We start from the raw sequence: 288,358 nt of genomic DNA on the forward strand, positions 1-288,358 counted from the left end.
CTATGGCGCGTGTTACGATAGACATGGTATACTGTACTGTAGGTGTATTCTAACCCTCAGACAAGTTGACGATGGTGGTGGCGGCGATTATTGTTTTGAGAGGAAGTCGGTGGCGTATACTAAGGGCTACCAAGGCTGTCAGTGAATCCCAAACCTCAAATGAGAACGATGGAAATCTAAAGCACATTATAATGTAATAGCTGACACATTGTTCCATTCAAAACTTGAAAGCAGTGAGAATAAATGTCGCACGTATTTTTGAGAGCAAGGCATCGGAGACTCATATTGCAGTCCAAGTGCTGCGTCCCTCTCACCTCACCACACCTCGTGCGGCATGCTGCTGAATGCCAGATAGGTGCGGGGACCCAGAGGGATAGGTGTGTTAGGCTTCGCTCCGTGAAATCGCCACTGCCAACGAACAGCCATGCGTTACTCATCCTATATTATACTTCCTCGCCTCATACTTCTGACTTAATTATATAGTGCTGGTATTTCACTCCCGTTTACTTCTGCACCCTTGTAGGAATACACTGCAGGAGTAATATAGTTTTCTTTCCTTAAAAAAAAAAAAATAATAAATAAATAAAAAAAAATAGGTAGATCTGCTAAAATGAAATGCATTCTTTCAGGTTTAGCGTTCTCTTTGGTTGGTTGGAATAGAACCCGTAATCATGGGTCGGACAACACCACTGATCACACAAGGAAGCTAATAAGCCAGTGAACGATAGGTACGACCACTGGCAATACTGTAAAATTCAAAAATTTATTTTTTAATAATAATAGTGCATGGGATCTGGTGGTGACCTAATGAGGATGAAGTGAATGGCGAAGACGTCATAAATACACAGTCCCCAAGCCAGGGGAATTAAAGGGTACGAGGGGGTTAATTCTGAGAATTGAACCAGGGCCATCGGACCAAACGCAAGCATTCTACCCATTTGGCCACAAAGCCGGACTTTTGCTAACAACTTTAGTTTGCTAAATTTGCTAGACTACCATCTCCACTGATCAGCTATTGATTATTGACTAACAGAGGCCAGGGCACTAGCTTGTTAAACAGTCTTGACAACAGCAGGCTACTCCGTTGGCTTATTGGTGCAGCTCAAAACACTTAAGGCTTGACGTTCACTAAACCAACTATCGAAAAGGGTAATCTAAGTCCAGTGGCGGTTCGTGACATTTTACTCTGGCAGGGCTGTGCCGTCATCTCTTTCCCTCCCCAATCGGTCCAGTTTTCACCAGCACCACGACACGTTTAGATGAATAATAATTATGATTATGGTTGTTGTTTAAAGGGGCCTAAAAGCTAGGCCATCGGCCCCATGAATAATAATAATAATAATAATAATAATAATAATAATAATAATAATAATAATAATAATAATAATAATAATAATAATAATAATAATCCGATGGCACTATCTGAATAGAAATCTGCTTGCCCTACATCATCATTTAATTAATTAATTAATTAACTACAATGGCATTTACGCACACACATTAACAGGCTAACAGCTACGATGGTACTGCACTGTTTCACTGATAACAATCATAAGTGATAATAACAATATTCACGAAACAAATAAACAGTGCACTCCCGAATTTTTCTCGTCTTGCTCAAATCTCAAAGCGACAATGTATTTAACAATTTGACCACCCAACAAATAGTACCGTTACGGTATGGTTGCATTTTGAATCTTCACTTTAGCTACTTTATAGAACTGAATTGCTAAAATAGTCAGTGAAATGGAATTCATTTTTTTGTAAAATGTTTTGGAATTAATCTCTAACAATAATAATTAATGTAAGGCGTCGGAGGAAAAGCCTAGGGACATTGTAAAGATGTTGGCGATGTTGCTGAGGGCTCCGTCGTTCAGTGCTTACCTCGCCTGCACTCTCCTTACCGCTGACAAGCCCATATCATCCTTCCAGGCTCCTCCCGCACCCCGCACACTTGCAAAGTCTAGGGAGCTACTCAGGGCTTTGCTGCCCTAGTCCGACCGACTCACGACTAAAGAGAAAACATCGTGCTTGCCGGACAGCAGCCACGGCATGAAAGCCTTTACGATTTTCTTGCAAATAGAAAAGCAAAATGTTTACAGCCGAAATAACTGAATATCATACCACATAAGTTCGACTTCGCTGCAAGTGTCCGTCTCTTTATGTAATCAATTGCAGAGTGAAATAACGTTAAATGTTTTTGAAAAGGCGGTGAGGCGGCACCCAACAGCACTACTTGCACGAACCGCCACTGCCTAAGTCTAGTGGTTGCCCACATCTTGATCCCAGCATACCCCAATGGAGGAAGTATACTTGGGCAAACATCGTCTATTAACAGGAATCAAGAAGGAGAAAGGAAGAGGACTATTCCTTCGAAGAATGACAGTATCTGCGAAAGAAGGGACGGGCCACGAAGGACACGATAATGAAAGACTCCCTAGTAGTGTTGGCTACTGAATGCATGTTTCGAAGCAGTGTATCGATTCATTCAAGTGTCCGAGTGAATCGATTCACGGGAACGGCGAGCTCACGGCACACGATTCAGCTTACTCCCAGCGGACAGTGCTGAGTAGGGTTGGGCAGACCGGAACATTCACTGGTTCTGCAACATTAGGAGCTTGAGGCGGAGTGTTTCGGTACAGAGTGCCGAGACACAGGACACAGGACTGTAACTGCGTCCTAGAGAGAACTTCAAGAGGCAATAGGACATGCTCCGCTTCAGCTGGAATGTGCCTGAACCGAACGTGCTGTGCCAAGGCCGCACTAGATAGATTAGTTGGCCTTGGCTGTGTCTGCCTGTCGATACCGGCTGTGTGCCGCCCTGTGTTGGAGTGTCAACTTGTTTTCATCCAGTTATATCTTTAATTCCAAAGCGATGACCCATGTTTTTCTTGTGCTTAAAAGTTTCCTTAAAGTCCAAATTAATTTTTAACGTCAATCTCCGAGAAAGTGTTGAGGGAAATTTTCGAGTAATTGAAGAAAGTAAATGGACGTTGAGAGGGTAGGAATTCGAAGTGCAGAGAGCATAACAGCACGAAAGTACATCAATGTTTTCATCCAGTTATATTTTTAATTCCAAAGCGACGACCCATATTTTTCTTGGGCTTAAAAGTTTCCTTAAAGTCCAAATTAATTTTTAACGTCAATCTCCGAGAAAGTGTTGAGGGAAATTTTCGAGATATTGAAGAAAGTAAATGGAAGTCGAGAGGGAAGGAATTCGAAGTGCAGAGAGCATAAGGCGGGGTGCACATTGGGACGCAGGCGAAGCAGCTAAAGCAGTGCAGCGCAGAGCAGATTTTTGTAATCCACACAAATCATTGCACCATTGCAAGTTGACAGACAGGGCAGGACAGAGCAGAGCAGGCCGGTTCTGCACCTACTTCCGCCTACCACGCGCAGTCTTCGAAACACAGTTTCCTGCGCACGTGTCACGCAGTTAGTTAAGAAATGGAGGAGAAAATTACCACAGCCATTCAGTCTCACCATGTTTTGTAGGTACTATGTGAATCATGTCGACTGCAATGCAGTATGTACGTATATATGTATTGTACCCGTAAAAATGTGTTCATATCTTTAAGGCGCTTGATATTAAATGAACGAGCATGATGCTGAATCTCAGTTGTGGCTTTATCATTGGAGCTGGTACAGAGAGAGGTATAGTTATCAAATTGAGAGATTATTTTGATAAATTGAGTTTATTGATCATCAAAAGCAAGTTCATATCACCTTCATACAGCAGCGTGGAAATGTCGTGGCTGGTTGATACCTCCAAGTCCTGGGATGGTGCTGGACATCGACTGGGCAGGGACCACACCTGCTCGGATGAGGAGTTCTGGAACGTCTGGAGGTTCTGGAAGTGTCTCGACGTTCTGGAAGTCTCGACGTTCTGGAATGTCCCGACGTTCTGGAATGTCTCGAAGATTGGTACGCGTTCCTGGGTTCGATTCGAGACGTAATTCACACCTGAATTTCCTGTACGGCACTCCACACATTCAGGGCACTGTCTGAACAGATATGACCTTTTAATTATGATTACTGCAAAAACGTTCTAGAATAATCACTCGAAGAACAAGTACTGGTAGAAATGCAAGTTCATAAGGCAAGTTCACTGTAAGTCAGGATGTTCTAGAGGATAACTGTTACTGCAGTCCTAAATGCACAGTTCTGAAGGTTTAAAACATATTGGCAATGAACTGAATAAGTAGCACTCGGAAACTGTCCTGTTGCATTAATAAGCGAAGTGAATAGCCATTAAAGAAAATAATATTTGAAAGAAAAAGTCTGACTTCATAAATTATGGATCACTCAAAATACTGGAAAGTTCTAGGCTTTAGGGAAATGCGATATGCGTATTCCGAATTGTCACAGTCTTTAAGAATCAAAACATAAGTCCCTGTGCAGCACTTGGAAAGCATTGCATATTTCACGATTAAACGTAATGTTTAATGTCCCCTAAGTTCAATGTTCCAGAAATTGATTCAAAAATATAAGTTCGCGTAAGTTCAATGCGATACGCAACACACGTGAAAATCAATCGTCGTCGAATAAGTAAGTCCTTATGTGGCACTTAAGAAAAAAAACAAAGTTCTAATGTGTAGAAATAACAAAGTTCCAATGTGCCAAAATGTTAAAGTCCCAACACGACACTCGAAGAAAATAAAGTTCCAACGTGTCGAAATGTCAAAGTCCCAACACGACACTCGAAGAAAAACAAAGTTCCAACGTGTCCGATGACAATGTTCCAGTACGTCACCTTAAGAAAATAATAGTCTTATCGCGACACTCGGCGAAAATAACTGTTCCAATGAGACGCTTCAGAAAAATAACAGAGTTCTTATATGGCACTTTAAGAAAAAAACAAAGTCCAATCACGACACACGACAAAAAAACAAAGTTCCAACGTGTCGAAATGTTAAAGTCCCAACACGACACTCGAAGAAAAACAAAGTTCCAACGTGTCGAAATGTTAAAGTCCCAACACGGCACTCGAAGAAAATAAAGTCTTATCGCGACACTCGGCGAAAATAACTAAGTTCCAATGAGACGCTTCAGAAAAAAAACAAAGTTCTAATACGATGCTCGCAGAAAACAAAGTCCCATTCAGGCACTTCAAGAATATGGCAAAGTCCTGATACAACACTTAGAGAAATACCGAACTTGGATATCGCAGACTGTCGACTAGAAGTTCGACACACACAAGACTTCTCTTGTCACCCGTGTCACAGAGACGGCGGAGTGACAGACACTGAATTCGTAGGTCGGGTGGTCTTCCTTTTATACACGTTCGTATGGAAGTGTCTAGAACTCGGGTACTCTCTACCCTTATAACTTCTATAATACTCGGTGGATTTTCTTGAAATCTGAACAGATGATGTCTATTGTAAGGGCCTTTAAGATGGCAGTGTCAAAATAGCGATAAATTAGCTCAAAGATGTACTTTTGAGGACGAGCTGGATCATTACCATATATGGTAGCGGAGAGCTGGCTTACGGCGGCCACGTCACTCGCTGGGTACGTCACTGCGTTCGGCGGGCTGCCTACCTTCCACCTCGCGCGAAGTTCAACAAACATACTTCGGACTTCTGTCGTAGCGGTGTTCCCGGTACATGTCCCCCCCTCTTAGGGCAAAGAAAATTCGACAAGGATTTTCTTTAGGCTTCTCTCTCGAAGTATGTTTTTAAGCTAGAAGCATTATATATTCCTTCGGCGGTTCCATGATGTGTGTTCTTGCTTATGCTCTGCATCTCCATACTATGGGATAGGGACGTCTTTTATAAGTGGAAGTATCCTTGACATCTAAATGATATTTAAAATCTCGGATCTCTCCGGGTTTATCATTGAACACGTCCGGATAAGTTTCGAAGATTTCCTTGACTGAATCCGCAACATCTTTGTTGGCCACTGGGTCTTCAATCACACTGATTACGGAGCTGACATAGTCTGGACCGTCGTCGTACATCTCATCTATTAGGGGTACATCTTCGACGGGTCCCACTTCTTCGGGATCACCCTCTTCATCTTCGACTGGTGCAGCATCGCTATTTCCACCATCGAATTCTTCTTGCGGGGTATCTATCCCTTGTATCCGACCGTCGTCTCCTTCGATCAGCTGTAATTCTACAGGGTCAACGTTATAAAATGTAATGATATTTGCTGTGTAATCAATCACTCCTCCATATTTGATGAGAAAATCCGATCCAAGGATAACATTGAATTTCATCTGAGAGATTACTAGAAAAACATGCTCAAATTGAACATGTCCCACGACGAATTCCATAAACGTCTGTAGTTTACATTTAATGCACTTATCTGGAATAATCCCTTTGATCCTAAGTTGGGAAACAGGCATCAAAAGTACATCACGTCTCTCCTTTATGGCTTCTAATAGTCTGGCTGAAATAAGCGAGGCTTGAGCTCCTGAATCTACCAATGACATAACTTTAATATTGCCAACCCTAATGGTGATTACTGGCAAGCTACGTTGGATTCTTGGCCTAGACGGTGTCATATTTTCATGGAGTAGTTCCGAGTCCTCTACGTGCCAATAATGTACCTGAGTTACGCAGAGCGGCTCTTCCCTCCTTCCATTTTCAGGCAATCTTCTTAAGAAAACATTGGAGTTCTTTTTTTGCACCCGTTGTGTTACGGTTCGGGGCAGGCGTTTCGTTTTTCTTACCAGCGGCTTGCTGATACTCTAGCGAGGCGGCTCCTTCTTGATCCTCGCCCTTTCGCTGTTCTTTCAAGTACTCTTGAGTATCTCGCCATCGTCTATTCAATTCATCCCGATAAGAAACTCTATCCTCTACTTGTTGGGCCTCTGTTGGCTTTTTCCATGTTAATCTATTTTGGTATGGCGCTTTCCCTCGGTCCGGCCGTCCTTTATACCCTCGATATCGGGTAGGTGTGTTTCGTGATGTAGGCCGTTCCTCTGGTACTTCCGGATCTGGACGTCCTTGTGTCACAATGGCGACAGGACTGGTAGTCATTTCTTTAGTCTTACTCCCTTTCGGTAAACATTGAGCGTGGGCTGTGTCCAATCTACGAAGTATCCCATCCATTTGTTCTAAAGATTGTATGTTAGCAGCTACCAAAATCTCCTGGACTTGGGCTGGGAATTGCAACGTGATCGCCTGGATCAGCTCTTGCTCAGGCAATGGTGGATCCAAAAATTGCATCTTCTTAAGTTGCCCGATAAAATAATCTGAGTAACGGGATGTGTTTATAGAAGTATTGTACTTCTTAGCATACAACTGCAACTTAATTAAATGTTGCGTCTCTGAATTCCAAAAGCGCTTCAATAGAGCTTCCTTGAATTCAGAATAAGTGTTAAAGCAATATTTAAAAGCGGAATACCATGATAGAGCGCGTCCCTCTAGTAACTTGGAAACGACACGAAGCTGTCGATCAGGACTGATTTTATTTTCTTGAAAATATTCTTCAATGTTGAGTAAAAATTCCCTAGCGGTGTATTCCTCCTTCCCAGAGAATTTAGCAGGTTTTTCATCGGTCATTCGGATGATAGTAGTAATGTTTGCGTTTTCATTAGTTTTTAATAGACTAGAAGGAAACAAGGGAGTATCCTTCAGTTCTAAATTAGAGACTTTACTACCAAGGGTTTCTATCTGTTCTTGTAGTTCTGTTTTAACATCCTTCACCTGTTGTTTAATAGTATCTTCTACTACCTTAACTTCTTCTTGGAGATCCTTTTTTAATTCGGATACGTCTCGACATATACGCGTAACCTGAGTGTGTGTAGTATTTAATTGAGATGTAAATTTTTTATCAAACTCTCCCTGTTTACTCTTTATAAGACTGACTTCATTGTTTACTCTTTGAATGTCATTTTTAAGCGTATCTCTAAGGTTCTCCTGAATAGAGGCTATTTTAACCTGGGCTAAAGATAATTGTGAATGTGATTCCTGTAACTGAGTTTTTAAGCCTTCCATCTCTTTAGCAATTGCCTGAGAAGTGGGGAGAATGGCTTTGAAGTCATCTTTAAGAAGAGCTACAACTTGCGTTTTAATTTCTTCTTTCATGACCTCCATGTTACTTTTCAATTGGTCATTGATTTCGGAAAATTTTTCATCTACCCTAGCGTTGGACTCTTTAAATTTTTGTTCAATGCGAGCACCAGCCTGAGTAAGTCTTTGTTCTAGGGTGGCATTCGCTTCTACAAACTTCTTATCTACTTCAGCATTAATTTGAACAACGGATTCCCTAAGTTGACGTTCAAGATTAGAATTAGACTCATTTAATTGTTCTCTCAATGACTGTTCAAGATTAGAACTAGACTCATTAAATCGGCGTTCTAAGTTTTCATTTGCTACATTCATACTGAGCCTAAGGGCTTCAATCGCTGCCATGATCTCCTCCATTTTATTAAAATATATAACTCTAGTACCAAGTACAGAAATAATGATTGACACACTTCAAAAAAAAATTTTTTTAAGATTGTCAAAACTTGCATTCAGTCAAAAGTTCAAAGTTTTAAGTCCTAGTGCCAATGTTTCAACACACCTTAATTAAACCAAGTCTTTGCAAATCACTACTACCAAATCACTTAAATTATGCACTTATATTTCAGTTAAGTTAGTGTCCACTGAAATTTGCAAACACTCCTACTCTGCTTGAATTTAGTCACCATAGTTTGAGCTGTATATAAGTCTTTCATATTAAGCTCCAATGAAATCTGGCCCCTAAAGGTGGGCGCCACGTATACTACCTCCTCTCTGTACCCGTAAAAATGTGTTCATATCTTTAAGGCGCTTGATATTAAATGAACGAGCATGATGCTGAATCTCAGTTGTGGCTTTATCATTGGAGCTGGTACAGAGAGAGGTATAGTTATCAAATTGAGAGATTATTTTGATAAATTGAGTTTATTGATCATCAAAAGCAAGTTCATATCACCTTCATACAGCAGCGTGGAAATGTCGTGGCTGGTTGGTACCTCCAAGTCCTGGGATGGTGCTGGACATCGACTGGGCAGGGACCACACCTGCTCGGATGAGGAGTTCTGGAACGTCTGGAGGTTCTGGAAGTGTCTCGACGTTCTGGAAGTCTCGACGTTCTGGAATGTCCCGACGTTCTGGAATGTCTCGAAGATTGGTACGCGTTCCTGGGTTCGATTCGAGACGTAATTCACACCTGAATTTCCTGTACGGCACTCCACACATTCAGGGCACTGTCTGAACAGATATGACCTTTTAATTATGATTACTGCAAAAACGTTCCAGAATAATCACTCGAAGAACAAGTACTGGTAGAAATGCAAGTTCATAAGGCAAGTTCACTGTAAGTCAGGATGTTCTAGAGGATAACTGTTACTGCAGTCCTAAATGCACAGTTCTGAAGGTTTAAAACATATTGGCAATGAACTGAATAAGTAGCACTCGGAAACTGTCCTGTTGCATTAATAAGCGAAGTGAATAGCCATTAAAGAAAATAATATTTGAAAGAAAAAGTCTGACTTCATAAATTATGGATCACTCAAAATACTGGAAAGTTCTAGGCTTTAGGGAAATGCGATATGCGTATTCCGAATTGTCACAGTCTTTAAGAATCAAAACATAAGTCCCTGTGCAGCACTTGGAAAGCATTGCATATTTCACGATTAAACGTAATGTTTAATGTCCCCTAAGTTCAATGTTCCAGAAATTGATTCAAAAATATAAGTTCGCGTAAGTTCAATGCGATACGCAACACACGTGAAAATCAATCGTCGTCGAATAAGTAAGTCCTTATGTGGCACTTAAGAAAAAAAACAAAGTTCTAATGTGTAGAAATAACAAAGTTCCAATGTGCCAAAATGTTAAAGTCCCAACACGACACTCGAAGAAAATAAAGTTCCAACGTGTCGAAATGTCAAAGTCCCAACACGACACTCGAAGAAAAACAAAGTTCCAACGTGTCGAAATGTTAAAGTCCCAACACGACACTCGAAGAAAATAAAGTTCCGATGACAATGTTCCAGTACGTCACCTTAAGAAAATAATAAAGTCTTATCGCGACACTCGGCGAAAATAACTAAGTTCCAATGAGACGCTTCAGAAAAATAACAGAGTTCTTATATGGCACTTTAAGAAAAAAACAAAGTCCAATCACGACACACGACAAAAAAACAAAGTTCCAACGTGTCGAAATGTTAAAGTCCCAACACGACACTCGAAGAAAAACAAAGTTCCAACGTGTCGAAATGTTAAAGTCCCAACACGGCACTCGAAGAAAATAAAGTCTTATCGCGACACTCGGCGAAAATAACTAAGTTCCAATGAGACGCTTCAGAAAAAAAACAAAGTTCTAATACGATGCTCGCAGAAAACAAAGTCCCATTCAGGCACTTCAAGAATATGGCAAAGTCCTGATACAACACTTAGAGAAATACCGAACTTGGATATCGCAGACGGTCGACTAGAAGTTCGACACACACAAGACTTCTATTGTCACCCGTGTCACAGAGACGGCGGAGTGACAGACACTGAATTCGTAGGTCGGGTGGTCTTCCTTTTATACACGTTCGTATGGAAGTGTCTAGAACTCGGGTACTCTCTACCCTTATAACTTCTATAATACTCGGTGGATTTTCTTGAAATCTGAACAGATGATGTCTATTGTAAGGGCCTTTAAGATGGCAGTGTCAAAATAGCGATAAATTAGCTCAAAGATGTACTTTTGAGGACGAGCTGGATCATTACCATATATGGTAGCGGAGAGCTGGCTTACGGCGGCCACGTCACTCGCTGGGTACGTCACTGCGTTCGGCGGGCTGCCTACCTTCCACCTCGCGCGAAGTTCAACAAACATACTTCGGACTTCTGTCGTAGCGGTGTTCCCGGTACAGTATGTATGTATGTATGTATGTATGTATGTATGTATGTATGTATGTATGTATGTATGTATGTATGTATGTATGTTTGTATGTATGTTCGTGAGAAAATGGCTGAACAGAATTTAATGAAAATCGGTATGTAAATTCGGGGAATAAGGCACTACAGTCTAGGCTATAAATCATTTTATTCACGCTGCGTAACAAGGTAGTTTAGAGAAAGGCCTAAAATGTAATCCACCGAGCTAGTGGCCGTGCGGTTAGGGTCTCGCATCTGTGAGCTTGCATTCGGGAGATAGTGGGTTCGAACCCCACTGTCGGCAGCCCTGAAGATGGTTTTCCGTGGTTTCCCATTTTCACACTGGGCAAATGCTGAGGCTGTACCTTAATTAAGGCCACGCCCGCTACCTTCCCAATCTTCCACCCTTCCGTCGCCGAAAACCTTCGATATGTTAGTGCGACGTTAAACAAACAGCAAACAAAAGAATGTAATCCTCATATATCTATGAAACAATCCGTGACCCAAGTTCTCGCAACATATAGAATTTAAGACAAAGATCTAATGCTGATTATGGAGAGCATCATCGCCGACTCCGTCGCCGTCATCCATCATCACATTTATGTGAAGAGATAAATACGGAAAATCATTTATCACGTCTTGTCAAATATAAATGCAAACGCGTTCACAACAGATTGTCAATGTTGATTGATTTTAGTATCTTGTGTCTTGTGACAACTAGATGAAAATCTACCAGTACATTTGTAAATACATATTTTTCCCTCTCCCGTGATCCTATTAATGAATTTACCATGCAAGTTGGTCGTGCGGTTAGGATCGCCTTGTTATGAGCTTGCATTCGGGAGATAGGGGGGTTCGAACCCCACTGTCGGCAACCGTGAAGATAGTTTTCCGTGGTTTCCCATTTTCACACCAGGCTAATGCTGGGGGGCTGTACCTTAATTAAGGCCACGGTCGCTTCCTTCCCATTCCTAGCCCTTTCCTATTCCATCGTTGCCATAAGACCTATCTGTGTCGGTGCGACGTAAAAAATATAAAAAATCATCATGAATTAAATTCTTTGCTTAGTCCATATGAATGCCGAACATCGGTACCTTAGAAATATTGTTCAGCCTTGTAAACTGGCGAAGGTGGTTGTTTTTATTGCGATTGTCTTAAGCTGAATAACCGCGTTGCCATCAGCACAAGGGAAATTGTGAAGATGACTAACAAAATGAGAAGAATCGCGAATGCTTGAAGAAAATGAAAAAAAGAGTCTCTTTATACTGGATGTCCCAGTATCACAGAGTCTAAAGAAAACATGTTATTTCTGAAAACCGACGAGACCCTGCGTGGCAGTGTGCGCTCACGTCCACTTCGCAGTTTCGTATGCTTCGCGCTGTTCTGCTCTGCTCTTCCCTGCTCTGCGGCCAACTGCTTCTCAATGTGCACCCGGCCTAACAGCACGAAGGTACAACAATGTATTCATCCAGTTATATTTTTAATTCCAAAGCGACGACCCATATTTTTCTTGGGCTTAAAAGTTTCCTTAAAGTCCAAATTAATGTTTAACGTCAATCCCCGAGAAAGTGTTGAGGGAAATTTTCGAGATATTAATTACTCACTAATTACTCACAACACAGGCCAAATACATTCAACTGGTGAAAATATTCTTGAATTGGTTACTTTTAAATACCTGCACTGCCACTGTAACCGTATTATGTGTATTTTATATTGACCGGAAAAATCTTAACCTAAAGGCAGCCTTTAAACGTGATTAGTGGGCGCGAATTTCAGTGTTCCGACTGTTCGTTCACGTTCCTTGCAGCTTTATGCTGGACCATGGCCATAACTACACACAGGCACACACCACACAGCACGTTCCGTACAGGCACATTCCCAGTTCCCACTGGCGTGGAGCATGTAATGTTGCCTCTCGAAGTTCTCTCTACACTACGCAGTTACAGTCCTGCGTCCCGTGCGCCCGCTGCACAGTTCAGCTAGTAGTCGAAGGGCAGTGCATAGTGGCGCTTCTGATGGGACAGCGAGTCAGTGTCTCCGGCTCGCTTGAGAATGTTTCGGAACAATTGACACTCGGCGTTCTGGAACAGCGGAACATAACTGTGCACCGGCACATTGTGCCGAAACAGGGACATAGTGCCCAACCATAGTGCTGAGTGGCGCACTCGCTGGATGTTGACGGGGAGCCGAGCTTCCGCTGCAGCGAGACATACAGTGAGCCATGGCACACCGAAAGAATCGTGAACGAGCGCGGCTCAGTGAGACACAAGATACACACGGCTCCTTATCGGCTCACTGGACACGCGGAGAGCCGAGCTTCCGCTGCAGCGAGACATACAGTGAGCTATGGCACACCGAAAGAATCGTGAACGAGCACGGCTCAGTGAGACACAAGATATACACGGCTCCTTATAGGCACACTGGACAGTGGACACTGGCGGAGAGCCGGGCTTCCTCTGAAGCAATACATACAGAGACATGGTACACTGAAAGAATCGTATGCTATGATGGACTCTCGAGCTCAGCTCATTTGAAAATAATACCCACTTGCATTCACTGTCCTCTTCTTACAGGGAGGTTTAAATAATAGATGGATTTATTTGCAGTGTAAAAAATTTACCGTAGTCAAAACATAATTCTGAAGTAGCTGGTAAGTAGGTAGGCTATTAGGTTATACTATTTATTAGTTTAATGAATCTTAGTATTATAACTTAGTTGACATTTGACAATTAAACTCGACTCTAGCCTGCCCTATGACTATGAGTCATGCTCATGACCACTCAAAAGTACCTGTTTTATATGTTTTATATTGGGAAGAACGGCTCGGTATTCTCTCAGTTCATATGTCACATCGTTGCACAAGACTTCAATCATTTGATGTGGACAGACGCAATAACTTAACCAACAGTATGATGAATCAGAAAACCAGCGGGCTACTGTACATCGCGGGTAGCCTATACGAAATATGACGATTTTAAAAAATCCTCAGCTGATAGAAAAATACATATTTTCAAAAATGACTAAGTAGTTGTCGTGCGGTTAGTATCGCGTAGCTATGCGCTTGCATTCGGGGGATGGTGGGTTCGAATCCCATCGTCGGCAGCCGTTAAGATGGTTCTCCCGTAGTTTCCCCATTTTCACACCAGGAAATGCTTGGACTGTACCTTAATTCAGGTCATGGCTGCTACCTTCCTAATCCTAACCTTTCCCACCCTGCGTCGCCAGAAACCTTCGATGTATTAGAGTGACTAGCATTTATTTTCTAAGAAAGGAGTTCATAGTATGAAGACCAGATGGCAGCTGCGAGCACTGAATGCTGTTGCTGCTGTCTTACCAGCACATACTACACAGATGCAGTAGGAGCGGTGACTAATGTGCCGTGAATCGGATCACTGCATCGATTCAGTAACATGAACGGAATCAAATGAATCGATTCAGTAAAATGAATCGAATGTCCCATCACTACTCCTTAGGCCTCGCAAACCTACTACCACCGGGGTTGGAAGAAAACGAGAGTTGACCAACGGAGACAGCATAGGAAAAATGAAAGTGAGGAACCTGACACAAATAAGAGGAAACTGCCAAACTCAGGTAAGGAAACTGTAGCCACCACACTCCAGGCATGGCTTCATAATACGATATGCAGAGCTGCAGAGCCACCAAAATGAAATATACAGCGATGAACGATCCCTTCATATTGTGTGTTGTTATGCATTCAGTTACGGGTGATCTGGCAACCTTGCTTCGATCTGTAAACGACAGCACTTTAGGACGAACGGATGGGAGCACACTTAGCCGCCTGTTGGAAAAAGCTTTAGTTATAGAGTCGCCCATAAGGTTCTGTATGATCTGCACGCCTTGCAGCACGGCAGGCCTATTCGTTTTTTTTTTTTTTGCTAGGGGCTTTACGTCGCACCGACACAGATAGGTCTTATGGCGACGATGGGATAGGAAAGGCCTAGGAGTTGGAAGGAAGCGGCCGTGGCCTTAATTAAGGTACAGCCCCAGCATTTGCCTGGTGTGAAAATGGGAAACCACGGAAAACCAGACCTATTCGTGTGTAGTGGAGTAGCCGTGTCGCTGAGACGTCCCAATTCTTGGAATCGTTGTTCCGCCTTTCCCAATCGCGGCTGTAAATCACACCCTCTCCTCTCTTGGATTATCACCCTCTTCGGAATGAACTTGTCTTGCAGGATGTGAAAGGATACATCTCCTCACCAAACTCGGGATCAAACCAACACACCTCAAAATTTTTTCGGCTGGGTGGCTCTCAACTCTATCTGCAACTCAGTCGGCCCAAGAATAATTAATAGGCAGACGCCTAGTTGGCTGTCGCCTCCCCAGTACAACATGTATTCCTGCCTCATCACAGGTGTGGACACCACCCTCACGGAGAACTTCATCCTAACCGAACTTCACAAGGCCGGCTCCCGAGTCCACGATGTTCGCAGTCTCAGGGATCGATCAACTTCTCGGCCTTCAACGCAGGTCCTGGCATATCTACGAGATGGAGACGAAACAACAGTTCTCGAAGCCCGCGGCGCGAAGATCAACAACAGACTCCATGAAGTGGTGCCAACTCCAGAATTCATGTTGCAGCAAATGTTCAATAATCCTACCACCCTTCCCACCGTTAATGAATATCAAGCTAGAACAACCAGCAGCCTCCACTGCCCCCCACCTCCATTTCGTCCACATCAACTACTACTACTACTACTACTACTACTACTACTACTACTACTACTACTACTACTACTACTATCACTACTTCGGCCTACACACCTCCCCATACTTCAATCATTACTACCACGACCACCCACCCCTCTCCAATAATGTCAATACCCATCACCTTCCTAAACACTACACCACCTACTCCTCAGCAACCCCCTACCAACCAAACAGATGCAACCACCACAGCACAGCCAGCCTCACAAGAAAATACAACCGCCACAACACCAGCACCTCAGCAGCTACCAGTTCCGAGCTGTCATTCGAGGCATTGACCCAGCCATCACAACAAGAAACATCCTAGAAAAACTTCAAACAGCAGGCGTCCCAGCCCGCCGAGCATATCGCATTTACAACAGCAACGGCCCAACATTCATGGTACGGATACAACTCCCCTCCGAAGAAGAAGTACAACACCTGATAACCACCGGCGTCCGAATTCACAGCCAGCACCAGCGAGTAGAGCACTCTCGCTCCCCACCCCATACTATGCGCTCCTCTCCCAACAACTCTCACCGTCGCCCCCGGCCAACACTCCCCTCACCCCACCCCCGCAAGCCGTTCACCTACTCATTCCCCAAACTAGCTTCTTCCTACCGCCCCTACCGATACTAGGCCTTCTCCGCCTTCTAGCCACATCCATCGCCAATATTACAACAGCCTTCCACTTCCTTACATCCCAACCCTACCCTAGTACCCCTTACTAAACCTTCACGTACAACCTGCAAACTGTACCAACACTATATGTATTTGTAAACTCTATGTGTGTAACTCAATGTAACTCAATATATGTAACTCAATGTAAAATTCTCAATAAAAAGCACGAGATCAGAACTGCACCCCTTAGCCAAGAGGTCAAACCTCCACCACATCCCCATACAATACATCACCGCTTTTTCCCCTCTTCCAACTCCTGCAAATCCTCCAAACCCACCAAATCTCCTGGCCAGAGAGAAGGCGTTACCTTCTAGGTGGCCCGCCCCTCCTCTTCGGTGAGGGGAATCAAAACTTTCCCCTTGGTCCTTGTGAAAGGAAGGTTGGTAGATGCAGAGTGGGTTTCGGCCCTTGGGTTTCGTCCCTTAAGAGGCCACGGCTGGTCTGTGGTCCAAGAGCTCTGTACTCTGACCGGTCAACCGAGCAGAGGGGAGGTGGCCACGGCTCTACCGTGACTCTACGCCTTTGCATTCGGGAGACGGGACAGGGCTGGACCTCACGGCTGGCCCCAACCGTCGGCTGTCCTGAGAATGTTTTACGGTGCCTTTCCATTCTCCTGCACTAAGGCGAATTCCGGGACAGTTTGTAGTATAGGCCACGGCCGCCCATCCCCCTCACCTTCTCCGCACATCTCCTTCATCAAAACAAATCTCCCAGCCTGAGAGACGGCGTAACCGTCTAAGAGGCCCGCCTTACTGTGAAAGGAAATGGCCTAAGACCTCCTCGTCGAGCTGACGACCCACTCCCATAAAGGGAGAATGTAATAACATTACATTGATTGATTGTGGAAGGAAAGAAAGGCCTTTACACTTGGATTGACGATTTGTGTTGAAAAGTCATTGCTCCGGATTGGCATCTTGCTATTAGATCGCACTGTGGCCAATAATTATTTCAAAGGTTTAAGCTGACAATCTTTCATGATCTTTCACTCTTCGTAATACAGCTAGAAAGATGAGACAAGCTATAAAAGTACGTACCTCAATACCTAAATGAACATTCAACATGTATTCATGGAGATGTTTATCCGTAATGGTACATATCAATGTGAATTCTTCGAAGTTAGGTATTCATAACAATAGGAACGCTAGCACTATCAGATGATGATTCTCCCCTCCATTAAATGAAAGCCAGCTCCGAAAGTTGTATATAGGTCTCGGAACTTTAAATATAAGTGTGTCGATACTAGATCAAAATTATTTTCAATACGAGGCAGAAACACTTCATTTTTGTACCTTTTAAACTTTTTTTTACAAGTCAGTTGTTTATATTGTCGAAGTCACTCAAAATTAGGAAGGCATCACATTGTCTTTTCTGTAAATTTTCGGGAACTTCAAAGCTGATAGGACATGGAGAGAGAGGAACACATTGCGCGTTTCCGCGGGGTTGGAGGGCGGATGCACACGAGCTCAATGAGCACTTCAGGTATGCAATGCGAATTTAGATTTGTCTATTACCGTATATTTACAGCAATGGACTAGGTGTCACGATGCAGAACCACCAATATAATTAATCACGAGTCGCCACTGCCACACTCTTAAGTTGAAAGCCCCCAATTCCCTTTCAGTTGCCTCTTACGACAGTCAGGATTTACCGTGGATGTCTGTATTCTACCACCCTCACCCATAAGTGGATAACCCCTTGGGGGATTGTACAAAATTTTTACCAATGTCTCAGGATCGGTTTTTGTACAATGCTTCTGACGGTATTGAGGCCATAGAATTATTTCGTCAAAATTTTCTAGAATACATACACTCTGTGTTAAAAAAGAATACATCAGTTTGATGGGGGATATTATTGATAATAGGCCTACTAATCAGAAAGAAAAAATGAAGAAATTCGAATGAGAGAATCGGCCAAAGGAAGAAAGGGGTCAGGGAGTGCATGTAAAGACGCTCTATTGCTAAAGTTTAATGCCGTCATTATCAAGAGATCCTTTCAAAGAGAAAGGTTATGCGTATCCCATGACTGCGCCTAAGAAATGTCACGAAAACATAACACATCACATTCAATAGCATTTGTGTCCATAACATGTCGTAACTCAATAGATCAATCGTACGGGGCAAGTTAGCCCTGCGGTCAGGGGCACGCGGCTGTGAGCTTGCATCCGAGAGATAGTGGGTTCGAATCCCGCTGTCGGCAGCCCTAAAGATGGTTTTCCGTGGTTTCCCATTTTCATACCAGGCAAATGCTGGGGCTGTACCTTAATTAAGGCCACGGCCGCTTCCTTCCAATTCCTAGGCCGCTCCTATCCCGTCGTCGCCATAAGACCTATCTGAGTCGGTGCGACGTAAAGCTACTAGCAAAAAAAAAAAAAAAAAATCGTAAGTTTTCGAAAGGAGCAGTCCAGGGTGCGAAATCGGAAAAAAATGGTGGTGGGGGGGAGGTGAAGGATTATAGGACTCAACTTCTTTCTTTCTTTCTTAATCTGTTTACTCTGTTTTCCCCTCGGACTCAGCGAGGGATCCCACCTCTACCGCCTCAATGGCAGTGATCTGGAGCTTCACACTCTTGATCGGGGGATACAACTGGGGAGTATGACCAGTACCTCGCCCGGCGGTCTCACCTGCTATGCTGAACAGGAGCCTTGTGGAGGGATGGGAAGATTGGATGGGACGGGCAAGGGAGAGGGAAGGAAGCGGCCGTGGCCTTAAGTTAGGTACCATCCCTGCATTTGCCTGGAGGGGAAGTGGGAAACCACGTAAAACCACTTCCAGAATGGCTGAGGTGGGAATCGAACCCACCTCTACTCAGCCGGCCTCCCGAGGCTGAGTGGACCTCGTTCCAGCCCTCGTACCACTTTTTCAAATTTCGTGGCAGAGCCGGGAATCGAACCCGGACCTCCGGGGTTGAACCACTACACCACAGATACGGACATAGGACTCAACTACTAGTGTTTGTTTCAAGCAGTACCCGGCCGGGGAAGGGTATACTGTATAATTCCCTTGTAAGTAAATCACCACCTCCCCCTGAAAAATATGAATTTTAAATACACTGAAGAAAATGGAATTTGCAGCACCCAGAAGGAGTGGTGTTACATTGCTGCAATTGAACATGCAGGACGAGTGTTCGGTTGTGCTCCGATGATTACACTTTCAGGTCCCTCTGACCGCTAGTTTGGACAACAATCAATACAGGATGTGCCCACCACGAGCTGCAATTCATTGATGAATTCGTCGAGGCATGGAGTCAATAAGGCCATGGATCGCTTCCTGAGGAATTGTGGCCCATGCTTGCTGCACTGCACGGGTCAGTTGTTCCAGAGTTGTGGGTGGCTGAGGACGGTTGGCCAGTTGTCGACCCATCATGTTCCACACATGCTCAATAGGACTGAGGTCCGGGGATCTGGCGGGCCATTCTAAGGTTGTGATGTTGTGGAGAGCTTCTCTGAAGATGCGTGCAGTGTGAACCCGGGCATTGTCCTGCTGAAACATCCCATTAGCAATGTTCGCCATCATAGGGACAACCACTGGATTGAGTACCCTATCAACGTACTGTCGAGCAGTCATAGTGCCCTCAACAAGCACTAATTGTGATTTCACATTAAAGCCAATAGCTCCCCAGACCATACTGCTTCGTGTTGGCCCTGTGTGCCTCTCGACAATAAGATCTGGGCGGCCCCTCTCCCCGGTAGGTCGGCGCACACGATTCCGGCGATCACTGCGGGCAAGACAGAAGCGCGATTCATCACTAAAGACGACCCTATGCCATTCGTCGACCCACGTCGATCTTTCTCGACACCAGGCCAGCCGTACACGTCGCTGTTGTGGGGTTAATGGAACACCTTCTGCAGGGACACGGGCTCGTAAGCCAGCTGCACGCAGGCGATTACCAACTGTTTGTTATGTACCGTGGGGTGCCACAGCTGCTCGAATTTGCGCTGCTGTTGCATGGGGTTCCATCTGGGCCATCCGAATGATGCGGCGATCCTCTCTCACAGTTATCCGTCGCGCTGGGCCTGTGCCAGGTTTACGAGTGTGGGTACCTTCATGTGACCACTGCTGCCATACACGTTGTACCGTAGATGCCTGTCGGCCAACACGTGCAGCGACAGTCCTTAGCGATAATCCAGCCTCACACAGCCCAATTATCCGAGCCCTCTCAAACGGCGACAGTTGTTGATAGCGTGCTCTTCTCTGTCATCGAGGCAGGTTTGACGGGGAACACTTCACTGCACAGACTTTTGTTTGTATTCTGTTATTATAATAAGAATGATGTTGAATGGAAAACTATTTCCGGGTGCGGAGTTGCCACCGCTACGTTGTTTTATTGCTCAAGGTCTGGCAGTCATCCTATTATTTCTATCTTATGTGTACCGGTATTATTGTTGTTTTTATGAAAATATGCACAGTAAAAAGCACTGATTTCAGTAATATATGCGTTATATTTTCCTCATTATATAACGAAGAATCCCGCACTGGGCAATTTTAGTTGGCGGGGGGACCGTTGAGATAAAATCATCGGTGGGGGACCCCCCCCCCCACGATTTCGCACCCTGGAGCAGTCTAAAGTTGTTTTATTGACCCAGAATATAGGTGTATGTCGTAGTTTAAAGCAATCGCCGAAAAAGATACAGTACATTCACTCACAGTGAAAGTGTTACACCCATCCCTTAACATTTATTGATGTAAAAACTGAAATTTTGCGAATAAAGGCGCATTGTGTTTACACAAAGTATGTATTAACATTTAACGTACAATATACGCATAAAAGAATACTCCTCAAGAAAACGGATGCAAAAATTAATACATAATCTGAGATCATTTTAGATATCACAGTGAAAACAGTACAATCTGTAAGTCATTTGTCTTCGAGGAACATGCGTGCACATTAAGTAATTTGCGTTCGTGGACGATTTTCCTTTAACAAAGTCTACAAACTTTCAATCATATTAATTTCTAGGGCCTGTAGAAAGGTATCGAATACCTTGTGAACTTTATATTTCTTGGCAAAATGAGAATCAGTCCTTTACACCTAACATTTTACACTTGCTTTCTGGTTCCTTCTCAGAATGTCCAAACACATATCCTCTTCTATAGAACCATCTATAAAATGCAGTTTCCCGACACCTGAGGTTACCATACATCCCCATACCATTAGGGATCCATGACCGTGTTTCGCCATTGCTTCCAGATACTTTTTTTTAAGCTCCATGCTTGGTTATTCCTTTTAGTCGCCTCTTATGACAGACAGGAGATACTGTGGATGTATTCTAACGTCTCTAACCACAAGGGGTTGTTTCGGTACCCGGACATTTGCGGTCACTGAGATAAACTTGTGCCCATTTACAGAAATTCCCCAGTTGCCACAGGACATTGCGGTCACTGCAGCAGGGGGTGGGCCTCTTCAGCTTAATCTCGGGGTACTCGCGCTAACCTGCTTGAGCTCCTGCTCGCTCCTTGCAGATCAACATTTTTCTCTCGCGGGCATTATTTAGAAAATGATACCTTCAGACACAAACACAATTCTGTATCGAAACTTCCTGGTGTAAGTATTTACTGTTGTGTGCTGTAATGGATTTGACAGTTGCTAATAAGGCAAATGGTTATATGTACAGAAACTATAGGGAAAGTCAACATGAAATCGTCACCTGGGTGTGTCTGAAGGAGAAGAACAAGTCATGTCATGTTTTTGGTAACATACAATTATGTAGATGATATATAAATATATTATAATTATTCTATTTCCTATCCGGCCTCTCCTGGTCAACTCTTGTTCTCTTCCGATCCCCACGGTACGATGTTTGCCAAGACCAGGCAGTCTTAAATTTTCACGCCTTTGTGGCCTTTCTTCATTTACCCTAAAAGAGAGTCGGACCCTTTCGACTTTTCTTTCCGGTTAGTTTTAAGGGAGGATGGTGGCACCGTTCTACATTCTCACAAAAAAACAGCAAAAACCACTATCACGAAAAGGTCCCGTGGCTACCACGATATAAACAGTCACGCAGATATACAAGCTCGTATATTCGATGTTTAAACTCTAATACACCACAAAGTGAATTTTTCTATACAAACATCAGAGGCTAATTCAAAAAACAAGTTTCCTATGTATTTATTAAGGGCAGGCCAAGGTAAAAGACACTGATTTATTCCGCACCAGCCCTTCATAACAAAAGTTAATGAATTACATTTATTTATTTATTTCTGGGTCCGCCTCTGTAGTGTAGTGGTTAGTGTGGTTAGTGTGGTTAGTGTGATTCCTGGCTCTGTCACGAAATTTGAAAAGTGGTACGAGGGCTGGAACGGGGTCCACTCAGCCTCGGGTGGTCAACTGAGTAGAGGTGGGTTCGAATCCCACCTCAGCCATTCTGAAAGTGGTTTTCCGTGGTTTCCCACTTCTCCTCCAGACAAACGGGATTGGACCTAACTTAAGGCCACGGCCGCTTCCTTCCCTCTTCCTTGTCTATCCGTTCCAATCTTCCCATCCGCCGCAAGGCCTCTATTCAGCATAACAGGTGAGGCCACCTGGATGAGGTACTGGTCATCCTCCCCAGTTTTATCCCCGACCCAGAGTCTGAAGCTCCAGGACACTGCCCTTGAGGCGGTAGAGGTGGGATACCACGCTGAGTCCGAGGGAAAAACCGACCCTGGAGGGTAAACAGATAAAGATTTATTTCTTATAGTCTAACGTCACGCTAACATATTTTTCGGAGAAAATGGGATGGGAAAGAATTAGAAATGCCGGACTCAGTAGCTCACACGCTTGAGGCGCTGGCCTTCTAGCCCCAACTTGGCAGGTTCGATCATGCCAACCCACGCTCCCCAAGCTGTGAGCCTCCAGGGCCCCATTTATTCGCCTCTTACGACAGGCAGGGGATACCGTGGATGCATTCTTTGTCTGCTTCCCCCACCCACAGGGGGTCACAACCTCCAAACTCGAGTACATACAATAATGTTACGTGCCATGGTAACTCCTTTCAGTACTTCTAGGAAGGGTCTGGTGACTCAGACGACCTGGAATCTCCCAGCCGGCCTTTCCATGTATTGTTTTCGGCGGCCAGCTTACCTGTGAGTCCCTTGGAGATTCAAGGGGAATGTTCTGCCTCTAGGGACATCGTGAAATTTCTGGGCCATGTCACGCGAGCTACAAAAAGGGAGACTAGCCGCGGACAGTCAGTCAAGTGTTGGACTCGGAGTCAGAGTCGGGCTTCGTGTGGCACTCAGTGAGTTGAGGTTCGGTGGCTGGGCTGAGGGCGACAGAGGTGATGGCTGTCGCCAGTGTCCCACCGAGGTCCGTACAAGGAGCTGTTGTGGTGTCGGAGAGACCAGTGAGTGTGTAACTGGAAGCGACAGAACGGTAGGCTGTACTGTGTGTTCGTGTAATTCTGTGGACTGAGAATCGCCGTGAGCTAGCGAGGAAGCGCGCTATCGTAAGTGCGAGGATAAATGGACCTGTGTTAATGTTCGCTGTTGTGAGTACAGTCCTGCTGTTGAATACTGTTGAGCTGTTTAGTCGTTCACTGCATGGGACTGTGTGAAGTACATCTGTGGAGCTGAACCAACGAGCAGTCGCCGTGTGTTGTATAGCCAGTGGCACTGTGTTCAAATCCAGCTGTCTACGCACAGCGGCTGTAGGAGGTGACTGGACTTTGGCAAAGTGAAAGTAAGGATTGGCGTCCTATGTAAAGGAACGGGCTGGACCCTTGCTGCGCCATAAGGTAGAGAGATTTGTAAATAGACTGGTAATTAGTGTAGCTATTCATACCTGTTTAGAATTGCTTGTGTTTAAATATATGTGTGTGCATTTATTCGGCCATCCTGAAATAAATTAGAGTAATGAAACAAATAGAGTTTTTTCTTAAGAATAAATTGGTCCACAGTAAATTATATGTCACACGTTATCCAGGCTTTGGTCTGGCATAATGAATGTATTAAAATCATTTGGGCGTGTTTAAAATCAGCTGTAACCAAGTTTCGTCATTTTTGTCGGCTTTAGGTCAGCGTCGTTATAATTTTGTTCCTTTGTAAATACCTGTTTATATTAGGAATACCTGAAGCAGCAAGAGAATTAGGCTTGTTTTTCTATGTAAGAAATTGCTTTTAAGCAGGACCTTTTGTCACTGGTTTCTTCATATTTCTTGAGGGTTATTTCAATCCTGTCATGTTTCTTTAAATATTTCGTCTTCCTCCTCCTACCTTCAAGATTGAGCTCCAGTTTCAGGTACATGCAGCTCGTAGCTTCTGCTTCCTTCTTTAAACAAATAACCAAATCGTCTAATCGAGGTTGTGGATTTCCAACTAAAGAATTGATGTTGTGATGCCATTCCTCTACAGCATTTGCTGTTCGATGTCACTTTTTGTAGCAGCTCCACAGAGTGATTGGTATCTCGCTATTTCCAATCCATACGTCTACAAAATAGTCGAAGAAGCTAGTAAGTTTTTCTGTAGAAGGAACCTGAGAATGTATCACCAGCCATCCCTCAGTGACGTCATCTGGCTTCAAAAATGTCAAAGCAGCGCACATTCGGATGTGGAGACGTATACCTTCGTTCCCCTTGTAGTCGCTCGTCAGGCCAAGTTCCTGTACTTTTCTCCGTAGACATTGCTTCATGTGAAAAAAAAAAAAAAAAAAAAAGAAAAAGAAAAAAAACCCAGCCACTTAACTCTGCTGACGGAAATAATTCTCGTAGGGCTGATATCGTAGCTGCTTCGAAATCAATGGTGATTTTCTTAGGATTCCGTTGGGGAGCCGCTTCCAAGATAAGGTGAAAGAAACGAATGTAAGTTTCTTTCTTTTTGTTAGGCAGCAACGCAAAGACAACTGGATAAACGTTGCTTTCATCATTCCGGCCTCCAAGGTCTGCGTGAATGGTGTTATCTGGGCGAACTGTTTGCTGCAACTCATGAACGAGCCATCCATAAAAAATTTCTCCTACCTTTTTCGACACTAAAAATTATAATTCTTTCTCCCATGTCGTCGTTAGCTAAAAGAAACGGGCTGCCATAATTCATCCTTAACGCCTCTTTTTTAAGAATTATCTGAGCACTTGTTTTTAGCTCTACTTGAAGTCCGCGTACATGATTTCGTTTCCGAAGGATTTTTCTTTTTAAAGTTTCATTAGCTGGCATATCAGTGACAAAGTCGTAGCCCCTGTTATGCAGATCACCCAACTCCTGCTCGCAGTGGCAAAGCGTGCTAGTATCCACAGTCACCACTGGTAACAGTTTGAAAATATTAAAATCGAATATTTTTTTAATGTTAATATTTAATATTTTTGTTTCTCCGCCTGGACGTGTCGCGAGAACTCTATTGCAGCAGATTGCCACCGTCAAAGCTGAGCGAGAGGCTGTTACCACTCCATGCAGTGGGTACGCTTTGAATCTCTTCTAACAGCTAGGAGAGTATTACAGTACTGCGCCTGCGCCAAGCAAAGCCCCTTTCCCCTCGACACTGAAATGTAACCTAGCAAGTTCTCCGGTCGTGTTACCATAGTGAAAAGTGGAAACAAAAGCTTATAACGTTGGAGCTGAGATGTTCTGTCCGTTCTTTCCGCCGCGATCAACAGTGCATTGTTATATTGTTGTGTTATTGTTTTCTATTATAATACGATGTCCGACTCATTGGCTGAATGGTCAGCGCACTGGCCTTCGGTTCAGAGGGTCCCGGGTTCGATTCCCGGCCGGGTCGGGGATTTTAACCTCCATTGGTTAATTCCAATGGCTCGGGGGCTGGGTGTTTATGCTGTCCCCAACATCCCTGCAACTCACACACCACACATAACACTATGCTCCACCACAATAACACGCAGTTACCTATACATGGCAGATGTCGCCCACCCTCATCGGAGGGTCTGCCTTACAAGGGCTGCACTCGGCTAGAAATAGCAATAGAAATTTGTATTTATTATAATACGATGTGACTTCTCTTGTTAAAGTGTTAATTTATATTTAATTTATGTTAGGTAAGGATAGCCTATAAGGACTGCACAACGAATTAAACATTAAAATGAGTGCTGTCGCTTCCACCTCGAAAATAAGTGAGTTGGCGGGCCCAGAATGTTCATCTATAATAGAAAGCTTCATGAACACGCTATTTTCGTTACGAGCTTTGAAGAAAAGGAAAACATAAAACATAGACCCACGCCTTCTCTTAAAAATTTAGTCTAAGAATCGAAAAGAACAGTACGATATTTTCATGACTCGTGGTTCATAAATCTGGACTGGTTATGTGGTTGTGCAAAAATGAATAAACTGTACTGTTGGCCACGTATTCTATTTAGATAGTTTCAGAGTTTTAACGCTGTGGCCGATATGATTCAGTTCGGAAGGTCCAGAATAGAGTTCTGTTTGAGTACAGCTTACGGAAGGAAAAGTGACGAGCATAATGAGCTAGTAAAATAACAGATATATGGTCAGCACTTTAATACATCCCGTGTGCTTTTTATCAAAGCAAGGATTAGCTTTTAGGGGTCATCGAAAAACTGAAGAATCCGATAACAGGGGTAGTTACAGGGAGTTACTAGCGTTAATTGCTGAGAAAGATGACGTATTTTGGCACGACTTAGAAACATCTACAGTTTTCTCAGGACTTTCATCTGATATATAAAATGATATTATTGAAGCCGTAACTGCGTTTATGATCAGCGAAATTAAAGACGAGGTTAAGAAAGCAAACTTTATTTCCGTTATTTTGGATGAAAGTACAGACGTTTATAACAGAGCACAACTCCCGACTGTATTTAGATATGTTAGTGCCAAAGGTGAAATTCAAGAGAGATTTTTGAGATTCAGTGATGTAAGCGATGACCGTTCTGCTGTTTATCTCTCTAAAAATCTCTTTGGAGTGTTACAAGAATTTCAGTGTGGTGAAAAGTTCGTATCAGAAACATTTGATGGCGCAGCAGTGATGGTAAGACAGCACAGTGGGTTGCAGAAGTTAGTCAGGGATAAATATGACCAGACTATATTTGTTCACTGCTATGGTCATAGGCTCGACTTGGTATTGCAGCAATCTGTTAACCACACTAACGAATGCCAAGTATTTTTTCAGACCTTGTCCGGTTTAGCAGGTTTTTTCATCACCCCTTAAAAGGGTTGCTGTTCTTCACAAAGTAATAGGCCTACAGGGACGATTACCAACAATAGCGCCTACCCGACAGATATTTGCTGATAGGCTGGTTGAAGTTGTGTTCTCTCTCTATACATATCTCCTTGAATTCTTCAGAGAAATGAAAGATAACACAAACGAATGGGGCGGTAGAACGAGAATTCAAGCTAAGGGTTACTGTGTTACATTGCAAGACTTTGATTTCTATTTCCTATTAAATTTATTTGCTGAAGTGCTCCCTCAATCTGATCTTCTGTTTCAGATCCTTCAACAGCAAATATGTGATATAGCCTTCTGCGCCAAAAAGATCCAGCAATTTAAAGCGTTTTTGCAGACAACCAGAAATAATTTTGAAAGACAATGAAGGAGGCAAGATTATCCTCAAAAGCGCCAAGGAATTGATTTTATAGGAATTAAGAAAACATCGTACCTCCGATTGTATTTGGAAATAATTGACATCATATCCGTGCAACTATCAGATAGATTTTCTGATATTAACAAGCTGGAGTTCCTTCAGTTAATTGACCAGTTTAACAATCTCGCGAAGGAGTTCCCGAACAGTGCCTATCAGTCGTTAGTGAAGACCTATGGACTAATTTTTGATTGCATGAAACTTAAAAGTGAACTGTCTGTCCTCTACACGAAGCCGTACCTTGTGAAAAATAATGCATATAACCTCTACCAATATTTGCACATCAGTGGTCTTAAAAAAAGCATATCCAGAAGCAACGAAATTGATTGACCCCATTCTCACCATCCCAGCAACAAGCACTTCAGCTGAAGGAAGCTTCTCGGTCTCAAAAAGGATACACACCTTCCAAAGAAATTCACAAGTACAGGACAGGCTCTCTGTACTGTCTTTGATTGCAATTGAGAAGAGATTTCTGAGTGACTTAATGAAGAGGCCTAATTTCTACGATGCCACAACATGCCGCCGTATCGACCTGAAGTTACAAATAGGAAATACTGAAGTAAGCCTTGAAGCTGCGTTAGAAATTAATTTTAAACTTTATGTTTATGAGTGCCATACGTTCTGCACGATGTGAAATATTTTTAATTAGTGCATGATCGAGACTACTAGTTTCTATGATGTTGATGTTCACTAGTGTTCAATATATTATATGCCATTTCATCATTTTCAAATGATGTTGTCTTTTACAAAAGTAATATCAATTATAAAGTCTTTCACTTTTATGAAATGACATCTGCACTGCTCATAAAAATGCTGCGGTGCGAGCGACAGTATACTCTCAGATGGAGTGTGGTAACACTTTTCAAAACGTCACGCGTCGCCACTGCCTGCATGTAAATCTGTGATAGTGGAGTCGCTTCTTCTCTTGCTCTCTTCTTCGCCTCGTGAACCTGCTTTTTCACTGTGAAGGCCGCTTCTTCAGGTGGTCCACACTGATGAACGACGGCATGAAGCATTTCTTCGCCTCTTGTCCTCAGCCGTCCTTTACACTTCTTCTTCTTCTTCAGACACACCCAGGTGACGATACCAGGCTGACTCTCCCTATACTTTCTGTACATATAACCTCTGTAAAGTGCACAACATTTTCCCTGATTAGTAACTGTCAACTCCATTACAGCACACAATATTAAATACAGTACTCACACCAGGAAGTTTCGGTATAGAACGGTGTTTGTGGCTGAAGATATCAATCTCTAAATAATGCCCGCGAGAGAAAAATGTTGATCTGCAAGGAGCGAGCAGGAGCTCAGGCGGGTTAGCGGGGATACCCCGAGATTAAGCTAATGAGGCCCACCCCCTGCTGCAGTGACCGCAAATGTTCTGTGACAACTGGGAATTGCTGTGAGTGGACACAAGTTTATCTCAGTGACCGCAAATGTCTGTGATTTTGTGATGACCGCGAATGTCCGTGACCGCAATTGTCCGGCAACCGTTGTTTCAGCCGCATTCTTGATCGGTTTCAAACACTATCCTCAAATAACGAAGCTACGAGCATATGAATCCTGCAATATCAACATTAACATAGATCACTAGAGAAGGCTAACACACATAATAAGTGCACGGAAATGATGACAGCCTTGTCCCAATCTCGGAAATGACACAGTAGTCATGTCTCCTCCGAATTGAGGTAGTGAGAATCAAACGGGGAAATTGATGGACTATTGTTAAAATATTCTGAAGACTTCTGGGCCTTAGAAGCAGTTATCTTTATAGTCCATCGCGGCAAACTTTGCTGTTCCGGAAGGGGAGAATCCTGTCATTGTGTTTAGTGGAAAATACGCTAGATTGGCAGCCATGCATTACCTCATTTGCGAGTCCAATTCCCTCTCTGCTCTCGCAACAGCAGGAACAACAGGTTGTGTTGGCCGCAGCGAGACCAGCCGGCAGCTGAGTGAACGGTTCATGTGCTTCAAGCAGACAACTCCCTCAGGGTCAACACGCACGGCCTCCTCAATCGAGAGTGAAAACATGAAAGCATCTATTCCGAGTGAATATACTAGTTTATTACAAAGAGGATATGAATAAGAATAGTTATTGTTATAACCTTTCTCTTCGATGTGGAAAGCGAGTAACCCCAGCATGTTGAAGAGACCATAGTTGACAGTGACAGCTGAGAATTCATATACTGTACCTTGTAAGTACCCATTTGATTCATTCTTTGACCTTTCACGCTTCTTATGGGCAAGTCTAAAGAAAGATCCAGGAGATTGTCAGAGATTGCTACTATGAGGCGTGTTAAAAGTACTTCGGTACAGTGGCATCTGGCGGCTGGCCAGGATACATACCGTGGGTTCGATCATGTGAAGTTAAAGTTATTGAACATTAATTATATTATTTATTGAAGTTTATATTTAAGTCAGACTTCGGAGAACTAACATTTTGAACAGTGATCCATTTCTATTAGATAAGCATTGACCTCTCTCTCCCTGTTAATGAATATGGTAATTTTTACTTAAAAAATACAGTATGTTAACGTCCGTCATAATTGACGGCCTTAGGGTTTCTGCAAATTAATCGACATAGGTTAGCCTACATGAAGAAATTAAGCCATATTTTAAATTGACAAAATCCAGACTTAAGTTTTTAAAAATCTGTCCAAATCTTTGTTATGTCAATCCTTCTATGGGACGTGGGTATTTAAACGAGATAACTACGCTTTGATTGAAGGAACTCTATATAATTTTATGATGTTTAGACTAGCTTAAGAAAGAGTGTGAGCACTCTGTGCTATTGTAGCTGGCTGATTGCAAACGCGGCTGTGGTTCGAATCTCTGTCAGTACCTAAGCATGCAATTTTTAAAGTGGAATGGCATAATATCCTGGTGTTGATTCCACGTAAAACTGCATATCAGCATTTAAAAAATATATAAACCTGTAATTTGTTCTTACCTTTCTTTCGTTTGTCTTCAATTCTTATATCAGAAAAAATAAGAAGGAACTGTCGGCTGATCTTTCTTTCAAACGTCTAAAATGGTTGTTGCAGAGAACGCTGACAGTAACTTTATTATTATTATTATTATTATTATTATTATTATTATTATTATTATTATTCATACACTTCTCCACAGGAAATATGGGTAGTAATGGGGCACGGGATGCACCAAGTGCCTTACATAATTAAACTATTTACACATTATAATACAAACGTTGATGTACAGGTATATACAAAACTGTAGATCACGGGATCTTCATTCTTGCGAGAGGAATGATCGCACAATGTTGCATGTTGACAGGAGGACAGAATGTTGCATAATTTTGTAGATGTTCGGTGGAAGACCCAGTTCTCGCAGACTCTTGTGAAGTGTGTGTGGAATGAGGCCGTTGACTGACAGAATCACAGGAACTATTCGTACCAGTTTCATCTTCCAGATCCTCTTTATCTCTTCTGCAAGTTCTTTGTACTTGGAGATTTTTTCACTGTACTTCCTGTCAATGTTGGTGTCATTGGGGATAGCGATGTCAATAATGAAAGTCGTCCCAGTTTTCTTGTTTACCAGTATGATGTCTGGCCTGTTATGGTTGACTGTTTTATCTGTCACTACAGCAGTGTCCCAATAAAGCTTAATCGACTCGTTCTCCAGGAATGGTCTTGGATGGTACTTGTAATAAGGGATACACTCCTGAATTAATTGGTTTTCCTGAGCAAGTGCCTGGTGTATGATTCCCGAGACATGATTGTGTCGTCTCGTGTATTCTACGGGGGCAAGTACTGGGCAGCCCGCAGTGATATGGTCGATGGTCTCGAGATGAATGGAGCATCGTCTGCATTTGTCGGAGAGTACACTGGTGTCTTTGATGATGTACTTTTTGTAATTGTTTGTAGCTATTACTTGGTCTTGTATAGCAACTGCAAATCCCTCTGTCTCCCCAAATAAACGCCCACTTTGTAACCACATTATTATTATTATTATTGGAAGGTTTTATAATCATTCTTGTACTGTAGTTTACATGGATGACTTTTTGCAATGCTTAGAATAGTAAAGTAAGATTCAGTGAAGTGGTAGTGTCGGTTGTTTCAACGCCTGAATAGTCAATGTATTGGCCTTCGGCCAAGGTGGTGGTGGTCGTGGTGGGGGTGATTTTTTTGCTAATGGCTTTACGTCGCACCAACACAGATAGGTCTTATGGCGACGATTTGGTGATTATAGGAAGTAAAACTATAAGTAGGTAACCATCCTCTATTAACACAAATTCGAGGGAAAAAATGAAAGTATCAGCCAAAGAATAATACATAATAATGGCGTATGGCCTCCGGAGAGGACTGGTGCGGGTCTTTTTCCCGTAGACGGCCTATTAGGCGACCTGCATGTCTGTGAAAATGAGGACCCTACCTAGGATGAATTCTAATGATGAATACGCCACACACACCCAGTCCCCCGAGCCATTGGAATTAACCAATTGAGTTTAAAATCCCCGACTCGGCCGGTAATCGAACCCGGGACCCCCTGAGCCAAAGGCCAGTACGCTAACCATTTAGCCATGGAGCCGGACAAAATACCTCGGCCAAAGAAATAGAAGGGTGACGAAGAGCGTGAAAATGAAAGACTCCTTAGGCCTCGAGTGCTCTAATACCGTCGGGGTCAGAAAAGAACAAGAGTCGACCAAGGAAGGTCGGATAGGCTAGATGAAAGTAAGGAGCCTGGTATAAATAAGTGAACGCAATGTCATAACTCAGCTACGGACCCCGTGGTCGCCAAGCCAAGCTCCCGAGTTAAGAACCCCTGGTTTTCCTTATAGTTACCTCTTATGACAGACAGGGGATATCGTGGATGTTATTCTATCGCCCCCATTCACAGGGGTACAGGGGTACTTCGGCCAAGGGGGCTCTGGGTTCGATTCGCGGCTTGGTTGACGGGTTTTAATTGTAAGTGGTTAATTTCCTTGGCTCAGGGATTCGGTGTTTGCGCTATCCCCCAAAATTCCCCAACTCATATAATACATACTCTATACCAACCCCCGCCAGATCAACACGCAGTTTCCCATACACGGCAGACGGCGCCCTTCCTCGCCGAAGGGCGGCACCAGGCTAGCAGTAGCGAAGCAAATTTGTTATTAATTATGGAAAACACGAATACCGCTCCTCACTACATGAATCGAGGGGAAATAGGCAGAATTCCTACCTCTTAAACGGGGTGGCGGGGATTATTGCTTTAAGTAAAATTATACATTTGGGCAGTCATCCTCTCTTGACCGAACAAGTGGCCGTGTGGTTTGGGTCACGCAGCTGTGAGCTTGCATTTTGGGAGATAGTATATTCGAACCCCACTGTCGGCAGCCCAGAAGATAGTTTTTCGTAGTTTCCCCATGTTTACACCAGGCAAATGCTGGGGCTCTACCTTAATTAAGGTCGCGGTCTGTTCCTTCCCACTCCTAGGCTTTTCCTGTCCCATCGTTGCCTGTAAGACAGATCTATCTCGATGCGACGTAAACCAAATTGTTTCCATTATCTCTCTCTTTTTTTTTTGCTATTTGCTTTGCGTCGCACCGACACAGATACCGGTAGGTCTTATGGCGACGATGGGATAGGAAAGGCCTAGGAATGGGAAGGAAGCGGCCGTGGCCTTAAGGTACAGCCCTAGCATTTGCATGGTGTGAAAATGGGAAACCACGGAAAACCATCTTCAGGGCTGCCGACAATGGGATTCGAGCCCACTGTCTCCCGGATGCAAGCTCACAGCTGTGCGCTCCTAACCGCACGGCCAACTCGCCCGATCCCATTATCTCTTAACACCAATCGGAGGAAGAATGGAAGTTCGAAGAACAAGGGTACTGGCGAAAAAAAGGAGAAGGGAATGAAAGTGAAAAACACCCTAGGCCTCGAAAATCTAGGAAGAGAACTAGAGTTGACCAAGGGAGGTCTGATAGGAGAGATGACAGCGAGGAGCCAGGCACAAATAAGTGGAGACAACAGTAGACTCAACAAGGGTTCCCGAGGTCGGCAAGACACACTACCATGTTGAGAGACCCTGGTGGTTTACCCTTGCAATAATCTATTATGACAAGCAATTCGCCAATGTATTCTTGTTTTAAGGGCTCCGGTATGTTGGGAAATGATGAAAATTTTCATTTTCGTTTTTTTGTTTTTGTTGTTGTTGTTGATTATTTATCTGTGGAATGTCCTCTTTAATTTGGTGTATAATACATACGTTTTTGTAACCCAGAAATGCTTTAAATAAACGATTTAAGAGGAAGCAGTGCGAGCGTGGCAGTCTTCTCAGCATTGCGTCGACTGATTCTGCACCGAACCGTGGACTCTGCCCCAAAGGAACTGATACATGATGCAATTACAACAAAGCACAAGCAGCAGCGAAAATATTTGTACACAAGGATGGTTTACAATACGCTGTCATAGAGGAATTTAAGCCTATTTTCAGAGACCTATCTGATGTACAGTTACTGAAAAAGTGTAACCAAAATCAGAATGAGTGCATCAACAGTGTTATTTGGTCGAGAATTCCAAAAACAGTTTTTGTAGCAACTAATGCTATTCATTTTTGTGTTTACGATGCTGCAATGACTTTTAACAATAGCAACTTGTCAAATTGTGAGGCATGGAAGTGTTGGGTATCACACCGTACAAGCTTAACAAAGAAAACGAGAAAGCATTGAGGGAAGTGGAAAATAAGGCACGAGAGAAGAGAAGAAAACTGAAGATAAGGCTGGAAGAAACCTATCAGGACGATCCAGATGACCCAAGTTATGGTTCCGGAATGCACTGAATCTTTGACAGCAGTTTCCCGTAAGTTTACTTTTTGAAAGATTTAGTGTACCTTTTCTCGGAAACTGTCCGTCTCCATGACTAAATGGTTAGCGTGCTGGCCTTTGGTCACATAGGTCCCGGGTTCGATTCCCGGGAGGGTCGGGAATTTTAACAACCATTGGTTAATTTCGCTGGCACTGGGGCTGGGTGTATGTGTCGTCTCCATCTTCATTTCATCCTCATCACGACGCGCAGGTCGCCTACAGGAGTCAGATCAAAAGGCCTGCACCTGGCGAGCCGAACACGTCCTCGGCACTAAAAGCCATACGCCATTTAATTTTTCTCGAAAACTACCTGCATGAACTTCCCGAAACTTTTACAGCCTTGAAAGTATGTTTCCTTGAGTATTTTAACACAGGAATATTGCATTTTACCTCATAGTGTGCGAATTATTGACTTTACAACCCCTCCAAAAGTGCAAAAAAATTCTGCCAAACGAAACAGTACTTTTGGAAATCCCTGTGTTCAAGTATTAGAAAACAATCATAGGTTCATCTTATTTTTTAAAGTGTTGAATGTGAGGAAAGGAACATTAAGGACGACACAAACACCCGTCCCCAGGCCACGGATATTAATCAAGACATGTACCTTAATTAGTTATTGAGAAAAGGTGCAATGGATTTTGTAAAATATGCATGGGAAAGATACATCTATCGGAGCCCCTTAAGTGGGAGTACAAGCAGGCAACTATACTTCCTTAAAACTAATATCAGTCCGGTTCCTGGGGTAGGTGGTTAACGTGCGGGCCTTTAGTCCAAGGGATTCCGAGTTCGTTTCCAGGCCGGGTCGGGACTTTCAACCAAAGGTTCATTCCTGGTGGCCCGGAGACTGGATATGTGTGCCGCCTTCAACGCTAGAATTCATCATACAACAGACAGGTATGTCACTTCGGGAGACCTGCACTAGGCTTCTCCGGAGGCTTGTACGCCATTATTAACACTAATCATAGAAAGAGATAAAACATGAAGGAGGTCTGACCCTTCAAAGAAAGGTGGGGGGGGGGGGAGGCAAAGACGACAATGGTCATGAAAGTGAAAGATTCTCTTGGCCTCAAAACCCAATACTGCCGGTGTTGTAAAAGAATAAGAGTTGAGCAAGAGAGATCGGATAGATTAGATGAGGAGCCTGGTAGAAGTAAGTGGAAGCAATGCCAGACTCAGCCTGCCGTTGACTACACTTCCCGTTACACAGCGCAGCGACAGCACGGGAATGCCCGCGTTTCGCAGTTCAGGTCCGTGCTTAGAATATGCATTAATTGTTGGTCAGTCGCTCCAACTGTTCTCGGACTGTGAAGTGTTACTTCGGAGTATAATTCACATAATGCCTCCGCATGTGTACACATAATGAGGAAAAAGTAAATGAAATCGTAGAAAGATTAGAACATACGCATACAAAATCTCTAAGACGACTTGGACTAGGAGCCGGAGTTTCGAAGAGCTCAGCATGGTGGGCTGTGAACATGGTAAATGTTCAACTTTTTAAAATTGAAACGATGCCAGAAATGTGCTCATGCAGGAGGAGAACATTTTCAACAACCCCTGTCATAAGGTACGAGTTTATTTTCTTAATTATTAGTTACTAATTTTCTTAACTTTAATTGTTATTTCATGTCATGCACGGATAAAGTGAGTGAAGTGCTGTCCTTGCTGCTATGCCGCAGAGCGGGCAGTGATGAGTCAACGGGAGGCAGATAAGCTGGACGTGCCTGAGAAACTCTCTGTATTTCAACCACGAATATCTATAAGTGTTTGCTCTTTCACTGTGTAAATACTGGCCGCATGGTCTTCCGAGGCCGAACGCAATTAGTAGCAATAAAAAAAACCATTCAACGTGTGTTCAGAGAAATATAACAGCATTTTACAGAAAATGGCATCGTGGAAACGGAAACAGAAGGCCTCAACCCTCCCGAAGACAGCAATACTGTCTTACACGAAAACACGACAGACAAGACTGGGGAAATACTCTGTAAATATAACATCAGAACCATTTGGGAGTCACACAGGAAGATAGTTCCGTTATCTACAGCATGTCAGAAATACGACAGAATAGCTACAGACTCCTAGAGTTTACTACATTGAATGTAGCAGTGGTATTTACTATGCAAGAGTAACGAACTGTCTGATTTCTACAACATTCAAAGAACATAATATCCGTTAAGCCAAGATATGGCTATTTCCTCCTAAACCAACTAAGATTTAAAAAAATGAAATGGCGTATGACTTTTAGTGCCGGGAGTGTCCGAGGACATGTTCGGCTCGCCAGGTGCAGGTCTTTTGATTTAACTCCCGTAGATGATCTGCTAGTCGTGATGAGGATGAAATGATGTCGAAGACGAGACATACACTCAGCCCACGTGCCAGCGAAATTAACCGATGATGGTTAACACACCCGAACCTGTCGGGAATCGAACCCGGGACCCCTGTGACCAAAGACCAGCGCGCTAACGATTTAGCCATGGGGTCGGACTCTTTTAAAAATAAATGTTTTAGCTGCTATGCACCGGAATCTTCAAATGCAATTGCGACAGGTAATAGACATCTGAACAACATGAATTTAGAGGAAGATTATGAAAATGAAAATCCACAGCCTGTTTCCAGTCATTCGACCGGGTCAGGAATGGAATGAATGAAGCCCCCATCTAGCGGCGAGGATAGGAATTGTGCCGGCTGCCGAAGCCTGTCGCACTCCTGTGGGGCAATGATTAATGAATAACAGATGAAATGAAATTATATTGGAGAGTGTTGCTGGAATGAAATATGACACGGAAGTCCGGAGTACCCGGAGAAAAACCTGTCGCGCCTCCGCTTTGTCCAGCACAAATCTCACATGGAGTGACCGGGATTTGAATAGAGGAAGGTTACTAAATAAGCAGTTTTTGAAACTCAGTATATTAGACCGCGCAAGAAACCAGGATGTCAGTTGGAGTGACACCAATTAGTCACAAAATACGGGGGTTTCATCTGAGAATGATATGGTTACGTTCTGCGCAGCAGTAGTACCTTAGTTGTGAAAGTGGCACTAGATGTGAACCTCGGGGACGGCCGAAGAATAGTTGGCTTGACGCACTACGGGAGGACAAGTGCTTGGTGGGCACTACTCCAGTTGACGCCAAGGATCGGAAGTGATGGAAAGAAGCATAAGAAGAAAAAAGAAGAAGACTATCCACAAATTACCAGTGTACAGGGCATAATATGAAATCAGAGAACCCCCCAGGTTAGAGAACAATAACGAATAATTCCCGCCTACCCCTCGGGGCTCATGTGAGCAGCGGTGGAAATATAAAAAGACGAGGCGTACAGACTAGCTTCGTAAGAACTCCTTGAATTTTTCTTGTGTGTCAACAATGGTGCGGCACTACATTCTCTATGCGGTCCGTCCCTGATGTTATAAGAGGTAGCTGCTATAATATTCTACATAGAGGGTATGCAAAGTATCTCACTAGGGATGAGCTTCAGCATGACTGGTCATCCGCATGGGCCTTTGCAAGACTGGCAATTTCAAAATTCGCTCTCCCTTGACTGCGCGCCAAAATTTTTGTTCGTTGACTGCCTAATTCATTAATTTCCACCTTCAAAACCTTGTAGTCGACTATGGGCCAAGGGTGACGGTGGCGCTTGAGCGACAGTTGATCTATATAGCACCGGGGGTGTCTTGGTATGGCCGTGGTTGAGTAACCCGTTCCGAAAGGGGATGTGGGAGTAGCCTTTTTGTTCGAACGAGTTTTCTCATAACTTCTTTCTGGAGGGACTGGGAGTAGCTGGCGTAGTACTAGCCTTTGCACACTCCCTCGAGTTTATACTTGTACACTTATACTGGACTATGTTCCAGCGGTAGTATTCACTTGTCAATCATCCGTCAATGAGGTACGTCACTACGGGTCGTGACACGGGGCGGCGCCTCACATAACACAGAAGAACATACAAAAATAACACAAGTTATCACTCCATCGCACCTAGAGCGAGGCAAACCTAGTCAGTATTCTTCGAGCTGGGCTGAGTGGCTCAGTTGGTAGAGTGCTGGCCCTCTGAGCCCCAGTGGCGGGTTCGACCCCGGCTCAGTCCGATGGTATTTGAAGGTGCTCTTTTGTGACAACCCCCTTGTCGATTGATTTACAAACAAGTAAAAGAACTCTTGCAGGGCAAAATTCTGGCATTTCGGCGTTCCCGAAAACGGTCAAAGTAGCTAATGGAACATATAACCAGTTAAACACATTCCACACACTAATATAAAAAATGTTACGAACAAGATAATCTTATCCTACCTACCAAGTTCCGTATTTTCCTTATCACTCTGTAGGTCCATTTTGAGATCATTAAGAATGATGTCTTACTTCCCCGTGACACTACTTTTAGTAAGGCGTTCTTTCTGTCTTGAAGTCCTGTCTTTCCACTTAACCACCTGTTGCTTCACATGAAGTTCTGTCTTTTGATGCTGTGTTGCATTGGATGATACGTGGTACTCCCAGCTTCTTCATTTACGACGGAGATAGTTCTCAGTGAACTGTACATCCTCCTTTAGTGATTTATGACTCTCCTTGATCTCTTCCAGTACTTCTGACACGCCTACTAATTGACTGAATCTTCAATGCACCAGTGCACTAGTTTTGGTTCTTTGATCACCGAGCGAGTGGCCGCGTGGTTTGGGGCACGTAGCTGTGAGCTTACATTCAGAAGATAGATGGTCATTTCAGTCTGAAACATTACAGATAGTTCCAGAAAAACACTATGTATAGTTGAGACGGGCAACGGATTACCAGTCGAATTTTCATTCGAATACTCCTTCTGTGGTCCGTCCGCCCAAGTGATAATGAGGCATAATGAGGGTTCCCTATTGGTTTTCTTCCTTCTAGAGGTGTTGTCGAATTGGTCCGGTGGTTATGGGAATTTGGAGATCAATCAGTTAGTAGGGTCGAACTGGTCCAATGGTTAGCACAGAGGGTGTGGTCGAACTGGTCCGACGGTTACCACAGGGGATGGGGTCGAACTGGTCCGACGTTAAAATATCAAAACCAAGTATCGAAGAAGTCTTATCGTCCGCTCATAAATTATACAAAATGTCACAGGACAATATACGAGTAGTAAACATATGTAGTGGCCTTTTTAGGTTAGGATTGTCATTTTTGATTCGATTGTGTCTTGTTACCTTTTGAATACTTAAATCCCTCAAGAACTACAAACGTAAAGCCCCTCTCACTTAACATGGAAAACATTTTACACTTCTGCTAGTACCACACTGCACTAAGACTGTCTGAGAACTGACAATGAGTCTAGAGAAATGAGGCAATTTTTGAGGGGTGGGGGTTAGGTTAGTAACCCATTCGGGAATTCCTGCCTATAACTGCCAACTACCCGTCGGACCAGTTCAACCGCAACCGTTCCTTATAGAACAAAAATGTCTTCGGAATGTTTTAACCGTCGGACCAGTTCGGTACTACCCGCTTCTACACCTGGGGGAAGCGATGGCCGTTTGCGCGTGCCAATAACAAGGTTGTCATATTTTGCGTCGGCTTTTTTTTGAAACTCGTTAGCATTACATTTATTCTTAAGACAAAATATAAAAATAACTCCCTGTGGGTGGGGGAAGCAGATGAAGAATACACCCACGGTATCCCCTGCCTGTCGTAAGAAGCGACTAAAAGGGGCGACCAAGGGATGATGATATTAGAACCATGAGACTACTTGGGATTAGTACCATTACGTGCGGAACACCATGGGCTGACGTTACTTAAGACTAGTACCACCTTGCAAGGAAAACCATGGGTCTACGTTACATAGGAGGAACAGTACGGGTCTGGGCGTTGCTTGTGATAAGTGTCGTCGTGTGCATTCCACCGGTCGGTTCCACTGTGTTCAGAATGGGTCTGCATTACCTATGAGTAGTACCACTTTATGAGAAACACCGTGGGTCTACGTTGCATGTGATCAGTGCCACTATGTAGGAAACACCACGGATTTGGCTGGCGCCCGTAATTAGTACCACCTTCTTCTTCTTCTTCTTCTTTATCTGTTTACCATCCAGGGTCGGTTTTCCCTGGGACTCAGCGAGGGATCCCACCTCTACTACCTCGAGGGCAGTGTCTTGCAACTTCAGAATCTGGGTCGGGGATACAACTGGGGAGGATGACCAGTACCCCGATCAGCTGGCCTCACCTACTATGCTGAACAGGGGCCTTGCGGGTGATGGAAAGAGTGGAAGGGATATACAAGGAAGAGGGAAAGAAGCGGCCGTGGCCTTAAGTTAGGTACCACCCCGGCATTTGCCTGGATGAGAAATGGGAAACCACGGAAAACTACTTCCAGGATGGCTGAGGTGGGATTCGAACCCACCTCTACTCAGTTGACCTCCCGAGGCTGAGTAGACCCCGTTCCAGCCCTCGTGCCACTTTTCAAATTTCATGGCAGAGTCGGGAATCGAACCCGGGCCTCCGGGGGTGGCAGCTAATCACACTAACCACTACACCACAAAGGCGGACGATTAGTACCACCATGTGAGGAAAACCATGGGTCTGCGTTGCTTGATAGCAATACCATTATGTGGGGAACACCGTGGGTTTGTGTTGCCTGTGGGTGTGCCATAATGTGTGATACACCGTGCTTCTACATTGTCTATGATTAGTACCACCATGTGAGCGACACCATGACTTGAACGTTACCTGTCATTAGTACCACTATAGGAAGAACACCATGGTTCTGCTTTACCAGTGATTACTATTATGAGGGGCCGATGATCTGGATTTTGACTGCATTTTGGACCTCTTTGGACAACAAGCATCATCTCTGAAAATAAAGAATTGTGAGTTGGATTCACGATCATTGTTTCATCATCACTCGTTTTAGCTTCTAGTCAATGGATACATTTTGAAGTTTCAGTTATCATGTCATTTTGTCGCACCTCGTATCATTAGGGGCCGATGACCTAGCAGCTAGGCCCCTTTAAACAACAAACATCGTCATCATCATCAAATATAAATATAAAAGTCTGATCATGAACCACAGCACAAATCAGTATCGAAGTACACTGACTGAGCAAATGTCATGGGATAGCGGAGCACTGATGCGCAAGTGTGTTGTCTGCGCAACACACTCCCCCTGTGCCAGCGGCAGTTGTATAGGAGACCTTGTGAGCAGTGGCTATGCATGTGACATGGAACGTTGTCGTGAGCTGACACCGTTCGAACGGGGTATGGTGGTCGGTGCCCGACGGATGGGAAGTGCGATTTCGGAAGCGGTGCGGGAATTCGACTTCATACGATCAACCGTGTCCAGGGTGTATCGTGAATGGTTGAATGCGGGTGTCACCGTCCACAGCAGACGAACGACCGGCCGTCCAGCTACCCTCGATGACCGTGACCGGCGACATCTGAGACGGATTGTCAATAGTGACAGACGGGCAATCGTGCAACAAATCACGGCTCAATTCAACACAGGCCGTGCTAGACACGTCTCCCAGTGGACAATCCGTAGGAACATGGGTTCTATGAGGTATGGGAGCCGGCGCCGCACTCGGGTGCCACTGTTAACCCAACGTCATCGGTCACAATGACACGCATTTGTCGCCAGTCACCAGGGAGGGACACTGGAACAATGGCGTAACGTGATATGGTCGGACGAAACACGATTTCAACTGCACCATGCCGATGGGAGGCACCGTGTATGGCGCAGACCACATGAAGCGATGGATCCCGCCTGACTCGAAGGTGTGGTCCAGGGCGCTGGTGTCTCTGTTATGGTCTGGGGTGCATTTTTCTGGTATGGAATGGACCCCCTAGTTGTTCTGGAAGAGACTTTGAATGGTACGCGGTATGTTGAGCTGCTCGGAGACCATCTCCATCCATTTTTGACCTTCCAGCGCCCAGACGGTTCTGCGGTGTTTCAAGATGATAACGCGCCGCCACATCGCTCCCACGTCGCTCGGGAATGGTTCCAGGAGCATGCAGTGGAGGTCCAACGAATGCCATGGCCACCCAGGAGCCCCGATATGAACCCTATCGAGCATATCTGGGATGTCCTGGAACGCAGGCTCCGTGCCATAGATCCTGCACCCATGAACAGACCAGCATTGGCGGCCGCTCTGCAAACGATTTGGTGTCAGCTGCGTCCAGAGGACTACCAGTGACTTGTCGACTCACTTCCACGGCGTCTCACTGCAGTTCGCAGGGTCAGAGGAGGCCCCACACGCTATTAGGTGACTATCCCATGACATTTGCTAAGTCAGTGTATATTTTGTTTTGAGCATAACCCGTGCAGTGGTCGCAAATGTTAGAAGGAAGAACTAGTGAATAAATTCCACAAAGAACTTTCAAATATTTATTCCCTTAACACAAAATATTTGAAACCCGTAAATAAACCCTTATGTGCTGTTTATGCATACAAATAGTAGGTCTCTCAAAATACTAAGCTCGCCTGGCTGAGTGGCGCAGGCAGTTGAGGCGCTGGCCTTGTGAACCCAAGTTGACAGGTTCGATCCTGGCTCAGTCCGGTGGTATTTGAAGGTGCTCAAATACATCAGCCTCGTGTCGATAGATTTACTGGCACGTAAAATAACTCTTGCGGGACAAAATTCCGGCACCTCGGCGTCTCCGAAAGCCGTACAAGTGGGACGTAAAACAAATGACATTATTATAAAAAAATACTAAGCTTAAATTCATAACAAAGTATGCCTATTAACATATTACTTTTATGCTGCTAATATCAGTTTATCGCTTTCAGTAAAGAAAGTAAAAGTAAATTCACGAACTAGGGACTAGGATGATGAGTATGTTATGGGATTTACGTCCCTTTTAACTGCTGCGGTTTTAGAGACCCTGGGTTGCCTGAATTTTCCCTTAATGGGATCGTTTTACGTACGTAAGCAAATTCTCTGACACTGCTCTCTCGTATCTTATACTTTTGCTATGTTAGCCATGTGCATTTATTGAAGGAAGTAGAAGAGTGGTTTCGCCCCAGAAAAAGGCTACGGAAAATCAAGAATCGTAAACATCAGTAAAAAGCCTCAGAAAATACAATTGATTAAAACAATCTAAAAACGAAGTAAAGTACAGAGAGTCCCTAGGCCTAGAGGGTTTCACAATTCGTAACCTCGACACTAGGTGGGATAGTGGTTAACCCTATGCCTGGTCGTCATCGTCCCACGGACTGTACTAATTTCCGGCGTAGTCTGGTTGAACCGCAAGGCCATGCGTGTCTCCGGAAGTGGAAGTCTCGTAATATTTCAACTTCCTAAATGACGATCGAACACACATCCTTGCGGATGAATCGATCACGCTTTCACCACCTCGGCTTGAAGGCCCGCAATGATAATTGATTGAATAATACTTCAACATCTTTCACAACTTCATAATAAAATAGTTGGATAAGACCAGAAATTGGCTGAGTCAAATCGAGAGTCCGACGTAAGATGCGAACCAGACATAAGCAGAAGTGATCTCGTAATACCGGGCTGGGTAGTTCGGACGGTGAAGTGCTGGCCATTTCAGCTCAAATTGTCGGGTTCTAGCCCGGTTTCAGTCCTGTGGTATTTGAAGGTTCTCACATCAAACATTTCCTTCGATATGACATTGTGATTAAACATTTGGATGAAATATATTACCAATAAAATAAAGTTTGAAAAAAAAGGCATACAGATTAATGAAAATAAAAATTCCAGGATGTTTCCAGTCATTCGACCGGGTCAGGAATGGAATGAATGAAGCCCACATCTAGCGGCGAGGATAGCAATTTTGCCGCGTGCCGAAGCCTGTCGCACTCCTCTGGGGCAATGATTAATGAATGACAGATGAAATGAAATGATTATGGAAAGTGTTGCTGGAATGAAATATGACAGGGAAAACTGGAGTACCCAGAGAAAAACCTGTCTCGCCTCCGCTTTGTCCAGCACAAATCTCACTTGGAGTGATCGGGATTTGAACCACGGAACTCAGTGGTGAGAGGCCGGCGTGCTACCGCCTGAGCCACTGAGGCACTTTATGCAGATGAATAAAACAGCTAATTTTAAAATTTCAAAAATCTCGGTATGATGGGGACTCGTACCTGTGTACCTCATGATACGAAGCGAGCACCTTGGCCATTGTGCTACGAGAAGGTTACAGTAACTTTTGGCTTATGCGAGGGCTGTAAATATAATAGTGGCAGCGTAGTACAGACACTCGCAGGAGATCGCGCATGTCGCTGTTGTCGATGTGTAGGGTTACATTTGACAGGCATCTAGTTGGGAGTGTTGTTGCTGTGTGGCGTTGAAGTGAAGAGTGTCGATTTCACCGCTCTAAAGCATGTTTTCGAAAGGTGATCAGCGTTCGTGGATTAAAATTGAGGTTGCCCGTGGCAAAAATGCATCAGAATGTTATGGAGGATTACGTGAAGCCTGTGGCGAGAATGCATTACCGTATAGGATGGTTGCACGATGGGTCGAGGTGTTTCGTGCGGGTCGGAATGAGACTGCAGATTTGCATTGCACTGGTCGGTCGTCCATTCCTCAAGATTAGATTGACATTGTGAGTGGTTTCTCTTCCGTGGACCATCGATGGACTGTCCGGCAATTCTCCGTAGATGTTGGTCTCAGCCATCAAACGGTGTGGCACATACTGACGATATATCTTAACATGAGGACAATTACGTCCCATTGGCTCCATATCAACTCACCGATGTACAGAAATGGCACCGGTATGCACAGGCTGACATACACCTGGACAGATACCGCCACGAAAGAGGCTCATTTCTGCAGCGTATTGTCGCCATTGATAAGACGAGGGCACGAGACTACGAGCTTGTATTAAAACGTTAATCGAATGAATGGCATCACCCAGGTTCGCCGCGTCCACAGACCTTTCGACAGGAACCCTGTCGGGTGAAACTCACGCTGATGGTGGCATACGATTACGAGGTGTTATTCTTACCCATGCTTTGCCTGAGGGTCAACCCGTCAACAGTGACTACTGTTGCCTATTTCTGAAGCGACATCTGCGTCCGGCTATGCGGCGCAAACGTCCAGGTTTATCGCGAGACGATCGCCCTCTCGTGTTGCATGTTAACGCACGTTGCCATGTCGCGAACAGTGCCAAGCTCTTATTGCAACGGTGGCATTGGGAGGCCATGGAACACCCTCTGTACTCACCAGACATGAGTCCTTGTGACTTCGACCTGTTTCCGAAGTTGAAGGAACCACTCTGAGGCCGCCGATTTCCTGACGTGGTATCTGTACTCAGCGCAGTGGGGCGCTCCGTCACTGTCAACAGTAGAGAACGCCTTGCCAACGGTCCCCAGCGGCTTCCCGACATTTGACACACTTTTCGGGTGACTACAGTGAAGGAATGTAATGCAAATATTGTACTTGTTCGATCATTCAATATTGCCACTACTTTATTTACGGCCCTCGTATAACAAGTTATGTATAACTGGTGTTTGAAAATTGAAAAACTAAAATTTCAAAATTAAAGTCCATTTGAGACGATCTCCAGATAGGTGTAGATTTTCATCGCGGAAGCTTGACATACAATACGTGTACCAGACACTGTAGGCACGAGAGAAGATGTGATTGTTGCAGCTAAATGGAGACATTCATGACTAAAAACTTGCAATACAATACCGATCACTGATATGGCATCATATTTTTATCTTCATTTCTATCTTTCTTAACTTGCTTACCCTCCAGGGTCAGTTTTCCCCTCGGACTCAGCGAGAGATCCCACCTCTACCGCCTCAAGGGCAGTGTCCTGGAACTTCAGACTCTGGGTCGGGGGGTACAACTGGGGAGGATGACCAGTACCTCGCCCAGGCGGCCTCACATGCTATGTTATACAGGGGCCTTGCAGGGGGATGGCGAAATTGGACGGGATAGGCAAGGAAGAGGGAAGGAATCGGCCGTGGCCTTAAGTTAGGTACCATCCCGGCATTTGCCTGGAGGAGAAGTGGGAAACCACAGAAAACCACTTCCAGGATGGCTGAGGTGGGAATCGAACCCACGTCTACTTACTTGACCTCCCGAGGCTGAGTGGACCCCGTTCCAGTCCTCGTACCACTTTTCAAATGTTGTGGAAGAGCCGGGAATCGAACCCGGGCCTCTGGGGGTGGCAGCTAATCACACTAACCACTGGCACGTAAAATAACTCCAGCGGGACTAAATTCCGGCACCTCAGCGTCTCTGCAAACCGTAAAAGTAATTAGTGGGGGCGTAAAGCCAATTGGTTATTGCGATTTCTCCGTAACTGTATAACCATCGGTGGTGCTGTTTGAAGATCCAACCATCCTCTGGGCTGATGACCTAACAGAGACACAGAGAGACGATTTACTTTACGTCGCACCGACACAGGTAGGATGATGATGATGATGATGATGATGATGATGATGATGATGATGTTTGTTGAATAAAGGGGCCTAACAGCTAGGTAATTGGCCCGACACAGGTAGGTCTTATGCCCACGAAAGGCAAGGAGTAGGAAGGAAGCGGCTGTGGCCTTAATTGAGGTACATTCCCAGCATTTGGCTGATGTGAAAATGGGAAACGACGGAAAACCATCTTCAGGGCTGCCGGCAGAAGGTTCGAAATTACTGTCTCCCGAATGAAGGTTCACAGCTGCACGACGCTAACCGCACGGCCAATTCACTGGGTAAACTGAAATTTACTAAATGCTTTACCTTCAACTACACACACAGGTATACAAATTAGGAAGGAATATCCACAGCACCCTATATGATTACATAGAAAGATTAATTTAATGACGCTATTCATAAACACGTGATCGCATGCTTACTTTACTATTTGGCGATGTTCACCAGCAGTCGCCATTGTCTACGGCCTTCTGCTTTCCGAATTGTCACTCGAAGAGGTGCGTGAGTTGCGTCTCAGATCTGGTCCAGTAGCTGCGATTGGGAATTACAAGTAGGGGGGTAAAAAAAATGTAAAGACGACAAAGTACCCGGGTTTGTGGGGTTATAGCCGGGACGGGGGAAGGGGATGTATATACATGAAAACTGAAAAAAACCTAAAAAATGGAATTTCGACAGAGAGGTAAAGGTTGACAGCCTACCAACCTAACTATGGTGATACTATTTATTTGAGATTTTGATTCAGTAGGGTCTACTATGCAATAAGTCCGCCTCTGTTATGTAGTGGTTAGCGTGATTAGCTGCCACCCCCGAAGGCCCGGGTTCGATTCCCGGCACTGCCACGAAATATGAAAAGTGGTGCGAGGGCTGGAACGAGGTCCTCTCAGCCTCGGGAGGTCAACTGAGTAAAGGTGGATTCGATTCCCACCTCAGCCATCCTGGAAGTGGTTTTCCGTGGTTTCCCACTTCTCCTCCAGGAAAATGCCGGGATGGTACCTAACTTAAGGCCACGGCCGCTTCCTTCCCTCTTCCTTGTCTCTCCCTTCCAATCTTCTCATACCCCCGCAAGGCCCCTGTTCAGCATAGCAGGTGTGGCCGCCTGGGCGATGTACTGGTCATCCTCCCCAGTTGTATCCCCGACCCAGAATCTGAAGCTCCGGGATACTGCCCTTGAAGCGGTAGAGGTAGGATCCCTCGCTGAGTCCGAAGGAAAAACCGACTCTGGAGGGTAAACTGATAAAGAAGGAGAAGAAGACTATGCAATAAAACTTTCACACAATAATTACACATATATTACAATTAAATGGAAGCACGGCGTGATCATACAATTAAAAATCATTTAGTATTTGACTACACACTTAGAATCTAAAAGAAACTAACAGACACTAAAAAGACTGCCAGACTAACGAATGCGCGCGGCAAGCAGGTGAATCATATCCAAAAATGATGTAATCATCATAGGATCATACCCAGTGTCCATGACTTTGGCAAAAAAAAAAAAAAAAAAAAAAAAAAAAAAAAAGAATACCCCTGCTATCCTTCCTCACAGCACATCTGAAGTCTCCACTACTTGCTGTGGCGCTATACAAATCGGTTAGCCGCGTGAACGACTTTTTTTTTGCCTATTTCCGCTAATAATTTCGTTAAGTTAATAATTAAAGAAGTCCGCCTCTGTGGTGTAGTGGTTCGTGTGATTAGCTGCCACCCCCGGAGGCCCGGTTCGATTCCCGGCTCTGCCACGACATTTGAAAAGTGGTACGAGGGCTGGAACGAGGTCCACTCAGCCTCGGGAGGTGAAGTGAGTAGAGGTGGGTTCGATTCCCACCTCAGCCATCCTGGAAGTGGTTTTCCGTGGTTTCCCACTTCTCCTCCAGGAAAATGCCGGGATGGTACTTAACTTAAGGTCACGGCCGCTTCCTTCCCTCTTCCTTGTCTATCCCTTCCACTTTTCCCATCCCCCTGCAAGTCCCCTGTTCAGCATAGCAGGTGAGGCCGCCTGGGCGATGTACTGGTCATCCTACCCAGTTGTATCCCACGACCCAATGTCTGAAGCTCCGGGGTACTGCCCTTGAGGTGGTAGAGGTGGGATCCCTCGCTGAGTCCGAGGGAAAAACCTACCCTGGAGGGTAAACAGATTAAGAAAGAAGAATAATTAAAGAAAATAAAGGAAAGAATTACTTGATAAGACAACAGGGCTTGTACAAATTGTTTGTTTTAATAATTCCTGTTATTCCTTGTTTCAGCCAGCTAAAATGGAATACAAATGTAATGTGTTCTCCACAAAGCGGGGGAGTCACTGCCCTCCTCACCCCTCGCCCCGCTAATCATCGTTACTGATCTGGTCTGTCCATCTTCTGAGAGCTCTTTCACGCGACCTCATACCGTTTACTTTCTCTTGAATTACTAATTTTTCAAGGCTATTTTCTTACATTATTAGTCTAGATGTCCAAAGAACTGCAGGATTCTCCGTCTAACAAGAGTGGAAAGTCGATTCGGAACACCAAGCTCTTCGATTATGGAGGAGTTCATCTTTTCTCCGTCCAATATAGTCGTAGCATCCTCCATCAGCACGACATTTCAAATATGTCGATGTTTTTTTTGTCGTTGACCTTCACTGTGCCTGTTTCACAGCCATAGAAGAAGCCTGAAAATACTAACACACAAACCAGACATTTCTTTGTGTTTTTACGCATTGCTCGATCACGTCAGATCGTTCGGAGCTTATCCATAGCAACTTTTCCAAGAGCTACTGCATGAGATCGCAGCTGCCAGAGTTACTCACAAGGGGAGGGTATGGCTCATGGCTGACCGATTCGATCCACCTTTGGTACACGTGCAGGGCATCACCAGGAGGATAACACGTGCAAGTAGTAACGCGCAATTCTCAGCCGTTTCGCGATTGACATGTCTAAAGCATTTGATAGGGTGGATCATGGGAGACTACTGGCAAAAATGAGTGCAATTGGACTAGACAAAAGAGTGACTGAATGGGTTGCTATATTTCTAGAAAATAGATCTCAGAGAGTTAGAGTAGGTGAAGCTTTGTCTGACCCTGTAATAGTTGAGAGGGGAGTTCCTCAGGGCAGTGTTATCGGACCTTTATGTTTTCTTATATATATAAATGATATGAGTAAAGGAGTGGAATCAGAGGTAAGGCTTTTTGCGGATGATGTTATTCTCTATAGAGTGATAAATAAGTTACAAGATTGTGAGCAACTGCAACGTGACCTCGAAAATATTGTGAGATGGACAGCAGGCAATGGTATGTTGATAAACGGGGCTAAAAGTCAGGTTGTGAGTTTTACAAATAGGAAAAGTCCTCTCAGTTTTAATTACTGCGTTGATGGGGTGAAAGTTGCTTTTGGGGATCATTGTAAGTATCTAGGTGTTAATATAAGGAAAGATCTTCACCCGGGTAATCACATAAATGGGATTGTAAATAAAGGGTACCGATCTCTGCACATGGTTATGAGGGTGTTTAGGGGTTGTAGTAAGGATGTAAAGGAGAGTGCATATAAGTCTCTGGTAAGACCCCAACTAGAGTATGGTTCCAGTGTATGGGAACCTCACCAGGATTACCTGATTCAAGAACTGGAAAAAATCCAAAGAAAAGCAGCTCGATTTGTTCTGGGTGATTTCCGACAAAAGAGTAGCGTTACAAAAATGTTGCAATGTTTGGGTTGGGAAGAATTGAGAGAAAGAAGAAGAGCTGCTCGACTAAGTGGTATGTTCCGAGCTGTCAGCGGAGAGATGGCGTGGAATGACATTAGTAGACGAATAGGTTTGAATGGCGTCTATAAAAGTAGGAAAGATCACAATATGAAGATAAAGTTGGAATTCAAGAGGACAAACTGGGGCAAATATTCATTTATAGGAAGGGGAGTTAGGGATTGGAATAACTTACCAAGGGAGATGTTCAATAAATTTCCATATTCTTTGAAATCATTTCGGAAAAGGCTAGGAAAGCAACAGATAGGGAATCTGCCACCTGGGCGACTGCCCTAAATGCAGATCAGTATTGATTGATTGATATTGATTGATTGATTGAGAAATTAATAAATAAATAAAAAAATCCAGTGTGTTTATGAGCAAGCTATGTTTGCGAAAATAACGAGCTCGTGGCGCACCGGCAAGCACTCCGCTCCTTAAGCGCGGGATCGCTGGATCGAATCGCGCCGATGGACAATTTTTTTTCAAATATTTCACATCTCTCAAAAATTAAGGTGTCTTCAATAATGTTAATTTTTGAATCAATTCCAATAATTTTTTTTTTTTTTTTTTTTTTGCGGAAAAGGAGTTCTGAAAAATTCGTACAAAAATGCAAAATACGGCATTTATCACTTGCGCAAGATGCCGCACTAATTATTGTTTCCCCTACTTCTATGACCAATAACATCCTAGTTAGTGAAAATATCGCTCATAGGGTCGGTTGGTGCATGCATTTCAGTGGGCTTGGCAGACTGATATGCAATAGCAGCTTATGGCTCAGTGAGGAAAGCAACGGGAAACTAGCTCACTCCTCACTTCCCTAGTATGCCTCTTCAGTGACACCTAGGCTATCTATGACAGCTGTTGGTGGAGCTGTAGAGGATCAAACCAGCCTTCGGGCTGAATACCCAACATATATACAGTGTAGTAATTCGTCACGCGAACAGCACGTAAGTCCGCCTCTGTGGTGTAGTGTTTAGCGTGATTAGCTGCCACCCGCGGAGGTCCGGGTGCGATTCCCGGCTCTGCCACAAAATTTGAAAAGTGATACGAGGGCTGGAACGGGGTCCACTCAGCCTCGGGAGGTCAGCTGAGTAGGGGTGGGTTCGATTCCTACCTCAGCCATCCTGGAAGTGGTTTTCCGTGGTTTCCCACTTCTCCTCCAGGCAAATGCCAGGATGGTACCTAACTTAAGGTCACGGCCGCTTCCTTCCCTCTTCCTTGTCTATACCTTCCAATCTTCCCACCCCCCGCAAGGCCCCTGTTCAGCATAGCAGGTGAGGCACCCTGGACGAGGTACTGGTCATCCTCCCCAGTTGTATCCCCGACCCAGAGTCTGAAGCTCCTGGACACTGCCCTTGAGGAGGTAAAGGTGGGATCCCTCGCTGAGCCCGAGGGAAAAACCGACCCTGGAGGGTAAACAGATAAAGAAGAAGAAGAAGTAGAAGTTTAGAAAATGAATATTATTGAAGACACTTTAATTTGTGAGAGATGTGAAATATTTGAAAAAATCGTCCATCGGCGGGATTCGATCCAGCGGTCCCGCGTTTACGAAGCCGAGCGCTTTCCGCTGCGCCACGAGCTCGTTTTTTTCTCTTGCGCATGACCGCACTGGAATTTTTCTCGGAAACGGCTGAGAATTGCGCCTTATTTCTTGCACCTGTTATCCTCCTGGTCATGCCCTACACGTGTACCAAAGATGGATCGAATTAGTCGTCCATGTGCCATAGCCTCCCCGTGTCAGCAAGGAGCCGAGATAAAGAAATTCATTAACAATATCTAGGCCAACTCGACGACCACTAAATTGGAGCTCCTTTCTCTATCAACAACCATCACCTTGGTTTTGTTTCGATTCACTTTCAATCCAGGCTGAAGACTTTTATTTTCTACACCAGAAAAGTTAGCAGTTTCGGTATTTTGTGCTGCGTTCTGGTAGGTAAAGGTAATTTTTTCGCCAACTTACTCTAATGAATCAGAGCAAACTTCATCAAAAATAGAGAAATATTTATTTCTGTCGCTAATACGAGCATTTTTAACGTTACTAGATGTCTGTTTCAACACGAGAGAACGAAGGATATCTTATCGTTAAAGGATATAAGAGTCATCGGATACAGTGACAAAATATTTGTGACCAGTAGCGGCGATTAGGGGGCAAGGGGGGCAGTTGCTCCCCACTTTGTAGAGAAAATATTACATTTTTATTTCATTTTAGCTGGCTGAAACCTGGAATAACAGGATTTTTTTTAAAAAAAAGAAATTAGTACAAGCCCTGTTGCCTTATCAGCTAATTCTTTCCTGTATTTTCTTTAATTATTAACAAAATTATTAGCGAAAATACACACAAAATGTCGTTCGTCCCGGATAACGGATTTGTGTAGCGCCACAGAAAGAACTGTACACTTTGCATGTGCTGTGAGGAAGGGTAACAGGGGTATTTATTTATTTCTTTTTCCAAGGTCAGGAACTCGCAAGGTACGATTTACCCGCTTGCCGCGTGGCAGTCTCTTTACTGTCTGTTACTCTCCCAGTGTGTAGTCAAATGCTAAATGATTTTAATTGTATAATCACGCTACTCTTCTTTTTAATTGTAATAAATGTGTAATATTGTTCCTTTGATGAAAGTTTTATTGTATAGTATTGAATCAGTATCTCAAAAAACGATTATTACCTCACTTAAGTTGGTAAATGATCAACCCCTTTACCTCTCTCTCAAAATTCGCTCAGAGAGCATCAAAAAGCTTACCATTTTGTATCCTTTTAAAAAAATGTATATAACTCCCCCCACCCCCTGATTGTCCGCTATATCCCACAAACCTGGGTATTGTTTGATGTCTGTACATTTTTTTGCCCCCGCACTTTTTATTCCCAATCGCCGCTGCTTGTTTGTGACTTGTGCTTGCCATCTGCTGTATGTGAGTCTGAAGGCCAAGCCCTGTGAAATCATTATCACGCCTCGTCTACTAGTAGTGAGTTCGTACTATTACTTGGATAGGAAGCCTGTGCACTCTTAGGGAACATCCAGGTCAGTGACATTGCGACAGCGAGTTGATTTTCAACGCCTCTTTGTCACGGATGTCCGTTTCTGCATGTCATGTACTCGTGAATCGAATGACAATGTCCTGTGCGGCTCTCGTTATTCGTCGTTATAAAACTCGATCAGCGTGGTTAGCGCAGTGGCTTGGCAGCTGTCTTTGCCTCCAGGCGGTTAAGATGGAGAATTTTCATGTGAAAAATAATATGGCATCAGAAACGAAGTCAAAACAAAAAAATAGCCAAGTTGGCTCCAGCGACTGAGCCAATAACTGGTATCGGGCGAGTTGCTGGCGAGATGTAGTGTTTACAGTGCGCTCTGTCTTCTGCTATGGGCTAGAGCAATTTGTTACTTTCATTGACCTGTCTCAGTCTCATCCTTGGCTTTGACAGTATGAAAGTGACCGAGGTATGAGCGATGCTAGTAATACCATTCCTTATGCAGCCAGTCCCTGTTATGATTGGTGTGAAAATATCGCCCATAGGGTCGGTTGGTGCATGCATTTCAGTGGGCTTGGCAGACTGATATGTAATAGCAACTTCTGGCTCGGCGAGGAAAGCAACGGGAAACTACCTCACTTCTCATTTCCCTAGTATGCCTCTTCAGTGACGTCTAGGCTGTCTATGATAGCCTTTGGTGGAACTGTGGAGGATCAGACCAGCCTTCGGGCTGAATACCCAACATACACGGGCGAGTGGTTAGGGGCGCGCCACTGTGCGCTTGCATCCGGGAGATAGTGGGCTCGAACCTCACTGTTGGCAGCCCTGAAAATTGTATTACCGGGCGAGTTGGCCATGCGGTTAGGAGCACGCAGCTGTGAGCTCGCATCCGGGAGATAGTGGGTTCGAACCACACTGTCGGCAGCCCTGAAGGTGGTTTTCCGTGGTTTTCCATTTTCACACCAGTCAAATGCACCTTAATTAATACCTCGGCTGCTTCCTTCCCATTCCTAGGCCTTTCCTATCCCATCGTCGCTATAAGACCTATCTGTGTCGGTGCGACGTAATGCAAATTGTAAAGGAGAAAACTACATTAGCTGATTACTGATTATCACTTTAAGGAGAAGTAAAACTCGGCAACCATTCTCTCTTAACATTATTCAGAGGGAAAATATTAAAGGGATCCGATATTTCGAAAAATGGAGGTATCGGCTAAAGAAAGACAAGGGCAACGAAGGGCGTGAAAATGAAAGACTCCCTAGGCCTGGAGTAGCCTACTCTAATACTGTCGGGGTCGGAAAAGAACAAGAGTTGGCCAAGGGAGGTCGGATAGGATAGATGAAAGTCGGGAACAAGTGAGTGGAAGCAATGCCAGGACTCAGCTAAGAGCTCCGTGGTTGCCAACCCACGCTCCCAAGTTAAGAACCTTGGGTCCTCTTTCTGTCGCCACTTATCACAGGCAGGGGAGGTGGTGATGGTTATTGTTTCAAGAGGAAGTACAACTAGGCAACCATCCTCTATTAATATTACTCAGAGGGGAAAAAATGGAATGGGTCCGACACTTCGAAAAATGAAGGTATCCGCTAAAGACAGACAAGAGCCAAGAAGGGCATGAAAATGAAAGATTCCCTGTGCCTAGAATGCTCTAATACCGTCGGGGTCGGAAATGAACAAGAGTTGACCAAGGGAGGTCGGATAGGATAGATGAAAGTGAGGAGTCTGGAACCAGTAAGTGAAAGCAGTACCAGAACTCAGCTAAGGGCCCCATGATCGCCAATCCACGCTCCGAAGTGAGGGCGCCGCCTGGGACTCCTTTTAGTCCCTTCTTTCTACCGCCCCCATCCATTGGGGGAGAAAGGAAGGGAAAGAGGATGGTGTTGCCAATAATAATAATAATAATAATAATAATAATAATAACAACAATCCTCTTAATCCTGAATACAAAAAGTAAAGGATGTTGGTATTCATAGACACACTAAATGATTACGATGCTAGTTTGAGACTTGAAAGTCACTGTAAACTCGGCGCTGTTGTAATGTACTTTTCACCATCCATTACGAGCCTTGAATCTTCTAAAGGAGGCTTCTGCTGACGTAACTTTCTACAGTGAAAGTGTGAAGCTTGGGTGAAGAACGACCATGACCTATTGAGTCAAGAGGCGGAACTTTCTTCAACATCCCATCTTCCTCTGGAGAAATACCTAACCATTGAAATTGATTATACGAAGAAGTCAAACTACATTCCATATTATTCAACGGTAGCTCTAGACCAGACGTTCTTAACCCGGACCTCTTTGAATGACATTTGGTGCTCTCGTCATGCGTGCTCGCGAGCACGAAAGTTCCTGAAGTTTTGTTTATAAATTCAAACTTTGTAGTTCGAACCGTAATAAAAGTGTTACCTGTATTGGAAATGAAAACCTACAACCTGTTTTCCAGTCATTGACCGGATCAGGGATGGAATGAATGAATCATATATAGGCTATTGATAGATGCTATGAAATAAGAATGGAGAGTGTTGCTGGAATGAAAGATGACAGGGAAAACCGGAGTACCCGGAGAAAGAACATGTCCTGCCTCCGCTTTGTCCAGCACAAATCTCACATGGAGTGACCGGGATTTGAACCACGGTATCCAGCGGTGAGAGGCCGACGCGCTGCCGTCTGAACCACGGAGGCTACATTAGCATTTAGCGACTTCAAAGTTATTGAGTTGGCTAAGATATCAGAAGTCTGGTTTTACCCACCAACCTCTGTTTACAGCTTAACAAATAACTTCACCTTCAAATACCACCGGACTGAGCCAGGATCAAATCTGCCAAGTTGGGGTTAGAAGGCCAGCTCCTTAACCGTCTGAGCCACTCAGCCCGGCGATGATGATGATGATGATGATGATGATGATGTTGAGTAAAATGAGTGGCAAATTTCTTTAACGTTCTCCACCGGTGACTTCCTGCGATGTTGAACGGTTCTCCTCAACTTGCAAGAGAATTGTATCGGATCAGCGCCAAAACATCACAATGGAGACGTACTTGGTGACACATTGCGCGTCACGATAAAAGAAAAGGGTTACCGTATTATTTGTGTTAAAATGAATAGGCGTTTACAACAGCACTAATCCTTTCTCAGAATCTCGGATAACTAGGCACCTTTCATTGGTCTAACAAACTCCATGCAGTCTTGAAACAATATCTTGGTTATTCAAGCTCTCTATATATTTGCAAGATCATTAGTGGCGAACAAGAAGAGCCCGTAGGAGACATTTCACCCAGATATTTTTATCTTTTAAAGTATGCACCGGTGACTTCCTGCGATGTTGAACGGTCCTTCTTAACCTATAAGAGAATTTTATCGGGTCAACGCCATAACATCACAATGGAAAACATGGAGACGTACTTGGTGACGCACTGCGCATCACGATAAAATTGTTACCGCATTATTGGGGGGGTTTAAGGACAGAACCTGTATTAACGTTATTTAGCAAAATTTATTTGTTTCATTTTCAGGGTATGAGGGCAACAGGAAATTGGCTACAATGAATTGTGTAATATACTCCCCGATTTACAGTGCATAGCATTATTTTTAAATATTTTAAGTATTTTGATTATGCCTTTAATTTGATTATTTAATACTGTCAAACTTAGAAAACAGTTGACTAGGCTATATAAATTATCTAAAGCAACAGCGATGTCTTTGTCATAAAATATGGAGGTATTTAAAACAATTATACTGTCTCTTACTATTGCCATAAATCATAATGAAAGGAATATACGAATTAAAAATATTAGTGCATTAATACTTTATATTTTTGACGAAAATGATATATTTTATGAATATTCTTATATTTCACTGATACTTGCTACATTTCGCACTTTGATATTACATACAAATCCGGGCTCTATTTATGACAACGTGTGTCCGGAAATGCATAATTACAGAGTTATCCGAGCGTGTATTTAACTGAGTGCACGCCGACACGTCCTGATTGTCAAACTAAAATGCGGGACACTGGTTACCATTGTCACTCAAGTAATCACGTTGCGAATAATTTTGATGTGGGTCTGACCTACCTCTAGTCCCTCCCGCACATGATATCCGGTGCTCTCCATTTCTTGGAGATAGCTTGTTGGCACCCTGCCTTCTTCCGGACAGGCTTACCGGACAGAACCGCACAGATATCTTACGTACCGGTACTACATTGCCTGATTACTTGGAAGACATGCCATTAGCATCCCGTCGACAGCCGTACTTAATGCATGATGATGCTGCCAGTCACCAAGCCCATTGATCTGCATTTAGGGCTATTGCCCACATGACAGATTACCTAGTCCTTTCTTAACTATTTCAAAGAAGTTGGAAGTTTATCAAACATCTCACTTGATAGATTATTCTAATCCCCAATTCCTCTTCCTATAAACGAATATGTGCCCTCTTGAATTCCAGCTTTATTTTCATTTTCAGTTGATTTCATCATCTTCCTTAGTATTCCGGTCTGACTCAACTTATATACGATAGCCGGTTTACTCACTGAGTCGAAACCTCTCTCTGAATCAATTGCCGTGATGTGTATATGAACCGAACCGCTTGATGTTGAAAGGGGACTTTTGCAGGTTTTACGAAACGTTCGATTTTGATGCTGTACTGCAGAAGATAGGCAGGGCCACAGTTTGGTGTTGAAAGGAGACATCTGCAGTCCACACCAAGGCTGCGCCGTGCTTATGAAATATCCGCGTGATGGTAAATGAGACATCTGTTGTAGATGTGCATTATATCAACATTGTTTCGGTATTATTTCATTACACTGAAATGCTTGATTGGAATTGCTCTCTGTGCTTCAATGATTCTTGCATTCATATTGTACTTCATTTTCATATTAGGTACTGTTAAGTTTGGCATTATTCCTTCAGTGTTCATACTAAGAATTGGATTTACATCTTTCAAAGGCAATAACAATACATTTTGTAATTATTTGTGGGTTTTATGTGGAAGTTGGCATTCTGAGTTCCAAAGTTCACTCCATTTGATGTATAAAGGGGACTTTTGCAATAATAACAAAAGCATTTTTTCATAATCTATGACCTTTTGTATTTTCGTGCACTGAGGTGTGCGCTCGTACAGGCATCAGGCACTGGCAGAAGCGTAAAACATAGATCGTCATTTAGCGTCCCTTAAATAGTTTTTTCCTTCTCCTGTAAAATTTAGAAATTGCCTGAAGTCCTCTTTTAACATGAAGCTATTCATATATTCGGAACCGACTTTCAACCTATTAGGTCGTGTTGCGTACATTTAGTAGGTGTTGAAGCGATGTTAAGTACAGCACAAAAATGGCCAACCGGACACCAGTGGGAACCGAACCCACAACCTCCCGATTTCGCGTCGGTTGCTCTACCAATTGAGCTATGATGACCTAAGCCATCTTTGTTCTGTTGGAAAAGATCTAAGCTACAGGTCTGGCACTACTGCCATCATACTGTAGAGTGCGTTTAAGTCGCCCGTTCAGGGCCAAGTCAATGAATATTGAATTGACAGCTTATACCATTTCCCCTGCCCTTGTCTTAAAAAAAAAAAGAAAAAGAAAAAAAACACTCACAAAATGCTCGGACGTTTGCGAAATGGTTTTTCAAGGGATATTTCATCCATGCTAATTTAAAATATAATACGTTATAAACAATCCAGCAATAGCCTGCATCACAATAGTTTCTCAGTTACTCTGTATTTTACTGTAAAAAGTAGCTTTAAAAAAGTATTCTAGGAGCAACCATTGACGTAGAAACGCCTAGTTTGCGCCAAAAATGCTCGTTTTCCCAATGTTAATTAACAGTTAAAAACATGGTTATGCCACCTAAATATAGGAACGGGGTCACATACATTATCTTCAAATTATAGCGTGTCCCTGAAGCCTCCGTGGCTCAGACGGCAACGCGTCGGCCTCTCACCGCTGGATACTGTGGTTCAAATCCGGTCACTCCATGTGAGATTTGTGCTGGACAAAGCGGAGACGGGACAGGTTTCTCTCCGGGTACTCCGGTTTTCCCTGTCATCTTCCATTCCAGCAACACTCTCCATACTCATTCCATAGTATCTATCACTCATTAATATAAATCACTTTGGGAGTGGCGACCCCATCGTAATAACAGCCTATATCTGATTCATTCATTACATCCCTGACCCGGTCAAAGACTGGAAAACAGGTTGTAGGTTTTCATTTTCATATAGTGTGTGCCTAAACGTTTTGGTAAAACTGTTGTTTGCCTCTTTTCTTCATGTTTTTATCCATTATTGTTGTTAATATCATTGCATTATCACTTGTCCTCATTTACTTTCTGAATCCTAATTGGAGTCTCGACAGAACACACGCAAGTGGAAGCAGTACTGGACACAGCTAAGGGAGACGTGGTCGCCGACGCACGCTCTCAAGATTAAAACTCCTGGATCCCCTTTCAGTCGTGTCTTACGACAGACAGGGATATCGTGATTTTTTTTTCTACCGCCTCCTCCACCTCACACATCACACAAAGGGAATTCTTATTAAGCACTGTGATGATGTCGACATCTGCCGCAATCTAACCTCTGTTTTAGGAGTGATAAAGGAAGATACGTTTGCCCGCATTCTTTATATCTGTGGTAATTGCTCGTGTTCAGTGGAAGTGATTATCTTGGAAGTCTTAGGATCATCAGTTAAGATAACTTTTCACTTGCTCGTTTTCTTGATAACAAATTCTGACATCTAATCAATTATCTACCGGGATGTATCCCATCAATTATTGAGTGATAAAATTAATCAGCCCTATTCTCATCGAAGCGGAGTGACGTTTGAGAAGTGGAAGTAACACAGTTGAAGACTTTCCAAGGACCTAAGTGCTACAACATAGCCAATTATCCTGTTATATCTACAGTGACTTTCATTAATATTCGTCCAGAGCCGCTCATTTTTTTAATCTCCTTATTGCACACAAGAAACTTCACGCTATAATACTATAGTACATTTTCTCCGCTACACGCAGTCCGGCTCCATGACTAAATGGTTAGCGTGCTGACCTTTGGTCACAGGGGTCCCGGGTTCGATTCCAGGCAGGGTCAGGGATTTTAACCATAATTGGTTAATTTCGCTGGCACGGGGGCTGGGTGTGTGTGTGTTGTCTCCATCATCATTTCATCCTCATCACGAAGCGCAGGTCGCTTACGGAAGTCAAATCAAAAGACCTGCATCTGGTGAGCCGAACTTGTCCTCGGACACTTCCGGCACTAAAAGCCATACGCCATTTCATTTTTCCACTACACGCACATGTATAGAATTATGAATATGGTTTTGGGCTTAGAAGACGAGAGAACGAGTACAGATTCTCTGGTTGTTACCCCTCTTAGTAGCCTTGAGTGGTGGTGGTGGTGATTATTGTTTTAAGAGGAAGTACAACTAGGCAGCCATCCTCTATAACCATTAATCAGAAGGAAGAAAAAAGGAAGGGGTCCGACACTTCGAAAAATGAAGGTATCAGCCAAAGAAAGACAAGAGCCACGAACGGCGTGAAAATGAAAGACTCCGTAGGATTCACAAACCTAATACTGTCAGGATCGGAGAAGAACAAGAGTTGACCAAGGGAGGTCGGACATGATAGATGAAAGTGAGGAGCCTGGCTGAAGTAAGTGGAAGCAATGTCAGGATTCAGCTAAGGACCCCGTAGTCGCCAACCCACACTCCCAAGTTCAGAGCCCCTGGAGACCCTCACTGTCGCCTCTTACGACAGACAGGGAATACCGTGGGTGTTATTCTACCGTGCCCACAAACAGAGAGATAGTAGCCACCTACAAAGGAGATAAAGAGTTTCGGTAAACTGAAAGAAAAATGAGTATATCAACAAAATAATTGTAAAGCTCATGAATTGTGAGAAAATGAATGTCATTCTAGACCTCGTAAATACTGCATAACAGTATATTTCTTGTTCTTTCTTTTTTCTTTCTTTCTTTCCTCGTTATGCCCCATTAAAGAGCGCTTTTGAACTTGTTAGCTTCTTCTTCTTCTTCTTCTTCTTATCCTTCTGCTCCTATCAGCATATCTTCAGGAATTCGCTGTGGTGTTCTTTCCTTTCTTCTGTTCACTGGTTTCCAGTGGTCTTTTTAGCTTTTCCCACGAATTTGTCATTTGCAACCAGAATTCCAAAGCCTTTACGATTTTTTTTTTTTTTTTTTTTTTTTGTGGTATACTGTAGACTGTAGCGTTCATTTCTTGTAAATCTTGATTAATTTCTTCAAATGTTGATCTTGACCGTCTTCGAATTGATTATAGTAAAGTTTTTAAAAGTAAATCTATTATTGTCCATTCTACAGATGTGACCATACAATTTAAGGCGTCTCATACGTACGGCAACAGTAAACTTATCTCTTGCTGTGTACAGGTCTGTAGTTTTTCTTTTAATCCATATGCCATTTGAGCTGGACCCTATATTTTCCTAAGAATTTTTCATTCTTGCTTTCTAATTATGTCAGTTTTAGAGTGACCTAAATATGTATTGCATTATTATTATTATTATTATTATTATTATTATTATTATTATTATTATTATTATTATTATTATTATTACCGAGCTCGATAGCTGCAGTCACTTAAATGCGGCCAGTATCCAGTGTTCAGGAGATAGTGGGTTCGAACCCCACTGTCGGCAGTCCTGAAGATGGTTTTTCCGTGGTTTCCCATTTTCACACCAGGTAAATGCTGGGGCTGTACCTTTATTAAGGCCACGGCCGCTTCCTTCCTACTCCTAGCCCTCTCCTATCCCATCGTCGCCATAAGACCTATCTGCCACGGTGCGACGTAAAGCAACTTGTAGAAAATATTATTATTATTATTATTATTATTATTATTATTATTATTAGGTAGACCTGTGTTGCAGAGGTCTCTTATTCCAAGGTCCTCGGTTCGTTTTCCGGCCAGTTCAAGGACGGCTACTACTACTACTAAAATGTTTTCATTCCACCCCTGAAGGGAGAGGCGGGCCTCTTAGACGGTGACGCTCTCTTGCAGGCCGAATGATTTGTTGCGGTGAAGGAGATGCACGGAGAAGTTGAGCGGGTGGCGACCGTGGCCTATACTAGGAACTGTTCCGGTCGCCTTAGTGCAGGAGAACGGAAAACCACGGAAAACCATTCTTAGGACACAGACGGTTGGGGTCAGACGTGAGGGCCAGCCCTGTTCCGTCTCCCGAATGCAGAGGCGTAGAGCCACGGTAGAGCCGTGGCCACCCCTCCTCTGCTCGGTTGACCGGTCGGAGTGTAGAGCTGTTGGTACCAGCCGTGGCCACTTATGGCGCAAGACCCACTCTGCATCTACCGACCTTCAAGAACGAGATTTTCTCAAGCTCTTAGTTTTAAGCAAGAACGTGTACAGTGTAAAGATGATGATGATGCTACTGTCCTAGTACACATTAGGATGGTCTTTATTTTACAATCTTCGAATTTCTTTGCGCACACCCCTTTGATTTTTTCCTTCGTTTATAAGAAGAATCTTAATACTTATACTGTTGAAATCGAAGACGAGGAATCCATGCCGCAGTGGCCAGGAAGTTGTGTCTTGTTGCGACAAGTCGGCTTATTCTTGCACATGCGCGTTGAGTCAGCTTCCATCCATCCAGTGATGTGAATGTTTATTGACATTGTGGCGAGTAGTTTAAGAAGTAGTGACATAATTATTTTGTTTGTAAAGTTAAACACCAGATCAATGATTATAAATTACCACCTAATAGATAAGTTTTGTCAGTCTTGTATTACATAGTTAAGGTTCGGATGTTAAGGAAAAGTCAAGTCATATTTCTTTCCTGAGCTCATTTTACCCGAAATCTGAAAAATAAGTGTGAATGATGGGTCGCTGACCCCGTTTAAAGCAATTGTATGTTGCATATAATGCATATTTCGGCCATTTGTATTGCTGTGGTCATATTTTGCTCAATTTAGTGATATAAGGTCATATTTGGTTATATTTTAAGCATTTTTGTTTAAAGTCGAAGCCCTGTTTTTAATAAGGTACATTTTGTCTGTGTCGATTTTGAAACAGAATTTCAGAATACTGTTGTAGATGTATTATTATTTCTTTTCCCGAAAACGATAGGTAGCAGGTTTAGAAGTACGATTCGATCCTACTTTCTAACAGGATCGAGTTTGAGACTCAATACGAACTGAGTCCCCGTTTCCATGAGGTATTGGATACGGAAAGCGTATTCAAATCGATTTGAATTCCCCATGGAAACGTGGTAATAATTCCGCGAAAGAGATGCTGTACGAACGTACGCCGACGTACCAAAAAGCATTTTAATACCTGATTTTTTGTTCCTTTTTAGGAAAACAGAGTGAGTACTGCGCCCCACAGCTATGATACAGAATGAAGTATAAAGTTTTAATTTACCTACAGTAGCTCCGTCAGTCTACATGATTAAATGTGTCCGCTGTATTATCGCTAATAACTTTTTGGCACGTTTAATGTTAGTGACACACTAATACTTGCTGCCTGTTCCTAAAATGTTTAAGTCATATTTTACTTTTTTAGATCATATTTAGCTAGTTTTAGGACATATTTGCTTGCAAATGTTGTACTTCCTTGGGTCATAAACTTTCGAATCCTAATTATATCATACGCGAGGTGAATTGACCATCAGTGAACGTGCTAATTTAGTGACTGTCCAATAGACTATATTGGGAGATGGCTAGGATTCCTACAAGAGCTTTAAAATAAATAAAAAATAGATCTTACAAAGAAGTGCCCAAGGTACAAGTGCAAGTGAGTACAAGTGTACTCAAAGACGAGAGCATAAGTTTGTTGTAACTTACATCTAAATAATCTCTTCGATGTTGCCCATACTAATGTTTGAACATGATAAAAATAGAAACGTGTCGGGGGCATGTCTTTTCCCCCGGCCTTCCATACACGTCGTGAAAATTGTATGGTAAATACATACATACATACATACATACATACATACATACATACATACATACATACATACATAAATACCACATCTTCATTACATTTTATATTTCCTGAAATAATAGAACTTTATAGATACAGTATGATTTGTATTATCTTGTTTTAACGGCAGCCTGTAAATAGAGGAGGAAATGGAAATATATATTTGTGATTCTCATTAAAAGAGTATTCAAGAACAAATCTTTAATTTTGAACCAGGCGAGTTAGCCGTGCTGTTAGGGGCGCGCGGCTGTGAGCTTGCAACCGGGAGATAGTGGGTTCGAATCCCACTGTCGGCAGCTCTGAAGATGGTTTTCCGTGGTTTCCCATTTTCACACCAGGCAAATGCTGGGGCTGTACCTTAATTAAGGCCACGGCCGATTACTTCCAACTCGTAGGCCTTTCCTATTCCATCGTCGCCATAAGACCTATCTGTGTCGCTACGACGTAAAACCACTAGCAAAAAAAAAAAAAAAAAAGAATATTATGTCTTCAGAAATATGTTTTTACTGTAACGTGCTATAAGTAATTCGTCTTTATTCGTGGTGAAGTTAGGGCTTAAGGCCCTCTCTTACACTTAACCACAACATTTAAAATAATTAACATAGCCTACATATATTTTTAAATAAAACAAATAATTTTCAAAATAATATAGTACTAATAGCAAGTATGGAAAGAGCAATAGAAGAAATAATTGTACAATGTACAACATGACAATATAAATGAAACATGATAATAATTTTAAAACTAACACTAGTAATAATAAAAGAAGGAAAACACGGGCAAAAACCTATAACTAGCAAATACTTTCCTAATTTTTATGAAAATAAGCTCATTCACGCACTCATTCACACTACGCACACAGAACAAGTAAGCTAGAGGTATTCAGCAAGTGATTTCGGCAATCGATCATAAATCTCCTATGAGAACGTAAATCCCTAATGGTAGCAGGGAGGGTATTCCACAGCCTAGCAGCAGTTACTACAAAGGAGCGGTTGTGAGTCCTGGAGTGACTGAGCCAGATCGTGTATCGTGCTTATGATAGGAGGAGAGGTAAAGTTTGATGAGAGATAATTCGGTACACCTGAGTTTAGAACTCCATGCAGAAGGGACAACATGTGGAGACTGCGACGCTCATGAACACGAAGCCATGACAACTCCCTATTAATAAGGTGAAATGTGAGAATATCGCAGCTGAATCGAATACAGGTGTTTAAACTCCGTTCGAGCATCTTGTTACTGTCTTGAGTTATGTCCGTAAGTACAGTGTCGCAGTAGTCTAGAACTGGTAAGATTAGGAATTTTACCAGTTGTATTTTAAGATGTTTTGGAAATATGGTAGAGTAGCGTTTGAGAGGAAAAAGAGATTTGTGCACTTTACGGCATGTACTTATCGCTTGTTCAGTCAAATTTAGTGTCTCAGTCATTATAACACCTAAGTTTCCTACTGACGTACAATAGGGCACGACAGTATTATTATAATAATAATGTTATTTGTTTTACGTCCCACTAACTACTATTTTAAGGTCTTTGGAGACGCCGAGGTGCCGGAATTTAGTCCCGCAGGAGTTCTTTTTACGTGCCAGTAAATCTACCGACACGGGGCTGTCGTATTTGAGCACCTTCAAATACCACCGGACTGAGCCAGGATCGAACCTGCCAAGTTGGGGTTAGAAGGCCAGCGCCTTAACCGTCTGAGCCACTCAGCCCGACCGACAGTATTATTTACAATAATTGGGGGTACATGTCTACTTTTTAACAAGTGTATTAATATTTTGTTTGAAAATGGTTCAGTTAATAAAACATTCCAAATTATCGTAATATGGCACGTGAACGAGTATTAAAGAGAATCACTGGACTTCCATAGCAATATATTAATGGAATTCGGGAGGTAGTGGGTTCGAATCTGACCATCGGCAGTCTTGAAATTGATTTTCCGCGGTTCTCCATGTTCATATCAGTCAAATGCTGGGGTTGTACCTTAAGATAGTGATGGTAATATATGTTTTAAGAGGAAGTACAAGTAGGCAACAATCCTCTATTAACCCTATTAACACTAATCACAAGTTCAGAGTCTCTGAGGTCCCAATTAGTCGCCTCTTACTACAGTCAGGGATACTATGGGTGTTATTCTACTACCCTCACTCACATGGGAGCTGAACCGTAAGGCCACCGTCGCTTCCTTCCCTGTTCTCTCTCTCTCCTACCGTCGCAATAAGACATGTCAGAGCAGGTGCGATGTAAAACCCGTAGCAAAACGAAGAGTATTACTTTAAGAACTAATAGGGTATTTCCCGTGGAATTGGCTCTAATTGTTTATAAGTTAGTACGTAAGTTATGTTTAAACGATGGAATACCGGTGGCTTCAGCGGTCAACATATCACCCCAGTTGGCTCCCAGATCAGTTAAAGTTATAAACACTTTCGTCAAAGAAAAATTAAAGAAACAAACGTCATCCAACCTATACCAGGAGACAGTACATACTGCGCACTGTAGACGACCAGAGTCCGGCTCCTTGGCTGAATGATCAGTATAGTCGCCTTCGGTTCCCGGCCGAGTCGGAGATTTTAACTTTAAGTGATTAATTTCCCTGGCTCTGGGAATGGGAGTTTGTACTATTCCCAGCATCCCTGCAACTCACAAACCACACACAGGAGTACAATAAAACGCAGTTTCCTATACACGGCAGATGGTCTGCCTCAGGCTGCGGTTACGGAACATTTCCCTTCTACTAGGGCTATTAACATGCTAGTAGCTTGTTCTCGATAGTAGCCAATGCCAGTGTGAGCGAGTTCTTTACAACTGATACAGTTCTCTGTAGGTGAAGAATAATTCTTATATGAAAATAGTTTTCTGATATCTTGATATTTACATAAACTGAGATATTCAGTGCACCCAATTTATGAAAATCGACGTGAACTCGGTGAATTCCATCATTTGCACCGAATGCTTAAAGATGACGAACAAACATTTCTCGAATGATGCCACCCTGGTAATCTGTATGAGCCATGTGGTATGTGACGTGCCGATACCGGTGCGCTTAATTGCGCTCCTCTGTCGGTCTTTATATAGTGTGTACATTATGCAAATTTTGGTGTTTTAAAGACATTTAAGGCAAAGAGGATAGAATAGAAGATTTAAGGTGTGTTGTTACAATATGATGTGGTTTAATGTTAAGCATTTTGAGAGCTGTTTACCAAGGTGTCCAAGTCCAAGCATTGCTTGCGACAGGCTGGCACAGCGTACAATGCGTTTCGGTCGAATCAATGCCTCAAGTCTCAAACCATTTTTTTTTTTTTTTTTTTTTTTTGTTGTGGTCAAGTACCCGAGAGTCCCGTGGCGACACTAGGCCACTCTACTCGTCGGTTTCTGCGATGTTGTGAAAAATCACATCAGCACCAGCACAAACATACACTATTGGAGGAAAAAACACTCTGTCGATGGCGGAGCAAGTCCGCCATGTCAGAACTGAAACCTCCCTTCGCTGCAACTGTTAGTTTTCAAATAATTTAGCTAGTGCTAGTTGGCAAGGTAGGGGGTGTTTGTTATTGATGGAATTATAACAATTTCAAGAAGAAGAAGGCAGGTAGTGAGGGCAAGGCAATTTTTTCTTGGTGGGGGGGGGGGTCTAGGGAACAATGAGTTGACGGGGGGGCATGGGTGGGAGATGAGTTAGTTGAGAAGAAAGGAGATTTAGGAGAAGATAGAATAGAGCAGGGTTGTTAGAGCTTGGTTGAGAGAGATGAGGAGTGAAGCTATTGAAATGTGGTGGTGGAGAGCTTGGTTCACGGAGGTGCCTGGCGTTCTTGTAATGGTTCCTTATAGCCTTCTTGATGAAGGGGCACCCTGGGAAGGAGGCTGCATGTTTCCCCTCACAGTTGGCACACTTTGGCTGGGTTCGAGGTACCTCGCAGACTGTGTGGTGATGGTCACCACCACACCTGTTGCACCGGGTGGAGTTGGTGCACGTAGCAGCTGTGTGATGCAACTGTAAGCAGTTGTAACATTGAACAACCAGGGAGGGGTGGGGGGGTGGGGGAGGGTTGAGACGAAAGTGCTGGTTTGGTGCTTGAAGAAGTCTGAGGCGCTGATGACCGGCGTTTTCTTCTTCTTCTTCTTCTTCTGGTTTGAGTGGCGCTGGAGGTGAGGTTTGGTTCGGGGTTTTGGCTTGAATCTGGGGTCGGAGACAGGGTAGTTTCAGAAGTAGGAGTTGGTTCCTCGGTTTGAGCTTCCTGGGTTCGAGATGGGACAGTATCGGTCTGAATGGTTTGAGGTTGGCTTGGGATAGTATCAGTCTGGATTATTTTTGGTTTTGTGAAGGGGGCTTGAGTGGAGCGGTCAAGAGAGGCAGGTTGGCCGGTGTTACTGACTGGATTGATGAGCATGGGGGTGGGGATACCTGCATGTTGGAGTTTACGGAGGATGACGGGGATAGACTTATTGTAAAGAGGGGTGAGGATGAGGTGGTTGTTGTGAGTTTCCTCTATGATGGCTATGTGTTTGCTGAGGACTGGTTCTATTGCTTCGATTACGGATTTGCGGGTGAGGGGGATGGGGCCGGGGTTGGTGAGAGGGATGATGAGGAAGTTGTTTTTAGGCGCTACTGGGAATGGTGAGTTCTTGTGGGTATAGCGGAAGGGATGCTCGAAGGGGGATTCTTCAGACTCGACGAAGACATCGACCACATCTTCTTCGTCATCCTCTTCGCCGGTGTCGTCTTCCATCATATCTTCTTCAACGTCGAAATCGTACCCAGGGAGTTCGTCGGCGAGGCAGAAGGGGATATTGCAGCCGGAAAGTTTTTCAGAAAGGGGGGTAATGGCTTTAGGGACTATAGGGAGGATGAAAATGACATGAGAATGTTCATTTTCATCTATTCGATGGATGAATTTGGTGAGGGGAAGAAGAGTAGAGGCAATACGCCTTCTGTGAAGAATTAGCTTGGCAGGAGAAAGATCTTCAGGGGGGGGGGGATAACCAGATAGTTATCATATGGGCGGGTGGGGGCGTCAGAGAAGTCGATAATGAGAGGAAGGTTAAAATCCTGGTATGGGCCCCAGCTACTCGGTCCACCGGGGGTGTCCATATCAGTAGACGGATAAGACATGAAAAGAGAGAAAAGTGAGAGAAAGAGGAAAAACTAAGCTGAAGGGGGGGGGGGGGCTGGATCAGGAACTAGCACTAGGGTCAAACTCCGAAGAGGACCTGGGTGCACTCAGGGGGTACCAGTCGTGCCAGGTGTAGTTGTAACGGATCGCGCCGGGACAAGGCACGAACAGGTACACACTGAGCGCAGACAAATTTGCTTAAAATTGGCCTAATAAGGCCGGTCGACTGTGCTGGTACTTGTGGACGGTCAGGCAGCTGGTGTGGAAATGAGAGACCGCAGAAAGATGGTCTCTCAGAGTATATCAGAAAAGTCGGACCGACTAGTAAATCCCAAGATGGCCGCCGTTACCGGGCGACACACAGTGGAGCTGGCGGCTAGCGAGCCGGGGCTCGCGCTGGCAGGCGGTCCGGTGAAGCGCTACAGGTGGCAGGTGGCGGTACTAGGGTACCGCAGAACAAGCAGGTTGGCTGGAGATGTGAGCGACCTGACGGCTACGGGGTGCACGCTCGGTGACTTGGACCTCTGCAGATCTTGCCTGTTCAGAGCATAGACTGGGAATGTGTGTGGGTCAAGTCTCAAACCAGACACAGTTTACTATATTTTAGATAATGCTGTATAAATGACCTTACAAGGCACAGAAAAACATTCCATTTCAGCAGAATGAAAAACTTGCAGTAACACTGAGGTAAGGGAATTGATGAAATTAAAATATAATAATATTTTATTTTCTATATATTTTTTCATGAACATGAAAATCCACACCCTGTTTTCAGTCATTCGGCTGGGTCAGGAATGGAATGAACGAAGCTCCTATCTAGCGGCGAGGATAGGAATTGTGCCGGCTCCCACAGTCTGTCGCACTTCTCTGCGGCAACGATTAATGACTGACAGATGAAATGAAATTATATTGGAGAGTGTTGCTGGAATGAAAGATGACAGGGAAAACCAAAGTACCCGGAGAAAAACCTGTCCCGCCTCCGTTTTATCCAGCACAAATCTCGCATGGAATGACCGAGATTTGAACAACGGAACCCAGCGGTGAGAAGCCGGCGCGCTGTCGCCTGAGCCACGGAGGCTCTATTTTCTTTTATATTATTCATAATTCTTTTAAAATGTTAAAATCTGAGTGGAATGGAATGAAATCAAATTGTCTTCGTTTATTCATTTTTGGCAATCCATGGTTACCACTCTGCTGATGAGCTTCAACTGGCTCGAGGAATCCGACAAAGGACCGTTTCACTCGCTGGCGCCAGCTCATTCGGGTAACCGATAGTACTTTCGTAACCGCAGGCTGCACCAGGCTAACAATAGCCACACGGAATCATTATTATTATTATTATTATTATTATTATTATTATTATTATTATTATTATTATTTTGTAATATAAGGGCATTAGCTGGGAAAAAAGCGGCAGGGCCTTGGCTACTGGACAAAAAAGAAAACAACTTTAAATTTGAATAATTTCCTAAATGATCTTTCCTTTTCTATTTTCTTTTCAAAGGCAACAACAATAACAACAGCGATTAACAAGAAATGACAACCAGAATAAATGTATAGAAAGGGACATTACAATAGTAAGCTTTAGAGCTTAATAATTAACAGGGGGAAGGAGTTCCCATTTCACAAGACTTGCCTTGATCGCTGTTCAGCCTGAAAGCCTGCAGATTACGAAGGATTGTGTGGTCAGCACGATAGGAATCCTCTCGGTTGTTATTCTTGGCTTTGTAGACAGGCGCCGCTATCTTACTGTCAGATAGCTCCTCAATTGTAATCACGTAGGCTGAGTGGACCTCGAACCAGCCTTCAGATACAGGTAAAAAGTCCCTGACCTGGCCGGGAATCGAACCCGGGGCCTGCGGGTAAAAGGCATACACGCTTCCTCTATACCGCGGGGCCGGCTAATAATTGTCTTAACATTTCTTAAATTACCACGGGTTTTAAGGCCAGGATGTCAGAATTTTGTCCGGCAGCCAATGACTCGGAGATGTCGCATTTAACCACCCGAGGGCAAAACCAACCTTGGACGGTAAACGGATTAAATAATAATAATAATAATAATAATAATAATAATAATAATAATAATAATAATAATAATAATAATAATAATAATGTCACCAAAAACAACCTCAGCGGGAATCAGACATTTAATCTAGTGCATTTAATTTGAGTCCGCCTCTGTGGTGTAGTGGTTAGTGTGATTAGCTGCCACCCCTAGAGGCCCGGGTTCGATTCCCGGCCCTGCCATGAAATTTGAAAAGTGCTACGAGGGCTGGAATAGGGTCCACTCAGCCTCGGGAGGTCAAATGGGTGGAGGTGGGTTAGATTCCCACCTCAGCCATCCTGGAAGTGGTTTTCCGTGGTTTCCCACTTCTCCTCCAGGCAAATACCGGGATGGTACCTAACTTCAGGCCACGGCCGCTTCCTTCCCTCTTCCTTGTCTGTCCCTTCCAATCTTCCCATCCCCCCACAAGGCCCCTGTTCATCATAGCAGGTGAGGCCGCCTGGGCAAGGCATTGGTCATCCTTCCCAGTTGTATCCCCCGACCCAATGTCTCACGCTCCAGGACACTGCCCTTAAGGCGGTAGAGGTGGGATCCCTCGCTGAGTCCGAGGGAAAAACCAACCCTGGAGGGTAAGCCGATTAAGAAAGAAAGAAGGCATTTAATTAGGCAGTTCCGCTAGTCACTTGATAAATAGTAAGGTATAGCGCAGGAATGTACAATACTTGATAAGATAGGTCGATAATTATTGAACACTAAGGGTTGTTTATGAATTTTATAACTACGATATATTCCTACAGTCTGTTTTTGTGTAGGCGTAACAAAACAAAACAATGCCTCCCGAAACAAGCTAATTAGCTTCGATTTGTTAATCATTTCAATTTATCTTTATCTAGGAGGGCATGACATTTTGTAAATTAGCTAGAATGTCAAAACAATGATGACGTATCATGGAGAAACGATCAAAAACATGTTCCAAAATGTAGTACAATCTCACAGCATCTCATTACAGTGCGAAATGTCGCTTGTCTGACAACCAAGTCGTGCGGAAAACAGGAAATAATCAGGCTATTGAGAGAGACACGGAACTCTGGTCCCTGGTCGAAGTGTACGAGGAAGTTGGATGAGGCACGCATTCAACAATTATTATTAGAGCCCGAATTTTAATGACTCGATAACTATTTATTCTGAAAACGCGCCTAGTGTCCGTCAGTGTGTAACTTCTAAATATAATTATCGTCGCTATGAAACCATGAATTTACTGGGCGAGTTGGCCGTGCGGTTAGTAGCACGCAGCTGTGAGCTTGCATCCGGGAGATAGTGGGTTCGAATCCCACTGTCGGCAGCCCTGAAGATGGTTTTCCGTGGTTTCCCATTTTCACACCATGCAAATGCTGGGGCTGTACCTTGATTAAGGCCACGACCGCTTCCTTCCAACTCCTAGCCCTTTCCTATCCCATCGTCGCCGTAAGATCCATATGTGTCGGTGCGACGTAAAGCCGCTAGCAAAAAAGAACAACAACAACAACAACATGAATTTATAGTGTTTTTTTGGTCCCTTACGATCTTTCGTCACACATCAATGATAGTGCTTTAATTGGTAACTATTTACAGTGGCATTCGGAGCATTACTAGTGCGTCTGGTTGCTATGAAAGATGCTATTCGAGAACAGTATTGATCGTATGAACCTACAACGAGCGAACACATCCCCTCTTAGACATTCATAATTCCTCATAATTAAGGAATAGTATAATGTACTTTATATTGTATTATGAAAGAAAATGGACGGGGCATGTTTTTGCCCGTGAGTTATTAAAATAACTACTTAGCATTCTCTATAAATACATTCGCAGGGAGGAAGCACAAGGACGGGAGCAGCCATCGCTTTGTTGCCTTCCTTCATTTTCCTTCTGAGTTGTTCTGGGTACATGCAACGGGTACACGCTAATCCGTTACGCTGTGAATTGCTGGCAGCTTATCACTGTTAAAGAGAAGCCATCTGTTTATTTACACGTGTGTTCTAATATTCTTGTACTGTACAGAAGTTGTTACTGAAGATTTTGTCGGTGTGGTGTGCAGCAATACATAAATTTTTACTGATACAGAAATTTGCTATGATTTTTATCTGTTTTCGTTTTGTAATTTAGCTTTTGTTTCTTAAACGCAATTTATTTTCGCCACATTTTTTTACCACTTTTTCACATGCGTGTTTAATTGTTGCCATTCTTTTCGTGGGGTGATATGACGGCACACTAGTAACCGGCGTTGCTTGGGCAAATTTATTGAATGCGATTAAATGCGTCCCCCACCCCGAGTCTATAAAAACTATCTGTGGTCTATTTTCTCCCAGTTTGCCTTGAACTTCAGTACTGAGGTTTTTAACGTGCAGTAAAATCATAAATAAGCACCCCCGCCCCTTTCTCGCGCCCTGCAACACCTGTACCCTAGATTAAAAAGAAAAGTAATTTGCAGCTTATTTTCTTCCTTCTTTTACTTTGAACTTAAGTACTGAGTTTCACCAATACCGTATATATAGCACGGTTTTCCCGTGATGCTGTTGAGTAGAGCCGTTCGATGTGGCAACCTTGTCATAAGAACAATATCGTTTTCTTAACATGGAATTACCTTACAGCAATGAAAATTGATACCAAAATATAATATTTTAGTTACAAAATGATATTTTGTTGATGTGTAGTGCACCTGAGATGTTATTATGCTCAAATTTTGTTGTACATTTTACTTTTGACACAGATTAGATAACAATGTACGAAGGGAGTTCAATATATAATATAACACATTTTTTCTCGAAGCAAATTGGTTTTATTGAGTATTAGCTGATGTACCCGTGCTTCGCTACGGAATTCTACATTGTATACAGAATAATAGGTTAGGTAGAGTACACGTTGTGAGCAAGTTACCCTAGAAACGCGACGGAGAAATCACCAAACGTCTTTTCTCATATGAAAACTGGGTTAGGGAATTTTCATTTTAATGGTAGGCCCGCTTGCCTACCATCAATCACAATCAGGTTGGGGAATTTTATTATAATGGCAGACACTCACTCTCCACCTGATTTTTTACATCCTCAGAAAGACTGTCTTAGTGGTTTTCCCGACTGAAATGAACATAGGTCATTACAATGACGTCAGTAGGAATGACGCGAGTAAAAGCAATGATTTCACGTGAAATACTTGATCAAATGAAAAAACACACATTTTCTCACTTTTAACGAACAGTACTGCGCTGCCGATCTAACAGTCCAAAGTTCCAGAGCTGGAATGACCAGGCCGCAGACAGCCATGATCCGTGAACTTTTAGCCTTTTTACGGGGAGGGGGTGGGTGGGTTCGAATAGTGGAGAGTCCCAGGGCAAAAACTATGCCCTTTTACTAATCTGTTTCCTAGGAGTACCCGATGAGTCGGAAAATCTCAATTCACTACACTGGCGGCGGAAAAATCTATCTGACTTGGAGGCAATTTTTTCCTCCAAGCCGGAGGAGAAACCCCTACTTCACTGCTAATTTTGAATAAAATGAATGTAGAATTGAATAAAAAAGAAGAGGAGGCTCTTTTTAAGAAACGGCTCTTTTCAGGGTTGAATTTTGAGTTATTTAGTGAATTGTGGTGCTATAATTTGGAATATGCCTAAATTTTAATTCTATACCAGGTCATACTACTACTACTACTGAGTCTCTGCCTTAAGAGTGCACACTGCTCATTCAAAACAGCGCGTCAGAGTAGGGATTGACTAGCTAGAATACTGTGATGAACCAGTGAGTTACGTACCAGCAGAACGGTATCAGAAACTGTTATGAACCAGAGGAATGACATGCTAAAGAAGAAACTTTTCTGACTCCCCAGGTATTTCCCGCCAGTACAGGCTGTTATACTCGGTACGCAGCAGTAATCCCATCCCATCTATCGGAGTTGAGTGGCAACATAAGAGACAAAGAACATCACCACAGACAACGGTCAATGTAATGTTATTGTTGATCAATGTTACGCACTTTCAATATTGCAGGCCTTCACATTTAGTTTTCTTCCGACTCTGAAATACCACTATTATCGTAGTCGGTACGGTAAAATTGAATAAAAGATAAATGGACGGAAATTGTATTCTCAATAACTTTTGTTATGTAGTACTTTTCGATAGGACCAATAACATAAGTATTTAAAAATTAAATTTTAGGCGCCTTCCCCTAAACTACAATTTCATACACGGCGAATAAAATTGTTTATAACTTAGACTGTAGTTTCTTATTCCCCGACTCTATATACCGACATTCATTATATTCTGTTAACCCATTTTCTCGTGGTTCGGCGTTGATATGGACTTGGCAACAAAAATACAAATTCATGTATAGGCCTATCTGTGTTATCAAAGTCGGTACGGTAACAATGTATGATAAATGATCGTAAATTTAATTCTGCATAACTTTAGTTATGTAGTATTTATCGACAGGACCACTAATAATATACATATTTGAGAATTCAATTTTAGGCCTTCCAATAAACTACCATTTCGCTCAGCGTGAGTGAAATGATTTATAGCCTAAATTGTAGTGACTCATCCTCCGACTACACATACCGATTTTCATTAAATTCTCTTCAGCCGTCTTCTCGTGATGCGTGTACATACATACAGACAGACAGACAGACAGACAGACAGACAGACAGACAGACAGACAGACAGACAGACAGACAGACAGACAGACAGACAGACAGACAGACAGACAGACAGACAGACAGACAGACAAAAATTACGGAAAAGTAAAAAGTGCATTTCCTTGTTACTATGGACATGACCGATACAGAAATACCACTTTTCAAATTCTGAGCAATGTACAGACAAAACTCTTATTTTATATATATAGATTTTAAGGGGAAGTACAACTAGATAACCATCCACTTTTAATTCGAATCAGAAGGGGAAAAAGGAAGGCGTCTGACTCTTCGAAGTATATATCGATAACAGAAGAGGAAAGGTCAAGAAGTGCGTGGACAAGAAGAAAAGACTTCCTTGGTCACGCAACCTAATACCTTCGGGGTCGGAAGAGAACAACACTTGTCCAAGGGAGGTTGGATAGGATATATGAAAGCCTGACACAAGTAAGTTGAAGGAATGTCAGACTAAGCTAAGGGAACCGTGGTCGCCAAGCAATGCTCCAAAGTTGAGATCCCCTGGTTCCACTTTTTGATGGTGGTGGTGGTGGTGATTATTGTTTTAAGAGGATGTACAACTGGGCAACCATCCTTTATTAACACTAAGCAGAGGGGAAAAATGGAAAGAGCCCGACACTTGGAAAAATTGAAGTTATCGGTCAAAGGAAGACAAGGGCCACGATGGAGTGAAAATGAAAGACTCCTAAGCCTCGAATACTCTAATACTTTCGGAGTCGGAGAAGAACAAGACTTGACCAAGGGAGGTCGGATAGGATAGGTAAAAGTGAGGAGCTTGGCACAAGTTAGTTGAAGCAATACCAGGACTCAGCTAGGGGCCCCTTGGTCGCCAAACCATGCTCCCAAGTTAAGAGTACCGGGGGCCCCTTTTAGTCACCTCTTACAACAGACAGGGATAGCGTGGGTGTTATATTTACTACCCCCACCCACAGGGGATCTCCCTTTTTCAGTCACCTTTTACGACAGTCAGGGGAAGTCATGGATGTGTTCTACCATCCCCATTCACATGGGAGAATCTCAGCAAGTATCTCGCATTCATGAGGACTTGCTGACGCCGTATTAACCCCTGAATAGGAATGCATTTCCGATTGCTAGTTTAAAAAAAATCATTGTTAGATTCGTCATCGAGAGCTAGGAAGATAGTCGTAAAGTTGCGATATAGCAGGTAGTTATATTGTGTGGATGTTTTGTTTCGTTTCCAAATGTCTGTCTTGCGTTATCTGGGAGAGATGATCGACCGTATGCCCTCTGAACTTCCACTCTCCAATCTAGTCACGTGCACACTACATTGATGTAAGTTCGTAGTAGTAAATTATATCTAGTACCGTTTCACGCATCACACTAGTGTCATCATTACTTCTTGACGTATAGTGGAGAAGTATGTGTTTGGAGGAGATCTGAATTTGCAGCTGTAATAATTCATTTTCTTTCGTAAGTAGAAAATATCAATATTTCTGGTGGTGATAATTATTTTAAGGAGAGGTGTAACTGAGCAACATTCCTCTTTAAATACGGATCACCGGGCGAGTTGGCCGTGCAGTTTGGGGCACGCAGCTGTGAGATTGCATCCGGGAGATAGTGGGTTCGAGCCCCACTGTGGGCAGACCTCAAGATGGTTTTCTGTGGTTTCCTATTTTAACACCAGGCAAATGCTGGGGCTGTACCTTAATTAAGGCCACGGCCGCTTCCCTCCCACTCCTAGACTATTCCTATCCCATCGTCGCTGTAAGACCTAGGCCTATCTGTGTCGGTGCGACGTAAAACAAATTGTAAAAAAAGAAAAGAAAAAAAAGAAAGGAACGTGATAAGAAGAGGCTTGATTAATTGTTGTTTCTGGTTTTATGTCTTCACGTTCTATAATTGTACCCATAACAGCAATCAGTTATTTTCTGTGTTCATACAGTACACCGTATCAACACCGCGATATTGGAAGTTTCATCTAGTATCTAATATCTGTATTCTTTGCAGGAAGTTAGGAAAATATTTTCATTCATTCATTCATTCATTCATTCATTCATTCATTCATTCATTCATTCATTCATTCATTCATTCATTCATTCATTCATCCATTAGTTGCTTTTACCTCGCACCGACACAGATACAATAGGTCTTATGGCGACGATTGGGACAGGAAAGGCGTAGGAGTGGGAAGGAAGTGGCCGTGGCTTTAATTAAGGTACAGCCCGAGCATTTGCCTGGTGTGATAATGGGAAACAGCGGAAAACTATCTTCAGGGCTGCCGACAGTGGGGTTTGAAGCCACTATCTCCCGAATGCAACCACGCAGCCGCGCGCCCCTAACCGCACGGCCAGTTCGCTCGATTGGGAAAAGAGAGACTGCTTCCTGACAAGTTCGAGAAAAATATGCGAACTTCCCGATTTATACACGAAGATATGTATTTGATTAATTGGCATGTGGAAACTTGTTACACCACTGGAGCTATTGCTCATGATTGACCCGCCATCATAACTTTGAGTTACGAGTTTACTCGGATTTCTGCCGACGAGCGGTTCAATTTAATTTAATATGCACTGAGAAATAGCACGTGGTAATGGTGATTATTGTTCTTAAGGAATCAAAAATATTCAGAATCTTTATACTGATCTTCAGTCAACAATGTACCTCAATACGACAACCAGCTGGGACTGACATGCCGTGTCTATCGTTTCATCTCCAATCTAGTATGCATTCCAGGAGGCCATTTATTCCGGTTAGTTTTATATAAATCCTTAAACGTGGGTGATTATGGCAGATACGCATTCATTTCGTTTTAAAACATAGTACTAAATTTAATTTATTCTCTAAATACACCGTTATTGATGGAATCTTCTGACTCGTTGTGGCCCCTTAATGCTAATTCTATTTTTCCTCGGAGTCGTATATGGTACAGTTTGCTATCAAATTCATTACACACCTGTTTTTGTCAACTTACTCGTTGCGTTCAGCAACAATTTGTTGAAACTGCGAGTCTAACTGAAACCTAAAGCAGTTTTCAACTTCGTCATTTAAGGAAATGTTTTTTTAAAATCATAGAATTCCTATGTTGGCAGTAATAAATAATAATACATTTAAAAATGATTGGCATTTAATGTAAGTTTGAAATAGGCTACACACACACACACACACACACACACACACACACAGAGAGAGAGAGAGAGAGAGAGAGAGAGAGAGAGAGAATTGCATTGATTGATAATTTACATACCACTGAGGATGAAAAGCGTCTTCATATAATAATATACATGTGCTTTTTCATGAGTCTTCATTTTCTCCCACATTAACACTAAATCTACAGTTCCTTTTTTCGACCAATCCCAATCACTACCGAAGAGAACACATGGAAATCAAAACATTGCATTTTGGTTGTTGCACCCTCAAATCCACTCTCCCCCCTCCCCCCTTAATGTTCCGATTGCATTTTCTAACATGATAATTTAGTACTGTTTTGTCCTTTACTTATATTCTAATCAGGCGTGTCTTCCCATGTCCTTTATTTTTCTTTCCTTCTTCGTATGGCAACGACAAAAAATGAGTTTCCAGGAACACTTTGATTTCATTCGTGTTTTTAAATTCTTTTCACACAGTTAAGTTTGGGTAACTAGTACATGTTAGATTAAAGAAATACCCAGCCACCACTTCAAAAAAATCAAAATATTTTCAGTCTGTATTGCTAACTGCATTACTCCAAAGTAGTATGCGAACTAGCAATTTTCAACTTCGTCATTTAAAGAAATATTTATTAAAATCATAGAATTCCTATATTGACAGTCATAAATAATAATAAATTTTAAAAGGATTGGCATTAAATGTAAGTTTAAATTGGCGTGAGGTAGAGAGAGAGAGTGTGAGAGAGAGAGAAGTGAATTGCATTTATTGATAACTAGGAGTTTCCCGCTGGCAACCGCCCGCAGTGTACAAAGTATCGTGTTGTTCGTTACTATCCTCACGGATAAAGCACATGATCTGCTGTGGTATAGAATGTAATATTATGCCAACAAAACACTTGAAAATACATCACACAAAGAAATTGAATTAAACGTTCCTTGGAACAACACTACGCGCCGAACTGTTAAAAAGTCCTTCAAAGATCTTCGTCATGGAGACAAATGTACTCATAACTTTTCTCAGAATCTATCAAGTACTTATTACCTCAAAAGAAAGCGCTTGATCCACTGAGTGTTTTTAGCCCAAAACGAACTGCGTACCTCAATTAGAACGAAATATATGATTGCTTCAATGAGACAAAAAATTGAAAAATTAAATAATTTGAAGAAGGCGGAAGTTAAGTGATTTCTAGTACCTGATGACAAATCTGTGCATGAATACCTTTCAGTTAAAAAAAAATAATGAAGGAAATCGACCGGATAGAATAGCCTGACTAACTAACTTTATTTTTCATAAAAAAAAAATTTAATATATAGGCCTAGATTTACATACCACTGAGGATGAAAAGCGTCTTCATATAATAATATACAGGTTTATGAACACACTCACTTTTTAAATATTAAATTAAAATTTAAAAAATAAAATACAGATACCAAATCCAATAAAATTAAAACATGCATTATATAATAAGTAATAAAGTAAAGCATTAAGTATATTTATTGTGTTAGACTACAAGGATCTAAAGAATCTGAAGCTAAAACAGAGAGTAAAACTTTTTTGGAGAAATGTACCATTTCTGATTGTTAGAAACAAGAATGCCTGATCTCAGTCCCCTGCGCACTACTGCTTTAGTTGAGTACACTAGTACAGTTAGTGTTATTTGTGAAACGGTGAAGAGGGAGAGAGAGAACTCTTTATAACACTAATCAAGGAGAAAAAAACGGAAGGAATCCGATTCTTCGAGAAGTGAAGGTATCAGCCAAAGAAAGACAAGGGCCACGAAGGGCGTGAAAACGAAAGATTCGCTTGGCCTCGAGTATCCTAATACCGTCGGGGTCAGGAAAGAACAAGAGTTGACCAAGGGAGGTCGGATAGGATAGATGAAACTCAAGAGCCAAGCACAATTGGAAGCTATGCCCGGACTCAGCTGACGGCCCCGTGGTCGTCAACCCACGCTCCCCAAGTGAAGAGCATCTGGGGCCCCTTTTAGGCGCCTCTTACGACAGGCAGGAGATACCCTCGGTGTTATTCTACCATCCCCACCCACAGGGAGAGAGAGAGAAATCATTTATTGTAAAACAAACAAACGTAATAAATTACTCAAATGTCAACTCTGCTTCGACTGTGTAAAATAATTTACGTAATGTTGAGAAGATGCTGACCTCTCGGAATTTCTGTCTCTGTGCTCCTTATCCCCGCGCGTACGTCATGAAGCCTGAAAATCGTCATTGTGGATGTACGGCCCCACATGGGCTCAATTCTACAGGCACGGAGAGGGATATTCAACAAATTGTTGCTAGTTTATATTACAAAGCAAGCTTACCGGTATGTGTATATTAACTCTTTGATAAGTAGATCTATCAAAGTGCATAGGCCTATTATAATGTTAACATTTTACACATTAACATTATTTTCTGTTTCGCTACATAGGCAGTGCCTTGGGAAGAAAGATACTATCCGAAAAGCCGCCCCTGTTTCGGTGGTTCACCAATCCACCCTCCCAAGGTAAGAGACCCTGGGGTCCTCTTTTTTTTTCACCCCCTACGGCAGATAGAGTGTGGTTCCAGTGGTTGTGGTTATTATTGTTCTAACAAGAAGTACAATTAGGCAACCATCCAGTATTCGGGAGATAGAGGGTTCGAACCCCACTGTCGGCAGCTCTGAAGATGGTTTTCCGTGGTTTCCCATTTTCACACCAGGCAAATGCTGGGGCTATACCTTAATTAAGGCCACGCCCGCTTCCTTCCCAGTCCTAGTCCTTTTCTATCCCGCCGTCGCCATAAGACCTGTGTGTGTCAGTGCGACGTAAAGCCTATATATATATAAAAAAAGGCAACCATCCCCTATATGACACTTATCAAAACTAGAACGGTCCCGACACTCTGAAAAATGTGAAAGTATCAGCCAGAGAAAAACGAAGGCCACACAGAGAGCGTGAAAATGAAAGACTCCATAGGCCTCCATACGTACAACTGTCGGGGTCGGAAAAGAAGAAGAGTTGATCAAGGGAGGTCGGATAGGATAGATGAAAGTGAGAGCCTCATACAAGTAAGTGGACGCAATGTCAGTACTCAGCTAAGGTGCCCGTGATTGCCAACCCACTCGCTCCCCAAGTTAAGAGCCCCTGGGACTCCTTTTAGTTGCTTCTTACAACAGGTAGGGGTACCGTGGGTGTTATTCTACCGCCCCCCACTCACAGGAGGAAACTGGGAAAAGGTCTGAAGAAGAAGTACAGGGGGCATGATTAGCTTCGCAGCTTAGCTTCTGGCTTCCTACTCGGAAGGCTGAGGTTCGAATCGCGGTCGATCCTGGGGTGAGATTTTCATCTCAAAAATAACATAGCGTCAGAAAAAGCATCCGGCCTTAAATCATCGGCGAAAAGTAAAACGAGTCTCGGTGGCTCAAGCGACCCCAGAAATACTTGGGATAAGCTGAAGAACGTATGTTAATCCGGCTCGTCGGCTGAATGGTCAGGGTCGATGTTTTTGGTTAAGAGGATCCGGGGTTCGATTCTTGGCCGGCTTGGGAATTTTAACTGGGTCTGGTTAATTCCTCTGATTCGTGGACTTGGTGTTTGTGTTTTTCCCAACACGCTCCTCTTTATATGTACACAACACACGACGCTACTAATCAACCACCACAGACACACGCAATAGTGAATACATCCCTTCACAACGGGATGGTGACAGGAAGGCCATCCGACCGTAAAACAAGGCCGAGTCAAATAGGAGCCACAGGTCGTTCCTGGATGTGGGAAAAGCGGCGGAAGGAGGAGGAAGAGGCGGTTACGAAGTACTGGATATAACGGCGAAATCTAACGGCCCCCTCTACATCCCATATAAGCACGGTATTTTTTAAAATCGCTTATTACTACATATCGTATAAAACGGCTTGTTTTTATCACATTTTCGGAAAAATGTATCAACTATAACGACGTCCAATGTTGTATTTTTTCGTTTGTTATCCCCTTTGGGGATTGCTGATACCAATGCAAAACTTATTTTCACTCTCTTGTTTTCGGTGAATTGTAAATTTCAAACCAATCACTGTTAGGTAAATAGTCAAGGCAAGCATCGCTGTGAAAAGAGAAAAAGTGTTTAATATTAAAGAAAAGTCACAAATCATATCGCGATTACAAAATGGGGAAACAAACGTTAGAGTCTACAAGGAAGTGGGCGTATCACACTTTGGAAGGACAGAAAGAACATATATTTTTTTAGCCAAGACCGTGTGCGGCATAATTGATCGAATTACATTGCTGCTACTTCTTTCCTCACTTATTATGCTATCTCTGTCCGGCTCCATGGCTAAATGGTTAGCGTGCTGGCCTTTGGCCACAGGGGTCCCGGCTTCGATTCCCGGCAGGGTGGGGAATTTTAACCTTAATTGGTTAATTTCGCTGGCACGGGGGCTGGGTGTATGTGTCGTCTTCATCATCATTTCATCCTCATCGTGACGCGCAGGTCGCCTGCGGGTGTCAGATCAAAAGACCTGCACCTGGCGAGCCGAACTTGTCCTCGGACATTCTCGGCACTAAAAGCCATACGCCATTTCATTTCATGTTATCTCTCATGTTATGTAAAAACCCAAGGCATCACTCGTATATGTGTTTAATTGACTGTACAGTTGAAGGTGTGCCGTAAAACTACCTCTGACCACAATCTGTATCCACAGTTAAATATTCAAGGCAAGCGTCGCTGTGAAGAGAGGGAAAGCGTTTAATATTAAAGAAAAGTCGCGAATCATATCGCGATTACAAAATGGGGAAACAAACGTTAGTAGCGAAGTGTATCACACTGAACGATTTCTGAAATTTGGAAGGTCAGAAAGAACATCTATTTTTTTAGCCAAGACAGTGTGCGGCATTGTTGATCAAATTATACTTAGTTGCTACTTCTTTCCTCACTTATTATTTTATATTTTGCTGACATATTATTAAGTACGGTACTTTGTAAATATCAGATGAAACTTTCCTTTCAGTCCCATTCCACAAAACTGTATTTTGTACTCATTTCACTTATATTTCTTGAAGTTCTAACTTCATACTGTTAATTAACCATGAGAGCATTGCTGGATTAAGGTGCTTTGGGGGTCCCGGGCTATATAAAAATGTGGGGCCCCTTCTTCGTAACATCACGTAAGACTAGCATTCTGAAGTCGTTATAGAACTACTTCCACTTAAATTAATGAACAGGAAAGTATTGAAATAGACTACAATTTTTCTCTATTTTTCATGTTCATATTTCATAATGCCAAAACATATTTTACATTTGCCCCATCATCACTATCAAATCGACATACAAAACAGAACTTACTTTTTTTTTTTTTTTTGGCACCACTAGGATATTTTCTATCCATTTTACAAGAACATTATAGTTATAACTTACGAATGGTTGAATAATCAGAGGTGAACTGGAAGTTCTCTTCCTGATGCAAAGACATAGTATAGCATGCGCATTCCACCGTGCTTCCCCTGTTCCCTCCCGCTCACTTCCTAGACCTCTTCCCCCCTTCCCCCTCTGCCCGTACTTGCAAGCTGCCAGTTTTAAATTTTCGTCAACAATAATCTTTACAATAATTACAGTGCGTAAGTAGCGAGGATTCGTGTCTCTGGACGGTAATTGATTCTAGCAGTGATGAAATACTAACGCGGACAGCTGATAAGGAAGGAAGAGTGCGTGTTCAATATCTTGCGAGCGTAAATATTCAAATACATGCACGGAGGTGGAGGAACAGGCCTCTTTTTATACAATTTTAAGTTCGGCCAAGGGCCGGGGCCCCTTAGCACGCGGGGCCCCGGGCTGCAGCCCCTTTAGCCCACCTTAATCCGGCCCTGCATGAGAGTGTGCAGCCTAAATTTTACAGATATTACATGTTTAACAAAAAACCAAAAAGAACCCACCTGTTTGTACGACTATCGCCTATAACGACCGTTAATTAACGGCCCCTTCGGAGTCGTTATAACCGGTTTTGACTGTAATAATATCCCATCTTTGCTTTACCTCAATCTAATGCGCATTGTGATAAGTGGAGGGCGGAGTTTTGGCATATTTGCATGTTTTGTTTGTTTTGATTGTTTCATGATGTAGTATGGCCATAAAAAATAAAGGCGATTCATCTTCTTCTTCTTTATATGTTTACCTTCCAGGGTCGGTATTTCCCTCGAACTCAGCGAGGGATCCCATCTCTACCGCCTCATGGGCAGTGTCCTGAAGCTTCAGACTCTGGGTCGGGGGATACAACTGGGGAGGATGACCAGTACCTCGCCCAGACGGCCTCACCTGCTATGGTGAACAGGGGTCTTGCGGGGGGGGGGATGGGAGATTGGAAGGGATACAAAAAGAAGAGGGAAGGAAGCGAGAATGGCCTTAAGTTATTTACCATCCCGGCATTTGCCTGGAGGAGAAGCGGGAAACCACGGAAAACCACTTCGAGGATGGCTGAGGTGAGAATCGAACCCACCTCTACTCATTTGAACTCCCTAGGCTGAGTGGACCGCGTACCAGCCCTCGTACCACTTTTCAAATTTATTGGCAGAACCGGGAATCGAACCCGGGCCTCCGGGGGTGGCAGCTAATCACACTAACCACTACACCACGGAGGCGGACTAGGCGATTCATACTATTTGAAATATAATGGTGAAGTTGTATAGTGCATATAAATACATATATAGATACTATGGTCGTCTGACGAGAAGATGCGGGGCAAGAGGTGCGCGCATGCTCGTATCACAAGTGTCGAGGCCTGTCAATAAACATCGGTACCGACTGCGGTGATTCTTGCGAATTGAGGTGGTGTCGTGATGTTTCAAAATGGTAGTGCAGCTGTGCTTTAGTTATACATTTACTGTAATTAATAAGTACTGCATAACGAACAGTTTAATAATGAATTTGCAGGAGCTTGCATTGTTTGTCTCGACTCATGTTAGTAGCTACGAGTGTAGTATCTTTTACTCGTGCCGTACCTACAAGCTGCCACGACTTCTTGTCAGACGCAGATAGTAATACGAGCATATTCTTGATATGCGTGTATGTACATGTACCTATAATTGTAGTTTTCTTATTATTGTATAAAACAGCATGTACAGTAGCTACTGTATATTGATATTCAGATCGGTACAACAATACAAATGAATATTTAAAAATTCCATTCGCCGCCGGAATCCTTTACAATGCATTGTTGTTGACAGTCCACATTAACAACAGCTTGACAATGCGTAACTCTTTTTCCGTTGGCGTTTTGGTATTCAGTTCCTATGTTGGAATCAAAGAAAAAATGTTTTACGATATACCTACCTGAAGTAGTAGAGAGCAGAGATCCTTCCTCGATACATGCCAGGACCCAACCCACCCACTCCCAAGAGGCATTCTTACTTATATAGAAGATGTAATAAACCCGAGACAGTCTGAAACTAAATAATGCCACCATTTTCTTTGTTCGTATGGTCTTATCACTAGCCCAGTCTGACCAATCCAGACCAATATTTTGTGGCTTTAACCTATCTATCATCTTTCCTGCTAAGTATCTTTGGATAATGCGCCGACGTTGGCAAGCCTGTTCAATGCATTGCTGGCTCGCCGGAGCCTATGTTGGATTTATATCCAAAATGTTCATCTCTTCGCTGTATGAAGACCAGTAACCAGTAGCAATCATGCCAAAAGATAAATCTGGGAAGACTTGGGAGAAAGGAGACGAGCTGCTCGACTAAGTGGTATGTTCCGAGCTGTCAGTGGAGAGATGGCGTGGGAGGACATCAGTAGACGAATAAGTTTGGATGGTGTCTTTAAAAGTAGGAAAGATCACAAAATGAAGATAAAGTTGGAATTCAAGAGGAAAAATTGGGGCAAATATTCGTTTATAGGAAGGGGAGTTAGGGATTGGAATAACTTACCAAGGGAGATGTTCAATAAATTTCCAATTTCTTTGCAATCATTTAAGAAAAGACTAGGAAAACAACAGATAGGGAATCTACCACCTGGGCGACTGCCCTAAATGCAGATCAGTAGTGATTGATTGATTGATTGATTGATTGATTGATTGATTGATTGATTGATTGATTGAAGTATTTTGCATAGTATGCAATAGTGCATATATTCCTGCTCTGTTTCTTAATGCATAGATGCATTCATATTTTGCTATTTTTAGTGTATATGAATCCGCCTTCTAGAAGCCTCCGTGCCTCAGGCGGCAGCGCGCCGGCCTCTCACAGCTGGTTTCCGTGGTTCAAATCGCGGTCACTCCATTTCAGATTTGTGCTGGACAAAGCGAAGGCGGGGCAGGTTTTTCTCCGCGTACTCCGGTTTTCCCTGTCATCTTTCATTGCAGCAACACTCTCCAATATCACTTCATCTGCCAGTCATTAATCATTACCACAGAGGAGTGCGACAGGCTTCGACAGCCGGCACAATTCCTATCCTCGCCGCTAGATGGGGGCTTCATTAATTTCTTTCCTGACCCGGTCGAATGACTGGAAACAGGCTGTGGATTTTCATTTTCATGAATCCGCTTTCTAGGATTAACAGAAGCCCTTTAAGGAAAAGGAGAGGTTATTCAACTGACATTTTATTGTATGTTACAGTTTAGCCGGGAAGATGATGGCTCCATGCCGACGCCTGTTGCGCCTGCTTCCTGTTATACTGACAGTCACTGTACTCTCCGCCGTTCTCCTATGGACGACTCGGGAAGCTGACTCATCGGAGGATTCAGATCGGGAGTACTGGCTGGCAGTAAGGTAATCCATTTTATTTCTTTGTCTGATGGGCAGCTTGTTCACAGTCTACTTTGTACTAACCCTGCAAACTTCTTTGAATGAATTATGTACTTCCACAATCCTATATTTTGTATCAAGTACTGTGGCCTCGTCTACAGCAGTTCTGCATGTCTTTAACTGAAATAATAAAAAAAACTAGTCTAACCATCGTAGCCTTGTTATTCCTCTTCGTCTCTTATCCTCCATGATCCAGTCCATTATCTTTCTACAAAACCTGGCTTCCTCATTCGCCTCACATGGTCCCACCACCAACTCAGATTCATTATCATACATCGATCTCATACCTAACTTATTTCCACCTTGCGAATTCCCTCCTGTTACTATTCCGACCTGTTCGTGCCAACAATAGTTATCGCTACTTTCATCTCTGTTACTTCTAGCTTATAAATAAGATATAAGAAGTCCACTTAGCTTTCATTCCCTTTCTCCAAAGTCGGTCTGAAAACAGGTTGATGTGAAGATAATTTCCTCCGAGAGATCACTTCCATCTTGTAGAAAACTGTTGGTTTGTGGTAATGATTTTTGTTTTAATACTATTACTACTGCTACTACTACTACTACTACTACTACTAATAATAATAATAATAATTGAACCGGGAGGTACACCTCTACGCCGCACATTTAAATCTTGCGCCTAATAGAACTCCACTACTGGAGGAACAGTGATCTTGAAACTGGACCAACTTATAAATTTACTCTGAAGATGGCACCACTAAAATTTGATGTAATTTTGTTATTGTGAAGTTTCCAGTACTGCGTGAATTTCTAATTGTTTTGTTTGCCCTTTGTCAAGAAGTTTGGACTTTCTTCAACAGATGTCACTGCTCTGCTCATAAACTATGATCATGCGCCCTGGTGCGAAGTTGAAGAATCTTGATTTGAAGAAATTTTGTATTCATAAGTTGTTTTTTTTTTACTAAATTTCGTTCATTCATTTGTTGGTTGGCAATATTTATCTTTTCTTTCTGCCAGTTTTGAATTTAGCCAATCACGAATTTCTGTAATTAATTTTCCGCCTATCACAGACTTCTTCGATTTTGAGTGTAACTTTTAAATTCTCCAATAAAGTGAGAAGTTGTGGCTGGTTTATTCAGAAAAGGTCTCGAACTTTCCCAGAGGGTTTATAAACTGCGGATTTTCACGGCTCTTGGCCATTTGATCGTCATCTCTGTGTGTGTGTGCCAAGCAGGAGGCGGGAGGCGCCTCTTTCATCAGGCAGCAGTTCTTCAGCAAGGTAATGGCCAATTAACATCTTTATTTCTAGCTAGCTCTGCAGTTTAGCCCGAGGGAGAGGTCCGAAACCTTAACTATGTAACCTACTTTTCTGTAAATGTAACTTCTGCCGGCTTTTGTAATAACTTCATAAAACTTTAACTGCAAATCGGGGATAGAGAGTGATGTATCCTCTCGAGCTCCCCTTCATATTGGTTTGAGGTGACTACGTTTTGTAACTGGTGTTCTTCCTTTCTGTAATGTCTTAAATTTTCTTTCGTATACGAGTCACCTCCTTAGTTTGGGAATAGCCCCTGTTTCATCGGACTAGTGCCCTTTATGTTTTAAGGATGCATATTTAGGAGTACAAGTACTCGCCTCCAATCAATTTGTGTTTCGGGCCATTTAATTAACCTGTTTCTTTCAGCAACGGCCCAATAGGTTGGGTACCAAATACCCATGTATAATCATTTTTCCTATTGTAAGTTGTGCCTTTAGAGGCCAGAATTTGTAATTTAATGCTGCCTTGAATAGGCTTGGAAAACTGAGAACCTGTTAGCTCTTTTTCAAAGTTTTTGTAAGATTAATGAATGCCTCTGGGAGGCTTGATATTGTGAGTTGGGAGCAAGCGCTCCATGTATTGAGGGATTTCTGCCCTTGTATAAATTTGTACATTTGTAAATTCGAAGTAAGAGCTCACCAAAATTGTAAAACTAGGGGCTGGTAGCCCAAGTGTGTTAAAGTTCCGAAATCTTGGATTTTTTCTAAGTCTTGTACCTGAACTGTCATTGTTATCTCACTAAGTGAAAGGTTTTTGTTAAAGTTTTGTTATTTTTTAAATATAACCTTCAGTTTGAATTTTAAATTTTGTTTTGGACATTGTAGTTAGACTCATTCACCCCGGCACCTTCTTCACCTCTGCTGATCCACGGGTAACCCCGTAATAATAATAATAATAATAATAATAATAATAATAATAATAATAATAATAATAATAATAATAATAATAATAATAATAATAGGGCTGAACACCTAGATGTTAGAATCTTTAAACAACAAGCATTAACATAATCATCATCATCATCATCAATAATAATAATGTTATTGCTTTTACGTCCCACTTTTCACGGTTTTCCGAGACATCGAGGTGCCGGAATTCTGTCCTACAGGACACGAGACTGACGTATTTGAGCAGCTTCAAATACCACCGGACTGAGCCAGGATCGAACCTGCCAAGTTGGTATCAGAAGGCTCGCGCGTCAACCGTCTGAGCCACTCAGGTGGGCCCCAAGAGCTCTAAACTAGGGACCGTGTGTTGGCGACCACGGAACCATTAGCTGAGTTCTGGCATTGCTTCCACAACTACCCTGTATGTGGTATAACACTAATCAGAGAGAAAAAAATGGAAGGGTTCGACACTTCGAGAAATGAAGGTAGCGGCCAAAGAAAGACAAGGCCCACGAAGGGCGTGAAAATGAAAGATTCCCTAGGTCTCGAGTGCTCTAATAGTCTACCGTCGGGATCGGAAAAGAACAAGACTTGACCAAGGGAGGTCCGATAGGATATATAAAAGTGAGGAGCCTGGCACAAGTAAGTGGAAGTAATGCTACGACTCAGCTAAGGGTCCCGTGGTAGCCAACCCACACTTCCAAGGTAAGAGCCCCCGGGGCCCCTTTTAGTGGCCTTTTACGACAGGCAGGGGATACCGTGGGTGTTATTCTACACCCCCTCACCCCGTATATCTGATCACCATGGTCTTTTATGTTCAGAAAGGCGGGAAGCAATCAAGATGACAGCTAACATTGCAGTTCACTCCTTACCGGGCAGATCCCAGGACAACACCCTCTGTCGGAGTTGCCACAGAGAGCACGAAACACTTGCCCATGATCTGGGTGCTTGTCCGTTCGGAGATGTTTAAGGAATAGTCGACACCACAAGATTCGACACATGACGGCCGGTGCCCTCAAAGAACGAGGCTATATGGTCTACGAGGAAGTGTCTGGATTGGCGACAATTGGAAGCACCAGGCGAATAGATATCATAGCCTTTAAACCGGAAACCAAGAACGGAATGATCATTGACACAACGGTGTGATTTGAATCTCATTCTGATCAATCGGAAAACATGGATGTAGAGAAGAAGAGTATTTATGACCCTACAGTCTCGTATTATAAAGAAAAATATGGACTGCAAAATATATCAGTCAAAGGTTTGATGATGGGAGCCCGGGGAACAATTCCTAAATTTTTCTTCCAGTTTTGGACTTCATTAGGCATAGAAAAACATCTGTTGACAAACATAGCGGTAGCTGCCATCCGCGGTTCAATATTCATTTTGGGAAACCATTTATTTATACAGTCAATAGTACTGTATCGCAGTGTTGGGTATTGTTTGGTTCATAGTTCCTTTGTGTGTTGTATTTCATAATTTTTCATATTCCGTGCTAATATGATTTATTATGTAGTATTTCTTATAACCTCTTAAGCAGTGATGGTGAGTTGTATATTGAAAAATGAAGTGTACTTTGTCCTAGTGGCAACCCTATAATTAGGGAAGTTATAAGAAGTAAATAAAACTTGATGTAGCCACAAAGACGCACACAAAATACTGTCAAATTGCATAGGCCCCTACACGAATTTTTATTTACAATTAATTATTTACAAGTTACACATTAAACACTCACATAACCTAATCAACTGCCGTCACAAACAAAACGCACACATAAAAAAACCCACCATTTTTACAGCTGCCTATCACTAAGCACATGGAGACTGCAACCTTGAAACAGTTGACTGCTGACTGCTTACATTAGCATGTCGGCCTAAACACAACTCCTGTTAAACAATAACTCCGCTCCACCATCAAGACCGCTTCCTTATATATGTCGCCTGGCCGGACTTCTGGAAAGATATGTCACAGCATATCTTGTAGTAAATTATAGAGTTTTTAATAGATAGTTGCAGGAATATTCTCCACAGTTCTCGTCTTACCTAGTGTTATTCTGCATATTGCAATGTGTTGCACAATACTGTAGTGGATTACACACAATATATACAGGTAATAATAAATTATATACTATTAATTACAGGTTCTTACATTAATTAAACTCGTATAAATATATATACAGCACATGTTTCATGACATAACCTCACAAACAATGCGATCGTAAAAAGTGGATGTAAACACTTCATAGCCATACCTCACAAGTACTAATAATAATAATCATCATCACCATAATCGTAAAATGATAATAATAATAATTCGAGCTCGATACTTGCATTATTTACTCATGGGTTAAAGCATATTGTTTTCAAGTTATATCAGTTTATCACACTTGCGTCAAACTTCAGTAGCTTCACACTTGGATTTTAGAATTTAAGTAACAGATGTGCTCGTGCTTCGCTACGGTATTCCACATTGTATACGGATTTCTATGTAAATTGCTGTTCACGCAGTGAGTAAGATTATATTAAATTGCATGTCTTAGCGTTTTCCTAGAAACACTACCGGGAGGACCCCATAACGCTGTTTGCGGTGTAAGATGTGCGTTGGGAAGTTTTGATGCAAATGACAGGCCACGATCCCTGCCGCATTCACAATTGAGTTCACGAGTTTCTACTATAACGGCAAGCTCACTTGCCAACTGTCATTCACAATGGAGATGTGGAGTTTTCATTAAAATGACAGGCCCCCTTTCCTAATGTCAGTTAGAACCGAGTTGGGAGGTTTTGATTATAATAGAGAAATACAGCTCTATCTAAAGTTAAAAATGAAGGAGATGTATTACAAAAATGAAATGTCCCTCACTAAATTGTGATGATATGAGTTACGGATTTAAGAAAGCGGTAACAGAGGAGAAATTTAGGCGTAGGGATTATTAGATAAGAAGATGACTTACGGTGTTATTCTCAAGCCTAAATAGGTAAGGCAGAGGCAAGAAATTAAAGCAAAAACGGAAGTAGAAGAGAAATACAATAACAATTATAGCAAATCCCAGAAAACACCTTACGGTATGAAATAACATGCTACACTCTGCGTACTGGTGAAATATTAACAACTACCCTTAGAGCTATTCGAAGACTATTCGAACCTCCAACGGTTGGCCTATTCCGCAAATATCCCGCAGAACGGCAGCTTGACGTCTCTCTCGCCTTCTTCCCAACGAACAACCACGAGTTTACAGGAATAATTACGAAAATGTCATTACGTTACTTCCCTGTTGGCGAGCAGCCAGAGACGTTGCCATGGTAACCGGTAGGTTCGTTGTCGATCTCTCGGTCATACAGTGACTCTATATGTAGTCGGTCACTCAATGCAGAGCATGAAACCCGCAGAAAACAGTAATTTTGTCCGTCATTTGAAGAGTGAGCGAAATTATGTACATAACAAAAGTTGTTTAAAATGAAAAATTGTTTCACATACGGTCTTCGGATTTTGCAGAAAATCAATAGTATGAGAGAAAATTGAAAATAAAAACCTTTTCTGGCTTTCGTATAAACCCCAGTCTATTCAGTGATTTTTAAATTGTATGCGTATCAAAATCTGCTCCTCAATGAGTACACTCTAAATATCAAGTTTTCGTCGAGATCTATACAGCCGTTTAGCCGTGATGGTGGAACAGCCGGACAGGCAGACGAACAAACACGAAAGCTAAAAACCAGTGATACGGTCTTGAGTTGACCTAAAAATATCTGAAAAATTGACAAAATAAACGAAATTGCAGACAGCGGACCCCCTACAACTGTATGTAACTTATATAGATTAGTCTGTTCTCTCCTATAAAGCAAACGCCGAGATCAACAGTATTCTTGTCATCGCTTAGTATGAGATGGAGCATTTCCTGCACGTTCAGATTTCATCTTACGTTGGAGAGTTCCACGCACTCACTTAGAAAGTGGACCACGTTGAAATCACTGGCTCTGCAGTCACCACTCCAAGCTGAGAGCGTTTGGACATAGTTCCATCTCTAGAATCTGATGTGCATAATTTATTTGTAATTGTCGATATACTCAAGATATAAGGTCAGCTAATGCTAAGATAATTTTTTTGTCATGTTAGAACGAAAACGAAACGCTTTCTTTGCTGTTTGACACCAATGTTCGCGTCTGTCGCCTGGTCAGCGTTGCGTAGTAAATTAAGTAGCGTTAAATTACTCGATACTTTTTCTTACTCTGGTAGACTTAAAGATGCTCCATTGTTACTCTTAAGATTATCAAGTAAATACTACTACTCCTACTACTACTACTACTACTACTACTACTACTACTACTACTACTACTACTACTACTAATAATAATAATAATAATAATAATAATAATAATAATAATAATAATAATAATAATAATAATAATTTATTTCAACATTTCAACATTGCCTTTTACAGAGGCTGCCTTTAATTACAAAAGGCAGTACGTAGTACATACGTAGAATATTTAAAAATAACATTAGACAGTTGAAAGAAAGAGAACGGAACAAAACGAGTCTGTCTCGCAGACAAACAAAACATCTTCATGCACAGCCATAATTTGTTTTTAAATTGTAATAAGTGGATTCACTAATATTATCACTGAAAACAAAACTACAGTAATAGGAAAAACTCTAATCATAAGACAACATTTACAGTGAAGAAGTGTATCGTTTCGCCTAGAAAAACAACTATGTGATAATATTTCAGCTTAGAACGTTGATCAGAAAGGTTATGTCATCTAAGGTTCTATATCAACGATTTTTTGCTCATCGAGCGAGTTGGCCGTTCGGTTAGGGGCGCGCAGCTGTGTTTGCATCTGGGAGATAGTGGGTTCGAACCTCAGTGTTGGCAGCCCTAAATATGGTTTTCAGCGGTTAACCGTTCTTTTTTTTTTCTAGTTGCTTTACGTCGCACCGACACAGATAGGTCTTATGGCGACGATAGGACAGGAAAGGGCTAGGAGTGGGAAAGAAGCGGCCGTGGCCTTAGTTAAGGTATAGCCCCAGCATTTGCCTGGTGTGAAAATGGGAAAGCAGGGCTGCCGACAGTGGGGTTCGAACCTACTATCTCCCGAATACTGGATACTGGCCGCACTTAAGCGACTGCAGCTATCGAGCTCGGTGTTTACCATTTTCAAACCAGGCAAATACTGGGGCTGTACCTTAATTAAAGGCTCGGCCGCTTTCTTCCCACTCCTCAGCCTTTCCTAACCTATCGTCGCCATAAGACCTATCTGTGTCGGTACATTGTAAAGCAAATAATAATAATAATAATAATAATAATAATAATAATAATAATAATAATAATAATAATAATAAAGAAGAAGAAGAGTTTTCGATCTAAGTGATGTATGTGCTGCGGGTCAGTAATTTATTTCGGGACGCAATGACGATAAGTAGCAATATATTGGAATATTTCACCTTCTTCAACGCGTTGCCGTAGTCTCTGATCTAGACCGAATATATTGAGATATATTGCAAATTTAGTGCATTTTTAAACTGATCTGATCACGAAATCATGGTCACAAATTGTAGCTCGTGTGATAGAGTTCTACCAGACAAATGTGACGACAGCACTTGCAACACACCACGGAGTCGCGAGCTATTCTAATTGTATTGTGTCGCAACAATCTCGATGTCAACATAAAATGGTGGACACCACCACTACTCGCCATGACGTCTCCGATTGAATGAAACCCTACAACCTGTTTTACAGTCTTTGACCGGGTCAGGGATGTAATGAATGAAGCAGATATAGGCTATTAGTACAATGGGGTCGCTACTCCCAAAGTGATTTATTAATGACTGATAGATGCAATGAAATAAGAATGGAGAGTGTTGCTGGAATGAAAGATGGCAGGGAAAACTGGAGTACCCGGAGGAAAACCTGTCCCGCCTCCGCTTTGTTCAGCACAAATCTCACATGGATGACCGGGTTTTGAACCACGGTATCCATCGGTGAGAGGCCGACGCGCTGCAGTCTGAGCCACGGAGGCTCTACGTCCCTGATTACTGGAACTAATTTCAACGAATATTTTCGTCCTTTACCTTTTCATCTGTATGTTAACCATTTAGATATCTTTTATACTTGCAAAGTTATGCAACTGAACTTAATTCTCATGTGACACTCGAAATTCTACGCGGGGGACAGCACACGAATGAAACGAAAGACGTATTCTAGGTTTAAAATATCTCCCGTATGTCGCGACAAGGCAGCCGAAGTTCAGTGTCTTTCCTAAACAGTAATGCTTATACTCATATTAGAGTTTAATAACTTTTAAGAGCTTTTTCATAGTATTGTCTCAGCTAGCAGAAAAACATGTGATAAAACGAGAACATTTTTTCTACCCCTCTCATTGTCACGTTGAATTCTGTAAACCTTTAAACGTACCGCTCTTCTCCAGAGCACCTAAAACCAAACCAAACCAAACCAAACCAAACCAAACCAAACCCCATGACGCAACAGCCCCGAAGGGCCGTGGCCTACCAAGCGACCGCTGCTCAGCCAGAAGGCCTGCAGATTATGAGGTGTCGTGTGATCAGCATGACGAATCTTCTCCTCCGTTATTCTTGGCTTCCTAGGCCGGGGCCCCCATCTCACCGTCAAGTAGCTCCTCGATTGTAATCACGTAGGTTGAGTGGACCTCGAAACAGCCCTCAGATTCTGGACGGGAATCGAACTCGGGGCTTCCGGGTAAGAGGCAGGTACGCTACCCCTACACCGCGGGGCCGGCTCCTCCAGAGCACCTAGCGCACTAAATTACATGAGCGTTTATACTTCTGGGAAGCACCTAACGATGTAAACCACCACTTTAGCCACTGTTTCTCAGAGCACCCGAGGTTTTAAATATTACACAGGCCACTGTTTTTACCTTCAGAGCACCCAACACACTGTCTTTTCTGTGTGCTTATCCTTTTAGGATTTAAATATTTGTTAAGTATCCCCATAGTAAATATAATTTTAAGTAGTAAGAACGATGATTAGTGTTAGTATCGTACAATCATTAATATAAATACTGTATACGTTATTTTATTTTAGTCATGCAGCGATCAACGCAATCAATACCAGAATGTGAAATTGACACAGTTTTTTAATTCAAAAATACAGAAAAAGTTATTGAAACTTAAAACTACATAAAAGTAAGTTCAGAGCTTTGTTTGTAAAAAGTACTCAGGCGGGCTTTTAAGAAAATATAAGGATGGTTATGAAAAGTTAACATAATGGGAAATCCGATTCTGTTTACGAGATATAATTTGATTCATTCTTGGCTTAGCTATAGGCTACTCTTCTTCTTTCTTTAACGCCTTTTCCCACTCATGTGGGGTTGCGGGTGTGAATTTTGTCGCACTTGAGTATTTGGCCCGTTTTACGGCCAAATGCTCTTCCTGACGCCAACCCTATATGGAGGGATGTCAACACTATTGCGTGTTTCTGTGGTGGTTGGTAGTGTGGTGTGTTGTCTGAATATGAAGATGAGAGTATAGGGACAACGCAGCCCCGAGCCAGAAGAATTTATCAGACCCGATTAAAATCTCTGACCCGGCTGGAAATCGAACCCGGGACTCTCTGAACCAAAGGCCTCAACGCTGACCATGCAGCCAAGGAGTCGGAGTTGACTTAGCTGTACTAATAGCTACAATTAGATTATTTTCTGGGTTTAACTGGTTTAGGACCTTACTTTTCAAGTCAGTTAAATATGAAAATAAACACTTACACAAATACCTAAAGGCAAGGGGAAGAAAGGGAAGGGCCGCGAAGGGCGTGGGATTGAAAGATTCCATTGGCCTTCATACCTAATACCGTCAGGATCGGAAAAGAGCAAGAGTTAGCCAAATGAGGTCGGACAGAATAGATGAAAGTGAGTAGTCTGGCACAGGTAAGTGGACTCAATACCTGAACTCACCTAAAGGCCCCGTGGACGCCAACAACAGCTTCTTAGTTAAGACCCCCAGGGCCCCTTTTAGTCGCCTCTTACGACAGACAGGGCATACCGGGGATGTTATTCTACCCCTCCACCGATAGGGGGATGAAAGCAACGAGTCTTGTACACAGTAACGGCGATTGGGAATTAGAAGTGGGGGAGGGGGGTGTATACATCTAAGCTGAGAAAGGAAAAAAAAAAAAAGGCTACAGAATGGTAAGTTTTTTGATGCTCTCTGAGTGAATTTCGACAGAGAGTTAGAGGTTGACAGTTTACCAACTTAAGTGCGGTAATAATAGTTTTTGAGATTTTGATTCAATACTATACAATAAAACTTTCACCACAGTTAAATAGAAGTTCGGCGTGATTATACAATTAAAAATCATTTAGTATTTGACTTACACACTATTTATTAACTCGTGTCAGAAACAATCATACAGTTAAAATGAGATAATAATTAAGGAATTTACAAAAAATACATAAATTAACAAACAAATGAAATTGACCAAATTTACTGCACATCTAGATGGTGTTTTTCCAAAACTGAGCCACACCTAGGGCGTTGTCATCAGCAAGCATTAAATCTTGCTCTGAGCATGAAAATGGGCAGAGAGGACATTGATACATGTGGCTCACTGTCTGTTCTTCACCGCAGTCGCACTTGCTGTCCTCTAAGTGAGGACACCCTGCCGACACCAGTTCTTAACCGGTTAAGGGACCTCCAAACACTCCAGTGTAGCCAGCCGGAAGATGTTCACGCGCCTCAAACCATTCTTGCTGCTTAGATTTCCACAAGGAAAGTTTTGCCTTGTCTGGTGGTCCTTTCAAGGGCTTTGATGTCTGGAGGAAACTTTTCCTGGATTTCAGCCCAGGTGAGCGGGTGAGCTTCAACGTTCTCAACCTTCACTCGTTCTTGATCGTCAGCAACTTCTCGACGAATACTTGGAGGTGCAACGCCAGCAAGACAGTATAGCTTCTCAACAGGGGTAGGTTTCAGGCATCCTGTAATTAATCTGCAAGCTTCATTCAGGGCAGGGTTCACAGTCTTGGCGTGGGATGATCTATACCACACGGGGGATGCGTATTCTGCAGCAGAGACACACACTACACACTAAGCCACTAAAGAGACTGCCAGACTGACAAATGCGCGCGGCAAGCGGGTGAATCATACCTTGGCGAAAAAAAAACCCTGCTATCCCTTCCTCACAGCATATGAAAATTCTCCACTATTTGCTGAAGAGCTGTACAAATCGGTTAGCCGGGACGAACGACATTATGTACGAATTTCCACAAAGATTTTCTTGTTAATAATTAAAGAAAATAAAGGAAATAATTAGCTGATAAGACAACAGGGCTATTGCTTGTACAAATAAGTGGAAGCAGTGCTATTCTCAACTAGCGATATCATGGTCTCTAACTCACGCTCCCTAAATGAGAACTCTGGAGCTTCTTCTTTTAGTCGCTTGTAACGGCAGCGCGTGGTTTTGGTCCACCGCCTTCATCCACACACTCACAGGTTATCAAGAGTTTCAGCACAAACGTCGACAGCTGGTGACTAATGAGGAATGATGCTCCTACAGCCTAAAATACATAAAATACCGAGCCAATTACGGTATGTAAAGCGAGAGAGAACTGAAGGCCATACAAATTACAAGAACATTGTGAATAATTAGACGATGCATGCTCGCTTTATTCTGAAAACAGTCGCATTAAGTCTGTCTGCTTTGTTTCGCCTGAGAACACATTCCTACTCGAGAAAATGAAAGCAGAGAATTAACCCTCATAGTGTCTGGAGCGTGAGGTGGGACGTATGACAGCTTCTCACGCCATCACTCTAGGAACACAAAGGTCGATAACCTTGTCCGTTACATTCCGAGGGAATCTTAGTATAGCAGCTGGTCGTTCACGGAGCTAATACGTGCTGTGGTGCTAGCAGTTTGATAAAATATTTATAATTGTTGAAGCAGTCCACGAAAGGAGAACAGGGTGGTGGTGGTAGTCTTAATTGAGATCAAAAACGGGACATGTCACTGAATAGTAGTTTTGAGATATATCAATAATTCCGTATAAAATATCCCTGCATGCTCATTAGGAAGATTAAAGTCATACACCAAAATATGTAATCATATAATAAAGACAATACTAAGAAACTGATATAGAAAATGACTCACAAGTCCCGTTTTTTGTTTTAAACAACACTCATTTTACCAGAAATAAGGTTTAACTCTAAAATGTGTACAATTTTATAGCAAAATGTGTTGTTAATAATTTTAGCATATTAATACGCATTTCAAATAAGTGTATAAACATGCGTCATATCAAAATCGACGCTGTCATGGAAAGACAAGTCAATAAACTGGTCGGTATCTTGGCTTGTCGTATGGAAGGGATAATACAAAAGGATTTTCTTACTAAACAACCTAGTTGTTTAGTAGGTTGTTTAGTAAGACAAATATGTTCACATTTGTTTCGGACGCCAGATTTCACTTCTGATCACTGTCCCAAACTTCACTTTTGCACGATACAAAATTTCAATACTGGTTTAGACATGGGATAGAAAAGGCCGAGGAATTGGAAGGAAGCGGCCGTGTCCTTAATTAAGGTACAACCCCAACATTTGCCTGGTGTGAAAATGGAAAACCAAGGAAAACATCTTCAGGGCTGCCGACAGTGGGATTCGAACCCACTATCTCCAGGATGCGAGCTTACAGCTGTGCGCCCCAAACCGCACGGCCAACTCGCCCTGTAGCATGAAAATTAAAGACTCCCTAGGCCTCGGGAACATAATACCGTCGGGATCGGAAAAGAACAAGACTTGACCAAGGGAGGTCGAATAGGATAGATGAAGTTAAGAACCTGGCACAAGTAAATGGAAGCAGTGCTAAGACTCAGCTAAGGGCCCCTTGGTCGCCAACCCACGCCCCCAAGTTCAGAGCCCCTGGTCCCTCTTTTACTTACCTCTTACAACCGTGGATGTTGTTCTACCACCCCCATCCACTATGGGGTTGTAGGCCCTATCACGAGAGGTCGTATATACGATATCTTCATTCTTACAGGGATCGAACTTCTTCTCTTTTTCTCTCTGATTAAAATTAAAAGAGGGTGATTGTCTAGAATCTAGATGTTGTGTATGTTCAGTCTTCAGCCCTAAGGCTGGTTGGATCCTCAACAGCTCTGCAATCAGCTGTCATAGATGGCTTAGGCATCACTGAAGAGGCGTACTAGGGAAATGAGGAGTGAGGTAGTTTCCCATTGCTTTCCTCACCGAGCCAGAAGTTTGCTATTACATATCAGTCTGCCAAGCCCACTGAAATGCATGCATCAACCGACCCTACGAGCAACGTTTTCACACCATTCATTGCAGTGACTGGCTGCACAAGGAATGGCATTACTAGCATCGCTCATACCTCATTCACTTTCATATTGTCAAAGCCAAGGATAAGACAGAGACAGATCAATGAAAGTAACAAAATTGCTCTAGCTTATACCAGAAGACATAGTGCACTGTAAACACTAGGTCCTACCAGCAAAGGCATATTCCCCTTAAAACAATAACCACCACCATAACCTCACGTCCCACTTTTCTGTTTTCATACAACTGCAACTATTATCAATTTAACCTGCCATAGTTCTTGGTTTCTGAAATATGTGTGACATTCAGACTAGGATATATTGATTCCACTTACTGGTGTTAAGTTACAATCTGCCATTCTTCCTGTCCGACTGCCGGTGATCTACTTTTCATGCACCAGCAGTAGTTCAAACCATAGCAGATTGCAGTGGTGACAACAGAATCTGGCTGAGCCTGGTAATATTCCACTTGCTTGTTTCAACAGCTCACTTTCTTCATTCCTATCCGATTTTCTGCGTTCACATTTTGTATCTTCCAAACCCGAAGGTATTCGGTTTGTGATTTCAATTTCAATCACTACTGATCTGCATTTAGGGCAGTCGCCCGGGTGGCAGATTCCCTATCTGTTGTTTTCCTAGCTTTTTCTTAAATGATTGCAAAGAAATTGGAAATTTATTGAACATCTCCCATAGTAAGTTATTCCAATCCCTAACTCCCCTTCCTATAAACGAATATTTGCCTCAATTTGTCCTCTTGAATTCCAACTTTATCTTCATATTGTGATCTTTCCTACTTTTAAAGACACCATCCAAACTTATTCGTCTACTGATGTCCTCCCACGCCATCCTTCCACTGACAGCTCGGAACATACCACTTAGTCGAGCAGCTCTCCTTTCTCCCAAGTCTTCCCAGCCCAAACTTTGCAACATTTTTGTCGGAAATCGCCCAGAACAAATCGAGCTGCTTTTCTTTGGATATTTTCCAAGTCCTGAATCAAGTAATCCTGGTAAGAGTCCCATACACTGGAACCATACTCAAGTCGAGGTCTCACCAGAGACAAATATGCTCTCTCCTTTACATCCTTACTACAACCCCTAAATACTCTCATAACCATGTGCAGAGATCTGTACCCTTTATTTACAATCATATTTATGTGATTTCCCCAATGAAGATCTTTCCTTATATTTATACCTAGGTATTTACAATGATCCCCAAAGGGAACTTTCACCCCATCAACGCAGTAATTAAAACTGAGAGGACTTTTCCTATTTGTGAAACTCACAACCTGACTTTTATAGCCGTTTATCATCATACCATTGCCTACTGTCCATCTCACATTATCGAGGTCATTTTGCAGTTGCTCACAATCTTGTAACTTATTACTCTGTACAGAATAGCATCATCTGCGAAAAGCCTTATCTCTGATTCCACTTCTTTACACCTATCATTGATATATATAAGAAAACATAAAGGTCAAATAATACTGCCTTGGGGAATTCCCCTCTTAATTTTTACAGGGACAGATAAAGCGTCATCTACTCTAATTCTCTGAGTTCTATTTTCTACAAACAGAGCCACCCATTCAGTCACTCTTTTGTCAAGTCCAATTGCGCTCATTTTTGCTAGTAGTCTCCCATGATCTACCCTATCAAATGCCTTAGATAAGTCAATCGCAATACAGTCCAATTGACCTCCTGAATCCAAGATATCTGCTATATCTTGCTGGAATGCTACAAGTTGGGCTTCAGTGGAATAACCTTTCCTAAACCCAAACTGCCTTCTGTCAAACCATTTGTTAATTTTTCAAACATGTCTTATATAATCATAAAGAATGCTTTCCCAAAGCTTACATACGATGCATGTCAAACTGACTGGCCTGTAATTTTCAGGTTTATGCCTATCACCCTTTCCTTTATATACAGGGGCTACTGTAGCAACTCTTCATTCATTTGGTAAAGTTCCTTCATGCAAACAAAAATCAAACAAGTACTTCAGATATGGTACTGTATCCCAACCCATTGTCTTTAGTATATCCCCCGAAACCTTGTTTGTAAGCGCAACGAATTCCTTCATTTTCACTTCGTTCGTGGCCCTTCTTTTCTTTAGCTGATTCACTCACCCTGTGCACGAGTGTATAGAATACATTCACGATATCCTCTCCCTGTTATATGAAGCAATCAATTGGGATGAACGTCCTAGAAACTTCCGAGCGTGGGTTGATGACCACAGGACCCCTACTTGAGTCAGTGGTGGTGATTAATGATTTAGGAGAAAATACAACTGGAAAACCGTCCTCTATTAACACTAGTCAGAGAAGAAAATGGAAGGGATCCGATACTTCGAAAAATGAAAGTACCGGCCAAACAAAGACAAGAGCCACGAAGGGCGTGAAAATGAAAGACTGCCTAGTCCTCGAACCTAACAGCTTCGGGGTCGGAAAAGAACAAGAGTTTTCCAAGGGAGGTCTGATAGAATAGGTGGAAGTGAGAAACCTGGCACAAGTAATTGGAAACAATGGCAGGACTCAGCTAAGGGCACCGTGTTCTTCAACCCACGCTCCCAAGTTAAGAGCCCCAAGGGCCTCTTTTAGTCGCCTTTTACGACAGACAGGGGATACCGTGGGTGTTGTTCTACTGCCCCCCCACCGGGGGTGGCACACCAGAACAAATGAAAACTGAGGAACTAGGCCTTTCCACTTATAATTGAACATTTATTTTCCTTACTTAATATTCTGGATATTTTTTGATTTTAGTGTTTCGTTTTCGACTCGGCTCGGTACGGCTAGGCTCACTATGCTTGTGAACTTTTACTCTAGAATCTCTATTTTCGTAAGTTATATTAGGGCTACAGTATAATGCACGAATTCAGTTGCCAATAAAGTATTTCTTTAGATTATATTTTCCCGCAATCTTTACCGGTAATGTAATCTTTGTATAGTATTGAATGTATTGTACCTGTAATAATAACTATTTCCAAATTTACGGTTATATTGCGTATAGGCATTTTGTAACACCGGTATTCACCAGGCGAGTTGGCCGTGCGGTTAGGAGCGCACAGGTGTGAGCTCGCATCCGGGAGATAGTGGGTTCGAACCCCACTGTCGGCAGCCCTGAAGATGGTTTTCCGTGCTTTCCCATTTTCACACCAGGCAAATGCTGGGGATGTACCTTAATTAAGGCCACGGCCGCTTCCTTCCCATTCCCAGGCCTTTCCTGTCCCATCGTCGCCATAAGACCTATCTGTGTCGGTGCGACGTAAAGCAACTAGCAAAAAAAAAAAAAAAAAAAAAGTAACACCGGTATTCTATCGAAACCTAAATTATTCCGGTATTCGATCTCTGGTTGTCACTGCAAAAGAAGTCTGGCTTCATGTCTAAATGGTTAGAGTGCTGGCCTTTGGTCACAGGGGTCCCGGGTTCGATTCCCGGCAGTGTCGGGAATGCTAACCATAGTTAGTTAATTTCCTTGGCACGGGATCTGGGTGCATGTGTCGTCTTCATCATAATTTCACCATGACACGCAGGTCGCCTAGGGGTGTCAGATCAAAAGACCTGCACCTGGCGAGCCGAACATGTCCTCGGACACTCCCGGCACTACGCCATTTCATTTTTTACTGCAAGAAAGATAATACGACCAGCGTTGGAATATGATCACTATAAAGAAAACAATAATAGACTGGACTACATTCGCCATATGAGTACAACTTTACGCTCCAACTTGAATATATTAAACAATACATTAATACCACCTTTTATTTTAAATCTGGCATGTTGAGAAAATTGTCAACACATTCGTATAACTGTTTATTATAAAATAATAATAGTAAAGCCTTTATTATAATTTTCTTCGCATTCCATATTTTTTACAAAACTTTCGGGGTTATTAGCTATCCGGACTTCGTCGTCTGGGGAGAAGAGGTTTTCGGGAAAAGGTAATTCGGGAAATCGGATTTGGGAAAATGATCATTCAGGTGAATGGCTTCGAGCGTTTGCCCGGGAATTGCTCGTGTAATCTAGGGAACATTTTAATTTAATTGTCTTTCCCCTTCCTTTGAGGCTTGTACCAACATTTTCGATTTCCTTTCTTTCTCTCCAGTGATTAGAGATAAAAGGACCCATTAAATTAGTCGTATTACCACCGTCAAACAATGCTATAGGAAGACCCCATGAACAAATGAGAACACCGTATGAATTGCTACTCAAAATGACACGTCTCTTTTATTTATTTAACCGTAGCATTACGTGCGAATCACTAGGCAGTCACCAATGATCCTATCATGTCGAACGCTAATGGAACAGAGAAATTTGATAGTGAATAGGGGACCCATATGCAATTTCCGATGTGACTTTTGTTCTGATGTCGTAATTACCCTAATTAACAACCGAGAAAGTACCAGCTGGTCGCGGAAGCTAAACACGTTGAGCTCCAGCGAGAGTAAATTAACCGCAACTTCTTGAGTAGGCCTAACTAGGGAACGCATGTTAAACACATACTTGTGTCGTCTGCGCATGATCGCAGTAGCTCCAGTGTCTGGGAGCTGGTATGGTAATAATAATTAGGGCCGGGATTTTTATGCGATATCGGAGTGTGAACTATATATAGGTATCTGCCCGAAGGCAGGTCCGAACCTCCGCAGAGGTGTTCCTGAGCCGGAGTTTACGTGCGGTAGTGTGGCCAGTTCCTTTCCGCTCCTCCATTCCCTTACCCCCCACCAACAACGCGTGGCAACCCATCCAACTCCTGACCACGCCCAATGTTGTTTAATTTCGGAGATCTCACGGGATCCGGTGTTTCAACACTGCTACGGCCGTTAAATATATATAAAATATAATAAATATCAGTGAAATACGCAATTAAATATACAATAGTATTAATGCACTAAATTTACAACGATGTTAGTATATTCCTTTTATTATCGGAACCCTATTTACTTTTAATCTGGGAACGGTTATGTTATGAGACAATAAAATAGTTTTAAATACCTTCATATTTATGACAAATCATCGTCTTTGCCTTATATAAATCATATTGTCTACTGTTTCCTCATTTTGAGAGTATTAAATAATCAAATTAAAGGCAAAATCAAAATACTTCCAATATTTAAAAATAATATTATGCACTGTAAATCGCGAGGTATAATGCACAATTATTGTCGTAGCTAATTTCCTGTTGCCCTCATGCCCTGAAAATGAAATAAATAAATGCTATTACATTAAAATAGAATCGGTCTTTAAGTAACGGAAATAAGTACGCTAACATATTTTTTTATCGTAATGCGCAGTGTGTCAAGTGGTGGTGGTGATTATTGTTTTAAGGGGAAGTACAACTGGGTAACCATCCTCTATTCACACTAATCAGCTAGAAAAAATGGAAGGGATCCGACACTTCGAAAAATGAAGATATCGGCCAATGAAATACAAGGGCCACGAATGGTATGAAGATGAAAGACTCCCTAGGATTCGCAAACCTAATACCGTCGGGGTCGGAAAAGAGAAAGAGTTGACCAAGAGAGGTCGGTTAGGATAGATGAAAGTGAGGAGCCTGTCACAATAAGAGGAAGCAATGCAAGGACTTAGCTCCGGGACCCGTGGTCGCCAACCCACGCTCTCAAGTTGAGAGCCCCTTTTAGTCCCCTCTTATGACAGACAGGGAATATCGTGGGTGTCATTCTACCGCCCCCACCCACAGGGCGAACGCAGTGTGTCAGAAAGTACGTCGCCATGTTTTCCATTGTGATGTTTCAGCGCTGATCCGAGCTCCGATCTTGTAGGCTGAGAAGCTCCGTTCATCATCGCAGGAAGTTACTGGTGCATATTTCAAAAGATAAAATTAGCTGGGTGAAAATATCTTCCGGGGGCTCTTCTTGTTCACCACTAATGATCTTGCAAACATATAGAGAGCTTGAACAACCTAGATTTCGTTATGGAGTATGTTAGAAACTCTGACCTAGAGGCGCGCGGCTGTGAGCTTGCATCCGGGAGATCGTGGGTTCGAGCCCCACTGTCGGCAGCCCTGAAGATGGTTTTCCGTGGTTTCCCATTTTCACACCAGGCAAATGCTGGGGCTGTACCTTAATTAAGGCCACGGCCGCTTCCTTCCAACTCCTAGGCCTTTCCTATCCCATCGTCGCCATAAGACTTATCTGTGTCGGTGCGACGTAAAGCAAAAAAAAAAAAAAAAAAAAAAAAAAACTCTGACCAATGGAAGGTAGATTTTGAGAAAGGATTAGTGCTGTTTCTTGCAGTTGAGGCACGCGAACCTACTGTACTTCTCAGTCAAAGGGTTAGAAATCCCAATCTGAAAGGAATTTTAAGCCAACTTTAGCAATTGAAATATATTTTATACGAGATGAAATGTTGCAGTTTTGGGGCTAGAGCCTGGAGTTATAGGTACTAGTAGGTTAGAATGCAAACTTACTTAAACGAGTAAGAAGTGTACACTACCTGCACAACGATTTTGCTAAGAGATTTGCATAGATACTAGGGGCACGGCCTATAGAACTCCTAGAATTTATGTTACCCTTGCTACATTATGGAAGAACGGGTTGTACGATACTTCGTATTAACCAAATTAGTTTTCATTCTAACCTAGTACTACCTTAAAATCCGAGGTGTAAAACGTAGACTGAAAATTAAAGGAGCTGACACAATTTTTAATGTTTAAAAACAATTAGCTAAATATGTACAATCATGTTAAATTCTTCACATAATATGTAAACATATGTAATATCACTGAAATATATTAACTATGTAAAACGAAACACAGGTATAACCATATCAGAACCACAATTCCCAGACATTTTCACTTGTCTACAAGCAAAGGAATGGAATATGTAAACACATACGAATCCGGGGCCTAGTAAACGTGAGACCCCTAGCTAGGCCTAACATTGCTTCCATTCCTCCCTTCTTGGTAAACTCCCGTTCTGGTGGAGGTGGTCGCGATTATTGTTTTAAGAGAAAGCACTACTGGGAAGCTATCCTCTATTATCACTAATCAGAGGAAAAACTGTCCGATACTTCGAAAAATGAAGGTATCGGCAAAAGAAAGATAAGAGCCACGAAGGGCGTGAAAATAAAAGACTCTCTAGGCCTGGACACTTTATACAGTCGGTTTTGGAAAAGAACAAGAGTCGACCAAGGGAGATCGCCCAGAAAAGATAAAACTGAGGAGCCTGACACAAGTAAGTGGAAGCAATGCTGGAGTCGGGTAAGAGAACTGTGGTCGCGAACCCACGTTCCCAAGTTAAGAGGGTGGGGGTGTTATGCTTTTAAGAGGAAGTACAACCATTCTCCATAAAACACTAATCAGAGGAAAAATTGGAAGAGGTTCGATACTTCGAAAAGTGAAGGTATCAGCCAAAGAAATACAAGGGCTACGAAGGGTGTGACAATGAAAAACTCCCTAGGCCTCGCAACCTAATACCGTCGGGGTCGGAAAAGAACAAAAGTTGTTGGTGGTGATTATCGTTTTAAGAGGAAGTACAATTAGACAACCATCCTCCATAAAATACTGATCAGAAAGAAAAAAATGGAAGAGATCCAACACTTCGAAAAATAAAGGTATCGGCCAAAGAAAGACAAGAACCTCGAAGGGCGTGTTAATGAAAAACTCCCTAGCCCTCGCAACCTAATAGCATCGGGATTGGAAAAGAACAAGAGTCGACCAAGGCAGATCGCACAGAAAAGATGAAACTGAGGAGCCTGCCCCAAGTGGAAGCAATGCCAGGACTCAGGAAGGATCCCGTGGTCACCGAACCACGCTCCAAAGTTCAGAGCTCCTGGGCACCTTTTAGTCACCTCTTACGACAGACAGGGGGTGTATTCTACCGCCCCCTCCCACAAGGAATTAACTGCGAGATAGTAGCTCCAGTCTAGAAAGTCAACAATGACGACCAAGACGAATCGTTCCGCTGACCATGTGTCAATAGTGATCTGCAGCCCTTAAGGCTGAGTAGCGTTCGCTTGGTAGACGACGTTTGTAGGTAGGGTAGTGTGACTTTATTTCAGTACTAGTAACATTGGTGGTGGTGATTGTTGTTTTAGGTGGAGGTACAACTAGGTAACCATCTTTCCTCTATATTACACTCATCAGAGAGAGAAAACGGAAGGAAAATGAAATGTCGTATGGCTTTTAGTGCCGGGATATCCCAAGACGGGTTCGGCTCGCCAGATGCAGGTCTTTCTATTTGACTCCCGTAGGCGACCTGCGCGTCGTGATGAGGATGAAATGATGATGAAGACAACACATACACCCAGCCCCCCGTGCCATTGGAATTAACCAAGGTTAAAATCCCCGACCCGGCCGGGAATCGAACCCAGGACCCTCTGAACCGAAGGCTAATACGCTGATAAAACGGAAGGGATTCGACACTTCAAAAAATGAAGATATCGGCCAAAGAAAGACAAGGGCCACTAAGGGCATGAAAATGAAAGACTCCCTGGACCTCGAATGCTCTAATAGCGTCAGGGTCGGAAAAGAACGAAAGTTGAACAAGGGAGGTCAGATAGGATGGACAAAAGTGAAGAGTCTGACCCAAGTGGAAGAAATGCCAGGACTCAGCTAGGGGCCCCTTGGTCGCAAACAATGCGCTCCCGAGTTGAGAGCCCCTGGGGCTAGTAGCATTGGCTCATGATCACCGGCATGTGCAGCATTACTTATTTTATCGTCAACATGCACATCAGAGTTTATTAAGAAAAAGTGTAAAAACATACATATTGGCTTCAAACTGTACCAAAGAGCAAAGTGCGCTCGTTTAATTCAATGAAAACGCTACATAGCTGATATATATAATTGGGGATAAGGGGTTATCAACGACGAGTCCCAGGAATAAATTGACATCATAATGATAAACAAAGACAGAGAAATCAAACTGACTGGTTAGATGACTGTATGGGGTACCAACTGTGGAGGTCCAGACACGAGCATCTAGTAGACTGAAATCCCACAGTTATCGAAATGATATACCAATGTTTTATACTTCGACTGCAAACAAGTACTAGAATTCAGAACCTGTCTCAAAGGCATGCAAGGGAGGTCAGATATGAAAGATGAAAATGAGGTGATTGGCGCAAGTAAGTGGAATCAGTGCATACTCAGGTAGGGTTCTGATAGCTAGCAACTGGTGATGATGTAGGTAGCGTGGTGATGGAGATAGGGTCATACTTATTGTTTTAAGGGGTGTGGTTCACTTAGGTAACTCTCTCCTCTTAACACTGACCAGACGAAAACATTGGAAGAATGCCAATGATCCAGTAACAACAACAACAACAATAATAATAATAATAATAATAATAATAATAATAATAATAATAATAATAATAATAATAATAATAATAATAATAATAAACATTTAAAACATTTTAAAAGAAGAAAGAAGAATCCTGAGGAAAATTCTCGGCCCCCGAAAAACAGAAGATGGATATAGACTGAGGTCACGCAAAGTGACAGAAGAGCTTTCCAACATTGCAGCAGACATCCGCAAAAGACGCCTGAAATGTCATGGGCACGTCCGCAGACTGCCGGCAAGTAGACTGACACACAAGATTCTCACCTACATCAAAAAAATATTCCATGGGTACTGGAAGTGAAGAAGGATCTGGAAAAATCCCAGATGAACTCAAATGACATCGCGGACAGAAACCTTTATAGGAAAAAAAAAATTAATGGATGGAAAGTGCAACCAGAGAACGAAGAGAAAAAGAAGACTGGAGCAAAGTGGACAGAAGAACGAAAAAGGATCCACGGAGAAAGGATGCGAGCTGTTTGGCAACTCAGAAAACAGAATCGTTAGAGCTTTACGTGATCCATTGGGTCGATACGCACATAATAATAATAATAATAATAATAATAATAATAATAATAATAATAATAATAATAATAATAATAATAATAATAATAATAATAATAATAATATACCAATGTTTTATAACACGGACGAAATTTTGTCCCCTAAGAGTAAATCCACCGACGCTGACATATTTGAGTACCTTCAAACATTCCGCACTGAGCCGGTATCGAATCCGCCAGCTTGGGCTCAGGTCACAGCCACTCTGCCTACAGAGCTCCGATCCCACCCACAGGGGGTAAAAGCCCTCGGTCTCCTTTCAGTCGCCTCTTACGACAGGCAGGGGGATACCGTGGATAAATTCTACCGTACCCACCAACAGCGGTACCAAAAACTAGATATGCGGTGTTACAGAAGATGTAATTAGTTAATACACCACAATTCCCACATCTTTCTCCTCTTCCTGAAAAATCAGTGACACGAAACGGGGACGTTGTACCAATGCTCATAAATAACTTCTCATCTGAAGGCTGGGAATTCTACGGCAACACGCTATTGTCGATCTGGGAAAAAAGTGTAATGATAATAAAGTTACAGCTGTTGAACTGGAGAAACAGTAGGACTTAGCCTCATATAACACTAATCAGAGGATAAGTGGGAGCAATTTTATCCAGCGAAGAGAAAAGCAGCGCCGATATAACAAGAAAGGCATGAAATGAAGGAAAATTTAAATTCTCCCTAGGCCACTTAGAACTGAAAGAGAACAGGAGTTGACAGGTGGTGGTGGTTATCGTTTTTAGAAGTAGTACATGCTCTCTTAATTCTAATTAGAGGCGGAAATTAGAAGAGGTACGGCCCTAGGAAGAATGAGAGTAGCAAAAGAAAGGGGAGGCCACGAAGGCCGTTTCTGTACGAGTTGACTGCGCCAGTACGGTATCTTCTTCTTTTCCCACACATGTGAGGTCGTGGGTGCGAACTGTGTCGCACATGTGGATTTGACCCTGTTTTACCGCTGGATGCCCTTCCTGACGCCAACTATTGCGTGTTCCTGTTGTGGTTGGTAATGTGGTGTGTTGAGTGAGTATGAAGAGGAGAGTGTTGGGACAAACACAAACAACCTGTCCCCGAGCCAAATGAGTTAACCATACGCGATTAAAATCCCCGACCCAGCCCGGAATCGAACACGGAACCCTGTGAACCGAAGGCCTCAACGCTGGCCACTTAGCCAAGAAGAGGGGAAGTTTTTAAAATGAGTATATCTACAGTATATCTCATAAACTTAGCATGTTACAGATGTGAAAATTGGTATTTGTAATCTACTTTTTGTTTTCGGAAAATCAACTTAAGCTGGAGATCGAAAATAAGTGAAGGAATTGAATTCTCTTTATGAGAATACTTATATTTCAAAAACTAAGATGTTACAGACGTGAAAATCGGTATTTGGAATCTCCTTTAGAAATAAAGACCCCACCTCCCCCTTTTCTTACTTAAAAGAGGACTGTTTCTCACATGTAGAGTTCCATGTCGCATGTTTCAGAGTTAGCTCTACCAGTAGCCTGGTCATCTTAGCCCCAAAAGGCAATGCCACAAACGTGGTTTAAACAGAGGTTCTGGGGTAAATGAAATGCACTTTTTCGGTGAGTTTTTATACTTTAGGGATTTTCAGATAATATCTTAGTGCAGTGCCGAGGAACAATTAATTTTTATCAACTTACCAAATCCTCGCGATCGAAGCCGTGGGTAACAGCTAGTTGTTTATATTTCGTATGTGACTTGATTGCACCTAATGCACTGTTCAGTTAATTATGATCTTTGGCACTAATGTCTAATTAAAGTAAATACTAAACGATTAATCTGTGTGTGTGTGTAGTTGGATACGCCTTGAACATGTTTCGCTGCATCATGAAGATTGGCTGCATTTTATTGGTCTCGCTGTGGTCGATTCCTTCAAGTAACCTTGAGAACGTAACATAATGTAGAAATGACACGAGTAAACAATCCGTTATTAATGCAAAATATTTACATTCATCTAATTTTTGCCCTCGAGTTGAAGAGCAATGATTTAGGTGTAGGATATTGCTGTTTATTTCCTTTTTTGGCCAATTGCAATACCGGGCTTTTCTATTTAGTTCACTTTAAGGGACACCCTCCCTAGTACGAGCGGAGGAGGATAATAGTGAATGTTGTACTTTAAAGGGGGCAAATAACCAGAAAGGGTGAAGGTGGCGATTATTGTTTTAAGAAGTACAACTAGGCAACCATCCCCTATTAACACTAATCAGAGAAGAAACAAAGAAGATATACGAATCTTCGTATAATGAAAATATCAGCAAAGGAAAAAGAAGGGCCACGAAGGGCTTGAATAGGAGACTCCCTGAGGCCTCGACACCTTTTACCGTCAGAGTCGGAATAAGAACAGGAGTTGACCAGGGGAGGTCGGATCCTGTAGATGAAAGTGGGGAGCCTTGCACAAGTAAGTGAAAGCAATGCAGGATTCAGATGAGGACCCCGTGGACGCCAACCCTCACTCCCAAGTTAAGAGTTGGCTCTTACGACAGGCAGGGGACACAGTGGATGTTATTTTACAGCCCCCAGACACAGGGGGATCAAAGAGGATTTTGAAAGGAAGTCGTCTTCAGTCATCTTCTGCGACGGCCAATTTTTGTGACGTTGAGTGTACATCTGGGTTAAATTATAGAAAATCCCTTCCGTATTCGTAGAGATATTGGGTATTTTGTGAAAAGTTTGTTGGCTGGTGTGTAGAATTACTTAGAGGAAAACGGAACACCGAAGTTTGTTTAAAAAATATTGTTATAATTTTGCTTGAAGAGTGGAGGAAAGCTCTGAAAAGAAAGAGGAATGAGAATCAGCAGGGTGAAAACAATATAGGAAGCACGAAGGAAGCACAAAATCTATCTATACAGTGTATTAACCTGCAAGAATAAGAATAATAATAGAAGAAATACAATTGGTCAGGAAGTTTAAATATCTGGGTTCATACGTACAAAGTGATAGAGGACTTGAGGCTGAAATACAGCAGAGGGTAAATCATGGATGGATGAACTGGAAGAAATTGAGGGGAGTTGGCTGCTGTGTGATAAGAAGGTCAGTTGCAGGATGAAAGGGAAGCTCCACAAATCTGTGGTGAGACCTGCGATTCTTTATGGTACAGAAAGTAGGCCTATCAGAAAGCCCAAGAAAGAAAGATTGAAGTGGTAGAAATGAGAATGTTAAGATGGATGAGTGGAGTTACAAGAAAGGGTAGAATAAGGAATGATTACACCAAGGGTTCAGTGAAAGTGGGACCCATAGGAAATAAGGTCAAAGAAAGTAGGCTAAGGTGGTATGGACATGTACACATGTACAGAGAAAGGGGGAGGACTAAGTGGGGAAAGGGATGGAAATCTGGAAATTAGTGGAAAATGGTTGGAAATCTGGAAATTGAAGGGTCAAGGAAGAGAAGAAGAACGAAAATGAGATGGAAAGACAAGGTGGAAGGAAATCTAAGAGAAAAATGTTGGGAGAGGGAAGAAGCGTTTGGTAGACATTTATGGAATAGAAGAATCCACCAAAGCAACGTCAACCTACGTGACGTGGGAAAAAGCTGACATAAAGAAGAAGAAAGACGACCATTCCCTTTGTAAATAGTGCATACATTATGTCAACATCTCATGTGGATGTATTCTCATTAGTTATTTGTAAACCACGACATATGTCAATATCTCATCCGGAAGAATTTTAATTAGTTTTTTAAAACAAGACATAATTAAGTCAATATCTCATCTGGAAGTATTCTAAGTAGTTGTTTGTAAAACAAGACATAATTATGATCCATGCACTAGGTCTGTGACAAACGGTCATAGTCCAATCAATGATTTTTAAAAATATTTTTGAGGAACATTGTCTCAGCCTTATTTAAATCTTTTTGAACTTTCTAATATCTTTATATTGTTGTCGTGCATAATTATGATAATTGTTATTTTAATGATAAATCATAGTGATTTTATCAGATAAAAACCTGAAAAATCATATTTCAAAATTAGGTATTCATATAAAGAAATCTGGCTCCTTGGCTGGTCAGCGTCGAAGCCTTCGCTTCAGAGGGTACTGGGTTCGATTCCCGTTCGGGTCGGGTTTTAAATCGCGTATGATTCATTCCTCTGACTTGGGAAGTTGGTGTTTGTGTTTCTCCCAACACTCTCCTTTTCACATAGACAAACCACTTTACACTACCAATACCACCACAGAAACACGCAATAGTGAGTGCATCCTCCACGTAGGGTTGGCGGCAGGAAAGGCATCCGGCCGCAAAACAGAACCAAGTCCAAATGCGCAACACAATTCGATCCTTCGTCCCGATCAGGCTTTGGGAAAAGTGTTAGAAAAAGAAGTTATTCAGAAAAATGACAAATAGGCCTATATTTTTTGGAAATCAGTTATTTCAGTTTCAAGCCAAGATAGGGTCTATGCACGTAGAACCTGTAAAAGTGTTAAATGGTTAACTATGGATTTGAGAAATTTTTCTTACGTATTGCACGATTTAACATTGTGAGAATAGCGCATTTCAAGCAACGAAAACCAGCAATCGATATATAGGCCTATAAAATAACATGTCCTGACTGACTGATTCATCATCGCCGAGCTAAAACTACTGGACATAAAGAAATGAAATTTTGGGGATACATTTACACATAGTGTAGGTGCTCATTAAGGAAAGATTTTTGGATATTCCGTCGCTAAGGGGATGAATTTTTAAAATGAGTATATCTATATCTCAAAAACTGAACAGTTCAAAGACGTGAAAATTGGTATTTGGAATCTCCTTTAAAAACAAATGAAGACGTATTTTGTTATCGAAAACCCACTTAAGGGTGGTAAAATTATGAGAAGGGGAATTGATCCTTTTTTTATGAGGATACTTATATCTCAAAAACTGAAGATGTTACAGGCGTGAAAATTGGTACTTGGAATCTGCTTTAAAATTAAACACGTGTTTTTTTGTTTCCGGAAAATTTAAGGTAGGTAGGGGGTGATTTTAAAAAATGAGCATATCTTATAAATTTAACACGTTACAGGCGTAAAGATGGGTATTTGGAATATCTTTTAAAGAAACGCGCATTTTTTGTTTTCGGAAAATCCACTTAAATGAGGTTAAAAGAAATGAAAAATCGGGCATTTTTTTAAAATGAGTAGACCTACATCTCAAAAACTTAAAATGTTATAGACGTGAAAATTTGTACTTGGAATCTCCTTTAAAAATAAAGAAACACGTATATTTTCTTTTTTGTTTCTTTCGAAAAATCCACTTCAGGATGCGAAAAGAATTGAAAAATTGGGTCAAATTTAAAATGAGTGTGTCTCATAAACTTAGCATGTTACAGACGTGAAAATTAGTATTTGGAATCTCCTTTAAAAATAAACGAGCATGTCCTTTTCGTTTTCGAAAACTCCACTTTATTGGGCGGGGGGAGGGAGGTGGAAAGAAGTGAAGAAGGAGTTCTCGCTTTTTCGAGAGTTAGCTCTGCCAGTAGCCCGGTCATTTTAGCCTCAAAATGCAATACCACAAACGTGCTTTACAGAGAATTTCTGGGGTAAATGGAACTCAATTTTTCGGTGAGATTTTGTACTCTAGGGATTTTCGGATGATGTCTTAGTGCAGTACCGAGAAACGGTTACTTTTATCAAATTATAAAATCCACGGGAGCGAAGCCGCGGGTAACAGCTAGTGAAAATATAATTGAGATGAAAGTGTATCTTACAGCCTTCATCGCAACTTTAGAGGCCGATGACCTTAGCTGTTATGTCCCTTTAAACAACAAGCCTACCGAGCAGTCGCGTAATTGCGGCCAGTATCCAGTATTCCGGAGATAGTAGGTTCGAATCCCACCGTCGGCAGCCCTGAAAATGGTTTTCCGTGGTTTCCCATTTTCACACCAGGCAAATGCTGGGGATGTACCTTAATTAAGGCCACGGCCATTTCCTTACCACTCCCAACCCTTCCCTGTCCCATCGTCGCCATAAGACCTATCTGTGTCGGCGCGACGTAAATAAAAAAACAAAAAACAAGCTTCATCGTCATCATCCTTTTGTGGAGCAGTGATATGGTGTCGGCTTCCGTACCCAAATATTATTACGGTGCGGATTCAACTCTTTCGGCTATTATTGTGAAGGGAAGAAAGAATTCCATGCAACACTCTTTGTTGTACGAAGTGGACATGCAAAAGATCTCTGGTGATGCATTGGTTTACCAGACAAAATCAATTAAACTCAGAAATAGGTCACGATAGAGAATGGTATTTTCTACTATCTAAGAGAATAAAACGGAACGTTGGAATTGATAGTGGTAATGATTATTGTTTGAAGGAGAAGTAAAACTGGGCAACGATCTTCTGTTAACACCAATCGCTGGGGCTGTAGGCCTACCTTAATTGAATCGGTCATTTGGAAAAGGGCACATGTCCACTTTTGTTTTCAAATGCATGTTTTCTCATATTCATGTAGCTGAAATATAAACGGCGGTCGCTTAAGTGCGGCCAGTATCCAGTAATCAGGAGATAGTGGGTTCGAGCCCCACTGTCGGCAGCCCTGAAGATGGTTTTCCGTGGTTTCCCATTTTCACGCCAGGCAAATGCCGGGGCTGTACCTTAATTAAGGCCACGGCCGATTCCTTCCACTTCCTAGCCCTTTCCTGTACGGAGTTGTAACAGTGTCTAAGTGGATCACCAGCCTTGCAGAAATGTCAGAAACACCTGCTTTGTCTAAGCCGACTGGACTTCTTCCCGCTTTACCGACACTACTCGTCTTTCAAGCCTATAATGAACAACTTCCCATTAATATTGATCACCGATATACGGAAATTCATACAGTATATTGGTGACGAACATATCAGTTTCTTCAGTGACATTGAGAACAACCAACTACTGAGCAGGAAGCACTGCAAGTAGAAGCATTCTGAGCCTTTTACAGAGAAGCTATTAAAAGTTCTCGCTTTTTCTTATCCTCATTATATACAGTCACCGGGCAAGTTGGCCGTGCGGTTAGGGGCACGTGGCTGTGAGCTTGCATCCGGGAGATAGTGGGTTCGAATCCCACTGTCGGCAGCCCTGAAGATGGTTTTCCGTGGTTTCCCATTTTCACACCAGGCAAATGCTGGGGCTGTACCTTAATTAAGGCCACGGCCGCTTCCTTTCAACTCCCAGGCCTCTCCTATCCCATTGTCGCCATAAGACCTATCTGTGTCGGTGCGACGTAAAGTCACTAGCAATATATATACACTGACTGACAGAGCAAATGCAACACCAAGAAGGAGTGGTCCGAACTTTATGCCAATTGCAGGGTAGACTGACGTCACTGAGGTATGTTCATGATGTGAAATGCGCCGCTGTGCTGCGCACGTAGCGAACGATAAATGGGACACGGCGTTGGCGAATGGCCCACTTCGTACCGTGCTTTCTCAGCCGACAGTCATTGTAGAACGTGTTGTCGTGTGCCACAGGACACGTGTATAGCTAAGAATGCCAGGCCGCCGTCAACGGAGGCATTTCCAGCAGACAGACGACTTTACGAGGGGTATGGTGATCGGGCTGAGAAGGGCAGGTTGGTCGCTTCGTCAAATCGCAGCCGATACCCATAGGGATGTGTCCACGGTGCAGCGCCTGTGGCGAAGATGGTTGGCGCAGGGACATGTGGCACGTGCGAGGGGTCCAGGCGCAGCCCGAGTGACGTCAGCACGCGAGGATCGGCGCATCCGCCGCCAAGCGGTGGCGGCCCCGCACGCCACGTCAACCGCCATTCTTCAGCATGTGCAAGACACCCTGGCTGTTCCAATATCGACCAGAACAATTTCCCGTCGATTGGTTGAAGGAGGCCTGCACTCCCGGCGTCCGCTCAGAAGACTACCATTGACTCCACAGCATAGACGTGCACGCCTGGCATGGTGCCGGGCTAGAGCGACTTGGATGAGGGAATGGCGGAACGTCGTGTTCTCCGATGAGTCACGCTTCTGTTCTGTCAGTGATAGTCACCGCAGATGAGTGTGGCGTCGGCGTGGAGAAAGGTCAAATCCGGCAGTAACTGTGGAGCGCCCTACCGCTAGACAACGCGGCATCATGGTTTGGGGCGCTATTGCGTATGATTCCACGTCACCTCTAGTGCGTATTCAAGGCACGTTAAATGCCCACCGCTACGTGCAGCATGTGCTGCGGCCGGTGGCACTCCCGTACCTTCAGGGGCTGCCCAATGCTCTGTTTCAGCAGGATAATGCCCGCCCACACACTGCTCGCATCTCCCAACAGGCTCTACGAGGTGTACAGATGCTTCCGTGGCCAGCGTACTCTCCGGATCTCTCACCAATCGAACACGTGTGGGATCTCATTGGACGCCGTTTGCAAACTCTGCCCCAGCCTCGTACGGACGACCAACTGTGGCAAATGGTTGACAGAGAATGGAAAACCATTCCTCAGGACACCATCCGCACTCTTATTGACTCTGTACCTCGACGTGTTTCTGCGTGCATCGCCGCTCGCGGTGGTCCTACATCCTACTGAGTCGATGCCGTGCGCATTGTGTAACCTGCATATCGGTTTGAAATAAACATCAATTATTCGTCCGTGCCGTCTCTGTTTTTCCCCAACTTTCATCCCTTTCGAACCACTCCTCCTTGGTGTTGCATTGTCACTGTCAGTCAGTGTATATACACAGTCAGTGACTATAGTCTATTAATTATAATTCTTGTAGGTTAATTCTCAAAGAGGTAAAATAAAATGCAGTAAATAAAGAAACTCGTGTCCTCATCCCGAGGTGCTACAGCTCATTTCAGGCACACTCCCAGTTGAGGTGAGCTGCATGTACCATTTTACCAACAAATCAGCTCTCCTGCCATTCTTAAATTTCTGGCAGTAACGGGAATCTAACCCGGGTCCCCGAGGATGGCAGCTAAATAACACTAACCGTTACGCTGCGGAGGTGGACATAAAATGTAGTGAATGCTTATCTTATAAGACGTAATGAACTCTTTATCAAAACGATTTATGTGCATTATTAGGGTTCTTTTCGTAACTTTCTGATTTCTAAATCCTACAGGAGACATTGTAATGTTAAAATATAATTAACCGCAAAATTAAAAAGGTCCGTCTCTGTCGTGTAGTGGTTAGCGTGATTAGCTGCCACCGCCGGAGGCCCGGGTTCGATTCCCTGCTCCTCCAAGAAATTTCAAAAATGGTACGAGGGCTGGAATGAGGTCCACTCAGGCTCGGGAGGTCAGCTGAGAAGAGGGGGGTGGGTGGGTTCGATTCCCTCCTCAGCCACCCTGAAAGTGGTTTCCCGTGGTTTCCCCGCTTGTCCCCCAGGAAAATGCTGGGATGATACCTAACTTAAGGCCACTGCCGCTTCCTTCCCTCTTCCTTGTATATCCCGTCCAACCTTCCCATCCCCTCATAAAGCCCATATTCAGTATAGAAGGTGAGGCCGCCTCGGCGAGGTATTGGTCCTTCTCCCCGGTTGTATCCCCCGGCCCAAAGTCTCGCGCTCCAGGACACTGTCCTTGAGGCGGTAAAGGTGGGATTCCTCGCTGAGTCCGAGGAAAAAACATCCCTGGATGGTAAACGGATTATCAGTTCAGAAAACAAAATCTGATTTTTTTGCCCTTTATGAGTGGAATCTGAAATCCGTATTTTGGGAGTAAAAGGCCATTACTAGTCACCGTATATGCATTCACCATAATATAGTGAAAAATATAACAGGCTTAAGTTATAAGATGTAATGAATTACCGGTATACCGGTACTGATTTTATTTATCTAAACGATGTATGTGCATTGTTTGAGTTATTTTCGTAATTTTCTGATTTCTAAATCCTACAGGTTGATTGAAAAGAGACACTGTATTTACTTTTGTGGACATGTGCCCTTTTCCAAATGACCGATTCAATTAAGGGCACGGCCACTACTTTCCCAATCCTAGCCCTTTCGCATATTTGCGTCGCCGGAAACCTTCGATGTCAGTGCGACGTTAAGCCATTAGTCTAAGTGGACTTTATACAACTTTGGCTCACCTTCAGATAGTGTAACATGGTATTTTAGTGAAGCTCTCTAACAGGAAGGACGTGTCTGGAAGTGTGACCACGAACTGAAAATCCGTTCGGCACCGTTAATAGGCTTGGGTGCTAGAGCGGAACCTGCAGCATCCCCGGTCCTTTAATATATGGATCTGGAGTATGTTGATGCAATGGCACAGAAATGTTGAAAAACTTTACTCTCGTTGTCCTTTCAGGTTTCAGCGGAAGCGAAACGTAGAGTACTACTGAATGTGGGCATTAAAACTTGTCTACTGTTATCAGTGATGAACAGTGATCGTGATAATTATTTTACAGGGAAAGTGGTGGTGATAATGGTGATTATTGTTTTAAGAGGAAGTACAACTAGGCAACCATACTCTGTATAACACTAATCAGAGGGAATAAATATAAGGGATTCGACACTTCGAAAAATGAAGCTATCGGCCAAAGAAAGACAAGGGCGTGAAAATGAAAGACTCCCTAGGCCTCGAAAACCGAATAGCCTACCGTCGGGGTCGAAAAGGAACAAGAGTTGACCAAGGGAGGTCGGATAGGATATATGAAAGTGAGGAGCACGGGTCACGTAAGTGGAAGCAATGCCAGGACTCAGGTAAGGGCCCCGTAATCGCCAACCCACGCTCCAAAGGTCGGAGCCCCTGGGGCCCCTTTTAGTCGCTCTTACGACAGGCAGGGGATACCGTGGATGTTACTCTACCGTCCTCACTCATAGGGTTCTTTTACAGGGAAACGCAACAAGCTAAACTATTCTCTTAAGGCTAATTATATAAGAAGGAGCTTTGACCTTTGAAAGAAGTAAGATTAAAGATAAGAAAGGGCCACGAAAGACACACAAACAGAAGAATTCCTAGGTATCGCAAAATGTATTGTAATTCAGCCCATTTAGAAGAAAGCAAAAGTTAAGCAGTTGAGGTCGGATAGCACACATTCAAATGATGCACCTAAGGCGAAAGATGAGTTGGAAACCATTCCCTCTTACAGTAATTCTAACCCAAATAGAAAGGCGGTGTTGGCGAAGATTGTTTTAAGAGGAACTTGGCTACAACTGGCCAACCATCCTCTATGAACACTAATGTTTTAAGAGGAAGTAGGCTACAATTGGGTAACCACCCTCTATTAACACTAATCAAGAAAGAAAAGGGAAGAGATCGGACACATCGAAGATAACGATATCCGGAAAAGAAGGGCGTGAACATGAAAGAATTCTTAGGCCTCGCAAACCCAATATCGTTGGGGTCAGAAAAGGACAAGTGTTGACCAAGTGAAGTGGTGGTGATTATTATTTTAAAAGGAAGTAAAACTGGGGAACCATCCCCTATTAAAACTAATTAAAGGGAAAGTATGCAAGGGATCCGATACTTTGAAAAATGAAGGTATCGGCCATAGCAGACAAGGGCCATGAAGGCCTCGAATGCTCTAACACCATTGGGGTCGGAGAAGCGCAATAATTGACCAAGGGAGGTCGGGTAGGATAGATGAAAGTGAGGAGCCTGGCACAAGTAAGTGGAAGCAATGTCAGAACTCAGCTAAGGGCTCCATGGTCACCAACCCACGCCCCCAAGTTAAGAGCCCCTGGGGCCCTTTTTAATCGCTTCTTACAATAGGAAAATGGAAGAGGTCTGATACTAAAAAAATGAAGCTATCAACAAAAGAGAGGGGAAGAGCTACACATGAAAATGAAAGTCTTCCTAGGCCCTGACACTTAATACCACCGGGTTTAGAAAAGACCAAGACAACCAAGGGTGGTCAGGCAGTAAATATGAAGGTGAGGAACGTGACACAAGTAATTGGGAGCAATGCCAGAGTGGTGATGGTGATGATTACTATTTTAAGAGGAAGTACAGCTGGGCAACCATCCTCTATTAACATTAATCACAGGGAATGTGAAAGATGTCTGCCACTTCAATGAAGATGTCGGCAAAAGGAGGGAAAGAGCCTTGAAGAACATGAAAATAAAAGACTCAGTAGGTTCGCAAACCTAATACTGTTAGGATTGGCAAAGAATAAGAGTTGACCAAGGAAGGTCTGATAGGAAAGATGAAGGCAAGATGGCTGCCAACCCATGCACCCCTGGTTGCCATTGTTAGTCGTCGTTTCAAAAGTATACCATAATCTTCAGTAAATAATACATAATAAGCTCTTTTATGCATACTGATTTTTACTTTTCATCAACAGCAATATTCAAGATCTTATGAAAACATACCATACAGTAAGCGAGAAAATTTAATGACAGTCAATTATATATGCTGTTACATGCATTTTTGATCAGTAGTATCGTTTAAGAAGTGTTTTAGAAAATAACTTCCTACACGCATTTTGCCACCTATGTTCATATATGCAAGCTTCCTGTAATGTTCGCATGGATTGTTAACAATAACATTGCACTGAATGACTATTATTGATCAGCATGTGCTCTTTTCTTCTGCTGCCAGTCATCTCTGGAAGATACTATTAGTGCTGTAATTGTATCAAAACTCATCTGTGAAGGATGGGTGTCACAACTAGTGGTTTATAACTAGCCTCTTGGAGCCAAAGTTGTGGGTTCAAGATCACAATGTCAGTTGATATTTAAGATTGTTTTACCAGGATATTCCACTTCTGGAGGTGCACATGGCCCTGAGGGGCACTCAACCTACACCAAAAATGAGTACCAGGTTATTCCTCGGGGCAAAAGTGGCTGGGCATAGAGGTAACCACTCTACCCCACCTAGAGCTGAGGTTGTGGATAGTGGAAGCCTTTACTTTCCAACATTTCAAGGCCCTTCGTGGCCTGTACGGAGATGACTTTGCTTTGTTTTTACCAGCATACTAAAGAATCCCCATCAGGGCAAAATCCTGTTATTCTTATGCATTAACATTATGTACATTAAAGGGTCATTAAACACATTTTTATGTGCTAATAATGGGGTTGAAACACATCTACAATGAGAGTTGGTCATGTGGTTTGAGGTGCATAAGTGCGAGTTTAAATTCGGGGAGACTGGAATGAATTCCATTGTTGACAGCACTGAAGATGGTTTTCAGTGGTTTTCCATTTTCACACCAGGCAATGAATGAACAAAATTCTGAGACTGTAATTAAGGCTACAGTCTTAGCCCTTTCTCATCTTTGCATCACCGAAAACCTTTGATGTGTTAACGTGACATTTAACCACTAGCAAAAAATAAATAAAGATCTTATTTATTAGACTATGAATAAACTTTCATTTTATTTACAGAGTGCATGAAGAAACTGTGATGGTAAAAGATATTCAAAACAATATGTGGTACAAAAAGTGAGATAATAAGTTATTTTCCTCACATTTTAAATAATTTTCTTTAATCAGAAATGAAGTTCATAGAAGGAACCATAATTTAATTTCATCAATTGCAAATGTTAAAAACATTTAAGTTCTTTAGGCGTTAGGCCACTGCTACACTGGGGTGTAACGTTGGTAATTTCACAATTGAAAAGGCCTATAAGGAGCTTAAATGTTTTAAATTTTGTTACCACTTGTACTCAGGAAAATATGTTTTCTTTTCCAGGATATATGCAATATTAAAACATTTAACATAGTATAATTCATTATTCACTCATAAGATGAACTTACTTCACAAGTCACTCACTACTGTTACAGATCTGCAGGCGAGCAAAGGGAGTATGTTGATCACAAGGGAATTCGTGTGGTAGTTGGGCACTATATGGGAGATCCTGCCAGTGCTGCAAATATGCCCAATCTAACAGATGGTGAGTCTCTTTTGCAGAGGTCTTTGATTTATGTAGGAAAAGCTAAATTCTAATATTTTTGGTGGTGTTTTAAAATGTCAACACTGCCTAATGTCCCGGAAAAGCATCAAAGCTTGCCAGTTGACATCGACTGTGAAAGCCTACACCAGTATAATCCATATGTCAGTGTTGACACTTACTGAATAATTACCAAGTGAGTTGGCCATGTGGTTAGGGTCGCGCAGCTGTGATCTTGCATTTGGGAGGTAGTGGGTTCAAATCCCACCGTTGGCAGGCCTGAAGTTGGTTTTCTGTGGTTTACCATTTTTGTACCAGGCAAATGTTGGGGCTGTACCTTAATTAAGGCCACTATCTTCCCAATCCTTGCACTTACCCATCCTTCCACTGCTGAAAAACTTCAATGTGTTTGTGCGACATTAAAAAAATATAGCATTAAAAAGACCTGAATAATTCGGCTATGTGATATGGATCATGTAGTGGAGACCTGGCCAGAGGTTCAGAAAAGCGTTCAGAAGATGATAATTTACCATGGTTTCATATTATTTCGAATTAAGGCTACAACAGCTACCTTCTCAAATCATTCCTCTGCTAGCTCTACTGCAAAAAATCCCAAACAAGCTGGGTTAATTTGATATTGAACTGGAAGGAAAGTAATTGCCTTTTCTTTCTAGAGGTGATCAACTCCAACATGTTCGACCCCAAGCCAAATGAGGGTAAGAATGGTCAGCCTGTGATGATACCTCCAAGTCAACTGGTCAAAATGCGGCAGCTTTTTCATATAAATCGCTTCAATCTCATGGCAAGTGACCGTATTCCATTGAACCGGTCCCTACCTGATGTGCGAAAAAAGAGGTAAGTTATTTTATAATTAATTATGATTCTTAGTATTTAGCCTATCTTATATTTTAGCTCATAAACAAACAAACAAACAAACAAACAAACAAACAAACAAACAAACAAACAAACAAACAAACAAACAAACACACAAACAAACACACAAACAAACAAACAAACAAACAAACACACAAATAAATAGATAAATAAACTGTATTTTGAACCTCAAAATTTTACTGTCACACTCTCTCCCACCAACAAAGGGGGAGATTCAGAAAGCCATTTCAGAATTTAAGTGTAACAAAGCAGCGGGCGAGGATGGAAACATAGCAGTGCTCTGGAAATACGCTGATGAGGAGTCAATCCAAAGTATCCATGAAATCATATCTAATATCTGGGTGACAGAAGCATTACCTAGCGACTAGACCTCAGCTATCATCCACCCGTTACACAAGAAAGGCGACAAATCAGATCTCAACCACTACAGAGGGGATTTTCCTTGTATCAGTGACATACAAGATACTCACCAAAGTATTACTCACAAGATTAGAGGCTCAACTAGACTCCTGCATCGGAGAGTGCCACACTGGGTTTCGCAAGTCAAGGTCATGCGCCGAACAACTCCTGAACTTCAAAACCATCATCACTTACAAAAACCTAAGCACCTCACCCTATGTGGCAACATTTGTTGACTTTCAGAAGGCCTATGGTTCAGTAGATAGAGAGTCACTCTTCCAGGCACTTGCTGAACTGGGACTAGATAAGAAAATCTTGAATCTAGTGAAAGCAACTCTTACCAACACTACAGCCAGAATCAAATTCAAAGGGGAACTGTCCCAGAACTTTGAGATCAAAACAGGTGTTAGACAAGGGGATGGCCTACCTCCAATCCTCTTTAACTGCCTACTCGAAAAAGTAATTCATGAGTGGATGAAAATGCTAAAGGATGACTCTGGATTGAGAATAAGCTACAAGAAAGACAAGTTAACAGTCAACTGTTTAGCCTTCGCAGACGACCTTACACTCCTGGGATCCAGTGTGGAGGAAGCTATCCATCAACTATCCTCTCTCGACCACATAGCAGCTAAAGTAGGGCTGAAGATTGCCATCAACAAAACACAGTTTATCACCAACATCAAAGATGCACCCAAATCATTCCCACTGGGGGACAAAAACAGTACAAAGGACTAACTCCTTCAAATACCTAGGAGAATGGATAACCCCAAACATGAATGAAGATCAGGACCTGAACAGCAGATGCATCAAATTGGAAAGCGCCTATTACCTATGTAAGAGTATGTACAAATCCAAATCCCTCTCCCTTAACCTCAAAATCTGGCATTGCACTACTGTAGTGAGACCGTCAGTACTATATGCCTCAGAATGCCTAAACATGGTAAGAAAAGGGCAACTTAGAAAACTGGAGCTGAAGGAAAGGAAGATCCTGAGAGAAATCATGGGCCCTATTAAAGAAGAAGGCAGGTACAGAATCAGGCACAACAACAAATTATACCAACAATTGGAGAGCATTACAACATCTATGAGGAAGAGGAGATTGACCTTCTGTGGTTATGTCATGAGAATGGACAATTAGAGGCTCACCTCCAGAATCTTCCACATCATCTCTAGAGGGAAAGCAACTAATGCCAAGTGGGCAAGACTCGTCAGAAAAGACCTTCAAGAATTGGACTTTGCTCCCAGTGAAATTTATGACAGGAATAGGTAGAGAACATTGATCAGAACATCAAACTCTCTCCATTCACTAACAGAAAAAACAGTACGTCCGGGAGGAGGTGTGAAATGGACTCAGGAGCGAAAAGACATTCGCAGTGCGAAAATGAAGGAGTACTGGTCAAAGAAGAAAGCTGCTATAGATAAGAACCACGTGGTCCATAGCAGGCCCAAACGGAACTTAAAAAATCAATCAATTAATTAATTAATTAATTAATTAATTGTCATTCTAACATCTAAAAACCTAACCAAAAAAGTTAAGATCAAATTTATAAAAAGTTATGTCTGGAGGGTTCCAGGATAGTAGGTCAGCTGATAGCAGGTCTAAATGCCCGGAGGTGTAACAAATAAAGGTCTAATTGGAAACAGGTCTACAGGAATAAAATGACTAAGAAATAAGTGTCTAAAAAATGCCTAATTTACTGCAGTATCAATTATGTGTAAGAATTAAGTGTCTGTGGTTTTACTATTTACTGTACTGGTACCGGTAATGTCTAATGTAAAACGAAGTCAAGTAAAATGTCTAAAGAATTGTTGCGAGTTATTTTTTACCTAGGTAATTCAGTTGCATACAGTTAAAGATTTCAATTCATAATGGCTTACACTCTTGCATGTGCAAAAGGAGAGACAATTCTTGGGTTTAATAATTTTGATTACTACTTGAGGCACTTAATTGAGATGGGAGGAAGATCCGCTATAGATGCTCCACCCATGATATCTCTAATGCCACTTGTATCACCGGATTTGATTTAAATAACATTGACGTCCCAAAAAAGAGGGATTGCTTACGCACCAGAATAGATGGGAATAGGAGGATCATTACATACATAAAACAACATGCACAAGCTGCTCCCAATGCATCACCAGCTGCAATCATTCAAGAAGAAATAGCTTCTGTCAGAGGTGGTGAGGAAGTGGCAGTTTTAATACCCGAGAGGCAAATGCTCTTATGAAATGTAAATAGGCAGCAAATCCATATCTGACCAGCTTTGCCTCGTGGTTCACAAGAACTCTAAATCATACATCCTTATGATGTTACCCTTAGTGAAGCACTGTTTTTGTGCTAAGATTTTGGTCATGAAGATCCTGAAAGAACAGTAATATTCATGACTAATGAGGCTTTGAGACTGCTATCTCTGAGCCTGACTTGGCTGAATGATGGTACTTATGATTGTTTTAGGAAGAAGTACAGCTGGGCAACCATCCTCTGTGTTGTTTGAGTCATCGGTCCATAGACTGGTTTGATGCAGCCCTCCATGCCACCCTATGCCGTGCTAACCTTTTCATTTCTATGTAACTATTGCATCTTATATCTGCTCTAATCTGCTTGTCATATTCATACCTTGGTCTACCCCTACTGTTTTTACCACCTACACTTCCTTCAAAAATCAACTGAACAAGTCCTGGGTGTCTTAAGATGTGTCCTATCATTCTATCCCTTCCTCTCATCAAATTTAGCCAAATCGATCTCCTCTCACCAATTCGATTCAGTATCTCTTCATTCGTGATTCGATCTATCCATCTCACCTTCAGCATTCTTCTGTAACACCACATTTCAAAAGCTTCTATTCTCTTTCTTTCTGAGCTAGTTATCGTCCATGTTTCACTTCCATACAATGCCACGCTCCACACGAAAGTCTTCAAAAACATCTTTCTAATTCCTATATCGATGTTTGAAGTGAGCAAATTTCTTTTCTTAAGAAAGCTCTTCCTTGCTTGTGCTAGTCTGCATTTTATGTCCTCCTTACTTCTGCCATCGTTAGTTATTTTACTACCCAAGTAACAATATTCATCTGTCCGGCTCCATGGCTAAATGGTTAGCGTGCTGGCCTTTGGTCACAGGGGTCCCGGGTTCGATTCCCGGCAGGGTCGGGAATTTTAACCTTAATTGGTTAATTTCGCTGGCACGGGGGCTGGGTGTATGTGTCGTCTTCATCATCATTTCATCCTCATCACGACGCGCAGGTCACCTACGGGTGTCAAATCAAAAGACCTGCATCTGGCGAGCCGAACATGTCCTCGGACACTCCCGGCACTACAAGCCATACGCCAATATTCATCTACTTCCTTTAAGACTTCCTTTCCTAATCTAATATTTCCTGCATCACCTGCCTTCGTTCGACTGCACTCCATTACTTTTGTTTTGGACTTATTTATCTTCATCTTGTACTCCTTACCCAAGACTTCATCCATACCATTCAGCAACTTCTCGAGATCTTCTGCAGTCTCAGATAAAATAACAATATCATCGGCAAATCTCAAGGTTTTGATTTCCTCTCCTTGGACTGTGATTCCCTCTATGAACAGTAATCAGAAGGAAAAATGAAAGAGGTCTGACACTTTGAAAACTAAAAGTGCGATCAAAAGAGAGGGAAGGGCCACAAAGTGTGTGAAAATGAATGACTTGAAAATCGAATAACAACAGATTTGGAAAAAAAACAAGAGTTGACCCAGGGAAGATGAAGGTGAGGAGCCTGACACAAGTAAGAGAAAGCAGTGCCAGACTCAGCTAGGGATTACCATGGCCGTCAACTCACACTTCCAAGTTGAGAGTCCCTGGTCCCCCTTTTAGTCACCCCTTATAACAGGTAGGGGATACTGTGGATGTTATTCTACTGCCCTCACACACAGGGGGTGATTCCTAGGACACCAAGATGGTTTCGTGTAGCTGAGAACAAAATATTTAAAGTATTTAATACTGTATACCTAGCAGGCACGTTCACAGGTCCAGGTGGTAGTAATACAATTTCTTTTGCAGCCCGATCTATCAGTTTGTTTTACATCTTCCCTCGTGCAGAGAGAGAGAACTTCAGGAGGATAGTGGAAGCCTTTACCTTCCACCCCTCCAAGGGCCTTCATGGCCTGTACGAAGATGACTTTGCTTTGTTTTTATTCTTGCTATAAAAGTGAAAAATTTAAAGATTCTAAATTCAAATCTGAGAAGAGAAGAATGATTTTAAACCATTTAGTTATACCTTTCTTACTTACCATGTAAATTTCTGTTTACTTAAACTTGAACTATTTTATCATTGATGTAATTAATATTCATCATCACTAAATTTTCATACATTAATATTCTAATTCCCAGTGCTATTTTATTTTCTTGTAGGTGTACGAACAAGTACAAGAAGATTGATAATCTACCAGATACCTCAATTATTATAGTATTTCATAATGAAGCTTGGTCAACACTTCTTCGAACTGTCCACAGTGTTATAAATCGTTCACCAAGATCTTTACTTAATGAAATTCTGCTTGTGGATGATGCCAGCACTAGAGGTTGGTAACCTGTAGTTTAAGTTTCATTTTGTTTATGAACATTTATTGGTTTCAAAGTATCAAATTTGAGTGTATTAGAAGTGTTATGGTGGTTTCTACATATTATTTCTCAAGAGGGAATGGGTTGAAACTATTCCAGTTAGGTTTCTGCATGTCACTTAATATTACTCCCCATGTAAATTACTGTATTTTTCATCAGTTCTCTAAAGCATTTCTTGTTTGACCTTCTGAATATTTAATAAACAATTACTTAAATGAAAGAAAATGTGTGCTTAGATGGATATCTTATGGATTATTGACTATTAGACCACAGAAAGGTAGATTGATAAATATCATCTGTATTTGTGGTGAAGGTACTCTTATGCTTAATCACTATATTTTACAATGTACACCATTAATATTATAAAATATAAATATGTTATAAAATAATATCTAGTAAACTCTCAATTATTTATATGCATGCACCTTGTTTTGCAGGTTATTTGATCATCTTAAAAAACTAAAAACATCTAGATATATAAAATAAGAGTTTTGTCAGTATATTGCTCAGAATTTGAAAAGAATGGTATTTCTGTATCGGTCATGTCCATTGTAACAAGGAAATGCAATTTTTACTTTTCCGTAATTTCTGTCTGTCTGTCTGTCTGTCTGTCTGTCTGTCTGTCTGTCTGTCTGTCTGTCTGTCTGTCTGTCTGTCTGTACACGCATCACGAGAAAACAGCTGAAGAGAATTTAATGAAAATCGGTATGTGAAGTCGGGAGATGAGCCACTACAATCTAGGCTATAAATAATTTTCCTCACGCTGAGTGGAATGGTAGTTTAGGGGAAGGCCTAAAATTTAATTCTCAAATATTTATATTATTAGTGATCATATAGATAAATACTACATAATGAAAGTCATATAGAATTAAATTTTCGATCATTTATGTCATACATTGTTACCCTACTGGCTTTGATAACACAGATATTCATGAATTTGTATTTTTGTTGCCAAGTCCATATCAACGCCGAGCCACGGGAAAACGGGTAAACAGAATTTAATGAAAGTCGGTATACAGAGTCCGGGAATAAGAAACTACAGTCTAAGTTATGAACAATTTTATTCACCCTGGATAAAATTGTAGCTTAGGGGAAGGCACCTAAAATTTAATTTTTAAATACCTATGTTATTGGTCCTATTGAAAAGTACTACATAACAAAAGTTATAAAGAATACAATTTCTGACAATTTATGTTTTATTCAGTTTTACCGTACCGACTATGATAGAGTGGTATTTCAGAGTCAGAAGAAAACTAAATGTAAAGGCCTACAATATTGAAAGTGCATAACATTGATCAACAATAACATTACATTGACCATTGTTTGTTGTGATCTTCTTTGTCTCTTATGCTGCCGCTCAACTTGGATAGATGGGATTACTGCTGTGTACCGAGTATAACAGCCTGACTGAATATTGGCGGGAAATAGCTGGGGAGTTGCAAAACTTTCTTCTTTAGCGTACCATTCCTCTGGTTCATACATTTTCTGATACTGCCGGTACGTAACACACTGGTTCATCATAGTATTCCAGCTATTCGATCCCTACTCTGACGTGCTGGTTTGAATGAGCAGTGGGCATACTTAAGGCAGAGGCTCACTTAGTAGTAGTAGTAGTAGTACGACCTGGTCTAGATTTATGATTTAGGCCTATTCCAAATTATAGCACCACAATTCACTAAATAACTAAAAATTCAACCCTGAAAAGAGCCCTTTCTTAAAAAGAGCTTCTTCCTCTTGACTTTTATTAAATTATACATTCATTATATTCCAAATTAGCAGTGAAGACGGGGTTTCTCCTCTGGTTTGGAGGAAAAATTTACGTCCAAGTCAGATAGATTTTTCTGCCACCTGTGTAGTGAACTGCGATTTTCCGACTCATCGGGTACTCCTAGGAAACAGATTAGTAAAAGGACCTAGTTTTTGCCCTGGGAGTCTCCACTATTTGACACCCCCACCCGGCCGAAATAAGACGAAGTGTGTTCACGGATCACGGCTGTCTTCGGCTTGGTCATTCCAGCTCTGGAATGTTAGATCGGCAGCGGAGTACTGTTCGTTAAAAGTGAGAAAGTGTGTGTTTTTCCATTTGATCGAGTATTTTATATGAAAGCATTGCTTTTAATCACATTATTCCTACTTACGTCATTGTAATGACCTATGTTCAATTCAGTTGGGAAAACTACTAAGACGGTCTTTCTGAGGATGTAAAAAGGCAGGTGGAGAGAGAGTGTGTCTGCCATTATAATGAAAACTCCCCAACCTGATTGTGACTGATGGTAGACAAGGGAGCCTACCATTACAATGAAAATTCCCTAACCCAGTCTTCATATGAGAAAAGACGTATGGTGATTTCACCATCGCGTTTCTAGGGTAACGTTAGGTGCTGTGCAATTTAATACAATCTTGCTCACGACATGTACACTACCTAACCTAGAATTCTGTATACAATGTAGAATTCTGTAGCAAAGCACGGGTACATCAAGCTAGTGAAAAATAGAAACAGACTATAGTGAACATAACTGTTTTCTGCTTTTGATCCAAGGTTTTTCTAAGTTGTTAAGGATGTAGCTTTTATGACAGCAATAATCCTATGCTGTGTGGTAGTAGAGTACCCACATTCATTGTTATAAGCTTAGCATTTCTGTGAAAATTGAATATTTCTGTTTTGAATCAGTCTGTGGCTGTCAGTTTTATCTCACCAATGCAGAAAAAGTAAGAAAGGAATCCTGCTTTAACAAAAATGTTAAGGCAAAAAAGTAAATAGAAATGTATTAAAGCAAAAAAGAAATATATTTTTTACAAGTTGCTTTATGTTGCTCTGACACAGATAGGTCTTATGATGATGATGGGACAAGAAAGGGCTAGAAGTGGGAAGGAAGCATCCATGGCCTTAATTAAGGTATGAAAATGGGAAGCAACAGAAAACCATCTTCAGGGCTGCCGACAGTGGGGTTCGAATCCAATAATTGTTTTAAGAAGTAGTACAATTAGGCAACCATACTCTTGTAACATTAATCAGAAGAGAAAGAGGTCTGAAGGTATCAGTAGAAAAAAGACAAGGGCTATGAAGGTAGTGATTATCAAAGACTCCTTGCATCTTGCAAACAACTATGACAATGTATCACATAGTAAAACTAATTGTAGTACAGTAGTAATACTACAAAAAATAGTGATAGTAATAATGGAATGTATGCTCAATATGACAACATTTAATAATAATAATAATTAAAAAAAGACAGTAGGCCCTAGTTATAATTAGAGATGGGTCAATACCAGCTTTTGTCAATACTCTCTATCAGTAGATGTCGTTTATTTGAATACCCAAATACTTCCATTCCTGAAATAAAATAGTAAATACACATTTCTTAATACAATGTTATTTACTAAAATAGGCATTTTTATGTTAATACTTCAGTATCTGTATAATAAATTAAATTGAATTAAATATTATGGTATGTCATTCTAGTCAGTAGTTATTTACAAACAAATGTTAAAAAAAGTATTTGACACATGATTAAATGCTAACTTAATAGTGCTCAAAAATTCAAGCGTTCTCACTTCTTTTATTGTCACACGTGAATCTTGCTGCACTAAGCAGTCTCTCAGAAAATTCTGCTGTCCGTGGTATACATAAATATTTCTCAGCGAGTTTTTGCAGCTATGGAAACTTTGTATTTGTTTTCCAATAATCATAAACTCCTGAAAGAAGAGAATAACATATCTTCTTTCAGGTAGTTGTGATGATTTCATCTTCAGAAGTGTTAGCTGACAATTATTTTGGTGTCATTTTCTTGCATAATACCACTGTACAAACACCACATACTAGGCAATTTGAAATAAATTTTTAAAATAATTGATTATTTCCTGCTTTAAATTTGGATTTACCAACCAGAAAATATGTGAGAGTAGGATGGCTAGTATTTGAGCACTGTGATGATGTTGATGGTGATGATAACAAGGACAATGACTCGAAATGGAATGAACAGGCACAGGCTCTTTCACTGCCATTTCTTCATTTGTTACACTGACCGGCTCCATGGCTAAATGGTTAGCGTGCTGGCCTTTGGTCACAGGGGCCCTGGGTTCGATTCCCTGCAGGGTCGGGAATTTTAGCCATCATTGCTTAATTTCGCTGACACGGGGGCTGGGTGTATGTGTTGTCTTCACCATCATTTCATTCTCATCATGATGCGCAGGTCGCCTACGGGAGTCACATTGAAAGACCTGCACCTGGTGATCCAAACATGTCCTCGGACACTCCCGGCACTAAAAGCCATACGCCATTTCATTTCATTTGTTACACTCTCACTGTTTCAAACATTTTTGTTGAGATGTTCATGTTCAGTAAAAACAATTTTAAGAACAGAGGTGACATGCTTCCTCAGGTTGCTAGTGTTGTTAAATTTTTCTTCTTTGTGAGAAACTTTTCTTACAAATGCAGAAAATGGCACAGTTATCACTGAGAGGATCCATTTGGAAATAGTTCCACACTTCACTCATATTATCCAAAAGTGGTATATATGAAATGCATTAACTCTGTCACTTCAAAATTACAACTGACTTGAAATTTTAAAACAGTAATGTAAAATCAAAGTCAGTTTTCATGCTAAAGGTGGTGACATTTGTACAATAAGTTGCTTCCTTGCTTGTGATTTGATAGTATAAATAGACCACAGGATTTGTTTACTGGAAGTCCCTGTTACTAGTTACCCTCAGAACAACATTATTTTGTAGGTGGAGTGTGGTTTATCCATAGCCATCCAAACTGAAAATAAATAATGCTACAAATTAGTGCAATATCACATTTGAAAATATCTCCCTCAAGCTACAATTTGGCACATGTTATTGCCCAGGTACAGTATATGACTTTTAAATAAATGTATACCTCAGGCCTACTGGCACCAGAACATCTGTAGAAATTCAGAGAAAGGTCTCTTTAGTTACGGAATCAGCAAGGCCAAAGCGGTACCAGTGGGGGGGTAGTGGGTTCAAACCCCCTCCGAAATAACAATGAACTTGACAAATTTAAACAGCCTATAATAAATTAGAAAAATTATAAAATTAAGCATTTGCAAAATAAACAAGTGAATTTAACCTATAAAAACCTGAGCCTTCTTTAAACGTTTCTGTATGAATATAGCTAACAAATTTACTGAAAACATGAATGAAAATTTTAATTTTGGTGAGGTATATGGATTGTTTGTTTGTTTGTTTGTTTGTTTGTTTATGTTTTTAATACATTTTGCACCTTAAAATTTGGTTTCATGTTTAAAAGAACCTCTAGATATTTTAAATACAGTGAGTCATTTTGTTACCTCCATTTTAAACAAATCTTTGTGTTGCACTGCATGTACGTGTTAAAGCGTGTTCTGCCCACCATGAATTTACCTTCCTACTTCACCCGTTGAGTTGTAAATGGTACTGATCTAAACCTCAAACTTTTCTTTCTGTAAAATCTGTTTGAAAGTAAAAAATATTTGTTACTATAGCTTTTGTTTTCGGAACCCCTCCCCCAATCCTAACCCCCCTCTGAAAAAAATTCCTGGGTACCGCCTCGAGCAGAGCTATAAATGAGATTGTGGGTTCGGATCCCACTGGTGTCCTGTTGGCCATTTTTGTTCTTTACATAACATCTCTTCAACACGTACTAAATGTACGTAACACAACCTAATAGGTTGAAAGTTGGTTGCTATTACAATTCGGTCGTGAAAATTCAATACTCATTGAGTACAAGTTGTTGCTATATCTGCTACCTGCTATTTTGAAATTTATGAGTTACGGCATGTTCTCCTTGCGACTACTTTAACACTGGGTTGTGCCGGGTTGAGTGGCTCAGACTGCTGAGGAGCTGGCCTTCTGTCCCCAATTTGGCAGGTTTGATCATGGCTCAGTCCGGTGGTATTTGAAGGTACTCAAATATGTTAGTCTCATGTCGGTAGATTTACAGGCACTTAAAAGAACTCCTGTGGGACATAATTCTAGCACCTTGGTCTCTCTGAAAACCATAAAAGTAGTTAGTGGGACGTAAAGTGAATAACATTATTATTCTACTACTTTTGGTAAGTTGACAATATTAATTAAAAAGTTTTATATTCTATTGTCATAGTATCAAAAAGTTTCATGCTCATCTGTATTAGTATTGTTTGATATTGATACCTCTCGAGTGTTGAAGGTATTGAGGTATTGAAAGTGTCGAGAACTCGTCTCTAGTAATGAAAACAAGAAACTGAAGTATAACCTTGTATGTAGGAAAAACACTTCTGATTTTTAAGAAATATACTCATTCACCCATTCATTCATCACCCATCACACAATTCCGCTGGATGGACACAGCCTGTGATTTTCGCAAACCACATTAAATTTTCTGTGAGAATATTAATTTCTAGCATTCAAAGGGAGAGTACTTCAAAATGTAGCAGAAATAACTATGAATCACATAATTGAAGGAAATATGAAGGAATTTTTATCTTTTAGGGAAAAGTTGAAGTTAACTTTGTGTTTTTCTATTTGATTTAGATTTTCATTGCAGTGTTTTCACTTATATTCCACAGCATTTCTAAAGAAACCTCTAGATGATTACGTGGCTCAGCTACCTGTCCGAACGAAGGTGATACGGGTGCCTAAACGGGCTGGTCTGGTTCGAGCTCGTTTGATGGGTGCAAGGCGAGCTGAAGGGAAAGTACTTACATTCCTAGATGCACACTGTGAATGTACCACGGGTAAGTAAGTTGCAGTAAACAAAACTTTACAGCTAATGAACCCACAGTGAGATTACAAGCCATTTTTAAAATCATGTACATTAGTGTATCTTGTTGATATTTTAAAAGCATGCTATTTTAAGTATGCATTTAATTTTATACTGTGATAATCTTCTTCTTCTCCTTCTTTCTAGCGTTTAGTCCCGTATTGATGCTCCTGTGTTTATGCAGTATTGTTTAAATTCAAAACAGACTTTATTTAAATATGAACTGTAGTATTAACAGATTGAAGACCATGTCTTAAGGTGGCATATGGGCAGGCGGACTGCCATATTTTGAAGGTTTTTAAACAATTGTAGAAAATAGTAAGTAGGTTGCAATTGCAACACATTTATATCATCAAAAAATTAAAAGTGTTTATTTTACAGATTAAAAAGTTGCATTAAGATCTACTGAATACTTTTCACACTACACATTTTCCAACAGCATGCCTTTTACTACTACTACTACTACTACTACTACTACTACTACTACTACTACTACTACTACTACTACTACTGCTACTGCTACTACTACTACTACTGCTACTGCTACTACTACTACTACTACTACCCTATTGGTTATGCAGATGACCTTGCAATAGTGGTAATAGCAGAGAATGTAGAAGAACTGACCTTCCGAGTAAATGAATCACTGAGACGAGTTAACCTTTGGATGGTAAATAATAAGTTGAGATTGGCTCCACATAAGACTGAGGCTGTAATTTTGAAAGGTTCCAGGAATTGGAAAAATGTCCGTTTCTTATTAAATGATACAGTGATTATCCCAGGAAAGTCTGTACGATACCTTGGGGTTCTTATTGACAGGAATTGCACATTTGGTGCACATGTGAAGGCAGTAACCCAAAAGGCAGAGAAGAAGGCATCGGCATTAGCCAGACTTATGCCTAACATCGGGGGACCAAGAACAGTTAAGAGACAGATTATGTGCTCTGCAGTATATTCCATTTTACTTTATGCTGCACCTATCTGGCACAATGCACTCAGGAGGAAGATTCACCGAAGAGCTATGGAAAGAGTACAGAGGAAAATGCTGCTCAGAGTTACCTGTGCATATCGAACTGTTTCGACAGCAGCTTTACAAGTTGTAGCTGCCAGTATTCCCATCGACCTCCTCGTTGCAGAGAGAAAACTTTGGCATGAAAGGGGTGCAACTATATCTGCTGAGGAAAAGAAAGCCTCGAGGAACCAACTCTTACTAGAGTGGCAAGACCGATGGGATGGCACAACCGATGTTGGCCAATGGACAAAAAAGCTAATACCCAACATAGGAGACTGGCTTAAATGTAGACATCGGCAGGTAGATTACTATCTGTCGCAGATCCTGACAGGACATGGAAGATTCGGCGTATACGCCATGAAGATGGGAAAGACGCAGGGAGATGGTTGTTGGTACTGTTCTGAAAGGGATACAGTAGAACACACCTTTTTCTACTGTGTTCGATGGGAAGAAGAACGAAGAAAAGCCTGCCAACAACTTGGCCGACAACTCACGCCAGGGAATCTGGTTCAGATTATGTTAGAGAGCCCGTTTGCCTGGAACACAGTAAAGGCAATGGCGACAAGCATTATGGGGATGAAGGAGAAAGAAGAGAAAGGAAGAACTTAATAACATACATCACTCCATTCTGATGTCATGCCGACAAGCAGTTCCAGAATGGTTTGAGTGAAGAGGGCAGGGGTTTTTAGTTGGTGGAAATCCAACTCCCACACAGAGTGGTGTCTTTAAAAGATTTTCCCCTGCCATAACAAAAAAAAAAAAAAAAAAAAAAAAAACTACTACTACTACTACTACTACTACTACTACTGAGCTTCAATGTGGAATAGTTTGAAGCATTCAGGTACCGGTATACAAAGTGCTACAGAACTCATTGGACACCACCAGCATGTCTCTTTTCTTGTTACATTCCCATTTTCCGCTTTTCCTTTATCTGCCGAGACTTTGCAAGTGCGCATTGGTTGTGCTTTCTTATCTGTTGGAGGAATCCTCTAAACAAAATGCTGTCCTAGCAATCTGTTAGAGGCTGTGCTTAATCCTGGTTGCTGGTGGACATCAGTTCCAGATTTTACTACAAGAGCTTCACCTAACTCAACCATGAACTGTCGTAGATGGCATTTTTTCTGGTACTTTCATCCTGTGTTTCCCGGTACAACACAAATGCATTTGTGATTGCCATAACATGGAGTTCGAAATCAGGGTCTGGATCTGAATCGTCTACCACTGTCATCAAATATCTCTTCTAACATCTCTATGATTCTACTTTCAGTGATCCACTCATGATAGCAGCAGCAAATCACAAATCACAGACTAAACACTTTGCACGATGCAAACAAAATGGTGAAAGCACGTGCCTTGAGCAGGTGGAATCATTGAGTTTAGAAGCGAGCATGTGCAAAATTAAGCTGCTATAAGTTTGAGAAAACAACGACAGAGGACTCAAGCGCGTGGTATAGCTGTTATAAAAGTTCTACAAAGTGGTATATATAGTTTCGGCCCAATTGTCGTTCAGGCTGTGTTGACAATCTAAATTAGTTGGTCCGTTATTGGACATTATAAATTTTCCAGTTAACTCATTCCTGGTTGCCAGTGTTTCACCCCAGTGTGCCAAGTTGGGCTCATCAGTTGGTAAATGGCACACCCACCAAGACGCATGGCTAGTGCATACTGTAGAGGCCACTGCATAGGCTATTTGGAGCCACCAGCAGTGCCAGTGCACTGTGAGAGACTTTTCCTCATTTTCAAAACTTGATTCCTGCTTGGCCATCAGATGATAAAGATGTTGATTCCCATAGGGAACCTGAAATATTTGTTCCAAATGAGTAAATTTATAATACCAATGTAGTTGGTCCATTATGAGACATTATAAATTTATAATACCAATATAAATGGTCCGTTATTGGGCATTATAAATTTTTCAGCTAACTCATTTCTGGTTGCCAGCGTTTCGCCCTCGTGTGCTAAGTTGGGCTCATCAGTTGGTACTTAGCACACCCACCAAGACGCATGGCTAGTGCATACCGTGGAGGCCACTATGTAGGCTAATTGAAGCCACCGGCAGTGCCAATTCACTAGGAGAGAAAGTCTCTCATTACCAAAAATTGATGCCTGCTTGGCCATTAGATGATATACAAGTTGATATATCTGCAATCTGTCGAATAACGGACCTACTATATTGGTATTATACATTTTCTCATTCGGAACAAATATTTCAGGTTCCCTATGGGAATCAACATCTTTATCATCTGATGGCCAGGCAGGCATCAATTTTTGAAAATGAGACAAAGTCTCTCATAGTGCATTGGCACTGCCGGTGGCTCCATGTAACCTATGCAGTGGCCTCAACGGTTTGCACTAGCCATGAGTCTTGGTAGGTGTGCTATTTACCAAGTGATGAGCCTAACTTAGCACACTAGGGCGAAACGCTGGCAACCTGGAATGAATTAGCTGGAACATTTATAATGTCCAATAACGGACCAACTATATTGGTATTACATACCACTTAGTCAAGCAGCTCTAGTTTATACAATTTGAAAATGTTTAAATAACCAAATTGTTCGTGTAAGCAATGAACTTCATTGTTAGGCCCATATTGATGGATATGACTTATTTTTCTACTAAAATCCTTTATTTAACCACCTAATCAGAAAACAATTTTTCTTTTAATAGTACTAATTTTGGCCAATATTACGGCCATTCTCGGCTGTTCACAATATGACATTGTTAGATAAGGACATAGTAACATTCCAAATATGAGGTTAAATCCAAAGAAGCTAGGACCATAGATGATCTCAAAAACACATAATATATGCACATTCAAAATGTTCATTACAGCCTGTATCTAATATTTAACATTTGATTGGATAAAATGACAGTCTAATGGAGTTGGATCCCAATAAGTTAGGGACTATAAATGATCATAAAAAACACACACATAACTTATATAAACAGTAGTTAAAAAATATTCTGTGTAGTCTGTATCTAAAACTTAACACTTGTGTTTGAGTCATCAGTCCATAGACTGGTTTGATGCAGCCCTCCATGCCACCCTATCCTGTGCTAACCTTTTCATTTCTACGTAACTATTGCATCCTACATCTGCTCTAATCTGTTTGTCATATTCATACCTTGGTCTACCCCTACCGTTCTTGCCACCTACACTTCCTTCAAAAACCAACTGAACAAGTCCTGGGTGTCTTAAGATGTGTCCTATCATTCTATCTCTTCTTCTCGTCAAATTTAGCCAAATCGCTCTCCTCTCACCAATTCGATTCAGTATCTCTTCATTCGTGATTCGATCTATCCATCTCACCTTCAGCATTCTTCTATAACACCACATTTCAAAAGCTTCTATTCTCTTTCTTTCTGAGCTAGTTATCGTCCATGTTTCACTTCCATACAATGCCACGCTCCACACAAAAGTCTTCAAAAACATCTTTCTAATTCCGATATCAATGTTTGAAGTGAGCAAATTTCTTTTCTTAAGAAAGCTCTTCCTTGCTTGTGCTAGTCTGCATTTTATGTCCTCCTTACTTCTGCCATTGTTGGTTATTTTACTACCCAAGTAACAATATTCATCTACTTCCTTTAAGACTTCGTTTCCTAATCTAATATTTCCTGCATCACCTGCCTTCGTTCGACTGCACTCCATTACTTTTGTTTTGGATTTATTTATTTTCATCTTGTACTCCTTACCTAAGACTTCATCCATACCATTCAGCAACTTCTCGAGATCTTCTGCAGTCTCAGATAAAATAACAATATCATCGGCAAATCTCAAGGTTTTGATTTCCTCTCCTTGGACTGTGATTCCCTTTCCAAATTTCTCTTTGATTTCCTTTACTGCCTGTTCTATGTAAACATTGAAAAGGAGAGGGGACAAACTGCAGCCTTGCCTCACTCCTTTCTGGATTGCAGCTTCTTTTTCAAAGCCCTCGATTCTTATCACTGCAGACTGATTTTTATACAGGTTGTAGATAATTCTTCGTTCTCGGTATTTGATCCCTATCATCTTCAGAATCATAAACAGCCTGGTCCAATCAACATTATCGAATGCCTTTTCTAGATCTACGAATGCCATGTACGTGGGCTTGTCCTTCTTGATTCGATCCTCTAAGATCAGACGTAAAGTCAGGATTGCTTCACGTGTTCCTACATTTCTTCTGAAGCCAAATTGATCTTCCCCCAACTCAGCTTCAACTTGTTTTTCCATTCTTCTGTAAATAATACATGTTAAAATTTTGCAGGCATGAGATACTAAACTAATAGTGCGGTAGTTTTCACACCTGTCAGCACCGGCTTTCTTGGGAATAGGTATAACAACATTCTGCCGAAAATCGGATGGGACTTCTCCTGTCTCATACATCTTGCACACTAAATGAAATAACCTTACCATGCTGGTTTCTCCTAAGGCAGTCAGTAATTCAGAGGGAATATCATCAATTCCAGGTGCCTTGTTCCTATTTAGGTCACTCACAGCTCTGTCAAACTCTGACCTCAAAATTGGGTCTCCCATTTCATCAGCATCAACAGCCTCTTCATGTTCCAGAACCAAATTATCTACATCGTTACCTTGATACAACTGTTGGATATGCTCCTGCCATCTTTCTGCTTTGTCTTCTTTCCCTAGAAGTGGCTTTCCATCTGAGCTCTTAATATTCATGCACCTAGATTTCCTTTCTCCAAAGGTTTCCTTGATTTTCCTGTATGCAGCATCTACCTTTCCCAGGACCATACAGCCTTCGACATCCTTGCACTTCTCCTTCAGCCATTCTTCCTTAGCTACCTTGCACTTTCTATCCACTTCATTCTTTAATCGCCTGTATTCTTTTCTGCCCTCTTCATTTCTAGCATTCTTGTATTTTCGTCGTTCATCAATCAGGTCTAGTATCTCCTGAGTTATCCACTGATTCTTAGTTGATCTTTTCTTCCTTCCTAACATTTCTTCAGCAGCCCTACTGACTTCATTTTTCATGACTCTCCACTCTTCCTCTACTGTGTTTCTTTCGGCCTTTTCATTTAGTCCTTGTGCAACATGTTCCTTGAAACGATCCATCACACTCTTTTCTTTCAGCTTGTCTAGATCCCATCTTTTTGCATTCTTTCCTTTCTTCAATTTCTTCAACTTCAGATGGCATTTCATGACCAACAAGTTGTGGTCAGAGTCCACGTCTGCTCCTGGGAAAGTTTTGCAATCCAACACCTGGTTTCTGAATCTCTGCCTAATCATAATGAAGTCTATTTGATACCTTCCAGTGTCTCCAGGTCTCGTCCACGTATACAGCCGTCGTTTGTGGTGTTTGAACCAAGTATTGGCGAGGACTAAATTATGGTCAGTGCAGAATTCAACCAGCCGACTTCCTCTTTCGTTCCTTTGTCCCAATCCGAATTCTCCTACTGTGCTACCTTCTCTTCCTTGGCCTACCACTGCGTTCCAGTCTCCCATCACAATTAGATTCTCGTCACCTTTGACATATTGTATTAAATCTTCTATCTCCTCATATATTCTTTCAATTTCTTCATCATCCGCTGAACTAGTAGGCATATAGACCTGCACTATTGTGGTGGGCATTGGTTTGGTGTCTATCTTGGCGACAATAATTCTTTCACTATGCTGGTCGTAGTAGCTTATCCGCTGCCCTATTTTTTTATTCATTATTAAACCAACTCCTGCATTACCCCTGTTTGATTTCGTGTTGATAATTCGGTAGTCGCCTGACCAAAAATCCTGTTCTTCCTGCCAACGTACTTCACTTATACCAACTACATCTAACTTTAGCCTATCCATCTCCCTTTTCAGATTCTCTAACCTACCACAACGATTCAAACTCCTAACATTCCACGCTCCGACTCGCAGAATGTCAGTATCCATCTTCCTGATGATCGCCCCCTCTCGTGTAGTCCCCACCCGGAGATCCGAATGGGGGACTAGTTTACCTCCGGAATATTTTACCCGGGAGGAAGCCATCATCAGTACATCTTTCATACTGAGAGAGCTGCATGTCCTCGGGAGGTGGTTACGGCTGTAGTCTCCCGTTGCTTTCAGCCGTGTAGCAGTATCAACACAGCTAAGCCATGTTGAGTATTATTACAAGGCCGTATCAGTCAATCATCTAGACTGCAACTACCGAAAGGCTGCTACCCCCCTTTCGATGAACCATTCGTTAGTCTGGTCTCTCAACAGATACCCATCCGATATGGTTGCACCTGCGGCTCGGCTATCTGCATCATTGGGACACGCAAGCCTCCCCACCGCGGCAAGGTCACATGGTTCACAGAGGAGGACTTAACACTTAATCAGAAAAAAAAAAAGCGACATTAATACCACTGTCTGTTGGTACTCTAAAGAAATTGAGTTGTGAGAACATGGATATTAGGAATACACTGCTTTTTTATACATTTCTCATGAACGTTACAATGTTTTTGTTAAAAATCACAATGTTGAACTTGATTGTGAAACATATGAAAACATATCTGTTATACTGTATATATGCATGAAAAGATGGATTGGTCTTCTTTAATTCAAATTATAAATGCTGTAATATTGGCTGAGGGATGTCCCGATGTTTAAGAAAATCAAGTCACATCCGTTCATAAGGGCGATAGTGGAGGATATCCTTCGAGGTTCCAGTGGTGCACCTTATGTAGCTGTTAGCTACTGAAATGTGTTAACATGCAGTAAATAAATAAGTTTTATGTAAGTAGACAATATTTATAGTATGTAAGTAGAATGAGTTATTTTCATGCTTTAAAATGTGTATGAAGCAATGTAAGTGAATAGCAAACTAACATACAGCACAGTACAAAGCTAGATTTTACTTGTGATTATATCTGTTCACAGAAATTATGAAAACAATCTGTTAAACTTTCTTCAAGCTGATTTTGTATTTAATTTTGGTGGATAAACACAGACGTTCATCAGAGATCTTACAAAATGGAGTATTGAAAGTACTTTCCTCCACCTTTAAAAACTTGGACTATTTTTTTATGGTTTATATGGTTTATATGGTCTGACACCATGACTAGCCAGTGCGAGTCCCGTTCATTGAAAATATTTTTACCATCAGAATGTTAATCGGCACGGTAGGGGAGGTGGTGGTATACAATTTCTAATCACTGGAATGTGTGCCAAAAGTCTGGATTAAATTCCAAACCTCTCCACAGTGCTCATATGGAGGGAGGGCGTATGACACTGTTGATGGTGATTTATTTTGGGCAGTTGTATGTAGCTTTCTCAAGAGTATGCAGTTCCATAGACATCAAAGTACAACTCCGAGCTACAAATGCACTCAATATGGTTTGTAAGGAAATACAATAATACCTGTTTTGATTCCATTCAAATGCCGTATAAAGCCTGGAAGGTGTAACTTTTATTCATAAGATCGTATTAAGATTCCATTTAGAATTTCCAATTACTTTCTAGATAGTAATTCCGAATGTTGAGGATAGGCTTGTGTACTAGTCTGATTATAAGATATACTATAACTCGTGTTTGGAATGCTTTGTCTGCTGGGTAACCTCTGTCTAGAGGATGATGAATAGAATTTACTGTTTTTAATAATGAGTTGTTTGTGTTTCCAGGCTGGCTTGAAAGTTTATTAGCCAGAATAGCTGAAGACAGAACACGCGTTGTCTGCCCAGTCATTGACATTATCAGCGATGATACCTTTGCATATGTCAGAAGTTTTGAACTTCACTGGGGAGCATTTAATTGGGAACTTCATTTTCGTTGGTATACTTTGGGTGGAGGAGAGATCAAGCGGAGAAAACAAGATATTTCGGAACCTTTCAAGTGAGTATGATGTTACTGTTGATAGAATAGAAGAAAGGGAATGAGTGTTGTTGTTGTTGTTGTTATTATTATTTTTTCTCTGAAGCCATTGAGAAACACGTTAAGTCTTATGACATTTAGCAGTGAACTTTGCTTTCTTTTGGACCCAGAATTCCCTCATTCTTTCTGAGTGAGCATGCTTGTGTTCCACTGTCCAAGGGACACCATGTCTTCTTTTTGGATGTTCATCTCGGTTTAGCCCGTTCGTCACTATCTTTTTTCAGAAAAGTCCTCTGTCAAAGGCATCTTCCAGTTTGATCTGTAGTACTTGAAGGTCTTCATTGGTGTTTTAGGTTTTGAATCAAACAAGTGAAAGATCTGTTTGGTCAACCTGTTTCCGTCCATTCGTTTGAGGTGTCTCTAAAATCATGCCTGTCTTTTGCGGATCGTGTCTGTAAGTTTATCTATTTTGTTATAGACTTCCATGTTAGATCTTTTTTGGTGGATTGCCATTCTTGTAATTGGATACCGTGATTTCCCTAATGATTCTGCACTCCTTTTTCTCCAATTCTTCGAGGAGTCCTTTAACCTCTGACTTCCGTGCTTCCAATCATTGAAGCTAGTTGTTGCAAATTGAGATGTCCCTCCAAAAGTTTTACAACAGATCGTTGGCTGCAGAAAAAACCCAGATATTCACATTTCATGATGTCTCCATTTCAAAGCTTTCTTTCAAACAGCACTTTTGTAGGAAATCGCTAATTTTCTGAATACACCCGCATAGAATTACAGAAAATGTCCTGATTCCGGTACACTCTACTTTTAAGCATAGTAGTCTTTAGTGACATTATTCATAAGCCAAAAATAAGGGTAATTGTTTGGTTTAAAAAACACCTTCTCTTGGTACTAGATCGTCTTCAAGATTTTCACTTGCAGTTCCAACAGCAGACCAATGGAAATGCAACTAAAATTGGGCATACACTCATCAAAGTTTTCTGTGCCGTTACCATCATTTTTATTTTCGTCATTGTGTGAGAAGTTGTTTGAGTTATAGTTTGGATCCTGTGGAAAACAATCCTAATTTTGGTGTTTGAGAGAACAATTCACTTTCTCTCCTCTTCTTCTCTACTGCTAATCTGTGATATTTTGTGCCACTTATTGTATTATCGTAATCATGTTCAACCATCCATGTTGTGTACATAACCCAAAAAAAACACTTAACCCTGCAACTGGTGACTATATCACCTCCAACCACTAACCATTTCTGGGAATTTTGCAAGCAACTTTTCATAAAATTACACAAAAGAAAATATTGGACTAATAATTAAGTATTACATGTCATTTAATTCAGGAAAATATAGAGAAAAATATACAAAGAAATCAAACTCACCAATTTAGTATTTTAAGGGTATATTGATGGAATATTCCACACAAAAGGAAAAAGTATAAACAGTCCATGAAGTTCTAGGAAACACAGAGGTAATAAAAACCAGCTTTATCACTGTTATATTATATACAGAATGTGCACTATTTTTTGGTGATCAAGAATATATACACTTTTAACTAACCTGAACAGTTCTAAAGGTAAGAGAAATTAAAAAAAAAAAAGGACTGAATAATATAATGCATGCACATCACTCCAAAACACAGACCGCTTAGTTGGCCTCATCCTCGGCATTTTCAGGGTGGCTTCTCTTCTTCCTGCCTTCGTGGGTCTCCAGTAATCTTCTAATATATGATAACAGTGTTGATGAACACTGCAATTATATCCTGGGTACGAGAAGTGGCTGCATGATCTTTTCTGCAGTTGAACAGGCAGGGCACAAGCGCATTGCTTTCCTGGGGGTGTATCAGCAGCTGACGTCAGAATCAGTATTTCCTTCTTCCACAAGGACATCACTATCTTCTTTGCCTTCTAAATCTAATACAGTCAGGAATTTTACTGCTTCGTGACAATTCACTCATTTTATTGTAGATACAAATACCATCGAAACACGCACTGGCAACCACAACAAAGAAAATGGTTGCCTGCAATATGTTCTTTTTTTGCACATATGCCAATCTTCTCCATGATTCTAAATTACTTTACCGATGTGTTATAATTATAAACAGACTTTCCTCTTTAAAGTGGTGTACAATATTGATCACTTGATTGACAATAAAGGAGCTATCGCAAGATTAATAAGCGCTGACATAATGCATCGTGATGGCGACTTTAGCGGTAGAGCTACACGGAAATACATCGCGATCGCAATGTTTACCAGTTGTAGGGTTAATAAAACTCTCAAAAAATGAATAAAAGTGACTTTCCCCCGGAACTCTCGGTATTATGGGTTGTCTCTAGACGGCATTGATTCACCCACCGCCTGCTTGAATAAGTTGCAGCCCGAAGTTATCTCGACACTCATACGCAGAACCAAGGAAGCTATGTTTCAACATTGTGGTGGCATTTATAATGTTATTACCAACAGCTTTCACATAAGTGGAAAGAAAACTCCGTCGTTCATGTTGGGAACTTTCGCTTTTGAATACTATGAAAGTGCACACATTCTAAAAACTTGATTTCAAACTATTGGACCTTTTCATTTTTGCCATCCCAGTCCTAGGCACATAAGGTCCATGCCTAAACACGGCTCTGGTCATAGTGGTGATTATTTTAAGAGGAAGTACAACCTAGCAACCATCCTCTGTTTATACAAATCAGAGGGAAAAAAATAGAAGGGGTCCAAAACTTCAAGAAATGAAGGTATCGTCCAAAGAAAGATAAGGACATGAAAATGAAAGACTCCTTAGAATTCGTAAACCTTATACCTTTGAGGTCAGAAAAGAACAAGAGTTGACCAAGGGAGGTTAGATAGGATAGATGAAAGTCAGCAGCCTGGCACAAGTAAGAGGAAGCAATACTAGAACTCAGCTAAGGGCCCCATGGTTGCCAACCCACGCTTCCAAGTTAAGAGCCCCTGGGACCTGGATGTAGAAGAACTGGGATTGATGAGAGCCTATATGTTTGAAGACGGCTGTGTATGAAGATGTGGAGATTGTTCTTGTCCTTCTGTGTTTTGTTTTTATGTCTGTCCTTGTGTCTTTTTTCTATTGCTCTCTCTTCCCACATTGATCTGCCATTGTATTTGTGTATTTGTGTTCCTTTTCTTGTTCCTGTCTCTCTATATATACTGTTACACTGATCTATTTGTTTTGCTTAACTCCCTCCAAGAGGATGGTGAAGATAAGAATAGAGCACTGATATTTTGCCTGTGTGTTTGACTTCCACTGACATGAGAGGCCAGACCCGGTGTCCAACGATTTCAACCAACTTTAATGTACCTGTTGGGGGACACTCAATAATAACTTGTGTATAAGGGTTTAGGTTAATACGCTTCCACTTTTGAAAAAATTGAGGACAAATGTCACAACGCAGGATCCACTTTAGACCAAGTGACGGTGATAGAACACTAAAAGGTGAACACATTTTACTTAAACATGTCAAGTTCGCAACCTAATAATTTACGAAAAATTGATGAATACCCGGTTCCAATGTAACGCACATGTACTTGGAGACAGTTACACCTCAGGCAACTGGAGCGGTGGTCGAGTGGTCAGCGAACTTGTCTGCGAAACTGGACGACATGATTTTGAGTCTCGTCGAGGCTACAGTATATTTTTTGTACAAAATAAATTATTATTTGAGGGAATGTGAAGATAAAAATTAACATAGAGAGAGATCTAGCAGTAACTATGTGAACGTTTAGGCCTATATTGATTTCACGTAGAAAACAAAGTGTAATGCAATTTGCGTAATATTTTTGTCTGCATTTTTATCTTCATGTTCCCTGAAATATTAATTTATTTTGCATAAGAAATACATCTGCGAGAGAATCGAATTCACGTCTTCGAAGCTCGCAGACAAGTACGGTGACCACTCAGCCAGTACTCCGGTTAATTGCAGTGTGATTCCCCAAGTATATGTGCATTGCATTAGAATTGAAATTCATCAATTTTTTGGAAATTATTAGGTTGCAGACCTGACATGTTTAAATAAAATGTGTTCGCCTTTTAGTGTTCTATCATCTCCACTTGGTCCGAAGCGGATCCTGTGTCATGATATTTGACCTCATTTTTTTTGAAAAGAAAAGTATATTGAACTAAACCCTTATACAGTAGTTACTGTTGAGTTTCCCCCCTACAGGTACACTGAAGCTCGTTGAAATCAGTTGGACGCAGGGTCTGGCCTCTCCTTGTTAGAAGATCATCATCATTATTTTACAGTTCGAGTTTACCGGGTACTGTTGGCGAGCCTTTTACGTTCTGTTGTTAATGATGTCCTCCAGTGTCCTTCTTCAATCTGCAATGTCCATCTAGTGGGTTCTTGGTCTTTCCACCATCTGTTTTCCTGCCATATGTGTCTCCAAGTTAATATAAGCTGTCCTTGTTGGCTCAATCCTCATTAAATGCCCAAACCACCTCAATCTTGACATGCTGACCCGATTTAACAATGATATCTCAATCCCATTTTCCTTTCTAACCATGCCATTCCTTAACTTGTCCAGTTCTGTTTTTTCTGAATTGTGGACCTTAGGAACTTCATCTCAGATGCCTGTAACCTTGATGAGTCCTTCTTAGTGAGGGTGCAGGTTTCTATACCATAGGTTAAGAATGGTATGAAGTACTAATTGAACACCACCAGCTTTGATTTTGTTGGTACTTTGGGGTCCCAGAGGAGTGTTTGTACTTGCTGATAAAAATGAGAGCTATTCTACACTCGTATTTGCCACCTCTTTTGTGGCTAGTGTATCTCGAGATATTACACTGTCGAGGTATGTACAGTTTTCCTTTCCACACTTTCCAGTGGATGGTTTCCTAGCATGATGAAGATAGGAATAGGCAAGAGTTGGGAAGTTTTGTGTGTATCCTACGCCGCCTGCAAGCTCCGCAGCCCGCCCAGCATCGACGCTTTGAGGTACCACGAGGCGAATCGCAGAGCACTGACGTAATCGTCTGTGACGTCAGCCAGCGCTATATATTGGGCGATGATTTCTCCTCTCCAGGCACTCCCACAGTGTCCAGCGATCAGACTACACCGTATGTCAGACACGGAGGTACCCTCTTAAATAAGTGTTCTGAACAGGTGGACTAACTCTGATCGGGAGGTGTCACCTCAGGACATCGCCTCAAGTATCCTGCCTCCCGTATCACTGACGTGCATCCCGTTCTAGCATTCTGCTACTCATGAACTTTACTGCAAGTTCCTTGCAAGTTCCTCAACTTCTACCTAGCATTCCGCTACTGCAGACTTTACTACAAGTCACACTTGTAATTCTACGTACTACAGATAGCCGTCAGCTATCACGGACATTCATTCATCCGAGCAGCCTATCTGATCAAGATAGAACTCAATGTACATACAAGTATTAGTGTATATAATTGTAAATAATTCCTAGACCATCAGTCTGCTAATTTATGTTATCAATTAATGTGTGCAGCACTACAAACATCAAGACAAGTTTCGTTTCTTTTATGTACATACTGTATGAATATTTCCTAATAATAAACTTTTATGTTGTGCCTTGTTTATCAAGTTCCTTGTATACAACAGGAAGTAATTGAGTAAAAGTAATCAGATTACATGTAAAGGTTATATTGTTAGTATTCTTGTAAGCATTACTCTTTACAAAATGTAATCTTATTAGTAATTTACTTGTTGAAATCAAATTGTAACTGTGATATTCTAGTAATTCTAAAAGTAATTTTGGTTATGTAATTGATTAGCTGAAGGAAGTCTCACTGACTGAAACATGTACTCAGTCTAAAAGTACTGAATGGTGGAAATATAAAACATTCCATTTAAAGGAATACAGTAATTATTTTTTTTGCTCTAATATTTTTGGGGTCAGAAAAGAACAAGAGTTGACCAAGGGAGGTCAGCTAGGACAGATGTAAATGAGGGGCCTGGCACAAATAAGTGGAAGCAATGCCAGGAATTAGCTAAGGGCCCCGTGATTGCCAACCCACGCTCTAAAATTCAGAGCCCCTAAGGCACCCTTTTAGTCGTCTCTTACGACAGGTAGGGATACTGTGGGTATTATTCTACCATCCCCATCCACAGGGGGAAGTAGCAGATGATAAGCCCAGAATTGCTACCTTCACAAGTACTTAGAAGTAAGCAATGTACTGTTCTATCTGGAGTGCCACTAGAACAATATTAAACAATCTCTTAGAGGAATTAGACAATGTGGTCTGCCACAGACTTACAGGACTCGTTAGACTTACAGGATATCCCTAAGAGATACCATTGGACATTACACAGTGACCTGTTTGTTTTGTTCGACATCCACTGGGAAGATGATAAAGTCAGAGTGGTGGTGGTGGTAGTGATTATTATTTTAAGAGGAAGTACAACTAGGCAAGCATCCTCTCTTAACACTAATCAGGAAGAAAACGAACTTCAAAGAATGAAGGTATCAGTAAAAGATAGGGGAGGGCCTTGAAGGATATGAAAATTAAATATCCCTGGGTTTTGCAAATCTAATACCATTGAGTGGTGGTGATTATTGTTTTAGTAAGAAGTACAACTGGCAACCAACCTCTATTAACATTAATCAGAGGATAGGAATGGAAGGGGTCTAACATTTCAAAACTGAAGTTATCAGCTAAAGAAGACAAGGACCACAAAGAGCGTGGAAATGAAAGACTCACTAGGCCTTCAGTGCTTTCTAATACCATCAGGGTTGGATGTGAACAAGAATTGACCAAGGAAGGTCGGATAGGAAAGATGAAAGTGAAGAACCCGACACAAATAAGTCGAAACAATGCCAGACTCAGCTAGGTGGCCGCCAATCCACAATCCCAAGTAGAGAGCCTCTGGTCCCTCTGGTCCCTCTTAAAGTTGCCTGTTAAACAGCCAGTGGATCCTATGAAATTTTATTCTACTGGCCCCACCCACAGGGAATTGGAGCAATGTCAGACTCAGCTATGGGGTTAGTGGTTGCCAGTCAATTATTGCAAGTTTACAGCCACTGTGGAAAGAACCCTTTTAGTTGCCTTTTATAATAGCAAAGCATACAATGGATGGAACATTTTCTTATACCATCACCACAAGAGGATGTAATAAACTTGTTACTTTTCCTTGTAAATGGTACTTGGTATTATCTTGAGGGTTATTAGAGGTCTGATAAGAAATACATGGTTCATATACCAGTAACTAAAATTATCATATTGTTTTACTAATACAGTATTCAGTTTATATCTTTCTGAACTAATTTCCATGCCTGATTGTTTGCCTTTATTTCCTCAGAACTCCAGCCATGGCAGGTGGCCTCTTTGCAATGGACAGAGAGTACTTCTTTGAGCTTGGAGGATATGATGAACACATGGAGATCTGGGGCGGAGAAAATTTGGAGATGTCCTTCAGGGTAGGTTATTTCATTTATGTTAAGTAATAATATACCGGTATTAATGAATTCAGTAATTTTCATTTTCTGTCTAGAAAGAGTATAAGTGTTACTATATATATAGGGTGAGTTTTAAGTCCACTGACAAACTTCATGGGGTGATTTCTGACTGAAAATGGAGCACAAAAGTTCATATCACCTTATGCCCAGAAATGCATAGTTTCCACGGTAGATGGCGCTGAAGAAAGACATCAAACAAAGAGCCCTGGCATACAGTACATGGCCTGAATCCCATCCTTGTCATAACAAATGTTCAAGGTGGCCTCCATGTTATGCAATGGATGCATTCACACTTTGCCTCATGGATTGCTTCACTTGTTTCAGTGTTCCGGCCTGTGTCCAAATAGCATCACAGGCTACATAGACATGCTGTTCAAGGGTCTCAAGATTAGGAACAGGCTCACTGTACACAATGCCTTTCAGATGCTCCCTCAAATAAAAATCCAGGGTGTTTAAGTCTGATGATCAAGCAGGCCATGCAAGAGGGCTTCCATGTCCCATCCAACGTCTAGGGAAGATGTTGAGGTGTCGGCAAACAGTAAGGAAGAAGTGGGCTGGCGCTCCATCGTACTGCAGCCTCATTGCCTGTCGTATATTGCAAAGGCACATTCTCCAGCAGTGGAGGCAGAGTGTTTTGCAGGAAGTCCAGACACGTTTCTCTGTTCACGCGTTATGGAAGAAGAAATGGTCCAAGAAAGTGGTTGCCAATTATCCCTGCCCAAACACTGATGTTAAAATACTGCTGATAAGATGCTTCAACCATTCCATGAAGATTTTCTGTAGCCCACAGATGACAATTATGTAGGTTAATTATGCCATTTCTACCAAAAATCACAACATCGGTGAAGAAGATTGAAGACAGAAATCCAGTAATGGTGATGATCTGTTGCAGAAATTGTCAACAGAATCTTTCCTGTGGTGGAAAATTCACAGGTAATACCTTCACACGTTGTAGGTGATAGGGATAATAGCAATCATTATGTAAGATACAGATAACCATCCTTTGGCTCACACCATGTTGGTGGGTCACTTGCCAGTAGCTTGTACCAGGGTTGTTCTCAAAATCATGTCAGTCTGCAGCTGCCCTGCACTTTCTTCTTTCACAAAGGACCCATGCTCATACAAATGTTGAAAAATTGCAACAGACACTGAAAACGAACACGGTCAAAACAACCAAATACAAGAACATGGACCAATGCTACTTACCTTGGGTGCAGTAAGCTACAAAAATAAAGTGTGGGCGGAACCCAAAATTAATTAAAGGTAAAGAGACCAGGATCAAAAACAAAATTTACACTTAGCAAGTTTGTAAAGGTACTAAGTATATCAAATGACAACACACCTAAGGTGGAATCAAAATATTTAAATATTTACAATCATTTAGAACTGGAAGAAAATTGAAAAACTGATACTTTTAACCAAAGATTAAAGAAATTAATAATTAATGGGTAATAGAAACAATTCTTAAATAAACCTAAAATACTGGCCAGTAATAGTTTACTTTTGATAATTAATACAATAATTGATACAATAAATCTACTTAAATTGAAATTTGCTTCGACCTAATTGACCTTTACATAAATGTTTAAAGAACAATCATGGTAACATGGTCACATTACTTCTGCAACTCAAAATGCAACCAGAATTGGAATAAGTATCAAACAAGTTAAATAATCAAATTAAATGATTAAATAATAAACTGTAGTACTGTAAATATTCCCTGAAACAATTACAAAATTTAAAGGGAAAATATATTAACGTTCCACCAAAACTAAAGAACAAATTACACATGAACCGAAATGCAGCTTCTCAAGCCAAGCTACCATTAACAACAGGCAAGGCCTGCATAATTAAGGCGTAAGTTACACAAAAGAGAAATTACGCAAATAATAATGAAAGGAATAAAACAAAACACGGAAGTGGATAGTTCAGGTGAGTGTTTAGGAGAAGAAAATTTAAGAATTAGGAGAATCAAATTTCAACTCTCTACTAACTGCAGTGTTAAAAAAAATTAAAAAATTAAATAATAATAATAATAATAATAATAATAATAATAATAATAATAATAATAATAATAATAATAATAATAATAATAATAATAATAATTTAAGATTAGATGGTATGATTTAAATTTCATTGCACATAAACAAAAGATTTAACAGAGGGCAAAATCGTTATGATTGAATTTAATGTGAAGTGGCCTTGGAAGTGGCATAATGCACATATGAGATAGAATTTAAACACCCGACACCAGAAGAAGCAGAAAAAGAAGAACAATCCCATTACAAGAAATCAGTCGACACTGGTTATCACACAATCAATAACCATACAGTTAGAGATCACATTACAAGCATAGCAAAAAAATATTGATAGAATAAAACACTCATTAATAATAATAATAATAATAATAATAATAATAATAATAATAATAATAATAATAATAATAATAATAATAATAATAATAAATCCTCCAAAATAGGAGTAGAAATTCAACTCAAACAAGGATCCCAACTAAATGAAACTTATAGGATGACTTTAACACTCATAGGCCCATATACTGCCATTCCATATTACCTCAGTAACTCGATTAATAATATAATTACTTTCACATGACATGGTTTCACAGTATATTTGTCTTAACAATTAATTTAATTAATTAGTCCATATTAAGCAATTTTTGGATTGGTGAAGAATATTCCAACACAATCAAGTGCAGAAAATCGTTGCCGAAAAGTCTCTTTAGATAGATGCAAATTAACAATGTCCCATGCCAACATAAAAACCTTAGATGTATTCCATAATGGTTTTCTTTGTTGAGTCTTGAATCTTCCAACTTACTGCAACAGCCCAAGGACACTCAAAATGAACATGGTCAAAACAACCAAATACAAGAACACAGAACAATGCTACTTACCTTGGGTGCAGTAAGCTACAAAAATAATGTGTTGATGGGGTCCAAAATTAATTAAAGGTAAAGAGACCAGGATCAAAAACAAAATTTACACTTGGCAAGTTAGTAAAGGTACTATAAGTATACCAAATGACAACACACCTAAAGATGGAATCAAAATATTTAAATAATTACAATCAATTAAAATTGGAAGAAAATTGAAAACTGATACTTTTTACCAAAGATTAAAGAAATTAGTAATTAATGGGTAATAGAAACAATTCTTAAATAAACCTAAAATACTGGCCAGTAATAGTTTGCTTTTGATAATTAATACAATAACTGATACAATAAATCTATTTAAATTGAAATTCGCTTCAACCTAATTGACTTTTACATAAATGTTTAAACAACAATCATGGTAACACAGTCACATTACTTCTGCAACTCAAAATGCGACCAGAATCGAAATATATATCAAACAACTTAAATAATGCAACCACTTGCCAGTAGCTTGTGCCAGGGTTGTTCTCAAAATCATGGAGAACATGTTCCTCCACATCTGATGTGTACATAGTCCGTGGCTGCCCTGCACTTTCTTCTTTCACAAAGGACCTATGCCCATACAGTTGTTGAACAATGGCTTCAAATGTTGTGTGATATGGGTGGTGCTGTCTGTCAGACTATGTTTCCACCTGCTTAGCTATACACAAACATCATCTCGTCTTGTTTCTGGAATGAATACCGGACCATTGTGCTTCTACATTGCTTAAATAACACTATCTGCAACACATAAAATGCACTCAGCAAGTTATGAGAGATTGTCGTTAGTGCCATTTATTGTGGAAACTATGCATTTATGGGCACAAGGTGATATGAACTTTTGTGCTCTATTTTCAGTCAGAAATCACTGTCTGAAGTTTGTTGGTGGACTTAAAACTCACCCTGTATATTGCAGTTTTAAAACGTTCAAAGTCACATTTACATTTATAAAACAAGGAAAAAGAATGCACTTTTACATGATGATATCATCAAGAATATCATCAGCATGTAATGAATCAGCCATCTTTGGTGTAAGATGGTAATTTATAAGGAAATCAGTGTCCTGATCTTGAAAATGGCATAAGTTTACCATAACTTACACTGATATTTTGTAATTTAATGTTAGTGGTAGGAGTGATCACAGTGGATTATTGTTTTAACAGAATGTACAACTAGGCAACCATCATCTATTAACACTTAATTGGAGGGAAGTGAAAGAGGTCTGACATTTCGAAGAATGAAGGTCCTTGAAAGGCGTGAAAATGAAAGACTTCCTAGACCTCGAAAACATAATACTGTCCGGGTTGGAAAAGAACAAGCGTTAACTACGGGTGATCAGGTAGGATACATGAAAGCGAGGAGCCTAGCACAAGTAAGTGGAAGTATTCCAAGTACTCAGCTAAGGGTCCCTTGGTCGTCAACCCATGCTCCCAAGTTAAGAGCCCCTGGGGCCCCTTTTAGTTGCCTCTTATGACAGACAGGGTTTACCATGGATGTTATTCTACCACCTCCACCCACAAGGGAGACCAAGGAAGGTTGCACAGGATAAAGAAAGGAGCGTGGCACAAGTAAGTGGAAGCAATGCCAGGAGGTGGTTATTTTACCGCCTCCACCCTCCGGGCGTGGAAGGGGATTGAATCTCTGGAAGTTATTCCTACAGGATGTTCCAGGGCTGTGAACGCAAGATACTTATTGTTCTTTTCTATAAAATACATTTAAATTATCTCTTGTTGCTTTTCTTCATATGTTCAAATTATTGCTGTTAACAAAATGGGAATTAAACAACATATGATATACTGATAATAAAATGTCAGTACTAACTTTACTAACTTCTCTTTTAAACTGTTTGTTTTTAGGTATGGCAGTGTGGGGGCAGTATAGAAATAGTTCCTTGTTCTCATGTCGGTCATCTCTTCCGCAAGTCATCACCGTACACATTTCCTGGTGGAGTAGGAGAAATTCTCTATTCAAACTTGGCTCGTGTTGCTGTGGTGTGGATGGATGAGTGGAAAGAATTTTTCTTTAAATTTACTCCAGGTAAGTATTGAAAGTTTCCTCTTACTAAAATACTTACCTACCTGACAATGGATAGCTATAAATCATGGGTACCAATGGCAGAATAACCAGTGAAGAGCTGTTGCTTCTTCTTATTCTGGCTCCGTGTCTAAATGGTTAGCGAGCTGGCCTTTGGTCACTGGGGTCCTGGGTTTGATTCCGGCAGGGTCTGGAATTTTAACCATCATTGGATAATTTCGCTGGCACGGGAGCTGGATGTATGTGTTGTCTTCATCATCATTTTGTCCTCATCACGACGCGCAGGTCTCCTACGGGAGTCAAATCGAAAGACCTGCACCTGGTGAGCCGAACGTGTCCTCGGACACTCTCAGCACTAAAAGCCATATGCCATCTCATTTGCCTCTTCTTAGATTCTCCAGTACAATGGTTGATATACAAAGGGGTCCAGATAATGTATACACATTTCTGTAGTGGTACAAGTTTCAGAAATCAAAACTGAATTATGGCAGCAACATGTGATATTATGATAGGTTGATACCTAAGAATGAAAACGCCATAGGTTGGATTTTAACACATGGGTGACGGGCCCCAAGAAATCTCGTAGTACGCTCGCCAGCGGTAGGTGATGGGACCCGAGAAATCTCGGTTTTATTCACGACATTGTTTTTGGTCTTCCTGTGACATCTCTTGACCATATATTGAACTATTTCGGACTTGCACATTGAGTAGAATAAATGATAGATGTATAACTGCTACTTTTCTTTCATTCACGGCCTCTTTTATTCTTTGATTTAGTTTCGAAATGTCGACTTTCTTTCTGCCGGTTCAGTCAATGACAAGATGGAGCGCCCGCAGAATACGGTGTTAGCTGACGACGATATCTTAGAAGAATTATATGCCGATGATCGTTCAAATGGATATAGTGATAATGAATTAGTGGAAACTGAATGTGAGAATGATAGTGGAAGTGATATTCAAGCCTCTACGCGCCGTACCTAGTGTGCTTATTTATTCAAGTGACTCTGACGACGACAACGATGTAAACATTATTGATGTGTTAGGAATTGACGCTGAAGATGGTTTTGTAAAGGCACATCCACCGACTTTAAAGATAAAGTCTTAACTGGTTTAATATTTATGTACATTTTTATAATCAAGTGCACCCTAGTACGCTTAGTAGAAAAATGTCCGGTCCACAGGGTATGTGACAAGCTCAAGCATCTGGTCGGCAATGTGTTAACGTAGACTTACTTTCGTCGAGAATGGGTACATGGAAAGAAATATGTTAAGATACTTTTAGTGTTCAGAATGCATATATCGCCAAGAGTATTTAACTTACGACTATGTTTAATATCTCAGTTGATAAATGAAAAGAGATGGCTGCCTGTTGCAACAAAAAAGAGTCTGAAACATAGTTTTCATGGAATAGCGCTTCAAAGTAATGCAAAATTTGTGCTAAATATGTGACGACACATGCATACTCTATTACAAGATGGTGCTGTATTGACTCGCACGCTCAGCTGGTGGTTGATTTCCTCAGACATTTTAATTTGAATGTTGTGCCAAGCAACTATCCCAGCACATTAAGCAATTCATTTATTTTACTTGTAATATTACTCTCAAACTTTTAAATTATGTCTCTTCTTTCTCATATCACAGACCCATACTACACCAGGTTATTACTCACATTCCAAGTGTACCACATTCTGTTGAATAGAATTTATTATCCACATAATATTTTTCTTTTATTTCTAATACTGTAAGTAAATATGTGAAACCCTCAAAACCCTGTGGCCATTACAAGAGTGACAGCCTACTGCCAATTTTTTCTGAAACTGAGATATTTGGAAAAAGGTTGAAAAGCTCATGTCAAGCTGTATATTGATGCAAATGAGAAAAACTGCTTTATAGTGCCCTTTCAAGTGACCAGTTACTGAACTATGTATATCTAAGTAGGCAGATGATGGTAGTGATGATTGTTTTAAGAGAAAGTACAACTGGGCAACCATCCTCTATTAACACTAATTAGAGAGAAAAAACAAAAACAGAAAACTGAAGGGTCTGACACTTCAAAAAATGGAGGTTTTAACCAAAGAAAGACAACCACAAAGGGCATGAAAATGAAGGACTTCCTACTCAATCAATCAATCAATCAATCAATCAATCAATCAATCAATCAATCAATACTGATCTGCATTTAGGGCAGTCGCCCAGGTGGCAGATTCCCTATCTGTTGCTTTCCTAGCCTTTTCCTAAATGATTTCAAAGAAACTGGAAATTTATTGAACATCTCCCTTGGTAAGTTATTCCAATCCCTAACTCCCCTTCCTATAAATGAATATTTGCCCCAGTTTGTCCTCTTGAATTCCAACTTTATCTTCATATTGTGATCTTTCCTACTTTTATAAACGCCATTCAAACTTATTCGTCTACTAATGTCATTCCACGCCAACTCTCCGCTGACAGCTCGGAACATACCACTTAGTCGAGCAGCTCTTCTTCTTTCTCTCAATTCTTCCCAACTCAAACATTGCAACATTTTTGTAACGCTACTCTTTTGTCGGAAATCGCCCAGAACAAATCGAGCTGCTTTTCTTTGGATTTTTTCCAGTTCTTGAATCAGGTAATACTGGTGAGGGTCCCATACACTGGAACCATACTCTAGTTGGGGTCTTACCAGAGACTTATATGCCCTCTCCTTTACATCCTTATTACAACCCCTAAACACCCTCATAACCATGTGCAGAGATCTGTACCCTTTATTTACAATCCCATTTATGTGATTACCCCAATGAAGATCTTTCCTTATATTAACACCTAGATACTTACAATGATCCCCATGCCCATTATCATGTCAACTTTTCCACCCAATGTTCCATGTTGACTTCAAAAAGGAAAAACCTTGTTTTACACGATTATTCTTCCAAGTGTGCTGCTTTACTTATTAATCAGCAGTGGTTGTCCTCAATTTTTAACATTGTCAGATTTACACAACAAGAATGTATTTTCTCCAGCATTCAAGAAGGGATTCATTAAGTGCCCAGACATATGTTTTTTGGAAAAGACTATGATCTTTGAACTGTATTGACTAATGACGATATAGATGTTGATTCTCATAGGGAACCTGAATGAGTAATGTATTGACTAAGGTGGAATTTTTTAATTTCGTTTAATTTCATTTAATTTTTTCAAAGGGATTTTAGGTATTAAGTATTGTCAATACAGAAAAATATGAATGTAAGATTCATAAAATGTAGGAAAGATGAAGGCAAGGAGACTGGTACAAGTAAGTGGATACAGTGCCAGACTCAGCTATGGGGATTGTGGTTGCCAAGCCATGCTCCTATGTTGAGAGCTTCCGGTACCCCATTAAGTTGTCTGTTATGACAGGCACAGGAAGTGTAGATAGGTTCTACCACTTTCACCCACAGAGAGATCTAGGAGGATTGTTGGTTAAGAATTTCAATTACTTTTTATGATCATCTTCTAATATTTCAACCACTGTATGTGCATGAGTTTGAAGTGTGAATGTTGTAATGTATTCATGGGTAGCTTTACATTCAATATTAATTATAGGAGAAGAAACCATACAATGGAATATCTGTAAAATATAGCTAAAATTAAGTTCTTTCCAGATAATGTAAAGTTAATTCATGTAATGTACCATATTTATAACTTAATTTAGAAATATTAATTTGTATTTTTCAGAGGCAGCACGTCTGAGGGATAAGCAGAGTGTGAGGTCCCGCCTAGAACTGAGAGAGCGTCTCAAGTGTAAGAGCTTTGAGTGGTACCTGGATAATGTGTGGCCACAGCATTTCTTCCCCAAAGAAGATCGTTTCTTTGGCAAGGTATGTGAAAAGACTCATTTTGAATGATAATACTGCAGAATTCAAGGAGAGATTGTTTGTGCCTTTGAGTGTAGTAACTGTTATTCTTTCATACGCAGAGGTGCAGTATACACTGCTCAAAAGAAGTAGAGAAATATATTTTAGAACATATGCTATGTCCCAGGCACTGAACACACACGTTACTGATGGCTTCATTGCTTAGTCGATGATGCTGTCCATTTGAAAGGAACAATTACTGCATTAAAATTCATAATTAAATTTTGGGGCTATTTCATTAGTGGTGGTGGTGGTGGTAGAAATTATTGTTTTATGAAGAAGTTCAACTGGGCAACCATCCTCTATTAACACGTTAATGACCGTCCCCAGAGATCTCCGTAGTACTGTGGCCACCGGTTGGTGACGGGCCCCGGAGATCTCTGTTTTAACGCATGGTCATTGTTTGTAGCTTGTTGTGCTATCTGTTGGGTATAATTTTAACTACGGTACTTTCAATCATGTCATGGAGTAGAGGGATCATAGATTTTAGTGTCGATGTAATTTTTTAATTGTACAATCTTTGTAGCCACGGGTGTTCGTGGGCGCCGAGAATCATTGTACAAGATGGCGTGCCCATGTCAAGGTGCCCTCTGTTAAAGAGAATGCTACTTGTTTTACGTCGCACCGACACAGATAGGTCTCACGGCGACGATGTGATAGGAAAGGCCTAGGAAGAGGAGCCTGGCACAATGGAAACAATGCCAGACTCAGCTAGGAAACTGCAGTCATCAATCCATGCTCCCAAGTTGGAAGTCCCTGGTACCCATTTTAGTCACCTCTTATGACAGGCGAGGAATACTGTACTGTGGATGTATTCTACTGCCCTCACTCACTGGGGGATGTACTTCACAGTTAGGAGACCTCTCAAACAAAAGTGGCCGTAGGGATGCTTCATGCACGATGAGCATATCCTGATGAAAAAGACAAACATTCAGAGGTGGCCATCCCTTATACACTGAAGTGCTGCAGCACATTGTCTATTTGAAAAATAAATTATTTTAATAACATTATCTACAATCAAATACAGAGCATTGACAGGTAACAAGTCGTGCGCTCCATGCCAGGTGCTGTGCAGATCACAGCTCAGCAAGAATTTCTAAGCTTTTCGCCAGAAAGCAGGAAATCTCTTTGCACATGCATACCCAACTTTTGTGATGTGCTGTGGAAACAACAGCCAAGACATCACTTCAAAGTGATTCGCTCGACCACAGAGTTACAGCACTGGTCACAATTGCATTTCGACTTGACTCAGCGGTAGTATTTAAGAGAGTATCGCTCAAAGCAAACGTGTAAACAAAATACTGTAGAGGAAGCCATCAGCTGTTCCTGCCAGGTCTTTTAATATGCCCAACTTGCCTGTTCCATAATCACATTTGTGAATCGTTGAACTATACAAATTGTACTTTTTATGTTGTTAAAATAAGGATATGATATTGTAATTTCCTTCAATTACAAAATGTCTAGTTTATAAATTTCACTATAACAACATAACATGTAATTTTGCATTATGATGTTACTGGTTTTATTTCATTGATTTCAGTAACACTGAGAAGTTCTATTTTTGCGCGCTCACACCAAGTGTTTCAGAGTTTGTGAATGTTTTGTCATTGTAGGTGTTATTATGTATTTAATTAGTTTTGTATGAGTAATGTGTATGTGTGTTGGGGTTGTCTGCGTATTTGTTTAGTACAGAAAACTCAGTGGAGAGCCTCTTGTAAACTGCAAATTGTTCTAAATATTTTTATTATTTATAGGGGGGATAAATTACAGCACACAACTGATTTTCTGCAGCAGCCGCCACTGCAAACATTGTCATTATTTAACTATAAATAATAACATCATTTGCTTTATGTCTCACTAACTACTTTACAGTTTTGGGAGAACACGAGGTGCTGGAATTTTATTCTGCAGGAGTTCTTTTACATGCCAGTAAATCTACCGACACGAGGCTGATGTATTTGAGCACCTTCAAGTACCACTGGACTGAGCCAGGATCGAACCTGCCGAGTTGGGGTCAGAAGGCCAGCGCCTCAACCTTCTGAGCCACTCAGCCCAGCTCATTATTTAACTGCAGACATGCAATAAAACATCTCAATGAAGGGGAAGTGGTGCAGGTTCTCACCTTATTCAGGAGAACTAGAGATCTTAGGCAGTCACATATTATACTTCTCTTCCAGTTTAAAAGAGTCCTACAAAAAGAAACTGTCTACAGTAAGGAACTCTACACATGAAATGCCTAATTTACAAAAATGTCCACAGATAAAATTTTAAAAACAAAACGTCTATTATTTTTATAATGTCTACATTTCCTCGATAATATTGTTGAAGGAATAAAATTAAATTTAAATGGTGGTGGTGGTGGTGATTATTGTTTTTTAAGAGGAAGTACAACTGAGTAACCATCCTTATTAACACTAATCAGAGAAAAAAAGGAAGGGGTTCGACACCTTGAAAAATGAAGGTATCGGCCAAAGAAAGACAAGGGCCACAAAGAGCTTGAAAATGGAAAACTCCCTAGACCTCAGAAACCAAATGCAAGAACAAGAGTTGACCAAGGCAGTTCAGATAGGATAGATGAAAGTGAGGAGCCTGGCACAAGTCTAGACTCAGCTAAGGGCCCCATGGTAGCCAACCCACATTCCCAAGTCAAGACAACCCTGGGGCCCCCTTTAGTCATCTCTTACAACAGGAAGGCCATACCTTGGGTGTTATTCTACTATCACCACCACCACAACCCACAGGGGGATATGAAATTTAAAACTGCAGTGACTACTTGCACTGTGCACTCGGCAGGAAATTCTGGTACACAATAATTTTGACTCCTATTTGAGCTGCTGTATATAAGGCAGGATGGCAACTACAGTAGAGGTGTGCTGCCTGTGATATCTGCAATGTTACACATGTTATGGGTACAACTTAAATCTTATAAGTGTTTGCAGAAGTGAGTTTTACACGCATCAAAGTGGACAGGCACAGGTCAGAGGAAGAAGATTTGTTGCAAATAAAAGACTGCATACATTAAATGCTCCAAATGCACCACCAAGCCCAGTAATACAGGAGAAAGAAGGAAATATCAGAGATGATAAACAGGCGTTAGTTTTGATGCCAGAATAGGTGGCTCGTGGTCCCCTTCGTAGTTGCCTCTTATGACAGGCAGGGAATACTGTGGATGTTTTCTACCACTTCCATTCACAGGGGTTAGAAATATGGTGAGGTAATTCTCCTCTCTAAACAAATTACATGGAAAAGAAATTAAAAATAAAATAATTTATTCAATGAAGGAATTTGAAAATGAATTACAAAATAAAACCATAAGTATTGTTTGAAGCTGAAACAGTTGCAAACAAATCAGAAGGGTACATAAGTTCCCTGAGCAACAAAACACTTGAAATTTACATACCCTTGATTATCCATTCTCATACATAAAGCAAATGGCAAAATTAGCAGTAGTCGCATCATTGGCTAGTATGAGTGTGAGTGTCTCCTGCAGGCTGAGGTTCCGTCTAAGGCCAGAGAGATCAGTGCGCTCTGTGAAGATGTGGGCCACGTGAAGTTGGCACCACAAGAACACACTGGGGGTTCTTCCATCTTTAGATCTTCCACGATCTGTCCTCAGCCTACACAAAACTACGGCCTCTCTCAATGAAGGCCAGAAAGAGCCCTTCCAAATGGTAGTTGTCTTCTTAATTGCTGTCAGCTTGTTGGTAGTTCGGATAGCTAGCCATTCCGATTCCCAGGACGCCAAGATGATTCGACGTAGCTGAGAACAAATATCCCTCGCAGGTGCAAGTCAATGAGCTGCTCTCTGTATGAAGTAATGTCAAAAGGGAACAATGGGTGAAGTGGGATATTCTCTGACCCAATGTTGCATGCAAGTAAGATAGTGCCATATCTTGTATAAAATATTTTCAGTTGCAAATTTACTATGCAGTTCCATTTTGGCTCTCTTCTAAACATCTCTATGACTTCTCAATTTAGACTGCATGACCTAGCATAATTGTCAAAAAAGTGACTATGAAATTTGTTTCTTGTCTTGATGGATTTACATTTATTTATGCCTTCATGTACTGGGTTTACAGATTCGCAACCGTCGGACAGGAGAATGTCTCCATAAACCTACTGGCAAGGGAAGTTTAAACCAACCCATGGGTGCAGCTGGAATGAGTCCTTGTGAAACTGAACCCATCCTCGTCCAGATGTTTGTTATGATACAGGGAGGTCCTGTTATGACAGACGAATCAGTATGTTTGGATGCTCCTGAACGTGATCACAGCACTACTCAGCCCAAAGTTCGCATCATGGCCTGTAGTGGTCTTAACAGACAGAACTGGAATTTCAATCCACGGGTAAGTTTTTATCCACATTCTTGGTGATTATAATTTTCAGAGAAAGTACAACTGGGCAACCAACCTTTCCTAACACTTATCAGAGGGAAAAGTAGTGGTGGTGCTGGTGATTGTGAAGCATGACTAGACAACCATTTTCTGTTATCACAAAAAAAAATAGAAGTGCCTGACACTTTGAAAAATGAAGGTATCAGCAAGAGAAAGGGAAGGGTCACAGAGGACTTGAAAATGAAAGACTCACCCGGTCTCTCAAACTTAATACCACCTTTGCTTCAACATTTGAATTCATTAGAACTGCATATTAAATTTACCTTTGAATCTGAAGTTAACAATTTTAAAAACATTTTTGATCTTACCATCACTAGAAAAAGTCAGTTTCTTCACATATGACATCTGCACAAACTTGTAACATCATAAGTAATGAATCTTAACATCCAGGGACCCAGAAGAAAGCAGGATTTTTATAGCTTAGTCTACAGAGTCCTTAACATCCCACTGTGAACCAAGAATTTCAAAAAAGAAATTAACATGTACAATATTGCACTGAATAATGGTTATAATAAACATTTTGTTGACAACATAATTCACAAATTGAATAGTAAAGTCTCCACTTCCCTTGCTAGAGAACCAAAAAGCAAAAGAAAATACCTCACTTTCACTTATAATAATATTTTTTCAGATCACCAACCTATTTATAAAAACAAAACTTTACTATAGCTTTTGAAACTCATAATACTGACGTCAACATTTTTTATAACACACATACTGTCAACAGTAACAACAAACATTCCAATTGAGGTATTTACTAGCTCAAAAGATACAACTGTGCTTCCAACTACATTGGTCAAACTGGTAGAAACTTCGAAATGACCTTACTATATTTTAAAGGTTTTTGTTTGTGACTTAAGATATCTTGAAAGCATGACAAAATATGTTTCATTAATATATTTTAATGTAGTCTTGTATATTGTAGTAGTATTGCAAAGGAGGAACATTTGATGTAAGGATTTCACAAGTTAATACTTAATGCCAATACGGACTCAAATATGAAATCTGTCATGTGTATTGCAACATTTATTTCCTTTTAAATTTACTCTTTCCCATTCAGTTAATTATTCTACTCACTTTTCCCAATTTTTCCTTTATATGTACAGAACTACAGTGGACCAAATCTTCATCATGAGGAAATTAATGAAAAAGAGTTGGGAATATGGAAAAGATCTGGTCATGACATTCATAAATCTAACAAAGGCATATGATAGTGTTTTCACGGAGAAGGTTTGGGAAACCATGGTCAAAAAGAGACTGGGTACACAAATTGTAGAACTGGTGCAAGCAATGTACAAAAACTGCATCAGCAGCATACAGACTCCGTTCGGAAAGCCAGAATGATTTAGAAATGAAACTGGACTAAGACAGGGGAGTGTGCTGTCACCTCTTTTGTGTCTGATGGTTATGGACAAAATTGCAAAGGAGTTATTAACAGTTTCAAATAACTAGGGAGTGAATTAATGTAGAATACAAGGCTGGACACAGAGAGAGCAGAGAAAAGCAAGGCCATGGTATGAAAAGGAGAAAGACAAGGGAAAGGCATTGTGAAAGTGGGTGGTCACAGCCTTGAAGCTGTTGACATTTTCAAATAATTAGGGAGTGAATTAATGCAGAATACAAGGCTGGACATGGAGATTAGCAAGAGGGTGCAACAGGCCAATGCATTCTACCAGAGTGTAAGAAACCTTGTCTGGCATAAGAAAGTGCCAAGGAAGTGTAAAGAGATAATGTATAAATTGTATTAAAGGAGGAGGAGGAGGAGGATGTACATTTTCATTGGTGCAATACACTACTTTAACTACCAAGCTTTTGTTTCCATATTGACAGTGTATTTCAACTAACATTTTTCTAATTGTCCATCAAAAAAGTAATGCTACATTAGAATTATATTCTGATACAACAAACCATAGATACACAGGGCAAATCACCTAAAACTTGTACCTGAAATGCATGGTGCTCTTGATGCGCTGTTTTCTCAGAAATGAAGTGTAACAAAGGGCTCATAATGGAAACCCATCCACAGATTTTAATAATTATTATGTTATTTTAGAAAGTTTGATTCTTTGATTGGAACAATGCCTATTGACATTAACAAAAAACTAGAGTAAATTAGAATGTTAATGGTGTTCTACCTTTCTTTCTTTGTTTCTTCATGATTCTAGTAAAAGTAGTTTACAAGCAATTCTGATGAAGAAATTGAGGTGTTTTTTTTTGTTGGGATACATGCGTGACATAATTTATGCAACATTACCCGATAAAAGGGATGACCTCGGGGATGGGACCAGGGCAGCAAGTGAAAGTGTCACACCCGTCATGTTGTCAAGAGTGCAGGAAAGCGTTATGAGACTTATAGTGCTTTGTGCGAATCATATATATAAATAATGTACATGTACTTAGTTTCTCTCTTCAACGACGACGACGACGACGACGACGACGACGACGACGACGACGACGACGACGACGACGACGACGACGACGACGACAACAACAACAACAACAACAACGCTGCTGCTTGGGACACACAATTGTCAGCTTGCATCAGAAGATAATGGATCCGAACCCCACTGCCGGCAGATCTGTACATTCTATACCTGAGAGCTAAACGAAGGAAAGTCACATTTTAGTCATTTTACAGGAGAGGAAAAACATCTGTTGTAGAATATATATTTTGCTGCATTATGACTTAGGCAAAACATGTTCATCATTGTTCTTTATATATTTTGTGTAATTTTGATCACTGGACACATTCATTTATATAATTTACTCTTAGTGTGGTTAATTATTATTTTATTGCCATAAAAATGACAGTGGACATACATTTATATGGCTCTAAGTTACAAAAAATGAATAAAATGTGACTGTACCACTTGCTTTAGGTACAAACAGCTCAGTAAGGTAGGTGGACTAAAGTAACAGGCGCTTCAGAGAAATAGATATTCAGTCCACTCTCCTGACTTGTCTGCAAAATCTCCTCTTTACTTGTGCATCAGGATGGTCTGTTCTTATTAAAGGCAGATGATGCAGGTTTAAGTATATGAAAAGCAAGTGAGTCTTTCTGTGACTCATCAGATGGGGTTAAAGAATTTAGCACAAGAATTTAGCCCCAGCATATGCTGATATTATGACTTCACTGACAGTAGAGCAATAGTAAAATTTCAAGTTGCATGTTGTTTGTTATTAAATATAGATGTTACGTTAATGTCAAGTTGGTGGATATACTGCTCCATGTGTCAGTACTAAATTCAGGAAAAAAAAAAGTGAATAAACAAATTCTTTGGATTCTGAAGATGAAAGGGAATTAGCCTTCAAAGGTTGTGTTCAGAATGACGACCACGAGCTTCTACAATCTTCTGCTCTGCCATGTAAAAAGTGATGCCACATTCTAGCATTTCATCAGAAATTTCAGTGCAGGCAGCAGTAATACGTTGTTTCCTATCATCTGGTGGAGACAGTATAGACTTGTAAACATTGTCTCAGCTTTCTCTAGAGAAATAAATCCAAAGGGGTAAAATCTGTTGAATGGGCTGGCCAAGGTACAAGTCCCCTTCATCTAATTCAGCAATTTCGAAACAATCAGTGAAGACAAGTTGTAGTACATCATGCACTCTGCAGTGGAACATCTTCTAATGTCTTTGGAAGTTGGTCTGTTAGGAGGTTGAGATACTTTTGAGAATCTAGTGTTCCTTCTATGAAAAAAGGGCCTATGAGCTGATGGTTCACTATTCCACACCACACATAGACGCAAAACCAATGAGAAATATTTACAGGCCAATAGTGCTTAGTTTGGAGGTTTACTTGGCCATGATTTGTAAAAGTTACTTCATCACAAAAGAAGATACATGGTAAATCTGGTGTACCTTGCTTTAATGCCTGCCAGTTAATACGATTCTCAAAATTGTTTCCTGGCACCTCTTGATGGAGAGGGACATGATACGGATGAAACTTATGACAACTGAGAAAGTGTAGTACACTTGCCTGACTCCTGCATTTCCGTATGCGATTGCACGGGAACTAACATGCGGATCTACAGCAGCAGCAGCAGCTAGAACATTGATTTCATCCTATTCTCCAGTCAATCGTTTGTTTCTGTTACGTTTTCTAGGTCTTACGCTTCCAAATTCACAGAATTGGTTGATAAGGTTCACAAAAAATTGTCGAGATGGGTGACACCTTTTGGGATATAATTCTGCGTACAAAGCACAAGAACAAACAGTATTCATCCTACATTCTCCATACACCATTAATATGTTGGTTTTTAACATTGGTAACTACCATCTTCCACCATGTCCTATTTCTTGAACTACCACAAAGTAAATGAAAAGGAAGTGGTGGTGGTGGTGGTGGTGGTGGTGGTGATTGTTTTAAGAGGAACTACAACTCGGCAACCATCCTCTATTAACATTAATCAGACAGAAAAAAAATTGAAGGGATCCGACACTTTGAAAAATAAAGGTATCGGCCAAAGAAAGACAAAGGGCAGTGAAGGGTGTGAAAATGAAAAACTCCCCAGGCCTCAATACCTAATACCATTGGGGTCAGTAAAGAACTAGAGTTGGCTAAGGGAGGTCGTATAGTATAGATGAAAGGTTGAAGTAGTGGTGGTAATTATTCTTTTAAGAGGAAGTACAACTGGGCAACCATCGTCTGTTAACATTAATCAAAGAGAAAATCAGAAAGGATCCAACACTTCGAAAAATGAAGGTATCAGCCAGAGAAAGACAAGGGCCATGAAGGGCGTGAAAATGAAAGATTCCCTAGGCCTCAGAAACTTAATACCATCAGGGTTGGAAAAGAACAAGAGTTGACCAAAGGAGGTCAGATAGGAAAGATGAAAGTGAAGAGCCAGGCACAAATAAATGGAAGCAATGCCAGGACTTAGCTAAGTGTCCCAGGATCGCCAACGCAAGCTCTCAAGTTAAGAGCCCCTGGGCCGCCTTTTAGTCGTCTCTTATGACAGGCAGGGTTTACTGTGAATGTTTTCTACCGCCCCCCACCCACAGGGGTTCCAACCATAAGATCTAACTACTTGTCAGAAAATTATTTTACATATGGTCTGTTTAATTTCACCTTCTTTTTTTTAAACATTTCATTTCCTACTTCACCACCGACCACTTAATATAAATTATAGTTAAACAAATCTTTTGTGTCATAATATTTATTGTTCTATTTTAATTATTATGTCTTTGGAAATTCAGTTCTGTTGTTATTTTCCAGACATTGGCCATGGAGCATATAGCTAGTGGCATGTGCTTGGACTTGCCTCGCTCAGACAACACGGAAGACAGTCTTGTGCTTGAATCTTGTAATGGCTACCCTGGACAACAGTGGGTTTTGGAGGATGTTGCATGGAAATGATACAGCTAGTTGGTCTGCTGAAGTAATTCATCATTCCTTGCAAAAATCTCAGGATCTCTGAAACATTCCATTTAACATTGAATAAAGGCAGTGTAACATATCTATTTCCATGAGTTGTGGAGTTGTATGTAGATATAGATGTGTTATTCCCCAAATTAATAGAATTGAATATTTGTACTTTACAATATGTAAGGTTTTATTGCAAGGATTGCAGCAAGAGAAATAGGGAGGCCATTTCTAGGTAAATATTCTTATCCGTGGCATAACTTTTACTGCATGTCAGTTATTAGGTCATTTGTACTTACTGTCGAATTGTATCATGTATAGAAAGGCAGGAACACGTATTAGGAGCAGGTGGTGGTGGTGGTAATTATTGTTTTTAGAGGAAGTACAACTAGGCAGCAATCCTCTTTTAACACTAATAAGAGAGAAAAATGAAGGCATCGGTCAAAGAAAGACAAGAGCCACAAAGGGCATGAAAATGAAAGACTCCTTAGCCCTCATGACCTAATTATGTCAGGGTTGGAAATGAACAAAAGTTGGTCAAGGGAGGTCGGATAGGATTGATGAAAGTGAGGAGTCTGGCATAAGTAAGTGGAAACAATGCCAGGACTCAGCTGTGGGTCCTCTGGTCACTAACCCATGTTTCCAAGTTAAGAGACCCTGGGGCCTTTTTAGATGCTTCTTATGACAAGCAGGGGATACTGTGGATGTTATTCTACCGCCTCCACCCACAGGTGGATGTAATAGGAGCAGGTTAGAGTGGAAAGACAGAGCAATGTAAAGATGAGACAATTACAAACATGCTTGTGGTAGTGGTGATTGTTTTAAGAGGAAGTACAACTGGGCAACTACTCTTTCTTAACACTAATCAGAGGGAAAATGAAAGAGGTCCAACACTTCGAAGAATGAAAGTATCAGCAAAAGAAAGGCAAGACCAAAAACTTAATACCACCCTGGTCGGAAAGGAACAAGAGTTGACTTAGAGAGGTTGGATAGGGAAGTTGAAAGTAAGTGAAGCAATGCCAGACTCAGCTCGGGGAACTGTGATCACCAACCCACATTCCCAAGTTGAGAGCCCCTGATCCCCCAATGGTGGTGGTGGTGGTGGTGATGGTGGTAATTATTATTTTAAGAAGTGCTACTGGGCAACCATCCTCTGTATAACACTAATGGAAGAGGTCCGACACTTCAAAAAATGAACTCATCCACCAAAAAAAGAGAAGTGCCATGAAGGGTGTGAACCTAAAAGCATTGCGGTCAGAAAAGAACAAGAGTTGACCAAGGGAGGTCAGATAGGATAGATGGAAGTGAGGAGCCTGACACAAGTAAGTGGAAGAAATGCCAGGACTCACGCTGCTAAATAAGGGCCCCCTTTTAGTGACCGCTTACAACAGGCAGAGGATACTGTGGGTGTTATGCTACTGTCCCCATCCACAGGGAGTCATGGTCCCCCTTTACTAGACTCTTACACGAGGCATCAGATACCGTGGATATATTCTACAGCCTTCAGCCACGAAGAGTAAGCTAGGATGTACACTTTTCCACCACCCATGGGTAAACTGGAGTCCCACGATTGCCCGGTTGCTAACTATAACACCCTGAAGTTGCTTGCTCGAGGGTTTAGAGGTCATTATTTATGAAGTCGTAAGTTATTGACTGAAGACTTACCACTACCATAAAGTGTAGAAATAGGTTGTTGTGTGACTAGCTGGTTATAATGCTAGCCTGTGGACCAAGGGGTCATGGGTTTAATACTCAGTTGGGCTGCAGATTTCAACTTCATTGGTTATTTACTCTTGTTTGAGGACTGATTCCTTTGGATGTATTCAACATTAAATTTTATTCTAGGTGGAGCCCCATACTCACAGATGCAAAGGTTGCTTATGGGTATATACGCAAAAGTCCTGCGCCAAACTATTCAGAGGCCACACGCCATTATTATTAAGTGTAAAATAGTCTTGAAAAATGAGAAAGTATTTGGGCTTCTCATCTTATGTATCAATCAATGTAAACATGGTTCTTAGAAATGAAAATCCACAGCCTGTTTCCAGTCATTCAACTGGGTCAAGAATGTAATGAATAGAGCCTCCATCTAGCAGCAAGGATAGGAATTATCCCAGCTGCCAAAGCCTGTCACATTCCTCTGGGGTAATGATTAATGACTGATAGATGAAATGAAATGATATTGCAGAGTGTTGCTGGAATGAAAGATAAGGGTAAAGCTGGAGTACCTGGAGAAAAACCTGTCCCATATCTGCTTTGTCCAGCACAAATCTCACATATAGTAGTAACGATGGAACCTAGCGGTGAGAGACCACCTGAGTCATGGAGGCTTGCATGGTTGTTATAAATATGAGATATAAATTGTCCAAGGAAAGTAGGGCAGAATATTCTGAAGACAGGCATGTTGAAATAATATTAAGACCTTTTATTTCTATGTACGTTGGTCTGACAAATTGTAAGTACTTGGGGAATAACACTTCACATTGCCCATGTTGTGACTGATAAGTGGCAACTAACCATGCACAACATTAGAGAGAGAGAGAGAGAAAAAAAAAGAAAGGGACCAGTAAGCTATGTTTTATTAATTCTTACAGGAATTGATTTTTAAATGTACCACGCTAAGAGACGACCACAAAACTTTGTTGTTGGACATTGAGCACAATCACAATATTACAGTGATAGTTTGTATGACTGATAAAATTATAAGATTATTCTATTTATTTTCCTGTAAAAGAGTGACAAGTTATTTTGTTGAATATCATTTTTGAGGATTTACGATTTGAGTGATGCTGCTCACTCTGTTTTGAGTGATGAAATATACAGACATCGGTGCTACATTACCTATGGGCATTTTGTACACCAGTTAACATGTTCCAATGACATCTGTATATTTTGTAAACTGTTTTTAATAAAATTTTATACATTTTTGTTTTCTTAAATATTTTATAGTTATTTATTTGAAGATCACTACTAATCCACTGCACTATCTTCCTGTCCTTAACCATATCCTTCCACCAGATTTATGCTGCAGGAAAGATCTTGTTTCAGAAGCACATAATATGTAGGCCTATATATCACTTCCAATTCATCATAGTATTGCATCATTATAAAAGGCATGAAAATGAAAGACTCTGTAGCCCTCATGACCTAATTGTGTCGGGTTCGGAAATGAACCAGAGTTGACCAAGGTAGGTCGGAAAGGATTGATGAAAGTGAGGAGCCTGGCACTGGCCAGGACTTAGCCGTGGGTGCTTGATATTGGCCCCAATGCATGGAAAAGGACTCGCTTCTGCTGTAAACAGAACATTATTCAGTTCTACAAATAACTTTACTGCTTCGGCTCCGTGTTGACTTGAAATCCTGAAGCGTTCAATCTTAAATATAATTTAAGGAATGTCTATCAAAGATCCAAAGGTTCTTTTATCAAAAAATATTTTAAATCAAAGGATGCTGTTCACAACAATGATCATCTTACGATTTTATGAATGTAACTTTTAGTTTCCATGAACTTCATTATCAAGAGTTTAATGAACAATTCAACTATATTTATTAACTACTAGCAAAATACCCGTGCTTCGATACGGTATTATACTGAAATTTATAACTGAATGCTTAACGTTTTATATATAATCCTCCGAAATTCGCAATCTGACTCGTTTTCTGAGAGAATCTGCCAAAATTCGCGATCTGACTAGTTTTCTGAGAGATTATGGCAAACTTCCTCAAATTTTTCAATCTTTCTTTCCAGCTATCAATTTCGTACTTCCCGGGCTAAGTCCAGGTATTCCACGCAGTCAGTTGGGTCCCTAAATCTTTGCCATCTTTTCCTATAAGCATTTTTAGTATGGATCAAATCTTAAAGGAGATCCGGCGTGGTGTCGTCTTGGGTGCCTTGGCGGTATTGAATCCGCGGTCGGACTGTATTTGTAGTCATTACCAGGCCAGGACCCATTTCCAGCGTGGTCCTCACAATTTGACGACGGTCCAGAACATTATTATTATTATTATTATTATTATTATTATTATTATTATTATTATTATTATTATTATTATTATTATTGATGTTCTGGACCCCACAGCAAGATGCAAGACCGTTACTTGGCAGTAAATTACATCTGCTGCCATTGTCATTGTTGACAATGTGACCAGCACCATTGTTGCGCGTAGGCAAGTGTGCGGGATTTCTGGCGATACTAATGACATACTTCCCTGCATTATTGACCTTATTATAGGGGTGAACAATTGGACGGTCAATCTCATTCCTATCGTTTATTTCAAATGTGTTTAAATTTTTATTTATATGCCAGGAGAATCTACTGTAATCTAAGAACGTTCTCCGAAGGAAAAGGTAGCTCTTGAAAACGAACCCAGGAACGATTAAAAATGATCGGTTTATGATCAGAATAAGTACATCGAAAATCTACAGCCTGTTTCCAGTCATTCGACAGGGTCAGGAACGGAATAAATAAAGCCCCCATTTACCGGCGACAATAGGAATTGTGCCGGCTGCCAAAACTTGTCGCACTCCTCTGGGGCAATGATTAATGAATGACAAATGAAATGAAATTATATTGGACAGTGTTGCTGGAATGAATGATGACAGGGAAAACTGGAGTATCCGGAGAAAAACCTGTCCCGCCTCCATTTCGTCCAGCACGAATGTCACATGGAGAGACCTGGATTTGAACCATGGAACCCAGCTGTGAGAGGCCGGTGCGCTGCCGCCTGAGCAATGGAGGCTCCTTATAAATACATTATGAAAAATAAAATCAATTGTTCTCGCCTCCTTTTACACCCTACCGCCGTTAAAAAATGCCAAAAAAACCTAAAAGAAGGCATGTTTCTTTAAAGGAGATTCCAAACACCAATGTTCACGTCTATTACCTCCAGTTTTGAGATAAAAATAATCCACTTTTTTTCACTTTCACACTCCCCCCCCCCCAAGTGAATTTTCCGGCAAAAAATACTTGTTTCTTTAATAGTAAAGGATCTTCTAAATACCAATTATCATGACTCTAACTTCTTCAGTTTTTGATTTATGTGTCCTCATGAAAGGAATTCAACTCCTTTTCACTCCCGCCCCCCAAGATGATCCCCCCTCAAAAACAGGTTTTTCTTTGTTTTTAAAGGAGATCCAAGTACCAATTTTCACGTCTGTAGGCCCTAACAACGTAAGTTTTTATTAGATGTAAGTATTCTCATACAATTAAATCAATTAATTTTTCAAATCTTTCACCTCCCCCGCCCCACCCCCATTCATTGGATTTTCCGAGAATACGTGTTTCTGTATTTTTAAAGCAGATTCCAAATATCAAATTTCATGTCTGTGATTTTCTTTTCTTGAGATAACAGTAGCCTAATTAAAATTCAACGCCATTTTCAGTCACTTTTACCCCCCTCCCCCCACCCAAGTGGTATTTCCGAAAATTAAAAATACACGTTTCTTTATTTTTAATAGAGAAAAAAAATACCATTTTTCACTTCTGTAACATGTTAAGTTTTTTTAGATATACTGTATAAATTCTCATTTTAAAATTTCACCCACTTTTAAGTTCCTCTTCAGAGGAGTTTCCAAATACAAATCGCCTATGTTTCTTTACATTTACAGGAGATTACAAATACCACTTTTTACGTCTGTAATATTCTACGTTTCTCAGATATTCTGTAGATATAGTCTTTCAAAAAATTCACCCCAGTTTGTCACTCCTGTTTAACCGCCATTAATTGGATTTTCCAAAAACAAAACAAAAAAATACGTGTTTATTTTTAAACAAGATCCATATACACATTTTCAGTTCTGTAATATCTTCAGTTTCTGAGATATATGTATCCTCATTAAAGGCATTCAACCCATTATTCACGCTTTTACACCCCTCCTATTGGGATTTACAGAAAACAAAACAAAAAAATACGTGTTCCTTTACTTTATAGGAGATTCTAAATATCAATTTTTACATGTGCAAACTTTTAAAGTTTTGAGATATAGATACACTCATTTTAAAACTCCACCCCCTTTTCACCCTCCATTATTATGATTTTCCTGAAACGAAAAAATAGCTGTTCCTTTATTTTTAAAGTAGATCCCAAATACCAAATTTCAGGTCTGTAATATTTTCATATTCTGAAATATAAGTAGCCTCATTAAGGCATTCGACACATTTTCACCCTTTTCCACCCTTCCTATTGGGATTTTCTGAAAACAAAAAAATATTTTTTTCTTTATTTTTAAAGGAAATTCTAAATACCAATTTTTACATCTATAAACTTTAAAAGTTTTGAGATATAGATACACTCATTTGAAAAATTCACCCCCTTTTTACCCCCATATTAATTGAATTTTCCAAAAACAGTAAAATACGTGTTTATTTTTTAAAGGAGATCCCAAACACCAATTTTCAGGTCTGTAATATCTTCAGTTTCTGAGATATAAGTATCCTCATTAAAGGCATTCAACCCCTTTATACCCCTTTTCACCCCTCCAATTGGAATTTTCCTAAAACAAAAAAAATACGTGTTTCTTTATTTTTAATTAAGATTCTAAATACCAAGTTTTACATCTGTAAACTTTCAAAGTTTTGAGATATAGATACACTCATTTTAAAAATTCACCCCCCTTTGCACCCTCCCATTAACTGGATTTTCCAAAAACAAAAACAAAAAAAATACATGTTTCTTTATTTTTAAGAGAGATCAAAAGTACCAATTTTTAGGTCTGTAATATCTTCAGTTTCTGAGATATAAGTACCAGTATCCTGATTAAAGGCATTCAACCCCTTTTTCACCCTTTTTCACCCCTCCAATTGGGGTTTTCTGAAAACAAAGAATACTGTTTCCTTATTTTTAAAGAAGATCCTAAATACCAATTTTTACATCTGTAAACTTTTAAAGTTTTGAGATATAGATACACTCATTTTAAAATTTCACCCCCCTTTTCATTCCCTTAGTGACGGAATATCCAAAAATCCTCTCTTAGGGAGCATCTTAATATGAATGTATCTCCAAAATTTCATTTCTTTATGTCCAGTAGTTTTGGCTCGGAGATGATGAATCAGTCAATCAGTCAGTCAGTCAGTCAGTCAGTCAGTCAGTCAGTCAGTCAGTCAGGACAAGTTATTTTATATTATGTAGATATGACTTGAAACTTTTAACAAAGTTTGCTTATAATTTATTTTAAATGTCCTTGTGTATAAAAGTGTTTTCAATTTTTCTTTCCAATCTAGTAATGTAATTTTTATATCTGATATATCGTGGAATATATTCAGGCTGATAATGTCCCTTAGGGGAAGAAACATGTAGGTACTAGATTTCATAAATTATATATGTATTGAATGTTCACTACTTGATGCTATGACCCATGCGCCGATAATCATCCCACGTTCAAAGTCGGTTAATTTACGGTGTGTTGCCATCTTCACTACACTGGCATCTGTGACAGGCTGCTCAGCTGTGCCGTAGCTAGCCACAATGCTCAGGGGGTCATACACGCCACATTTTCTAATGGGATATCCCTTCCCGTGACTTTTGGGCACTCAGTGTAATAGCCTCAGGGAATCTTTTTTCACAGCACCCTTCACTAGTTTAGTCCACCATGATGGGTTGAATTCGTGTAGAGAGTTCTTTGGGGCCCAGTGAATAACCATGACTAGTGATAGTGGTTTAAGTAAACCATTTTCAGTGCTGCCATATGAAGACATTATTGGTGAGAGTACCATTTTTATTGATGATGAAGCTTGTTTAAAGGGGCCTAACATCTAGGTCATCAGCCCCAAATGGTATGAAATGAGGTAAAATGTAATGACAATTTAAAAGTCCAAAATCATCCACTGACCAGAATTCAAAACGTGATTATGAAGAATGAATGGATGGATGTAAATGTAAAACAATCAGTGGATCCGACCCACAATGCTCCACATTTCCAGAAACTAGCATAAAACAATAGTATTACTGACCAAGGGACTGGTTCTAAAGCACAATACTGAATCGATGATGTTTGTTGTCTAAGAGGGTCCAAAATCCAGGTCATCGGGCCCTCATATTGGTACTTATCACTAGTAAAGTAGAACCATGCTATTTGTCATGTTACGGTACTAATCAAAAGTAGCGTAGACTCATGGTATTCCACACATTATGGTACTACTCAAGGGTAATGTAATACGCACATGTAATGCAGACCTATGGTATTTCTCACAATGCGACGCAACTTACAGGCAACGCAAACCTATGGTGTTCCTCACATAGGTGTACTAATCAGAGGGACTCGTACTATCCCATGGTGTTCCTCACATATTGGGTACTAATTATAGGCAACACAGACCTCCGGTGTTGCTCATGTAGTGGTACTAATCACAGGCAACGCCCAGACCTGTGGGGTTTCTCGCATAACGATACCAATTACAGGCAACGTAAGCCCATGGTGTTCCTCATGTAGTGGTACTAATCACAGGTACTGTAAAACCCATCCTGATTAACATATTGTTGCTACTAATAGCAAACCTATTGTGTACCTAACATAGTGGTACTACTTGCAAGTAAAGGCAACCCATGGTGTTCTTTGCATGATGGTACTAATTACAAGTAGTCTCATGGTCCTAATTCAATCATCCCTTGGTTGCCCCTTTTAGTCGCCTCTTACGACCGGCAGGGGATACTGTGGGTGTATTCTTCATCTGCATCTGCCATCCATAGGGGCTAGCGTGTTTGGTTCGTGAGAGCTATTTTATTTCGCACATGTCCGCCGGCAAGCCAGTTAGGACCCCCCTATCCGCCACCTGGGACGCACCAGGTGGGAGTATCGCCTCTCCCCCTGCTACGCCAGCGCAGTAGGTTCGTGGATCATTTTTGTTTGAGTGATGGGGGTGGTGATGGGTGTATCAGAATTTCACCAGCAGTGTTACGTAGAAGGTGGGGCCGGAGATCTGGACTCCAAGGCTCGAGGATAAGGTCTGACACACCCATTTATTTCAACTTGTAAAGGCAAAACTTGCTCCACTTCGACTATTTATTCCATTAATAAGCAGTATAGCAAGGTATGTTTTAAAACATATGAATAACATACGAAGATATGAGGCCTCTTGATCTGAAAACGAACAACATACCAAAAGGGGTCCTGTCCCACATAAAACTCATCATTCCAAGTATTTAACAATCTCATGGAGAGAAATCCCTATTTTGCATATCTAAAATCAAGCCAGAGTAAACAAATAAATTTGACCCAAGTATAATGGGGCAAGACAAATTTCTTGCTACGTATAAGGGGAATTTCCAAGAATAATTAGAAATTTGGATTTTGCCTTTAACAACACCCAGAACTTTGATTATAAATGAATTAGCTGACACACATGACAAGGAAGCAGGCTCAAAATCAGAAAAGTGGCAAACAGATTTATGCAAGATAAACCACCTCTCACTTACAAGCGAAACAATACTCCCAGAATTCAAAAGGGTGGAGACCAATTCATTGTTCAAAAAACTTAATCCACATTAAGAAAAAAGTGAGAGAACAGAAGGTTTCATAATTAAATAAAAAGAATTTAAAATCCTGGGGGTGGGGGAGAGGGGGCTCCCCAACATTAATGCTCAGGGCGAGCACCAGGTAGTTCTGGACCACTAACAATAAATATTAAAATATGTAACCCTACCACAATTCACTTCTCATTACTCAACAAAACTTAATCCACATTAAGGAAAAAGTGAGAAAACAGAAGGTTTCCTAATTAAATAAAAGGAATTTAAAACCCCCGGGGGGAGGGGGGGCGTCTCAGAAAGCTCTGATACTTTACAATTCATCCTCACATCGTAACTTCACCATGACTTAGCCAGTTCCCAACGGCTTCAAGAAGTTTATACAAATAACCTTTGGCATGTAATTTCAAAGCCCACTTAGTGATATGTATCACATATAACAATCAAATTAGGCCAACAGACTTGCATGGCAAACTCCCAATTAACAAAGCAAGTTTATCCTACCATAGATTAAATATTAAAGTTCCAAAACTGACACACATATTAGTCACGAAACGACAGATGCAATAAAATGCCAAATTTACATGGGACACTTAAATCGTTGCAGAACATCTTTAAACAATACACATACTGTTCAATTAAATTCCTCTGTTCATCCTCCTTTATCTCTTTACTTTCAAACGGAGCCAAGATCTTACTTCCATGCCCCTTAGGGAAACAAGCCTTGAGCAAGGGAGCTCGCGCAATGAACTGAGCAAAGTCAACTCATGACACGATAATAGAAGGACCAGAGAACAAGGCCAGAGCCTTGCTAAATATGCATAGCGCGCCGCCTCTCATTGGTTACCCAAGAGGGGCAGGGCATATAGCCACGGGGCATCGAGTTAAGCGGCACAAGCGGGAAGCAGGGGGAAGGGAGTACTGCAGAGCAGGATAAAATCCCTTTACTCTGTAGTCATAATTGCGGAAGGAACAATAATTCATAATGAAATCGCCTCATTGGCTTAACACCTCAAATCTAAAGCACAATACATTAATGATAGCCTTGACAAGAGCAAGCTCAGACAGCCCACAAAATAAGAGTGACATATGAGACATAGAAAGAAGGGGGGTGGGGGAGGGGATAAAATTTATGGTACAGATCTCCCCCACCTAAACCAGACCTACAAACAGGGAACCCTACCCTTACATAAAATTTCTTGCACACTTAGTTCACGTCCAAATAATCACTATTACGTGTTCTGTGGTGTTTTTTAGTGTGGTGTATTCTGTTGTCTGAATATGAAGAGGAGAGTGTTGGGACAAACATAAACTCCCAGTCCCCCAGACAAAAGTATTAATAACACGCGATTAAAATCATCAAACCCGGGACCCTCTTAGCCGAAGGCAACTATACTGAACATTTAAACAAGGATCCAGACAATAATAATAATAATAATAATAATAATAATAATAATAATAATAATAATAATAATAATAATAATAATAATAATAATAATACAATTTGGTTTACATCACACCGACACAAATAGGTCTTGTGGCGACGATGGGGTAGAAAAGGCCTAGGAGAAGGAAGGAAGCGGCCATAGCCTTAATTAAGGTACCCCAGCATTTGCTTGGCGTGATAATGGGGAAACCACGGAAAATCATATCCAAGGCTGCCGACAGTGGGGCTCGAACCCACTATCTCCCGGATGCAAGCATACATATGCGCGTCCCCAACCGCATGGCCAACTTACCTGGTAATAATAATAATAATAATAATAATAATAATAATAATAATAATAATAATAATAATGTATGTATGTATGTATGTATGTATGTTGGGTATTCAGCCCGATGGCTGGTTTGATCCTCTACAGCTCCATCAACAGCTGTCATACATAGCCCAGGTGTCACTGAAGAGGCATACTAGGGAAATGAGGAGTGAAGTAGTTTCCCACAGCTTTCTTCACTGAGCCAGAAGTTGCTATTACATATCAGTCTGCCAAGGCCGCTGAAATGTATATACCAACCGACCCTATGAGCGATATTTTCACACCATTCATAGCAAGGACTGGCTGCATAAGAAATGGTATCACTAGCATCGCACATACCTCGGTCACTTTCATGTTGTCAAAGCCAAGCATAAGACAGACCAGTGAATGTAACAAATTTATTATAGCCCATACCAGAAGACATAGTGCACTGTAAGAACAACATCCCGCCAGCAAAGGTCTAATAATAATAATAATAATAATAATAATAATAATAATAATAATAATAATAATAATAATAATAATAATAATAATAATAATAATATAATCTGTCACTCTTTTCCTCACCCTGCTGTGGTCGCGGGTCACAGATGACGACTTGGCCCTGTTTCACGGCCGGATGCCCTTCTTGACGTAACCCTATGTGGAGAGATGTAATCATTATTGCTTGTTTCTGTGGTGGCTCCTAGTGTGGTGTGTTGTCTCAATATGAAGAGGGGTGTGTTGGAACAAACACAAACACCCAGTCCCCGAGACAGAAGAATTAATTACACGCGATTAAAATTCCCGACCCGAACGGGAATCGAACCCGGGACGCTACGAACTGAAGGCCTCAACGCAGAACATTCAGCCAAGGAGTCGGATGTATTCTGGCAGTATCTCGTACATTAAAAGCACATGTAGTTTAATACCTTAAAGCAGTTTTTAGCCTCTTTACAGGAGAAACAGGATTATTTCTTTGCACTGGAAAATCCAGCTGATCGAAAATTTGTTGCACTGAAATTAACGGAATCATTTCAAGAATATTTTCTCTCTCAGTTCTTCAAAATAGTTACCCCTGTCAACTAATACCATATTGTCTCCCAGATTATATCAATATACTCGAGATATTGTGCATACAGTAAATCATTTTCAAAATCGCTGCTTACAAACCTTGCCGCAATGTTAAAGTTTCGGTTCTCATCAGTTTAGCATTCCTAAAGGCACGAAGATGAACGATGAAATTTAAATCAGGGATTAAGACCATAATCAATCAATCAATCAATCAATCAATCAATCAATCAATCAATCAATCAATCAATCAATCAATCAATCAATGATCTGCATTTAGGGCAGTCGCCCAGGTGGCAGATTCCCTTTCTGTTGTTTTCCTAGCCTTTACTTAAATGATTGCAAAAAAATTGGAAATTTATTGAAGTCATTGCAATCCCTAACTCCCCTTCCTATAAACGAATATTTGCCCCAATTTGTCCTCGTGAATTCTAACTTTATCTTCATATTGTGATCTTTCCTACTTTTAAAGACACCACTCAAACTTATTCGTCTACTAATGTCCTTCCACGCCATCTCTCTACTGACAGCTCGGAACATACTACTTAGTCGAGCAGCTCGTCTCCTTTCTCCCAAGTCTTCCAAGCCCAAATTTTGCAGCATTTTTGTAACGCTATTATTTTGACAGAAATCACCCAGAACAAATCGAGCTGCTTTTCAAAGGATTTTTTCCAGTTCACGAAACAAGTAATCCTGGTGAGGGTCGCATACAGTGGAACCATACTCTAATTGGGGTCTTACCAGAGACTTATATGCTCTCTCCTTTACATCCTTACTATAACTCCTAAATACCCTCCCTCATAATCATGTGCAGACATCTGTACCCTTTATTTACAATCCCGTTTATGTGATTACCTCAATGAAGATATTTACTTATATCAACACTTACAGTGATCCCCATAAGGAACTTCCACCCCATCAACGCAGTAATTAAAACTGAGAAGACTTTTCCTATTTGTGATACTCACAACCTGACTTTTAACCTCGTTTATCATCGGGGTTGATGCAATATAAGTGACTGTAAACAGTGATTAATGGCAATTTAAAACATTGTTTACAAAGTTTTCATACTGGACATTAAGAGCCTCCGTGATTCAGGCAGCAGCACGCCGGCCTCTCACCGCTGGGTTCCGTGGTTCAAATCCCGGTCACTCCATGTGAGATTTGTGCTGGATAAAGCGGAGGCGGGAGAGGTTTTTCTCTGGGTACTCCGGGTTTCCCCATCATATTTCATTCCAGAAACACTAACCAATATAATTTCATTTCATCTGATTAATGAATAATAATCATTGCCCCAGAGGAGTTCGACGGGCTTCGGCAGCCGGTACAATTCCTATTCTCACCGCTAGATGCGGTCGAATGATTGGGAACAGGCTGTGGATTTTCATTTTTATACTGGACAATCCTCATTTTTGTTGTTTCGACAAAAACAGATTCGTGACCTGTGACTAGAAATGATAGCTTGAACCGAGAGTAAATGTTTCCATTAGCATTACAACTGACTGTAATGGAAAATAAGTGTCGATAATAGTTTTCTTATTGATATCCTGCAGCACGTTGTGTGTATCCAGTGCAGGAAATAGACGGTCGCTGCAGAGTAGCCGCTAGCCACCTCACAACAGGTATGATCGGAGAGGTTTATTCTTTGGATTCTGATTTTTCTTCTAGTGTAATAATAATAATAATAATAATAATAATAATAATAATAATAATAATAATTTCATGTGGCTACTCCTAACCTTGGGGAAAGCAATGAAAAACTACCTCACACCTCATTTCCCTAGTATGTCTCTTCAATGACTCCTAGGCGATCATTACAACCGTTGTCAGTGCTATGAGGATCAAACCAACCTTCGGTCTGAATACCCAACATTCATAACCTGGTACAGCCTTTCTAAGGCAGACCCGCCGTTGAGGATGGGCTGTATCTGCCTTGTATGCGAACTGCGTGTTCTTGTAGTGGATGATAGTGTCGTGTGTGGTGAGATTTTCAGGAATGTTGTGGCCAGTACAAGCACCCAGTCCCCGAGCCAGAGTAAATAAACATTCAAGGCTAAAATCTTCGACCCGCCAGGAATCGAACCCGGGGCCTTCTGAACTGAAGGTGACTACGCTGACCATTCAGCCAACGATCCGAATAATAATAATAATAATAATAATAATAATAATAATAATAATAATAATAATAATAATAATAATAATAATAATAATAATAATAATAATAATAATAATAATAATAATAATCTCCTGTTTTTTGCTCACCCTGGTTTGATCGCACTTATCGCTTGGACTTGTTTTACGGCCGGATGCCCTTCCTGATGCCAATCCTATTGTCGATATTGGTAGCTAGGCCACTTATATTGCGTACAGTATCTCCTCCCTGTCGTAAAAGGCGATCAAAATTGGCCCAACGGGCTCTTAACTTGGGAGTGTGGCTTGGTGACCACGGGGCACGTAGCTGAGTCCTGAATTACTTCCACTTGTGCCAGGCTCCTCACTTTCATCTATCCTGTCCAACCTTGGTCAACTCTTGCTATTTTCCGACCCCGACGGCATTACGTGTGGAGGCCTAGGGAGTCTCATTTTCACCCCTTCGTGGCCTTTGTCTTTCTATGGAAAATTTTCCTTTTTGTTGGACCCCTTCCAATTTTTCCCTCTGATTACTTGATGGTTGTACTTTCTATTTAAACAATAATCACCACCATCACCACTCTAAAATATGTAGTAAACAATGTTGCTAAGCCCAGTTTGGTGGTCCATAGCATATTTTCCCTCAAGCATTCAGATTGCTGTACGCCTACTCCTTGTCCTTACCGATAATGGTGAAAATTTACATCTCCTATTTTCAAGACGTTTAATTTATACGTAGTATCGATAGTCAGCTAGCGAGAGAGTGGATTGAAGCCTGCTAGTCATGAGGAACGCTCCTGTAAAGCCAGATAATTTTGTTACAGTTAATGGCCGTATTATTTTGATAACGATTATGCATAATTGTGTGATTCGAAGTTTCCCTACTCCCAAGAAAATGTCTTGGTTTTTCACAACGTAAGAACTGCCATTCTAAAGTTATATAAAACAACTTAGGCTATACCATGATGTCCCCCACCCTTGCCAAGGAAAACAATACTCAGAAAATGCTCGGCCATTTGCGAAATAACTTTTCAAGACATATTTTATCCTTACTAATTTAAAATATAGAGTGTTAGAAACAATCCGGCAATAAATCAAACTTACATCGCAATTAGTTCTTTCTTTCTTTCTTTCTTAATCTGTTTATCGTCCAGGTTTAGCTTTTCCCTCGGACTTAGCGAGGGATCCCACCTCTACCGCCTCAAGGGCAGTGTCTTGGAGCTTCAGACATCGGGTCGGGGGATACAACTGGGGAGAATGACCAGTACCTCGCCCAGGCGGCCTCACCTGCAATGCTGAACAGGGGCCTCGGTGAGGGATGGGAAGATTGGAAGGGATAGACAAGGAAAAGGGAAGGAAGCGGCCGTGGCCTTAAGTTAGGTACCAGTCCGGCATTTGCCTGGAGGAGAAGTGGGAAACCACGGAAAACCACTTCCAGGATGGTTGAGGTGGGAATCGAACCCACCTCTACTCCGTTGACCTCCCGAGGCTGAGTGGACCCCGTTCCAGCCCTCATACCACTTTTCAAATTTCGTGGCAGATCCGGGAATCGAACCCGGACCTCCGGTGGTGGCAGCTAATCACACTAACCACTACACCACAGAGGTGGACCATCGCAATTAGTTATTCAGTAATTTTGCATTTTACTGTCAAAAAAGTCAACATATTTCACTTGCTTAAAAATCTGTAAAATGTTGTAGAGAGAGTACCCATCGTCGTAGAAACGCCTTGTTTGGGTGAAACAAATACTCGTGTACCATTGTTAGTTAACAGCTAAAAATATTGTCAATTAATCTAACAATATAGTGACAGGGTCGCCTATGTTCAAATTATAGTGTATCCCTAAACTTTCTAGCAGAACTGTATATGTTTCTTTTTTTGCAGATATATTTCTCCCTTTGTCGGGTTGCATTCATCCACGGTATACCCTGCCTGCTATCAGAAGTGACGTAATGAGTTCACCACCACAGGCTCTCTATTATAGCCGGCCTGAGCGGCTAAATGCAGGCTTTTGGAGCCCAAGTTTGTGGATTCGATTCGTGGTGCTCATATACTTCAGATCGTGTTGGTAGTTTTACTTTCACGTATAGAAGACTCTGGCGGACCAACTTCCGGAACCTATCCTTTCGAAAAACCTTAAAAGTACTTAACAAATATCTCTTGACGTGTTAACCGCTCACTCTACAGGACTGCGTACACGGAAATTTGGCGTTACAAAAATCAGTCTGTTGATTACAGGCTTTTTCTGGAAAACTGAGCAGTACATTCAGTATCTCTAGGTAATTCAAAATCTCAGCTGAATGCCACTATGATAAATTTAGCACGATGACACAGCTTCAGTTTGAGGGATTCTCGTGCTTCAAGTGCTCTCTTACGCGTACTCAGTGCCTAGCGGGTGGACACGTCGAACGATTTAAATGATTCTGGTCTCGTTTCTTTTTTATCACAAATAAACAGAATAGCAAAGTTAAGTGTCATAATAGTCCGCCTCTGGTGGTGTAGTGGTTAGCGTGATTAGCTGGCGCCTCCGGAGGTCCGGGTTCGATTCCCGGCTCTGCCACGAAATTTGAAAAAGTGGTACGAGGGCTGGAACGGGGTCCACTCAGCCTCGGGAGGTCAACTGAGTAGAGGTGGGTTCGATTCCCACCTCAACCATCCTCGAAGTGGTTTCCCGTGTTTTCCCACTTCTCCTCCAGGCAAATGCCGGGATGGTACCTAACTTGAGGCCACGGCCGCTTCCTTCCCTCTTCCTTGCCTGTCCCATCCAATCTTCCCATCCCTCCACAAGACCCCTGTTCAGCATAGCAGGTGAGGCCGCCTGGGCCATGTACTGGTCATTCTCCTCAGTTGTATCCCCGACCCAAAGTCTGAAGCTCCAGGACACTGTCCTTGAGGCGGTAGAGGTGGGATCCCTCGCTGAGTCCGAGGGAAAAGCCGACCCTGGAGGGTAAACAGATTAAGAACAAGAAGTGTCATAATAGCGAATACAAGCTTAGCTTATGAATAAATTAAACATCGACAAATAGCAACAACATTTTTAACATTCGGAGATTTGATCGTACAAACATCAGTTCCAACCCACAATGTTCGACAGTTTGAAAGTTCCGAGAACTTCTCGACTGCATTTGAATTGTGACAACGGGCCAGATGGTGCTGAGATGTTTCTTGGCCACCCTCAAAAGTATTTAGGAATGGCACAATGCCACGCTTCAGGATTTCAATATTTTTTGATGAATTGATAATGCTATCAACTGGCAACAGACCCTCAGGATCACCTGCGATGCAGTCCGGCTCCATAGCTAAATGTTAGCGTTCTGGCCTTTGGTCACAGGGGTCCCGGGTTCGATTCCCGGCAGGGTGTGGAATTTTAACTATAATAGGTAGATTCCCCTGGTACGGGGACTGGGTGAATGTGTCTTCATCATCACTTCATCCTCATTACGACGCGCAGGTCGCCTATGGACGTCGAATCAAAAGACCTGCACCAGGCCACTCTGGAAGCCACATCCCATTATTTTTACCTGCGGTGCAAAACCACAAAACTTTACTTTTGGGAGGGTGTTTTACAGACTTTCAAGATGTTCAGCTCGCAACGGCTCACAATTGCTTCATCTGAAATTTCTTCTTCTGGAGCCTTGAAGAATAAAATATCAATCAATCAATACTGATCTGCATTTAGGGCAGTCGTCCAGGTGGCAGATTCCCTATCTGTTGCTTTCCTAGCCTTTTCCTAAATGATTTCAAAGAAATTGGAAATTTATTGAACATCTCCCTTGGTAAGTTATTCCAATCCCTAACTCCCCTTCCTATAAATGAATATTTGCCCCAGTTTGTCCTCTTGAATTCCAACTTTATCTTCATATCGTGATCTTTCCTACTTTTATAAACGCCATTCAAACCTATTCGTCTACTAATGTCATTCCACGCCATCTGTCCGCTGACAGCTCGGAACATACCACTTAGTCGAGCAGCTCTTCTTCTTTCTCTCAATTCTTCCCAACCCAAACATTGCAACATTTTTGTAACGCTACTCTTTTGTCGGAAATCACCCAGAACAAATCGAGCTGCTTTTCTTTGGATTTTTTCCAGTTCTTGAATCAGGTAATCCTGGTGAGGGTCCCATACACTGGAACCATACTCTAGTTGGGGTCTTACCAGAGACTTATATGCACTCTCCTTTACATCCTTACTACAACCCCTAAACACCCTCATAACCATGTGTAGAGATCGGTACCCTTTATTTACAATCCCATTTATGTGATTACCCCAGTGAAGATCCTTCCTTATATTAACACCTAGATACTTACAATGATCCCCAAAAGGAACTTTCACCCCATCAACGCAGTAATTAAAACTGAGAGGACTTTTCCTATTTGTGAAACTCACAACCTGACTTTTAGCCCCGTTTATCAACATACCATTGCCTGCTGTCCATCTCACAACATTTTCGAGGTCACGTTGCAGTTGCTCACAATCTTGTAACTTATTTATCACTCTATAGAGAATAACATCATCCGCAAAAAGCCTTACCTCCGATTCCACTCCTTTACTCATATCATTTATATATATAAGAAAACATAAAGGCCCGATAACACTGCCCTGAGGAACTCCCCTCTCAACTATTACAGGGTCAGACAAAGCTTCACCTACTCTAACTCTCTGAGATCTATTTTCTAGAAATATAGCAACCCATTCAGTCACTCTTTTGTCTAGTCCAATTGCACTCATTTTTGCCAGTAGTCTCCCATGATCCACCCTATCAAATGCTTTAGACATGTCAATCGCGATACAGTCCATTTGACCACCAGAATCCAAGATATCTGCTATATCTTGCTGGAATCCTACAAGTTGAGCTTCAGTGGAATAACCTTTCCTAAAACCGAATTGCCTTCTATCGAACCAGTTATTAATTTCACAAACATGTCTAATATAATAAGAAAGAATGCCTTCCCAAAGCTTACATACAATGCATGTCTAACTTACTGGCCTGTAATTTTCAGCTTTATGTCTATCACCCTTTCCTTTATACACAGGGGCTACTATAGCAACTCTCCATTCATCTGGTATAGCTCCTTCGACCAAACAATAATCAAATAAGTACTTCAGATATGGTACTACATTCCAACCCATTGTCTTTAGTATATCCCCAGAAATCTGATCAATTCCAGCCGCTTTTCTAGTTTTCAACTTTTGTATCTTATTGTAAATGTCATTGTTATCATATGTAAATTGTATTACTTCTTTGGCCTTAGTCTCTTCCTCTATCTCGACATTATCCTTGTAACCAACAATCTTTACATACTGCTGACTGAATACTTCTGCCTTTTGAAGATCCTCACATACACACTCCCCTTGTTCATTAATTATTCCTGGAATGTCCTTCTTGGAACCTGTTTCTGCCTTAAAATACCTATACATACCCTTCCATTTTTCACTAAAATTTGTATGACTGCCAATTATGCTTGCCATCATGTTATCCTTAGCTGCCTTCTTTGCTAGATTCAATTTTCTAGTAAGTTCCTTCAATTTCTCCTTACTTCCACAGCCATTTCTAACTCTATTTATTTCCAGTCTGCACCTCCTTCTTAGTCTCTTTATTTCTCTATTATAATAAGGTGGGTCTTTACCATTCCTTACCACCCTTAAAGGTACAAACCTGTTTTCGCATTCCTCAACAATTTCTTTAAACCCATCCCAGAGTCTGTTTACATTTTTATTTACCGTTTTCCACCGATCATAGTTACTTTTTAGAAACTGCCTCATACCTGCTTTATCAGCCATATGGTACTGCCTAACAGTCCTACTTTTAAGACCTTCCTTTCTATCGCATTTATTTTTAACTACCACAAAAACAGCTTCATGATCACTAATACCATCTATTACTTCAGTTTCCCTATAGAGCTCATCTGGTTTTATCAGCACCACATCCAGGATATTTTTCCCTCTGGTTGGTTCCATCACTTTCTGAATCAGCTGTCCTTCCCATATTAACTTATTTGCCATTTGTTGGTCATGCTTCCTGTCGTTCTCATTTCCTTCCCAATTTACATCTGGCAAATTCAGATCTCCCGCTACAATCACGTTTCTTTCCATGTCGTTTCCCACATAGCTGACTATCCTATCAAATAATTCCGAATCCGCATCAGTGCTACCCTTTCCCGATCTGTACACTCCAAATATATCAAGTTGCCTATTATCTTTAAAAATGAGCCTTACACCTAGAATTTCATGTGTCTCATCTTTAACTTTTTCGTAGCTTACAAATTCTTCTTTCACCAGAATGAAAACTCCTCCTCCCACCTTTCCTATCCTATCTCTACGATACACACTCCAGTGCCGTGAGAAAATTTCTGCATCCATTATATCATTTCTCAGCCATGATTCAACTCCTATTACAATATCTGGTAAATATATATCTATTAAATTACTTAATTCTATTCCTTTCTTTACAATACTTCTACAGTTCAGCACTAACAATTTTATGTCATCCCTACTTGATTTCCAGTTCCCTGTTCCCTTATCACCGCTCCCTAGGCCATCCCGTTTCCCTGAATGTACCTCCCTATTACCCTTCCAAACAAATTTCCTAACTTGTACGTACCACTGCGGTTTAAGTGAAGGCCATCCGACCGCAGATCCCTATCTCCTACCCACCCATTAGGATCTAGAAATTTCACTCCCAGTTTCCCACATACCCACTCCATAGTCTCATTTAAATCCCCAATCACCCTCCAGTCAGTATCCCTCCTACACAGTATTCCACTAATAACAATCTCCGCTTTCTTAAACTTCACCCGTGCTGCATTTACCAGATCCCACACATCTCCAACTATGTTGGTACTTATATCAGCTTGCCTTACGTTGTTGGTACCAACGTGAAACACTACCACCTTCTCCTTCCCCTCCTCCCTCTCTTCTACTTTCCTCAACATCTGCCTCAACCTAATTCCTGGATAACATTCTACCCTGGTTCCCTTTCCTCCACACACTTTCCCCACGTGTCTAACGACACGTGACTCATTCCCGAAATATTCTCTTTTTCAGTCATCACAGGTCCAATATTTTTACTTTTTAGCCCATAAAAGCAATTTCTCATCATAACAGATTTCAACTATTGCTTCTTTATTGATTTACCTGCCTTCCAACCAGCATCAAGAAGTCTACGCCGGCGCCGTATTGTTGAAGCTTGAACGCCATCTTTAACAGCCAATTAATATATCTGAATGTCCTTGCTAGTCTTGTGCGGATGAAGTTTACTGTATCTGGTTCTGTCCTCTTTTCTTACACATCTCTATTTTGTTTGGAAACAATGAGATAGAATCATTGTAATCCGAAAGAATTGTTGAGATTTTTCCACAACAAACTTCAATTTCTTTCCCAGTAAGAGATGTGCGTTTCCTATGACCAAATATGTTTGCTCACTTTCAGGGTGAAATGTCCATTTTGACATTCAGAAAATTCTACGCCATCAAGAATATAGAAATAATACGCCACTATCACTCAGCTGAAGTTGAAATGGCCCATCCTTGTTGTTTTGTTTGTATGTTTAAAATCAAAGCTCACTCTAACAATGGGCCATGGCAGATAAAGCTAAGTTTGAACCAAAGTTAGGAATCGTATTAATATTAATTACAATTTCTTGCAAAATATAAGCTTGTCCCAATTAATACTGCACACTACTGCACTTTAGCTGTTCTTGTATGAACTTTCGAATTAAATTTCGTTCAGCACTCGAAGCCCTAATTGCGTCCAAATGGTAGTCAACCATATTTTTCTCCAGCCTAATGATTTGTTGTTTGAGTTGCCCTTGGTAACGTCTAAGCGTGGATATTTTATGTCTTGCACGCCCAAATGACCTACGTTGTTTTCGCAATGTCCTATTCTGTGAGTTCATGTGTCGCAATTGTAACTTAGTTTGCGTCGACAAAGGTTTCACTACCGCTTGAGACACCAGGTGAGGGAGGTCATCATTGGAACAGAACCAACATTGGAAGATTTTCCTGGTGTTAATGGTACAATTTAAGTTTACAATACATCATATTGACTCATCATTTTAATCGTAGTCAGTGAGTAAATTTTAATCTAGGGCCTATCATTTCATTTCGCCTCATTTATACCATTAGCTAGATGAGCAATAATCACCATCGTCATCATCATAATTATCTTCTTGACCATGACAGTTTAATATTCTTACTTGGTGGGTAGTAACTTAAAACTCTGGACACCCAGTCAGGCTTTAACCAATTTACCTTTAATTGAAGACTACCCCCAAATAAGGATGTAACCAACAATTTTTTGAAAAATCAGATTTCAGTGGAGATAGGGTGTATCATCAAGTCTTTATGCTGTGGTGTCATCTTATGTCTTACATTTGAACTTCAAGTTGGCTTACAGCCAGCAGAACTTTGCTCTCAATGGTATATGGATGTAACGTCAGTCAAGATGTTGGCTCACCACCAGGTGTGATAGATCATTTTAATAAAGGCCACAGACGAAATCACATCTTTATTTTGATATATTTTCTTGACCTTTTTGTTATTGTTGTTACTTTTATTATTATACAAATATAATTTGCACCGGGCGAGTTGGCCGTGCGGTTAGGAGCGCGCAGGTGTGAGCTCGCATCCGGGAGACAGTGTGTTCGAACCCCACTGTCGGCAGCCCTGAAAATGGTTTTCCGTGGTTTAAAATTTTCACACCAGGCAAATGCTGGGGCTGTACCTTGATTAAAGCCACGGCCGCTTCCTTCCCATTCCTAGGCCTTTCCTGTCCCATCGTCGCCATAAGACCTATCTATATCTGTGCGACGTAAAGCAATTAGCAAAAATATATATAGGCCCTAGTCTATATATTATTTGCTGTAAGCCTTCATGGCTCAGGCGGCAGCGCGCCGGCCACCCACCGCTGAGTCCCGTGGTTCAAATCCCGGTCGCTCCATGTGATATTTGTATTAGACAAAGCGGAGGAGTCTTTCATTTTCACGCCCTTCGTGGTCCTTCCCTTACTTTGGTCGATATCTTCATTTTTCGAAGTGTCGGATCCCTACCATTTCTTCCCTCTGATTAGTGTTATATAGAGAATGGTTGCCTAGCTGTACTTCCTCTTAAAACAATAATCACCACCACCTCACAAAGAGGGGAGGTGAATACATCACTGAGTGATTGTGATTGTGAATTACAGTGCATGACATTGACAGTAAAATAAAATAAAATATAAAATATAAGAACCGCACGAACTTATGCATTGACCCAATATTTAGCGTATGGCATAAAATGGGATTGTAAATAAAGTTTGAGCGATGTCTTTAAAAGTAGGAAAGATCACAATATGAAGATAAAGTTGGAATTCAAGAGGACAAATTGGGGCAAATATTCATTTATAGCAAGGGGTGTTAGGGATTGGAACAACTTACCAAGGGAGGTGTTCAATAAATATCCAGTTTCTTTGAAATCATTTAAGAAAAGACTAGGAAAACGACAGATAGAGAATCTGCCACCTGGGCGACTGCCCCAAATGCAGATCAGTAGTGCTTGATTGATTGATTGATTGATTGATTGATTGATTGATTGATTGATTGATTGATCCACACAATACAATTTAAATATATTACAATAACAAGAAAAAGTTCATATCAGCATGTCCAGCCCTTCCATCTACTCTAACACTGCCTCCGATGTACAGACATATAGTAAATAGACAGGCAGCGCTCTATCTCGTAGCATAGGTGCTAGTGAAGCCGGAAACTTTCGGCCTTCACCATCTTATGTCACTACAGATCCACTGTAAAATTATATGTTGTTGTGTTACGTGCAGTGTTGTTTCATGTTGTTTTTGTGCACATTTCACATTAATTTTTCGGCAAACTACTTTGTGGAAGAATGGTGAATACCTGTGTAGTGTTTGGGTGTGGTTTTTTCCTATTCATGAAGGAAGAGGAAGGAAGGAATAGGCGTTTCAATACACCGGTAAGTGGCTTACATGTGCTCGTGTACACTTGTTGTCTAGTTATTAATGCAATTTAATTTTCCCTTAAATATGCCTAATCATGTAGGAGACAGAGATCAATTCCTTTCTATTTATAATTGTTGGCGTTAGCTCCCTTGGATTGAGTGCGGAATAATAATAATAGTAGTAATAATAATAATAATAATAATAATAATAATAATAATAATACAATATTTGGTTACAGGTGAAGCATTTGTTTTGGTTATGTTAGTAATTGAATAATAGTGGTCACGGTCTCTTCTATTCTTTGATGATATGTTGTAAGGGTGTCAAAATTACTGTTAAAATTAGAGTGCAAGGATTAATTTGCTTAAATCTATATAGGTGAGACGTTTATTATCTCATAATATTATTGGACGACAGAATTCGTGGTAAAGATGTTAGTCAATTCTCTACAATGTGATACTTGTAAGGAAGTAGTTGTACAAAAAGAAAATTCTTACCCATTCATTTCGTTTAAGAATATGGTTAATCTGTTGTCCTGTGTTCCTACGAAAGGTGTTATTCATGTGTGCAAACTTATTAAGATGTATTTCAGAGAGAATACGTGTAATTGTTTACGTTCATCAATGAAATGGAACATACCTAATAAAGTCACAGCTCAGTTGTATGAAACAAATTTGTTTTCAAGATTAAGCTCACATACTTTAGATCTAAACCCAATGAACAAGTATGTTTATCGCCTTATTAGTGTAACCGCATCACTGTACTTGAAGATACGTGTGAATCATACTATAAGGGAGTTAAATAGAAACTGATTTGACCATAGGTCGGTCTTTAACAGGCTGGCTATTTTTACACATTTGTAAACTGATATGCCAGTGTTTCTTTTTCGAAACAGTAAAATAAAGAACCTAACATGTCTAATTAATCAGTATTATTGTTATTATTCTTATATGATTTTAATTATTTTAATTATCTCCTTTCCAATATTTCCGTTTCGGCTACTATTTTACATTAATGCATGGGGATAATGTAGTAACGTAAGATGGCGGCGGCCGCACGCTTCCGGCTTCAGAATCCTGCTGCTCATTACCAGTCTAAATCTATATGTCTGTTCTCTGATGGTACAAAGAAATGAACCGGACTAACCGAGTAAGCACGCAGCTTGCAGCTGCCAACGATGTGTGCAATGGTTTGCCGTGAGGAACCGCAGTCACATTCCGGTGACGTTATGCAGTTCCACTTGTCGAGTGAGTCCCTGCATCCTCCGAACTCTGTTAAGACTGACCCACTGCCTGCGTGGTAGATGAAATCCACTAGCGATTTGCATACCAGAAAACATGTTGTGAAGGGACAAGTCTGTTGAAGATTACCAGCGGTATTCCGAAATTTCACAGCGTTAAAGTTTTTGCAAGCCATGTCAGCTGCATCACGCAAAGGTGGATGGAATGACTTCATCCTTTGAAGATTGAGCGTAGGGATGTCTTCTTGCACCGATAGTTGGGGGTTTTCGTAGATTTACGGTACTCTCTTAAGAGGGCGATCGATCTGCGGAGATCAGGTGGCATTATTTCCGTGAGCAGCGGGAGCCAATATTCTGGCAGCCAGTCTATCTGAAAAGATCTCTTGGCTATCGCATGATGAAATGATAACTGAACACAATGGAGTGGTCATTAGGGTTTCATGATTTAGCCTTGGTAAGTAAATTAATATGATCAGAACTGGAGCAATTACACAATGTAAGTTAACCTAATTTTGGTTGATAGGTAAAAGCTTTCACCTCGTACTCGGACAGTGTACGAAGGGCCTTTTACAGGACGACACCCTCGCTCTGGCCAGGAGGTATGTGGTACGGTGATGTGTGGAGAAGGTGAGAGGGTAGGACGGCCGTGGCCTATAAATGAACTGTGCCGGCATTCGCCTCAGTGAAGGAGAATGTAAAGGCGACGGTAGGGGTCAGCCCCTCCGCCTCCCGAGTCAACGGAAATAGAGCTGTTATACGATAGTCAATGAACATTCAAGATTTGAAAACATAGGGAGAACAATTATGAGAGTTTTCAAGCTAGGCGCACTTGTTCGTAGCTGTCTAGTGAAGATTTTATCAAAAGTCGTGAACAATCTGAGGTGAGCTCAAGCCGTCACCTTGAAAATTTCGTACGGCTCTTCGGTTTTTCGTAAGCCGACCCCGGGGTGTAGAGGTAGCGTGCCTGCCATTTATTCGACCACACGACGCCTCGTAATTTGCACGTCTTCGGGCTGAGCAGCGGTTGCTTGTTAGGCCATGGCCCTTCAGGGCTGTTCCGCCATGGGGTTCGGTTCGGTTTTTCGTAGTCCGAAAATAGTTGTGCGAAAATTGTGTGTGTTTGGCGTGGAGCAGTGCACTGACAAAATTTCGACGGCATCTATTTATTAATTAAAATAATGTACTAAAACCAGCTTTGTCCAGCTTCCTCCGTCCGTTCTACTGGACCGATTTGCTTCATTTTTGTTTTATTCTCTCCGGAATTACCTGCCATTGAATCATCAGGGATTGATAGGTGTGTAAAGTTCCGCCATCTTCGAGTAATCCTAAAATCAAGTCATTAAACGATCACTCCAATAATTGCAGGTGAAGGCTTAGCCTAACCCGCAATACATTCTGTACTTAGCAGGTTGCAACACAGTTAAGGAGCAATCTTTACGTAAAATTATTGGCGAAGCTAAACGATTAGAATTGACGGTGACTAAAGGAAAACATACAATTTCAACCAAACTTGGTACACATATGACTTAATACTATCTGTAGAGAAATATCGTGGGAGTAAGACACCCCTAGGACCCTAGGGGTGGAGGGGTATGTAACAATTAATCGAAAACGACCTATATTAGTGTCGAATCCATAGTTTATGGGGTTGCTGCGATGAACATTGACACTCCAGATGACATTTAAGTTCAAGTTCAGCTACCATCTAGTTGGGGGTGAGAAGGGGTGAAAAATAAAATATCCAATATAAATGAGATTATGTATGTGCGTGTATGTGCGTGTATGTGCGTATGTTCCAGCATAGCTGTCAACCGAACTTTATGTACATGTGTCTTATGGAGAAAAATGCTGTAGCGGTAGGTCACCCCTAGCACCACTACGGTTGGGGATTGAAATTGAAATGAAATGAAATGTGGTGCCGGGAGTGTCCGAGGACATGTTCGGTTCGCCAGATGTAGGTCTTTTTATTTGACTCCCGTAGGCGACCCGCGCGCCGTGATGAGGATGAAATGATGAAGACGACACATACATCCACTCCCCGTGCCAGCGAAATTAACCAATTATGGTTAAAATTCCCGATCCTGCCGGAGATCGAACCCGGGACCCCTGTGACATACGTAGCTACAGGAGCCAGAATGGGGAATGGAAGGGAGTGGCATGTAAAAATCATAGATAAACGACCAATATTAGTGTCGAATTCATATTTTTTGGTGTCACTGAGATGAATTGCGACGCTGTGTATGCCGTTTAAGTCCAAGTTCAACCTCCATCGGCATGTGAGTCGTAACGGGCGAGAAAAAAATGTCCAAAATGACCAAGATCAGTACTGAATTTACAGTTTTGGCGTTCTCTAGGCTGATTGGTGACAGTCCTATTGACAGTTGGAATCGTGTACATCATCTCTATTAGCGCTACGTGTAAATAGGTACATTTATCACTTATTTTATTATTTGAAAGGATCAGCTACTTCCCAGACATTCTGGGCTGCCACAAGACAAAGTTCCACACGAAACAAAATACTCTAAAACTAAAACACACAACAATAACTCTTAAGCTACAAAATAATTCATAAAAACCGAGCGAGCGGTTGCGCGGTTTGGGTCACCTGTCAGCTTGCATTCGGAGGATAGTGGTTTTGAACCCCATTGTTGGCAGCTCTGAAGGCGGTTTTTCGTGGTTTCCTATTTTCCACACATTAATTAAGGCTCAATCGTTTTCTTCCCCACTCCTAGCAGTTTTCTATCCCATCGTCGCCTTAAAATCTATCAGTCGCCATAAGACCTATCTGATCGGTGCGACGTAAAGCAAATAGAAAAAATAATCTATCAGCGTTGGTGCAAGGTAAAACAAATTGTAAAAATAGAAATAGTAAATTATCGACCGATGTCTCAATAAAGAGATCTACAAAATGTCACTTCACATATAATTAACAGGTAATACAAATTGTAAAAATAAATGTTCAAAATAGTACCCGGGGAGTCCGCCTCTGTAGTGTAGTGGTTAGTGTGATTAGCTGCCACCCCAGGAGGCCCGGGTTCGATTCCCGGTTCTGCCACGAAATTTGAAAAGTGGTACGAGGGATGGAACGGGGCCGACTCAGCCTCGGGAGGTCAACTGAGTAGAGGAGGGTTCGATTCCCACCTCAGCTATCCTGGAAGTGGTTTTCCACTTCCCCTCCAGGCAAATGCTGGGAAGGTACCTACGTTAAGGCCACGGCCGCTTCCTTCGATCTTCTTTGACTATCCCTTGTAATCTTCCCATCCCCCACCAAGGCCCCAGTTCAGCATAGCAGGTGATGCCGCCTGGGTGAGGTACTGGTCATCCTCCCCAGTTGTATCCCCGACCCGATGTCTCACGCTCCAGGACACTGCCCTTGAGGCGGTAGAGGTGGGATCCCTCGCTGAGTCCGAGGGAAAAACCAACCCTGAAGGGTAAGCAGATTAAGCGCATGGGGCAATTTTATATGAAGACACGTTATCTGACCTTTTAATAACGAATGACGCGGAGCAGCACGGGTCCTTTGGTAATTTAATATTAATGTTATTTGATTTTACGTTCCACTAACTATTTTACGGCTTTCAGATGCGCCAAGGTGCCAGAATTTAGTCCGACAAGAGTTAGTTTACGTACCGGCAAATCCATCAACACGAGAGTGACGTATTTGAGCACCGGGGGATCACACCTACTACCTTTCACACAAAGAGACCTGCATGTTCTTGTAAGTTTGTTACAGCTGTTGTTTCGCGTTGTTTTCAGCCATGTAACAGTATCAACGCAGCTAAGCCATGTTGAGTATTATTACAAGGCCATATCAGTCAATCATCTAGACTGCCGCCCTTGCAACTTCTGAAAGGCTGCTGCCCCCACTATTGATGAACCATTGTTTACTCTGGTCTCTTGGCAGATACCATCCGATATGGTTGCAACTGCGGCTTGGCTATCTGCTTCATTGGGACGCTCAAGCCTCCCCACCTCGGCAAGGTCACATAGTTTGCAGGGAAGGGATTGCCATTTAAATGAATAAATCCACGCATCGGTTTTTTAACATTTTTTACATAAACTTTCCAAGAGAACGATTTCCCATTAAAGCAGCAGGTGTGACTAACTTGATATTCACATTTTAAAAATTAAGTTGGCACGAAAACATGCCTTCTGACCTTCTATTGTACGTGCCTGGGGTCGTTTAAAGTATGTTTTAGACGTCTTGATACTGTTTAGCAGACACATTTCAGATCCTATGCAGACTCAGACAAATTGAATCATCAGTAACTTGAAGGCCTGGAGGGTGGTTTGTCAAGAAATATAGGAGAATGCATTACCGCAGAGGAACAACTTACCGGTTATTTGTGCTTCTGAGGTTGTCGTGCGTAACTCAAACTAACAATCCATTATTTTGTAACTGAAAAATCATCCGCCTATTTGTTGAGCCAAAATAATACCTTACATTTACATATCTCAAATCAATTGTATATTTGTTACGATGACATGAATTTTCTTATGTGTTTAGTTAATCCCTAAAAGTTGTGAACATTTTCCAAATTGACGCATATTCATATGGGTATTTTCAGATATTTACACGACCCATGGGGAGTACGTCACTAAACACATATCGCACGTCGAACTTGGATTCATCACCGTCTATCCACACGAAGACTGGACGATGGGGTATGCCGTCAAGAGTGTTTGTTTACTCGCCCTCGTGCTGAGCTTCTCGATGGCCCAGAAGATGATCGACCTGGAGGCCAACTTTATCTTGGCACTTTCTGCCTACTTCCATCCTGTCTCCATAATCTTCCCCGTGCAAGACATGTACAGTGAGTACATTATACTGATGTACTGTTTCTCATTTCTAAGTAGCCATCTATGTGAATGTACTACTAACTAGCAGAAGTACACGTCACGGCGTTGACGGGACGTTTGTTTATGATGTCAATCACTACATCTCGTTGAGGGGCTGAAATTATGTTCCACAGGAATTCTTTAATGTGCCGGCAAGTCTACCGACTCGAGACTGGCGTATTTTAACACCTTCAAATACGATCGGACTGAGTCTGAATCGAACCCGTCAACTCAGGTTCAGAAGATCAGAGCTGTACAGTATGAGCCACCCAGCCGGCCCGATAATCTGAAAGTCTAATAGCAACTTCATAGTTTTATGTGAGTGTCTATAATGTGATCATAGCCACGGTGAGTTTTACGTGACTTCCGATGTCGTGATTATCGCCACGGTAACTCCACAGTTTTACGGGACTGTCGATGTCGTGATTATATCCATGGTAACACCAGTCTTACGTGACTGTCGATATCGTGATTATAGTCACGGTAACTCCAATCTTACGTGATTGCTGATGGCGTAAATTACAGCCACGGTAACTCCAGTGTTACGTGACTGTTGATGCCGGGATTATAGCCATGGTAACTCGAGTTGTAAGTGACTGTTGATGTCGTGATTATAGCTACGGTAACTCCAGTGTTACGTGACTGTTGATGCCGGGATTATAGCCACGGTAACTTCAGTCTTACTTGACTGTTGATGTCGTGGTTATAGCCACGGTAACTTCAGTCTTACATGGCAGTTGATGTCGTGGTTATAGCCACGGTAATTTCTGTCTTACATGACTGTTGATGTCGTGGTTATAGCCACGGTAACTTGTGTCTTACATGACAGTTGATGTCGTGATTATAGCCACGGTAACTTCAGTCTTACATGACTGTTGATGTCGTGGTTATAGCCTCGGTCTCGTCAGCCTTACATGACTGTTGATGTCGTGATTATAGCCACGGTAACTTCAGTCTTACATGACTGTTGATGTCGTGGTTATAGCCAAGGTAACTTCAGTCTTACATGACTGTTGATGTCGTGATTATAGCCACGGTAACTTCAGTCTTACATGACTGTTGATGTCGTGGTTATAGCCACGGTAACTTGTGTCTTACATGACTGTTGATGTCGTGGTTATACCCAAGGTAACTTCAGTCTTACATGACAGTTGATATCGTGGTTATAGCCACGGTAACTTCAGTCTTACATGACTGTTGATGTCGTGGTTATAGCCACGGTAACTTGTGTCTTACATGACTGTTGATGTCGTGGTTATAGCCACGGTAACTTCAGTCTTACATGACTGTTGATGTGGTTATAGCCACGGTAACTTCAGTCTTACATGACTGTTGATATCGTGGTTATAGCCACGGTAACTTCAGTCTTACATGACTGTTGATGTCGTGGTTATAGCCACGGTAACTTCAGTCTTACATGACTGTTGATGTGGTTATAGCCACGGTAACTTCAGTCTTACATGACTGTTGATATCGTGGTTATAGCCACGGTAACTTCAGTCTTACATGACTGTTGATGTCGTGGTTATAGCCACGGTAACTTCAGTCTTACATGACAGTTGATATCGTGGTTATAGCCACGGTAACTTCAGTCTTACATGACTGTTGATATCGTGGTTATAGCCACGGTAACTTCAGTCTTACATGACTGTTGATGTCGTGGTTATAGCCACGGTAACTTCAGTCTTACATGACTGTTGATGTCGTGGTTATAGCCAAGGTAACTTCAGTCTTACATGACTGTTGATGTCGTGATTATAGCCACGGTAACTTCAGTCTTACATGACTGTTGATGTCGTGGTTATAGCCACGGTAACTTCAGTCTTACATGACTGTTGATGTCGTGGTTATAGCCACGGTAACTTCAGTCTTACATGCCAGTTGATGTCGTGGTTATAGCCACGGTAACTTCAGTCTTACATCACTGTTGATGTCGTGGTTATAGCCACGGTAACTTCAGTCTTACATGACTGTTGATGTCGTGGTTATAGCCACGGTAACTTCAGTCTTACATGACTGTTGATGTCGTGGTTATAGCCACGGTAACTTCAGTCTTACATGACTGTTGATGTCGTGGTTATAGCCACGGTAACTTCTGTCTTACATGCCAGTTGATGTCGTGGTTATAGCCACAGTAACTTCAGTCTTACATGACTGTTGATGTCGTGGTTATTGCCACGGTAACTTCAGTCTTACATGACTGTTGATGTCGTGGTTATAGCCACGGTAACTTCAGTCTTACATGACTGTTGATGTCGTGGTTATAGCCACGGTAACTTATGTCTTACATGACTGTTGATGTCGTGGTTATAGCCAAGGTAACTTCAGTCTTACATGACAGTTGATATCGTGGTTATAGCCACGGTAACTTCAGTCTTACATGACTGTTGATGTCGTGGTTATAGCCACGGTAACTTCAGTCTTACATGACTGTTGATATCGTGGTTATAGCCACGGTAACTTCAGTCTTACATGACAGTTGATATCGTGGTTATAGCCAAGGTAACTTCAGTCTTACATGACTGTTGATATCGTGGTTATAGCCACGGTAACTTCAGTCTTACATGACAGTTGATATCGTGGTTATAGCCAAGGTAACTTCAGTCTTACATGACTGTTGATATCGTGGTTATAGCCACGGTAACTTCAGTCTTACATGACAGTTGATATCGTGGTTATAGCCACGGTAACTTCAGTCTTACATGACTGTTGATGTCGTGGTTATAGCCACAGTAACTCCTGTGCCTATATAATTTAGACTATATTCACTGTGACGACACCGCTATGATCGAAGCCACACTTCCTCGTACGATGGCGTGTCGCTTTACTATAGATAATATTATATTTAATTTCCAAAGAAAGCGTTGTTATCTGTGGGCAATTCATGTTCGTGTTTGGCCATATTGTGTGATATGTAAGACGGATGACAGCTGACTAACGTTTGACCAGCGTACCGACGAATTTCGTTGGTTGCGACAAGCAAAGAGTATCACGGAATATACTTCTATTCCATTTTTGATTCAATATTGAAACTTGAACGACGCTCAGCCAAACACCAGCGTAGGTTCGAATCCCACTATCGGCAGCCCTGAAGATGGTTTTCCGTGGTTTCCCATTTTCACACCAGGCAAATGCTGGGGCTGTACCTTAATTAAGGCCACGGCCGCTTCCTTCCAACTCCTAGGCCTTTCCTATCCCATCGTCGCCATAAGACCTATCTGTGTCGGTGCGACGTAAAGCCCCTAGCAAAAAAAACACCAGCGTTCATTATTTATGTAATGGAACATCGTCCATACCCTAGACAACGTTTTGGTGGACTCTGTCTAAGGCTTAAGACCCGTCCACCGTGGGACTACAGTTTTCATATAAAATGGGTTTGCACTTTTCTTAATACTCCCAATGTTTAATATATCTCTTTAAATAAAACTGAAGAGGCTTCGCTTCGTTTTTTTTTCAATTTTTTGGAGATATTTATCTGTTTTAGGCCAACTCAAGATCGCATCAGTAGTTGTTAGCTTTCGAATCTGCTTGTTTCCCTGTTCCGCCATCACGGGGAAACTCTGAATGCATTTCTATCAAACTTGATATTTGTAGTTTATTCATCCAGGAGCAGGATTTTTTGATATGATTGATTTTAAAATCACTTGGGGATATATAGGAAGACCAAGAGATGCATTTAATCGTTGTTATATACAAAGTACTATTGATTTTCTGCGAAATTGTAGACTACATCGATGGCCTAGAATGAAAACCTCGTATCTCACAAAGTTCTTCCTATCCATTACTTCCCTTAAGACTGGTTACGCCTCCCAGCCACACATGAATACGCAGTCCATCAGAACAATGTTCGTTGTGTTCTTTATTCCTATGCCGACGTGTGAAGGAAAATGAACCTTATCGTACCGTACTATAGGAAAGTATGTCTGCGTGACGTATTTACTGACTCCTACAGTGTAATTTTATAAGGTTCATTTTCCTTTACGTATCAGCATAGGAAAATAAACCCAATGAATATTGTTCTGATGGATTGCATATTCATGTGTGGCTGGGAGGCGTGACCAGTATTAAGGGAAATAATGGCTAGGAAGAACTTTTTGAGATACGAGGTATTCAATCTAGGCCATCGATATACGAAACCTACCTTTATTTTAAATAATTTTTGTTCTGTTCGTCCTTTCGTTTATTATTCTAGGGCAACCTCGCAGCTGAATAGTTTACCGGACGCCGTGGCAACGTCTCAGTTTGCTCGCCAGCAAGGAAGTAACGTAATGCCATAATAATTTTTATAGTCTCGAGGGGTGAAGATGCATTTAATTGCATTTAATGAGTTTCTCCAGGCAATAAAGGCTAGAATAAGACGTAACAAATAAATTCTGTAGATGACTACAAAATTTCACAGAATTAATGTTAAAGAAAGAAATCACACACATAGGCTTATCGCATAACTCTCACTCAACGCAAGAAAATTAAGCACTGATTTAAAGGTTGAAAAAAACACACGCAACAAATAAATACTGCAGATGATTTCATTACAGAAGTTACCTGCCGGAGGTTCACAGAGTGGATTACTACACGAGGCTTGCAGCAGAGTCCCACGGAAGAAGGAAAATGAAGGAAGGCAATGAAGCCATGGCTGTTCCCGCCATTGTGCTTCCTCCCTAAAAATGTATTTATGAAAAAGGAAATGTTATGTAGTTATTTTCACAACTCACGGGCAGAAGTCCCTCATCCTTTTTTATCTTTCATTGTACATTACAAAGTACAGTATAATATCCCTTAATCAGGAGGAATTATGAATGTCTCAGAGGGGGGGTGTTCACTTCTTGTAGTTCCATGAGATCGATACTGTTTTCTTAACGTGGAATGAGCTATAGCAGCTTGGGTTCGTGGTATTTCTTTGAGCCGGAAATGCTGTTTATTAGACGCGAAGTTACGATATGCCTAAAGTGAAGCAAAGTGTGTCTGTTAAACCAAAACAATTTGTTTCGCAATATTGAAAATGGGTCTTCACCACTGATGGGACAATACTGCAAGCTTTGTGACATGAGAGTGGCCGCTGTAAAAACGTTTACTTCAGGATGAAGGAATATTACTACAACAGAAGCTTCTTGGAGAAACCCATTCATCCTTTTCACCATTCTTTGAAGACCTGTGTAGAGTGTTTCTTTGTACCGATATCCCATTGGGTAAATTAAACCACCATAAACTGCACAATTTCTTAGAGAAGCACACGGGCAAATTCATACCGGATTCTTCTACGTTAAGGAAAATCCATGTTAGGAAGAAATCAGGAAAAGAGTCGGGAAAAAATGGGTATCGATGTACGAGACGACAGACTCTTCAGGACGATATGTAGCTAACGTGATGGTAGGAACACTGGACGAGGACGTTCCTGGGGAACACCTTCTACTCAATTGTGAGCATTTACAAAAAGTGAACTACTCAACAATCAGCAAAGTTCTTGATAAATCGTTGACATTGTTGTGGCCTGATGGCATTGAGCATGACAATGTGTTGATCTTAGTAACGGATGCAGTCCCCTACATAGTCAAGGCTGCTAATTCGCTTCGTGCTCTCTACTCTAAAATGGTGCATTTAACTTGTTTGGCGACGGGTTACACCGAGTCGCGGAGGAGGTTCGGGGTCATTTTCCAGAAGTTGACCAATTGATAGAATGTGTGAAAAGGGTATTCTTGAGGGCATCCCCTCGAGTTTCAACTTTCAGGTCAGAAGCTCCAGACATTCCACTTCCTCCTGTTTTGACAAGATGATAAACCTGGATTGAAGCCTGCATTTATTATAGCGAGAACTTACAAGTGGTGAAACAAATCGTGGATTCATTCGACAGCACTGAAGCCGGATCAATCAAAGCAGCGCAAAAACTTACGGCAGATAGTGAAATTGCAGGGAAACTTGCTTAATAAAAGCAAATTTTGGATTTTTTCCTACTCCCATAACCGCTCTGTAAAAGTCGGAAGTGCCTCTAGTGCAGCAGTTACAACTTGTGCTGAAAGTGGTGAATGATTTGGATCGCGTGTGTGGCAAAGTGGGACAAGGTCTCTCTGAGAATATGAAGAAGGTTTTGGAGAAAAATAAAGGATATTAGACAATGTTTTCCACTGCTAAAATTTTGTCAGGTGAAACATTTTCTCTTTGATACGTTGACGACAGTGAATTAAACTCAAGTGATGTTCTTTCCTTTAAGTATGCTCCTTTTGTGTCGGTAGAAGTACGAGCTTTTTTATGCATAAAGCTTTGTTGGCTGATAATAGACAATCACTTTCATTTGAAAATATACACCATGTATTAGATGTTAATTGCAAATCACACATTTTAGAATGAACAATTGGGACCTTTATGGCTGAGAAACGTCTGTTTTGTAAACATGTAAGTATTATTTTCAAAATGTATAACTCGAAAATGTATTACAAAATGTCTGTTTTACCAATATTAACACAGTAGCTTGAATTCATTATGTTACCACACAAGAGTAACACAATACAGAAATCATAGAAAATTAAAGGTATTTTTTTAAAATTTTTAAGTCATTTTCTGCATATCTTCAGGTCAAAAATGCATTTTCGCCCACTTCTGTGGTGTAGTGAGGGGCTGCCTCGCCGAGGCGGTAACGGCGTGCTCGGTTCGCCCGGAAGGACGTGGGTTCGAATCCCCTTCAGGAAGTCATCAAATTTGAGAAATGAGATTTCCACTTCCGGAGGTGCATATGGCTCTGAAGTTCACTCAGCCTACACAAAAAATGAGTACCAGGTTAATTCCGAGGGGCAAAGGCGGCCGGGCGTAGAGTTAACCACTCTATCCCATCAAGTGCCGCTGTTAACAATGGTGGAAGCCTTTACCTTCCACTCTTCCAAGGGCCTTCATGGCCTGTACGGAGGTGGCTTTGTCTTTGTCTGTGGTGTAGTGGTTAGTGTGATTAGCTGCCAACCCCGGAGGCCCGGGTTCGATTCCCGGCTCTGCCACGAAATTTGGAAAGTGGTACGAGGGCTGGAACGGAGTCCCTGTTGGTGCCTGTTATCATGGCCACTCCTAAACAAGCTATAGCCTTGGAAAATCATCGTTCAAACCTTAAAAATTACTTTACCCAAGGTGCCTCGGACTACTTTTCAGCTCAAACCCAGGTTTAGTTTGTAGAGAAAACACCACTGCGTGTATAGAGTGTCTAAGACTACTTTTAATAATGTTGTTGTTTTTACGTCCCACTAAGTACTGTAAGGTTTTCTAAGACACCGAAGTGCCGATTTTGTTTACTTTTATCGTTATTTATCTGCTGACACGAGGTTGGCACAAAGAAGTCTCTTCAAATACCACCGACTGGGTTTTAATATTGATTCTAAAATAGAAATATATTCCGTGCTACTCTTTGCTTGTCGCAACCAATGAAATTCGTCTTACATATTACACAACTAGCAAATTAAGGTAGATCCCCAGCATTTGCTTGGTGTGAAAATGGGAAACCACGGAAAACCATCTTCAGGGCTACCGACGGTGGGATTCGAACCCACTATCCGCCGAATACTGGATAGTGGCCGCACTTAAGCGACTGCAGCTATCGGGCTCGGTCTTTTTTCTTTATTTTGTATTACGTTAAAGAGACTGGAAAACTTAAAGGTTATACAGGGGTGTATCAGGATTATACCGAGAAAAGATCACGGATGCTCTTCGTGATGTGTTAAGAACGTTGGTGCAATCGGATTGGCGGATAATTTTTTACGAGAAAATGAGATTATTGTGTTTCTTACAGGCGCGCGATTCAAATTGACGAACTCGCCGTATTTGCTGTGCCAGACCACAAGCCGCTGTCGTGCTTCTGGGAATAGGAGGGAAGGTAGGGGAAGTAGGGTGTATGCACAACTTTCCTCGTTTGACTCGGACAGGTTTGTCCTTGTTTCTTACAGGCAATATCCACAGCTCGTTTTTAAATAGCCGTAACTGCACACAAAGTACAAGAATACATTGTAATTAAGACACACTTGTTAGGCAAGGAATGCACCCGATCATTTCTCCTCTCGTCTGTTGGCTGCAGTAACGTCCTTTATTCGATGATGATGATGATGCTTGTTGTTTTAAGGGGCCTAACATCGAAGGTCATCGGCCCCACGTCCTTTATTCAACATGCTCGAAGATGTAACGCTGCTCGGTAGATGCACAGTGGGTCTCGGCCCATAAGTGGTCGCGGCTGGTCCGTGGTCCAACAGCTCCGCACTCTGACCGTCCAACCGAGCAGAGGAGGCGTGGCCACGGCTCTACGCCTCTGTATTCGGGAGACTGAACAGGGCTGGACCCAACGACTGGCCCCAACCGTCGGCTGTCCAGAGAATGGTTTTCCGTTGTTTTCCATTCTCCTGCACTAAGGCGAATGCCAGGACAGTTCCTAGTGTAGACCACGGCATCCAACCCTTTCACCTTCTCCGAGTATCTCCTTTACCGCAACAAATCTCCTGGCCTGAGAGACGGCGTCACTGTCTAACAAATCTCCTGGCCTGAGAGACGGCGTCACCGTCTAAGAGGCCCGCCTCCCCTTTTAGGGCAGGAATGAAAACATTTTAGTAGAAGTAGTGCAACGCTGCCACCACACGGTTGTGTATTCCTTCACTCATAACTTTGTAAATGGAATGATATAGTCTATTGAACGATGAAAACAAAACGCCGAAAGGTTTGATTGCAGTAGATGTTCAATAGGTCCAGATCCACATTCGCGACGCAGTTAGCACCCGCGACCCCACAGGTGTTGGAAAAAGCGGTAGGAAAAGTAAAATAAGATGTTCAATATGCTCCCTCCTACTTCGATGCACAGTTCACAACGGTGTAGTAGTGACCTTTGGACTCTGTTCAGGATATGTGGTGGTCGGGAGTGACATGGAAAGCTGCCTGAATTCTTGGTACAAGTTCATCTTCTTTTTTTTTACGGGGTTCGCATAGTAGGCAATTTGTGCAGAAGCAGGAGAAAGGGAAGAGGTAGGAAAGGGAAATGTGGAGTAGTGGATAGGAAAAGACAGGTGGAACAGGGTCATGGGATGGAGGAAAGGGAGGAGGAAGTAGCTTCTGCAGCTGTCAGGAAAGATAGGACTCACCAGGAGGGCAGGGCATCAAATGAGGTGGGTAGGGTTGAGGCTCTGGTCATGGGGGACTCTATCGTTAGACATGTCGGGAAAGTGTGTGGAGGAAAGGGTACCAGAGTAGAGTGTTATCCAGGAATTAGGTTAAGGCAGATGTTGAAGAAAGTAGAAGAGACGGAGGAGGGAAAGGAGAAGGTGGTAGTGTTTCACGTTGGTACTAACAATGTAAGGAGCCTCCGTGGCTCAGACGGCAGCGCGTCGGCCTCTCACCGCTGGATACCGTGATTCAAATCCCGGTCACTCCATGTGAGATTTGTGCTGGACAAAGCGGAGGCGGGACAGGTTTTTCTCCGGGTACTCCGATTTTCCCTGTCATCTTTCATTCCAGCAACACTCTCCATTCGCATTTCGTAGCATCTATCATTCATTAATATATCACTTTGGGAGTGGCGACCCCATCGTAATAATAGCCTATATATGATTCATTCATTACATTCCTGACCCGGTCACTGACTGAAAAACAGGTTGTAGGGTTTCACTAACAATGTAAGACAAGCAGGTATAAGTAACAACATAGTTGGGGATGTGTGGGATCTGGTAAATGCAGTACGGATGAAATTTAAGAATTCTGTGTAGGAGGGATTCTGACTGGAGGGTGATTGGGGATTTAAATGAGACTATGGAGTGGGTATGTGGGAAACTGGGAGTGAAATTTCTAGATCCTAATGGGTGGGTAGGAGATAGGGATCTGCGCTCAGATGGCCTTCACTTAAACCGTAGTGGTACATATAAGTTAGGAAATTTGTTTAGAAGGGTAATAGGGAGGTACATTCAGGGAAACGGGATGGCCTAGGGAGCGGTGTTAAAGGAACAGGGAACTGGAAATCAAGTAGGGATGACATAAAACTGTTAGTGCTCAACTGCAGAAGTATTGTAAAGAAAGGAATAGAATTGAGTAATTTAATAGATATATACTTACCAGATATTGTAATAGGAGTTGAATCATGGCTGAGAAATGATATAATGGATGCAGAAATTTTCTCACGGAACCGGAGTGTGTATCGTAGAGATAGGATAGGAATGGTAGGAGGGGGAGTATTCATTCTCGTGAAAGAAGAATTTGTAAGCTACGAAAAAGTTAAAGATGACAAGCACGAAATTCTAGGGGTAAGGCTCATTTCTAAATATAATAGGCAACGTGATGTCTTTGGAGTGTACAGACCAGGAAAGGGTAGCGCAGATGCTGATTCAGAATTATTTGATAAGATAATCAGCTATGTGGGAAACGATAAGGAAAGGAACGTGATTGTAGCGGGTGATCTCAATTTACCAAATGTCAATTGGGAAGGTAATGCGAACGACAGGAAGCATGACCAACACATGGCAAATAAGTTAATATGGGAAGGGCACCTGATTCAGAAAGTGATGGAACCAACCAGAGGGAAAAATATCCTGGATAAGGTGCTGGTAAAACCAGATGAGCTCTATAGAGAAACCGTAGTAATAGATGGTATTAGTGATTACGAAGCGGTTTTTGTCGTAGTTAAAAAATATATGAAAGAAAGGAAGATATTACAATTAGGACTGTTAGGCAGTACCATATGGCTGATAAAACAGGCATGAGAGAGTTTTTAATAAGTAGCTATATTCGGGGGAAAACGGTAAATAAAAATGTAAACAGACTCTGGGATGGGTTTAAAGCAATTGTTGAGGAATGTGAAAATAATTTTGTACCTTTAAAGGTGTTAAAGAATGGTAAAGACCCACTATATTATAACAGGGAAGTAAAGAGACTAAGAAGGAGGTGCAGGTTGGAAAGAAATAGAGTTAGAAATGGCTGTGGAAGTAAGGAGAAATTGAAGGAACTTACTAGGAAATTCAATCTAGCAAAGAAGTCAGCTAAGGATAACATGATGGCAAGCATAATTGCTGGCCATACTAATTTTAGTGAAAAATGGAAGAGTATGTATAGGTACTTTAAGGCAGAAACAGGTTCTAAGAAGGACATTCCAGGAATCATTAATGAACAAGGGGAGTGTGTATGCGAGGATCTTCAAAAGGCAGAAGTATTCAGTCAGCAGTATGTAAAGGATGTTGGTTACAAGGATAATGTCCAGATAGAGGAGATGACTAATACTAAAGAAGTATTAAAATTGACCTATGACAGCAATGACATTTACAGTAAGATACAAAATTTGAAAACTAGAAAAGTAGCTGGAATTGATAAGGTTTCGGGGGATATACTAAAGACAATGGGTTGGGATATAGTACCATATCTGAAGTACTTATTTGATTATTGTTTGATCGGAGGAGCTATACCAGATGAATGGAGAGTTGCTATAGTAGCCCCTGTGTATAAAGGAAAGGGTGATAGATATAGAGCTGAAAATTACAGGCCAGTCAGTTTGACATGCATTGTATGTAAGCTTTGGGAAAACATTCTTTATGATTATATTAGACATGTTTGCAAAATTAATAACTGGTTTGATAGAAGGCAGTTTGGGTTTAGGAAAGGTTATTCCACTGAAGCCCAACTTGTAGGATTCCAGCAAGATATAGCAGATATCCTGGATTCAGGAGGTCAATTGGACTGTATCGCGATTGATCTGTCTAAGGCATTTGATAGGGTAGATCATGGGAGACTACTGGAAAAAATGAGTGCAATTGGACTTGACAAAAGAGTGACTGAATGGGTGGCTCTGTTTCTAGAAAACAGAACTCAGAGAATTAGAGTAGGTGAAGCTTTATCTGTCCCTGTAAATGTTAAGAGGGGAATTCCTCAAGGCAGTATTATAGGACCTTTATATTTTCTTATATATATATCAATGATATGTGTAAAGAAGTGGAATCGAAGATAAGGCTTTTCGCAGATGATGTTATTCTGTACAGAGTAATAAATAAGTTACAAGATTGTGAGCAACTGCAAAATGACCTCGATAATGTTGTGAGATGGACGGTAGGCTAGGTTTGATGATAAACGGATAGAGGATGGTTGCCTAGTTGTACTTCCTCTTAAAACAATAATCACCACCACCACCACCATGATAAACGGGGATAAATGTCAGGCTGTGAGTTTCACAAATAGGAAAAGTCCTCTGAGTTTTAATTACTGCGTTGATGGGGTGAAAGTTCCCTTTGGGGATCATTGTAAATACCTAAGTATTAATATAAGGAAAGATCTTCATTGGGGTAATCACATAAATATGATTGTAAATAAAGGGTACAGATCTCTGCACGTGGTTATGAGAGTATTTAGGGGTTGTAGTAAGGATGTAAAGGAGAGAGCATATTTGTCTCTGGTGAGACCTCAACTTGAGTATGGTTCCAGTGTATGGGACCCTTACCAGGATTACTTGATTCAGGAATTGGAAAAAATCCAAAGAAAAGCAGCTCGATTTGTTCTGGGCGAATGCGACAAAGGAGTAGCTTTACAAAAATGTTGCAAAATTTGGGCTGGGAAGACTTGGGAGAAAGGAGACGAGCTGCTCGACTAAGTGGTATGTTCCGAGCTGTCAGTGGAGAGATGGCGTGGGAGGACATCAGTAGACGAATAAGTTTGGATGGTGTCTTTACAAGTAGGAAAGATCACAATATGAAGATAAAGTTGGAATTCAAGAGGACAAATTGGGGCAAATATTCGTTTATAGGAAGGGGAGTTAGGGATTGGAATAATTTAGCAAGGGAGATGTTCAATATTTTCCAATTTCTTTAAAGTCGTTTAAGAAAAGGCTAGGAAAACAACAGTAATAAATCTGCCAGCTGGGCGACTGCCCTAAATGCAGATCAGTAGTGATTGAATTGACCTGTACACTGACTGCTGGAGCTGGGAAGCGACTATGCGAAACGAATGAGAAACTTGTGCATTCGCACACTGTCTCCCACTTCCACATCCCACTTCTCCTCCCTTCCCTTCGCTAACGCTCAGCAACAGGCAGCTGCTGGCTCTCTGGTACAGCAAATACGGAAAGTTCATGAACGTGAATCGCGCGCCCGGTAATAACAAAGTGACCTCATTTTCTCGATAAGAAGTATTTTCTCCATCAATCCGACTGTACCATCGTTCTTAACATAACACGAAAAGCATCCCTGATTTTAGTGTCGTATAGTTCTGATACACCTGCATATTAACTGTGTCTTTCACTTTAACGGATTTAAAAATCTGACATGCTGTCGTATCCTAACAAAAGGACAGGCTGGGAACTTGGGAGCGTATAATCAGATTGGCAAAGATAAATTCTCACCTATATTCCAAGACCCTTGATTCTACATACATATATACAATACATATACAATCATGTAAACTTCTGACACCATAGAAGTCCTGAATCCTCTCGTTTTATTTCAGATCTTCATATAAGTATTTCAGTCTTTATATTATGCAAAAATATTTATAATCACTGGTTGAATACTTGAATACTTAACTACGATATGAAGCCAATCTCCGTCCAGCTGAGGTCTTCTCTCTTCTTTTCTTCTTCTGCGCTGGGATCTCTGGAACCCGTTACTTGGACGGCGAGGTGGAACTTCCCCAAGTAAGAATAATAGCTGGTATATATTGTGACCGTTCACGGTACTTTAGATACCATATCGTGACATCCCATATCAATAATATGCCGTTTTCCGCGTCATTCTACGACGTTTAGCCGCAAAGATAGCAGGCCACAGCGCTGCACGGTATACGAACGATGCGCTGCTACTTTAGAGGACAAGGGGCTCTGTGCGCGTAATGACGAGGGCGAGTCATACGCTAGCCAGCAATTAGGATGTTTCTTTCTCCTGTGCGAGTGAGTTGGAAGGAGTAGAAGGTCATGTGACAGCCCGCCGGCCATGCTTAATAAGTCGGGTTAACTTGGGGAGAAGTAACTCCCTAAATATTTGTTGGTGATTTTAGTGGTACCAACCAAAACCTTCATTTGTTTCAGAATGTTCAATATTAATAACAATAATAAGAATCATGTGATTATTGACTTACGCATCTAGGTAACCCCAATAAGAGCTTGCCGTGATCAAGGAATTATTTAGTTAAAGATGACAACGAAACATCTTCCAGTTATTCAACTTATCATTGATTACGTGATCTGAATCGGTGCAGAGAATTACAGAACGTCGTCACAGGTCTGGCGAGGTGAGCCTATCCTGGAGTTTGGCAAGACGTAAGTCAATCATTGCACAAGTTGTAAATGACGCTTTGGCGATTATAATTAAACCGCCGATCCTAAGAGAATAAGATTCGATCAGTAAAATATGGAAGGTCGGGGCTATCTTTTGATATGCAAATCAACGCCGACAAACGGCTTTTTACGGAAGCGGCCCCCGACATGAAGGCGGAGTTAACCCCCACTCTTGATTTTTTCCTCTGTTTTACAAAAGGAATCGGACAGGAGACTACTTACCCATTATCTACTGTGTTTCCGTGTTGTTCGGACGTGTTGCTATTTTGCACGACCTGTGATATTGTGTAATACTTTCATCAAGTGATGAAGTACTGCAATTGTGAGATTTAACTAGCAGAAGTACTGCATAAATCATTATTTAAGCGCAGTGATTATTGACGTGCACTTATTGTGTAAATTTCGTGTATTTATAACATTTTGTATCATGGTGTAATCAATGAGGATAGTGAACGAGGAATAATCTACCTGTTAAGAGCTGCATAGCATTCAAGCTACTGTAATATATGCTCGATGGATTCGTGTGTGGCTAGATTAATCCACTACTAGTCAAATACAGTGAAGTGTTGTGAGGGCACAATTGGAATTACAATTAGAACGTTGAAAAAGTGAATTTGTTCAGGAAATTGCGACTCACGCATAATAATAATAATAATAATAATAATAATAATAATAATAATAATAATAATAATAATAATAATAATAATAACAATAATAATTTGGGCAGCGTCTGCTGAAAGTACAAACGTGGATGTGAGTTGTCTTACATTGTGAGGGGATGTGAAATAAGCAAGTTAGTTACCCTTAACGTTGGATTACAGTGCAAGTGAATACGTGATAGTTCAGCAATATTCGGGATAAATTTAACCATGCCTGAATGTAGTGCGTGTTACAAAGTGACCCAATTATAACCATAGTGTTTTCCCCTTTTGCATATTGGAACGAGTGATCGCTGGTCTGGGAAGAGGATACACGAGTCACTCACCTACCCAACATCTCATTGTGTTGGATACATCCAGGATTATTATGCCTGGTGAAGTCTACAAGATGGAGTTCATCCCGGAAACGAACCAAGGACCTCACGACATCAAAGGCAGCAAGATGATGGCTTAAGCTGTTATGAGTGTGCTGCCTCGGACGAGAATGATCACCCTAAGATAAGTGCATTTTCAAGTTTACTATGTTTGAAAGTCATTTTCCCTCCTGTAAATAGTTAGAATTAGCATGTCAAGTAGATTAAAAATGTGAATGATGATCGCGGGCTGTTCGAAGGGATTAAAATTTTTAGCTTGTGTAGTAGGAAGTTTGTACTGGCAATGATGACCAGCAGTTTATTTAAACCCCTTGGAAAGTAATGCATGTTAGTTATAAGATTCCTGTAATGATTTATTTTGTCTTCAAGAAGTGTTATGATGGATGGAAGTGGTATCCATCTAGGTAACCCCAGATCTTATGATAAGATGAGATGCTCTGCCTCTTCAAAAGAATACGAGGATGACTTGTATGTCATGTATAAGACGGAGCATATGAGGAGTTCAAATGATGTTTTTAGATGCGAGTATAATTTCTAGATCGTGAATTTAATATGTAAATTTGTTTTATAGAGTGGCATGAATTAATATCCCTTATGTAATTATATGTGAGTGTTCGTGGTATTGAGTTGGAAGTGATGGTTGGTGAATATCTATCAATTGATAATCAAGGCGATATAAATATGTGCCAGAGATAATTTATGCAAAGCGTGAAGAAGTGTACCACGCCAGTTATATTGAGATTAGGTTGAATAGAACCATGTGAGAATTAAAATGTTAGCGTTGAGCTTGGAGAAGCCGAGTCGGCCCGAATTTATATCGAGGCAGTTTATTAAAGAGAGATACCTTCCCCCGACTGTATGAAAGGGAGGCGTGCGGAAGTACCGTTACACTAGAGAAAGTGACAGATGGATACAAAGGCTAAGGAAGCTGTGGGCACGTTAAAAGCCTTGACTGTGGAGTGTTCGATGGCCATTTACTTTCTACCAATATCCGACGGACATTTACGCATAGAGTAGCTAATTGTCACCGCGACTGAATTAATATAGTAGAAACAATAGACTTCCTCCCAATCTATTTTGTTCATTCCATCCGATCTAGAAATTTAAAACATGCATCCTGCAGTGAGAAGACTATGAGTTCGACCCCCATCCAGAGCAACGTGTATCATTGATATTATTTTTGGTAATGGAAGGACCATTCCCTCCATATAATCTTGTATATATGATAAAGGGTCATATTATGTGTTTGGTAGTAGTTGAGTGTATTATTACAAGTAAAATGTCGTGTTATTGTTCACGCGTCATCCATAAGCCCAGTATTATTATATGTTAATTGATCAAATGGTATTTTATTTTAATCCCGGCGAAACATGCCTATGCGATTTGTTATACCTTTGTAAATAATAATGAAGTTAGTTATTAGGGCTGAACATGACTTTCAGATATCTTGGAATGTGCTTGTCATAATTAACATACTGTCTTAATCCTTGATCGTGTAATAATATGATCACAAGAAATTATAATATTTCAAAACTCCAGTTTATGTATAGAAAGCTGGGATGATATCAAAAGGGTGATCATTATAGTGCCGATTATTATGTATAATTAATTAATTGATTAATTAATTAATTAATTAATGACTAACAATGTTGTGAATAATAGAGGTAGTAACAAGTGAAAGGCCTCTAAATATCGGGATTATCGGTGTGGAATATTAATTCCACAAGACAATTAAATAATAATTTCATTAATATGAATCCCGCTTTTTTTCTTCTTTTTTTAATTTTGTGATCAAATATTATATGGCACATTTCGTTTAATTATGGATGTTCTTTCTCAGTTGATAATAAATCAGATATTCATAAAACTTTAAAACATCATTCTTCTGATTTGTAGTGACGTTGTATTCCTCTTCTGTACTGAGATCCCTACTTATAAATAATTTAGTAATGCCTTTTAGTCCGAACGTACCATTGACCTGAATGCTCTAATATTATAGCCGTGGTTATTATGAAGTAGGGATGATGATGAGAATTCGATTCTAGGGCCATTCGCCGAAGATCTCATCACGTATTTTCCATTCGGCTGATGCCCTCACGAATTATTATTATTATTATTGTGCACTGAAGCCCCGGATAGGCACAATATTGATTAAACTCTTACTCCTACACCACACTACTGGTGTGGAAAATCCTGTGATCGTTTACTAACAAATCACACTTCGTCTGCGAGCCTAAAATTACCCGAAATTGCTAACACTTTTAGCTAACACACTTGCGGCTCTACTCAAAGTCTACCAGCACCATTAACAGTTCTCGCTGGCCGTCTATCAGTTCGCGGAGCGACAGGGCCTTCGGCCAAAGCACTGAAAAGCCGAGAGTCAAAAGCCTTCTTGTTTACAACATATCAGTTTATATACCTTCTCCAGTTCCTTCGAGAACACTCCACTGAACCAAGACCGACTCCAATCCTCAGACCGTAATATAAAAAGAACATGGCGGCCGAAGTAGCCGGAATGCTGGGACTGGCTAATGCGAAAATATCACGCACAATGGCGGTAATTTAACATGATAAATATATCATCATAAGGAAAATCACTTTTTCACTTATGAAAACGCTTCGCCAACGAGTACGCACCACATATAATCAAGTAGAATAACATATATTCTATTAGAAAAGAGAATAACAAGCTGATTATTTAGAAATTTCATTTAGTAGAATAACGTTTTATCTTAGATTTCTCTTCGCTGCATAGATGAAAATACATGATAAAACTGTTACAATGATATTTATAACATAATTTCGAATGTTTCAAAATAACGTGCGATATTCCTCAATTTATTCGCTCTTACAAGAACTATGAAACATAAATTGTTGCCTTAGTTTTGAAGTGGTAGGCAATTTCTTATATTCAGCACCCCATGAAAGGGAAGTACACCCGAAATAATGTTATTGGCTTTACGTCCCACTACCTACCTTTTTACGGTTTTCGGAGATGCCGAAGTGCCGGAATTTAGTCCTGCAGTACTTCTTTTACGTGCCAGTAAACCTACTGACACGAGGCTGATGTATATGAACACCTTAAATACCACCGGACTGAGCCAGGATCGAACCTGCCAACTTGGTGCAGAAGGCAAGCGCTTTAACCGTCTGAGTCACTCAGACACCCGAAATGATTACGTTAGCCCAATGAATGCTAACATAATGTTGACATATGGCATAGCAACATTTCAGACAATGATGGTAACCTTAGTAATGAAACGTTCAGACTCTAAAGATATAACAGGTTCTTACCCATTAAGGAACATGAGTGCAAAATCTCTATTGATTCCAAACATTGGTATTTAACCACATGGACGAGCTTCAGTTCGGTGTAGTCTGCTTGATAACAAATAACCACAGCATGAATCTGAAGGTGTTGGAGTGTAAAACCCTGCGTTACAAACCCAGCTAATCCCTCCAAGTCACTATTTCTTCTGTGTAACAGTATACAGATTGCTCCATCTGTCGCACTTATAAGTTTTGTTCTACTCCACAAGATTCAGCCAAATATTTCCGCAGGCAAGCACAGATTATTTAAAAATACACTTGCATCTAAATCACTCGACACTTTAAAGCACATTCACACTGACGGAATATCACAATATCGATTATATTCCATCTAAATTAAAATTTATTGAGGAATACGAATAGGTTCCCCGTTTAGAATTAGAGAAAAGTCTTCCCTAACGTCAGATTTGTTCTCAAAATAATGTATGCACACTGCAGTTTTTTTATCGACTTCAAAATAATCACTACGTATACTCCTAATCCATTTCTCTCTAAATATTTTATCCCGCAGAAAACTTAAGAAGAGTTGTAAGAGAGGCATTGGCGTAGTTAAGACTTGTTCACAGCCCGATTAAAATCAACATATTCTCACATTACTGCGTATAATTACAGATCCCAAGTATCCACTGACTCATATAACTACACTCACTCACCTATATTCTGCAAAGAAACTAACATTTATCGTCAACTTTCATGAAATTACACAGACTACACACGATAACAACAAACCAAAACAAACCCATATTTCCAACATGTCCGCCATCTTTGAACGATCGAGAGTAGCGTTAAGGTCTGAGGATTGGAGTCGGTCTTGAGTGAACGACGCATCACCACCATTAGTCACTCGTACACGTCACAGTCTCAGTGTTCTTTGATTGGTTTCTTAGCATGGGACCTTCTTGTCACGTTGCAATTACACACGACGTTCTCGAACAATTTACAAGTATTCTGTATTTCCCTTACACGTGACATCCACAAGAAATACGCAGTTCGCTTGCACAAGTATCTTTCGTAATATTGAGTCACCACTCTGGCTTACAAGTTTCGACGCAACATAGAATGTTCTGATTCCTTCTTTGAAATATTCTTTTTATCATTCCCATTATTGTTATTATTATTAATTATGAATTGTGAATTGTACAGACTCTCCCGTAATTTCCGTTCGTATTTAGATGTGTTCATATACCTGTTACTCCTCATATCACAGGCTTTATATCCTGGAGGTCGCGGATTTGAATCCCGTTCGAGTCTGTTCGCTCACTCCGTAATATGCGAGAGGCGCGTCGCGAACCCCGTTCACGACAATGCGTTGACTAGGTTTCGTAACGCGGCTGCCTTAGTGGGATGCAAGTTACAGCATCACCAGTTATTAGGCCTTATTGGGAAGGTTCGCAGCTCTGTTCTATAAACCATGAAACATTTCCTCCATTATCACCCTCTTTCTGGACAGGCACGGTGGCATTTCACAAACAGAGCCACCGATCAAAATCGTCGAAAAAAATTGCAATTTTTCGTGACTGTAGATATCGTGATCATAGGGACACGGTCTTCAATTTTACAGCACAGATTATCTGTTTATATGGGGGTTGGTACTATAGTGTGTTGCGCGTATGTACCTAGGTAGAGGAGAGTACTGGGACACACGATTGAAATCCAGACCCTGTTGTGATCGGACCCGGGACGCTCTGAACCTATTCCCAGTCGGGTCGGGGATTTAATTTAGTCTGTTAATTCTTCTGACTGGGATACTTGGTGTTTGTGTTTGTCCTGACACTCTCCTTTTCATATTCAGACAATGCACTACACTACCAACAAACATATAAACACCCAAAAGTGATTACATCCCTCCACATAGCGTTGGCGTCAGAAAGGGCATCCGTCCGTAAAATAAATCCGCTTTCGAGACACCGTTCATATCCGCGACTCCAAAAATGTGGGAAAAGCTGTAGAATAAGAATAAGAAAAATAATAATAATAAGAAGATGTATCTAACATGTCTTTCATTTCATCCTACGTCTGATTTGCGTCGCATCACGTTGTCATGAAAACCCAGTTGAACAGTTCCCATGTGTACATTTTTGAAAGGGCAAACCGCTTTATATTCTTTTTTCAATTAAATGTTAATGTAATTGTGCCGCGCTGTCGATGTTAGAATGCGGAGGATGGAGATCTCAACCGCATTTTGTTTCAGTGTGGTCTTTATGATGCTTCTCGAAGCCACTTTCTACCTGAACTTTGTTATCTACAAATGCCGTTCCCGACCAGCGCTGCATTGGTATTGCAAGGTGAAAACAATTCAGTTCTCAATGCTGTGATGGACTTTATGAGAACCGCGGATATAAGAATTTGACTTTGTGCTGATCGCATTGTTGCCAGTGTTTTGTTTGTTCTCCCCCTCTCCTCCCGGAAGAGAGATTCTGTGTGGTTCAAGAATGTGGATGATTTGGTTTTTATTTCTTATATGTACTTTGAGCTGACAATTTATATTTTAGTACATGTGCTGTGAGTGTTCTTTGTACATGGAGTAGGAACAACTGTTGTCACAACAAAGGTCAATAAATGAAAAAGGTAACTGATAACCTTGTTGTTTTGTCACGAATAATTCCTACGCCAATAACATCACCATCGATCGGCATTTAGGGCTGTCAACCAGGGGGCAGATTCCCTATCTCTTGTAAACCTAGTCCTTTCTTAAATGATTTCAAAGAATTTGGAAATTTGTTGAGCAGCTCCCTTGGGAAATTATTCCAGTCCCTTACTCTTTTTCCTATGAACGAATATTTGCCCCAATTCCAAATGTACCTTCATTTTGAGATCTTTCTTACTCTTAAAAGTCCTCACAAAATTAAAATCAAACCACGCGGTGCAAGATCTCCGAAGGGCCATGGCCTACAAAGCGACCGCTACTCTGCTACCAAGGCCTGCAGATTACAAGATGGCATGTGGTCAGTACGACGAATCCTCTTGGCCGTTATTCTTAGCTTCCTAGAGCGGGGCCGCTATCCCACCTTCAAATAGCTCCTTAATTGTAATCACGTAGGCTGAGTGGACCTCAAACCAGCCCTCACATCCTGGAAAAATATCTGGTTTAGCTGGCAATACAACCCGGGTCCTCCGGGTAAGAGCCAGGCACACTACCCCTACACTGGCCTTAAAAATCCCACTCAATCTTATTCGTCTACTTATGCCATTCCACGCCATCTCTCCGCTGACAGCTCAGGACATTCCGCTTAGTGGAGCAGCTCGTCTTCTCACTCTCAAGTCTTCCCAGCCTAAAATTTGCAGCATTTTTGTAACGCTACTCTTTTGTAGAAAATCACCCACAACAAATAGAACTGATTTCATTTGGATTTTTCCCAGTTCTCGAATCAAGTAATCCTGGTGAGATTCCCACACACTGGAACCATACTCTAGTTGGGGTCTTACCAGAGACTTATAAACTCTCTCCTTTACATCCTTACTACAACCCCTAAATACCATCATGAACATATGAAGCGATCTGTACCCTTTATTCACAATTCCGTTTTCTTATTAGCCCAATGAAGATCTTATATTAACATTTATGTACTTACAGTGTTCCCCATGAGTTACTATCATCCCATCAACACAGCAATTAAAACTTATCTTGTTTATGAAACTTATAACCCGACGTTTTACCCCGTTAACCATTATAGCAATGTCCGCTGTTCATCTCACAACTTTTTCCAGGTCATTTTGCAGTCGCTCACAATCCTGTATACAGGATGGTCGGAAACAACTTGATCCGGGTATATGAACGTTAGAGGGTTGGTCATACTGATGAATAATTTCAAGAAAATAATTCGATATCTCACGCCGTTTTCATTTTATCAGCTGCTGAACTTAGCAAGTCAGATCGCTTCGCGGGTGAAAAACAATGGGCTTTGCGAAGCGATGTTGCTAAATATGCACGTGGCTTAAGACCGGTTTGAGAGCACGAATCGAAGAAATGCTTCGCCATTGGGGGGATGTGAACACGGACCTCCATGCTGACACGATCACGGCTTAGCAAATACAATACGGTGACATCCATGGTGTGTTTATGTTTGGTGCTGATTTCTCGGCATGACTCTCAATCCCGTCTAACCCACGAGCAGATTTAGCAACATCGCCGCGGATAGCCCATTTAAATTCGCCCGCGAAGCAATGTGATTGGCTAACTTCCGCAGCTGATAAAGTGACAATGGCACGAGATATCGAATTATTTTTTTGAAATTATTTATCAGTATGACCAATCCCCTAATGCTCATATACCCGGTTCACGTAGTTTCCGACCACCTTGTATAATATGATCAATACAGGGTTATCATAACAGCACAAATTGAAACAGATATAAGTACACGATACTAGAAGCAAAAATGTTTTACAAGACATAGGTCCGCAAACGAGACCTTTGTGAGATAATTTAGATTTTGTGGTTACTAGTCACCACTGACTTCATTGTGTGTAAACGTCGTTCTAATTAGGAAAATATACCAATACAATATTAACAAAAGTAATTAGATATTTTGGTGGAAGTGTAGTTTTTCCTAATGAACAAGAAAACAGTCTTACTTGCATGTTACAGTTACAATGACTCTACAGTGTGTTTGCTAGTAATTAAAGGAAGTGTCCAAAGTGTCGTCCTTGTACCAGGATGCAGAAAATTCTGGAAGATGAAGCCGCAAAAACAGAAGGTAATTCCGTCCATTGCGATGGTAAAATGTACGGCCCAATAAGAGGATCACCTAGTACCCTAACGACACATTCAATGAGAAACGTCGCTCATGTGGTGACTCGCACACTGTTTTCTTGTTCATTAAAAATAACTGCACTTCAACCAAAGTATCTAATAACTTTTCTTAATGTTGTATTGGTACCTTTTCCTAACTAGGATCACGTTTACACACACTAAAGTCGCCGGTGGCTGATAACCACAAATTCTAAATTTGCGGACCCATATTTACTAAGACATTTTTGCTTCTAGTATCGTGTACTTACAGCTGTTTCAATATGCACTATTAATTATGATGCACCCTGTATGTAGGTACCAATGCTGTTTGTTTCTGTAGGTACGTCAGAGAAGAGGCACATTATCCAGCTAGAACTGTTGCTGTTTAAGGGAGAGAAGCTCGTAGCCGCTACAGATGTCTCTGCTATCAACACCATAGTCACCCGAGCGCTCTATGTAATGTTGTGGGATGGAGACCACACCATACAAAAGGTTAGCTATAGTGTCCTGTTAAACTCTCTGACCGCTGGCATGTTCTTCGTTAATTTTGTGTTTTGTCCATGTTTTTGACGTAAAATACATCTATAATTTATTTTAGAACTGAACTTGATCACTAAACGCTACAAAAACATACAGTAGAAGTCCGCTATAGCGAGTACGGCATATAACGAGAACCCCGTTATAATGACACTTTTTTGCTGTCCCTTCAAAATTCATATATTAAACTGTGTATTATCCTTCGGTTACAGTGAGAGCCCTATCACTGATGCATCTGTTATTACGGGTGATTAAGCGTGCGCGATGTTTCCGTTGCCGGTATTTATGCACCCCAGCAATTATGTTAATTGCGATCGTTTACCTTCGGTATCGTTCCCTCGCTATTTGCACTAGCGAGTTCTCTCGTCGACATTCGAAAGCGATGTCGGAATCGATTAGTAATATCCGCCGATTGCTATTCCGCAACGAAAATTCGAAATGAAAGAGGACATATTTCATAATAAATACGTAAATAACGTGTCCGATAACAGTTGTTAACTCGTTAAAAATAAAGGCTGACTAAACGATCACTTCATTTTAATGCAAAATAATGAAATTGAGTAGGGATTGGATACACCTCGAGATATGGCAGATGAAGATTATAATTTCTCTAGTGGCGCTTGAAGCGTGTTTTCATCATACGTATATTACGGTTAAGTTAGGATAGGTGACGCTATTTGAATAAGGAAGCTGGAACGTTTGCACAAAATGCGATCAATCATCTTCGGCACGGAATAGCCTTTTTACTGTGTCCATTTGCGAGCACTCTCGTAGACATTCGAAGCCGATGTTGGAGTCGATTAGTAATACCCGTCGACTGCTGTTCTCTAAAGAAAATTCGAAATGAAAGAGGATAATACGTTTTCGTAATAAATGTGTAAATAACGTGGCCGATAACAGTTATCAACTCGTTAAAAACAAAGGCTCGCTTAATTTTAATGTTATACACTGAAATTAAGTGAGAATGTGATACACCTCAAGATATGGCAGAGTATATCACTGATTTCAGAGGATAGTTCATATTTTCTTGCGTCTAGTTAAATTTCCGAAAGGCTATTCACATGTAAATTTTTATCGAAGAAGTTATCATTTCTCTACATGCGTTTCGAATGCTTTCATGATACATAGTATACGGTTAGGTTAGGTGACGCCGTTAAACTGAAATGTTTGCCACAGAAGCCTCTGGAGTGATACCGTATTTCTCCGAATCCGAAACGACGTTTTTTCTCAGAATCTCATCCGAAAAATCAAGGGTTGTCTTGCATTCGCGGCCTAACAGTAACGAATACCACTGGCAACTACAGCACCGCGGTAACCACGCTGCTTCTTTTCACCCTCGCACGCACACACACAAATCTCGTTGACAAACTACAGCCTCTTTATACATCGTCAGCCGCGACAACCGGTTGTACAGTGCCTGAGTGCAACGTCACTGGATCTCGGGAAATAGTGAAGAGAGAATGACGTTCTATTAGCCTCTAAAAAACGTTTCTCAAATCTGCAGAATGGCATCAAAACATGCGAGAATTCGAATTCTTAGGAAGACCACTACTACTCAGTGGCAGAGTTATAACGCGTCTATTGTACCTGATGCTTAGTAAAATTAAGTTTTATAGACAGCAGGAACATTTTCGTGATGGATAGTCGCATTGTAAAGATACGTGGAACGGGTATTGCCGGCAAGTTATCAACGGGTTCCCGTCGATATTACGCTGCCAATTTTAAGTTAACGGTTACTAAACACTCGGAAATGTAGAATAATTGTGCGGCCGCAAGAAAATACGACATAGGCCTAACTAAAGCCAATATTTGACGTTAGTGTGAAGACAGAGATAGCTAAAAAATGCGTACCGTACTGTACAAAAAATGCATTCAGTGGTTCACAACAAGGATGCTTTAAAGAAGTCGAAGATGAAATTGTGAGGCATGTGCACGAAAATCTGAAGGGCAGAATGCCCATACTGTGGCGCAATAAACGACAATCCGCTATAGCGAGTATTGTTTCGTTGCCACGAGTTCTCTCTATAACGGACTTCTAATATATTTTAAAATCGAAATAACTTCTAGTCAGCCTACGTCGTGTAGTGGTTAGTGTGATTAGCTGCCACCTTCGGAGGCCCGGGTTCGATTCCCGAATCTGCCACGAAATTTGAAAAGTGATACGAGGGATACTTTTTTTGCTATTAGCTTTATGTCGCACCGACACAGAAGGTCTTATGGCGACAATGGGACAGGAAAGAGCTAGGAGTGGGAAGGAAGTGGCCGTCGCCTTAATTAAGGTACAGCCCCAGCATTTGCCTGGTGTGAAAATGGGAAACCGCGGAAGACCATCTTCAGGGCTTCCGACAGTGGGGTTCGAACCCACTATCTCCCGAATACTGGATACTGGCCGCACTTAAGCGATTGCAGCTATCGAGCTCGGTATACAAGGGATGGAACCGGGGTCTACTCAGCCTCGGGAGGTCAACTGAGAAGAGGGGTTTGATTCCCACCTCAGCCATCCTCTAAGTGATTTTCCACGGTGTCCCCAATTCTCCTTTAAATGCCGGATGGTACCTAACTGAAGGCAACGGCCGCTTCCTTCGCTCTTTCTTGCTTATCCCTTCCAATCTTCCCATTCCCCCACAAGGCTCCGGTTCAGCATAGCAGGTGAAGCCACGTGGGCGAGGTACTGGTCCTCCTTCCAGTTGTATCCCTTCGACCCACAGTCTCACGCTCCAGGACACTGCCCTAGAGGCGGTAGAGGTGGGATCCCTCGTTGATTCCGAGGGAAAAAACCAACCTTGGAGGGTAAACGGATTAAGAAATAAGGAAAGAATGAAAGAAAGAAAGAAAGAAAGAAAGAAAGAAAGAAAGAATAACATCTAAAGAACTAATGCGACGACAGTGCACCAAGCGGAGTTATGGTTTTGGAGCCAAGCTCTGAATTCGGGAGACGCATGAGTTCGAACCCTACCGTCGGCTGTCCTTACCGAATTTCATTCACCATCATCATTTTATGTTCATTATTTTTTCAACTGAGCGTGGCGTCAGGAAGGGCATCTGGACGTAAGAACATACCATATAAATTCATCTCACCTCACCCATGAACGCGTGCCAAGTAACGGAACTGAAGGGTAGACAAACAACAGGGTGATTCGTTTGGGATGTATAAAAATAAAGTCCGAATAGGAATGGGAGACTACTGGCGTAAAGAGATTCAGAAACAAGAAGGTAATGATTATTATGAATGATATTCAGAAACGGATAATTAAGGTAGAATGTAAAACTGAAAGAACATTATCACGACTCTGTGAGATTATTCAAAAAAATATGTTAAGAAGGAAATAAAGGATTTCAACCAGATAACTAAAAGGTGTGGTATGGTGGCTAAGGGATGAATAAAAATAAGGGTAACAATACAAACCAAACCCTATGGTGCAACGACGACCACTGCTCAGCCCGAAGGCCTGCAGATTACGACGTGTCGTGTGGTCAGCATGACGAATCCTCATGGCCGTTTTTCTTGGCTTTCTAGGTCGGCGCCACCATCTCACCGTGAGATACCTTGTCAATTAAAATCACGTAGGCTGAGTGGACCTCGAACCAGCCCTCAAATCCAGGTTAAAAATAAGCCCCTGACCTGGCCGGGAATCGAACCCACGACCTCTGGATAAGAGGCAGGCACGCTACACCTAACCCACGGAGCCGGATAAATAAGGTTCAGAGAGAGAGAATCATTGTTTTTGTGGAGAAATATTAGAAGAGGCGCATGTTGAAAGTGTGTACGTGAACTGACCCACTTACAGTTAAACATTTGGATAGTAAATACAAAACAAAAATAGAAAGAGAGAAAAAATTCTGTACAATTGTTACATTATTAAAAAAAAAGAGTGCGTTACATCAGGAAGAATAGCAAATATTTTGTATATAAAAAATTTGGTGGCAAAAGGAAATGAAAAATGAAAGCACTAACTAAAAGAATGAAAAGTAGGATATATGTTTGTCCTAGAATATGTAGAATTGTACTACATCTAGGACAAAAAAAAAGAAAAAAAGGAAAAAGGAATGATTTGTGGAATGAATATAAACGTTATTGGCTTTAAATATAATATTTACGAGCGCGCAGCTGTGAGCTCGCATCCGGGAGATAGTGGGTTCGATCCCCACTGTCGGCAGCCCTGAAGATGGTTTTCCGTGGTTTCCCATTTTCACACCAGGCAAATGCTGGGGCTGTACCATAATTAAGGCCACGGCCGCGTCCTTCCCATTCCCAGGCCCTTTCTGTCCCATCGTCGCCATAATACCTATCTGTGTCGGTGCGACGTAAAGCAAAAAAAAAAAAAAAAAAAAAAAAAAAAAAAAAAGATTAATGCAGTAGTCCCTAATAGTCAAATTGTCCGCCTCTGTGGTGCACTGGTTAGTGTGATTAGCTGCCACCCCCAGACTCCTGGGTTCGATTCCCGGCTCTGCCACGACTGCTGGAACGGGGTCCATGCAGCCTCGGGAGGTGAATTGAGTAGATGGGGTGGGCTTTATTCCCACATCAGCTATCCTCGAAGTGGTTTTCCATGGTTTCCCACTTCCTCCTCCAGGCAAATGCCGGGATGGTACCTAATTTACAGCCACGTCGTCTTCCTTGTCTGTCCCGATCTTCCCATCCCCCCAAAAGGCCCCTGTTCATCACAGCAAGTGAGGTTGCCTGGGAGAGGTACTGATCCTCCTCCCCAGTTGTTTTACCCAGACCCAAATCTCACGCTCCAGGAGACTGCCCTTGAGGCGGTATAGGTGGGATCACTTGCAGAGTTCGAGGGAAAAAATCAACCCTGGAGGGTAAACGGACTAAGAAAGGAAAAAGAAAGAATACTCAAATAATTGAACAGCTTGTTATCGAATGAGCGACTCTCCGCAAACAAAGCGCAGACTGGAACAGCTGATCAGGAAGACGTCCGACTGCGCGTGCGTGCTCACCCCCTTCCGCCTACCCTGTCGCATCGGATGCCTCAACGCTTCTACAGTCCAGGTGGTATTGAAGTACTGGCAAGCACTCTGGCCAATCAGAATGCTAAATTTTTCTTTAATAATTTAAATTGTTCGGCTAGAAATGTTATGCTTTTAAGAACACTCTGCAAACATACAGGTCAAGTGCATTCATCAGAATGCTTTACGTTGTCAATCGGTTCGACAATTCCCTCAAACGTGAGGTCACAAAAATCAGCCTAGTGTTTTAAATATTTAGATTCTTCAATCCAAAAAATCTCTCTTTTTTTTCTTACAACAGGTATATATGTGCTGAGTAACACATCGATCTATTAAGAACTGCGTCTCAGTTGTGGGTTCTAGGAGCTATTTATGGTTTGATTATGTGTGCTGACCATGTGTTGGTATTGTCTTGTGACTACGATCTGTTTTTAATGATATTAGGGTCGTATTTTCCTAGTATTTTGTGCCCAAAGTGCCCGACATGTTGATTTCTTACAAACAATTCATAGATTACACTAGTTAGAAGGGCGATTTAATTTTTTGTTGATCATACTGCCCTAAGTGTCGGCCATTTTGCATGCTTTAAAACCCTAACCATGGAAACCATGATACAGATGGGGACTCTTACTGCGTATATCTCCCGGTATAGAGAGATCCCCTATACCAAGTTCCAACTGTCTCCCCGAGAGTGGATGAGCGGGTATAGATTAGGGTACTCTATTGTCCTGGGGGGGGGGGGAGGTGGCAATAAATTATCCCTAAAGGCGGATGAACCAAATTTTGGTTAACGGCATTACGATGCAGAAGACAACGGGAAACCACTAAATTCAAGATCCTCATGGATATCCCTATAAATGCACATAGTAATGGTTCAGTACAATACAAAAGTCAGAGCTGGTTGCGTAGATCGCCAATATCCGTATGGAGACGGCGTCTTAAGAAATATTGTCTCTAATTAGCTTGAGAGATGCGACGTACTGCGCACACAGTATATATTTTAAGGGTCCTTAACACGTATGTGGAGTTTAAAGCAAATCAGTTTCCACATGGTCTGACCCTCCTCTTGACAACGCCCCCTCAGGTCTCACGAAGCTCGGGATTCCTGACATGTCGGCAGTGGGCTTGGCCGACATCGCAGCTGGACTGGACTCACTGCAAGCATCGGCAACTCATATTCTGCTCACCCGGCATGTGAACCCATGTTATGAAGAGATTAAACCAACAGCACGTAAAGAAAATACTATTCGGTTCTTTGTGAGTGTTTTCGTAACTACTATTTAGTACTGGTTTAATAAATGTGGCCATGTATATTTTTAAAAATAAGATTCTGTGCAAAAGGTCCTTTTAAATAAAGACACCGCAAAAGCCCTTAGAGGAGGGAAAATAGAGGCTTCCACTACCTTAACCTTCGGCACTTACAGGAATTCAGAGGATAGCTCTACGCCGGACCGCCTTTGTCGCCAGAAGTTAACCTGGTGTACGTTTTGAGTAGTCTGTGGAGGGCCATGTGCCACTTCAGAAGTGGAAATCTGGTTTCTTAAATTTATCGACTTTCTGATGGGAAATTGAACCGAGCACGCCTTTACTGCCTTGACTAGGCAGTACCTGAAAATCCACAGAATCAATCAGTCACTACTGATCTGCATTTAGGGCAGTCGCCCAGGTGGCAGATTCTCTATCTGTTGTTTTCCTAGCCTTTTCTTAAATGATTTCAAAGAAACTGGGAATTTATTGAACATCTCCCTGGGTAAGTTATTCCATTCCCTAACTCCTCTTCCTATAAACAAATATTTCCCCAATTTGACCTCTTGAATTCCAACTTTATCTTCATATTGTGATCTTTCCTACTTTTAAAGACACCACTCAAACTTATTCGTCTACTGATGTTATTCCACGCCATCTCTCCACTGACAGCTCAGAACATACCACTTAGTCGAACAGCTCTTCTCCTTTCTCCCAAGTCTTCCCAGCCCTAACTTTGCAACATTTTTGTAATGCTACTCTTTTGTCGGAAATCACCCAGAACAAATTGAGCTGCTTTTCTTTGGATTTCTTCCAGTTCCTGAATCAAGTAATCCTGGCGAGGGCCCCATACACTGGAACCATACTCTAGTTGGGGTCTTACCAGAGACTTATATGCCCTCTCCTTTACATCCTTACTATAAACCCTAAATACCCCCATAACCATGTGCAGAGATCTGTACCCTTTATTTACAATCATATTTAAATGATCACCCCAATGAAGATCTTTCCTTATATTAAGAACCAGGTACGTACAATGACCCCTAAAGGGAACTTTCACCCCATGAATGCAGTAATTAAGACTGAGAGGACTTTTCCTATTTGTGAAACTCACAACCTGACTTTTAGCCCCGTTTATTATCATACCATTGCCTACTGTCCATTTCACAACATTATCGAGTTCATTTTGCAGTTGCTCACAATCTTGTAACTTATTTATTACTCTGTACAGAATAACATCATCTGAAAAAAGCCTTATCTCTGATTGCACGTCTTTACACATATCATTGATAAGTTATATATAAGAAAACATAAAGGTCCAATAATACTGCCTTGAGGAATTCCCGTCTTAATTATTACAGGGACAGATAAAGCTTCGCCTACTCTAATTCTCTGAGTTATATTTTCTAGAAACTTAGCCACCCATTCAGTCACTCTTTTGTCAAGTCCAATTGCACTAATTTTTACCAGTAGTTTCCCATGATCCACCCTATCAAATGCCTTAGATAGGTCAATCGCGATACAGTCCATTTGACCTCCAGAATCCAAGATATCTCCTATATCTTGCTGGAATCCTACAAGTTGAGCTTCAGTAGAATGACCTGTACCAGCCTGTACAGCCTGTACCAGTCATTAGACCGAGTCAGGAATGGAATGAATGAAGCCCCCATTTAGCGGCGAAGATAGGAATTTTGCCGGCTGCCGAAGTCTGTCGCACTGCTCTAGGGCAGTGATTAATGCATGCCAGATGAAATGAAATTATATTGGAGAGTGCTGCTGGAATGAAAGATGACAGGGAAGACCGGAATACCCGGAGAGAAATCTTTCCCGCCTCCGCTTTGTCCAGCACAAATCTAACATTGAGTGACCGGGATTTGAACCACCTAACACAGCGGTGAGAGGCCGGTGCTCTGCCACCTGAGCCATGAAGTATCTAGCAGTACCTATTCCAGAGATATTAGCTGATTTCTTATGGCATCAGTGGTGTGACGATAACACATTCTACTACACTCTTACGTGTAAGAGAGTTGTTTAAGACATTAAATTAACTAATTCCAGATCAATTCTCTCAGATTTTCCACAGGTTATACCCCTCTGATGCGTACTGGCTGCTACTACTGGACAGTTCCACCAATATAGAGCAACTTCTGGGGGCCATGGACATCCCTTTCGACTGTCAGTTGTTAGTGGCGGTAGAGACTCACGGGGTGGTGGAGCTGACTGAGGTGTATCGAGTGCACGAGAGTCGTCCTCTTGTGAGCTCACCGTGGGGCTCCTGGAACTATAAAGAAGGACTGAGTTTCCCTACAGCCAGTTTCTATCAGCGTAGGGCCAACCTACAAGGCGTCTCGCTCAACACCGTCGTGAGCAACGTAAGTACAGCTTATTCCCCTTAACATAATTCCGTGAAGGGCAGTTTCAAAAATAATGTCCTACCGTCTTGCAAACGGTGGTAGCGAATCGGCAGATTCGAGCTTAGAATACACTAGCTGATGTACCCGTGCTTCGCTACGGAATTCTACATTGTATACAGTATTCTAGGTTAGGTAGTGTACACGTTGTGAGCAAGATTGTATTAAATTGTGTAGCACTTAACGTTACTCTAGAAACACGACGGGGAAGTCACCAAACGTTTTTTTCTCATATGAAGACTGGGTTAGGGAATTTTCATTGTAAGGGTAGGCCACCTTGCCTACCATCAGTCACAATCAGGTTGGGGAGTTTTCATTTTAATGACAGACACTCACTCTTCACCTGCCTTTTTACATCCTCAGAAAGACTGTCTTAGTAGTTTCCCCAATTGAAATGAACATAGGTCAATACAATGACGTCAGTATGAATGGCGCGATTAAAAGCAATGCTTTTATATGAAATACTCGATCAAATAGAAAACCACACATTTTCTCTGCCGATCTAACAGCCCAAAGTTCCAGAGCTGGAATGACCAAGCCGCAGAGAGCCGTGATCCGTGAACACACTTCGTCTTATCTTCGGCCGGGTGGGGGTGTCGAATAGTGGAGACTCCCAGGGCAAAAATTATGCCCTCTTACTAATCTGTTTAATAGGAGTACCTGTTGAGTCGGAAAATCTCAGTTCACTACGCAGGCGGCAGAAAAATCTATCTGAACTTGGAGACAAATTTTTCCTCACTGCTAATTTGGAATAAAATGCATGTAGAATTTAATAAAAGTGAAGAGGAAGAAGCTTTCCTTAAGAAACAGCTCTTTTCAGGGTTCGATTTTGAGTTATTTTGTGAATTGTGGTGCTATAATTTGGATTAGTTCTAAATTGTAATCCTAGACCAGGTCATACTAATACTAATACTACTAAGTGAGCGTTTGCTTTAAGTGAGCACAATGCTCATTCAAAACAGTGCGTCAGAGTAGGGATCGAATAGCTGGAATACTCTGATGAACCAGTCTGTAACGTACCGGCAGTATAAAAAATTACTGTATATGAACCAGAGGAATGGCATGCTAGAGAAGAAAGTTTTCTAACTCCCTAGCTATTTTCCTCCAATATTCAGTCAGGCTGTTATACTCGTTACGCAGCAGTAATCCCATCTATTTGAGTTGAGCAGCAGCATAAGAGACAATGAACATCACAACAAACAATGGTCAATGTACTGTAATGTTATTGTTGATCATTGTTATGCACTTTCAATATTGTAGGTCTCCATATTTAGTTTTCCTCCGACTCTGAAATACCACTCTTATCATAGTCGGTACGGTAAAACTGAATAAAACATAAATGATTGGAAATTGTATTCTCTATAACTTATATTATGTAGTACTTTTCGCTAGGACCAATAACATGGGTACTTAAAAATTAAATTTTAAGCGCCTTCCCCTAAACTACAATTTCATCCAGGGTGAATAAAATTGTTTACAACTTAGACTGTATTTTCATATTCCCCGACTCCATATACCGATTTTCATTAAATACTGTTAACCCATTTTCTCGTGGCTTGGCGTTGATGTGGACTTGGCAACAAAAATACAAATTGATGAATAACTGTATTATCGAAGCCGGTATGGTAACAATGTATGACATAAATGACCGGAAATTTAATTATGTATAACTTTCGTTATGTAGTATTTATCGATAGGACCACTAATAAAATAAATATTTGTGAATTAAATTTTAGGCCTTCCCCTAAACTACCATTTCACTCAGCGTGAGTAAAATGATTTATAGCCTAGATTGTAGCGGTTCATCCCCCGACTTTACATACCAATTTTCATTCAATTCTCTTCAGCCGTTTTCTAGTGATGCGTGTACAGACAGACAGACAGACAGACAGACAGACAGACAGACAGACAGACAGACAGACAGACAGACAGACAGACAGACAGACAGACAGACAGACATTACGGAAAAGTAAAAAGTGCATTTCCTTGTTACTATGGACATGACCGATACAGAAATACCATTCTTTTCAAATTCTGAGCAATGTACAGACGAAACTCTTATTTTTTATATATAGATTGTTTACCTCATAGGCGGGCAATGAGAGAGCCGCGCTCCTTGGGCTAACGGCATGAGCGCAGGAAGAGCCGAGAACAATTGACTTCTAATACAGTAGTTTATGCTGTAAACACTAGATGGCGATATGCGGAGTCAAGGCTCAAGCAAAGCCACAGCAATGTACCTGGCTGAGTATTTTAGTTTATGTAGTACAGTCGTAGAGTTCGTTTGTCGTTCATTGGTTAGGCTTTATCTCTAAACAAGCGTCCGGCTCCATGGCTAAATGGCTAGCGTACTGGCCTTTGGTCACAAGGGTCTCGGGTTCGATTCCCGGCAGGGTCGGTAATATTAGCCTAAATTGGTTAATTACGCTGACACGGGGGCTGGGCGTATGTGTCGTCTTCGTCATCATTTCATCCTCATCACGACGCGCAGGTCACCTGCGGGAGTCAAATCGAAAGACCTGCATCTGGCGAGCCGAACTTGCCATAGGCCATTTCATTTTTTTTCTAAACAAGCGTTTATGTTGGACCGCAGTATTCCTATGAGTACAGGTACAAGTCAAAGGAGTACTTAGTTATCACGTGTTTCCTACGTATAAACTACAAGGCGTGATCAAAAAGTTTCCGTTCGAGGGCGTTTGTTGCAGCTGACATGCAACGTAGATCGACTCCGATGCGGATATATACGGTAAGTACGGACATGTAGGCAAAGGGATTAGTGTGTCAGTCGTGTCGTGCCAAGGTGCGTACGTTAAATGCGGCCACATGAGCTATGACGACGTTATTACCAAATGCGTCCAAACAGGACCAACGTGTTGTTATTCTGTTCTTGGCTGCCGAAGGACAAACACCGGAGAATGAAGACTGTGTATGGGGCAGCATGCCTGTTGAAAACCACCCTTGTGGAGTGGTGCACCAAGTTCCGTGTGGGTCGCGTTTCGACACGAAACGCCGGTCGATCTGGGAAGCCAGCCTCATCCATTACGGACAACAAAAAGCGGGCGGTGGGTGAGGTGACAGGGCGGACCGGCGCATAACCTATAGTCCTGATCTCTCCGTATGCGAGTATCACGCCTTCGGTCCCCTCAAAATGGCCTTGAAGGGTCGATGCTTCGTGTCGGTCGAGGATGTGCAGCAGGCGGTTACGGACTTCTTCACGCTGCAGGACATGGTGTTTTACCACACGGGGATCTTCAACCTCATGCGTCGGTAGGATGAGTGTTTCCTAGCTGAAGATGATTTTGTCTGACTGGCATCCCGATTCAGGGCTGTACGGCCGTCGAACGGAAACATTTTGATCGCCCCCTTATAATAAAAATGAACATAATTGAACATATTTACTTAGCACAAGGCGTTTGTATACAAAATGCATTATATCGTTTCCTCACCATAATCTAATGCACTGAGTAGAACGAGACATTAAGCAAAATAACATTACTTTTTCAACAAGTAATCAATAAAATTGTTAACAGTTTTCATCTGTTTAGATATGCGTCCCTTCACTTGTTGTAACTGAGAGCCGTGCAAGCAGCTGCTAGGTTGTACCTTCAGCCAGAGCACACACACGGCTCCGTTACCTGCCTGAGCGAGGACGCTGCTCACTGAGCCGAGTTTTGCCCGTCTTTGGTTTGCGTCTCTTGCACTCTCAAGCAAGCAAGGAAGCAATCGAGCAAACTTGATTTATGCTTTATTTATTTTGTGCAATATGAAGACCAGATGGCCTCCTCTTATACTGGCGGACAGGCCTTAACATCTCTCTCCCTTCCACAGCTATTCCAACCTACACCACTACTCAGCACATGGGCTAAGGTTAAACAGAGTAGTCGTATTTCTCGTGACTTATCTGTTTGTGTACTTTTATTAGTTTATTATTTAACTTAAATTGTACAGAAACCACCAACTCCGCTGTCATCGGCATTATAATCACCTTCATCACTTTACTACGGCCGAAAAATGTTGCTAATTTAACCGCATTCACACTCAAAAGTGTGACTAAAAAGTACGGTGAATGGATCAATGTCGCAGTGGCAACGTATGGTAACACTTCTGTGCATGCGCATGTGAATAGAGAGACACGTCGAGAAGCACCACGGAGCTGTGGCCAGACGAACGTAGTACGGGTGAAGACTGGTGTCACAGTGCAATGGAGCAACGCATACGCATCAAGTTTCGTTACAAATTGTGTGAAACGGTGACGGTGACGCCCATGATTTTGGTGCAAGTGTACGTAACAGAAGCTGTAAGAAGAAAATGTATATACGACTGGTTCAAACGCTTTCAGAATTGACAGAAAACTCTTGATGATGTGCCATATCTTAAACATCTGCCGTATTTTCCGTATCTGGCGCCTACGGTTTGTCTTCCCGCCTCAAGGGTATCCGGGAAGGCACACACTGTGCTGACATTCCGCGCATTCAAAGACATGTGACATCAGTGCTGCTTCCATCGATTCAAAAAAATAAAAAATAAAAAATGAAAGGCCTTCATCGCCAGTTTCCAGCAGCTGTATGCATGTTGCCGCCTCTGTGGTGTAGTGGTTAGCGTGATTAGCTGCCACCCCCGGAGGCCCGGGTTCGATTTCCGGCTCTGCCACGAAATTTGAAAAGTGGTACGAGGGCTGGAACGGGGTCCTCTCAGCGTCGGGAGGTCTACTGAGTAGAGGTGGATTCGATTCCCACCTCAGCCATCCTGGAAGTGGTTTTCCGTGGTTTCCCACTTCTCCAGGCGAATGCCGGGATGGTACCTAACTTAAAGGCCACGGCCGCTTCCTTCCCTCCTCCTTGCCTATCCTTTCCAATCTTCCCATTCCTCCACAAGGCCCCTGTTCAGCATAGCAGGTGAGGCCGCCTGGGCGAGGTACTGGTCATACTCCCCAGCTGTATCCCCCGACCAAGAGTCTGAAGCTCCAGGACACTGCCCTTGAGGTGGTAGAGGTGGGATCCCTCGCTAAGTCCGAGGGAAAAACCGAACCTGGAGGGTAAACAGATGATGATGATGATGATGATGTGTATGCATGTTGACTAAAGTGTTCTTCTTATTCTTATTACTATCGGCAGCCCTGAAAATGGTTTTCCGTGGTTTCCCATTTTCACACCAGGCAAATGCTGGGGCTGTACCTTACTTAAGGCCACGGCCGCTTCCTTCCAACTCCTAGGCCTTCCCTATCCCATCGTCGCCATAAGACCTATCTGTGTCGGTGCGACGTAAAGCCCCTAGCTTATTCTTATTTTCTACCGCCTTTTCCACACCTGTGGGGTCGCGGATGCGAACGGTGTCGCACATTTGGATTTGGCCCTGTTTTACATCCGGGTGCCCTTCCTGACGCCAACCCTATATGGAGGGAGGTAATCACTATTGCGTGTTTCTGTGGTGGTTGATAGTGTATAATGTGTTGTCTGAATATGAAGAGGAAAGTGTTGGAACAAACACAAACACCCAGGTCCCGGGCTATAAGAATTAATCAGGGGCAATTAAAATCCCCGACCTGGCCGGGAATCGAAGCCGGGACCGTCTGAACCGAAGGCCTCAACGCTGACCATTCAGCCAATGAGTCGGACGCATGTTGACTAAAGTGTATTGTAGCCGATAGATAGTACTTTGAAGGCGACTAAAGTCTAAAGTTAGGCTATGTTATTTCTAAAGCCCGTTGGACACGATGAAATGTTTGTCAAATTCGAGACTTCACAAGACTTCACAAGAATTGTCAATACTTCACAAGTTTACTTATCAAATCAGTTTTTATACTTGACAAGTCTTGAGAAGTCTTCAATCGATCAAGGAAAAGCCAAGCTCAACTACAATACCACAGACCTTAACCGACCTACCGAAACTGTCCATAATGGCGACAACTGGAGTGCTAGCATGCGTTTGTTTTGATTTGTGTAAGTCGTGTTGTTACCAAATATTTACGGAAATTGGAATATTATTAATCGTACATTATATTTATTTATAGCCTTAAGAAGGTTATAGATCCTCTTTCAGCGCCGTAAGAAGCTGTTTGTTCTCAAAGAGCTTATTTATTCCAACAATCTCGGTGGTGATTAGGTTAATGTTGATTCTCGTGTTCTTTTCTGGAAGTATTTCCTTTATTTTTGGTTACCTATGCAATATGTATATAGTTTGATGTACTGTGTGCCTGGATATAAGTAAGAGGTAGGGAACACGCTTCAGTGTTCCCATTTCCAAAAAGACCTAGTATTAAAGCAAAATTGGGTTAAGAGCATTCGTAAGGAAAACTTCGAACCGAATGATAGGCCTAATAATGTTGAATGCATGAATAATTTTTGAAATCAAATTGATTGTTAGGGAAGATATCATATACCCATAGAAGGTAGTGATCTAATTCGAGTGCCATGCAACCTTCCGAAGTTAAAACTAATGATGCATATTCTGTCCGCCTCTGTGGTGTATGGGTTAGCGTAATTAGCTGCCACCCCCGGAGGCCCGGGTTCGATTCGCGGCTCTGCCACGAAATTTGAAAAGTGGTATGAGGGCTGGAACGGCGTCCACTCAGCCTCGGGAGGTAAACTGAGTAGAGGTGGGTTCGATTCCCACCTCAGCCATCCTGGCAGTGGTTTTCCGTGGTTTCCCACTTCTCCTCCAGGCGAATGCCGGGATGGTACCTAACTTAAAGGCCACGGCCGCTTCCTTCCCTCTTCCTTGCCTATCCCTTCCAATCTTCCCATCCCTCCACAAGGTCCCTGTTCAGCATAGCAGGTGAGGCCGCCTGGGCGAGGTACTGGTCATTCTCCCCAGTTGTATCCCCCGACCAAGAGTCTGAAGCTCCAGGACACTGCCCTTGAGGCGGTAGAGATGGGATCCCTCGCTGAGTCCGAGGGAGAAGCCGAACCTGGAGGGTAAACAGATGATGATGATGATGATGATGACTAAATTAATCTTGAACGGTGATGCAAGAATGATGTAATTAATTTTCAACGTTTAACAATGAATGTACGTAAACTAAAGTGAAGATGAGGATTATGTTCTTTTTTATATAAAATACAATTGTGCTATCAATTCTGGTGGGTTTTAAAGTGACGAGTGCTTTAGATGGTCAAGTGTATCATGCAAATATCACTTATACCTACTCAACAATCCAGGTGGATTTTGGAGGGTTGAAATTTTGTTGGAGAAATTTGTTTGCCTGTTGTATATAATGGGCTGTGGTTAATGGTGGTGTTGCATAGTATTTCATGTAAGGTTAATAATGTTATTTGTTGACATCTATATATCTTATTTGTTGACCGGAGTTTTATATGTGAAATATTGTTATACTCTCTGTCTATTTCAACCTGACGTTGATACAATAATTCTCCCTTCATTATTTTCCCATCTGAAATTACGTTTAGACTTACGCGATAATGCTACTTTTTGTGTTTAATTATTCATATTTTGTGTTAGTGAGTTGCATTTCATGACGTTCGACTTGTGATCTTTTCTTAAGGTAACTCGGAATAAACATGCATAACCTTCCCCTCAACCTCTCATATCGCCCACAGATGTCCGCCATATTTTTTCTGGATTACGGTCTGAGGTATTGTAGTTGGTATTTGAAAAGCCAAGTCTTTGACAGAATCGACACATGGAATTCGAGCATGTACGGCGCACGCTATGCCGCTAGGCATGCTGCGATTGACGGGACGAGAATCAAAACAACAAAAATGGCTTCGTCTTCATGACCGAAGGATGTTGTATGTGTATTCATTGCTAAGTATAAGGCACATCCCTGCTTATATTCGGTGGACTCCGTAGAGTACCAAAATAAAATGAATAATGCAACAGCGTAGGAGAATGCAAGATAATAATCTAAAAGAAGTGTACAGCTTTTATGTCTATTACCACACAGTAACCTAGAAGTAAACACTATCAGCAATGATCGATTTATGATGCTTTTCGCATATTATTAATAGTCCATTATTATTATTATTATTATTATTATTATTATTATTATTATTATTATTATTATTATTATTGAATTCCTTGAGTGTTTTCATGTAATAAGATATGAATTTCCGTTACATTGCTGTTATTTATATTCATTTAATGTCAGTAAACGCAATACTACACAACCACTGCAAATGATGTTATGGCAGTGAACACAGTGCAAAAGTTACTTTGAATATAACCTCATTAATATTTTCCCCATGAAATTATGGTTTATTCTCTTCTGTTTAAGAATGTATACCACTGCTAGTCCAAGAACCAAAACTGCTGTTTACCTTTCCTCCATGTTAAAACGAAATGTTATTAAACCTTGCCAAGTCTTTTCAAATCTTGTCAAACCTTCTGCAATGTTGAACAATATTTGACAAGATTTGACAACATATCTTGTGAAATATTGAACTGAAATAAAAATTTGATGCTGTACAACATGCATAACTTCTGCTTTCTTCGTGTTATGCCGCGGAACATTTTTGCCGCACCTTCTTCATTGACATCACCTGAGAAAATATTCGTAAAAGAAGGAACGTTAACAGGCTGACATATTTTCGGTGGTCACTACTAACCCGCACCGTTTTTTTTGTACTGCACAGCTCTGTTAGGAGTAGCCAGGGATGTACAGTCATATTTATGACGACTTGGGAGAAAGGAAGTTAAGGAGTGTCTCTCACTATACATCTAACCAGTCAAATATAACATTATATATATTAATTCTTACGATAATTTAACAAAGATAATTTTATAATAACTCAGATGACAGACGAGTAACTCATAGTACCGTACTGTATACGAAAAATTTGCGCCCAGATAAAACGAAGATGTAAACTAACCTAAATTCTATAATCAGTCCGTTAAAATGTACACTCAATATTGCATGCGATAAGCAAAAATTATAACTGACAACATAAATTATTTACACTTCTTAATAATACTAATAAATTCATTATGAAAACAATTGAAAAATATGATTTGGTAGAATTTGACGTTTTTTCATGAAGGAACCTAAGAGTTATACACTAACTGAGTCGAAAATGAATAGAAATGACTTCCACTATAGCAAAAAAGTTGAAAATTCGTCAAATTCAGAAAAAAAATCACATTACGGGGCGTCTCCTTCAAGTGTTGAACAATATTTTATTTTACAGGCACCTTCTTTGACTTTTGTGGATAAGAAAACCAAGATCTTCTTCGGATATCTACCAGATATGTTCTGTATAATAGCTGAGCACCTGAACTTCAGGTAAGTGACAACAACTAGAAAAGAATAAATTTTAATGATACACTAGAGGACCCGTCCTGCTCTGCAGCATTCGTTATAAATAGGTCAGAGAACTCGTCTTGATATGCACGTCATAGTCTTATTGTTTTACCTGTCCTTTCAGTGGTTTCATGAACATTTAATAAGAAGCGCGTTATGATATGCCGCAGTTTATTTTAAAGGCACCTTCTTAGACTTTTTCGGGTAAGAAAACCAAGATCTACTTTTGATATCTACCAGAATTCATCCGTTCTGACATCATCATGCCGTCTGTTTGGTAAAAATCTTTCCATATATTCGCTTCTTTATCCTGTAGTCTTTGATGTAAAGCTTGGTATTGTGCCCTAGAAGGCAATGGTATTTTTAATCGCAGTTCTTCTATATAGAACAGTTGTCTTATTAACTCATGAGTTTATCTCGAGTGAGTGTTCTTTACCAGGCAGAGAACCTTTTTACGATACATGGCCGTCATTCTTGGTTATCCTTCGATAGGTGTTCCCGAATAATGTCCAAAACGTATGTCATGATGGGGTCTGTTTGTACGTAAACTTTTTTCTTTTAGCAGCATGTAAGTTATTAGGAACGCTCTGCCATCTGTTGAATATAATTGGAATCTAGGAAAGGTTAGAGAATCAAAGAGTATTTAGCAGGGAACTGTATTCTTTCGTGATCAGAGGAAGTGTATAATCTCCAGCTTGACAGGTAGTACTCAAACATGGCTACATGCAACGGCATTACTTAGGATGAAAATCACATAATATGTCAGAATATTAATGAAAGTGTTAGTCGCTTAGCAACCTGATAAGTACAGAATGTATTGTAGGTTAGGGTAAACCTTCGCCTGCAGTTATTAGAGTGATCATTTCATGATTTGATTTTATGATTACTCCAAGTTGGCTGAACTTAAAGACCTATCAATATCTCATGATTCATCAGCAGGTAATTCCGGAGATAATAAAACAGTATTCTGCAATTAAGTCATCCGATTATTGTGTGAATATCAAATGCACTCGAAAGAATTAAAATCAATCATGTAATCAGTTGTTTAAGGAGCATATCTTAGAATGTAGCAGGTGGCTCGCCAGCTTCGTACTTTCTACTTACAAGTGTCCCGCATGCACAAATGATGATTTTCACAGGGGTGTTACTGCCTGAAGGTTATTTACGTCAAAATATGAATAGATAACAATTGGACGGCCACTCGCTGTTGTTCAGCGCTACCCGTCAAATGTACCCCATTGCGTTAATAAGCCTCCCTTTTCGAACGCTCAGTAGTGGGATGGTATTTGGTACAGCAGCGCTACAGTTGCTGTCAACATATGGACAATGGCTGGTGTGTTCAGCAACGACGAATACACAGACATCATTCTAAACTACAGAGAATCTTGTCAGAATGCAGCCGAAGCTCGCAGACGGTATGCGCAGGAGTTTCCAAATAACCACCTGCCTTCTATACACATGTTTCGCAGAACAGATTGCAATTAAGAGCTAATTGATCGTTAAAGGCACATACAAGCAACTCTATTTCTGGAGTGAAATGTAGGTATGTGTGTAATTTAATGAGTTACTGAACTTCATTTTCTGCATCTTTGGCGTGTTTACAAATGCACCTTGTTATAGAACGGTGTAGTAAAATGACTGCTATTTGTATTCTTCAGCTGGCATGTTAACGATTCTAATAACTATTTTACACGAGTGATGGTGAACATGGCACCTAGGACCTAGTCTTAGACGCAAAATGAGTAGCCTGTCCATTAGTGAATGCGACCATAGCCAAAAGGCACAAGAAAGTCGGTTTTTTCGAAATCCGTTAAAGTTACGAAGGAAATGGATATGACTTTTCCTTTAGAAAATGTAATTTCAAAGCCACACGGTGCACTTCATTTTCCGATAGGCCTAACCGTTTATTCGTTATTTTAATTGATGCATCCATTCTTTAGCAGTTGCTTATTTTAAAATACCTTTCTATTCGCTTCAATGAAAGAATACTGCAGTTCTTTGGACACATTGCGAGACGACCTGGAGAAACTCTAGAGAAGTTAATCATGGAAGGGAAGGTTGAGGGCAGTAGACCATGGGGAAGGACTGCAGCTAGATGGACAGGGCAAGTGAAGACTATCACTGGTTTATCTTTCCAATGTGTCGTGAGGAACACCGAAGATCGTCTGGGATGGCGAAGCTACAGTAGAGCTGTAACCAGCAAAGCCAGTGGGGACGCGACATTCGGAAATGAGCAAATCAATTTGTCATGATGATGATGAGGGCAAAAATGATCCAAATTTGAGACATACCCTTGTAAAATTCTCCGCTGGTCGAAACGGTTAAATATATCAACATTAATAGCATCCCTTTCGTGACCCGGAATTTAAAGCTGTATCCTTAACATATTTCAGCTCAATCGGTCCAATAGTTATCGAGCCTATCCCCAACAAACAAGTAGTATAGATCAGGGATCTTCAAATGGCGGACTCCGGTCCAGATGCGGACCCCGATGACTTTCTTCCCGGACCTTCAAGGTTTATACGATGCGAAGATCGAGAAAGAGGAACAAATTACAGTACAATTAAAAGCAGTAAAAGTCTATTGAAGAATAATGTACGACTTACACGTTACCTGAATTAAAAACATATTTGCTGCACAAATGGCAGTACCGAAAGTTAAAAGTATGAGAATGAACAGTCTTTCGTATTTGCTCAACAAATGACACTGAGTGTTTCTTTTGATATTTCTCTAGTCTGAGGCCTCTCCCCTGCTTCAATTAGTAATAATTAACTGCTGCTTGTTTCGCGCATGAATTCAAAAAGAATACGCTGTTATTTATATATTCGTGTAAGTTTTCAATTATTTTAGTTAAATTTTGAGTCATGAACGACTACAACAGACCTAAAGTAAATTCTGAAAATCGCATCTTCAATCCTGAATGGGAATTCCAATTCACCCTCTTTAGTTTCTGAGCTGACAAATGAATTTTATATCCTATCTAAAATCCGGGGTACTTTTAAAGACGCATGTGTTGCCTATGCATATAGTCACTGAATTTTATCACTGACCTTAAAAAATGTTGTTTCTGTGTGAAAGTATTGTATGTAAGCACTCCACTGTTTGAAATTTTAAACAATTTATTAAAGTGTAGTGTTGATTGATACTATATGGACCATTAAAAAAGAAACGAACCCGATGCTATAAAGTGAAAAATTGTACCGTTATTCCAATAGTATTGCCTAGCACTGTTGAGGCACTTGTCCAACTGCGACACAAGGTGGTGAATGGTGGTCTCGTAAAATTCCTGGGGCTGCGTTTTGAACCAGTTCCGAACGTACTGCTTGACGCCAGTATCCGAGTTAAATCGCTTGCCTCTCAGAGCCTTCTTTAACTCACTGTGGATTTTTTGGGTGGTGGTGACCGTGCATGCTTCCACTGGAGACTTTGTCGTTTTGACTCGGGTTCGAAGTGATGACACCATGTCTCGTCTCCAGCGACCACTCGTGACAGTAACAATTTCCCTTCCTTGGCATAACACAGCAGATGTTCAAGAGAGAGGTCCATTCGACATGCTTTCTGTGCTGGTTGAATACGGTGAGACACCCACTGGGCGCACTTTGAGCGAAATTTCAATCTGTCCTTAATGATGGCGTGAACACTGCCGACGCTCACTCCGACCTCTGCGGCAATGGCTGCTACCGTAACTCGCCGGCCTTGCATAGTGAGGGCATCCACCTGCTGGACAATGGCATATGTAATGCGGTGTGGTGTTCCATACTGTGTATCATCAGCCAACGACAACCGTATTTCCCGGAATCGTCTTCACTCTTGAAACGGACATGCAGTGCTCTCCGTAATTTTGTGCCATTCTTCCATGAATTTTCGTTCCTCTTACTCTTTCTGCTGTCAGGAAGCGCTCTACACCCCTTTGCTCTTCTTTTGAAGCCTCCATTTTACTGTTTTCAGCACGACTGGGTGCAGTGGCCGATCAACGCGTTGGCGTGCTCGCTATTTCGTCACGTGGTGTGTGCACTCATGTCCTTCTAGCGGCGAATTTAGGACCTCAGCGCTCTTATAGAGACCGCACCTTCCTTCGCTGGCAATTGCATTACGATCCTTTCAGCGGTTTTCATTTTGAATTTTCTTTTTGAATGACCCTCATAATATACGCTATATTTACATTTTCTGTAATTATTAAACGGAGTAAGCAATCACCGGATCAAACCTGTCGTACTCAACCAAATATCTGGATCCTAGAGCCCCCTTTATTGCAATATTGCCATCAGTCTGGACCACAGAAGAAATTAATTGAAGACCTCTTATCAAAGTTATTCGGTTTTCATCCATCCCTACAAACAAAAAGTCAAAGGTGTAATTTCGCCCACATTACAAACCGGACACATGTTCATACGACCTTATTTACTGAAAATAGTCCATACCGTAGTCTCCCGACATATTTACTATTCCTTTTGAAACATCCTGTGCCGGGCTGAGTGGCTCAGACGGTTAAGGCGCTGGCCTTCTAACCCCAACTTGGCATGTTCGATCCTGGCTCAGTCCGGTGGTATTTGAAGGTGCGCAAATACGACAGCCCCGTGTCGGTAGATTTACTGGCACGTAAAAGAACTCCTGCGGGACTAAATTCCGGCACCTCAGCGTCTCCGAAAACCTTAAAAAGTAGTTAGTGGGACGTGAAGCAAATAACATTATTATTATTATGAAACATCTTGTGTATTTTGAAATGATAGTGTCGTACATTTTATTAGGACATATTATGTATGAACCATGTCAATCACAGGTACTTAAGATCGTGTCATACTAGATCTCGGGTTTTTAGGTGCTCAAAATGTTATTTTAGGTGCCTAAATTAGGCTCTCAAATATGAAGAAATAGGTTTTTAAAATATATTTTGGAAAGTTTCAATTTTACGTATTTTAATAGGCATCAATTAAAGTACCATTTATATTTTGCAGAATCACTCGTTAGAAGGGAATATAAAAGGAATTTCACTCTCATTTTTGCTGAAAACGTCACAGGATATAATTTTACCATTCGATGTGAACTTGGGAAACTCCTGTTGACAATGTTTAATTCAAGACGACTTGGAAGCTGACACTTTCAGCATACACTGACCAAACGGTAACACTTAAATGTTTGCCGAGAATGAAATGAATGTTTCCAACAGATCAATGGACACTGTCTCCCGCCTCGAGCTTGATAACTGCAGTTGCTTAAGTGTGGTCAGTATTCGGGACATAGTGGGTTCGAACCCCACTGTCGGCAGCCCTGAAGGTGGTTTTCCGTAGTTTCCCATTTCCACACCAGAAAAATGCTGGGGCTGTACCTTCATTAAGGCCAAGGCCGCTTCTTTTTCACTCCTAGCCCTTTCCTATCCCATCGTCGCCATAAGACCTGTCTGTGTCGGTGCGACGTAATGCAACTTGTAAAAACAAACAAACAAACAAACAAACAAACAAACAAACAAACAAACAAACAAACAAACAAACAAACAAACAAACATACAAACAAACAAAGAAACAAACAAACAAACAAACAAACAAACAAACAAACAAACAAACAAACAAACAAACAAACAAGCAAGCAAGCAAGCAAGCAAAATGCAGGCTTGTACTCCGGGGAATGTGGTTTACACCTTTCCGATTTTAAGATTTTGTTTGTAAAGTATTTCAAGAATATACTGTTCAAGATACTGAAAACTATTCAGCAAATGTTTTACTTTCTTGGAATTAATTAAAAGTATTAGTCTCATGAGTCAAGTTCTTAAATCGTTTCTAAAGACAATACATCTCATAATTTACAAATTTTAAAAAAAAAAATGTGAATGTGAATTGGACATAGGTGACGAACAATTTGGTTTCCATAAGGGCTCTCGGACACGTGATGCATTGTTCTTCCGGATGATACTTTTGACACAATCGAATGCGCGGGCATAGTCAATGCAACAGATGCATATATCATTAGATTGGTCACTACAATTTTCTTGCGATTTCTGACCTCAATATATGTCAGCCTCGTGTCGGTAGATTTACTGGCACGTAAAAGAACTCCTGCGGGACTAAATTCCGGCACCTCGGCGTCTCCGAAAACCGTAAAAGAGTAGTTAATGGGACGTAAAACAAATAACATTAAATTTAAAAAATCTGAGGTACGCAGATGACACTGTTATCTTGGCTAACAGCATTGAAGGTCTCCAGCGTCTGGTAGACAGCATCGTAGCAGAAGTGGATAAACATGGACTAATTTAACACCGACAAGACCAAGGTGATGGCCATTTTCAGAACTCGTAACACGCACATTCTTACGAGCATTTATGGAGAAACATTTGAACAAGTGCGGAAATTTAAGTACCTTGGCAGCTGGAGTACTGAGGACTTAGACCCGGATTTGGAGATCGGTGTACGACTAGAAATGGCTCGTTCTAGCTTTCTGAAGATGAGGAATCCACTGTGCGACAGAAGTCTCAGCTTGGAGACACCTCACAAATTCGTCATATGCTATGTATATACAGTGCTTCTGTACGGCGCTGAAATATGGGCTCTGAAATGTAACACCATTAAGAGAATAAATACCTTTGAGATGTGGGGGTCCCGAAGGATGTTACGGATCTCGTGGACTGACCACGTCTCCAATGCTGCCGTATTCAAACTTACAAGCAGGGAACGAATGTTGAAGTGTACAATCAAGTAAATAATATTATGAAGAATGAAAAGTACAACCTACTTAAATTGATCATGCAGAGTAAAATTGATAGTAGTAGAGGTCGCTGTTGAAGGAAATACTCTTGGCTTAGGAACTTACGCGACTGGACGGGACTAGATTCTGGTAGACTGATGAGGACAGCCGAACATCGTGCAGACTTCGCTGTGATTGTGGCCAACCTTCAGTAATGGAGAAGGCACTGCAAAAGGAGAAGAATCAATTTAAGGACAAAAAATAGGAATTATAGGAATATAATCAAATATAGGTAGTCTCCGTGGCTCAGGCGGCAGCGCCTCGGCCTCTCACCGCTAGGTTCCGTGGTTCAAATCGCGGTCACTCCATGTGAGATTTGTGCTGGACAAAGCGGACGCGGGACAGGTTTTTCTCCGACTACTCCGGTTTTCCCTGTCATCTTTCAATCGAGCAACCGTCTCCAATATAATATCATCCGTCATTCATTAATCATCGCCCCGAAGGAGTGCGACAGGCTTCGGCAGCCGGCACATTTCCTATTCAGGCCGCTAGATGGTGGCTTCATTCATTCCATCCCTGACCCGGTCACTGACTGGAAAACAAGTTGTAGGTTTTCTTTTCAGTCAAATATAGGTTCCAACTTCAATTTAGACATTTTTAGGCACTATAGAACCACTATTTCTAACGTTATAAATACATGAAACGTTTGAACATAGTACAACTTTATTTTAAGTAATCTCTTCAGGAACAACACAGGTGTTTGCCTAAAATACGACGTCTAGTCATTACTGTATAGCCATTTGCATGCCCATCAGTGCATTTCCTTATCTCTATAAATATACCGGAGAATGAGAATTTTATTGAAAACACAGGGTGTTTCTTTGTTTGCAGCGCTGTCATAGAGGTGAGGGATAAGATCAAAGCTGGAGTTCGTCAACCGAACGGTTCTTGGACCGGGTCAATTGGCTTAGTAGCCACTGCACCAGGTAACTTCATCGTCATGTCGGGCATCAGTGCGGAGAGAGCTGAGGTGGCCGACCTCACAGTGCCAGTGGACAGAATGTTGTAAGTGTACTAAACACATGTCATTATTATTATTATTATTTTATTTCTTTATTTATTCCTTTATCCGTTACACTCCAGGACTGGCTTTTCCCTCGGATTCAGTGGGGAATATTACATGTGCCGCATCAAGGGCAGTGTCCTGGAGGGTGAGATTTTGGTTTGGGGATACAGCTGCGAAGGAGGACCAGTACCTCGCGCATGCTACTTCACCTGCTATGCTGAACAGGAGCCTTGTGGGGGATGGGAAGATCGGAAGGGATAGATAAGGAAGAGGGAAGGAAGCGGCCGTGGCCTTAAGTTAGGTACCATCCCGGCATTTACCTGGAGGAGAAGTGGGAAACCACGGAAAACCACTTCGAGGATGGCTAAGGAGGAAATCGAACTCCCCTCTACTGAGGCTGAGTGGACCCCGTTCCAGCCCTCGTATCACTTTTCAAATCTCATTGCAGAGCCGGGAATCGACCACGGGCCTCCAGGGGTGGCAGCTAATCACACTAACTACTACACCACAGAGGCGGATATTATTATTATTATTATTATTATTATTATTATTATTATTACAAGCGAATGGACCACTAAGGATCGCGCTACAACTTCATTTCTTTCTCTTCGTACGGAGTTTTCTCTGTGTCCAATACTTCTTCATGCGTTCGCTGGCCTGCTTCTGTTGTTCATCTGTCCAGGCCCTTCCGGTCTTCCTAGTTCTTCCTGCGGCTTGAACACCTTCCAAATTCTTCAGTGTGTTCCTAAACGTATTCCTTTATAACAGCTGGTCTTCCAAGATGCTTAACCTTTCCATATCCTTCTTCGTTTCCTTAATCCATGCTATAGTGGTCTTTTTTTCTCCAGTAAGTTTGTTTGCGTTCATTCTGTACAGATGTCCGAGAAACGCCAGTCTCCTTTTCTTCATGTTCTCTGAGATTCTTTCCACCTTCTGGTAAACTTCTTTGTTGCTTCGAAGTTTCCATCCGCTTTCAATTTGGAGAGCTCCCATAATTTTTCTGAGGATTCTTCATTCCTACACCTCTAGCTCTTCCAGCTTGTTGTTCATGAACACGCATTCACTGGCATACAGGCATTCTGTTTTGACCAAGGTGTTAAAATGTTTTAATTTGGAATTCCAGGATAAGCACTTCTTATTGTAGATGTTTTTTGCCAAGCCGTATACTCTCTCCATTTTTGAGATCCGATCTTACACTGCAGCTTTTTCTTGTCCATTCTCCTGTATTGTCTCACCAAAGTACTTGAACTTCTTGACCCTTTCTATCCGTCCTCTGTTTCCATGATTTTTGGTTCATCTTTGATGTTCGTCATGAATTTGATCTTTTCTGCAGAGATCCTCAGTCCTGTTTGGTTGGCGATTCTTTCCAAGTGGTTAATCTGGATGGTTGCGACCTCTGGACTTTCTGATAGTATAGCAAAGTCGTCAGCAAAAGCCAAGCAGATGACTTTAATCCCTCCTGATTTTCTCCCTAGACAGATCGGGATTATCCCTTGATGTTCAAGTTCTGAGTTCCATATTCTCACTATCTCTTCTAGGACACATTATTATTATTATTATTATTATTATTATTATTATTATTATTATTATTATTATTATTATTCCAAATAGGCCAACTATATCCTTTCTGCATTTACGTTTCTTGACTCTAGTTTCCCTTGATAAGGGTGGCTGATAATCTCTTTTGTTTTCCCCCTTAAAACAGCAAATAAATCATAATCTCCTGTACTAAAGTAGGTGTGCAATTCTTGGAGAGTCTTTCGATTCTTCTGCCGGGCTGAATGGCTCAGACCGTTACGGTGCTGGCTTTCTGAGCCCAACTTGACAGGTTCGCTCCTGACTCAATCCGGTAGTGTTTGAATGTGCTCGAGTACGTCAACCTTATGTTGGTACATTTACGTAAAAGAACTTCTGCGGGACAAAATTCCGGCACCTGGGGCGTCTCCTAAAACTGTAAAAATAGTTAGTGGGACGTAAAAACAATAACATTATTATCGTTTTTCATATGTTCTATCCCACTCCTTAGATTGTACTAGGATTTTTCAAGGTATCGGATATTTTCCCCGCAAAATCCAAAAACTCTCAGGGGATAAGAAAGAACAACTGCATCTTCTATGTTTTCAGAGAATTGATTAATAACAGTACTGCTTGGCTGAATGGCCAGTGTTGAGGCCTTCAGTTCAGAGGGTCCTGGGTTAAATTTCCGGCCGCGTCGGGGATTTTAATCACATCTGACTAATTCTTCTAGCTCGGGAACTTAGTGTTTTTGTTTGTCCCAACACTCTCCTCTTCGCATTCAGACAACAAACCACACAACTAACCACCACGCAATAGTGATTGCAACCCCCACATAGGGTTGGCGTCAGGAAGGGCACCCGCCCGTAAAATAGGGCCAAGTCAACATGTGCAAATCACAGGTATGGAAAAAGCGGCAGAAGAAGAATAGTAAAATCAGTAAAAGTACTAATATATTTCCACTAAGCCCACCTGTTGTTCATGATCGTTAGGGGGATAAAGTCTTTATGGTCTTTCAATTCGCGTTGGTGGGAAAACGCTCCAAAATCAGAATTGTGTTTGGCAATTGGGCCGCACTTGAGAACAGGTAGAAGTAGTTCTTGGTTAAACGTAAACGTGGCTGTAATTTTTCACTTTTGTTGTTCATGGTATACGTGGATGATTTACTGAAAGGTAGGAAATGACTCGGAGGGACACAGTAAGATGCAAACATAGTAAGCAGTTTGCTCTCTACCGAAGACTTAGGCCGGTATTCATAGTCGCAATAAGTAAGACTTACGTTCAAGTCCAACTTAAATCTCGACTTTATTCCAGATTCCGGCACAAATAAGTCCTACTTAATAGTGATATACTTCATAAAGTCTAACTTCATGAAGCTGGACTTATTGGAATTCATAGTCATTTAAGTGTTACTTATGTGATGAAATAAGTTGAACTTCGTCAAGTCAAGCAGACCCTTGACTTATTTCACATCTTAACCTATAAAATGGATGAAGATTTTGAGGAAGTGTTAGACGAAATCCGCACTCCAAAGCGATACTTGCAAAATGTTATGGACCCATTTGAATTTTACAGTGAAGTGGAATTCAAAAGGAGGTTTCTGTGATGGCATTTCATATTTGCCCATACTTCCCGCAATTTTTAGCATCTCGCTATAATAAATTATAACGAAATTAGTGCTAGTTATAATAATACTTATACAATCTTCGCTTCTGAAATAGTATTTTTACCATTATAAGAACATTACTTACATTTTCTACAGTGTGTATTGAGGAATTGAATTCTTCAGCAATACTTAACCAAGCATCTTCCTTTTGCTTAGAAGATACCGCGCTCGTTTTCTTATTCTCTACTAGCAAATGAACCCGTGCTTCGCTACAGTATTCTACATTGTATACAGATTATTCATTAAAATGGTAGGCCCTCCTTACTAATGCAGTTACACAAGAATTGGAGAAAGACCCCATTCATTTTTTTACAAGTTGCTTTACGTCGCACCGACACACATAGGTCTTACGGCGACTATGGGATAGGAAAGGGCTAGGAGTGGAAAGGAAGCGGCCGTGGCCTTAATTGAGGTACAGCCCCAGCATTTGCCTGGTGTGGAAATGGGAAACCACGGAAAACCATCTACAGGGCTGCCGACAGTGGAGTTCGAGCCCACTATCTCCCGAATACTGAATACTGGCCGCACTTAATAATAATAATAATAATAATAATAATAATGTTATTTGCTTTACGTCCCACTAACTACTTTTACGGTCTTCGGAGACGCCGAGGTGCCAGAATTTAGTCCCGCAGGAGTTCTTTTACGTGCCAGTAAATCTACCGACACGAGGCTGTCGTATTTGAACACCTTCAAATACCACCGGACTGAGCCAGGATTGAACCTCCCAAATTGGGGTTAGAAGGCCAGCGCCTTAACCGTCTGAGCCACTCAGCCCGGCAGGCCGCACTTAAGCGACTGAAGCTGTCGAGCTCGGTGGATTCCATTCTTGCTGCCAGTCAAAGTAGATGGGGGGAGAATTTATAACAACAGGAGACGCCCTCCTGCTGACAGTCACTATCAATTTGTAAAGTATTAATAATAATGACACACATTTTCTAGATCGCTCCAAACCGACTTTTCTAGATTTACTGCTCCTAAACAGTTCATCATATCGACAAACGGTTTAAGCCGTCAGACGCCAGTTTTGTAGTTCTACAAGTTTGGCCTTCAAACATTTTCTCGTATCTCCCATATGTATGGGTTCAATTGAGTTAGAAAATTTGAATGGGGTGAAATTTGGGTGTATTTTTAACACTTTATATTATTTTTCGCATACTGACGTGGAAGCTAGAATCATGAAATTTGGCTCGCAATATGGCCAGCATTGGTCGTGTCAGTGTGCGTGCCAAATTCGGTGACTCTCTCTTTCCTATAAGTGTGTCAAACTATGACATATACGTGTAAAAATCACAAAATGTACGTACAGTCTAGAAATACAGCCACGTCTAACGTATAAGGTAAAGAAATACGACAAAAAAGTGAAAAATTTAAAATTCTTGGAATTTTTCCGCCGCTTACAGGCTAAAAGCTATAACTTCGCCAAATTTCAATCTTCTAGCTCGTCTGGCAGATTGTGCCGCCAGCTTGATTTGGGGGGAAGGGGGATAAAAATGAGGAATTTCCCGAATGTTTTTAAGCCCGCTAAACCTATAGGTTATCGCTTTGGGTAAATATATATGAGTGCATTCTTATGCTGAGCCCAAAATTTCAAGCCTCCCCAAACCCCAGCGTGTCCTCGGAGGGAATTTTGAGAATTTTCGATTTTTCTAGTTAGTTGTAAGTTTTGAGATGCATGGAACTACATCATTAATTCACGTCTATTCACATTTGTGTACCTTTATATATATTTATAGACCGACTTGCTTATATTAGATGGATAGATAGATGATTTGAGAATGGTTCAATAAAATATCCTTGAAAGCCTAGTTTTCAACGGAAGTAAAATGCTTGCGACTGCATTTCATATCCATTTAAGAAAAAGTAACTACAATTTTAGCCGCAGAGGAACAGGTAAAAGAACAAATAAATAAACAAATAAACTCGGAATAAGGAGCGCAGCGTAGATCTAGTTGGCCGTGTCTGAAGGATGACTCGCATATTCAACTGTTGTGATGATGGCTGTACTATTTCTCGTACTATAAAGTTCAACTTAATTGTGCAGAGCGTCTGCATAATAAGTAACGCTTTATCAAGTCCAGCTTAATAAAGTAGAACTTGACCAACGACTATGAATACGAGAAACGTTTAAGTCGACTTCACGAATAAGTACAGCTTTGTTAAGTCGTTCTTATTAGAGAAATAAGTCGCTGACTATGAATACCGGCCTTAGTCTTACTTGTAAACTGTGCTGAAAATATCTAGTCTAATATAAGGGGCGATCAACAAGTTTCCGTTCGACGGCCGTACAGTCCTGAATCGGGATGCCGATCAGGCACTCATACCACCGACGGTTGAAGATCCCCGTCTGGTAAAACACCGTGTTCTGCAGCGTGAAGAAGTCCGTAACCGCCTGCTGCACATCTTCATCCGACAGGAAGCGTCGACACGTCAAGGCGTTTTTGATCAATCGCATTGGGCAGAGGTCAGAGCTACTGTAATCGCCCTAATCACCTCGTTCACCGCTCGCTTGTTGTTTTCTGTAATGGATGTGGCTGGCCTCCCAGATCGACCGGCGTCTTGTGTCGAAACACGACTCGCACGGAACTTGGTGCATCACTCCACAACGGTGGTTTTCGACAGAAATGCTGCTCCATACACAGCCTTCATTCTCTGATGGATGTTCACCAGTGTTTGTCCTTCGGCAGCCAAGAACAGAATACGCACCTCGGCACTACATGACTGCCAGAAACATTACAGTGGCAGAAGTCACTCGTATCAGCCAAAATGTGGTTACCAGATAGAATGGCTGTATAACTCAGGAAGGACGATACTTCCAGCATGTTTTATACGGTAAAATTTCATACACGATTGTATACACGCTTAAAGCAGGCCGGCCGTGCACAACAGAAGTTCGCCTGAGGCAGCTGTCATAGCGCAGAGTACAAACACCGTGCATTCGGTCTTAGTTTATATGGGAAACCTTGTATATTGTGTTTACGCAGCACAGTGGCTAGTTTTAGCTCACCTTGCGGCTCTTCATTCGGGCGGAGTAGGGACTGGTCCCATTCGTCTGCTGTCGTCTTCCTTGGTTTTCCACTCTCCTGCAGTAAGGCGAATGCCAGAACATTTCCTTTATAGGTCACGGCCACCCCCACCTCACCGGTCGGCGAATGCAAGGTGGATACCGGCCCCTAGTGACCACGGCTGGTCCGTGGTCCGACGGCTTTGCACTCCGACCGGCCAACCGAGCAGAGAAGTGTTGGCCGCGGTTCTGCCGTGGCTCTACGCCTCTGTACTCGGGAGACGGCGAGGGGTTGGTTCCAACCGTCCGCTGTCCTGAGAATGATTTTCCCTGGTTTTATATTCTTCTCCAGTGAGGCGAATGCCAAGACAGTTTCTAGTATAGGCCACGGCTGCCAACCCCCTCACCACCACCGAACATCTACATCCCCCTGGCCTGAGAGACGGCGTTACCCCCTGGGAAGCCCACCGTCCTCTTCAGGACGGAATAAAACCGTGTTAGTAGTAGTAGTAGTAGTAGTAGTCAGATGGTTAGTGAGTACTGTGAAAGACCACGGAGAATCCCGCGTGCTCGTGTGAGAAATCGTTATCAGCAGTTGACAGGATTTGAAAGTGCCTCATTGTGGGTGCATTTGGCCGGCTCGTCGAATCGTGCAATATCCAGACATGTGAGGCATTTACGGTGTCAGTGCTCCGATGTTGCACTGAATGGGAACGTGAGGGAAACCACTCGCGTCATCCAGGTTCCGGTCAGCCAAGTCTGACCATACCAATGGATGATCACCATATTGTGCGCCAAGCACATCGTAACACTTTTACATCTGCGGCTGCCATCCGGGTGCAAATAATGGACTCGTTTTAACACCCCGTGTCATCCCGCACATTTGGTCGAATACTAGCAAATACCAGAGTTCTGAATCACCGTTCCATGCGTAGACTGCCGTTAACACCACAACACATATGGCTGCGTGTTGAGTGCTGCTTTACCCGAGGAGTATGGACCGCTTACGAGTAGCATCGCGTCATTTCTAGCAAGGAACCTCGGTTCTGTGCTACCTCAGATGACCATCGTCTGCGACTATAGCAGTACCAAGGAGAGAGAGCATATTCAGCCAATGTTTTGGAAAGACACACCAGTGTTACTCCTGGCGTCATGGTGTGGGGAGCCATCGGCTATGACTTCTAGTGATTCAGGAAGACTGACGGCTCAACGCTACGTCACGGACACCCTGCATCCTCTTGTGCTACCACCCGATACCATCTTTCAACTGGACAACGCTCGTCCACACACGGCACGTGCCTCTGATGATGTTGGTCGCCAAGATCCCCGATCTGTCCCCGATAACACATGCTCCAGCTCGGACGCTAACTCAGTCCCTGTGCCAGTATCCAGGATATCGGGGCTGGTTACAACTGTTGTGGGTCAACTTGCTCCGGAGAGGATACGACACCCGTATGATACCCTTCCTAACCGAATCACTGGGTCAGTCCACGTACAAAAGGGTGCAACATCCTACTGACAAGGGACCAGCAATGTGTTCGTACTGCCAATTTCGTTGTACGTTCCACTTGATTTTGTAATCACTCCAATAAAATCACATGCTCTCTCAAGACGTGAAATTTCGTTTCATTTCATTTAATTTACGGATCATCAGTGTGGGGAGCATCTGCCCATATCAAGCTAGTGGATACAGCTCTCAACGAGTCCACCTGTATTGTCACTGGGTGTTTAAGACCTACTCCAGCGCAGAAGATCTACCCTCTCGCTGGTATTGCGCCTCTAGCTATTCAACGCGGGGTGGCAGCAGAGAAACACAGACACAAGATTTCGTCAGATCCCAGACATCCAATGTATAACCACAAGGTGACGACATCTCGCCTGAGATACAGGAAGAGCTTTATGAAGAGAATATTAACCCTCTATACCAAACAAGAAGTTCGACGTAAATCACTCTGTAAACAATTACTGCCAGAGGGGTTTACTCCTAAAGAAGAACTGAGTAGTGGAAGCCATTTGTCCTGTATCACCTGGAGATCAATAAACCGGATGGGAACAGGTGTGTCCAAGTGCCATAGTAATCTGGTGAAATGGGGTTATGCGGAAGATACAAGGTGTGACCGTGGAGATATCCAGATTCCACAGCACCTACTCATATGTCACGAGGTGAATGACTCCTGTACCCACGAAGATCTTATGCTTGCCATGAACCGAGGGATTAGAGCTCTAGAGTTCTGGAGAGGAAGAATGTAATGTCTCCCGGACACGGAAAGTAAAGTAAGTATTTCATTTCCTCCTCTTCTTCTAGGTGCTAAACTCTTTTCTGTCAGCGAGTGTGTTTGTATAAGACCCTTCTGTAATGGACCTTTCTTTATTATTCACAGAGTAGCATCTATTCCCTTCCCTTTCCCTTTCTTCCTATTATTCCTTTTCTTGTTCTTCTTGTTTCTCTTCCTCTTCTTCCACTTCTCGCTTTTCCTTTTTTTTCTCCCTCTTCTTACATATGTTCACTTCCTCTTAATATTTTCCTCTTTCACTTTACCTCTTTTTCCTTTCTTCCTCTTTCTTTTGTTGTTCCTATTTTCCTACTCCTGATTTTATTCATCTCCCAATTCTTCCACTTCCTCTTCGTTTTTTCATCCTATTCATTCTACATTTGTTCTTGTTCTTCCTCCTCTTCCTCTTTCACTTCATATCTCCTTTCTTCTTCCTCTTTCTTGTATTTCGTAATTTTAAGTGACTGTTCATTTCGTGATAGAACTAAATTTCCTCTTACTCTTGTTGTTCCGCATTCCCTTCTTTTTTTCCCCTTCTCGTCTTCCTTTCTCAACCATTTGTTTCCTCTTGTTCCTCCTCCTTATCCTCCTTTTCCTCTTCCTTTACTTCCTTTTCTACTTACTCCTATCCGTTCTCAACTTGTTCTTTCTCCTCTTTTCATCTTTTACTTTCTCTCTCCTTTCTTCTTCCTCTTTCTTGTACCTCTTAATTTTATGTGACTCTTGATATCGTGATCGTAGCTAGTTTTCTCTTACTCTTGTTGTTCCGCATTCCCTTCTCCTTTTCCTCTTCCCCTCGTCCTTCCTTTGCACCATCTGCTACGTTATATTCCTTCTCTCCTCTTCTTTGTCTTCCCCTTTTTCTCCCTCTTCCTTCCTTCCATCCTTCCTTCACTTTCTATTTTTCCTCTTCCACTCTCTCGCCTTAATTCCTCTTTCTCTTCATCTTTCTCCTCATACTAACTTAAAGAGAAGCTGATAATTTTTCTGTTTTAACCCCTAAAACAACTATCACTACGCCCAAGATGTCTGTCAGTATAAATCTCCACATGTGAATTCAAAATAAACTAATGATTTGACGTATTTTCTTTTTAAGCAAGAATATTTATATCCGAAGACCAGAAGACTCCCGCAAGGACTGGCGAACGTACTTTCTGCCCTTTGAACTCCCCCTGTGGCTGGCACTGATGACCAGTGCGCTGCTGGTCGCTTGCTATGGCATTGGACTAAAATATTTACTGCCGTCTTCGGACCACTACGAAGCCAAGGACGTTCCGCTCTGGGTATTGGGCACGTTCTGCTCTCAAGGTACGGTATGGGAAGTGCTGTACCCAAGCAAGGTACCAAGGCCGATTCACACATCTCCGGGACGTGGCGGTGCTTTCCGTTCCCGTATCCGTCCTTTCCGACAGGAATTTTTCACGTCTGTTCTCACACTTCAGTTCCATGCAAAAAACTCGGCACTTAATTTTACCATTGATGCTTTTACGGCCCATACTTATAGACATGATATAGGCTTTTGGGCTTATGCCGTGTCAAGAAATTAAGGTGAAATTCTTTACGTTTCGCAGATAACTTGGTGTGCGTCTTCAAGACGAAGTCTTCTCAAAGAATGAAGTTTGAATTTAGACGTTAATAATAGAAGCGGAAGTGGTACGTTTATGCGTCACCAGATGGTTCACCGTACGCTGTATAGCGCTAGCATTCGAAGCGGAAGCTGACGGAACTATCAGAAACATAAAAAATTTCACTTTATTTTCTTGACACGGCATAAGCCCCAAAACCTATATAATGTCTATCGGTATTTAATTGTTCCGTGGCAAACTGTCAAGGGCACCAATTATCTTGTATGAAGAGGAAGATGAAATGAACAAACAGTGGCCTCAATCTTAATGAATTTTAAGGATTTGGTGAATGACTAAATGAACAGAAATACGTTCAGTATGCTGTTGAAGCAAATGGCACGTTCATTTATTTTCTGGTGATCTGCAATTGTAGCAAAGTAAAAAGACTGGCAGTATACCTGTGCTAGGTCTATTTAAATTATATGAAAATAAAGGAGGCACGTTACTGAAACGGATAACATTAATGTTCATGATACGTTTTCTTTTAACGTTGAAAACATTTCTTAACAGACACAGTAGAGGTCCCCATGCTACGAAAAACGTAAAATTAATCAATTTCTTCAACTGTACCGAAAGTTGAAGGGCAAAGGACCAGAAAAGGTTTCAAACTGTGAATCTTGGATAGCTCTATCAAATCAAAAAAACGAACTTCGAAAATCACTTCCAAGTTAAATGCAGTTCCGGAGAAACAGCTTAAAATCGCTTGTTTCTTTACTCGTTTCCTTCTCGATTCAAATCCTAGCCAAATTCACTTATTTACATAATTCTTTCTGCAATGTGTTCCTTGGTTCAATACCCTCAGGCGCTTTTCTGTTTTTTGAAAAATGTCCACACGAATGTAGTTATAAGGGCTTAAGTGAAACTCTGTATTGACTCACATTAGCGCTCGTAGTGGTGCTTAAGTGAAATAATGCGATGACTCACATTAGCGCTCGTAGTGGTAGAAAAAGGCTAACTGCTAATCTAATCGATTGGATAACGATGATTAAGAAAAGGATTGTAATTTTTAGGAATAAATAAATAATATATTCTCATATTTTATTATATTTTATTTACTTAACTTTCGTAGCTCATATCCCTAGGATTTTTTTCAACATTGAGTGGCTTGCCTGCGAATTTTTTACTCAAGTTTATTACAATGCAAGCCTACTTACATTTTCATACTTTGTACAAAATATTCTTGAAAATGACAGAAAATGTACTTATAAATCTTTTTGTTTAAGTCCATAATTTTAAAAATACATAAAAAATGAAAGAACGTTCACATCTTGGAAGTCTCTCCCTTAGAAAAACAAATCACGTAAATCGAGGCTATAATCTGTCCACACAATACTGAACAACATACAAGCTATCTCCTGTTACATATCAACCAAACTGTCTATGTTGTCAGAGTAGTGTTCGTGAGTTAACTATGTCACCAACTATGCACTGTAAAAACATAACAAATACATAGCACTGAAATTATGAGTTAGAATTAGTAGCCTTGACACTGTTGGTACCGAGACACGTTGTTCATTCGAGTATACATTGAATCTCTTTCGAGAGTTTTCTTGCCTCTGGAATTCCAATAACCGACATAAAATGAAATCCGTAACCACTTATCTGCGTTTAAGGTGGTCGCCCATGTGGCAGATTCCCTATCTGTTTTTACCTATCCTTTTCTTAAGTAATTTTGAAAGTTATTGAACATATCCGTTGGTAAATTATTCCAATCCCTAACTCCTCTTCTTATAAACGATTATTTGGCCCAATTTGTCCTCTTGAATTCCAACTTTATCTTCATATTTTATTCTTTTCTACTTTGAAAAGCACCACTCAAACTTATTCGTCTATTAATATCCTTCCACACTCTCTTTTCAATGACTGCTCGAAACATGACTTAGTCGAGTAGCTCGTCTCCTTTCTCCCAAGTCTTCCCAGCCCAAACTTTGCAACATTTTCGTAACGCTACTCTTTTGTCGGAAATCACCCACAACAAATCGTGCTGCTTTTCTTCGGATTTTTTCCAGTTCTCAATTCCATGCCTTCGCGCTGAGTAGCAGTCGCTCGGTAGGCCAAGGTCCTTCGGAGCTAGTGTGCTATGATCCTCTTGATACTGATGTAATATCGGCCAGATCCAAAAATAGCAGCAATATGCTGGGTTATTAGTCCATCGCGGTCATCGGTCGTGGCATTTCGGCTCGTTAGCTCGTTTCGAAGACGCTACTTAGCAGTTACTGATCATCTAACAATCTCTTCGAGTTAGAAAGTAAGAAAATGGTGCCCTGCTAAAAGGGAAACGATCCTCTGTTATCGAGAGTTTGTCCTCCCCATCGAGTTACAGCACCAGCAGGAAAGGAGAGGTGGTGGTAACACAATTCCCAATCACTACATTGCGTGCCAAAAGCCTGGATTCATTTCCCATCCTTTCTACAGTGTTTGTATGGAGTGAGGGCATACGACGCTGTTGGTGGTGATTCGTCCGTCGGATGGAGATGTTAAGCCTTGAACAGATGCCTTGGTGTTATTGGATAGGAGTACGCTATGTGCTGACACCGTGTTTCACCATTTTTCTCTCAACACCTCAAACCAAGTCGCGCAAATCACCCATGCGTGTCAATACAGAGGACTGCACTAGGGGAGCCGAACATGTCCTCTGACACTCCCGGCACTAAAAGCCGTACGCTAAATACATAAATAAGAAATGTCACATCTAAATAGTAATCAATGCGTTGATTGGTGCCACTAAAGGACAATGAAAATGCAGAAGGCAATAACACTTTTCACCCACTTTCCTTTTTCCCATTAAATCCACACGTCACACCCAACTATGAGATAATTGTGTTTGTTACAGATTAAACAAATGAGACCTCTAGACGCTGCTACGCTCATTTTCCCGACTTTAAAATGAAACAACACCGTGGTATCATTTCTCAAACCTTACTTACGTCTCATTTTCTCACGAGCTATACTTCTTCTTTATCTGTTTACCCTCCTAGGTCGGTTTTCCCTCGGACTCAGCGAGGAATCCCACCTCTACCACCTCAAGGGCAGTGTTCTGGAGCTTCAGACTCTGGGTCGGGATACAACTGCGGAGGATGACCAGTGCCTCGCCCAGGCGGCCTCACCTGCTTTGCTGAACAGGGGCCTCGCGGGGGGATGGGTGGGAAGATTGGAAGGGATAGACAAGGAAGAGAGAAGGAAACGACCGTGGCCTTAAGTTAGGTACCATCCCGGCATTTGCCTGGAGGAGAAGTGGGAAACCACGGAAAACCACTTCCAGGATGGATGAGGTGGGAATCGAACCCACCGCTACTCAGTTGACCTCCCGAGGCTGAGTAAACCCCGTTCCAGCCCTCGTACCACTTTTCAAATTTCGTGGCAGAGCCGGGTATCGAACCCAGGCCTCCGGGGTGGCAGCTAATCACGCTAACCACTACACCACAGAGCACGAGCTGTACATCCGTGTCAATACCTCACCTTCTGCACCCGTAAACCGCATATCAGTGTACAACCATTTATTCCTTGTGTCTGGTACTACTGTAGATGATGAAATACTCTCCCGTCAAGATATAGGTACACTCTGTGGGTGTGGAACGCAGACGAAGAACACACCTACGGTATCCCATACCTGTCTTAAGAGGTGACTAAAAGGAATTATCAAGAGATGATGGATTTGGATCCATGAGATTACTTATGATTAGTACCATTACGTGAGGAAAACCATGGGTCGACGCTACCTGCGATTAGTACCGCTATGTGAGGAAAACCATGGGTCTGTGATTAGTATCATTCGGGGAGGAGCACCATGGGTTTACATTACCTGTGATTAGTACCACTATGTGAGGAACACCATGGGTCTAAGACACCTTTGATTAGGACAACTATGTGAGGAACACCATGGGTCTGGGCGCTGCCTGTTAATACTAACACTATGAGAGGAACACCATGGGTCTGGGCGTTGCCTGTTATTACTACCACTATGTGAAGAACACCATGGGTCGGGGCGTTGCCTGTTATTACTACCACTATGTGAAGAACATCATGGGTCGGGCCGCTGCCTGTTATTACTACCACTATGTGAGAAACACCATGGGTCTGGGCGTTGCCTGTTATTCCTACCACTATGTGAAGAACACCATGGGTCGGGGCGTTGCCTGTTATTACTACCACTATGTGAAGAACACCATGGGTCTGGGCGTTGCCTGTTATTACTACCACTATGTGAAGAACACCATGGGTCTGCGTTACCTGTGATTAGTACCGCTATGTGAGGAACACCATGGGTCTACGATACCTTTGATTAGTACCACTATGTGAGGAACACCATGGGTCTACGATACCTTTGATTAGTACCACTATGTGAGGAACACCATGGGTGTGGGCGCTGCCTGTTATTACTACCACTATGTGAGGAACACCATGGGTCTGCGTTACCTGTGATTAGTACCGCTATGTGAGGAACACCATGGGTCTACGATACCTTTGATTAGTACCACTATGTGAGGAACACCATGGGTCTGGGCGCTGCCTGTTATTACTACCACTATGTGAGGAACACCATGGGTCTGGGCGTTGCCTGTTATTACTACCACTATGTGAGGAACACCATGGGTCAACGATACCTTTGATTAGTACCACTATGTGAGGAACACCGTGGGTCTGGGCGCTGCCTGTTATTACTACCACTATGTGAGGAACACCATGGGTCTGGGCGGTGCCTGTTATTACTACAACTATGTGAGGAACACCATGGGTCTGGGCGTTGCCTGTTATTACTACCACTATGTGAGGAACACCATGGGTCTGGGCGTTGCCTGTTATTACTACCACTATGTGAGGAACACCATGGGTCTACGATACCTTTGATTAGTACCACTATGTGAGGAACACCATGGGTCTGGGCGCTGCCTGTTATTACTACCACTATGTGAGGAACACCATGGGTCTGGGCGCTGCCTGTTATTACTACCACTATGTGAGGAACACCATGGGTCTGGGCGCTGCCTGTTATTACTACCACTATGTGAGGAACACCATGGGTCTAGGCGCTACCTGTTATTACTACCACTATGCGAGGAACACCATGGGTCTGGGCGCTGCCTGTTATTACTACCACTATGTGAGGAACACCATGGGTCTGGGCGCTGCCTGTTATTACTACCACTATGTGAGGAATACCATGGGTCTACGATACCTTTGATTAGTACCACTATGTGAAAACACCATGGGTCTAGGCGCTGCCTGTTATTACTACCACTATGTGAGGAACACCATGGGTCTGGGCGCTGCCTGTTATTACTACCACTATGTGAGGAACACCATGGGTCTGGGCGTTGCCTGTTATTACTGCCACTATGTGAGGAACACCATGGGTCTGCGTTACCTGTGATTAGTACCGCTATGTGAGGTACACCATGGGTCTACGATACCTTTGATTAGTACCACTATGTGAGGAACACCATGGGTCTGGGCGCTGCCTGTTATTACTACCACTATGTGAGGAACACCATGGGTCTGGGCGCTGCCTGTTATTACTACCACTATGTGAGGAACACCATGGGTCTGGGCGCTGCCTGTTATTACTACCACTATGTGAAGAACACCATGGGTCTGCGTTACCTGTGATTTGTACCGCTATGTGTGGAACACCATGGGTCTACGATACCTTTGATTAGTACCACTATGTGAGGAACACCATGGGTCTGGGCGCTGCCTGTTATTACTACCACTATGTGAGGAACACCATGGATCTGGGCGCTGCCTGTTATTACTACCACTATGTGAGGAGCACCATGGGTCTGGGCGTTGCCTGTTATTACTACCACTATGTGAGGAACACCATGGGTCTGGGCGTTGCCTGTTATTACTACCACTATGTGATGAACACCATGGGTCTGGGCGCTGCCTGTTATTACTACCACTATGTGAGGAACACCATGGGTCTACGATACCTTTGATTAGTACCACTATGTGAGGAACACCATGGGTCTGTGCGCTGCCTGTTATTACTACCACTATGTGAGGAACACCATGGGTCTGGGCGCTGCCTGTTATTACTACCACTATGTGAAGAACACCATGGGTCTGGGCGCTGCCTGTGATTAGTACCGCTATGTGAGGAACACCATGGGTCTACGATACCTTTGATTAGTACCACTGTGTGAGGAACACCATGGGTCTGGGCGCTGCCTGTTATTACTACCACTATGTGAGGAACACCATGGGTCTGGGCGCTGCCTGTTATTACTATTACTATGTGAGGAACACCATGGGTCTGGGCGTTGCCTGTTATTACTACCACTATGTGAGGAACACCATGGGTCTGCGTTACCTGTGATTAGTACCACTATGTGAGGAACACCATGGGTCTACGATACCTTTGATTAGTACCACTATGTGAGGAACACCATGGGTCTACGATACCTTTGATTAGTACCACTATGTGAGGAACATCATGGGTCTACGATACCTTCGATTAGTACCACTATGTGAGGAATACTACGGGTCTACGATACCTTTGATCAGTACCACTATGTGAGGAATACTACGGGTCTGCGTTACCTGTGAGTAGTACCATTATGTGACAAACAGTATGGGTTTGCGTTACCTGTGGTTAGTACCGCTATATGAGGAACGCCATGTGTCTACTTTACCAGTGATTAGTACCGTATGAGAGGCCGGTGACTTGGATTTTGGACCCCTTTGGACAACAAGCATCATTTCAGAAAATAAGGCATTGTGAATTGGATCCACTGATTGTTTTGGATTCATGGTTACTTTTCATCACCATTCGTTTTATATTTTAGTCAGTGGATACATTTTGAAGATTTAATTATCGTTTTATTTAGTTGTACCATTAGAGGCAATTTGAGGCCGATGACCTAGCTGTTAGGTCGCTTTAAACAACATACATCATCATCAACATCAAGATATAGGAACTGCGTTGCATTAGCCCGTTACAAACGAACTCACCGCGATTTTCTCCTTGGATAGGTCTTATGGCGTTGAGGGGATAGGAAAGAGCTAGGAGCGACCGTGGCCTTAATTAAGGTACCCTGCCACTTACCTGGTATGGAAATAGGAAACCACGGAAAACCATCTTCAGGGCTGTCGACGGTGTTGTTCGAAACCGCTATCTTCCGAATGCAGCACACAGCTGCGCGACTCCAATCGCACGGCCAACTCGTTCGGCGGACAGCTTTTCTCGTAAGGACATTGCACCTCCAACGGCAAATTTAAAAATGCATTATTTTTGTTTTTATGTAGTTTTTGATTTTTACAGTCCGGCTCCATGGCTAAATGGTTAGCGTGCTGGCCTTTGGTCACAAGGGTCCCGGCTTCGATTTCCGGCAGAGTCAGAAATTTTAACCATCATTGGTTAATTTCTTTCATCCTCATCATGACGTGCAGGTCACCTATGGGCGTCAAATGGAAAGACCTGCACCTGGCGAGCCGAACATGTCCTCGGATACTCTCGGCAATAAAAGCCATACGCCATTTCAGTTTTTTTTTTTTTTTTTTTTTTTTTTTTTTGCTTTTTACATCTTTTAAATTTTAAAATACTGTACTTGGTACTTACGTACTAGCCTGAATTCTCCGATGCTACCTGACCTTTCCTCCTACGAGTCACTGGAATTCCGATGCTGGGGTTTCCTATCCCCAGTAAACACATATTTCCCGTCTTCGTATTAACTAACTTCAGTTCAGTCTTGTTCAATTTGTTGGCAAGAGCATATTCCTATAAGATGCCTCCAAGACCTTCGTTCATTGAATTTGGGCTTCGTTTTTTTTTTTCTAGGGGCTTTACGTCGCACCGACACAGATAGGTCTTATAGCGACGATGGGATAGGAAAGGCATAGGTGTTGGAAGGAAGCGGCCGTGGCCTTAATTGAGGTACAGCCCCAGCATTTGCCTGGTGTGAAAATGGGAAACCACGGAAAACCGTCTTCAGAGCTGCCGATAGTGGGATTCGAACCTACTATCTCCCGGATGCGAGCTCACAGCCGCGCGCCTCTACGCGCACGGCCAACTCGCCCGGTTTTGAGCTTCGTATGATAATGAGTGCTGTTTGTTTTTTTACCTTAGAGGGCAAGAAGCTAGGTGAAAATCGGTTTCCTATTCATCAACGAACAGCTGATTGCCTTGGAATATCACTTCGGTCTGTCAAATACGCAGTGAAGAAGAATAAAGAAAATGACGACAAGGAAAACATTCAAGGTACTCCCACGCCCACGCCACTTTCCAGAAATGTCCCTTGAAAAACTTCGGTAAATTGTACATAGTACCAGATTTCGCTTTAAAAAACTGAACAAAAAGCCTGTTCTTTTGGAATCGTTATTGGTCGCACCCTCCAGACGCGTTTCTAAGAAGAATTCGCCCACTTCGGGAAGAAAGCTACAAGATTTTCTACACAGATGAAACATGGTGCGCCTAAAACCACAGGATGACATACCTGTGGCAAGAAAAATTTATTCTGAATAGACATGATAATTCTGACCAATACCGAGGCTACCTGCAGGAAGTATACAGATGGAGGGGAGGTTTTAAAACTCCGTTAGGAGTTGGACAGCGTGGGAAAGAAAGGAAGAGGCGATTATCACTAGGAAATGAATTCACTCCACTTTGAAGAATGGTTCAGGAAGGTTTTTAAGCCTACTCCCTCCAAAATCTGCTGTAGTGATATATCACGCGCCTTACCATACAATGCTGAACCCAGAAGCTAAGAACCCTACCAAGTCATGGTTAAAAGCCGACATTATTGCGCGGATTGAGAAAAGAAACATCCCACTGCCACCTGATGCAATTGATTTCAATTCCTTAACAAAAGATGTACTACTCCACCATGCCAAAACCTACTTCAGAACGTCTCAAAAGAAAATTGAACGAATCACTAAAGAATTAAGAAAATATGTTGAACTTATCTGGCTGCGTCGCTTTTCCCGCCAGACGAGCGAGGAGAGTGCATGGAGCGAAGTCCGTCGGCTAGGCCTAAAACGTAGTGATATGGGATGAGGTTTGACAAACATCTCAATAAAATTCGATCAGTAGTTTCGAAATTATTCATTGATACTTTCGGACAGTAACGTAACCAGGACCGGCCGATGTGGGGCTTATAGTTACAAAATGATGATAGGACACATAATTAGAGGTATGAGTTTTCCGCATTAACGATAAACGCGACAACATTTTTTTAGTGATTCTCAGATATATTAACGAATCATATGATTCTGGTTAAGAAAACAGTGATTTTGATTTTGCGAATTACAGAGAATTAAAGCGATCAAGCGAAATATACTTATTTCTTGATAAGCGAATAACTGCAGTGAAATTCATGGAAAATAACGAGTTTGAAACTGTTTTCCAATATCACCTGTGTGAGGCGAAATGGAAGTGAGAATAAGGATTTCTCCAATAGACAGAAATACCTTCTTTTTTTTTTTTGCTAACTTAGTTGCTTTACGTCACACCGACACAAATAGGTCTTATGGCGACGATGGGACAGGAAAGGGCTAGGAGTGGGAAGGAAGCGGCCGTGGCCTTAATTAATGTACATCCCCAGCATTTGCCTGGTGTGAAAATGGGAAACCACGGAAAACCATTTTCAGGGCTGCCGACAGTGGGGTTCGAACCTACTATCTCCCGAATACTGGATACTGGCCGCACTTAAGCGACTGCAGCTATCGAGCTCGGTACAGAAATACCTGTTAGTTATAATATTCTACAGTAAGAACTCCCTTAATGGTATGGTCATATAGGGTGAAAGCAATGGTCATGTTGGGTAAAAGGGTAATTTGTTATGTAGATTAGGGCTATAATACATAAGGAATAATGAACGAATAACAATATCGTTTCTCTTTACATGTCTACCCTACACGTAAAATAATTCACAAATCTTATGAATGAGACCTTTTTGTGAATACTTTAAGAAATTGATACCGGGCGAGTTGGCCGTGCGCGTAGAGGCGCGCGGCTGTGAGCTTGCATCCGGGAGATAGTAGGTTCGAATCCCACTATCGGCAGCCCTGAAGATGGTTTTCCGTGGTTTCCCATTTTCACACCAGGCAAATGCTGGGGCTGTACCTTAATTAAGGCCACGGCCGCTTCCTTCCGACTCCTAGGCCTTTCCTATCCCATCGTCGCCATAAGACCTATCTGTGTCGGTGCGACGTAAAGCGAAATAGAAAAAAAAAAAGAAATTGATTACAGCGATATTCCAGGGATGAGTCAAGTCCTATTTCACAAAATAACGTGAAAAGTTGTTTCCTTTTCGCGAAATCGAACATGAATGAATGCGAAAAAGTCATGCCTCCAGACATAATGAGGTGCTTGTGGCTGTGTGGTACGCATGCATGAGTATCGTTAAAATGACACTAATGAAAATCCACAGCCTGTTTCCCGTTATCTGACCGGATAAGGAATGGAATGAATGAAGCACCCATCTAGCGGCAAGGATAGGCATTGTACCGGCTGCCGAAGCCTGTCACACTTCTCTTGGGTAATGATTAATAAAGACAGATAAAATGAAATGATACAGGAGAGTGTTGCTGAAATGAAAGATGACAGGAAAAACTGGAGTACCCGGAGAAAAACCTGTCCCGCCTCCGCATTGTCCAGCACAAATCTCACATGGAGTGACCGGGATTTGAACCACGGAACCGAGCGGTGAGAGGCCGGTGCGCTGCCGCCTGAGCGACGGAGGCTCTCCATGGCATTGTTACAAGTGAAATATGTTAAATATGCAGGTTGCAGTGCACTATAAAATCTGATATTGAAATACAGAACAAGATTAATATGATCAAGGTCAACAGTTTTACAGGGAATGGTATGTTCAGGCCGCAATCTAAAATTCAACTTACGGGGCTTCTTAGGAAATAGATTCAAAAGATCTGTTGGTCTTACAATTATTTCTCTGTGAATGTTCAAAAGAGCCAACCCACTGAGTCGACTTTCACTCTGTTTGTATTCTTATGTAAAAATTCCATAGTGGGTGAAGGTGGTTCTAACCCCCAGTAACACCCCCCTACCCTAGCTACGACCCTGCTTTCAGGTAAATTATAATTTAGAATAATCCTGTATTATTTCCCCGTTCGTGTACATTAAGAAAGCGTTTAGTGTAAACACCTTGGTCATTTTAGAAGTCATGAGAACTCATGTAGAAGTCATGAGCGTAACAGTCTACAAACTGATATGAGAACTGGAAAAAATTCAAATAAAAACAGCACAATTTGTTCTGTGTGATTTCCAACAAAGGAGTAGTGTTACTAAAATGTTGCAAATTTTGGGTTGGGAAGACTTGGGAGTGAGGAGACGAGAAGGTCGACTACGTGGTATGTTTTGAGCTGTCAGTGGTGAGTTGGGGTAGAATGATATAAGCAGAAGAATGTTCGATAAATTTCCAAGTTCGTTGGAAACATTTAGGAAAAAGCTAGGTAAACAATCTATATATATAAAATAACTTGTCCTGACTGACTGACTGACTGACTGATTCATCATCGCCGAGCCAAAACTACTGGATATAAAGAGATGAAATTTTGGGGATATATTCATATTAAGACGTAGGTGCTCGCTAAGAGAGGATTTTTGGATATTCCTTCGCTAAGGGGGTGAAAACGGGGGTGAAATTTTAAAATGAGTTGCTCTATATCTCAAAACTTTAAAAGTTTACAGATGTAAAAATTGGTATTTAGAATCTTCTTTAAAAATAAGGAAACACGTATTTTTTTGTTTTCAGAAAATCCCAATAGGAGGGGTGAAAAAGGGTGAAAATGGGGAAAAATGGGTTGAATGCCTTTAATCAGGATACCGGTACCTATATCTCAGAAACTGAAGATATTACAGACCTGAAAATTGGTACTTTTGATCTATTTTAAAAATAAAGAAACACGTAATTTCTTGTTTTTGGAAAATCCAATTAATGGGAGGGTGAAAAGGGGGTCAATTTTTAAAATGAGTGAATCTATATCTCCAAACTTTTAAAGTTTGCAGATGTAAAAATTGGTATTTAGAACCTTCATTAAAAATAAAGGAACATGTATTATTTTGTTTTCGGAAAATCGCAATAGGAGGACTGAAAAGGGGCTAAAAAGTGGTTGAATGCCTTTAATGAGGCTACTTATATATCAGAAACTGAAGATATTACAGACCTGAAAATTGGTGTTTGGGATCTCCGTTAAAAATAAAGAAACACGTATTTATTTGTTTCTGGAAAATCCAATTTAGGGGGGGTGAAAAGGGAGTAATATTTTAAAATGAGTGTATCTATCTCAAAATGTTTAAAGGTTATATATGTGAAAATTGGTATTTAGAATCTCCTTTAAAAATAAATAAACACACGTATTTTTTCGTTTTTGGAAAATCCAAATATTGGGGGGTAAAAAGGGGGGAGGGTAAATTTTTTAAAATGAGTGTGTATACATCTAAAAACTTTAAAATTTACAGATGTAAAAATTGGTAGTTAGAATCACCTCTAAAAATAAAGGAAAACGTATTTTTTTGTTTCCTGTAAATCCCAATAGGAGGGCTGTAAAAGGGTGAAAAATGGGTTGAATGCCTTTAATGAGGATACATATATCTCAGAAACGAAAGATATTACAGAACTGAAAATTTGTATATGGGATCTCCTTTAAAAATAAAGAAACACGTATTTTTTAGTTTTGGAAAATCCAATTAATGGCGGTTAAACAGGAGTGACAAATTGGGTGAATTTTTGAAAGACTATATCTACAGAATATCTTGGAAACGTAAAATGTTACAGACGTAAACAGTGGGTGTTTGTAATCTCTTGTAAATCTAAAGAAACATAGGTGATTTGTGTTTGGAAACTCCACTTAAGGGGAACTCAAAAGGGGTGAAATTTTAAAATGAGAATTTTTACAGTTTATCTCAAAAAACTTAACATGTTACAGAAGTGAAAAATGGTATTTTTTTATCTCTATTAAACATAAAGAAACGTGTATTTTTAGCTTTCGGAAATACCACTTGTGTGGAGGGGGGGGGGGTAAAAGTGACTGAAAATGGTGTTGAATTCTTTTAATTAGGCTACTGATATCTCAAAAATGAAGATGTTACAGACGTGAAATTTGATATTTGCAATCTGCTTTAAAAATAAAGAAACACGTATTCTCGGAAAATCCAATGAAGGGGGGGGGGTGAAGGAATTGAAAAATTAATTGAATTAATTGAATGAGAATACATACATCTAATAAAAACTAAAGTTGTTACAGACGTGAAAATTCGTATTTGGATCTCCTTTAAGAACAAAGAAAAACGCGTTTTGGGGGGAAACCATCTTGGAGGGCGGGAGTCTAAAGGAGTTGAATTCCTTTCATGAGGACACATAAATAAAAAACTGAAGAAGTTAAGAGTCGTGATAATTGGTATTTAGAAGATCCTTTACTATTAAAGAAACAAGTATTGTTTGCGGGAAAATTCACTTAGGGGGGGAGGGGAGTAGTGTGAAATGAAATGAAAAAAGTAAATTATTTTTATGGGGATACTTATATCTCAAAACTGAAGGTAATAGACGTGAACATTGGTGTTTGAAATCTTCTTTAAACATAAGAAACAAGCCTTCTTTTAATTTTTTTTTGGGGGGGGGGGGTGCCGGTAAATAAACTTAACGGCGGTGGGGTGTAGAAGGAGGTGAGACCAATTGATTTTACTGTTCTTAATGTACTTATAAGGATCCTCGGCAGCGCGCCGGCCTCTCACAGCTGGGTTCCGTGGTTCAAATCCCGTTCACTCCATGTGACATTCGTGCTGGACAAAACGGAGGCGGGACAGGTTTTTCTCCGGATACTCCGGTTTTCCTGTCATCATCCATTCCAGCAACACATAATAATAATAATAATAATAATAATAATAATAATAATAATAATAATAATAATAATAATAATAATAATAATGTTTCGGGCCATCGTCAAATGTGCGGACCGCGCTGGAAACGGCTCCTGGACGGGTAATGACTAAGAATGCAGTCCGGTCGCGGGTTCAGTGCCTTCTAGGCACCCAATATGACACCACGCCGGATCTCCTGAAGGATTTTATCCATATTAAAAATGATTATAGGAAAAGATGGCAAAGATTTACGGACCCAACTGACCGGGAGGAATACCTGAGCCTAGCCCGGGAAGTACGAAATCGATTGCTGAAAAAGAAGATTGAAAAATGGGAGGAAACATGCCGTAATCTAATAGAAAACGAGTCAGATCGGGAATTTTGGTGGGTTCTCGCAGAAAACGAGTCAGACCGCGAATTTCGGCGGATTATATATCTAAAACAATAAGCATTCAATTATAAATTTCAGTATAATACCGTAGCGAAGCACGGGTATCTTGCTAGTTATAAATAAATGTAAATATAAGGTGCACAGTTGATAGGGAATCTGCCACCCGACTGCCCTAAATACAGATCATTGATGGCTGATTAATTTTTGTACTTAAATGTTAGTGTTAATGCCTTGTATAGACTAGTCTTTTGGTCAGGGTTTTGTCTATGTTGGTAAATTTTAGTGGAAATTTTCTGTTTTTTTTTTCAGGGCTAGATGTGATCCCACGCCAGGCCTCTGCACGGCTCGTGTGGTGGGTGTCGTTCCTGGTAGGAGTGATCTCGTTGGCTGCTTACGGTGCTAACTTCACCTCATTTCTGGCCGTAAGAAAAGTAAAGCTTCCCTTCAAAACCTTTCGTGAATTCTTGGACAATGACAACTACGGGTTTATGTTGCGACCTGGAGGTTTATCGTACAGAAACTTCAAGGTAACATTACTTGTTCACTTTTACGTCATGTAATATAAGTGGCAAAAGAACGAGAAGGGTAAACTAAATCATTTCAGGAAGAATACATTAAATAAATAAATAAATAAATAAATAAATAAATAAATAAATAAATAAATAAATAAATAAATAAATAAATAAATAAATATTCTTAGGAATCATTCACAAGCTTATTGTAGAAGTGATGAGCGTAATATTATACAAGTGGACTTTATTGTAGTTTGAATATAATTTTGATGTTATCATAATTAATTATGCTTTAAGCTTGCTTCTAGTTACCACTACATTATTTTGATTGTGCTCTATTCAGAATATGAAGATCAAGTTGGAATTCAAAAAGACAAATTGGGGCAAATATTCGTTTATAGGAAGAGGAGTTAGGGACTGGGATATTTTATCAAGGGAGATGTTCAGTAAATTTCCAAATTCTTTGCAATTATTTAAGAAAGGGCTAGGTAAAAGCAGATAGCGAATCTGCCACCTGGGCGACTGCCCTAAATGCAGATCAGTGATTGAAAATGTCATTTCATGCTTTAAACTAATTTCATTGTACGCTTTTTTAATGTAGGCAACCTCTAATTATGGAGAAAGTGGAATAAAATCTGTTGAAAAGTAAATTACGAGTCAATGGTTCTACACCTAATTTTATTCTCTTAAAGCTGTCAGATAAATAGCCAGATACGCAGGCTGCAGTTTTACAAACTAGAACTTAAATATTTTCCAGCGTACTACCAATGGATTTTAAGTGCATTATTGATATGCGAGAAGTAGTAACATTTTTATTGCATTGGCAATAAGGTTACTGAAAATGTAGTGAAATTTAGCGTGGTGATAAATCTTTTCCCGAGCGTTTCATTTCTTCAGCGCCTTTACTTTTAAAATTGTATTAATAGAGACTCTTATTAGGCTATAATGTGGAAATTCAGTTCAAGAAAAGAATTAGGACTGAAATCTACACATACGAGGAAAATTTAAAATTAACTATATATTTAAGGAAATAACATTTTGTAGAAAATAAAAACTGAAAATGTTACATGGACGCAGAAAAGTAAGATTCAGGTTATGTACCTTACCAAATAATTCATACCATACATATACATTTTTTGTCTAATACTAATTACGAGGTTCGCTTTTGTAGTGTTCTGGTTAGTGTATTAGCTGCCACCTCCGGAGGACCGGGTTCGATTCCCGGTTCTGCCACAAAATTTGAAAAGTGGTACGAGGACTGGAACGGGGTCCACTCAGCCTCGGGAGGTCAACTGAGTAGAGGTGGGTTCGATTCCCACCTCAGACATCCTCGATGTCGTTTTCCGTGGTTTTCCTCTTCTCCTCCAGGCAAATGCCGGGATGATACCTAACTTAAGGCGACGGGCGGTTCCTTCTCTCTTCCTTCTCTATCCCTTCCAGTCATCCCATTTTCATTGAGGCGGTAGGGGTGGGATCCCTCCCTCAGTACGAGGGAAAAACCAACCCTGGACGGTGATCGGATTAAGAAAGTAATATTGACTAATATTACAGTTACAAGGTATTTTAATTGTTTTTTGCCTCTCGTTTCAGTATGGTGAAGGGCTTATGCAGGAAGTCTACAAAAAGAAAATTGAGCCTTTTGAGAAGATATTGCCGATGACCAGTAAGGAGGAAAGTTTACGAATTTGCAGCGGTAAATATGCGGTCCTGAGGGGCAGGATTAGCTCACAAGTGGACATGGAGGACCTCTCTTGCCAAGTGGTGATGATACCTGGCTACAAAGAGACAATTTACGGTGCCTGGATGTTTACTAAGAAAAGCCCCTACAGAAGAATCGTAAATCATATGTAAGTACTTCCACATTCTCCTGCCTTAACGCCAAGGCGCATTATTCTTTGTTTGATATCGGATTCTCTGGAATGATTTTTGAAACGTATACGGTACTTGAGGAGTATTATGCAAACCGTCGTATGTCCACAGAAACAGAATTTTACAGGAAAAGCAAGAAACTTGTAGTGTTGATTGGGCTCTTTAATATAGCAATTATAAAAGAAAGAACATTTAAAACATAAAATAAATTTTAAATCGTCAAAACCATATCATAAAATCAAAATCAAACAAGGTAAAATACACAGCAACTAACGGCAGGATGTGGACAGCGAAAGGAACCCTATGAGATTATGGATCGAAGGACTTTTAAGGCCGAAACTTCAATAAAAATTTAGTTAATATTTGTTATAAAAATATTCAAAGAAAAGGAAATAAGGAACACTACCGGAGGATAAACATAAAATAGAAATACAAACCCTGATGTAATCAAGTTGCAGTCTTACAACGATCTTGCCGATATTAGTCTTGAAGGAAAATACCTTTTGAAGTTTAGATGTGAAACTGAATGCGTCTACTGCGCAGAGTGGGTAGATATTCAAAGAAAATTACAATTTGAAAATGTGAAGTGACCACCTTCAGTATAGAAAAATACATGTCACAGGAAAACAATTTAAATGAATTAAATTTACTGGGGTCGAGCTTAGTGAGAAATTTAATTTTTAGGAACAAAAACTGTTAGAAAAAGCTTGATTCGTGTCAATTTGAGGATGGGTGAAAAACATCTTTACACCATTGAAAATTACAATTGATTTTTGATAGAAAGATCGACGGATAAGCTCCTGTGGCAAATTAAAGCGTGAAATAAAATACAATTAAATTACATTACGAAATGTAGGATTTGCTTACCCTAAGAGAACCCAGAGTTCCCATTAAGCAAAGAGCTCCCAAACAACACTTCCGCTCTACATGATACTGAAGACAGAATGAAACTCTCCTGCGACGCGCCTTCCGAAGGTAGCCCGCGCTGAGTGGTGCAACAGGAAACGCCACCGCAAAAGAAATGACCGATGACCGCACAGGGGTTACCATTCAATCTTACTTAAGCCAATCCAATGGAATTCACATTTTTAATTTAACGCAGGTTTTCTTGTCGTTGGACACTTCTCGAAGCTTGTGTTGACCAATTCCCAGAAAAGTCGACACCTGCGGTTCAGGGTGCCCACAAATTCGGATGATTAAATTTAATGCATTTTTTAAATGATCCAGACTTTACCTGAAGTAGGTCAAATATATAAACTCTCGCAGCACACGTCACAAACTGATTGCGAGCAAACGATACAAGTTATCTCTAAAACTCAAACTTTAGGCATGCATCAAGAATCCGCTGAAAATGAAATTACTTCAAAACTGGTTTTCATGAAAATTGGAAACACGTTCTGGACATAAAACGGTTTGATTAAGACAATATGTTACCGGTAATCGGTTTGTAACAATAATGAGACATGTAATTTGTCACATTCCTGTCATTGGAAAGAAACCACTGTTGTTATTACATGTATTTCATAATGCAGGTTTATAAGGTTTTCAAAGTGCAAAATCTCACTGGAACTCTGGGTGAAAGTAGCTTGAGGATACACTTTCCTTTGACAACATTTACATTTTGTTTATGCCCCCGTCTGGCTCCAAGCAGGGTTGCCGCATATTTGCGGTCACAGGACATTTGCAGTCACTGAGATAAACTTGTGCCCACTCACAGAAATTCCCCAACAGTCACAAACAGTCACAGGAGATTTGCGGTTACTGCAGCATGGTGGGGGGTGGGGTGGGGTCACTATATTAATCTCAAGGTATCCTCACTAACCTGCCTGGGCTCCTGGTCGCGTCTTCTACATCAACGTTCTGGATAAAGTGTGATGGGAAGCAGCATTTTAAAAGATATAATTTACCGTCGACCAAATTATTATATGTACTCGGGTTTGGAGGTTGTTCATTAAATAACCAGTTGACCTACAGAAAATCCAATGACGTCATCGTTTTTCTCATTTCATTTTACGTTAGATTTTGAATTTGTAAATATTTTAATAATTATTATCGTAGGTGGAACGCAACAAGCACCAGTTTTTAAACGTGTTTCAACGGTGCGTCAATGTTTAGACATTGTTACTAAAAACCAATCATCTGATCTAATCCAACCTTCAACACTATATACATTATGATGTTTATAAATTGCAGAATTGGACGTTTTCAAAAACATGACATAACTTATTCTTCTCCTTCTTCTCCTTCCCCGTACTTTCTGTACATATAACCATTGTAATGTGCACAACGATTTGCCTTATTAGTAACCGTCAACTTCAGTACAGCAGACAACAGTAAATATTACAGCAGGGAGTTACCATATAGAATGGTGTTTGAAGCTGAAGGTATCAATCTCGAAATAATGAGCGCGAGAGAGAAATGTTGGTCTAGAACAGAAGTGCTCACGCTGGACATTGCGAGAAGCGGGCAGGCAATGAACGTATGCTATTCAAACACAGTGACGTTGTGTTTCCGTCACAGGCCATGAAGGTTGGGCGAAGTTCTCCCAGTCACTCCCGATCACTGAGGGGATGCCCAAGTTTGAAATGGGGGCAGGAAATAATAAAAGAAGGAGGGCAGAAATCCGCGTAATTTTCAATTTACATTGTAAGAAATAAGTTATTTACGTTCATTGCATTTTATGTATTTTGACCGGACACAATAAAGAGTTAGGTCTACAACCTCAAAAATTCTTATAATGTACATAATAAATTACAATTTTCACTATTACATTTTAAGAAACGGTAAGTTGGGCCCACGAGAGTTGAAGTCTGACATTTGAGCGGCGAAAGCGGTAACTACGAAGTACGCTGTGTTGTCATAGTTACCTCAATCTGCAGCATATCACTCATACAGGCTGAATATTTAATCAACTATGTTGGCCTATTGCAATTCAATAAACTTTGCCCCGTTCCTAAGCTCGTGCTAATAATCCCGACATGTAAGACAGAACACGTCATTGCCGATAAATATGAGATTTCATATTCACTAAACTGACAAATGCACCTGTTATATAGAGAATAGAACTGTACAACAAGCCACTGATTAACTTACAAAAAATAAACTAACAACGAAAATAATATTCAGGAAACAAACACTTAAATTATTACATAAACCAGCAACAAGTAACACAGTACTACACCCAATAATATCACAAAAGCGACTGAGAGCAAGCCAACCCACGTGGCGATAGCATCCTTAAATGTGGCATCCCGGTTATCGTTGCCATAGCAGCAGACCATTTTCAAGCAGCGTTACTCAACTTTTTCTCGCCGGTGGCGCTAAACGTCAGACTTCAACTCTCGTGGGCCCAACTATAGTATAATACGGAGTTGTCGCTTGTGGTTGTTCGGGTTGAAATTATGTGATAAACTCACCAACAATGCAATCGTGCTTACCAGGAATAAAATTGATGAGGTTATTTATTTGAAGGCATACTGAACATCTATCTGGTAGATATATTTATGTTGTTGTTGTACTTTAATCTTGGATAGTAAATATCTGTGTCCTCACTCGTGATGAAACTCTCTCTCGCCGTTTCAGAAGCTAGCTAATATCACCGGACGCCTGTTAAGTTTTAAATACTATTTTCAGAAATTCAGTGAACAGGGAAGTCACACAACACTACAACAGTGTGCAAAATCATCGTTGCATCATGCAATTATATTACTTTTCGCTTAATGAATAACAGCAATTTTCATACTTTAAAATGAAAATACCATCCAAGGCATTGTAAATTGTGGCTTGTCCGCTTAGACCCTGTACCTTTGTAGATTGAAACGTGTCAGTTTTCTTTGAATGAATAAAAAAATGAAAATCTACAGCCTGTTTCCAGTCATTCGACCGGGTCAGGAATTGAATGAATGAATGAAGTCCCATATAGCGGCGAGGACAGGAATTGTGCCGGCTGCCGAAGCCTGTCGCACTCCTCTGGGGCAATGATTAATGAGTGACAGATGAAATGATACTGGAGAGTGTTGCTGGAATGAAAGATGACAGGGAAAACCGGTGTACCCAGAGAAAAACCTCTCCCACCTCCGCTTTGTCCAGCAAAAATTTCACATGGAGTGACCGGGATTTGAACCACGGAAACCAGCGGTGAATGAATAAATATAAGAAAATAAAACTGACTGTTTCTATCGAGCGCAGAATAAATCAAACAGAAATATCTTGAAAAGGTCAGTTTTTGTTGTTGAGATTATAGAGTTTTACTTTAAACAATCTATTCCAATCAACACTTCGTTGAGCAGTGGAGGAGAGATTCGTAATCACAATCTAACATCAATGCTCCTTCGCTCTCCTGCAAAGTGTGTTCGCTCTCTCACTTCACTGTGACGTACGCTTGCTGCGTAAGCTGCCCATATTTACGTCACGCCAGCCCAGCCGCACTGCTCTAGCCTCGGCTGGCACCCAGCGGAGCACCTCTGACCTAGAAAGAACGAGCAGGAGCCCAAGCAGGTTAGCGGGGATACCCTGAGATAAACTAATGAGGCCCACCCCCTGCTGTATTGACCGCAAATCTCCTGTGACTGCTGAGGAATTTCTGTGAGTGGGCACACGTATATTCCAGTGACCGCTAATGTCCGTGATTTAATAGTGACCGCAATTGCCCGGACACCCCAAGCAGTGGCTCAAATGTGGTCATGTAAGGATCTATATCACAATTTCTGTAAAATAGAAAGAAATACCAATACTAGAATGAACAGTACGAACATTGCGTCTCCATTTAAATAATTGATAAAACCTGGATTGAAATAACGTGCCTTATAATGCAGGTCAGTCTTGGTTTCAGCACTTCATACGTACCTTACCTCAAATTTTAGCTGTCATGCGCTCTTTTCTTTCTTCTGTCTCTTTCAGCTCCGTTTAGAATGCTCTCCTACACTAATAGCATGCTCCATCTTGGGACTAAAATGTAATTAAAGCTACCTAGTGTTATCGTTAGAGATTGTCGCCTAATCTGCATTGTAGCCAACATAACAGCTTCCGTTGTATTCAACGTGACAGAATGACTCAGTGGATTTAACACGACTTGCGCCTAACAATTTGGTGGACAAAATACGGTTTGCAATGACAGCTAGTTTTTGATCTTCACTAGGACTAAATGCGTTTCGACCTAATATTATTTAACTGCGTGAAAGGGTACACGAGACTGTATCAAACTCTACTTTTTCCAGAGGTAGACATAATACAGTTTGCAACGGTAGTCTTCATTTACTCAGGTATATCTCCTTCTCTTTCCTGAAGATTTTAGTTAAAATTAGGGGAGCTGGATATAGGAAAGTAGGGGAAATGTACGTCGTGGATGATCGTACGCAGTGAGTTAGTGGAGCCGGAATGCACAGCTGTTTCCCTCCGGCACTGCTCTTAGCGTGTGGAGTGCCACTTTTTTCTTACAAGTTGTTTTACGTCGTACTGACACAGACAGGTCTTATGACGACGACGGGACAGGAAAGGGCTAGGAGTGGGAAGGAGGCGGCAGTGGCAATTAAGGTACAGCCCCAGCATTTGCATGGTGTGAAAATGGGAAACCACGGAAAACCATCTTCAGGGCTGCCGACAGTGGGGTTTGAACCTACTATCTCCCGAATACTGGATACTGGCCGCACTTAAGCGACTGCAGCTATCGAGCTCGGTAAGTGCCACTTTTAAGGTCACCACGCACAGAAAGCTAAGCTACGCTAGGCTAAGTAATGCCAAGCTATATTGCGCTATGTCTCGATTAAAAAACTAGCTATGCTAAGTAATGCCAAGCTATGTTGCGCTATGCCACGAATAAAAAGCTAGCTACGCTATGCTAAGTAATGTCAAGCTATGTTGCGCTATGTGACAAATACAAAGCTAAGCTACGCTATGCTAAGTAATGCCAAGCTATGTTGTGCTACGTCACAAAAAGCTAGCTACGTTATGCTAAGTAATGTTAAGCTATGTTGCGCTATGTTACGAATTAAAAGCTAAGCTAAAGTATGCTAGGCAGCCGCTAATATGGCGGATTAATTGAAGATAAGCTTCTTTATCGGCTGCTTTCGTGGAAAAATGAAGAGAAACAGAAAGAGGAGACGATTCTGTATACGCGAAATTGGAAGGATATTAATTCATGGTGAATCCCATCTTTCGATTCAAGCATTGCATGGAAATTATGAATTTAAAATTATTTTCGTCTAAATCAGGAACAGTTTCATGAGCTTCCCACTATTACTGATGGTGATATTAAGGAAAATGAAGCCCCCAAATTATAGAACACAGGGTAAAAATGTATGTAAAAGCAATAAATGATACGTACAATCATATGCCAGAGTTTCATTTATTTCTTGCCAACAGCTGTATTTCATGGTATATTTTTGTGTCCCTTCAATAAGTCTTCCTTTCATCTGCCTTCCATGATATTTAACAAACACAAAAACAATCTATATAAATAAAGTTGTAGGCGTACGCTGTCTGTAATTGTGTTTGTTTTGTCAATTTTTCAGATATTTGTTTTCGGTCAACTCGAGACCGTATCAGTGGTTGTTATTTTACGTGTCTGTCTGTTTTTTCTACGATCACAGCGAAACGGCTGCATAAATCTCGACCAAACTTCATATTTAGAGTCTACTCATCCCGGGGAAGGTTTTGATATGTATATGATTTAAAAATCTCTAAATGGACAGGGTGTTTATAGGAAAACCAGAAGAGTTCTTTTTCATTTTCTCTTGTACTATTGATTTTCTGTAAACTGCGTGGACTATTATGTAAAATGTTCCTTCATTATAAACAACTGTTGTTATGCACATAATTTCGCTTACCCTTCAAATGAAGGAGAAAATTACTATTTTCTTCGGGTCTCATATTCTGCATTGATTGACCGACAGACCGACAACAAACCTACAGGTTACCGTGGTAACGTCTCTGACTGCTTGTCAGTAGGAAAGTAACGTGTTTCCAGTTTCGTCATCATTCCTGTAAACTTGTGGTTGTTCCTTGGGTAGAAATCAAGACAGGCGTCAATCGGCCATTCTGAGGGATATTGGCGGAATACCGTTGGAGGTTACAATCGTCCTCGAATAGCACTAAGGGGCTTTGTTAGTATGTGAACAGTACTGAGGAGTGTAGCCCATTATTTCACACCGTAAGGTGTTTTCTTGCACTTGCTACAATTTTTACTGTACTTCTAATCACTTCTGTTTTTCGCTTTAGTTTCTTGCCTCTGCCTTACTTCTTTAGGCTTAAGTAGTAACACCAGAAGTCATCTTCTTATTTGTTTACCTAAGAATCCCTGCGCCTCTGTTACCGCCTTCTTATATCCGCAACTCATACCATTGCAATTTATTAAGGGACATTTTATTTTCAAATACATCCACTTAGTATTTATACATACAGTATGTCCTATACGGCTGTCCTCAGTTATAATCCATTTTTTAAATTAATTTTAACTTCCTTAACTGTATTACTTTCTTCCTTAATTGCTCCATATATATGTGATTGCTAATCCCGAAACCTGGACACTCTTTTCTTGGAGGAAAAATTCCAAGCCCTTCAAATGTATAACTTTTGGGACCCGGAAAATATCTAAATATGGATGCGTTTTAATGACTGTGCAGACCTTCTTTTCCGGGTAGTTGGTGGCTAAACGGTAAGTCGTATTACAAAAGAGATAGCACAATCGCCGTTCGATTTGGAAAGATCTAAAATTTTTGGTCCTATGACTTGTTGTCGTGTCTCGATTGTTATACGTTAGATAGCGATACATTTCTCGATTATAATCAAATATCTCAGCTCGATTGTGACTGGCATTGGGAAAAGGGGCCTGTCTTGATAATGAAAACTCTCCATCTCTACTATGAATGGCAGTTGCCAAGTGAGCCTGCCATTATAGTAAAAACTCCGGAACTCGATTTTGATTGGCGGTAGGAAATGTGGCCTGTCATTATCAAAAACTTTCCCAATGGCTATCTTACATCTGAAACAACGTATGGGGTCCTTCCAGTGGTGTTTCTCGGATAGCGCTAATAAACATGCAATTTAATATGATCTTACTCACTGCCTTTACAGTAATTTGCGGAGAAATCCGTATACAATGTGAAATACTGTAGCGAAGCACGGGTACCTTTGCTACTTAAGCAATATAATAGCTACTGTATTGAGGTAATTCACACGAAAGCCACACACATGAAACGACTGTTTGGTAGATGCAGGGCCAAAAACTGATTGTGCGCATGCGCGAAGCTAGCCACACCTATGAAGATCACCTCCTTTGTGATGTGTAAAATTTAGCTTGGCGTTGCTTAGGAAAGCGTAACTTAGCATAGCAGACTGCAATGTGCTATTCCATGTATGTTCATTGGAGCATTTTTTTCGTTGGGTTGCGTAGCATAGCGTAGCTTAGCTTTCTGTGTGTGGTGGCGTGTACAGCAGTTTATTAGGATTATTGTTGTCACTTTGACCGATTCATGCCGACAGCTGAAGTCCTAGGTAATATTCCTTGTAGACATGACAATAAGCTTTAGGTGAAATTCTTTACGTTTCACAGAGAACTTTGCTCCGCGTCTTCATGAGAAAATCTCGACTGTTCACGAGCAAAACTTCTCTATAATAATGAAGTTTTGAATAAGAATTCTTTACCGTAGTAAGTGGTGCTCTCGGTTCACCAGATGGCTGACTGTGCGCTAGCCTTCCGAGCTCCAATTAAGATGTTTCTTGTTCCATCGTACGTGCGTGCGAAGTAAACAGCAAGGTCATCAGGTGAATCAGGCACGAGTGCGGTAGAAGAAATAATAAATTAATAAATGAAAAATAAAATAAAATGCAATGACGGTTACGGTTACGGTCTAATCAGATTCCTCCTAACTCAACTTGAAGGTACAGGGCTGCACGAATGGAACGCCTCAACATTATATCGGCAGAAACTAAAAATAAAACTCTTGGGGTGTCACACCCCCCCACCTGAGTTATGAAGGGAAGCTAGAAGTGTTCCGCCATTACAGTTACACTTTTCGGAATATCCTTCAAATATTCCATCTGATCATTTTGACTACTTAGCTGTTTTATGAACTATATGCATCAGATTTATACTATGGATAATCAACAGACTGATATA

At 41.4% G+C, this 288,358-nt stretch overlaps 1 protein-coding gene across 2 annotated transcripts; it reads left to right on the plus strand.

Annotated features, from left to right (window-relative positions):
• The first annotated feature begins 29,677 nt into the window (after positions 1-29,677).
• LOC136857615 (polypeptide N-acetylgalactosaminyltransferase 1) lies at positions 29,678-175,210 on the plus strand. 2 transcript variants are annotated; one of them, XM_067136399.2, is made up of 12 exons: positions 29,678-29,935; positions 87,982-88,134; positions 125,098-125,207; positions 125,879-126,059; positions 130,882-131,051; positions 137,640-137,807; positions 146,424-146,634; positions 153,902-154,019; positions 158,847-159,027; positions 162,715-162,857; positions 166,973-167,239; positions 172,505-175,210. In XM_067136399.2, the coding sequence occupies exons 2-12, from the start codon at positions 87,995-87,997 to the stop codon at positions 172,643-172,645; spliced, it is 1,830 nt and encodes a 609-aa protein (XP_066992500.1). In that variant the 5' UTR covers positions 29,678-29,935; positions 87,982-87,994; the 3' UTR covers positions 172,646-175,210. The 2 variants fall into 2 exon arrangements, with proteins under 2 accessions (XP_066992500.1, XP_066992501.1); XM_067136400.2 differs by lacking the exon at positions 29,678-29,935 and adding an exon at positions 77,593-77,729.
• The last annotated feature ends 113,148 nt before the right edge of the window (positions 175,211-288,358 follow it).

The sequence above is a fragment of the Anabrus simplex genome, chromosome 1 (genome assembly GCF_040414725.1).
Source record: "Anabrus simplex isolate iqAnaSimp1 chromosome 1, ASM4041472v1, whole genome shotgun sequence".
Lineage (NCBI taxonomy): Eukaryota > Metazoa > Arthropoda > Insecta > Orthoptera > Tettigoniidae > Anabrus > Anabrus simplex.

Bases quoted from the DNA above. Each gene is read 5' to 3' on its own strand.
- LOC136857615 (XM_067136399.2), top strand. From the start codon at position 87,995: ATGATGGCTCCATGCCGACGCCTGTTGCGCCTGCTTCCTGTTATACTG. The intron at 126,060-130,881 runs GTAAGTTATTTT...ATTTTCTTGTAG, and splicing joins CCTGATGTGCGAAAAAAGAG to GTGTACGAACAAGTACAAGA. The intron at 154,020-158,846 runs GTAGGTTATTTC...GTTTGTTTTTAG, and splicing joins ATTTGGAGATGTCCTTCAGG to GTATGGCAGTGTGGGGGCAG.